General features: G+C 40.5%; 14 protein-coding genes and 2 long non-coding RNA genes across 22 annotated transcripts in view; 7 read left to right on the top strand and 9 right to left on the bottom strand.

The window, feature by feature from the left end:
- The first annotated feature begins 1152 nt into the window (after nt 1-1152).
- On the top strand, nt 1153-6421 carry amacr (alpha-methylacyl-CoA racemase). Its single transcript, XM_026173517.1, has 3 exons — nt 1153-2100; nt 3132-3318; nt 5279-6421. Exons 1-3 carry the CDS (start codon nt 2005-2007, stop codon nt 5686-5688), a joined length of 693 nt encoding a protein of 230 aa, XP_026029302.1. The 5' UTR covers nt 1153-2004; the 3' UTR covers nt 5689-6421.
- Nucleotides 6422-16228: 9807 nt separating this feature from the next.
- slc45a2 (solute carrier family 45 member 2) lies at nt 16229-42177 on the top strand. Of its 2 annotated transcripts, XM_026173515.1 has the most exons (7): nt 16229-20054; nt 22603-22779; nt 33069-33430; nt 34699-34842; nt 36823-36946; nt 37423-37628; nt 41892-42177. In XM_026173515.1, the coding sequence occupies exons 1-7, from the start codon at nt 19583-19585 to the stop codon at nt 42111-42113; spliced, it is 1707 nt and encodes a 568-aa protein (XP_026029300.1). In that variant the 5' UTR covers nt 16229-19582; the 3' UTR covers nt 42114-42177. The 2 variants fall into 2 exon arrangements, with proteins under 2 accessions (XP_026029300.1, XP_026029301.1); XM_026173516.1 differs by lacking the exons at nt 37423-37628; nt 41892-42177 and adding an exon at nt 37044-37409.
- Nucleotides 42178-49472: 7295 nt separating this feature from the next.
- rxfp3 (relaxin family peptide receptor 3) lies at nt 49473-51231 on the bottom strand. The gene has a single exon (XM_026176909.1). The coding sequence runs from the start codon at nt 51074-51076 to the stop codon at nt 49838-49840; it is 1239 nt and encodes a 412-aa protein (XP_026032694.1). The 5' UTR covers nt 51077-51231; the 3' UTR covers nt 49473-49837.
- Nucleotides 51232-65696: 14465 nt separating this feature from the next.
- On the bottom strand, nt 65697-72592 carry btc (betacellulin, epidermal growth factor family member). Of its 2 annotated transcripts, none has more exons than XM_026173514.1 (5): nt 72173-72592; nt 71440-71547; nt 67226-67380; nt 66783-66929; nt 65697-66636 (listed from the first exon to the last, which is right to left on the bottom strand). In XM_026173514.1, exons 2-5 carry the CDS (start codon nt 71509-71511, stop codon nt 66492-66494), a joined length of 519 nt encoding a protein of 172 aa, XP_026029299.1. In that variant the 5' UTR covers nt 71512-71547; nt 72173-72592; the 3' UTR covers nt 65697-66491. The 2 variants fall into 2 exon arrangements, with proteins under 2 accessions (XP_026029299.1, XP_026029298.1); XM_026173513.1 differs by having other exon boundaries at nt 67226-67346; nt 72173-72589.
- A 2664-nt stretch (nt 72593-75256) lies between these two features.
- gng10 (guanine nucleotide binding protein (G protein), gamma 10) lies at nt 75257-76643 on the bottom strand. 2 transcript variants are annotated; one of them, XM_026176906.1, is made up of 3 exons: nt 76377-76643; nt 75443-75570; nt 75257-75345 (listed from the first exon to the last, which is right to left on the bottom strand). In XM_026176906.1, exons 1-2 carry the CDS (start codon nt 76455-76457, stop codon nt 75445-75447), a joined length of 207 nt encoding a protein of 68 aa, XP_026032691.1. In that variant the 5' UTR covers nt 76458-76643; the 3' UTR covers nt 75257-75345; nt 75443-75444. The 2 variants fall into 2 exon arrangements, with proteins under 2 accessions (XP_026032691.1, XP_026032690.1); XM_026176905.1 differs by lacking the exon at nt 75257-75345 and having other exon boundaries at nt 75352-75570; nt 76377-76518.
- A 911-nt stretch (nt 76644-77554) lies between these two features.
- Nucleotides 77555-79914, top strand: nxnl2 (nucleoredoxin like 2). Its single transcript, XM_026173512.1, has 2 exons — nt 77555-78066; nt 78905-79914. Exons 1-2 carry the CDS (start codon nt 77765-77767, stop codon nt 79071-79073), a joined length of 471 nt encoding a protein of 156 aa, XP_026029297.1. The 5' UTR covers nt 77555-77764; the 3' UTR covers nt 79074-79914.
- Nucleotides 79915-79976: 62 nt separating this feature from the next.
- On the top strand, nt 79977-117943 carry csgalnact1a (chondroitin sulfate N-acetylgalactosaminyltransferase 1a). Of its 2 annotated transcripts, XM_026173510.1 has the most exons (9): nt 79977-80352; nt 82753-82941; nt 94501-95828; nt 100061-100277; nt 102298-102399; nt 112318-112496; nt 112750-112844; nt 113088-113169; nt 115493-117943. In XM_026173510.1, the coding sequence occupies exons 3-9, from the start codon at nt 95018-95020 to the stop codon at nt 115786-115788; spliced, it is 1782 nt and encodes a 593-aa protein (XP_026029295.1). In that variant the 5' UTR covers nt 79977-80352; nt 82753-82941; nt 94501-95017; the 3' UTR covers nt 115789-117943. The 2 variants fall into 2 exon arrangements, with proteins under 2 accessions (XP_026029295.1, XP_026029296.1); XM_026173511.1 differs by lacking the exons at nt 112318-112496; nt 112750-112844; nt 113088-113169; nt 115493-117943 and adding an exon at nt 105759-106923.
- Nucleotides 117944-125254: 7311 nt separating this feature from the next.
- plpp1a (phospholipid phosphatase 1a) lies at nt 125255-136917 on the top strand. 2 transcript variants are annotated; one of them, XM_026173508.1, is made up of 6 exons: nt 125255-125863; nt 129603-129754; nt 131073-131353; nt 133895-133952; nt 135322-135498; nt 135666-136917. In XM_026173508.1, exons 1-6 carry the CDS (start codon nt 125806-125808, stop codon nt 135783-135785), a joined length of 846 nt encoding a protein of 281 aa, XP_026029293.1. In that variant the 5' UTR covers nt 125255-125805; the 3' UTR covers nt 135786-136917. The 2 variants fall into 2 exon arrangements, with proteins under 2 accessions (XP_026029293.1, XP_026029292.1); XM_026173507.1 differs by lacking the exon at nt 129603-129754 and adding an exon at nt 128163-128317 and having other exon boundaries at nt 125258-125863.
- Nucleotides 131516-133914, bottom strand: LOC113025596 (uncharacterized). Its single transcript, XR_003272819.1, has 2 exons — nt 133858-133914; nt 131516-132110 (listed from the first exon to the last, which is right to left on the bottom strand). It is a non-coding gene; the product is annotated as an uncharacterized LOC113025596 (long non-coding RNA).
- Nucleotides 136918-152919: 16002 nt separating the features above from the next.
- Nucleotides 152920-169345, bottom strand: mtrex (Mtr4 exosome RNA helicase). The gene is made up of 27 exons (XM_026173506.1): nt 169227-169345; nt 168795-168935; nt 166885-166951; nt 166707-166769; nt 166504-166616; nt 165925-166099; nt 165706-165796; nt 164870-164994; nt 164636-164734; nt 164294-164414; nt 164079-164210; nt 162278-162357; nt 161818-161928; nt 160928-161029; nt 160039-160164; nt 159715-159865; nt 159328-159500; nt 159180-159248; nt 158985-159110; nt 158790-158900; nt 158515-158703; nt 156928-157091; nt 156269-156374; nt 154706-154762; nt 154456-154618; nt 154122-154226; nt 152920-153784 (listed from the first exon to the last, which is right to left on the bottom strand). The coding sequence occupies exons 1-27, from the start codon at nt 169325-169327 to the stop codon at nt 153732-153734; spliced, it is 3114 nt and encodes a 1037-aa protein (XP_026029291.1). The 5' UTR covers nt 169328-169345; the 3' UTR covers nt 152920-153731.
- Nucleotides 169346-169521: 176 nt separating this feature from the next.
- dhx29 (DEAH (Asp-Glu-Ala-His) box polypeptide 29) lies at nt 169522-182114 on the top strand. The gene is made up of 28 exons (XM_026173505.1): nt 169522-169666; nt 171712-171785; nt 171888-172001; nt 172094-172223; nt 172330-172472; nt 172553-172684; nt 172896-173022; nt 174020-174178; nt 174821-174989; nt 175070-175190; nt 175312-175701; nt 175775-176041; nt 176127-176270; nt 176355-176531; nt 177367-177507; nt 177642-177786; nt 177909-178029; nt 178117-178201; nt 178333-178421; nt 178936-179064; nt 179258-179333; nt 179417-179641; nt 179911-180047; nt 180310-180400; nt 180504-180806; nt 180907-181038; nt 181476-181572; nt 181843-182114. The coding sequence occupies exons 1-28, from the start codon at nt 169540-169542 to the stop codon at nt 181896-181898; spliced, it is 4101 nt and encodes a 1366-aa protein (XP_026029290.1). The 5' UTR covers nt 169522-169539; the 3' UTR covers nt 181899-182114.
- A 906-nt stretch (nt 182115-183020) lies between these two features.
- Nucleotides 183021-194304, bottom strand: pstpip2 (proline-serine-threonine phosphatase interacting protein 2). The gene is made up of 14 exons (XM_026173504.1): nt 194202-194304; nt 193315-193415; nt 191637-191711; nt 189862-189896; nt 189647-189753; nt 189500-189562; nt 188794-188892; nt 188049-188094; nt 187678-187757; nt 187497-187595; nt 186474-186570; nt 186287-186371; nt 185073-185110; nt 183021-184141 (listed from the first exon to the last, which is right to left on the bottom strand). Exons 1-14 carry the CDS (start codon nt 194235-194237, stop codon nt 184086-184088), a joined length of 1017 nt encoding a protein of 338 aa, XP_026029289.1. The 5' UTR covers nt 194238-194304; the 3' UTR covers nt 183021-184085.
- A 9177-nt stretch (nt 194305-203481) lies between these two features.
- On the bottom strand, nt 203482-206848 carry LOC113025591 (Golgi phosphoprotein 3-like). The gene is made up of 5 exons (XM_026173503.1): nt 206295-206848; nt 205675-205806; nt 205307-205421; nt 204538-204698; nt 203482-203770 (listed from the first exon to the last, which is right to left on the bottom strand). The coding sequence occupies exons 1-5, from the start codon at nt 206502-206504 to the stop codon at nt 203507-203509; spliced, it is 882 nt and encodes a 293-aa protein (XP_026029288.1). The 5' UTR covers nt 206505-206848; the 3' UTR covers nt 203482-203506.
- A 36337-nt stretch (nt 206849-243185) lies between these two features.
- The window catches only part of itga1 (integrin, alpha 1), a 61131-nt gene continuing 15958 nt past the window's right edge, over nt 243186-288358 (top strand). The window contains exons 1-9 of one of the 2 annotated variants that reach the window (XM_026173499.1): nt 243186-243653; nt 270234-270354; nt 278375-278484; nt 282891-282979; nt 284749-284860; nt 286583-286710; nt 287446-287594; nt 287923-288073; nt 288156-288330. In XM_026173499.1, coding sequence (XP_026029284.1) covers nt 243614-243653; nt 270234-270354; nt 278375-278484; nt 282891-282979; nt 284749-284860; nt 286583-286710; nt 287446-287594; nt 287923-288073; nt 288156-288330 — 1075 coding nt within the window. In that variant the 5' untranslated portion in view covers nt 243186-243613. Of the gene's footprint in view, nt 243654-260202; nt 260949-270233; nt 270355-278374; nt 278485-282890; nt 282980-284748; nt 284861-286582; nt 286711-287445; nt 287595-287922; nt 288074-288155; nt 288331-288358 lie in introns of those variants that run through there. The other variant, XM_026173500.1, reaches the window with a different exon arrangement.
- Nucleotides 273744-275223, bottom strand: LOC113025589 (trichohyalin-like). The gene has a single exon (XM_026173501.1). It carries the CDS (start codon nt 275075-275077, stop codon nt 273785-273787), a length of 1293 nt encoding a protein of 430 aa, XP_026029286.1. The 5' UTR covers nt 275078-275223; the 3' UTR covers nt 273744-273784.
- LOC113025590 (uncharacterized) overlaps nt 282926-288358 on the bottom strand; it is a 13617-nt gene continuing 8184 nt past the window's right edge. Inside the window, exons 2-3 of the long non-coding RNA XR_003272818.1 lie at nt 287320-287362; nt 282926-284385 (exon numbers count right to left, since the gene is read on the bottom strand). This is a non-coding gene — a long non-coding RNA (uncharacterized LOC113025590). The remainder of the gene's footprint in view (nt 284386-287319; nt 287363-288358) is intronic.

The raw sequence follows: 288358 nt of genomic DNA, 5'->3' as shown, positions 1-288358 counted from the left end.
GCCATTGTTAATCTTCAAAACTGACTAGGTTACTTTTAAACATATAACACTGTCAAAAGTGTTAATTTAACACTCAACAGTGTTGTATTTAACACTCAGAGGTGTGGACCCATATAGACACTCTCCAGTGTTAATTTAACACTGGAGATTTTGCTGTGAATGAAGTGAGAAGAAGGTGCAAAAGGTGCACCTCCAGGATTGCAGCAGCAGCCCCTTGCACCAGGTGTAGAAAGTGTGCTACAAAAACCACTCTACTGTGGTTAGTACATCTTGCTGCTAATGAGGATGAACACAGAAGCACACACTGGAATATAAAATTGTGATTTTCTTCTTGGCCATTCATTCAACCCCCCCCCCCCCCCCCCCCCAGTAACATTGTTACTGTTACTGACCTGCGATGATGATAAAAAAAAATATTAGGTTTCATCATTCATATGCTAAAAAATGTGAACTCTATTACTATTTTCCCCCAAAAGCGTAGTAATAATACATAATCTGACTGGTATTCAAAGGGTATAATATCTGAATTTGAATTATATTTTGGTTTTCATGACTAGGACTGGTGCTAATTTAAAAAATCAAGTCAATGAAAGTAGAAAAATGCTTTAATATATATGAATTTTATAGACATTTGTAACATAAACAGGGGTGGCCATTTTTGGCCACGAACAAGCTGAGAGGGAATTTTTTATGTTCTTCTGTCACTGCACAAAAAAACAAAGACGCATAAAATTCATTGATACTGTTAATTATTGCTACACATCTAACCTCCATCATGGTTAGAAAAGAAATCAGATGGCATGTATTATTTTGAAAAGAAATTGGGGTTTTATGATGTTTTCCATTTATGAGTTCCTAGGATTATGTGATCTAACTGGTATTCAATGGTATTCAATAATCAATGTTGATGTGAATCAATGACATGCGCCAGACTCTACTATTAAACTGGTGTTTAAAGGGTTAAAATTTTTAAAAGTAATAACTATTTTATATTTATGAAAAGAACTGAAGTTAAGCTTTATGCAGAAAAAATGGCAAAAAACCATAAAAATAATAAAAAATGTCATTATTCTATAAGTAGAATAATGCAGATGTTGTTTTTCAAGTTGTTAATGATACTACATAGACAGAACATCAATTTGATTAGTTTATTATATTGCCTTGGATTCTCTTTAATGAAGCGTGAGGTTGTAGAAACACCTGTTGTGGCCTGTTCTATGTGTCAGTGCAGGAGCTGATTAAATGCCCAGCAGTACACCAACTGCATCACAACTACCAACTGTGACACATGTTCGACATGATTTCTAATTTTTCTCTCAACATCACTGGTCTGCTATCAATTATATTATTAGTGTCCATTACTGTCCGTCCGTACCTGACATGCCTATCGTTTTGATGCTTAGGTGGGCTGCAGCCAGTGCCAGCACGCTCTGTATCTGAAGGCAGGGTGCATTACACGCTCATCGTGTGCTTTTCTGCCATTCTGACATACGTGGACATATTTAAATTCACACCTGTGGGCACTTTACAGACAATTTCAGGGAATTTAGAAACATTGATTGTGAAAGAGTCACTTGAAGGTATGATTACCTGTGTGTGCAGCTTCCTTTGCTTTGCTGATTTTCCCCCCATTGTTTAGTAATCTACTCTGAAGCTTCAGTGTTCATTCTCACTGCCCTCCGAGCTCTTTTCAGTGAAACGACTCTGGAAGGCTCGCTCAACACTACACTTTATACTTGGCAGCAGACAACAGACAGGCAGTATTTAGATGATAATAGAAACCACAAAAACAGCTAAATATAACTCAAGATAATAAATACTGGGTGCTTGTTCAGCAGGTGGATACAGACACAAGTCCAATAAGCAGCTGCTTGCTAATGTTTGCCAAATCGATTTAAAAATCTATGATATGTCAGTGTTGTGTTCCTTAGTTATTTGCGTTGCTTCCAAGCGGTTAAAGATATCAATGATTGCAGGTTTTATAGCTTTAAATAAAGACAGACAATGATCTCCTATTTTTCTCCTATTTTTGTGTCAGCTCTTGCTCTTAGAGATCTTATTGAGGGGATGAGTGGATTCAGCTGCTGTATACAGTATGAGGTACACAAGAAAACAGACTATTAACACTGCACTCCACACTTATGGTCTCATTGTTCTAAACCAGAAATGCATTTTTCATGAGTGAAGATCATCAAAAGAGAAAGCAATATTCTTCAAACAATAATTTGGGGGTTTTTTTGGCAGCGAGTAACAGTGAAATCACTGAAGCCCCGACTAGCTGGAGATCTTTCTCCACTCTGCTTTGTCTCTGACGGCTCACAGAGCTGTATTATATAGATGCACAGCTTGTAAAATCCGGGGCTGATGCCAGCATTGGTTTTTATGATAACCATTTGGCCGGTACTAGTGCCTCTGTGCTAATTTAGTGCTGTCGTTGACCCTTCTAGTGCCAGGCAAGTAAAAAAAACAAAAAAAACGTGAGGGGAAAAAACAAAGTCCAAGCACAAGATTAATGTGACTCAAAGCTTAAACTTCAGCCACTGCCATAGTTAAATGTTAATTATGTGGTATGTATGTTTAGCTGATGTATTGATAAATCCAGTTAAACGTATTTGCTCATGTAACCCTTAATAATAAGCATGCTGTCAATTAGAGGTCACACAAAGTGATTGTAATCAGCAGTAAGAGAGTGATGGTAGTTACTCTCTTACTGCCTTTGCAGAAGCACTATTGCTGACTGATTCCCTCCCAGCAATGTTATTATTTGCATTTTTTATGTCATGCATTCATTATTTTTTTGATCAAGCTTTTTCTGTTTACTCAGCAGCAGTGGAAGCGGCACCAGTTTAAATAAGCTCTGAATACAGAAAGCTGTGTTAGTATTTAGAATGTGATTTGTGCGTGTCGTTGTTGCACTGACACCACATTTCATCTTTGCTTTGTATTTTCTGTTCTCTAAAGATTTTCATGCCAACCTGCTTAAAAAAACAATATCCTCTGTCATATGTGTGACAGTTATCTACACTCACACTAATGAATTAAAGGAAAAAATAAAAATGAAAAGAAAATTGTTTCTTTTTTTTCAATGACATGAAATATGAATCCCTGTCTTCCTGTCTCATACTCTTCAGGTGGAAGGAGCAGCATATATGGGTTCGTTTTTATGGAAATCTCGTAGTATTGGTTTGTGGAACCGGTCTAGAGGAGAAAATATGTTGGACAGTGGAGCTCCCTTCTACGATACCTACCAGACTTCGGATGGACAGTTCATGGCTGTTGGTGCCATTGAACCTCAGTTCTACAAACAGCTGCTTAAAGGTTTGTTGACTTATTTGAATCAACCATAGGAAACATTTATGGTGGCTAAGAATCAAGTTTAAGGTTCAATCCAAAAATGAATGAATCAGAAAACTGCCTGTAACCCATCCAATCATGACTCTGATCAATATTTGAGCAAAGTGAAGCATTACAGTACACTGCCAAAGTCTCGAGCTAACCCTCATTGCTTCATATTTTACTTGGAAAATTGGAAATGAATGCAGCGATTTGTTGAAACAGGCAAACACTGAAACTGAATTCTTATAACAACTTTTATTCTTCAACACAGCTTGGATTCTCCTACACAAGCTTTTTTTTGTTGTCATTTTTAAGTGGTCGTCAGGAATATTTCTCCTGACTTGTTGAAGATCATTCAAAGCCCTTCTTTGGATGTTGGCTGCTTTTTGTTTTGTTCTCTGTCAAGATGATCTTTCAGTAATATCTTTTTCAGTGATAACTCTTTCAGTAATCTTGAGGTCTGGGTTCTTTCTATCCAGGTATTCTTTTACTGCATTGACAGTGTGTTTTGATGCTGAAAAATGAAGCCGTTGCCAATCAGATGCTTTCCGGGTGGAATCACATGGGGGATCAAAATCGGACAGTAGTTTTCTACTTTCGTAATTCCATCGGTTTTGAAAACATGCCCAACACCTCTGGCGGAAATGCAGGCAGAAACAGAAAATTTAGCATACCTCAGCCTTCTCTCCCTGTTTGCCTTCCTCAACAACAGCGTTTTTAGAGCCACGCTTCCACTGAGACTAGTTCTGATGAGGCTTCAGTGGATGAATCAACTGAAGGGCCAGATGCATCTCTCAGCTTCTGTGTCAGGTGTGGATTTTTTTTTTACCTTTTTCATAAGGACGTGACTTTCAGATACTGCTCATCTGCTGCAGAGTTTTTTGGTCCTGTCACTTTTTTTTCCTATCCACCTGTCCAGTTTCCTCAATATTTTTTACATAATGTACATCATGCACATGTGTCAAGTTTTCAGCTAATGGCTCAATGGTGCAAAAGCTATTGAAGACCTGTCAAACTGTCATCCCCTGAGTTAGGTGCCTTTTTGAGGCTTGGGCGATTCATAGGTCAGTATTATGTGGCACAACATTTCTCTAAAAATGGCCAAAAAAGAATGACGAGCCGCCTCTTATCTCTCAGTAATATGAAGCGTTGGTAGGTCTGCACGGCTTCAGGGTGCAGCATGTCACCATCAATTTCTAGGTCAATGCCTGAGAGTAGTTTGTCATCATGAAACTGCCCCAGTGGGAAATGTCCCGTGGGAAGAATTTCCAGAGAATTTCCAGAGCTGGCGGGACCTCATTCTAAGGACCCGCACTTCCAGGACCCCGCATTCACAGTGCCACCACGTTGTGGGATGGATTATCTCAATATGGCAGATGTGCCCACTACCACACATTTGGACTGATTTGTGACCACTGTTTGGGAGGGATGGTTATATTGTGTATCTGGAATGAATTTTAGGTCTCTACGTCCATCCCATGGGGAATGGGAGCAAAAACAAAAGTGTTGCGTTTATATTTTTGTTCAGTGTATATATATATATATATATATATATATATATATATATATATATATATATATATATATATATATACCTTTTATGTATTCATTATATGAAAATACTGCACTGCTGATCACTCCTGTCTGTCGTATTTGGCCGAAAGAGAAATTGTGCATAAGAAATTACAGAAAAAAAACTGCTATATTAAAGTCAGTGCTTAAATCCTGCACATGGAGTCATTATTCATTATTTAGTAGAGCAGTAACGAGTGGTTAAAATGATTACATCATGTGGCCAACTTGGACCTTCAGCAAGATCAGCAGCCCATACTGAGATGAAAGTGTTGGCTGCTTCTGCACCAGCTTGTTATACTGAAGTTTATTTAACTTGATATTACTTTTGGGTCATAAAAAGTTTTGTTTTTTTGTTTTTTCTTTCTAGGCTTAGAGTTGGATGCTGGAGAGTTGCCTTCTCAGATGAGCTTTGATGATTGGCCAGAGCTCAGACGAATCTTCACAGAGCGTTTTGCCTCAAAGAGCCAGGCGGAGTGGTCAGAGATTTTTGATGGGACTGATGCTTGTGTTACACCTGTGTTGTCTTTTGACCAGGTGAGCTCACACCCACATAACCGGGAAAGAGGCTCTTTCATGAAGGACTCCAGTGGGGAAGAAAGCCCCCGACCAGCCCCGGTTCTGTCTCGCACTCCTGCTGAGCCTTGCCTCACCTCCGACCCCGTTACTGGAGAACACACGGCTGAGGTCCTACAGGAGTACGGCTTCACATCCCCACAGATAAACCAGATGCTGTCAGCAGGAGTCATAGAGTGCAATGCTGTGAAGGCAAAGCTGTAAACAAACAATCAAAACAGTCAAGTTATAAATGTTTGAAAATCACACAGTGGCACCACCTTTTAAGATTTGAAGGAATCAGTAATTAAACATGTGATTGACATACTGGAAATAAACAACTGGTTTGGATAAAGCAAAGCTACATGCAGAGCACATTTGAGTGACTAACAGTAAGATTATGTCTAACATAACTGCGAACAAATCAAAAGAGAAACTAAGAAAGTTATTTTCTTTTCATAAGCTAGGATTTCACAGGAGGCTGCTGTGTGCAAAGTAAACAAAGATTTTTACTAATTCACTTCTGCCTATGTGTCTTGATTAGACAAGACGCCCTCAGAATATGTGAGTGAATTTTTTTTTTTGCAAAGCACACCTACTCTATTAATCATAAACTACTGATATCTGCTAAATTATCCAGCTCAGGGTGAGCAATGGTCATACATAGCAAAAGAGGATTGGATATCTCCTGAAAGCTCAGCAGTACCAATAACTTTAAATTAATCAGACTTTGTTGTTGTTTTGCTCTCCCACAACAGCTTTTGATTTGTGTGCACTAATTCTGACACACAGATTGTTTAGAAAAAATGGTTGTAGCCAGACATGATGTCACCCACTAAAATCATCTTTTCAAGACGTTGGCTTGGGGTTTCAAAGCTCACCCTGCGTTTTTTTATTCTAAAGAAGGCCATAATTTACACGATGAATGTCAAGCTGTATTAAATGAGATCAGAAACCAGTGTTCGTGATTCATCGGTAAACTGTTTACTGAAGTTTTCAATTAGCATTAGGCTTGTTTATATCCAGAGGAGCTGCCCCCTGCTGGCTAATTGAAAGAATGAAGTTCTGAGGGACTTCCATGGGCTTAACTTTTCAAAACCACATGGAGACCTGTGTCTAACATTCAGTAGATCCGACTTTCGTGTTGCACTAACTGCACATTTCAGAGACAGGAAACGTTACGCCTACAAAGTGAAAGTAAAACTACTGCATTGATTATGTTGACAGGAGGCAACTTGGTCCTTTTTCGTGTAAGTGAAGTTTAAGTCACTTACCAATATCTCTCTTGCAAGCTACTAATGCAACTCTGCAAGCTCAAGTTAGGAGGCTCTGAAGATGATTCAGATTGACTAAATAAATTACTCAGTAGCTCATTGGGTATACATGTTCAGCTGCTTGTTAATCCTAATCCAATTAGCCAGTCACCTGCTGAAGTTCAAACTGAGCATCAGAATGGAGATGGAAGCTGATTTAAGTGATTTTAAACAGGGCACAGATGTTGATATTTCAGAAACGGCTGACCCGGCAGGCTGGCTGCCTGCTCAGCCCTCTCTAAAGTTCAAAGGTAATGGTCCTAAAAAGAGAAAATATCCCCTGAATGGCAGTTATTTGGGTGAAAATGTTTGGTTGATGCCAGAGCCCCGATTAGAATAACCATTCATTGCAGTCAGTGTATGCTGAAGAGCATTTGTGAATTCACAACACCTCAGATCTTGAAACTGATGGGCTACAGCAGCAGAAGACCACACCGGGTGCTGTTCCTGTTAGATAAGAACAGGAAAAAGGCTGCAATTTGACAGTGAAAGAATGATAACGCATTGCATGCTCCAATGAGTCTCGAATTGCAGGAAATGGTCAGAAATTGATGTAAAAAACAATTCTGCTTTGTATCAATGGTTCATCGTTGTGGCGGTGTAATGGTGTGGGGAATATTTTCTTGACACACTGGACCCCTGAAGCAACTGAGCATCATTTAAATACCAATGTGTCCATGCCAGCTGGCCCAACCCCCTCTGTGACCCTGTGTTGGATAAGAGTTACATAGATACATGCATGCATGTATGTCAGAGGGCCCGGTGGCGCCAGTGTCCGGCAACCTCGCCTCTGTCAGTGCGCCCCAGAGCAGCTGTGGCTACAATGTAGCTTGCCATCGCCAGTGTGTGAATGTGTGTGTGAATGGGTGAATGACTGAATGTAGTGTGAAGCGCTTTGGGGTCCTTAGGGACTAGAAAAGCACTATACAAATGCAGGCATTTACCATTTACCATGTATGTATGATTGATTGACTAACCTTGTAGTTATGTGAAGAGAACAAGTAAACTGCATTACCTAAATACAAATGATGTGGAAGAACATAAGAAATTACCATAGTTATGTTTAGTATGCCTCGAGACAGTCAGTAACATCTCAGAAATATTATTAAATATTTATTTAAAGCCCACTACTAATAAATACAGACCTTTAAATTTAAATTTTAGAGCCCCAATCTGCTCAGCAGAGAAGATGGTGAAGCAAAGAAAAGATGTGCAAATGAGATACTTCCCTCCCTACGTATTCATAAATACTTGCAATCACTCATAGATGTTGTTAGTCGTGCATATTAAAAGTGCTAACGAATTTCCAGAGGATTGAAAACATAAATGAAACATAAACATAGTTTCACAACAGTCTAAAACGTAAAAGAAAAATAGCGTAGGTGTGCGTATATTACAGTCTTATTACAGATGGCTCCCTAAAGTATTTCCTAAGAAGCTGAAAATTTTAAAATACACATACAGGAGGGTAAGGAAATCCTCACAGGAGATATTGCATTCTTTAGGAGCTTTCATTTCTTTTCTCATCTGTAACATTTTGTACATCACAAGTTATTTAGTCATCTTGCTGCATATTTGCATCGCTTCACTGCAGCCCACTGGTGCCGCTAAAGGTTCGAATGATTTTGCTCCTGAAGTAAATCAGTCTTCCCCCCCCCCCCCCCCCCCCCCGACTTCATCGAAAGTTGGCAAACACCTCCACAATGCCTTTTTAAAATGCAAACATATTCCTCTTCCCTGGAGTATTGCAACACGTCTGTCTGTACAGTATATATCATTCCACTGTGATCGCATCCTTTAAAGACAGAACAGGGAAGTACAGCAGGAAGTACTAGCAGTAACAGTGACCCAGTGTGCCGAGCGGTGTGCTTTAATGTCTGCAAAACTAGCAAAGCTTTAATGACTCACCATATATTTTAAATAATTGGCTGTGTTGGGAATACATGTAAACAAGGACGAATGTCATTTGATTGAGAGAGAGCAGAAGTGTGCAAAGATTTAAGGTCAGTCCTTCAGAAATCAAGATTTCTCATTTGCTCCTTATTGACAGACATTTTTTATTCTTCGTAGACAGAGAGTTGAAATGTTTACCTCTAAGATGATGATGACCTGGAATTTGTGGCATTCAAAATCAAATTTACTTCCCAGTAAAGCTAACATCATCTTTGACTCTTTACAACTGAGTGTTTCCCTCCATCTAGCAATAGCAGAGTTGCCAGCTTTGTTTACCTGGTCAGTTTTTACTTGTTCCTGCATTTACTATTACACAGAGGTGGGACCAAGTCATTGTTTTGCAAGTCTCAAGTAAGTCTCAAGTCTTTATCCTCAAGTCTCAAGTCAAGTCTCAAGTAATGTCAGGCAAGTCAGAGTCGAGTCTCAAGTCACTGGTGTAAAAGTCCGAGTCAAGTCACAAGTCTGAAACTTTGAATTTCAAGTCCTTTCGAGTCTTTAAAAAAAAAAAAAAAACGAAAAAATAATGTTGCAGTTATATGCTAAATGTAAATATTAGACCATGTAATTTTAAAATCTGTGTTTTTCTCAACACATGACAAAATAGTGAACTTAGAAAATATACACAAATTGTGAAATTGCACCTCTTTAAAATGCAGCTCAATTAAACCTAGCTCCAAGAGTAATTTTCACCGACAGTTCTGAGATAAGCTGCATGTTATTCTTGGATGCGGTTGTAGGACCAGCTTTAAAATTGCATGACAAAAATATCATACACATTAAAAAAAACTGTATCACCAACGTAGCCTGGAAAACATTTGCTAGTTAGATGAAGTCAGCTATCTCATCTTAGCATATTTATATGCATATTTATAATTATACGCTTCTTGGAGTGAGTGCATACACTCATGAAGTTTAGTAACTTCAGGTCACTGCAACAAGCCCAGGTACAGTTTACCGCCGGATGGGTGCAGGACCTTGAAATGCACCGTGTAGAACGAAAGACCATTGTACGTATCATAAGTTTACCAGTCTCACAAATCGTCATCATAAATACACATTCATTAACCGTTTATTAATAGGACCTTTGAGCTCAACGGTAATTAATTAGTAGTGGAAATAATTTCTGGTAGCGTTACAGAAATGTAGCAGTGACAACAATATTGTATGCTGTAATCACCGCGCGGATAGGAGGCGGCTGGCTTGACCGCGGCTCACAAATGACGGCTCACTTTACCGCAGTCTGTAATGCACTGGGCAATTAGTGATACAAAAAACCTGTTTTATCCTGTGAATAAAAGTATATGTTTTTGTCAATGTACCATAATAACAGAAGCGAAACGCAATATTGTGTCAGGACAATTCACTATTTATGCACAATAAATAAAGGAGCATAGCGCGACAATTTCTGTTCAGCGCCAGACTTGCTTGTAACCTATATCACTAATTATGTTATGAAAATGACGTATTAACTACTAAAAAACACTGACCTTCGTGTAAATGCTTGGAGCAGACTAACCTGTGAGCTGGAGTGTTCTGGGACGTTATATTTGATCTTTGAATGGCTGCAATCCAGGCCATCCGTCGTGTCTTTGTTACTTCGGAAACATGGCTCGAACAATTTCTCTTCAATGACATAATCCGATAACAACCGATCTCTTTACCCGTCGGCTTCCCGTGGCTGTCATGCGACCGGCTATTGCAGTTAATAATACAACAGCTTCTTGACATTTTTGTGTTTCTTTTTATCGCTGTTTAACTGATTTTAATTGAAAGCCTGCGTGCGCTAGTACCGCTTGCCACGAGTTCCCAGAATCCTTTGCGGTTCTACCCGTGAATGACGTCACATTTCCAATCTCTATATAATATGCATGTTGAATTTTATATTTGGGGTAAAATATCAAGTCTTTTCAAGTAAACCGGTTCAAGTCCAATTCAAGTCCCAAGTCATTGGTGTAAAAGTCCAAGTCAAGTCACAAGTCTTAGAACATTTTTTCAAGTCAAGTCTAAAGTCATAAAATTAATGACTCGAGTCTGACTCGAGTCCAAGTCATGTGACTCGAGTCCACACCTCTGCTATTACACATTGTGCTGCAGTGTAAGACCTTGAGACATGTAAGAATGTGAGGAATGTCTGCGTTGTGACTTGAAACATCTGACTCTCATCATGTCAGGTCAAATACAGGGCAACTGAATGTGAGCTTGCATCATGGGATTACCTTTAAACACACTTTCATGTGAACGACTGTCAGAAGTTTTAAGGAATAATGTAAAGCGAGAATGGCTTCAAAAATAATACTGTGATTTTTTAACTATAGCTGTTATGGTGTACAGAGAAAAACAAGTGATCTGCTATGAGGAGGCTTTATGAGGATGCTTTGCTTGAGCTGTAGCTGTTCCAAGTACAGTTGTTGTCAGTACAGTTGTTTACATGTCAAAAATTTAATCCACAAATTTTCAGTAGGCTTGATGTCGTGGCTTTGGCAGTTCCAATAGCTTAATGGTGCCATTTTTACATAACTGCAGGCCATCAGTGCAAACAATTGTACATAAATACAAGTTATTCAGTTATGTCACTGATGTATATAAACTGTCACCCTCAGATGTAAGGAAATTGTTTAGCATGCACAGGAACAACCCAGGAAGCACCAAAGCTTAACCCTGCCATGAAACTGCTGGAAAACCAGCATCATTGTCCACAGTGAAGCAAGTTTTACATCGTCATAGACCGAGAGGGTGCTGACCAAGAACAAAGCTCCTGCTCTGAAGTCAACACCGTCAAGCTTGATTAAAATTTTCAGCATATGGATTAGCCAAATGCCTTCTGAAGAAAAGTGTTTTGGTCAGACGAGACAAAGATTGAGTTATCTGGTCACAATGACAAGAGATATGTTTAGAAGAAGAAAAGTTAGACCTAAGAACACTGTACCAACTGTAAGCATGGTGGTGGTAGCATCATGCTCTGGGACTGTTTTGCTGCCGGTAGTACTGGTACATTGCACAATTTGGATGGAGCAATGAAGGAAAAACACCTCCAATTTTAGCTCCACCTGATATCAACAGCACTGTTCCAAAAAATAGTAATGTCAAAGTATCTTACTGTATATTTTACAGTTTTAAATAGCCATAGCCATAGCCCTGACACTACATACTGCCCTGTCACACCTGGAGAAGAGAGACACGTATGTGAGAATGCTGTTTGTAGATTACAGCTCAGCATTCAATACCATCGTTCCCTCGAAGCTGGACGGGAAACTGCAGGATCTAGGACTGAGCAGCTCCCTCTGCAGCTGGATCCTTAGCTTCCTGTCTGACAGACGCCAAGTGGTCAGACTGGGCAGCATCACCTCATCCCCCATCACACTGAACACTGGTGCTCCACAGGGGTGTGTACTGAGCCCTCTCCTATACTCACTCTACACCTACGACTGCACAGCCACTAACAGCTCCAACATCATTGTGAAGTTTGCGGACGACACTACAGTGGTGGGTCTTATCACCAACAGTGATGAGACGGCTTACAGGGAGGAGGTCAGCGCCCTGACCCACTGGTGTCAAGACAACCATCTCACCCTCAACGTCGCAAAGACAAAGGAGTTGATAGTGGACTTCCGGAGGTGCAGAGAAGTACACACCCCCATCACCATCAACGGCGCTGCTGTGGAGAGAGTGAGCAGCTTCCGCTTCCTTGGTGTACATCTGGCTGAGGATCTTACGTGGTCAGTACACACAAACAAAACAGTGAAGAAGGCGCAGCAGCGCCTCTTCTTTCTCAGGAGACTGAAAAGATTCGGCATGAGCCCCCGCATCCTCAGAACCTTCTATCACTGTGCCATTGAGAGCATCCTCACTGGATGCATCACCACCTGGTATGGCAACAGCACCGCCTACAACTGCAAAGCTCTCCAGCGAGTAGTGCGGTGCTCTGAACGGATAATTGGAGGTGAGCTTCCCTCCCTCCAAGACATCTACAGGAAGCGGTGCCTGAGGAAAGCGGGGAGGATCATCAAGGACTCCAGTCACCCCAGCCATAAACTGTTCAGACTGCTTCCATCAGGAAGGAGGTTCTGCAGCATCCGGTCCCGTACCAGCAGACTGAGAGACAGCTTCTTCCATCAGGCCATCAGACTGCTGAACACTTCATAGACACCTCAGTTTCACTACTGGAACTTCAACATTATGCACTCCATACTGTACAGTAACGCCACTGTTTTGCACATGTCTCACTCTGTATATTTTATTTTATATATTTTATTTATTGTTTACTCTATTTAATTTGTAAAATATGTGCACACACACACACACACACACACACACACACGTAGAAAAATATTTAGTATACACATCCAGAAATGCATACACTATTATATATTGTACATATATTTATTAGTTTCAGATGTAGCCATTCTTGTATTTTGCTTGTTTACATTATTGTATTTTGCACAACTCTGTTGCTTGTGAAGCTCGCACACAAGAATTTCACTCACATGTGCTGTACCAATGTACCTGCACATGTGATGTGACAATAAAAAGTGATTTGATTTGATTTGTTTTGTTTTGTACTGTCTTTCTAGAATATCATGAAATTTACATAAGTAGACTGTGATTTTACATGTCAAAGGTAAAATAACATAACATCACTGTAAATATAGTAAAACACAATTTACTTGTTTTTTAAATATATTTTTTGTACATATGCATATTTAGATTGTAAAAATACATTCACAAATGTATCATGATCTCACAAATATCTGTCCGTTATTTGAAAGATCGAACTGTTGAATTCAAATGTAATGCTATGGAAAAGTATATAACATGATTCCTATAAGCTTGTGTTACATCACATAAGTATTATTATCGTTGCTATTTAGGGCGATCGTGGCTCAAGAGTTGGCAGTTCGCCTTGTGATCAGAAGGTTGCCGGTTCGAGCCCTGGCTCGGACACTCTCGCTATTGTGTCCGTGGTCCAGACTCTTCACCTGGTGCGATATGGCAGCCTCGCCTCTGTCAGTCTGTCCCAGGGCATGCAATCCATTATTATTTAAACCAACTGTTAACTGTATATTTGTACATTTACGTATTATGATTCATATTGCCACATTCATTGACCTTGTTTATAGGTAATTTCATTGTTACGTTAAAATGTTCCTAATTTAATGTCTAAAATCACTTGGAAAAGGCAGAATCTCATGTGAAATTAGCGCAACAAACTCTATTTTCATTACTGAAAATAACTGTATTTTCATGAGAAAGTTATTTTCTGTTATTTTACGCTAGTATTTTGGCGCCCCAGCTGCCGGAACATTACCGTTTTTTTAAGATGTTTTTGTAACAGCTATTAGGCTTAATAGTGAAAACTTGGATACGGCTCCAGCAAGGCACACACATCAAAGCGTGTTTTGGAATAGATAAAAAAAAGGCTAACATTAAACTTCTGAAATGGCCTTCCCAAAGCCCCACCAACTCTCTCTTGACCCCGCGTGGATTGGAGAAAATCCAAAATAAATTCAAACTTGTACATCTAATTCTTGTTTTTAAAGCTATTCAAGATGTATGCTGTACAATCCTGGGAAAAGAACAGTTCAAAGAAATCATTGTGAATGTGTGTGTGAATGGGTGCATGACTGGATGTGTAAAGCGCTTTGGGGTCCTTAGGGACTAGTAAAGCGCAAATACAGGCCATTTACCATTTACCATTAAAAGCTCAAAATTACCGTGACATTTATGCCCATGATGAGTGCATCTGCAGCTCTGACCACAACTATAATGTGAAAACTGCTTTGTATTTAGAATGTCTCTTACAGTTCTTTTAATGCCCACAGACTCCATAGTGCTTACATCGGATGTCTCTACTATAAAGCAGGAATGGGGTTTAGCAAGGTAACTTTAAACTTGGGTTTTCAAAGTTAAAGAAGAGGAAAAATAAGTCTCTAATAAGGATTTTAATTGCCTTGCAACATTTTGAGCTGTTCCTCAGACTTCAGACGCTTTAGAAGTCTTGACGCTTTACTTTGTGGATCTGTCTCTTTTTCTAATAGGCTAGATCTTTTTTTTTAAATCTTTTTTTTATTAAGTATCACTTCAGCATTCGTAAAGCTGAATATTGGGATATATTGGTTGTCTATTCTAAATATGAACATGACAAACACAAACTAATCTATAAAGTGATATCATATGCACAATGTAGAGCAGTCTCAAAGAAAGTGGATTCTCCAGTGTAGTGGTTTACATTTTCACCTAAAATAATAAAAGCTCCCCAGTTTGATCACACAAAGAGAAACCAGTCCCTTTGGCATTGTCTCAAGAAGGGCATCTGGTGTAAAAAATAAAAAATAAAAATCTGTCAAATCAAACATGTGGAGCTGCTTGCCATGATGACCCCTTGTGTGCATAAGGGAGCTGCCGGGAGCAGCATTCATTAGAAAATGAAAATGACCTTTTTCTTCTCACTTCCTACATCTGACTGCTCCCACCTTTACCCCAAGGGATCACATGCACCATCACTTGATTAACTGAAAGTACTTCTGTAGTCAACCACAAGCCCCTTGTGATTTCATGGTTTATTGTACAAGTCGTCCATCATAGCATGTGCTTTGAGGAGCCTTTGCATTAACAATAGCTTTATTTGTATAGCACCTTTTTAAAACACGGAGGTACAAAGTGCTTCAGAGTTTAAATGAAACCACACATTATATATAAGTGTACGTGTTCCAGTAGTCACACATATAGACTTTTATAGATACATCATATGGAAAATATTTCCAAAAAGAGTAAAACAAAGGATTGAGTAGATGCTGACATAATTAGTTTTCAGCAGTCATTTAAAGCAAACCAGTTCACTCAGTGCATCATTTGTCCAGTGGAGGTTCTGAAGTCTTAAAGCCTGTCTCCATTTTTCAAAGGCTGTCGAGCACGGCTTTTTAAATAAAGGTCACATAGATGCATCAGATTCCAAGAAAGACTATCTTATAGATTCACCGCTGTCAGTATTTACTGACTCATCATTATAAAAGTACCTCTTACTCTGTAATTTACAGTGTTGATTAGGTGAAAGTTAAATTAAAGAATCTTTGAGAAATTGGTGATGGGGCTAAAGAGATTTATTATCTTAAAAATTATTATAAGTGTCTCTTATCCATACATCTAAGGTTGTTCCATCCATTCATTTTATTTCTGTCTGCTTATAGCACATCAAGGAGTATTTTCCAAAATCGAGGGGAAAAAAGAGCAGCTATATTTCAGACAGAAAGCACATAGGCATTAGTTCTTAAACAACAGCGTATTTGTGCCTACCTCTCATACATAATGCCATGTTTCGCCACCAGAAACTGACAATGCAGAAAACAATATGTCACAATTAAATTCATTTGAAATAAATCAAGTAGTTTTCTTAACTGACACATATTTAAACTGTGCCACTTAAAGTCATCACTGGTATTATTCCATACATTTATTACATCAACAGAAAACCTCCCCCCCCCCCCCCCCCCTTTCTTTTAAATTAGTTCTTATCTTGACTTAAAAAAAAAGGCATATTCATCCTAATTCATAATTGGTTGTTATTAACTGGGACATATCCCGGACACCTTGAGCTTTTTTACTTTAAACACAATCAGCATAATTTTGAAGTTTTACCCTTGTAGTAGTGAAGCTGTTGATGAATTTGGGGATGTTTTTCCCCCCAAGATGAAATAGATGGTCCTCGTTAAAGGGCACAGTCGTACTTAAAGGTCACAGATTGCAGAAATTTACTCCTACATCTGTCTTCCTGAACTGTCTGAACAAAATGTTACTGAATGACACTGGCAGTGCTTCAGTTATAGCCTAGCCACACTTTTACTTTATAAAATAGCACCAAATAACCACATGCAGCCGAAGCTTTGGCCCTGACCTCTTTTAAGGTGAATAAACTTAACAAGATGACATTGTTATTCTTAGACACAGGAGAGGAAATATAACACAATTCTGGCCAACACACTACTGCAGGATTCACAGCCGGCAAAGAGTTTGCACATTTCAGGCCATGGTTCACCATTTGGAGTGTATGCAGGCAAGCGTGTGACGACTGTTTTCCCATATACTTCCATAGGACTGGAAGTCTTTTTGCACTGGGTAAATTGTTCCAACCTCAACAATTAAACTATGTTTTATTATGTCTAGAGGGTAAATTAGAGAAAAAACAATGTTCTCTTAACATGGCATCCTTGGGTAAACATAAATGTCAGCTTGTTAGCTCAAAGCATTGTCCCGTGATGCGTATTTTAACTGGCACTTGTCCTTTATATGAATCTTTTAAAGACTACCAATATGAGTTCAGCGCTTCCAAACTGCCTTTTTTTTATTTGTTTGTTTTTAGGTTAAAGGAGTGGTGACTATTAAAGAAACAGGCGGTCAAAGTAAATTCTCCTGAGCCTGTTGTGATGTCATGGAGATTTGATTAAGACCACATGAAATACTTTTTCGTGGAAATGCTAATAATTCACAGAAATCTGAATCAAGCGGTTTAGTTAATCAAATGCTATGCTGGTTTTTTTTCTTCTGATCACTCAAGATGTTTGGAAACCGCTTAATCTTGATGATATAATATGTTGCAAGAGAAGTTCAGCTATGAGATAAGGGGCATGAAATACTATTTCAAATGAATTTAAACTCATAAAAAAAGAAACAAGTACAAATAGCTCAGGATTTCCTAACTTCATTTGATGTAATTGTTAGCATTTTATTCTGGACTGGACCTCTGGGAAGTGGTACGTCACTCCAGGGTGTCCTGTCACGCTGCTTAGCACTGATTTGTCCTAAAAGATTAATCCTTTATTATAGAGATGGGGACTTATACATACTGGGGACAACTGCTGGAAGATATACTTTCAGGATGAAGTCTGAATGGTTGAAGTACGAACAAAGGATGGTTTGTGTGTCACTTGCATGCAGACTGCGTGTCTCCTGGTTCATGTCCTCTGATGATACACACAAGATGCTAATTTTGAGAAAGACGCTTAACTTTGAGACTGCCCTTTAGGTAGCAGCCTTAGGTAACTGTAACTGCCAAGTATTTAGAGGTCACAGCATTCTAAGAGATTCTGCTATATCTAATGTCGTCATCCACACTTGAAGAGCTTGACAATCAGCCTTTTTCTTCTTTACTACAACACCAATAAAAACTTGGCTCCAATAAGCACATGATGAGATGGTGACAGTAAGAGAGACAGTGGATCCACACAACAAAGTAAAAATCCCAATTGTTATTTATAATGTTTACACAAGAAGTGATTTATATAACCTTAAATTAAAGCAGGGATGGAACTGAAACTAAATGGTAAAGAAAAAAGGAGATGTTCCTTAAAATAGTAGATATGAAAGCAACAGGGGTGATGAAAAATGTAACAATATTGTAACAAAATAAACTAACAAAAAAGAGAGTTAACTTATTCTGACCTAACTATGATTAAACTGAGATTAAAACAAAATCAAGAGGTTTGGGGAGGGGGTCAAAATAATACAAAAGCACCTGAGCTGCCATTAGTGCTAAATTAATATTGATACTTATGGATTGCAGTTATAGGGATTTTTTTTAATGATATAGTAGTGAGGACAGTGTTTAATGATTGTAATGGTTATACAAAAAACCCTTATTGAAGATTTAAGAAATCAAATCTATTTATCACGGCTGCTATGTCTTAAGTAAAACAGCACATGATATCATGTCATAATAGGCCTTTTTCTCCAAGTGTTTCAAAACCACCCCCATGACTTGACATTTATTGATGTCAAGTCATACATTTTGTGTTTATTTATTCTAAATTGATCTGTAGCTCAAAATTTGGCATACACAGAGGCAATAATACTGTGGAGGCATGAAATATAACCAAAATGCAAGAGTTAACCGGTAATGTTACAAAGGAAGGCTGCTTAAATGTACAATTACCACCCCTCTCCTTACCCTGCCTCCAACCAAAAACTGAATACCTGCACAAAATGACATTTATTCAGTTTTGAGTTGCATAAAAAAAATCAGTCAATTAAACTAACCCCCTAAATTAGATTTGCAACAATTAGGTTTACATCATAGCTGCCATAAATTAACAGTATTTAATTTTTTAACAATATTTCGAATGACCAGAATCATTCTGTAATTGTTCATTCATCAGTATGCACAAGCTGTTTATTCAAATGTATTATTTTTAATGCCAAAATATAATTAGTGTTGTTGTCCACAAATGTTCAAATTAATTGCTTTACAAATATGCTGATAAAAAACAGTAAAGTACACTTTTGGATTAAGATCACACATTACAAATATTTACTTGCACTCCTAAACAGATAAATATTGTTTTAGCTGTTGTTTCAGTTGTACAGCACACTAGTGTGCCGGCTCACGTTTGGATAGAAAAACATGAATTTAGCTTTGTGAATTCAGTCATCTTTACTTGTTTTAAAGTAAACACTACTGGCCAGTCATTAGTGGCCAGTAGTGCCACCCATTGCCAAAACTAACTCAGCCCCATGAGCTGCCCGAGGCCTTTACTAGACAGAATAGGAAAAGCCATTCTGTAATCTCTTTAAAACACTCCCTTCTTTTTCCTCCTCCCTTGTCTTTCTCTCCTCCTCGCCGAGTCTTGCTCAGACCTTCACATGCAAAATAAAGCTGTGTGGCGCTTGAACTCTTTGCTCAGCTATGCAGTAGTGAAGAGGATTAACTCAAGCCAAGCGCCAGTTTTGGCATTTCATCCATCCCTTGGCAGACGGAGAGAGACTACCAAAAGCTACCTCTTTGCCTCTCTTCATCTAAATCTCCTCTTTACTCCCTTCCTGTTCTCTTTTTCTCCTTCTGTCCTTTACCCCCCTCATTTTCAATTATGACTCTGTTATCAGAAGATCAGTCTGTGAGGCCCCAACCCTGCCGGATCTCTGAGCCTGGCAAACACATCAGCACTTCTCTGCACCAGGACTCAACAGACTGCAATGGCAGCAATGTGGACTACGTAGACAGTGTGGAAGACTCTGTCTTTGGAGCTGTGGAGCCTCACAGGCGCTCTCGGGGGCGCCTTATTCTCCACGGTCTGGTCATGTTTGGAAGGGAATTCTGCTATGCCGTGGAGGCAGCTTTTGTCACGCCGGTGCTCCTGAGCGTGGGCCTGCCCCAGAGTCTGTACAGCTTGGTGTGGTTGATCAGCCCCATCCTGGGCTTCCTGCTCCAGCCCATCATCGGTTCAGCCAGCGACTATTGCCGCTCGCCGTGGGGCCGGCGGAGGCCTTACATCCTGGCACTGGGCATCCTCATGCTTGTGGGAATCACCCTGTTCCTTAATGGAGATGCTGTCATCTCAGGTGAGGGATCAGTGAAGAAAACTTGAGGGTGAGGAATTCAGACAGAACAAGAGTGGAGGTAGTGTGCTATCTGTAATCTTGTTATGTCAGAAAATGCTTTGAGGCCACGCTAGCTTTGATTTAAAAGTATTCCAAAGATTTACTATCAGGCTCCACTCCTGTAGCTCCCACTTTGGATTCGGGAAACAGGCACCCTCTCTACTTTGAAGAATAGGCTTAAAGCTTTCCTTTTTGATAAAGCTCGGGCTGAATCAGGTGACCCTAAGCACTCTCTTAGTTACACTGCAATAAGCTTAGGCTGCTGGGAGGGGCTTCCTGTGATGCACTTAGCATTTTTTCTTCATTCACCTTGTTTCACTCTCTGTGTTTATACACCACTCTGCATCTAATCATTAGCCATTATTAATCTATGGCTCTCTTCCACAATAAATGAATGTCTCTTTCCCCTCACGCCCAACCAGTCAGGGCAGATGGTTGCCCCTCACTGAGCCTGGTGTGAGCCTCCTGTTAAAAGGGAGTTTTTCTTTCCCGTTGTCACCAAATGCTCCTGTGATCATTGGGTTTCTTTCGAATATTGTAGATTCTTTACGTTACATACCTTATATAAAACGCATTGAGGTGATTGTTGTAGGAATTGGTTTGATATAAATACATATGAAGTAAACTGATTTAGGTTTTGCTGTCTTCTTTTACCTTCAGGACAAGGTTAAGGGCAAGTTTCAACCTCTTTGTAAGACTTTTAAAGACTCTGAATCCAAATTTCTACTTGTGCACAGATTTTGGGGGATAAAATGATACATTCATCATGAAAGGAAAAAGTAGGGCCCAGAGATGCTCCATTTGAATCCATTAGACCAGCGGTCCCCAACCCCCGGGGGTTGGGGTATAAGCCTGGTATAAGTTTTATTTTGTTGTATTTATCCGCGACACCTTAAAGGCCGGTCCATGAAAATATTGTCGGGCATAAACCGGTCCGTGGCGCAAAAAAGGTTGGAGACCGCTGCATTAGACTCCAAACAGCATCACAAGAGCGTCTGCACACGAAAGAATCTGTTACCATTAAAAGCAATATTAGGTTGGGTAAAAAGCCTTCTCTTAAAAAACAGAAACACTAACTGATTCACTGCTGGCAGTGACAGCGTGTGTGTGATTGTTCAGCATCCTGTGGAATCATTCAGAGATTAAATGCACATTTGGCCATAATTTAAGTCACTCTGATTTGAAGCACATCATCCACTTAACCCGAATCATTGTTTTTGATTGAAAAATCATGAAAGCAACACTCTGCAAAAATGTGACAAACTCAGATTCAGAGGTTTGCTTTGTGAGGAATAATGGAAATCGGTGTGTATGGGCAGCTTTATTTGCTGTAAGCTGTACATTTAAAATGCAGCAATCAGCTCAACAGTAACATTCGTTAAGTGTCTTAATTGTGTGTAGTTTGAACCTTTTTCACTCTTGTGCCGTCTTTGCCTGGATATCAGCTGTCAAAACACAATTAAACTAGATGCTGTATTGTCGTGGTTAATTTCCTTTTCAATCAAACTTAGTAGCGCAGATGTTGAGAGTTTTTATACCATGCTGAACATCACATTCACAAGTCACTGCTATGAGTTTGTTGGGTTTTTTACCTCTTCATTTATAATTTTGATGGTGCAAAAATAAATGTAAAAAACCCACTCTGTTCTGATATACACACACAAAGAGAATTGTTTTTCTTCAATATCATCCAAAGTGTTCAAGGTGGTTCAGTTTAGCCTGAAGCTGTTAGAGGATTTTTTGTGCGTGTTTTCAGGCAAAAATTACAAAAATAGACAAATAAACAGCCAAGGAATTAAAGATAAAGGCTCCTGGCTTTCTTATAGCGCTCTTATGAACTATAAAGTATGTCTCCTGACGTAGGCTGGATAAGCTGATTATCTCTCCATGTTCCCCGGGGCCGTAGTAAATGCCAAAGCGGTCGTTTGACATAATGTTTTCTATTGTTGTAGCTGCCCTCTTCTTAAAGATGAAAAACCTAACGCTGGCCTGCATCTCCCAGAGTTGCTCTTTTGGTGTTAAATTGTTTTTTTACTCTTTTTTTTTTGCGACTTCAGACTTTCTTTTTAAAGAAGTGACAAGTTAAAAATCCTTCCTTTACCTGTAGTTTTAATGGAATGATAAACCTGTCTTTCAGTATTCACTTGTATCTCTTAATGAAATGGTAAAATTGTCTTTAATAACTTCTAATTACACTTTCTCTTGTGGTGTTATTTGACACCTTTCATATCTCTAAAAGAGCAGCTTAGTGTTCAAACATTCAGGTTTTAAAATATAATTGCTATGGCGTCAGTTGTAATAGGTTTTCTTTTTTTAATTATTGTATTGTTATTTTAAGTGCCTTCTGACGTGCTAGTCCTCTGAGGTTCTTGTGATGTGTATCAAGCCTAATTAAACTTGTGAATGTGACAGATAAGGCTTCTTAGTGTACTGATGTAGTCAGTGTATTATTATTTTAATCTTTCTCTGTGGTACGTGCTGAGTGCTGATGTGTACTGTTGTTTTCCAGCACTCGTCAGAGATAGGTCTCTGAAGAGCATATGGGCCATCGTGGTGGTGATGTTTGGAGTCGTGCTGTTTGACTTTGCTGCAGACTTCATCGATGGACCCATCAAGGCCTACCTGTTTGATGTATGTTCACATGAAGACAAGGAAAGAGGTTTACACTACCATGCTCTCCTCACAGGTATGTAGCACAAACACTGTTTGGTTCTTGCTTCAATACTCACAGCTTTTGTGTTTTGTTTAGACTTATTAATGCCAGTTACGTTGGTGATTGTTTCCTTTTGATGGATTTGGACTTTAGTTTGGCAATAATTTTATGTTCATTCTGCATCTGAGCAACTCACAGTAACGCTTTATGGAAGTAAGCCTCCAAAACTTCTCCTGCTGTGACTGAGTGGGCGGAGATGCACATATAGAGGGAGTGTGAAAGTTTCAGTGAACTGTGTCTGTTTGTCAGCGTGTTAAACTGTGGGTGGAAGCTATGTCTGTTTTTTTTATTTGTGAGTGCAAACAAGAGTTCACTTGGGAAATGTTCGATAATTTCAGATATATACATATATGCTTTTCTTAGTAAATTTGTCTGTAACAATAAAAGTTAGGTCAGGCTTGGATGAAGCACGAATATAAGAGCACAACTGATAAAACAGCTGGCTGATGATATTAGCCAATATAATGGTATAGATAAATAATTTTCATTCATCAACTAATAAATGAAAATTTAAAAAAGTAAAGAAGAGATGGGTATAAATGTCCTTCAACCATGTTATGAGTTTGGGCCTTTTCCCACTAGCGGGCACTCTTTATGACACAGAAAGAAATTTTTTTTAAGGTTAATTAATAGAAAACAAGAATGTTGTACTCATAAATATACATTGATTTGTGTGTAATTTTGTCTTTCAATAAAGTAATGCATACTCTGGAAATAATTCACTAAAAATACATGCGGTTTGCCATCATATTGCGCTGTCATCTTTAATTCCATCACTGTATGCTTCATGTATATTGCTAGAAACCAACCACATAAATAATACATCCATAAGTTCCTTTCAATTTTAAAATCCTCTTTCTTCTTACCTCACGCCTCATCTCAGGGCTGTGACAAACAGAACCATGCATGCACATGCTATTTTTTTTACTGATAATGTCATAATTGCTAGCTGTCAGCAGATTAGATTTACCCTCCCATCTCCGGACAGCTGACAGCGAGCTGGCTAAACAACAATAGCAACAGTTCGTTATAAGCTAACATTATGCCAGCTAATCTTAGGCTCGAGTGTTCTAAAAATCACCCTTTGATTAACAGTGTGATGATGATATTGCCACATAGTATGAGCTCTAACAAAGTTAGAGCTACTGGCTAACAGCAAAAACTGCAGCGCTTACTGCCTGGCTCTTGTTGTCAGGGCATGAACCACCACAGTGCCTCTTGGTGTTTCTGTCCTTGCTTGACTGTTTGCCTTCTAGTTTTAATTGTGGTGTATTTTGCCCTCTTTGAAGGCTGTTGGTGAGAACCATGCGCACATGACGTATCAGAAGAATACAATGTGATGGATGTTTCAAAATGCAGTTGGTGGCACATATGAATTTCAGTTTGCTCCCTGTTTTTCCTACAGGGTTGGGACACCTGTCAATACTCATATAAAGCCAAACATAAGATGTATAAATATCTACACAAATGTTTGTGTCATGTGCCTGAAGAAAAGAAATATCAGCCAATTTTTTAAATTTTTAAATCACCAAATGTTGGTCTCAAATTTTCTGTATCAGTCAGGATCTACTGCCAAAAGCATTTGTTAATCTGTTTTCACATGCATATGAACTTAAGTGACATCCCATTTTTAAGATCTTGCTTTGTGTACTGGCGTACAGTCATGTTGGAAGAGGAACAAAGCTGGGAGCATGAAATTGTCCAAAATGTGTTGACATGGCGTTAGCAGTTCCTTTCACTGAAACTAAGGGGCAGAGCCCAACACTGAAATCCTTGTTCTTTTACCTAGCCTACCTCTCTGTGGCTCATTTGCTGTTGTTCCAATTCACTTGGGTGGAAAGACTGTGGAATATGTAGCAAGGAAATTTCACGACTGGACTTCATTTTGCTCCTGAGAGCAATCCATTCTTTCACAAATGTTTCTAGAAGCAGTCTGCATGCATAACTGCTTGATCACCTGTGACCACGGTGACTGGAACACCTGCAATTCAATGATTTGGATGGGTGAATGAATACTTTTGGCAATATAATGCATCTGAAAGTAACAAAATAAAAAAACTGTCTCCAGCGCATCTTGCTTTATTGTTTATATTCATTTGATGATATTTCTCATGTTAAGCATAACATCTGTGTTTAGTAGAGAGGATAATGCTCTTTACAGTTTAAATGCTCTGCTCAATTTAAAAATTGCAAACACGCCAATATAAACTGTTCATTACTACTATAAGAAAAGTCTAAGCATTAACAAAGGATGGTGATTGTGTGTATTCATAAGGGATTGCTCAAATACTGTGAAAACTGTAGGGTTTTAGTGTTTTTGAGCTCAATTCTACAGTATAGTTTTACAGTTAAAAAGTCGAACACCAAACCAAAATGCAGGACAGGTGAATGAAAAATTGAGCACAACCCATCATTCAAAAGCCTGTAAAACCACTTTTAGGAGCAATAAATTGAGATGATCATTATCAGTCTCTCACATTATTATGGAGGGTTTTGGGCCCAGTCTTCTTTTTATAGTTGTTTCTGTTTATTGAGGTTTGCAGACCTTCATTCACACACATCTCTATTAAAGGTCCACTACAGCATTTTTAATCAAATTGAGGTCTGGGCTGTTCGGCTATTTTGTTGTAGATTTGCTGTTGTGCTTGAAAACGTTGCAGTGTCTCATGACCAAATTTTGATTAATCTTTCGCTGTTGGACAGATGGCTTGACATTTGACGCTGGAATACTTTGGTATACAAAGGAGTTCACTGTCGACTCAATGACTGAAAGGCCCTGTGGCTACAAAACAAGCCCAACTCATCAGCCTTCCACTACTTCTGCATGTTGCAATGTACACTATGACCAAACATCTTCACTTTGGACTGCTCTGTTTCAAAGGTCTTGTAGTTCACTCAGGTGCAACGCTGTAACCTGTGAGGTGCTCAGCGCAGGTTGTGGGATTTTTGAGTTTTGGGGCATAACCCTCTTGTCCAAGGCCAGAGCATGGAACTGCAGTGGAGCTTTTGTGTGAGTGCTCTCGTGCCTTTCATAACTTTGCTCACTACATTAGCTTTTACCCAGCACTTCATGTTATGGCCAAATGGTTGAACTGATGAATATATTTTCCCTTTTGCTGAGCAGGTTTGCACTACAAAAAGTTCTCAGGCACATATTGGATGTAGCATGACATCAACCAGCACATCAGTTTCTCCTATCAGTTTTCATTTCCGTCTGATCCTTACTTCTGATTAAATAACACGTTTAGGCACACAAAGCTGCTGCTGTGCTTTTGACAAGACTCTTTGGCAGGAGGGCGAGTTAAACGCTTTTCAGTGTGGTAAATTCATTTGCACCTCAAAGAAAAGGGGTAAAAGATTAATATTATCACTTTATCTACGTTGCTGGAGGTATAAATTCAAATATCCTTTAAAAAGTTAGTATGTATACTAGCCTGCTTGAAGATTAAAGTTAAATATAAAGTTGAATATAGTTTGATGTGCAGACTTTAAGATCCCCCCTGCTTCCCCCAATTTCCATTTCCAACATTTCTGGAAGGCAGTGTAATTCTTTTTAATAATTTGAACTGAATATAATTTGAATATAATTTCCATGTCGATACCCATAATATTTTCACATTGGATGAGTTCACAATGAACAGATAAACCTGCAGCATATTGTAGTGCAGTAAATGTGATATCTTTGTATATTTTTGTTATTTCCGATGCACTAATGAAGCATTATAAACTTAAAGAATATTTCCCAAAGTAACTCACAAAGAAAGACAGACAGGAAGTTTCTTTATGGACATGATGATGATGTTTTCGGTGTGAGCGTAGTGGTGTGCTCAGCTCAAATGTCAGCAGGCACTGGGTGGTGTGAGCATTTGAGTGAGGCAGTAATCCAGCCGTGAGCTAGTCATGTGTTACAGTCATGGGTCTTAGCTGAGAGAGACCGGAGCCAGGCACATGACTGCCATGTCTGGTATGTGAAGTTTTAGTACTGTACTGAATACTTTTACATCTGAAAGTCACGTTTTTAAACCATGTTAATCAGTATAACATGCATATTATTACTGTACAACAGGATTTCGTAAAAAAATAATTCCATCGATAGCAGGGTTGAGCTAAGACTGAGATGGTCATATGAATCCAGTTTATCAGCAACATACTAATAACTGTTTGACGAGTCATTAGTCAAGCTGAAGGCTAAGACCTCTATGTGCATGTTAAGTATTAATCTATAAAGATTTGTTTTCTAATGTTTTCGGACTTTTTCTGTGCCCTGAATCACCAGAACAGCGTGCTCTCTGTGGGTGTAGACCTCCTGATTTCCAAATGAACCTCTGGGTTTTCCTCTCCTACTTAACAAAACATAGACACAGTGGAGCTGTGACTCCCTCCATCGGAGACAGGGGAGGGTTAGGCAAGGACAAATTTGCATGTTAAGATATAATTTAGTGCAAAGATATGAGTTTTAGGGTTGTAATTAATGTCAGGAGATGAATTTTATCTGTGGACTTTTGTTTGCAGCAGTGCTTTTTAAAGCTTGCTGTTTTGCTCAGATGAGGTTGTTGGTACCACCAGGGGTACTTTGGAGAATTGGAAAAGGTGTGAAACTTGGGTTTTTTTCTTATTTATAACAATGTTAGGCCTGCATTATTCCTAAACGAATTAGGATTATTTTTTAAATGTAGCTTTGATAAACTGCATTTGATATTCAGCATTCTTGTTTTCATTGCTACGGCAATGTGGGAGTAGGAACCCTTGATTCTAATATTTAATGAAGGATTAAATGTTACAACAGTATTCAGAGTATAGTGAAAGAACGCAATTGTATGAGGCCTTTTTGTGCAATGACAAAAGAAAGCAAAGAAATAAAAGAGACCAAGAAAAAGACCTAAGAAAGCATGTGATCATTGCAGAGAATGACAAAGACTTTATAAACCCTGTTTTTTAGATTATACAGCCAATTCTTTGTCATAAATAAGGAGATGTTTTTTGAACTATTGTATGTAAGTGATTGTCATAACAGGTTTGTTGTTTAAAAAAGCTCAATGGCTCAATCCTTTATTGTACTTTTTGTGGTGGCAAGGGGGTATTTGTCCTAATAAAATACTTCACGCTGGGATGCAGTATTTATGATGACAAAAGTTTGATAACCATGGGTTTACATTTTTACAATAAATCTATGCGCTGTTTGCAGCACCATCACGACTGAGAACAATCAGCCTTGAGTCTAACCACTTCAGCCTTTTTTTTTTACTTTTTACTTGAGTGAAACTGTAGGTGCAGACAATAGAAATCTCAACTATTACAGTGGTAGAAAAGACCAGAAAGAAAAGAAAGGAACTCTCTTGAACCAGGAATTGATCCCACATCAATCTTCAAGTCATGCAGACATAAGTGAAGCGTGACTCCTGAAGTGGTTATTACTGTACCTGCCAATGACTAAAATGTAGAAAAATAGCCTCTATTGAGGTGAGCAACTATAGAGGGCTGCAGAGGCAAGAGTTAGTGGACAAAGTTAGTGATTCAACAAAAACAATCAAGTAGTTTTATAACACCAATTCATAAAAAGTTTGGATGCTGTGTAAAAACAAAATGAGACAGTCTGCAAGTCTAATAAAGTTTATTCACAATAGAGCACAAAGAACATTTTAACATTTTACTATAAGATATGAGCTCATTTTGAACACATCTCAAAATGTTCAAAGTAAGAGGTGCTAAAAAGAAAGAGCTGAATGAACATTTTACAATGAATTAGGTTATTTGGAAACATGTCAGTAACACGATTGGGTATTTAAAAAAGTGTCTTAGAGAACATCATCTACAGTTCATAGCATCCTGAAAAGATTTGAAACTCTGGAGAAATCTCTGTGGGCACAGGACAAGGCTGAAAATCAATACTGTCTGCCCGTGAACGTCTGGACCTCAGACTGCACTACACTAAAAACAGGCATGATGCGATCATTGAAATCACTGCAGGGGCTCAGAAACGCACAAAAAAGCCATATATGAACATGATCGAAGCTCATTTCAAACGGGCAAAGTGGAAATTAGAAAATCATGGGATTTTCTAATGTAGGATGGCCCCTACATCTTTCTTTGTCCTCATTCTAAACAAGTTTTCTGTGTGCTAATGTGAATAAAATAAAATTGATGAAATTTGTAAATCACTGAAATCTATTTTTTGATTAACATGTTACACAGTGATTGCCTACATTTTTTTTGAATTGCTGTGTAATTCTGTCTTTTTAATTTTGTTATTTGGTTATTTTGCTTATGGCATGTGGTCAGTTAAACACGTAATCACGTTAAAAAAGAAAACTCAGTCTCTTCCTGCCATTTTAGAATAGGCGCTTTATAAGAATAACTTCATCACATTATAAAAACTATTAGTGGTGTACTTTTATGTGTTGCAAAAGCCACCAAGTTATAGAGAGGCAGTGATTCACTGAGGGTTCACTGAAGGTTCACTGAGCTATCCATAGCTCAGCAAAATTATGACGCTGACATAAAGAGACAGCTGTCTCCATTAAGCAAAATGCTCGATAATGACGCGGTCCATCTCGAGTGTGGAGGCTGTGTCGTTAATCAAAGACTGGTGTGATATGTCTCTCCAGCGTTGTGTGCGGGTGATAATTCGCTTCATAATAGTACGCTGCGACGGTGACAGACAGGCTAAATCCAGATTCCTGATGAGATATATCCATTGCCTGGATGTTGATCTTAGCTTATGTCATCTAATCTTAACACTGACATTAAAGTACAGACAATCTACATTTGAGCTTAAGCACAAACACTTGTGTTAGAAATACTCTGGTAAAAATGGAAGTATTGATTCAGGTTCTTCATGCAAATAAAAGTGAAACACTAAAAAGTAACTCTTTTTCAACTCCACAAACAGCTTTTGTGCAAACCTCATTGAACCTCCACCTGCCAATTTCATTTAACAAGCAACACTGCAAGAGTGCAAACCTTCACCGTGGCAGTTCACTCTCTGGGCAGTATTTGTATTTAAGAAAACAGTGTTGTATTTTTTATGAATTCATTTTGTTTTCATTGGGGTTTTTTAAACACACTTTCAGACGTTTGTAGTGCAGTGAAAAAAATTGCAAAGTTCAGGCTTTTGTTGTTCGTTTTGTTGAAACCTATTTTGATATACTTGACAAAATTTAGAATATATATATATATATATATATATATTTTATCAATTTTATTGTTATGGATATAGTACATGTGTAGCATTCATTTAGTATTTTTTTAATATGCAATAATAAATGCCAAGTGAAAGTTTTTGCTCACCAGCTTATTTGGTTTTCCAAAAAAACAATACAATAAAATAAATTTAAAATGTATTCAGGAGCATTATACTGTAGTCTGTATAATGTATTTAAACAGTTAAAACCTGTAGTACACACTTGCAAGAATCATAGTTTCTAAGTTGTAAAGCTTTTTTGTCAATTTTTGACCAACAAATCATTAAGTTGACCTTGAAGACCTTTTATTTGTTAGCCTGACCCCACTCTACACCCCTACACAGTTTTACCAGAATTCATTCAAAGCTTTTCAAGCTGTTGTGAAAAGCTATCGTGTTTACAGACAACATGACTCATGCTACCAAAAACATAAACACTTTGGCAGAGTTAATAAAAAAATATTAATTCGTGGGAATATTTTTTCAGCCTTGACTCTAATGAATGTACTCTGCTTAAACATCTGCTATGTAGAACGCAAGCAGAGGAAAACAAGGGAATTAAAAAAAAAAACTATTTGCTGTTACCTACATTATAGATGGGCCACTTTGCCTAAACAGAAAAAGTTAGGAATGGATTCAGAAGTTGTGGGAACACTAAGATCAATTTTCAGTTCAATTCAATTTTATTTATACAGCACCAAATCACAACAACAGTCACCTCAATGCACTTTATATTGTAAGGCAGACCCTACAATAATAAATACAGAGAATAACCCAACAATTATATGACCCCCTATGAGCAAGCACCTTGGCGACAGTGGGAAGGAAAAACTCCATTTTAACAGGAAGAAACCTCCGGCAGAACCAGGCTCAGGGAAGGGCGGGGCCATCTGCCGCGACCGGTTGGGGTGCGAGAAGAAAGACAGGGTAAAAAACGTGCTAGGAAGAGAGACAGAGATTAATAACAAGTATGATTCAATGCAGAGAGGTCTATTAACACATAGAATAGAAGAAGAAACACTCGATGCATCACGGGAATCCCCCGGCAGCCTACGTCTATTGCAGCATAACTAAGGGAGGATTCAGGGTCGCCTGATCCAGCCCTAACTATATGCTTTAGCAAAAATGAAAGTTTTAAGCTAACGTTAAAAGATCAATGTTAGTGGTACAGCCTGGGACAAAAACAAAACAAAACAAAACACTAGAAGTAAGTCACATTCATTTCTTTTGTGAGTCCCAGTGGAGTTTGTGTGCATGACGTGATCAGTTGAGCAGCGCTGCCTTAGGTCTGATTTAACCCACCGAATTTAACAAGATATAACCACACGATCCACAGTGGGTGATTTCCAGTCCCTAGACAGCATAAACCTTGTATAAAGGTGGGATTCAGTGAGTAAATCTAATAAGCATTATCATCTTAAATTTATATTGATGCCTACTACCCTTGGTATAACCAAACTCTCTGCACCAGTTCAACAGTGCATCACTGTAAACTTCACCACAGCAATGAAAAGTAACCAGTGTATCTTGCACTAAATTGCCCAGTATTTTCATGTTATCTTTGAATAGCGCAAAGATATACTTAAAGTTGTTTTGCAGGATATTTCACAGTATGAAAAAAAAACAACTAATTTCATCAACACATCAGGTATAAAGCTGATATCAAAAGCTTATGAAATTGAGGACATTTAAGCTTTAAATTCTGAGTCTATCAAATGTCACTGAGCAGCACTTAAAAACAATCTCTCCTCCCCCTCTCCTCTTTCCTCATCGTTGAGTAAACTTCGCTCTCATTCTTTTCTCACCCTGGGAAATACAGCAGTGATCCTTCACACTGTCTGACAAACTGCACAGACTGTTGTGTTTGCTGACATTTGTTGAGCTCTTTAAAAGATGCATTTAAAATGACTTGCCACTTAAAAAAATATTACTCCCTTTGTGCTCGCTCCTCTTCTGCAGCGCTATTTCATCTCGTCATGTGTCATAAGAACCGATGTGGGATACACCAAAAGGATTCCCTTTTATATGTTACTGTTTCTCCATTTACAGTGAAATCAGTTTGATGTCTGGAAGGTGAGTGAGGTCAAATAGCTCCCGTTTGAATAAACCTAAAGTAACAAGTGTTTAAATACTCAAATAAAGCACAGGTATCCAAAAACTCTATGTAAGTACAGTAACAACATATTACTTTTCCCACATCTGAAAATATTCAATTTTTTTCTGTCATGAGTTTTGAAATGTGCTTGTCCAGTGGTGTGTGCCAGTAAAAGTAATAAAATTACTTTTCTATTCATTTATGGAACATACTGTATGTACAGTCACATTTGGTTCTTTTAAAGAGTGTCAACAGATAAATGCGGTTTGCTTGAATAATATCTCAGATAAAATCCACTTTTCAATCGGTTATTTGATCCAACTGATTTAATAATTTAATTTTCTTTTATGGGAAAAAGTACGTTTATTCTCGGCACCAGAAGCTGTTAGCAAAAACTAGCTTTTGTAGCTTGTTGCTTTTGACTATTTTTCAATGCATAATTCCCAGGGTTTCAGGGTTTTTTGGAGGGGAATGTCTTTCATGTGCTGCCTGTTTCAAATCCATCACCTTACACTTTCCTGCAGATGGCCTCTAATCATCTTCCTCTCTTCACTCTTTGATATGATGCAAAATTCATAGTCGTTTCAGAGATCGCAAACACAGCAGCCCCTCAGGCACTGAAGCAACAACAAACCAGAACATTTCTACCATTATAAAGGAAATGTCAAGGCATTGAGTCACATAATTGTATGTTCAATGACATGTTCACCAAATGTTTTCTTTTTCTTTGCACCCTTTCCATAGAGGTCAAATTTAACCAGTCTAGTCCTGATGACATACAGATTTAAGAATTACCTGATGGAAGATTTTGGGATGAATCTTCTTCTGGATGCTCTTGATTTGAATTTGGATAAACTGGTTTAATAATAAGCAGAAGCCCACTTTTTCTGATGTTTTTAGCCTGGATAAAAGATCAGATAGAGATTTTTAGATCTTGGTATGATGACATTACCAGAATCTATCAATCTTTCATTCTGTGTGCACCAGGCCTGGGCGGAGCATGTGGTTACCTGGTGGGAGCTATGGACTGGGGTCACTCCACGTTGGGCCGTCTCTTTGGATCCGAGTACCAGGTCATCTATTTCTTCTCAGCGCTGACCTGGGGCATCTTCCTCACTGTGCACCTCTTCAGTATTCCAGAGCAACCTCTGGGCAAGGCACCATCTCCATCTGATTCACCATCCAGCCCTCTTCGCCTGCTGAGCTCTCATAGCAATAGTTATGGAGCACTTAAGGAGCCTGTCTCTGCTGTAGTCTCTGCATCTGTCACAGATCTCAGGCCCAGATCTTTCTCAGCCCTGGGAGAAGCCAATTCAGTGACCTCAAGTGTCAAACAGCCAAACAAAGAGGTATGTAACATGCATAAAAAGTCTTTCAGAGAGTTTAGTGCATTAAGTGAATTACACAATACAGAGAGCCAATAAAACTAGTCAAACCTTGAAGTTGCCACAGACTATATTGAGATTCAAATGGTTAGTCAGGGTACGCTTGGCAGACGCAACTATGGAAATAACACACTGAGTCTTATAGGAGTTTGAATACTTTCTCTACAGTAGTAAATGATGTGGGATGCAGTATTCAGGGAGTTTCAAGACTATTGATACACCTGCCAGTTCATCTTACTACTCCTGCTTTGCTGAATGCTTTGCAGAATATCTTAGTACTTGATTTCCCCCCCCCCCCCCCCTTTTGCTTTATTGACACCAGCCATGCAGCTGGCATGAACTCTCCAAGTTTGTATAAATCCTGAAAAACTATGCTATCCCAGCAGGATCTAAGAGGGTTCCACAGAGTATCCCAAATGCCGCTGAGATGCAGGAATGCCTTTCAAGAACCCCTATAAGTACAGAGTGAGGCTGGGGTCAGCGGAGTGTTCAGGAAAGACCAATAGAACACATCTGCCCGAGTGTCATCTCAACAACTGCTTCAGTGCAGACAATACAACTTCCAACTTTATAAGTTCCTGCATTAAAAGTATATCCAAACTTTCCAAAGATTTTCTAGACTTATATATTTGACTGATGTGATCTCAGTCTTTTACATTTCAGAGGGATTGATGTGATCACCTTCCTCAAAATCACCTTTACAGTTTTCATTTAAGTGTTTGATGAATTATCTCTATGATGTCGACTTTTTGCCTGAATATTCTTCCTCCTTCTTTTGTAGATTCAGCTTTCCATTGATGCTTCACATTTGTTTGTTTTTTGCCTGTTATATTAGAAAGGTTTAAGAAAAAAGATGCTAAAAGAATTGCTCTGTATATATCTGCTACACTAGAAAATTAATAAGGGATGATTGTTCCAAAGAGCGTAGTTGTTTTTTTCTTTTTCAAGTCTTCCTTTTGCTTTAATCATCTCCTATCCTTAATCCTAAAGCCAACTCCTTAGTAGTAGTCCTTTATGCTGAATCCCTTCATTCAATCTAATTACAGCCTTTTATGGGGCATGCATGTTTTTTTAATTGTAGAGTCTTTTGAAGTGTTGTCACTCATGGGCTAAAAACACCACTAGCCGTGAAATACCAGCAGACTAATGAGCACTCTGAGAGGGTTTTTTTTCCTCCTGTCAGTTTTTTAGCTGCTGGCACTGATGTCTGTGATGTTTTTGTGTATTTGCAGGACCAGAAGAAGATGACGTTCAGGTTGCTGATAAAAGCTATTGTCAATATGCCAAGTCACTACCGCTGCCTGTGTGTCAGCCACCTGCTGGGATGGACAGCGTTCCTCTGCAATATGCTTTTCTTTACCGATTTCATGGGACAGGTATTGATTTGCATGTGTCTCCAGTGAGCTTTTTAGAATTTCAAATAGTAACCAATCAATAATCTTATTTAGAAAGCTGGGCCATTTGCGACCTCATAAAGGTTACAATTCTACTTGATATTTATCATCGCTGCGTCCTTTCTTTCACATGTTGCTGTCAGATTGTGTTTCTCGCCAAGGCCTTTGTCTGGTGGAATAGATGAGAAAAAAGTGTTTATTTTGCTAAAGCCTTGAGTTTAGAATTACAGCCAACTCACCACAACGTTTTTGAATGAGGACTGCTAAAATGCCAGCTGTTGCTAGACAGCTGCAACTATAAACTGTACCAATAAAACTTCAGAGCAGATGTCTTCAGCTGGATATTAGTCCAATTAACCACACTGCAAGTGTTATATTTGCACTAAAAATGCTACAAAAGGCACTAACAAAAATGGATCCAGTTCAATTTCTCAAATTAACTGAGCTGATTTCTAAGGTCTACCAATCTCAAAGCCCTTAATGATGCATTACTTTAATCAATTTACATACCAACAAGCAATTTAAGCAAGTTAAGAAAATCATTTTTTAAAAAGGTCATGAATAGAGCCCAGCCAACATGCAATATTTGATGAATTAAAAATCAAATATTTTGATATATTGCTGTTTTCTTCTTTTAGATACAGGAAACCTAAAAAAGATTCCCCTTACATTAATACTTATTTATTCACGATATTACACACCATTTGTTGTTCGTGGTGTTCTGAACACGTCTTCCCGACAGGAAATTGCAGAGTACCTGTTGGTGGATAAACTCAAGTGGTGTTATAAAGAACTACTGTTATTTTTTGCATATCCAAGTGTCAATTTTTAAACAGATATGCACAATATCTGAACAATAGAGGGTTTTTTTCCTCCAATATAAGGTTATTTTCTCTATTTTATCAATTGTTTTACAATTTGTGTGTGTGTGTGTGTGTGTGTGTGTGTGTGTGTGTGTGTGTGTGTGTGTGTGTGTGTGTGTGTGTGTGTGTGTTGTGATCTAAATGTGTCAAGTAAAATATAAAGGTGCTGCTTTTATTCCAGTCTGTTACAGCTAGTGGTCTGTCTATAGGTGACCATTGGCTTTTGGAAGACTCCTTCCTTCACACTCATTGGCTAACAACATAGTCATTAGCAATGATTTTTGTGATGTCAGACTGTGAGCAGCATTAGTGCTTGTGAGCTTCTGATTGGCCATCAGATCTAGGAGTCAGGGTTTAATCACCACCTGTTCAATGGCCTTGGTGTGTTCTTGACGGTGATTTTTTTGAATTTTCATATGAACAGCGATAATTTTTCCAAATAAAAACAGAAAATCCTTGCATGTGGAAACCGTCTCAATAATCCAAGCAAACAAAACAAAAACAAATAACATATAATTATCTAATTTACTCAGTTAGTTTGTTTGAATATGGCAATTTAGTCTTTGGCAGAAACAATTAACAAAAATCATATCAGACTTATGTGATATCCCTTAAAATGACTTGCGTTCAAATGAGGTAAGGTTCAAAGCAATTCAAAGCAACAACATTAGAGAGGAAAAGCAACATACTGCAACATGTATCTGCGTTCAAGCTCCATTAAGCTGCCTGCTTGTGTGGGGGCAGATGGAGGGTGAAGGGAGGTGCGGCGTGTTGTTATTGTTGTGTGCAATCCTCTGTTGACATGTGCCATTATGATGAATGCTTTCAGTGTCACAGTGTGAATGCTGATCAAAGGATGCTCTTCACACCATGACTCTGCCTCGCTTCATTAAGCACAGATGCACCAACTTATCTAAAATTGCAGGCTTATTTCTTATCTGCAATGAGAAATGCATAGTCAGGCTCCCTGTTCTGCAACAGGGCTACAGATGTTTTGTTCATAAGGAAAATAAAAAATAAAAGCCTGATTTTAACAAGAAGTTGGCCAGTATCTGATATACAAATCCTTCCTTTTTAAATGACCCTCCTCTCGTTTCAGATTGTGTATAAGGGGAATCCGTACGCCGATCACAACTCTACCGCCTATGCCACATATGAGAGGGGAGTAGAAGTTGGCTGCTGGGGATTGTGCATTAATGCAGTGTCCTCTGCTCTCTACTCATGTAAGTGGCAGTAATGTGTGAGGGGAAGCTATGTGAGAGAGTGGCAGGTGGAAATGGATAACAAAGGGAAATTACTGCTTTTGCTTTGGGATTGCAGGGAACTCCCTTAGCATGCTTTTGCCAAGGCATCCTGACCTGCGTTATTCTGAACACGTAAGTCCACATGTATGCTTCAAACATCCCCTGTTAAACAGCACATGTGAACCTGAGAGAACTGTTGTGCTACATACAGGGTAAAGCTCAGCCAAATAATGAAGGCTTGGCATGAACTCAGCTTTTTTAGTCTTTTGCTGTTGAGAAGGAGTCTTGGCTTCTAGGAAATGTCCAATTATATGTACAGACGGTTTTGGTACATCTAATGTACGCTAATCTAATGTTCACATAATTATCTACCCTGACTCCACACGCCTCATGCGGGTTTGTTGATCCACCAGTAATTTTAACTTTCCGTGACGTACATGTCTGTGTGTTTTCAGATGTGCAGCGCTTCCTCCTCTCATACATCGGGCTGAAGGGATTATATTTTATGGGCTACCTTGTGTTTGGATTGGGCACCAGCCTGATTGGCCTTTTCCCCAACATCATAGCAACGCTCGTCCTCTGCAGTGTGTTTGGTGTCATGTCGAGCACACTCTACACCATCCCATTCAACCTGATAGCAGAGTATCAACGTGAGGAGGAGGTAATAAACTGGCAGTAGAAACACTCACTAGCTAAGGAATTGTTCAGGTTTCCTCAGTTTAAAAGGATCACATGGTTCTTAAATGAGCACATTTGTATATTGTACACGATACTGCATAACTATAGTATTGATTTTCCGTTTTTTCCACAGTGTAAAACATGTTTTGTTGTCAGTTTGCAGATAAATAATAACCCCATACTCCAAAATAATTATCTTTTTCCTAGTATAACTTTTGGTTTTGGGAATGAATCAAATGTAGCCCTAATGTGTCCTTATGTGAAACTGTAACAGGAACAAATTGATTGACAAGCAATCAATCAAGAAAATAATTTGCAGATTACAGTAAAAACATAAAAAGAAATGATTATTTCTGGTGTTTTTTAAGAAGCATACTGTAAGAATTAAGATGATCGAACATTTCTGAATGATGTGAATGAAAACTTCGATTTAAAAGGGTACATAACGACTGGAACATTTAGCGTAGCTACTTCCTTTAATCATGCTTTCCGATCAAAATTGGAGACTAAGATAAAGCATTGCAGTGATGTGCAAAATCTTAAGCCACACCTCAATCTTTATATTTTCGTCAGAAAATGTGGAAAAATATGTCAATATACATGGGAACACGGTATGTAAGGCAAAAACAGAGTGTGTCTGATTCTAATTCGTTTGAAAGTCAATGTTTCGTACGACCACTTTGGTGCTTCAATAGGGCCTGAGCTCTCTCAGGTGGCTTTCTTGTCATTTCTTAGTCTTCAGGCAAGTTCTCCAGGCGCCTTGAAGGACATTCAAAGCCCTTCTTTGGATGTTGGCTGCCCTTTATTCCATGGTCTGTTGAGATGATCCCACACTGCTTCATTTATGTTGAGGTCTTGGCTTTAGGGGGGTCCTTGGTGGCTGATTTTATTTTGTGTTTTTCTATCCGATTTTTCTACCCTGCACTGGCAATGTCTTTGGGATCATTTTGATGCTGGAAAATGAAGCCTCTGCAAATAAGCAACTTTTCAGATGGTATTCCATGGAGGATTAAAATCTGAGGGTACTTTTCTGTATTAATAATTCCATTCATTTTGATAAGAACCCAGACACCTCATGCAGAAATGCAACCTATCACAGAGCCTCCGCTGTGTTGTTACAGATGGCTGTACCAGTCACTGTTGACCATGCCTCCTGACCTCCTCTTTACATTCTGATTTGAACCAAAATTTTCAAATATGGATCCATCACTGCATAAGACCTGCTGCCACTGATTTTCCAGTTGTTATAATTTGGTATTCCTCTGCCTTTTCTCCTTTTCCCTTCCTGCTAACCTTCGACTGAGAACATTTGCATTGAGGCTGCTAAATCTGTCAGGTATGTCAGGTCTCTGCTGGTTTCTTTTTTCTTTTTTTTATTTCTTAAGGACATGACTTTCAGATACTGTACATCTGCTGCAGATTTTTTTTATTTTTCCTTTAGGCCTGCAACTTTTGTCCTCAACTTGGTGTATAGTTTTCTTAAGCACAAACTGCACGCCATGGTGAGATATTCTGAGTCTTTGGATGTTGTGTATCTGTGTTATCTTTGGCATTTTTCATAGATTCAACTAAGGAAATGAGGAAAACAATCCAAAGTTTTTTCATCAGGCTGCTGGTAACAAAGTGTTTAAAGTAACAAGTTAAAAACTGGTTCTTTTTTTGTCTGATATGTGTAGACACGACGCTGGTTCATCTCTTGAGTTAGGTCTCTTTGTATTCTTAAACAAGGTCAGTCAATCTTCTAAAAATGTGGACTGAAAATGAGTGAAAAGGTAGCCAGCATGCACAGACAAACTCTGAAAGATCTTCAGAAAGTCTAAAGAACTATTCCAGGAAAATCTGGCTCCTTGGAAGCAACATATAAAGAAGTGAGGTGTGGCTTAAGACTTGTGCACAGTCCCATATTTTACTCCTTTAAAGTTCAAGTATTTACAAAAGACAGATCAAGAATGAGGCACTTTAAAGCCCCCGAAAAAACTATCCTAACTATTAATCCCATAACACAACTGACTCTACTCCTTCTGGCGGTTTTCTGTAGAAGTATTTAAAGTCCTAATGGAAACCAGAGATATTCACGAGGCTCTCCAAAACCATAAATATATGTCATTATTTATTCATCAATAGAACGAACGACTGAACTGACGTTTTTGTGTTAAATTGTTGTAATGCACCTTTTATACCTGTTAAATGGGGAATTAATTGGTTTAAATATATCAAACAGTAGCAATCATCTGTCAGTCAAGTACACAGGCATTCATATTTTATTGTGAATTTGAAATTGCATCATTCAGTGTTACATCATTGTTAGAGGCTGTTCTGCAGAACAAGATTTTTGGCAAGATTTTGCCACTTATGTAAGTTACATTTATGCATTTAAATACCAAAAAAATAACCGTATTTCCCAGACTACAAAGCGCACCTGAATATTAGCCGCACAAGCTAAAATCAGGGGAAAATCCTGTTTTGTACATACTGTAACGATGGTTAAGTGTTACTGGACAGTGACATGTTGGTTTTCTCTGCACACTGTTGTTGTTCCTTTAAGATTCATGTTTGGTTGGGCTGCAGGAAGTAGTGAGGGTGGTGTACAGGAAGGGGTGGGGGGACCTGGTTGTTCTGTGTGGGTGCCAGGCTGAAGAGAGGTGTAGTTCGAGAGCGCTTCCCCCTGAGTTAACAACCCGCTGGCTTATGTGCCGAATAAACGGACAAACTGAGACCCCAACCGTCTGGTTCTTGTGAACGTTACAATACATTAGCCGCACCTGACTAAAAGCCACAGGTGTTTCAATGTTGACTTATCATATGTAAGAGAATATGCACAAAGGGAATTGTCAGGAAAGAGATGGCTGTTTGGAGACATCCCTTTTATTAATATTTTGAAAAACAAGTTATGGGTACATATTTGCACAACTTTTTAGGTATATGTAAAAGTAGCGGTAATTACAAGTACGAAACATGTGCTGTGCTTCATAAATGAGTAACAAATGTAGTACATAACAATAACCTACAGCACACCAGAAAAATAGATTCGGACTACCTTTTAGGCTCAAGAAAAGTCAGTCATTCACCACCATCTTCCTGCGCACTAAAACCACCAAAGTCCTCTTCTCCAGTGTCGGATATGAACAGGCTCAGGGTGGCTTCGTCATCCACTCTCCGCTTCTCTCCTTTGTTGTCACTTTCAAAACCAAAGAAATCCTCGTTGTCAGTGTCAGAGTCGAACACCCTCAGAAGGGCCGTGGCGGTGTCCTCCTCTCCATCATGCAGCAGTCCAGCCCTTCGAAATCCGTTGGTGATCGTGGATGTTTTCACACTTTTCCACGCTGTCAGATTCCACCGAAGTTGAGCATAACTTGCTTTTCGCAAGTTTATTGCCGCTCGTCATCCACGCCTCCCGCTGAACGCGTAGCGCTACTTTGAAGCTTGTTTTTCGCGCTACTTGTAGGGCACTATGTTGCCTGGCGGATGGACATGTGACCAACATACCACTCTTGAACCCCGATACTGTGTGTCTGATCACATGCCCTTCCGCCAGGCAACGTAGTGCCGTACAACAGCGGAACAAACAAAACAAATCGTCTTACGATATCACAAAAATCATGGACAATCCATAGAAAAGCCGCACCTGACTAAAAGCCGCAGGGTTCAAAGCTTGTGCAAAAAGTAGCGGCTTATAGCCCGACAATTACGGAAAATAAAAGATCAGATTTTCATTTTAAAGGTTTGGAATAACACTAAACTTCTTTTCCCTTTTTTTAAGTGTCCACATAAATGTTTTAATACCGCTTATAGTATTGCTGCAACATTCTCAAAAAAGTTTATATAGTTCATCTATAAAACATTGGTTTATAATGGAGCACTGTAACAAAAAATAATTTCCCCCAGGGATCAATAAAGTATTCTGATTCTGATAAACTGCAATGTCATTCATAAGTGGTTGCCTCAAAAATCAATTGTTTATTTTTTTCTGTCACGGTCAATCAATACCTGATTGAACTAAATCAGGTGAGAGTTTGATGGAATTCAACTTGCAACAACTGAAGCGAGGCTGAAAAGAATCTATCTTTTTAAGAAGCTGTTTCTTCATATTCTCAGAGCCGTCTGTTTATCCAGCTGTTTGTTTGTGTTTTTTGCCACAGCCTCTCTGATTAAACTGAAATTGATGTTTCCATATATTGCTCTCTTGTTTTCCCCTCCCCGCCATCCTCCTCTTCTCTAATAAACCTACAACCTCCTGTGCTTCCAGCAACAACTGAAGCTGCACGGAAGCAATAAAAGTCCTCGAGGTTCGGGAATGGACTGTGCCGCCCTCACTTGCATGGTCCAGTTGGCTCAGATCATCGTGGGCGTGGGGCTCGGTGCTCTGGTCAACGCGGCAGGAAGTGTGATCGTGGTGGTCCTCTCGGCTTCGACCATGTCTCTGCTCGGCTGCATCTTCATTGTCCTCTTCATCAGATATGTGGAATGAATGATTCTGCTCAAATACAAATTTTAATGATATTGTTTTAAATAAACAATGATTGCTAATTATATCATCATAACATCTGCAATTTTTAATCTTACCTCAGTGGCCAATTAACTGCTAATTATGACAATTTTTTTTAGGTTTCTCTGGTCTGATAGATCCTAAAAATGGTCTTTTTTGGCTAAAACAGCAACTGATATCTTCTTCAGCTCTTGTCTCGTGGTGCTGCAGGCCAGATATTTGCCACATTACAATGCACATAAACAATTTCATGTAGCTATTGATACTGTTAGTTCATTAAGCAACAAAGTTTCACAGCAGTAGTCTAAAGTGCTTGCAGGCATCTGGATCTCTTTTAGCTTCTTGGAGACATTTCACCACCCATCTGCAAAGGGTTCATGACATGAAGACACCAAACCAAGAGGGGTTTTCACTGAAATCCACATTGCTGAATGATCTGTGCGCCGGCATGACTGGTTGACAAATGGCCCGGAATAGTGAAGGGACCAATAGTGAAGGAATTGGACAGGAACAGATCAATAAGATCGAAAAAATCAACAGCACAGCAGAAGTATAGACAGTGGTTGCAGTGGATGACTTCATTACTTTTAAAACTCTGCTTCAGCTCTTTGTATGCTATAACTTCACTCATCTCTGCTCTGCCACGTCTGAGCCATAATATCATTCATTTCATTTCATTTCATTCAGTATTACAAAAAAGCCAGAGTAGCCTTGCAGGTCAAATTTTATCAGTCACACCTGTTAATGCAGCTCCCGTCTCCTAGATCGTGGCACTTGTTAGTGTGGGTTGGTTTTACAGGCTTGTACAATTGGTCCCAATGGAAGATATTAAAGGCTAGAACAACCAATTAGAGCTTTTTGGACAAAGGGTAAGACACCTGGATGTCAAGTCAGGCTCGCCCACATCAGCTCCAGAACCCTGTATTATCTACAAGGTAAGACTCATAGATTAAGACTTTTTTTTTTCAGAGAGCCAAAATCAACTTCCTGTATAGGAGTTTTGTGGGTGTACTGATCAACAGTATAAAGCATTGCCAATAAGAGCAGAGGATCCTGCAAACTGATGCACGACATGGTTGTAAATACTATCACTAGGAGTTTTTACGGCAATGACGGATCTTGGAGCCTCTCTCCTGGAAGTTAGCATACGCAAAAGACATGGCAGCAAAAGGTTAAGACATTAGCAAGCAAGGCTTTATATTATCAGCACACATAAATTACAATAATTTGTGCCTGAAAACATGTTAGTTGATCAATCACCAATGACGTACAATAGATCTGGGACTTACAGATGAATTGCAGTTAGCAGTACTAAACAATACTACCCAGTAAAACTATCCAATAACATCTATTTAATTTTAATCTACCTACAAATACCTGTAATTCACCATAGTTGATTTTAATTAGAGATCTTGTCTTTATCCCTTTTTTCTAGTGTTCATGTTCAGCTAAGCCGAACAACTGGTGACTTTAGCCCTTTCAGTGTTGTACAATTGAGAAAGAGAGTGTTAACAAGTTTCATGACAAACTATTCATTTATGGACTGCTGTTTTTTTCTTCTATTCGGGTTGCAAGGAGTGTTAAATTTGCAGCTGCATCATTAGAAATCATGTCAAATTTTGACATATTTTCGATTTACTGTCCAAAGCTATGTCCCATTTAGGTAATTGGTAACACAACGACCGAGACTGCCCCGGCTTGGACAGTCTCGGTCGTTGTGTCCTTGGGCAAGACACTTCACCCGTAGCCTACTGGTGGTGGTCAGAGGGCCCGGTGGCGCCAGTGTCCGGCAGCCTCGCCTCTGTCAGTGCGCCCCAGGGTGGCTGTGGCTACAATGTGGCTTGCCATCACCAGTGTGTGAATGTGTGTGTGAATGGGTGGATGACTGGATATGTAAAGCGCTTTGGGGTCCTTAGGGACTAGTAAAGCGCTATATAAATACAGGCCATTTACCATTTAAAATATTTCTCAAAGGCTCTCAGGTTAATTTTTTGAATCTAACAGACAATTTTTTTGACTCAAGGATGAACTGATTACAGTTAGTTAGTTATCAAGGTGACTCCCACACAGAACACAGTGAAAATTTTTAACAACAAATATGGACATTAGGACAAAATATCACACCACTGTCTAAAATGATCAAATAAAGAAGTAACAGCATTTTGAATCAAACCAACTCGTGTTTATGTTATTGTTTTTATTATTTATTTAGTGCACACCCAAGAAGGGTAGAGACAAATGCTCTGTTATATTGTGGTTCACCAATTACATGATAAATAAAACAGAAAATCTAAACTCAAGAGAATGCAATTTGACCCGCGTATGTTTGCCCATTTACAGAAAACATATTTCTAAAGGTGCTGCTGAGATTAAATTTTCACCTGATGTCGGTAACAACTCGATCCAAGCATGCAAAGAAATCAAACTATAAATGTCACTAAAATTGAACTCGTTAGATGCCATAATACACCACGTTTGGAGGTCAAGAGGCACTGCAAATCACCCCCAAAACACCATACCAACAGTCAGGGGCGATTTTAGCCCATTTTTGGGGTGCTTCAGCACCCCAAAAATGAATGAAAGCACCCCAAAGATTTCTTACTTTTTTTGACAATATTTGCTGTTTGTGAAACACACTACTAAAAATATAAAAAGCATACAGTACTTAATTGAGATGGAACACTTTAACAACAAAAGTATAGATAACCCAGTGTATAGATAACAGTGTTTCAATATTTATATCTTTTATTAGATGTGCATGTGGTTTGGTTATTTGCCTTTTGGTTGAAAGTACACTGAGAGAGGACTTTTTTATTAGTGATTTTAAAAATATATATTTTTAATCTAATTGAATACAATCTATTTGTGTATGATTGTCAGTCCAAAGAGGGAGAGAGGAAAGAGGAGAACATGAGGAGAAAGTACAAGGTCAGGACGAACCAGGTAAGAAAACAGACAGGGAACAGTGACAGGCACAACAGAAACTGTTAAACTGCCAAAGAAAAAAAAACACAACTAATTTTACTCGTACAATCTGGAAGTTGTGTTCTCCCTATATTAAAGCTGCTATACAGAGTCTGCAAAACAAACTGGGTTGTCAGCCCTAGCACTGCATTACCATGTTGAACTTCAGTCAGAGGAAGTCACGGTTGCCAAAAACTTTTTGAATCTCAAGAGTGAGGCTGGTGCCATCCCAGATATGTTAACATTGTACAATCTTCTGGATAATCAGATCTTCCCCACACTGAAAACTGTTATTCAGGTTGCCCTAACAAACCCAGTTAGCAGCTGTAGCTGTGAGAGGTCTTTTAGTGTCTTGAGTCAGCTCCATACCTGGCTGAGAAGGACCATGGGTCAAAGCAGACTCCAGCACCTGGCTGTGATGTCAGTTGAGAAAGAGATGCTTGAGAGACTTGACCACCAAAATGTGATGACAGATTTGCCAACCTCAAGGTGAGGCGACATAGGATAAAAGAAAAGAAAAAAATCTGCAGAGCCATAGTAGCATCTGCACTAAACATCTTTTCATACATTGTATACATTGTACCAAAGGCCAAGGTGTCTCATTTTATTTTAATCTTTTAATAATATTTTGTATATTTCAAGGACTCTTCTATTTTTGGAGTGTATTTTTTATATATCTGTATTATATCATACATACACTTTAAAAGTGAATCTCTGTCCAAAAAATGCACTCAGTTTACTTTTTACTCACTATGAGAATCATTGTCATCATCAGTTTTTGTTTTGTTGTTTTTAAATTCCAATCCATTCTTCTTTAGCAGCATTTAAATAACCTTTATCAGATTTGATGGTTTTGTTACAGACTGGTCAAAAAAGTGTTTAGCTTTTCTTGCACAAATGTGGGATTAAATTGTGTTAAAATGTACAAAACAGTGATGTCATGTTTTGTGACGAGGACCCAGGCACAGAGAGACTTGATGAATTTAAGAATCTTATGATTTAATAAAGAAATTTGCAGACTTGCACAGAGATGGTAAAATTATGATGACTGATAATGGAGATGAAGACAACAGACGATGAGGACAGGGAGGAACGGGGGTTTAAATGCACTAAGGAGACAGTCAGAGGGAACTCAGGAAACTGGAGACATTTAAGGATGCAGGGACTGACAGAGACAGGGAAGAAGGCTCATCATGACGAGTAAAGTTTTTCTTGCCTGGATGGGCAGCTCTCTGGGTGCTCAGCACCCCCAAAAGCTCTGATCCTAGCCAACAGTGTAGTTTGGAGGTGGGAACATCCCCGGTGTGGGGCTGATTTTCAGCATACGTGAATGAACTGGACGAATGAACGGAAAACGCACTGAGACGTTCTTGATAAAAATATGCTGCCATCTAGCAGGATGATGAAGATGAAACGAAGGTGGACGTCTCCCGTTTCAAGACAGTAATCCCAAAAGCACAGCCAAGGAAATTCTCAAATGGTTTCCGAGAAAGAAAATTAAGTTGTCATCTAGAAAGTATTAAATACATTTCATCAAGCTTGCTCAGTACTTTTTCTCTGTGTCATTTCTCATTATCAAACATAATTTATCGACATCTATGGTTTAATTTCATTGCATGTGTGGATTGGATTGTCACCAACATCTGGGGAGAATCTTTAGAAATATATTTACTTGGCAAATTGGTGACATATTAAATACTTATTTTACCCACTTCCTATGTATTTGGAGATTATGTATTGGAATTTCAGGAGCGGGGCCACGCCTCCAAACCCGCATCTTCCGGTTGTCATCTATATAGGTTACCCCCTTCGGGGCCTTCCCCAGACCGCAGCTCAATTCATGTCCAAGCGTTCACCTTTACCTACTAAAACCTAAAAATGAGGACGTGAGCCCAGCTAGTGAAATATAATAACTGGAAAGTTGCTACATCTGAAACCTACACAAACGCAGTATTTCACAGATTTGAGGTAATTCCAAAAAAGTTGGGAAGAATGTAAATAAAAAAGGATCTGCAAATCCCATAAATCCAGATTTTATTCACAATAGAACATAGAAAACATGTCAAGTGTTTGAACTGAGAAAACATTCAAGCGAAACATTAGTTCATCTTGGGATTTGATAACAACAGCATGTCTCAAAAAAGCTGGGCAATAAAAATAAAACGCTTGAAAAACATTTGGTGCTAAAAAGAAACGGTTGGAGAAACATAATAAACTAACTAGGTTCATTTGCAACAGGTCTGTAGCCTGAGTGGGTATAAAATGAGCGTCTTAGGAAAAGTTCCACGTGGACAAAAACTGGTGAAATTGCACTTCTTTTTCTTATACTAAAATTTACTGGTTTCACTGGTCTGGCCGTACATGGCCTTGGATGCAAAATGAGTTTGACATTCCTGGTCTATAATATCATCAAAAAGATTCATAAAATCAGAAAAGTTGATTTGAATTAGACTGAGGCAAAGTGGAAAACTGTTCAGTGCTCCCATCAGTGCTCATTTAAAAAGTCTGCATCTCTGATGGAATTAAGGTGCATTAGTACCTATGAAATTGGCGGATCTGAAAAGACACCATCATTGATGAAAGCTTTTAGAGTTCCATCCAGGTGACATCTTTTTCAGCGAGGTTCTCATGTATTTCAGCGAGACAGTGTAAAACCACACCCTGCATGTATTACAACAGAATTGATCATAGTAGAGTCCAGACACTGAACTGAGCTGTCTGCAGTCAGACCTTTCACCGGTTGAGAACATTTAATGCAACATGAAATGGAAAATATGACAAAGAAGAGCCAGGAATGGAGCAGCATCCCTCTCCCAACTACTCTCCTCAGTTCCCAGCTGTTTATAGACTGATGTGAAAAGAAGAGAGGATGCCACACTGTGGCAACTTTTTAGACATGTGTTTGATGCAGACAAGTTTTCCTCAGTTTATTATGTCTTCTGCGTTCTACTGCGAATAAAATATGGCTCTACAAATTACTGCATTCTGCTGTTATTTACATTTTGCACAATGTCCCAACTTTTGAAATTGGTGTTGCACATTTATAGCCAATTGAGTGAATAAGATAAATAGAGTTGACAACAAAAAAGCCTTTGCAGATTATCTAATCATATTTGCATCAATGTCCTTTACATCCAGACCCATGTGAGGAGGAGATATTAGATCGCCTTCTGAGCAATGAATATTACATTAAAATTTCTAATCATGATTTTAATTCAAGTCATTTTTTATTACTTCCATCAAAGGGGATTTTACTTACTTTCCACAGGTCCCATGATATGTGTGCGTGCACTGTGGGTTTCAGATTGAACACCCACATGAATCATTTCTCTGGTGTACTAATTTAAAACCGAGGTCCTGGAGCTGTTTGGCATTCACTTCACTAGATTAGCCTGTTGCCATGTGTATATATATTCTCTTCATTCCATAATGTTGGTTATTTTTGTGGGTTTGCAAGACACCTGTTAGTATTTCGGTGTTTTTGTTTCTTTTTCTGTCACTGTTTTCTGTCATGGGCTCACAGCTTGAACAGACGACGAACTGAAGGCTCTGGAGGCATATTAACCAAATGAGTCTTTAAATGGTCTTAAGCACTTAATTGACTGTATTATTTATTTTTTTTGGGTGGGGGGGGGGGGGGGGTTCAATGTGGACACATAAATAGCTTTTCAGGGAGGATTTTATTCTGCTCACACTGCATCATTAACACGTGAGAAAGGGAGGAGAGGGAGGAGACTGAAGCTGTCAGTGAAATGCCATTTTTGACTGCTTTTAAATTCGATTTATATTTACTGAGAACTTTGCTCTCTGTTTATTGAAAGTCATCGCTGCCCTCTCAGCGAATGGATGTGAGTAAATGAGATCTGATTATGTGCTCCCATCTAGCAGTCACAAGTGGTGGGGTTGAGTGGGGTGGTGTTTTTAGAGGAATTATTACTCATTCTGTGATAGGTTGTGGTCACTCTCATTTTGGCATGTAAAGGTATACGTTTGTATTTTGATTTCTAAATAATGGAGCTTGAAATGAAAACACTTTTAAAAGCACGTTTTTCTAAATTCATCAAATTGCAAAAAAGAAAATCAAAACAAAAAGCAGCTAAATAAAAATGAATCTCCCATTTAATTTATTTTTAAAATTCAGTAAATTCTGCAGTCGCAACAAATATATGCAGTGTCCGTCATACTTAATTATAACACCTCTTCTCCATATGCATCAATCAAACTTTGCCTCCCACAGTTCAAAACATCAGTCTATGCAGCCCTCCGTGGACCCCCCCCCCCCCCCAACACACACACACACACACACACACACACACACACACACACACACACACACACACACACACACACACACACAATCAGCACAGGTCTGTGAAACATTCTCTGTAACATTATAGTGGCATTTAACAACTAAATGTCATTCAAGATAAGGACGGGGCGAAGATGAGTAAATGTCTCACATTTTGTTGATGCACCTTACCTGCACATTTAATATATGTTTTGACACCTTATTAAAATATGCGTATTTTCTTATAGGTAAGAACGCCAGTAAGTTGGCTTTTTAAAATCTCAACCAGGGTGAAGCCAAAGTAGCATTTCTGTGGACAAACATGAGTCATAAGCGCTTCTGTTTGACGTTTTTCCTCCTCCAACTTGGACAGCTGTGAGGCAAACAAAACTGACCCGATTGATGTAAATGTGTATGAATACAACATCACAGAGGATTTAAAACGTGCCTTAGATTAAGCGCTGTTCTGGGGTAGGTCTCGCCTGTCATTGTAAATCACTTCCCCGGGAGGATAAAACACCACTGCGGGCTCCTCGGGTGCGCACACGGGGACCAGGACCTGCCCTTGCTCGTCCGCCTCCGGCTTTGTGGTGGCTGTGATCGGTCTTAAGGTGGTCAGAGTCGGCGAGGTCATCCGCCAGAAGAGTTTTTTCAGCGCTTTTCTGAACTCCCGCCTCATAAGACAGTACAGGATGGGATTCAGGCAGCTGTTGGAGTGCGCAAGGCACACGGACACGGGGAACACGTACACTTGCATGCTGTAGTACTCGTAACTGAAGTGAACCACGTTGAGTTTCACGAGGATGCCCCAGGCTGTGAGAGCCTGGTTGGGCAGCCAGCACAGAAAGAAGGATAAGACCACTATGGTGACGGACTTTGTGACTTTGGCGCGTCGCTTGGCGCTCGAGGTGTTGATGTTTTTGGAGGTGATGAAGCGCAAAAGGAGCAGGTAGCAGGCTGAGATGATGCCCAGAGGCACCACGAAGCCAAGCAACACTTTTTGAGAGTGATAGAGCGCGAGCCAAAACTGCGCCGATCCGTTGGTTTCCGGGAATTTGACGAGGCACAGGTCCTCGTTGGAAACTGTCACCGTCGTGGAGAAAACCGCGTGCGGCAGAGCGGCGGAGACGGCGAAAACCCAGATGATAACGGTGATGGACCGCGCGGAACAGCAGTGAGCCCGCCTCCGCCTGCCTTTCAGGGCAGACGCGAGTGACCAGTACCTCGCCACGCTCATGGCGGTCAGGAAAAAAACGCTGGCGTACATGTTCATTGCCGTCACATAGGACACTATCTTGCACATCGCTTTGCCGAAAAGCCAAGTGAAGTCCAAAGCGTTTTCCACAGCCCAGAAGGGCAGAGTCAGGACGAACTGGAAGTCAGTCACCGCCAAACTAGTTACGAAAAGGTTGATGGAGGATTTTTTCCACACATGTTTAGACTTCATTAAGTACAAGACCAGCAAGTTTCCAACCAGACCCAGCGCGCAAACCAGAGAGTAAATGATCGAGATGATAATCCTTACAACAGCGGCTCCATCTCCCACAGAGTCAGCTTTCTCAGAGTCTGGCAGGTGGAGGTAGTCCTCGTACGAGCTGTTGGTCGTGTTGAAAACATAGCTCAAGTTAAAGGAAGCAGCATAGACAATCCCTGGCGAGCCTTCATAAGCAGTGTCGCTAAATTCTCCAGACATTTTTTAATTAACTTTTATCCACGAGAGTGTTTAAGTCATGATCAAATCCAAATGACTCGCACCACTGAAATAATCTTTGTATTTGGCTCTATGTGCGAGTTTTCTGCGAAACAAAAACAAATAAAATGTTTCTGTGCGCACAGGCGACACAGTTCTTCACGAGCTTGTTGTGTTGCTTTGAGATTTTGTCAGTGCGCCTCATCTCTCCAAGAAGCTTCCTGACGCAGCTCACGTATAAACGTGGCGCTGTCTTTGGTTCTGGTCCTTGGTGCAGATACCACGAAGAGGGTGGGGGTGGAGGGGTGTTCCACGGACAAGAAAATTCAGAGCATGGAAATAAATTGTTAAAAAAAATTGAAGTGTCTTTATTTTATGCATGAATGTATTTATTTCTTCAGATCATCTGGAACATTTTCTTCCTCACATCGCACTCTCTGTATCATGCATAAACCCTACACACAAACATAAACACCGATTGTCAGACACAATAAAAGACGATTTCTTGAAGGCAGTGTTTTATTATGAATCTTTTTTCTCTTATACTGATTCCACTTCAGAACAACCTTGTGCGCAAGTAACCTGAAAGTCAGAGAGTCACCTGCCTTAATGCCGCATGCATGTGACACGACAATGTCGTTCATCATACAGTCGCACAACCTTCAAAGACACACTATCGTGTGGAGTTTCGAGGACACGCGCTTGGCAACATAAACTTTAAATATCACTGGAACCTGCTATTATTCCTGCACTACATTAAGAGTCACAAGAGTGGTCCTCACAGCTATTCAACATGCAGCTGAACGAGAAAAAGAGTAGTTACGATATAATTGCCAGTTTTTTGGATCAACTTGTGTATCAAATTCACCTCTTCTTTTCCCGTTCATCAAAAAGTAGCCACTGAGGGGATAAACAACCAATTCTGTACCCGTTCCTACAAAATAGATTACTCAAAATGTGAGCTATTACTCCAAAAGACAAATGGAAAAAAGGATCTTCTATGAGTTCACCTTGTAGTCTCAATTTTGACTCATTTTTTGCACATTTTTGAAGTTCCCACATCAGCTCATCGAAGCTTCAAAGAAAACAAAAATTAACCTTCAGAAAGTTGCACAAAAATCTTTCGAAATGAATTTTTTCTAGGAATGAACAAGCCAGTGTCACTTGCATGCCACGTTTCCTCAGTTGTGTAATCCACAGTGGTAAAGAATCTTTAGATCTTTTGTCAGAACGCAGCAGACTCTTTCTTACTGCTGACAGTCTCGTCCTACGTGTTTCAGTAACTAATTACTGATTACTTCCCCAAAAAAGTAATCCCGTTACTTTACTGATTACTTATTTTCAAAAGTAATTAATTACTTAGTTACTTTTTTAAAACACGATTTACAACCTGAAGAGGTGATAAAGTGATAGATCTTTCAGCCCAATTCTACTTTTTCTATATAATCCATCATACAAAATGTAATCAAATGGAAAAGTCTCTTTTTTTTAACTTGTTTTATCAGTTTTAATCTTTTAACTTTATGCATCAAGCAAAAATTTAATTATATGCAACATTCTCTGACTTGAATAAATTAGTTTAAGATTTAAACCTATTTTCTACACATTCCAGCACATAAAATAAAATATTTTTAGTGTTTACACTCACTCTTTCAAATAGATGCAAGTAAAACACAGCAGAAAATAAATAAAGTCAAAGACTAGCGGTCCTGTTGCTCTATTTTCACCAGTAAAGCAGGACTGTGGTAGGCGGAGGTTTACCCTGGTGCAGGTGTGCCGCGGTCAGTTGAAGAATCCGCGAGTTTCTCTGTGAATTTCCCATTACGTCATTTTGCACTCCGTGCTTGCTTGGAAGTTTAGGGGTTTTTTTCGCTGTAAAAATAAGTTTTCTTCCCACGCACGATGGACACTAATGTTTTTGTCACTTTTTATGGAATCAAACTCAAAGTAAGGTCAGTACTTCCACGCTTTAAACGCTGCACGCTCATACTCTCTCCCACAATCGATATGTGGTCCATTGTTGATCTGCACACAGCTGTTGTCACTAAAGGCGTGTCACTAACGGCGCACTCGCTTACGTCACTGTCGTGAGACATTCTCGCAAAAAATCACGGTTTTAGTAACGCAGTGTTCCTACGGGAAAGTAACGGTAATCTAATTACCGTTTTTGCAATAGTAATCCCTTACTTTACTCGTTACTTGAAAAAAAGTAATCAGATTACAGTAACGCGTTACAAGTAACGCGTTACTGCCCATCTCTGGTTTTCACTAAGGCTACGTTCACACTGCAGGCGAAAGCGCATCAAATCCGATTTTTTTGACCCTATGCGACCCATATCCGATCATGCTATGACAGTGTGAACGGCGCAAATCCGATATTTTCAAATCCGATCTGGGTCACTTTCGTATGTGGTACTGAATCCGATACATATCCGATGTTTTAGAAAGCGACTGCTGTTTGAACGGTCAAGTCGCATTAAATCCGCCTTTTACGTCACCGACACAAGACTGAAGCCAATTATCAGCGCCCGAGAAGACATCGCGAACGCTTCCTAGCCATCCAGTGTAGATGTCAGTGAAACTGTTGGGAAGACAACGTAAACATTTTATTTGTACTGTATAATCTGCAGATTCTGACAGAAATCTGCAGCTATCCTTTGAAGCACCGCTCCTCTCTTAAACAGCAATAAGGATCATTATTAGGTTATTTACATTATTATGTAAATAACAAAATAACTTAAAGCAAAAATTGGGAAACGTAAAGTCCGAAGTCTGCATATTAAGGGCCATCAGTCAAACAATACTGTTTGTTCTTGGTCTAAACAGAGCGCGTTGTGTGTGACATCTTCTTTTGCGCATGCAGGCCGCTTTGAGCGTTCACACTAGAGCGCGTTTGCTGTCGCATTTTATTTGTAGTGTGAACGAGCAGACAAAAAAATCGGATTTGATCAAAAAATCGGAATTGAGCATTACGACCTGCAGTGTGAACGTAGCCTAACAGTAAATTCCTGCTGTATCTGACTATTATGTGTATTATGAGTAGAAGTGACTGCTATTGTGCATCGGAGTGCAGAGCTGAACCAATCACAGCCGCAGCGTCACGTCACGTGACTTGTTACGTACAGCACAAGTGCCAAGCCGCACATGTTTATTTGTTTGGGAAGCAGCCAGCCACCCTACCGCCCGGGTAATGGAGGAAATGAGTGTGCCGACTAGAAAAATCAACCGAGCGTGACCGAAGGTTACCGAAGAGAAAACAGATGATGGTTCCAATGCCGGAGAGATTGTCGAATGGAAGAGCCATAGAAGTTCCGTAGTGTGAAGGTATTTCGGCTATTTCAAGTCTGACAAAAAACAGAGTAGCGTGCACTGTAAATTGTGAAAATGAAAATAAATAAATAAATTACATAGCACTGGACACAATCCAGGCACAGCAGAAAGAGCATTAATAAATGCCTAAGTATGCAAATATTTAGTATATTATTTGGCGAACTTCATCAAACAAAGCAGCTGAGAAAAAATCTATATATACTTGAGAAGTTTCTACCAGCAAGTTTGCGTTTCAATACCAAGACTGTATATAAAAGATGGGCGTAGCTTCAGCGTCTCAAAAGAGAAGCTAATGCAGAAGTGCCTGTAAGCCTGAATTCCTTTTAAAGGCCACCAGGGGGCAATAGCAACAGAATTCTCTCACAAATTCATGGCTTCAGTGACTCATTTTTGGTCATACTGATTAAGAAATTATCCATTTTGTATATTTTGATCACCCTAATTGTCAGTGATATGCTCACTGACTCTTAACTGACAAGTTATTAACCAATGAGCATATGGTTTCTGCAGATCCCTCGCTCCACCATGTCTGTTTTTAAAACATCAAAACGGTAATGAAAAAATGTTCATCTTAAGGTTTAATAATAGGAGTTCACGGACCGACGGCTGTGTTACATTAGTAGTAGTAACTATCTGGTTCATTTAAATCTACCTCTGGTTTGTCTTCCACCTTGGTGTGATTCACGTGGGCAGGTGTGAAGACGGTAATTGGACTTAAGTGTGCACCAAAACCACAGGGCCAAGAAGACCTTTAGAGAAGGTGGCCTCAGTCCAATTCCAAAAGACTAAATGCCTTCCCAATGCCAGGTATGCTTTGCATTCTGGGATGTAGCAGGTTGCCACAGATGTGCAGCGTACACAAACAGTCAGCCATAAAATTAATGTAAATTGTAATCCAGTATGCCAGAACACAGCAACTTCTTCCTGCATTTACTTGTTTGTTCTCGGTGTGAAACACCTGCAGATTGCTAATCTGGTTTAGGATTTATTCCTTTTTTCTTTATTCGTTTAACTTTTGTTTCATAAAGGTAAGATTTGAATTAACCAAACTAAGATTGTTCCATGAATCAAATTCACTGCCAGCATTTTCCATTATGTTGGACACATTCCCATTTAGCTTGATGGGCACCACCTGATAAAATTGGTTTTAATGTGATCTAACAGCAACTTACCCGCTGCTAATGCAGAAAACCCAATGCAACCCAAGTTTAATCTCTTATTCCAAGAAAACAAAATCTGAAGGCAATTCAGCTTTTAGTTCTTAACCTCATGTGGAGTTTAGGAGCACTAGGACTGCTTGACATTAGTGCTCTACATTTTTAAGCTAACTTTATGTCGCGGCTGAGGCAGCAGTCATGTGGTAGAATAAATGAGGACCCAAAATGCAGACGGCGGTGGAGATGCGAGGGGAAGTTTATTTACACTGAAAATAACAGAGGTGAGGGCAGAACTGAACATAAACCTAAACTGGGTGAAACTAACAAACAAACCTGGGACATAAGGTCAGCGGGAGAAACTCAGAGGTGGCAGATGAGGACGGCTAGACAGAGAGCGAGAGAGAGAGCGAGAGAGAGAGCGAGAGAGAGAGCGAGAGAGAGAGAGAGAGAGAGAGAGAGAGAGAGCGAGAGAGAGAGCGAGAGAGAGAGAGAGAGAGAGAGAGCGAGAGAGAGAGAGAGAGAGAGAGAGATGCAGAGGACCATGGAGAATAAACACAGACAATCTGACAACAAGCAGAAGCCAACACACACTATAAATACACACCAGGTAATGAGGAGATGACACACAGGGGTTGACACAGCTGACACTAATGGACATAATGAGAAGCAGACCTACAAAGTAAAACCGGAAACACACAGACTGTTTTACAACACCAAATGCAGGGACCCGAACGGAGCACAGAGGGAAGACACGGGTAGGGATAATAAACACAACAACCAAACCCAAAGAACTAATACAAATTCAGAATAAACACCAAACACAAGATGAAACCAAAATGAAACACAAAATGCTGGGTCAACGACCCAGGACCATGACACTTTAATTACAGTCTTCACACCACTGGGACTGTGAACATAAATAAGACATTAAGTCCAGGCCTTGATAGTGAACATAATCTTCACATTCTTTGGTTTTTACAGAAAGTCCAGTCCAGGTATAAATTGTCCCTTTGGCTGTTACATTTAAGAGAAAGGTCAGGAAAGGTCTCCATTTGCCAAATCACACAACAGTCTGTCGGCTCAAGGCCAGAAAAAAAACCAAACATTTAATACATGGAAACTACATCACATTGTTACACAGTGTTTACTTGAGCCAACACTAATGTGGATATACAAATCAATACAGCTGTATCAAATGATAGCAAGAGGAATAACAAAGACCATTATACAGACTTTCTGTTATACAGATTCTATTGGCCTGTTTTTGAGAACAATACATGCTCAAGGGAAGGCTGTAAACTCTCAAGAGCCTCAGGAGAAAGAAGGCAAGAGAAACTTTGAGCAAGAGCGTAATGGTGTAGAAAATCTCAAAAGAGACAGTCGGTGCATCAGGAATGTGGAGAATATGTGAGGGTCATGCTGTAAGCACTTAATAAAACAATGTAGTTTTCTGAGATTTGGTTCGAAAACATTTTGCTATTTTTTTTTTTTTTTTGTGTGTGTGTGCTTTAATGTTATTGCCAGTGAGTAACTGACTACTTGAGGCACGTAGGCCAAGTCACAGTGTTCTGGCATCAAGTTCTTGATGCCAGGTCTCTCTTGGAAATTAGATTTTTAATCTCAATGATATTTTTTTACCTGGATAAATAAAGGACTAATAAAAAAAAATCTTGATCCTGCAGTACCCACATTTTCTTGTTTTTTTTATTTGTTAGCAGTGTGGGGCCTCAGTGTGGGGCCTCAGATAAAACTGGAATGGCTGATTAGTAATTTACATATGGCTTATCAATTCTAGCAGTAAGTTAACCAGTTCAAGCAGCAGTTTCATTGGATAAGACACACAGGATCAAGGGGGTGAAATGAGCTATCATCAACAACGATGAAGGAATTTTATTCACATTATCCATAAAGCCAGGTGGACAGGGTTCATTTTCTGTTTATGGAACTCTAAATGAAAGATGAGATTGTCTAAACCCCAGAGGTACTCTGCTTTCAGTGAACATTTGCTCTTTGTCTTGATCTGATAAGCCAAAAATCTTCCGAGGAAACCAATGTATAGGACACACCTCCACGGCACTGAGGATAAAATACAAATAAAAGCTGTGTGAGAGGGAAAATCTGGATGACATGTGGAGGGTTGGCGTGACAGAGGAGGAGGCTAGGTACACAGTGAGATGAAAGCAGATGAGCTGCTGTGGCGACCACTAAAGGGAACAGCTGAAAGAAGAAGAATTGAATTTAAAAGGATTCAAAGTTCTGATTTACCTACTGGCTCTATGTTAAGTATCACTGGTGAAAAACAAAAAGTAAAATATTTTCTTCTCAAATATAGCAGATCAAATATGAACCAGCGTTAAACAGGAATAAAGTTAAGGACATACAGGCCTAGTACTGTAAAAATCATGTATTTAATGTAAAGATTTAGAACTGCCTTCCAGATCACATACTTTTCTACTGCAGCCCTTACAAAGTGTGTATGTGTGCACACATTTAGAATAGTCACATCTTTGCACCTTCAATTTTAAGTCTCTTGCTGAGTATGCAGAGGTCTGTGAACATGTGACTTACTGAATTATGTTTATTAATTTAAATGTGGTTGTGCTCTGCTGACCTCCAGTGGCATTATTAGGACCTACAGCAGCTGAACACAAACTGGTTGGAAAAGTGGGAGGATCCAAAGCCCAGCAACTCTTCCTGGACAACTCCCCAAGCTTGCTTCCAATGCTGATTTAAGTGCCATCCGGTGTTTGGGAGTTACAGCACAGCTGTTGGAGCCCCTATAGCTGGCAGAAATACCAGAGAACAGATGGAGCTGATAGCAGTCATGGTGGAGAGTGAATTGAGATAGGCTTGTAGTTACATTTCATCAAAGGTCTAATGTCCACCGGAAATAAACACGCACAGTCATTTAAGGTGTTGTTTATGAAAGAGGTTTTTACTGCCTCTAACAAATTAAACATCTACAACAGTTTGGCAGGTTTCCGTCTCTCTTATCACATTCATTTCTAAGTACAGCAGACACACCCCTCATATAGAAACTCCAGCATACCCTTGCTCTCGCACTTTTGAAGTCAGCTGCGTGCTCTGGCCCAGTGAAATTAGGTCAAAGATACTAAACTTTCACTGTCAACAAAGTCTAGCAGAGATTTACACAGACATTTTTTTTCACAGTGTGATTGGTGTTCAGAGTATTTTTAGTGCTTATTAATCAGTTGGTTTCATTTATGCGGATAAAAATGTGAGAATTAGCCCACTTTAAAGACATCCTAGGCAAAGCATTTCACTGTGGCAGAAGCCAAGAACAAGTCAGTCTTGTCTCCACCTGCAACCAAGACCATTTTTCACATGATCAAATTCAAACTGACTGTGACCAAAACAAATCACTGAAAACAGAGATTCAAGGGGTTTAATCATGGCATTGCATGAAGTCCTGCAAACTACAGCTGCTGAGAGGATTGCACAACCAATCACACCTATACACCAACCAGTCACCTGAGGCTGGCACCACAAAAGTGAGTCAGTCAATAAAAAGTCCCGTGTCAGCTTTACTTTTTACTGCTCTAAAAAGTATGTTTACAGCCTGGTACGAAAAAAACAAAAAATAAAGAATGCCTATGGAGAGCTGGAATGGGGTGGGCTTTTGGATAATGGAGTTTGGTTCATGGCTGCTTTGATTGACAGGTGTCTAGACACTGCAGCTGAAGTCAATAAATGTCTCTAGGCTTCAGCTTTGCTACTTTGAGCCATTAAACTGTACCATACCATCATTTGTTGGTACCTTGGAAAGTTATCAGGCTTTATTTCATTTTCTAAGTCAGACAGATGTTTTTGATAGGATTTAAGGGTTGTTTTCTTTCTTTCCTTCTTTTAGATGATGTAGCAGTTTTACACATTTGCTTAACACGTGAAAGATCCCTGTTTTAAGCCTTGGAGTAGACAGAAATCCCTTGGGGCTAGTGTAAAAATGTGCCAAATCTAATATGTGGAGTTACCTGATGCTTCATCTCCTTGTGAAAATGGCAGCAGCTTTTTTGTTTTTGTTTTTTGAGCAACATTCTGGTCCACACTGCATTCTAACTGGTGGTACTAACATACCATGAGGCACATCAGGGGACCGCACTGGGGTAGGGCAGCCCACTCCTCTAATGTAGGTATACTGTGGACATGCTGCACATTTATAATGGCTCCCTGTCTGCTTAGTGTGAGCAACCGACATTCAGCCCATGCCATGAGCTGCCCCACTGGGGCCAATCTGGACCTAGGCTCTACATTACACAGTGGGTTGCCCACTGTGTAATGTAGGCCTGTTCACAGTAGCTCCACATGGGCCCCAAGAGGGCATCTTTGCTGGGATGGCTGCGTGCAATTTTATGTAATACAGTGTATTACTGCAGTCTACCCTGACTTCACAGTCCAAATCGATACCATGCTATGAGTAGTATGTAAAACATTAGAGCTTGTAATCTGTACTGCCACCGTGGTTTACTTGTGATTTGCTAAAAAAAAAAAAAAAAAAGCATCGACCAGGCTCTATCCACGAATGTACTGTTGTGGTGTTTTAAAGTACAAAGCGAAAAAAGGCATTGCATTGTACTCCAGGCAGTGGTAGTGATGAGCTAATAGCCTGTTTTGTTTTTCAACTGCTATTCCTGCAACATGGTTGACTCAGTTGTGACATCCCTCCCATCTCTGATGAAGTGAAAGGAACGTGACATATGCGCACAACACAGAGAAACAAAGCAAGTGCCAGCAGGTATGTTAACAGGAAGTACACAAAAAAGACAAAAAAAGAGCTGGCATTCTAATAGGATTAGTTTTGTAAAAGCTGTTTCATGTCATTGAGATTCTTTGTTTCAATATGACGTGTCAAGTATCGTTAAAGTTTGGTTAGACCAGTTTTTCTTCATACAGAAATGATCTTCCAGAGATGCAGATGTAAAGTAGTAGCGCAACAGTATTTAGCGCGAGTTGTCAGCTGTTCATGGGGTTGGCAATTCCATCTCCCCTTTCTGACCCAAAAACACGACCTGATGCGTCCACCTGGATTTGCATGGATGCATCAGTGTGTGTAAAAATCTGCCTGTGGATGAGGCTGATAGTATAAAAAGTGCTGGATACAGTAAATTACAGTTAATTTACCTTGGAATCAACTATGACAATAGTTACAGCCAATATAACGCATAGCTGTACAATACAGTGGTGTAGACTCCCGATCACGTGAGGACCTTGATAAAGGTATAGTCATTGCATCAACAGGGACCAAGGCCATTTGGCCAAGGTCAGCAGTGGCTTCTCTCTGACTTGTATATCAACAAGACATTAAAAGCCTATTGTTCGGGACTAGAATGAGAGAGCATATTTCTCCCACACTAGCTTGATGATTCAGTAGACAGACACTCACTCTATCTTTAACACCATTAAAAATGACCGTTTTGATAAAGCTAATAATTAGGGCTGGATGAGGCATCCCTGAACCCTCCTGCTGTTATGCTGAAATAGAACTAGCATGCTGGGAGTGTCCCATGATTCACTGAGTGTTTCTTCTTCATCCAACTCTTTTCAATCTGGGTTTATGCATCACTTTGCATTTAATTATTAGTTATTATTATTATTATTAATCTCTGCCTCAGTTCAACTGTGTGTCTTTTGTCCTGTCTCCCTCCCAACCAGTCGCGGTGGATGGTTCGCCCCTCCCTGATCCTGGTTCCACCAGAGGTTTCGTAATGTTTCTTCCCACTGTTGCCAAATGCTTGCTCATAGGTTTTTTCTGACTGTTGGGGTTTTCTTTGTATTATTGTATTTTCTTTATCTTACACTTTAAAGCACCTTGAGGTGAGTGTGGTTGTAATTTGGTACTATATAACTAAAACTGACCTGAACCTGTGCTTGTGTCAGATGCCTCACAGTATGAAGGCTCTACGTTTTAACCTGTCCAAAGACTTGCTTGTCCGGTTAACTGGTGATTATGAAGTGGCTCCTTGATGTGACAATACAGGGAGTGCAGAATTATTAGGCAAGTTGCATTTTTGAGGAATAATTTTATTATTGAACAACAACCATGTTCTCAATGAACCCAAAAAACTCATTAATATCAAAGCTGAATGTTTTTGGAAGTAGTTTTTAGTTTGTTTTTAGTTTTAGCTATTTTAGGGGGATATCTGTGTGTGCAGGTGACTATTACTGTGCATAATTATTAGGCAACTTAACAAAAAACAAATGTATACCCATTTCAATTATTTATTTTTACCAGTGAAACCAATATAACATCTCCACATTCACAAATATACATTTCTGACATTCAAAAACAAAACAAAAACAAATCAGCGACCAATATAGCCACCTTTCTTTGCAAGGACACTCAAAAGCCTGCCATCCATGGATTCTGTCAGTGTTTTGATCTGTTCACCATCAACATTGCGTGCAGCAGCAACCACAGCCTCCCAGACACTGTTCAGAGAGGTGTACTGTTTTCCCTCCTTGTAAATCTCACATTTGATGATGGACCACAGGTTCTCAATGGGGTTCAGATCAGGTGAACAAGGAGGCCATGTCATTAGTTTTTCTTCTTTTATACCCTTTCTTGCCAGCCACGCTGTGGAGTACTTGGTGTGATGGAGCATTGTCCTGCATGAAAATCACGTTTTTCTTGAAGGATGCAGACTTCTTCCTGTACCACTGCTTGAAGAAGGTGTCTTCCAGAAACTGGCAGTAGGACTGGGAGTTGAGCTTGACTCCATCCTCAACCCGAAAAGGCCCCACAAGCTCATCTTTGATGATACCAGCCCAAACCAGTACTCCACCTCCACCTTGCTGGCGTCTGAGTCGGACTGGAGCTCTCTGCCCTTTACCAATCCAGCCACGGGCCCATCCATCTGGCCCATCAAGACTCACTCTCATTTCATCAGTCCATAAAACCTTAGAAAAACCAGTCTTGAGATATTTCTTGGCCCAGTCTTGACGTTTCAGCTTGTGTGTCTTGTTCAGTGGTGGTCGTCTTTCAGCCTTTCTTACCTTGGCCATGTCTCTGAGTATTGCACACCTTGTGCTTTTGGGCTCTCCAGTGATGTTGCAGCTCTGAAATATGGCCAAACTGGTGGCAAGTGGCATATTGGCAGCTGCACGCTTGACTTTTCTCAGTTCATGGGCAGTTATTTTGCGCCTTGGTTTTTCCACACGCTTCTTGCGACCCTGTTGACTATTTTGAATGAAACGCTTGATTGTTCGATGATCACGCTTCAGAAGCTTTGCAATTTTGAGACTGCTGCATCCCTCTGCAAGATAGCTCACTATTTTTGACTTTTCTGAGCCTGTCAAGTCCTTCTTTTGACCCATTTTGCCAAAGGAAAGGACGTTGCCTAATAATTATGCACACCTGATATAGGGTGTTGATGTCATTAGACCACACCCCTTCTCATTACAGAGATGCACATCACCTAATATGCTTAATTGGTAGTAGGCTTTCGAGCCTATACAGCTTGGAGTAAGACAACATGCATGAAGAGGATGATGTGGACAAAATACTCATTTGCCTAATAATTCTGCACTCCCTGTACATGTTTGGGGTGACCTCTCATCCAGTGTCTGGTTTAAAGTCTGTAGAACTGGATAGAGTTGAGCGTAAGATAAAGAAGCCTTTATGCATCAAATACATGAAGTCTGTTGAAATAATGTGAATATATTGGCAGCAGATGACTATCTGAACCTAACTGTATGCACCACAGTGCTGTCAGAGGCATAAACAGATCATCAATCTGCACCACACAGTGAAGCCGCAATTATTAGTGGACCACTGGAGCAACACATAACATATGTGTCATCTCAGTTATTTTGTTTTTTGTGAAACAGAGAAGCTCTGAAGAAGTTTTTGCATTATAAATTTTCCATTTCTAGTACATCCACTCCCCTCCTGCAGATAAGGGACCACAGTGAGTTTCTGCACACTTACCTTCCAATCTAGACAATAATCTGCAACATTGCCTTTGAGACCGTCACAGAAGCGAAACAGGAGGCACCACACAAAAGACTGCAGATCATGATTTTCAAAAAGTGCTCCGCTGGGTAGGACAATATCAGACCTCAAAATGGTGAGAACTCACCAATAAGTACACTCTGCTAACACAAAGCTAACCAGACCAGCTGCATTCATTTATATTCATATTCACCAGACGGACATGAGGGTAAATCTTCTTAATATAAAATAAATCTTCTTACTCATCTCTCTGCATTTTCAGACACCCAAATAATTAGTTTGAGTTGACCTCCTTGGTGTAACAGTATGATATCTCTGTCTGCCATATTGTAAACGACGTATAAGAATAGCTTGGACATAATAGCTTAGCATGTCGATACCTAATAGAGAATGTGCATGGCATTTAAGGTTCTACTAAGATGACAATGAATGTGAATGTGAATTTTAAACTCTTAAGATAATTTTGAATGTAGTAAAATCTATCTCTCATGTTTCCTTAGCATACTTTTAGGATAATACATGTAATAGATGCTGTGCATGTGCATGACATGTAATACAAAAGTATTTTACTGTGTATTTTACAGTTTTGTACTGTTTTTCTAGAATATCATTCAATTTACATAAATAGACTGTGATTTCACATTTCAAATGCAAATTAATGTAAAATCACTGTAAATGTAATAAAACATAATTTTCTTGTTTGTTAAATGTATTTGTCTGTACACATGCATATTTAGATATATAAAATGATTCTTATAAACTTTTTTTACATCAAATTATTATTATTATTATTGTTATTTGGGGCGATCGTGGCTCAAGAGTTGGCAGTTCACCTTGTAATCAGAAGGTTGCCGGTTCGAGCCCCGGCTCAGACACTCTCGGTCATTGTGTCCTTGGGCATGACGCTTCACCTACTGGTGATGGCCAGACGGGAATTGTAAAGCGCTTTGAAGGTCTCAAAAAGCTCTATATGAATGCAATCCATTATTATTTAAACCAACTGTTAACTGCATATTTCTGTACATTTAAGTATTATTATTCATATTGCCACATTCATTGACCTTGTTTATAGGTAATTTCATTGTTTAATCACATTAAAATGTTCCTAATTTAATGTTGAAGAAGCCAAAATCCCATGTGAAATTAGGGCAACAAACTGTATTGTCATTACTGAAAATAACTGTATTTTCATGGGAAAGTTATTTTTTGGTATTGTTTTGGCACCCCAGCTGCTGGAATATTACTGTTTTTTTAGGATTTTTTTTTTACGGTGTATGCAAAGCTGTGATGGTTTTAAGGATAAAGTCAGTTACAGGATAATTCCCATTTGGGGATGTAATGCTGCAGGTTTGTGCCAGCAGGATTACATCTCTTTATGTCGTAGGATGATGGTGTGTTATGTTCACTGTCAGACTGGTATTTTTTGGCTCACACTGCTGACACAAGTTACAGCACCATAGCAACATAACAACCCCCTGCAATGAAGCATAATTATGATTTAATATGACTGCAGTATGTCTTGCATGTTTGTTTATGTAGTCCAGAGTCTGTGTTGTGGAGGATGAAATAATAGTTTCATATGAAAGGTTACAGAGATACAGTTATCTGCAGGAATTTGCACATCAGCAGCGATCGTGAACATTTATTAGCCTGTAGAGTAAAGGCATGTTCCATTTATTAGAGAGCACCACATAGTGTCAGTTTCATTCGAAAAGACAAATTAGAAAAAAATGGCTGAAGCAAATGCAAATGCACAGTGCACGTAGGAGGCACATTTACTGACAGGTGACATATAAACATGAGAACAAGCTTCTCTGACTTTGTCCTCACTCTCTTCAGACTGCATTTAGAGCTCATACACATACAGATACACATTAAAACCCCAAAGTGAAAGGCTAGCAAGTTTGGAAACTGTCTCATACAGTGGAGCGCTTTTAGTTAAGCCAAGCCTCCACACACAGGCTCAGCTGTTCAGCCTCTGTAGCTCAGAGGCTGCTCGGCTCCAAATATACAGATCAAAACAGCCTTCAGCACAAGTTCTCCTTGTCCTCCTCCAAACCAGGAGAATCCAGAACCTCATTTTATACATACTGTATATATATGTGTGTGTGTGTGTGTGTGTGTGTGTGTGTGTGTGTGTGTGTGTGTGTGTGTGTGTGTGTGTGTGTGTGTGTGTGTGTGTGTGTGTGTGTGTGTGTGTGTGTGTAATTATACATGCTTTTCTTGCATTGCTAATGTTTCTGAGTAACAATATTCGGTGTTAGTTCATTTCTGTGGATTGCTGAATACATGATAACTGTTGATTTTACTGGTGCCTGTACAATAAACACTCTGATCTTGTGACGTGACACTAAAGCAAAACCAGCCTTAAACAAATAGGAGCAATACAAAAATGACACAAAGCTACTAAAACAGCAGCTGGCAGTACTCTTGAGGATTTCTATACATCTAATGGTTTGTTCACATGACGGGAGTTTATGGAGTGCCGTATCTTCATACAGTCCTTTTTCTTCCATGTCTTAGTGTCCATGTGTCGCCCACGAAGGGCACTATCTGGTCAGCCGGATCAACTGTTATCACTGCCTGCCAAATAGTGTCACAGCCTTTTCCAGGATAGCAACAGTTTATTTAGTGCGGTGCAGCCCAGCAGCACTTAGTCAGAGGGTAGATGAGCCTGTTTCTCCACAGAAGTGGAAAAATCACCCGTGCCAGCACACCAGCAGCTAAACACAGCTCTCCGACTGATATTTATCATAAATCCTGGACGGCATCTTCTTTGCTCTCACACTTCTTTGAAGAGTGTTAAAAGGAACTGTATAAACTCCCATAAAGTGCACCGACAGATGCACTTTATCCATAAATGCCTCGGTGCCGTTCACAAACCTCCGACTGCTTAAGCGAAGATGACAGCTATCATCTTTTATGTATAAAAGATTCCCAGACACGTTCCTCAGCTAGGTTCTCATACAGAATTTGTGAGGGCTTGCTCTGCTGAGTCCGGCTTTAAAGTTGAGCCTGTTGCATTGCTGTCCATCATCATGCCAAGCTTCTCCGTCCCATTCCTTGGTTCCTCCCTTTGTCTGTCCCTTTGCAATCTCCTCCTACGACTGAGAAAGAAACAATCATGGCCAACAATCAAGAGCCAAGAGCTAATCATCAGTATGCAGCAGGCATCCACTCTGATCCTTTACATGCATTCCATACAATGGTGAAAAAACATTTCATTTAGCCCCTCACATGTACACAGACTTACCGTGAACAGATGCAGATGAAAACAACAAGAAGAATTAATAGCACAAGCCCTGCGATGGCACAGGTAATTATGATTCTCTGTTTGCCTTGTATCTGCACCTCCAGATTTAGGTACTCACACCTGGAACCAATGTAACCGATCTGACACCTGTGACAAAGAACATAAAATGTGTTCCTAACTTCATTTTCGTGTGCATTTTTCTTGCAAGGCATCTGTTCGTCTACTTCTTTAACATGCTCGGACGGAACCCTGGAAGCATTGTCGTGCAGGAACATAAATGACAGGGCTTTCTTTTGCACCCTGTTGTTTGTTCAAATAAACATCCTTGTTGTCAGTCTCTTGTCACTGTCTCTGCTCCACAGCTAAATGATTTTGCAGAATGAGTTTTGTTTAAATTACATTTTGCACAACTTGAAAACAGAGTTTGGAAATCTGCGCCTCACCTGCAGGACGGTGCATCCTGGTCCTTTATGTAACGACACTCCCCATGGATGCAGTAATACTCAAGTTCCTCTGGGCATTTTGAGAAGTGCCCATTCGACTGTCCAGTATCTACTGTGTCTTCTGGAGGAGTAAAATGTGTAGAAAGGGGAGGAGTCTAATCATTGTTAGCAAGCACGTATAGAAGCTCATAAATACAGAAATTAAACAGTGAAATTTGTCAGTTGTTCTATATAAAGCATAGTTTTGGTAAAATAGTCTACTCTATGATAATGCCTGTTTCCATCAACAATGACCCTGTCACTATTACTAGGCATAAAATAGTCCCTTATGAAAGCCCTCACAAAACTACAACTTGGGCTGGTAGCTGGAGTTTGTTCCCTTTAACCTGAGATAGATGAACTGTGTTCCCTTGTTACTTGTCTTTTTAAAGCTACTCAAATGCTTATATGTAGCTATGGAGTCCTCCAACTGTACTTATGGGGAAAATGTGTATGTTGCATATCGAAGCTATTTTCTTGATCTTATGCCAAATCAAAAATATACTTTGTTTAGAAAAAGCAAAAAGCCTTTTTTGTTTATGGTTTGAAAAAGTAAAGCACAATTTTTTTTAATTAATATTACTATTTATCAAATTCTAATGTCACTGTCACTGACTGTATACAAAACAGATAGATATATATATCGAGCATATAGACACTGAGTGAAGTCAGTGTGTTAGTGCCTTAACCCTGCGTTCTTTCTAATGGTCAACAGGGGGAGACTATTGCGACTGCCAAAAGAAATCAGATTGTAGAGAAGTCTTTGAGTAAATTATCCTACGTTTGATTTTGGAAAACATTTTCTTAAAGGACTCAATGTTTTAGAGCCTTCTTCAATACAGCATAATGCTTATTTTGTAAATTATGGTTCCAATAAAATGGTCACCGCTGAGAAGTCCTAGTGCCATGTGCTGTTCTTGATTTCAGGTATCGGTTGCACTAAAACAACTTCTAAGAATAAGCTGTATCATTACCTAATCAGCTCAGTCTCTACTTCAAATAGCAAGACCAAGTTCAAGTTAGAGCCCCTGCTGCTTTTCAGATTTCTGTCTTTCATATCGCCTGCAGTGTATGGCTAACACAAAAAGATTTTCTTTATGTGCCTAGTATATAGGCCTAATGGAGATTCATCAGTCACCTTGTCTAAATGAACAAATGTACCAAAAGCAAATGAGCTCATTTCTCCAAACGTCTATTTCTGTAACTGTGTCATGATCTTCTTTGATGTACTCCCTCACCTTCTGGCATGGCATGATGTGTGTATATATAGACTGTTTGTAACACGATCCACTGAAGAACTGTGCAATGCATGCCAGGAAAGGCCTGGTGTCATCGAGATCTCATTAGACACGTGTCTCTACAACTTGAGCTCCAGAAGAGCTGGGATGCTCTGCAACATCTCAATAATAACTGAATATGATGATTTGCAAATCTCCTTATTCCATATTTTATTCATGATAGGACATAGAAAACATATCAAATATACGAACCGAAAATCCTTTAAGAAAACGTTTGGCTCATGTTGAATTTGATGGCTGCAACATGTCTTTAAAAAGTTGGGACTGGGCCATGTTTAACACCAGTCTGTAAACAATTGCAGGACTTTTGGAAAATTAATGTTTTCCCATTCTTATCTGATATGAAATTATAGCTGCTCAGCAGTCCTGACTCGTCTTATTTTCCATTTCATGATGCATCAAATGTATTCAACTGGTGAAAGATCTGGACTGCAAGCCAGTTTAGCCCCTGAGCTCTTCTACCATGATACTTATTGGCCTTGGGGTTAGGGTTAGGCTTTGCTTTGGAGACTTTTGACCTGAATGCTGATCATAACCAGATTGTCTTTGTCCTCCTTAATCCGGAGCGCACCGTGATCCTGTTTTACAAAAAGAATTTCAAATTTTAGTTTGTCCGATGACAAAACAGTTTTCCACTTGCCCTCATTTTAAATGAACTTTGGCTCAGGCTGCATTTCCGGATCATGTTCATGGCTTTTTCTTTGCACGACAGAGCATTTGTAGTTGGCACGGTGAACTGTGTTCGCAAACATTGATGTCTTGAAGTGCTCCTGAGTCCGTGCCAAAACGTTCCTGCCAGAATCATACCTGCTTTTAATGCAATACTGATTTTTAGCCTTGTCTCTTACCCACAGAGAATTCTCCAGACTCTCTGATTATTTTGATGATATGATAGTATTATTACCGTAGATGATGAGATATTATATTAAAAGTGCTTTGAGAAATATCATTCTAAAATTGTTCCACATTCCACATTTATTTTGCAGATTGGTGAACCTCTGCCCAACTTTACTTCAGAGAAACTCTGCTTCTCTCATAGGCTCTTTTTAAATACGTTATCGTGTTAGTGACCTATTGCCAGTTAACCTAATTAGTTATAAAATGTTCCTCCAGCTGTTTTTTTTACCACTTACTTTTCCGGTCTTGCGTTGCCCTCATGACAACTTTTTTAAAACATGTTGTTGCCATTAAATTCTAAATGAGCTCATATTTTTCACGTAGTAGTAAAATATTCCAGTTAAAAGACCCGACCTATTTTCGAAAATCCTCCTGTTTTTGTTCACATTTTTGAAGCATCTCAGCTGTTTTGGAAATCAAGTCGTTTCATTAAAATTCTTTACAAAATGAAATGGGATTCTGTTTTCATCCTCTCCCTTTTCTCTATCACAGACACACATGATAAAACACACCCTGACAGCTGCTGGTTAGCCATGGAGATGAACTTCTGACCACCGGTTTCATATAACACTTCTTCTGAATACCGCTATCTTTACAAGCGGCTCTCATGACATTATCTTTGAATATTGAGCTTGTAAAACAATAGTGCTGCGACATCAATGAGAGCGCTTCACTTGTTAGCTGAAACACGAGACCCAGTTTGCTGTCATGACCTCAGTGCTGAAAGGAAAAATCTCATGTTACGAAGTTTAAAGAGATAGTCTGGGAAGTAGCTTTATTTGCTGTCTTGCCAAGAATTAGCCGAGATGGGGCAACCGATACCACTGTCACTTCGTGAGCTATAAAGCTAACACTAGCTGCTGGTTTGCTTAGCAAAAACAGTGGAAAACAGGACATAGCTAACCCGAACAAGTCTTTAGACCCTATAAAGCTCACAAACTAAAATACTACATCTTTAAAAAAAAAAAAAAAAAAATCACAAATCAAAGTGAAAAGCGGTGCTAAATAGTGTGTTTCAACCTGTTTCTGCGCTTTCTGCACACCTTAGCTAAACAACGGTGATTGTTTTATAGATATACAAACATAAAGTCAGTTTTCGTTTCAAATCTTAAATAGAATCTATTAATTTCAATTCTTTTCAAACTATTAATTTGGACTGATTAGAGCTTTTCTATTATATAGTCAGCTATTATTTTAATTTTATTTTGTGTCTTTGTCTTATATTCATTTTAGTTTCTAGAGTGAAAGTGTAAGTTTTAGTCTTTTTAAATCATTATTGTATAGAGAGCATAATTCAGATGCGAGAATAAGGAAATCAGTAAAGGTATTACAATAAAAACTCTGAACTTTCTGGAAGAAGTTCACATACAGTCTTCTAGATATCCACAGTCTCAGTAAGCATGTCCATCAATGTCTTATCAGCAAAGTCGTAATAAAAACTTTCACCAACAGATACTAAAACTAAGCATAATTCCTCAATATTTTAATTTTATTTTAGTTAGCTTCCTAAGTTCAAAAAATTATCTAAATTAATCTACATTTTTCCAAAAGAATACACACACACACACACACACACACACACACACACACACACACACACACACACACATATATATATATATATATATATATAAATTTGTGCTATTGTACTTAATCCCATATAAAATACAACACCCATGTTATGGGTCTTATCTAGTGGTTTATTTCCCACCAAAATCCATCTAACAATGATGAGATTGTAGTTAAAATTTGCTTAATTACAGAAATTACTCAGCAGAGGTTGTTGACAATACCTCTGTACTAAGGGTTGATACATTTTATATTGTGTATTGTATATTGTGACTCCTCAACAATATACTTTTCCAAGTGCGTCTCATACCAACATCTGTCTTACTACTTCTACTACTGAAAAAGTCAAACCAAAGAAGCAGTTATGACACCGTCACAGAAACGCCCCTTACACCACCTTTCCATATCTACCTGTGCAATTGTCTCTGTTGCCATGGAGATGACAGTCGGACACAGTTCCAGTGGGAGGCGCGTCTGTGGCATTCCACTCTGCCAGGCAGTATTTGCATAAGGTCAGAGCTGCAGCCAGGAGCACAAAGAAAAAGCCAATCACACACAACCAACGTACGTACACCTGCACATTTTAACCAGCGTTTAGCCGCATTGTACTTACAGGATCTGGACAAGCGATGACAGGACTTTTACTACTCTATAAACATCCTCTATTACTTTTCCTGGTGACTGTATTGGCAAATAATTGTTTTTTTAATATATAAACCTATAGAAAGGACAACGTCACAAACAGTTTCCAAAACTTATATTAAGGGAAGCCTGATTTGATGATGATTAATGATCACAGAAGATGCACATTCCTTGTGCATGAGCTTTTCATTTAATCATTAACCACAAGTGAAGCTTGTTGTACAAGTACAATTATTCCACAAGTTGCTTAGCAGGGAATTGCCCGTAAACTTGTTTTGGCTCCATTATTTTGATAACACATGGTTTTAATACCAGTCAAAACAACATAGAGCTATTCAAATGACATTTTAAAAACTAGATATGAGAAGAAAACTGGAACCGTACAGGACATGCATTTAAAACAAGAACTATTTACATATCATTTTAATATTATCCTTTTGGGTTTTTAGCCTTCTGCTTATGGACAATGAGAAAGAAAGGTGAACAAGAGAAAAGATCTTACCGATTACTATTCCTACATAGAGTCTGTGCACTTTGGCCATCTCCTCACTTGATAAAAGTTTTCATCCAGTATATTAAAGTTCAGTGTCATTAACAAACAAAAGTCAAACTGGTTCAGTCCTTTTTCAGGGGTCAGCGACCTTTGAAAAAGGTGTGGAAAGGCTGTGGAAGTTCCCCAGTGGCGTGTCGTATTGTGGTTCTTCATTGATGGTGGCTAATTTCATAATCAACCGGGAAAGCTTGAAGCTATAACCAAAGCACGTCAGCTCGCTGACTCTTCTGTGACTGACCTGAGCTGCTGGGTGTGAGAACAGAAAAAGGAGGCGGCACTGAAACCGAACTCCGATCCCCGCCCATACTTTTAAAGCTTTAAAGGAGAAGACAACTCCATTCAAGCTATTCTGTTTATTTTCTCTGTAGAGAACAAGTTTGCCTTTATACCTGAGGTTTGCTTTCTTAAGAATGAAATGACAGGTGGAGCATTCATTGACAATACGTGGCACCGGTTTAGCTTAAAAGGACTTTAGATTCTATTTTTAATTTTCCATTCCACTGTCCTTCCCTCATTCCCTGGAACAGAAAGCAGATAAATGTAGGTGGATGGGTAGGAGATAAAATCTGATAGTAAAATAGATGGCTGGAACAGCTGGATTCCTTGCAGGTCTGCACTGATTCCTGGAGAGTTTAAGGAAAGTGAAATAAAGTTTAATGTGGAAGTTTAAATGGTTGTAGCAACCTTCTTTTACTTACACTTTAAACTTCAGTTACATCATTTCATTTATTCATTTTACTACTTTTAGGTGAAAACTTTCGAAGAAAAACTAGAGTAAAGAGTTTAAAAAGAAAATAGGAGTAGTGGAGAACCACTCGTCATGGGAAGTCCCTCGGCTTATCGAATAGCATAGCTTTAAGGTCACATGATCCAAGCCTAACTATCAGCTTTATGAAAAGGGAAAGTTTTATTTCTAATTTTAAAAAGTGGAAAGGGTGTCTCAAACACAGCTGTTCACAGTAGAGAGGCCCAGTAGCTGAAGGCTCTTCCTTCCATTGTACTTTTGTAAACTCTAAACCTGACCAGAAGATGGTGTAATTTCACACTTTTCCACACAATAAGTGGAGTAGAGCTGGAGAGCCAGAATTCTTGCTGATTGCCAGGTGTTCAAATACTTATGTGCAGCAGTGCTATACAAATAATGTCATAAAAATTATACAATGTGATTTCTTAAATTGTTGTTTAAATGCTGTGTGACACAGTGGGAATGCACCGACAATGTGAATTCCAGACCCCTCCATGATTTCATGATCGCAGAGTGTTCAAATACTTATGTTGCTCACTGTATATGTTTGAGTCTATATGCATAACTATGACCCTGTATGGATGAAAGAAAATCCAAAATCAATTCAAACTTTTGCACCCATTTCTTGTTTTTGTTAAAGTCATTGAAGATGTGTAATGCTGCACAATCATTCGACATTGGAAAAGAAAAAAGAATAGTTCAAAGAAATCATTAAAATCTCAAAGTTATCATGATGCTCGTGCCGTACTTTAACTCCTTTTATCACATACAGTTTAGAATCACCAATTAACCTAACAGGCATGTCTTTGGACATGAGAGGAAGGCGGAGTAGTGCAGGCACAAGGAGAGGATGCTAACTCCATACAGAAAAGCTCCAGCTAAGATTCAAACTAGGAGCCTTCATCCTGTGAAGGCATAGCACTTCACCACCTTGCCACCTTTAAATCAGTTTAAACTGGATGTTTAAGCTGGAGACATGAACTTGCAGTCAGTAGCTACAGTGGCTTGCAAAAGTATCCCCCCCCCCCCCCCCCCTTGAACTTTTCCACATTTTGTCACATTACAGCCACAAACATGAATCAATTTTATTGAAATTCCACGTGAAAGACCAACACAAAGTGGTGCACACGTGAGAAGTGGAACGAAAATCATACATGATTCCAAACATTTTTTACAAATAAATAACTGAAAAGTGGGGTGCGCGTAATTATTCAGCCCCCTGAATCAATACTTTGTAGAACCACCTTTTGCTGCAGTTACAGATGCCAGTCTTTTAGGGTCTGTCTCTACCAGCTTTGCACATCTACAGACTGAAATCCTTGCCCATAAAACAATTACCAGCACTTCTAAAGCTCAGCGCTTAACACCCATTTTATTTTTATTTTCTTTTTTTTATATAAACATATATCTACACACTGACTGTAAATACATGCTTACATATGACAATAGTGTCTTAAATCCTTTTTCTCTGACACTCTGAAATCCAGACTTCTGCCTAAATAAACTGCAAAGATACACGAGAAATGAGAACTAGGAGTTTATTTAAAGCATCTGCAGAAACCGCTAAAGCCTTGTTTGCAGAGCAAAGGTTGCTAGCAAAGGAGGCATCATGACAGGAGAGCTATTGAGACTCGCCCATGCAGCGACAGGAAAAGGAAGTGATAAGGCAGAGCTGTCTCGTGACTGGCTAGACTTGTTTTAGGGAGATTAAACAGTTTCTTGAACAATGTAGACATATAAAAAAATAGAAGTTCTGTTTTAAAATAAAATATACAAATGAACTGACTAAACAGACAACGACTTATGTAAACTGTCGCGCACAAATACAATGAACAACATGGTTTTTATATAGTTTGTAAAGCACCTTCTGCACAGAGTGCATTTATTTTATTTTATCTAAGCATTCTCTTCAGTTGGAACATCCAAAAAGTTTTAAAAGGCTCAAAGGATAAATGAAAAGTGGCATTTTGTCTTTGCAGTTTTGAACAGGAAGACCCAGTTTCCTCTCTCTGGCTGTGTTCCTGACTTAGACTGAACATCAGGAAGCGCAGACGCCACGAGATTCCAAGGCATAATTTAGAGCTCAGCAACAAACATCCGCTTTGAAAGCTTTACAGATAATCACTGTAAGACTGTTTGGTGCAGAAATGGTGTTTTCACAGCACTTTGTAAAAGCAATTTAAAAGAAAAACTGAAAAGACTGTACGTTCACGGGATGTGCTTTAATGTGTTTCACCAAAAAATTGATGATTTACAAAACTGTGTAAAAACATTTTTAGAAAAACATGAAATTAAAATCTATTACACTATTAAAAAAACAAAGCAAAATTAATATCTTCTTTGAGTGGGATGCCACTTGTATCCACTTTGTCTTCCACTGCAAAAGGTGCAAAACCTTTTATTCCACATTTGAAATCGAGACGTAATAACAGGCGTTACAAAGAAACAAAGCTGCACATTTTATGGACCCTGACCTTCACACTATGGCACAAGAGCGTGGTTCTCTGAAAGGGTTGCTGCCTGTGGGGACTCCAACCAGCAAGGCGTCTTTTCCTGCGTTCTGCAGACAATACTGCTGGAGCTCTGCAGCTGCCTGGGACACCTGGAAGCAGAAACATAAAAATACACTCAGATGGTACAACTTTGTAACTCACATAAAAGGATTAAAAAAACACACACACACAAATCAAGTGCAGGCCTTTTGTTTTCTAGGTTGTGCAAAACCAAAAACTGATATGTGTAACTGACACCCAGAGTTTTATTAGCATTTACAAGAGCAGATTTGACAAATTTATAAATTCCTTCATTTAAAAAAACTAAAACATTCATAAGATAATATAATGCTTATAATACAGAATGCAGTGATAGTAATACAATACATAATACAAAATTATAAATAGTTAAATACATTTATAGATTATTAGGGTTGTAGTTGAGGTGGCACTATTTTAAATTGAATATACTGATTACCCAGTTTATTTTTTTAAATTAAGTAATACTTAGTAAATAACCCAAATCTTAAAATTATTCACAATAAATTGGAACTTAGTAGTAAAAAAGCTAATGCAGCTTATATTTATAATCAGAAATCTTGAACTTTTTGGAGTTTTTGCATTAAAAATAATTTTTTGACTTAATGATTAATTAATGGTGTGTGTTATATTAATCTAAAGCATGTATGTATTCATTAAACTATACAGAGTGACTTTTCTGTAGTATAATACCGTACACTGAGTGTTTTAAATAAAATAGATTAAACAATCTTATTCTAAATCTTATTCTAAAATTAATCTAGTTGCACTTTCCCAACATTCATAATGTACATATTAAACAAAATAGTTACATCAATCAACAAAAGCTAGTTTGTAGAAAGCAAGCAGTCGTGTTCTGTAAAGATGCCAGTTTTACCTTGATTCTTTCCACACTGGCCTCAAGCTTCAGTTGTTCTACCAGCCGTCGCATGTTGGATAAATTGGAATTGGAGGTCATGTTGTTTATAATTGTTTTGGGAGAGAAAAAGTCCTTGGGAAGGAAAAAGGGGGAAAAAGATGTCTCTTTAGTCTTTTGCTCTCTGCAGTTGCCTTCACTAATGGGCAGCAAATGCTGGACAGGAACAGAGTGGCCGGGTTTCTTTCCAAATGACCTCAGTGCACTCAGCTGAAGAAATAAGGAGTGATACAAACACACTGACCTCCCTGTGTACTACTAGAGACTTCATAGAAAAGTGTTGTAGAGATGTATTTTAAAAGGGAATTCAAGCTCCATTCACCCAGATTAAAAGTACTAGTATATTCAAAAAAGACTGTAGTCATTTTAATAGTGCGTTTCCTTAGAGATACAATTGAACACCCCCCCCAGGAGTAATGATATGGGTTTTATAAAATATAGCTTTTCTCAAATATGGCACAAATACATCTGGAATCTACCATTAAATATCTTTAATGATTTTCCCCCAATGAGGCTTAGTATTAAGTAGCTTTATGTACATAAAGGTTTACATAAAATGTTATCCAGTACATCTCTGTTATAACAGATGATGTCATTAGTGACATTATTAATGAATCCTTTCATTTTTGTTTCGTGTTTTCCTCTGTTGTGTTTTAAATTTCTCTCCCTTCTGTTGTTTTTGATACAGAAGCTCTTTTAATAAATTATTACTATTGTGAAAATGATTTATCCTTTTCTGTCAGCGTTGCTTGTATGCATTAGTACTGAGACTAAAATATACTCTATTTTCGTCGTTTGTTTCGAACATGTAAATAAAAAGTAAAATTAATGAATAGCTTTCAAAACTACACTGAAGACACTGAGAAGTGAGATGAAGTATAAACAAGTTTATAATAATTTACTGATGAGTAATTATACCCCGTTTAATGCTATTTGATCATAATTAACCTCAACACACATACGCACATGTGATTTTTAAACTTCTTTAACGTTGTCTAGTTTATAGCTTTGCGCATGCGTACACCGATACCGGAAAGCGTCACGAGACGTCGTGCTTTACCTATCGCTATGGAGTAGTTACGACAACTATGCTAACTGACTGCTTCTTAATGCAGTGTACGTGCGCGCGCGTGTGTTTTACCCACGTGGCTAATGAATTACGGCGGTTTCTGCGTCCTCATTGGTCCGCAGGTGATTATCGGGATTGGCTGTAAGCTACTTTTGCGGAAAGGTAAACGGAAACTTCCCCGGAGAGTCCACACTTCTGAGCGTTGTGTTCAAAACTCGGCAACAAATATGAGCTAAACGAAACTCTGAACAAAACTCAAAGCAGCCGGACTTCAGCAGACATGGTGGAGGTATTTTCCGGACGCACACTCCTGAACAAGGACGGAGAGTTTGTGGATCCTGAAGAGGCTCTGCGGAACAAGGTGGTGGGGATCTACTTCTCCGCGGGATGGTGCCCGCCGTGTCGGGACTTTACCCCAATCCTGTGTGACTTCTACACGGAGCTGGTGGAGGAGAGGGATCCTCCGGCTCAGTTTGAAATAGTTTTTGTGTCTTCTGACAAGTCAACCGATGACATGGTTGAATATTACCACGACATGCACGGAGACTGGCTCGCTCTGCCTTGGACGGATGATTACAAAAAGTGAGTTTCATAATCTAATATTTCACATTTGAACTTAACGTAACATAATCAGGTGTTTTATTTATCTTATACCTACACAGTGCAGTCTGTACAGTCTACTAGGCAGTGATCCAGCTTATGTAAAACGCTGATGCGCGTCACTGTCGAGGATTAGGTTTAAGCGACATCAAGTCCAGAGTGTTCTCTTCAAAGTGTCCTTTATTTGTTTATTTTGATTTCCAGATCACGTGATTTGAGTTATTGGAGGGTTGCGTGACTAAATCAAAGTCAGATCCGTACACCTGTGAGTGCAAACTTTTCTCTCAAACATTTTTTTCTTAAATAAAAGCAGTTATTTATTTATTACATAGCTACTTTAAAGTCGAGTATCAAGTTGTTCAGTTTCTAATCTTGGATGGAGTTGCAGCTATTCTGTTCATTTCTTTTTCTTCCCAAAGTTAAAACTGGACTCTTTGAATGTTCTGTTTAACCATACCAGTAGTGTGATTTAAATATATTCAGCAAAGCAGATGAGTATTGAAATAAAAACATCAAACATAAAAACATCCATGTGCCCTTAAGTTAGCAGCATTTGAATGCTGTATCTAAGCAAAGTGAAGCTGTTTTTCTTACATTGTGTTTAGGTGTGTTGATTAATTGCAGCCAGTAATCATCTTTTATTTGTAAAATTTGAATTTGTGAGATATCTGTAGCCACAGTTGCCATCAAACTGCGTTGTTATGTGCAAGAATCTTACATGTATTCATGGAAAACTATCAAGTGTATAATAGATTCTTTACAGTGGAAGAAGTGTCTTTTTCTAATAAAGGCGCTTCTTTGTCTTTTTGTCCTCTCGCAGTGAGTTGAAGCATCGCTACAAGATCACAGCAGTGCCCAAACTGGTGATCGTGAAGGAGAACGGCGACGTGATCACGGACAAGGGCAGGAAACAGATCCGAGACCGGGGCCTGGCCTGCTTCAGGTCCTGGTTGGACGCTGCTGAGATCTTTCAGAACTTCAAGGGTTAGGAAAATAGAGGGCCTAACGAAGCTAATAAAATCTTCCTGCTTTCCATTTCAGTGTAGCCGTCTGACAGGTCGCCAGATCACCGGACAGCTTATGTTTCTGTTAGATGAAGATCTGCTTGTTTTTAATTCATCTTCTGCCCATTTTCCCGTCAGAGGTCGAACACCAGTAGTTAAAAATGCAATTTCAATGAAACATGAGAAAGAATAATCGTATTTAGATTCCAGTAATTCTTAAGAGCTGGTCTAATGATGGTTTTGCAGTTATTACTTGGGCATAAGGAGTCAGTCTTGTAGTGTAGTGGCCATATAGTTGGAATAATGACACCGTCAGTGATTAGACTGGATTCATCCAGTTCTTTTTGCCACTGGATGTGAAATCTGCCTGTAATGTAAAGGCTTGACTGCACAACCAAACCACGACGAGGGCAGCGCTCTTATTTTTACTCCCAATACCTGAAATGGTAAGAAATGGTAGCTGATGAAACACCTCTTTATCTATGGTAAAGAACAATTGTGAAGTAGTGGGAAAGAAACTTCTCAAATCGCAGATCTTCTGTCATCCTATGCATTAACGATAAACCCTCAGGCACGTCCGATAGAGAAATTGACCATTTCATGTGACTAATTCAAGCCAGCTGCTGCCGTTAAAGTACATGTATACAGTTAATGCGCTCTTCAAACATTTAGCCAGACTTTGCCTCTGTTAAATATGTATTTTGTTTCTATATTACTCACCTTTGTACATAAATGTAGTTCTATCTCAAGCTGCCTGTATATTTTTATATTCTGTTTTTAATGAGTTGTTAAGATGGGCTATTATTAAAAATTTAATAGAAGAAAACTATTCTGTTTTAATTATGATTATTATTACTATTTTTTTTTCAAGGTTTGATTATGTGTTGTAGTGCTGAAGAGCTGTTTGATGAACAAACAGAGTGATTCCCTTTTGCCTCATTAAACTGTGGAAAGCCCACAGGATCTGTTTCCATCGTGCTGGCACATCTACACGCATGGTCCTAATTACCTGTTTCCCTCGTGTGCGCTGACACAGCTGTTATCACTTTGTGCACGAAGCATCCAACAGACCTGGTGAATAATGATGCGTGTGCGCGGGCCATCTTCTCCAGGTCTTGTCTGCTTCTTAAAAAGAAGACAAGACCAGAATCTCAATTCTGAGATGAATTGAGTCGAGCATCCAGCGTCTCTTCAAGGACCTTCGTCAAATCTCAGAGGACTGTGCAGACCAAAAGATCTGAGTTTATTGATGCAAGTCTTCAAGGTAACATAACTCCAACTGCCACGTTAGATGGATTATTTATTGTTAAAATATACTGCAGTTTGCATCATTATTCCTCTGGGGAAAAGGATGAAGACGGTGCATTTCCACGGTGTGCCATGTGGTGTAGCTGCAACACCATTTATGAGTGTGAAGACTGACGGTTCAGTTTCGTCTTATTAAAGGGTGTTTTCACATTTATCTGCTTATCGCGGTCAATTGATTTTTCATCCGAGTGGGAGAGATCTGAGTAATGTCTGAGTATTTATTGATCGTGTTGAGGAGTTATTAAAAAGAGAGCCACCGGCATGGGACCCTATTTACCGCTGTTCGGTCTATTTATAAGGCAGTGCGGATGAATTTTATTCATTCATATAAAATCCTTATGTCCTTTGCGTGTAAAGGCCACTCATTTCCTGGTCCTCTAATGGCAACGAAAAGTAACTTTTCTTGTAGGCTACCCGTTAAAACATTTTGCAAGTAGCCAAGGATATACATCTAAGTGTGTAATTCCTTCAAGTTCAGAGGCAAACGCTGGACTCTTCTGTTTATTAGATATCTCTAGTTTCTACTTACTTGCTCATCCAAAATTGAATAAATAACTTGTATATTAATGCAGATTATGTTTCTAAAGTGTATCTGAGTACTTCGCCACCGCTGTGTATCGATACTCAACAAGAGAACTACATTTTTACTCCAAAGACAACAGTTTTTGCTCCGTGCCTGTCACATGATTTGGGTCCTCAGAGAGCCCCTCGGGTCACTTGTAGATGAAGATGTGGGCTACACATTTGGACTTCTTGTTGGCCTTACAAATGAAAGGCAGTAGTGTTTCCTGCTGCTGTAACGGTGTCTTGAGTAACAAGGCTGTCTTTATGAGAGGACCTTGAGGGAGGGAGGCGGAGAGCTGGGCGGACCGGCGGACCTGCACGGAGAGAGCGCATCGGGGTCAAGTTGATCACATTAGCTGTCTGACTTCCGCTCATAACCTTCAAAATAAAACTTGTTTAAAAATATATATAGTCCCCCCCCCCCCCCCCCCCCCCCCCCCCCCCCTCAAAGGTTGTTGCTAGATTTAACCTGCTGTCATTCAGATTATTCATCAATCAGTAAAGTTGTCGGATTTAAAAACCTGAGGCAAGTCAGTAAGATTAATAATTACATGATAGGGAGAAAGCTTTCTTAAGAGTTATATAATAGGGTGGCCAGAAAGGTATACATGGAAAGATGAATGAAAATGTAGACAAAAAATTTTTTGTATTATCAGAGCTCTTGAGTTTAAAAACAAAAAAACTACAGTAGTGCCAGGAATATACAGATTGTTTTCCTGTTTTGAGCAATATCATAAGAAAAACAAAGCAATACGAACTCTTTTTGGTTTTCCAAACACACAGAACACAGAGAGCAACTAACAATGTCTTTCTCACTGAATGGACGGAATAAAAATAGTAAGGGTAAAGTTAAACAAGTAGACATTGCATGTGGGGGTTAATGTACAGTGAGATTTGATAAATATTTCATAATTTCATCTTTGAAAAAACCTCCAACCTTTCACTGTTAAACTGATTTTTACATGACTTAAGGCACAAAGAAGTAAGTGGACGACTAACAGAGGAGCATGATGAGACTTTTCGCAAACAGAACGCCAGTATTTTGTACTGCAAACAAGACAACTTGAGGGGAAGGAATGGGGAAAGTTACCCTATGTTAAATGCAATTTCCCCAGTTGGCTGGGATACTTTTTTTTTTTTAAATCACCATTCAATTTAAAAAGCAGTAGTTTGGGACACAGTCTTCATTGCTTCATTGCTTTTGTTTGTTTGTTTGTTTTTTGTTAAGTTGTTGCTGGTTTCCAGTTTCCAATCATGATGGCAACAAGCCACATCATCTCTTAATTACTAGCGGATCAGTACTTTGTTTTTAACACTTAAGTTCAGTATGTAGCCCACTGGACTGTATTAAATAAGTCGTTTTCTTGGAAATGAAAACAACAACAACAACATTACATTGATTTAGTGGTCATTATAATGTGTTCAAAAGTTGCAAAAATAATATCATGATTCATTTCATAAATCATGACACACTGCTCTCCCAGAAGTTTCCTTTATGGGTTAAAAGTATCAGTATCGATCAGCATCGCCAATACTGGCCCTGTATTTACTTGGTATCACTTCTACTCTTAACCACGTTTCATTATCAGAAATTGTTGCTTTTAAGGATTTGTGGTTTAATTGAACAAAAATCGAATAACTAATATGAACTGGGGAGCTTTGAATAAGTGCAGGTAACTATTTTCCATTTTTAGTGCTTTTATTTTTATTTCTCTTTTTAAGCTAATGTAACTGGCTTGGATGAAAAGCTTTAGCAAAGCTTGATACATAATTAGTGCATTTTATTGTGAAGGCAGCAGGCTTCTCGTGTTCCGGTGCTGTTCTCGCTGCTCCGCGGTACAAACGCTCACACCCGCTCCTGGACAACCGAAGAGTCGTCTGTGGACCGGTGGAGGGCTGCAGGACGGTTCCGCAGCACCGGGACTAAACAAACCTCCGCTCCGCTCACAGTGGACCGGACTGACGACTGCTGGGACAAGAGGTAAGTTGTCCGCATGAGAGGACGCTGAAATACAGATGTAGCCTGTCGATAGCCGTACTGTAAAATAACAAAAGCCTAATATTTTAATAGGGAACATGTGCGGAGTTATTCTCACTTATTCTCTATCAGTGCAAATTGTTAGTTTATATTTGGATTGTCTGTAATTACAGGGTTTAGCGATCAACTTTTTGTGCGTAATTACGCCCAACTTATCAGATCATTTCCCCCCATAATGCGCTTTATGGAGATATCAGGAAGAGGCAAAGAAACGTGCAAAAATGTGTCCACAATTTTGAATTTAACTTGTGTTTGTTTTTGCAGCAGCGCCTTTTCTGACATTTAATTCATCCATCCCACACTAATATTTAATACCAATGCAGCACTAATCACTGACGGGGTCCAATCAGTGACTCATGTGTAAGGTCACTCCAGACCAAAACCACATAGAGGATCTGAACAAAACATCACCCACAATGATTTCAGCTGAGCAGACCCAGATAATAAAATTACATGCACTCAGTCAAAGTGTAGGCTTCTTTCTAACAGTATCCCACTGAATCTCACTCACTCTCTCTCTCCTGCTCTCTCTCACTCTCTCTCTCACACACACACACACACACACACATGCATACATCCAGTACACACTGCTGGAGGTTTTTATCACAGAAAAGGCTCTAATCCTGCTTAGTGCGCTTACTAACAAGTACCTAGCACCCTGAAATATTTGGTTTGCATGCTGGCAGAGTAGATTGTTTTTTTTCCTCAGACTTGAAGAGTGAAACTTGAGGGATTACTCAGCGTGTGAGTTTGTTTGGCAGGCAGACCGTGTGTGTGTGTGTGTGTGTGTGTGCTACAGGTCTGTCATGGTGTGCACTTTTTAAAAGCTGATGTGACAATAACATCAGCTTTTATGTGTTAAGTGCACGTCTGTGAATGTTTACAGTTTTGCTCTCCCATGCTGCACCATCGTGTTTCACATTTCAGACAACAGTGTCGTGCGGGATAATTAGCCATTGACATTTCAAATGCTCTGATGTAACATCCCTGCAGCACAGTGACAAATGAGATCTGATGATATTACAGTCACCCTCGCTATGTGTCTTTTGATTCTTTCAGATGGTTCCAGTCTTGAGAAAACTATTGAGTTAAATGCAGATCGCATAAATGGCACTGATTTATCGCCCTGCGTTGGTAGGGCCGGCTGACAGTTAACAGTATAAATTATCAACAGCAGATGGTGGAGCTGGTTTGGTAGCAGTTAAAGAAACCTGTTGTAACCCCTTAAAGCCAAACCACAAGCCTTCACCTTAGCCTTGCTGCGAGGTTAGAGTTGAGAAACGTCTGATGGTAATTTCTGTTCTGCGGTGTGCGGCTTCAGGGAGAACAGGGAAGTCGTGAGTTTGCCTCATAATTGTTTAGTTTTTTTTCCCATTGCACAAGAAAAGCAACGGTGAATGCGCTGCAGGTGTTTCTGGTTGAGATGAGCAGGTGTAAAAAAATGTGGATGCGCCGGATTTCTTCATTTTCTGTCAGCTTCAATTGTTTGCCGTCTTGCCATAATCTGTTGTCATCTATTTATAACTGTCCACCTGCAACCGTCACCGTCAACAGCGGTAAGACCCGTGACACAGGAAGTGTCTCACTGTGTAAACCACGATTTATTATATTACATCGCGATTATGCAGAGGCTTACTGTGCCCTCTATGAATTGGATTGCGGTTTTCATTGTGCTTCTGTGGATGAGTTACTGCCGTCTCAGAAAGGGCAAATTAGCGGGCACTGTATATATGTGTATATAACCATCCATCCCTTTCCTTAACTGCTTATCAGATCCGGTGTTGCACTGGCTGGAGCCTCTCCTGTAATAAGGTGAAAGGCTTGCTGCTGCTGGCCGGCAGGAAGGGTGGGGGTGGGGGGGGACAAGTGCGTCAGATATCAGTGTGTTAGTCTGTACCATTAATTCCCCTATTAAAAGAGGTCCAATTGCACTAATGGACATTTCACATTCATAAAAAGCAGGAAAAGGTTGAAATTTCTGACATCAGTGAAGCAGAATGTGGGAAGTAATTCGATTTTTTATTTTTATTTTTTTTTTAAACTTAAGAAGTGTCTGCTTTATTTTCAGAAGAGTTGCCACTCTTTATTCCCTGCTGCAATGACCCATTTTCCCCATGGGGACCATTAATGTTTAATCTGATCCAATCTAACCTAACCGTGAAGAAATGGAGCACTTGAAGAGAGGGAAAGCAGGGGGCGGGGTTGGACGGTGCATGTTAACACAGACACTTGTAGTGAAGTAGAGGCGTGTAGGCTTTTTCGTTGTTTTCGTTTTTTTTAAAGGGCCTTCCAGATGGCACGCCGACTGGAAGGATCCGGAGAAACCGGCCCCTAATGAATGGGAGGGAGAATCACCTGAGGGGACAAGAAACATCAAAGAAAGCTTTCTCTCACCTTCCTACCCTCAAACAGACTCTTTTAATCCCGACTTTTTCCTCTCTCTGCTTCATTTTCTCCTTGCAGCATGTATCTCATCTACTCGCTTAATAGTTCCCCTCGAGTTATCTGAGGATATAGTTGTCAAACTCACCACCCACTTTCTTTCCCCACTCGTTTTCAAATTTTATCTTAATTAATCTCTCCTCCTCTCCTTTCCTTTCCTCTCCTCTGCTGTCCTTCCCTAGAGGATGTTCCCCAATTTTCCAGTAAGATAGCCAGAGGGCAGGTTCAGACAGCACTGTGTGAAAAGAAGACATTCAGTGAGGCCAACAAGCACACAAACACATTAACATCCCTGCCCTGCACGGTAACAAGTATACCACTCGGCAGAGGCTTCAGAGCTAGGATGAAGGAGAGGCAGACAGTATGGAGCAGAGTTTAAGCATGCATGCTTCTGTGGTTTGTACGGTTGCTTGTAGACATCTCAGGGGTCAGTTACTCACAGACAGTTTATGTGTATGGAAGGAAAGGGCCGAGGTAGGAGGAGAAGGTTGTTTTTAAAGGATTAATATTCTCTCATATGAACGTGCTTTACAGATGAGTATATGAAATGATGGGACTTAGAGGAAGATTTAAAGAACGCAACATTTTTTGCAACCACTCATAATTGTATATGGTCAGTAAAAAGCATAGCAATATACTGAATTTTCTGATTTATTTATTTGCATACAGTAGATAAAGCTATTGCTCCTAGCTGGCCCTGGAAGCCTGCCTGTGTTGTGAGATTCCTGTTTTTTGCCTTCAATATTTAGTTTTGCTCACTGCAGCGCCAAATGTGATGGGAGGAGTGGGCACGGCTGCATCTGGGTGGGTTTACTATGAAGGGAGTTGAACACAGCCAGGCTTCCTTTGTATTAGCTGGCTCGAAAAATACCAGTCAGAGATAAAAGTGGCTGCTTTGCAGGTCATGTGGCTCTTCTTCCGCACAAAGTGATTCCTATGAGTGCACCCACTCCAATCGGGGATGACGATGATAATAAAATGGTGATAAAATTCTATAAAGAACAGTAATAACACAAAATTAAAATATGACACGTTTGCAAATAAGGCGAGAAAAAAACTGTTAATTTGGAATTTAAAGCACAGAGCGGTAAACATTTTAATTAATTTATCGCTGAGCGCCCTCTCAGTGCTGCTGTTTATTTCTGAGATGACGACTGCTCATTAGAGCCCTGAAACTTTAAACTGGATCCATTTAAACATTAATGGTTGTGTATCCTGATAACAGAGACGTTAGCTTCCCGGCACAATATAGGGAGATAAATTTTATGACTTGATAGACGTGTTGTGTGTTCCGGTAGCTGCAACTCCAGCAGTGTGAAAGAAGCTTAGAAGCAGATTTTTTAAAAAATATATACATATAAAAACATTTATACATTTTCCCAGTCACCAAATAATACAACACACAGTTTGCACTAGTGTAACTTTCCAGCTTGGTTTAATTTGTGACGTTAGTAAAAGCGGCTTAACAATTTGCACATGTAAATGTACTCGCCCATTAAGGAATCGATATTGGACTCAACAAATGCTGTAAATAAAAGAATGAAATTAATGCAAAGTCTGACCATAGTTTGCTCCCTACCAGCTTATGTGTTCACCATAAGTTACCAGTTGGTGATTTAGGTAAAAAGAGAGCCACATGACACAGGAAACTCTGACTTTAAGCTAAACCATTAATCTTGCTTCTTAGTACACCCCTCTAGGATTCACATGGTATCGTGCTTGTGACTGTTTGTGTAGGTATTTGACTGCACCCACTGAAGGATTCTGGGCATGCAACCTACACAAACTTGCTTGTGTGCAGAGAAAGAAACCAACCGGATGTAGCTCGACATGGATTATATGACGTGAAGAAATGCAATCTATGATATGTTCAAGTTGAACGCTGATTATCTGAAAAGATTATTATTATTTTTTTTATCATTTTATCTTGAAGACGTCAACTTGGATCCACTCTTTGAAGCTTGCCTTTCTTTCTTATTGTGGTTTAGTAACAGTGCAAATAGATAAATGAATCACTTAAAGCACATTTGTTAATGATTAATAGCTGATTAAAAAAAAAAAAAAAGTCCACTAGGTTCACCAGTGTATGAATGTGTGTGGGAATGGGTGGATGACTGGATGTGTAAAGCGCTATACAAATACAGGCCATTTACCATTTTTACAAGAAACAGTCGATCAGTCACAATCCATACAGTTATCTCCAGAGAAGTTGCCGGCTGGGTGGCAAATTTGATTGGCTGACTGGCCAAAAAAACAAAAAAAAACCAACAAGAGCTCTGCTGGAGGACAGTTTATGCATCAGAAACTGTTCAGTAATCTAAAAAATTTTTTATAGATTGTTTTGAGAGATATTGCCGTCTGTTAAAATAACAAACCTCGGAAATATTGGAAAGTCTGGCGCTTGACTGTTTTTGTGTACAGCCGGCATTCTCTGTTTTCTCAGATTATACTGTGCTCACCTTTGTTCTAGATTGTATTATTGTTAATTAAAAAAAAAAAACCAACAACTTTGCGCACCTTTTCCCGTGCTGCAACACATATTTTGGACACTGCCCTCTAGTGACAATTAATAGCTGAAACATGTAGACAACAGTTGCGTGCAGGCTCTGTGTAGACAATCACATAGGTGTGATTGTAGAGGCAGAGCTGGACTTGACCAGAGGCTCTGTAGCCCCTCCTGATATGTCAAGTCATTACACTCAAGCTGTGACCTCTGAAGTCACGGGAAGTGGCATAATTTGCAGTTCCCTAAAGGTGAGTGGGTTATAATCTTCAGTGTTTAAATGACGGCGTGTTTGGAGCCTGTTACAAAACCAGTTTTGATATGATAAATAGGCATGAAAAAACATGCAAAGACAGAAACCCCCCAGCATTTGATTCAAACCCAGGACCTTTTTACTGTGAGGCAACAGTGGTAACGACTCCACCACTGTGCCTCCCTACGTCTAGCCCGCTTCTTTAAATTGTTTTAAGGTTTAAAATGAATGCATAACTCAGGGCGCGGCCACTTTGAATAATTCACGAGTGCCATTTTTCTTTGTTTGGGGATTTGTTTTTGAGCTGCTTCCTATTTGCCAAAATTAGCATTGCACAGTGAAGGACAGATAAAGGAACTAAGCTAGAAAGCCAGTGCTGTCATGAGCTGAGAGCATGAAAATATGGTCACATCTACTTTCCAAACCCAACATGGCACTAGGCAAAACAGCTGGGCTTAAGATGGGAGTCCACAAACTGTGGGGTGACGTCACTTTGGCGACATCTATCTTTCTCTCATAATCATGCAATCTGTGCTGGCATTCCTTTTATATCTTCAGTCTGGCGCTGCCACCATCCCCACTGATGTCTGTGGGGGAGTATAAACAAGCACATCTTGAAAACAGCTGAATGCGAAGTAGGGTGAGTATTGAAGTCTCTTTTTCAGAGACTAAGATTTATGAACAGTTTGCTTGTTTGTTTGTTTAGTAAAATGTGGTTTTTCAGAGCGTGTTCTGGCATGAGCATGTTAAGATTTCCCCTCATGTGCACTGTAGATCTGAAAACGATCAAAACCCAAAATGCACAAAGTAATGGAAAACAGTGGCTGCCATGAACAGGAGAGAAAAAATCTACAACTTTGAAGTGCAACTATATAATAATTCAATAGGAGATGCAGATATGAGAGATAAAAAGCTTAAATGTGCAAAAGTGCTGATAAAATCCTGAACAGTATAAGTACAGTGTCTTCTGTGTGTTTCTGCTTTACAACCACCCCGCCTGATTTTCCAGGCCATTGCACTCTCTTTCACACAAACACTCACACCCTTTGAAAAGATGCATATACTGTGAATTCCCAGTGCATATGTTTTTATGAAAGAGCGGTCTGATGGAGACAACAAAGACAGTCTGCTCTTTAAAAATGACAGCAGGGATTAAGATGCGTCGTTTGTCGCGATGTTGCGGTCACGAGGTTGCTTCTCAAATGCCTCAGGCACTTAAAGGTTGGCCTGAAGCACAGAGAGGGGCACACAAACAGAGATATGCTGTCACCTGCGTGTGATTTCTGCTTCACAAGTGTGACTGAGACTCACAAAATGGGGCAACGGACAGAGAAGAAATTCATTCTTTCTCTCCCCCCCCCCATTTTTTTTCTAAGTGCAAACTCCTGCAGCTTCGGCTACTCTCTCAATACTCGTTGCTACACTTTGCTCACACGTTATCTCCTCTCTGACTTATTTTCACAAAGATGAGCACAACACTTCTAACAGGTGTCAAGAGGAAGACAATATTTTTGATGCACAGATGCGCCTATTTCAGTAGAAGCACACACAGTGAAACAAACAGGCATAAATCCCCTGGGGACAGGAAACAGCAGCGGGAGGGGAGGAAGTGATTTTAGCGGCTGACCCAGATGCTGCTGCTGGGAATATCTCTGGTCACCAAATACTAAATCATTCTTTTTCTCGGTCCTTACTTTCTTTTCTTTGTGACAGGCAGATTATTTTTCCGCTCTCTACTGGATGTCTCTCTGCATCTGTGTTTCTATTTCCGGCATATCTAATAATGGGGACAGCACATTTATCAGCTGCGACATCTCAAAAAGTGAAGAAATGTAATGTGTTGGTAAACAAACTAGCGTTCGTATTGCCTGTAGATGTATTTGATGCATTCTGCAAAAGAAACGTGGGAAAAAGATTTCTCAAAAGAGTAGCTCAGTGTACTATGAGGACTGAAACAACCATCAGGAAACTGTTATCAGGTGTTGGCCCTGCCAAGCACTGACTTAAAGGTGGAGGTTGAAGAGACACAGTGGCAGAGAGAAAACACAGGAACTATTGTGGTAAACTTCACGGCAGGTTTGTTTTTTGGGCTGTTGAAATTGATTTATACTGAGAATCTGATCAGTTTATATGATTTCCTTTCTGAGAAACAGTATGTTTGGATTTACGGTAGATGCAGACATCTGTGGTTTTCAGGTCTCTGAAGGATCTCCACAACAAAGTTTTCTGCTAGCACAGACGAAAACTTTAAATCAAGTTAGAAATGTTTTTGAATCTATAGCCACACCTGCACTCAAGAGTACTTGAGGCTTTACTTGGCTAAGGGATTTGAAGCTTGAAGTGCTAACACAAGAATCCTAACAGCATCAGTGGTGATATGCTCCTTTTAAACACATGCAGTCATGTCAATTCACTTCAGTTTTATTTACGTAGCGCCAAATCACGGCAACAGTCATCTCAAGGAACTTTATATTGTAAGGTAAAGACCTTACAATAGCACAAAGAATACCCCAGCATTCAGATGACCACCTATTAGCAAGCATTGAGTGACATTGGGAAGGAAAAACTCTCCTTTTAACTGGAAGAAACCTCCAGCAGAACCAGGCTCAAGGAGGGGCAGGCATCTGCCGCACCAGCTGAGGGTGAGGGGAGTAAAACGGGACAAAAGACATACTGTGGAAGAGAGGTGGAGATCATAATGCCTAATGATAACTAATGGCAAAGTGAAGAAGAAAGTTTTTCAGAGGACTCTGTGCAGTCCTGTCAAACTTTCAATTTATCCTTAACTGCTTTCATAGAAATTAAGAGGATGAGTAGCAGCCAAGTGCTGCTACTACTTGATTAAATGAACATCATTAGATAGACTCACAGATACAGTGTGAGTCTATCTCTGCAAAAACATTTGGTGGTTTTTTGCTGGTGTGATATTGTGACATTGTGTTAACACAATGTCACAATATCACAGTGGACCTGACCCTGCAATACTCGGAGAAACTGCAGAAAGTCCAAGAGCTGCATGCCAAACTCTGCATGCCTCAGTTAGCATGTTACATGTTTAAGTTCAGGACAGTACAATTAGAAAAAGACTGAACAAGTATGGCTTGTTTGGACGGATTACCAGAGGACAGCGTCTTTTGTCTAAAAAGAGGATCGCAGCACAGCTTAGCTTTGCAAAGCTGCAAAAGAACAAACCACAAAACCTAAGAGATCTATGCATAAACGGATGTCCACAAACCTCAATGGACTGAAGCAACGCTTTAAAGAAGAGCAGGCTAAATTTCCTCCAGAGCCTTAAAAGAGACTGATAAAGTCGCACAGAAAATGATAAATGATTGCATTAAGTAAGTAAAGGTGCTTCTACTTTCTTTTTCACAGGCCTGAATAATGTCTCTCACTATTTTACCATAGCTTGTTAGCACAGATGTAGCACATGTCAGACACATTGTGAGAATAAACATTTTATGAGCATGCGTTTACTTTAGTGCTAGATGGTAACAGGAAACTATATGCCTGTAATTATTTCTCTGCGGTGTTTTTGAGTTGAGGCCACGGCTATCCCCGTGGGGAGTCAAATAACCAGGGCTGAATCAATTCATTCATTCCGGTGGGACTCGGCGGTTTGACTGCAGGACTCTGCTTATAAATCAAAGTTACACCAGCCTTCTTTGCAGTGATGAATATTTCTCACATACCTTTATGACTTGGAATGACCACATTGCCATAGACAACATATACTTTTGTTCTGTCAGGGGTACATTTGCAAAGGTTTCAAGAAGCTGAACCAAACTAAAATGGCGCAGGGAGAGAACAATCACCCCAGCCTTAGTCAGCTGATGGCTCAGTTGACGATAATCAATCTGCATGCTAACCTAATCACCTGCTGGCTGTAGCTTCATACTCTCCTCCCACCACGAGCTTGCATTTGACAATGCAAAGCAGCGCATTTGTTCCTCAGTAAAAACGGGAAATTGACCATCACAATGCCAGACCCAGGCACACGCTGTAATTCGTGTGAATGGCTTGTGATCACATTTACTGGCATTAGTTCGAGCGCAACTGTGCTACAGGAAGTCAAAATCATCTGGAAAAACCAATGTAATTATTTAGAGGAGGTTCCCTGCAACTCTCAGCTAATGAGAAGCTTTTGTGAACGAGCCAAAATGAACTGATTAAACTGCCATTAATGTCATGCCACATGTTTTGAAGATCCATGGCTCCATATAATGATATCATGAGGACTTTTTCTGTAATTCAAAGGACGATACTCGATGTGAGGAGCCGCAGCACGCTCTCCAGCACTAACTCAGCCACTTTTCCCCGAGCGTCCTCTCCTCAAACATTTTTTTAAGTCAGCAGCGGAGGTCCTGCTGGAGAGACGCCCTGTCTGTCCTGATTCAGCCATCTGTTAGAGCACAGTCCAGTATTCACTTCTGCCATATACTAATCCTTTCATTACGCTCAGCTTCAGGCTGTCCTGTCAAAGAGCTGACTGTGTGGGGAGTCAAGAGAGACCGGGACTGATACACAGAGATACATTTACAGATACATACAGGAACACTGAAACACCTTCCCACAAGAACATATATATGCATAGACACGCACACAAAACGTCTATTTATGCTCAAGACTTGCATTCAGACATCCAGATACACCATACTGCTGCTCACCTTTCCCACGCAGAAGACATAAAGTACAGAGTTATCGCTTAAACTTTACAGCTTGTTGTTCACCACTTAGTTTTACTTTGTGACGTTTGACGTTTTTGGATTACCACAAAACACAAAGCACGTCTGGTGCTGATCATGTCAGTGGTTGTATCTGCATTTGGCTGGTAGCGGTGAATGTTTGTCTGTTGTGTAAGATCAATTTTGTGCTGACTAAATGTTCTAACATGGCTAGATCAAGTCTTTTTGGGATGACGGTTCCTTTTTTGGGACAAGTTGTTATTTTTACCATCTGTGCCAGACAAAAAGTCATAAGATCATCACTTTTATTACAGTTTTTCTTTCGTAACATAAATCGATGGGATATTCTAACCAAGCCCACAAAATTTGTTCTAAAACGGTGGTCCAAACAACTAACGTTGCTATCCACAAAGCCATCCCAGTAAAAATGCTGCTCAAGAGCTTTTGTGAGGAAAGTTTAAATATAGTCCTCGAAAAAAACAACAATGCATAACCCATCATTCAGAAGCATGTCGAGGCAATAACATGGACTAATGGTTTTCTATATGGCTATCAGTCTCTCACATTGCTATAAAGGAAATTTGAACCACTTTTCTTTACAATGTTGCTTGTTGAGTTTTGCAAGCATTCATTAAATACATTTATTTGTCTTTGAAGGGCCTACTGCGGCACCTCAGTCCAGGTGAGGTCTGGACTTTGACTGTGTCATTGCAACACCTTGATTCTTTTCTTTTTTCAGCCATTCTGTTTTAGATTTGCTGCTGTTCTTTGTCCTATTGCATGACAATTTTGTGCCAGTTGACAAATTGTCACATGGATGGCCTCACATTTGTCTCCAGATCTCCAGATCCACATTTGCCAAATGGTGGACAAACCAGACATCTTGTGGTTAACTTTAACATGAACATGTTAAATGAGGACTGCAGAGTCGGAGATGTAGCTTTTTGATTTTTTGCAGTTTGTCTGAGCATTGCATAATCTGAGCTTTATGCCAATAAGTTCATCAATTGCATCAACAGCACCGGGCTGATAATAACTCTTTTAATTCATATGGAGAAAGTAAGGGTGTATTTACTTTACTGTCTTTATTGCATGACTGTGGAAACATAAAGAGCAATAATATGACACTACAGTCCACTTCATGTGCACATACCAATACACACACTGCAGGTACAAATAGCTGCATAGGTGTATGCATATTTTCCTCTCTATTCCCTGATCTCTCTCTCTCACTCACACACACACACACACACACACACACACACACACACACACACACACACACACACACACACACACACACACACACACACACACCTTAGCACATATGAACTATAACTTCTGGAGTTTCAAGCTCACGCTCCCTTACTTACTGCGTCATATCTTCAGTGACAACATTGTTTTCCAGGAGCTTTAGTCCTGAGGCAATGCTTGGTTTGGCAACTTCTTGCCACCCTAAAACTAATATGTCAGAGTAGCCTGGTCTATTTCTGATTCAGTGCATATTTAAAGACACACCCTCCAGTGTTTAGAGAAAGCTGGTGCACGTCAAAATGTTAAAAAGAATTGTTTCCAATAACTGTCCTTTCTGTCTCTCTCCTTTCTGTTTCCTTTGTCAGGAAAACAGCTTTGGAAAAAAAACAAACAGATGACTACTGAGGATTAGAGTTCTATGAATTTTTTTTCTTCTTTCTTTCTGCATCAGTCGCATTTGTATAGGAGACTATTTGGCTGAGCATTCGGATACTGGAAGGAGGACAGGAAGAGGACAACATGGACTTAGTGGGAGAGTCAGAGCAAACAGATGAGTCACTTATGAGTGACAGATGATGCAACAGTGTCTGGAACAGTTTCTTCTCACAGACCATGGAGCTAATTGGACCAAGAGAAAGGAAGAAAGTGTTTTTTCACAAGTGTCTGCCTTTTTTCTTTTTTTTCCTTTATTTTACCAGTGACACAACAGTCTCAGGCAGTTGGGAACCAATGACCTAATTCAAATTAAATGACCTCACACTGATATGTAGCCCGCCTCCTCACCGGGTGATGGAACATAAACACAAGTCAGACATCATTAAGGCCAGAGTGTGTGAGGTTACATGATACCTCTGTGGGTTTAACCAGGAGGAGTGAGTTTTGATGTTGCGTGCAGTGATGTTACGGCGCGGACTACTGTTGTGGGTGTCCCGTGTCGGGGGGCTTCTGGTGCTCCTCTGCTGCTCACTTTCGCTCCTTTATGTGATGAGATGCAGCCCGCCATACTCTAATGACCCTCCACTGAGTCATATATTACCCCACGCTGGATCTAATCATCCCAGCTTGGGAGGCACGAGGCCGGAGACCGGAGCGGGAGCCGCTGGGGTCGGAGGAGCTGGGCCTGCCCACAGCGGCGGTCCTCCGAGTGCCCACTCTTACCAGGTGCTCCTCCAAGAACGTGAGGAGCAGCACCGCCTCCACATCTCCTCCTTGAAGAAACAGATAGCTCAGTTGAAAGAGGCATTGCAGGAGCGCAGTCAGCAGTTGAAAGGAGTACAGGAAAGCCTGAAAAGAGCCAATGGAGGCCCAGCAGAGGGGCAGGAAGGAGGCGCTGCCTCACAAGGAGGTGGTGTTGGAGAAGCTCAGGTAGCCAAGAGCCAGCCGGCGGACCTACAGGAGTTCCTGAAGGCCCAGCTGTCAAAAGCTGAGGTGACCTTCGGCATCAGGTTGCCCAGCGAGTACGCTGTAGTGCCATTTGAGAGCTTCACCCTGCAAAGAGTATACCAGCTGGAGATGGGGCTGACACGTCATCCGGAGGAGAAGCCTGTGAGAAAGGACAAACGAGAGGAGCTTGCGGAGGTCCTAGAGACGGCTCTGCATAGCCTCAATACGCCTTCATCTGAGCAGGACCGCAGGAGTGCAGTGGAAAAGGCCCAAGCTAGCAAAGTCTACACACCATCTGACTTCATAGAAGGTGAGAGTATGTTAAATCTCAACCCAATCTCCTGAAATATGTGTTTATCTGCAAATATTTTATCAAAGGTAAACGTGTATGGTATCAACAGAAGCATCAAAGTCTCAGCTTAAAGCTTAAAAGTTGCACCTTTTGAAATGTGTTGGTTGCAGCGGTATGGCACAACTTTTACTTGAAGGGTGAATGTTTCTACTTCAAGTTTCACTACAGCTCAGAGTGTTTGCAGACAAGGCGGCGTCTTCCACGCAAGCTACAGAGCAGCCAAAGCAATCATAAGGAGGTTTTTGTTGTAGCACCTTCTTTGCACCCAGCAACCAACCAATACCAGTGACAAATACCCACAGTGCATCGCTGTAAAGGATAGCGCCACACTGGATTTGTAATGCAAGATAATATGAGGGCCAGCAACACAATAATCATCCTATTTTTTTATTGTTATGTAATTGTATTTGAATGTGCTAAATTGCCCTGCTACTGTTGGCTACTGGGATATTGTATAACTAATATATAATTAAGTTTCTTAAGAGCTACTTGGTTGTGTTCTGCCGCTGATTTCACTCTTTGCCTTTGAATTTAACAAATTACACATTAAATAATTAATAATAATAGAATTAAATGCATATTTCTTTTTGACACTGTGTTAAATCTAAACTCCACTAACCACATTTGTTTTACTGTCAACAGCGTTTCTCCTCAGAACACAATTACTCTAATATCTTCTGCTATCTTGCTTTACCTTTCTCTCCTTTTCTTTTGTCAACATGAATCCCTGGAAGGTCAGAAATATGTGTATTTGTGTAAAACCACAGTCATTATATCCTCCTAGTTTGTTCTTCTGCAGCTATGATCATAACCTCAGGAAATGAGCACAGCTGCTGCTCAATCACAGCGCAGGATCTCTTCAGACACGGTGTTTTAGTGTGTGTGCCTACTCTTTGAAGGTCACTATCTTCACTGTGTGAGCGGGTGGAGGTTTTAAAGAGAGTGATGGGGCACCTAGCTCTGTAGAAATGAGCCAAAGGTCACCATGTGGAGCTCCATGCATCTGTGTTAGCTTGTGCGTGGTCCTGTGCAATCTAGGTCTGTGTTTATGTGGTTGTGGCTTTAAAGGATGTGCGTGCATTTGTGCATCTGTTTGTGTTCACGCAAGTGGTCTCCACATTTCTTTAAGTCAGCAGCAGGGAAATGCAGTTTTTTTGAAATGAAATGGAGACACTCGCTCACATCTCTTGGGCTTTTTTCCCTTTAATGGGCTTGGACATCGATTTTAGGTGATTCTCGAACAAACAACGTTTTATCCAACCAGTCAGACAAGTGAAAGCCAGTCTAGATAGCCAGACTAACACAAGCATCTTTGGGGAGTTTGAGGGCTGCATTAGCAATCTAGTGAGCTGAAACTGTACACAAACACTAGAGGTATGCAAAATGAACTTGCCAGCAACTATGTTGTGGCCTTAGAAAGAGAAAAAGAAGTGCAGTTAGACTAAAAAGACAGAGACAGGAAGTGGCGGCACTCAGTCTAAATAGTTTAACGTATTTACTAAATGAAAGATTATGGTGTCCCTTTGGGAAATGAGGCCTTGGCTCACAGGAAGCAGGCCAATTTAACAGGAAGGCCTTAATTCAAGCTGCTATTAGGCAAAATCTATGGCCGCAGAAATCCCTCTGTTCTCTTCTTCTTTTGACATCAGTAGTATTTTGACTCTCTTCCATCTGTCTGTCTGTCTTCTGTCTTTGAACACCAAATGCCTCTTTGCAGGAATGAGTTTTTTTGCATTCCAATTTCCAATTTTTTGTTCCACTAGCCTCATGGGGTATGTTTGCAAGCAGTAATCTGTTAGTAATGTCAGAGTAATTGGAAAACAACCTCTCTCTGGGGAAACAAGCTGACATACAGCGTCCATCAAGATAACTGACAGACACCGTGGAGAATGTGTGTGGTTTACGTGGCCTCATTGCCTTATTTTTTCCACACAAATCATATCAGTCCAGTAAAGAAAGTATTGATGACAGAGATGATATTTGTAAAAAATAGGATTCCATGAAAAAAAATGAAATATTTTACATTTAAAAACTAGAGATGGAAAAATATTTTACTTAGCGCACAGAATTCTTATGGGGAGTCAAAAGAAAGATGCACTGTGGAGAAACCAGGAAAACAAAATTATTACGTGAACTCAAGAACAAAAATTAAAATCTGCCTTTGATTCTGGATTGTATTATATTGTCAGCAGTTACATTAGAAGTGTGATATCACTCTTTTACCTGAGGGATGAACATAGAGCTAGAGCCATTTCCTGTTAGCTAAGCCTAGCTTAAACACACACACAAAAAAAAGGTTTTTAGAAGTGCTCCCAAGACTCCAAATGACCTCAGCAGGTAGAGTCTGCTCTGACCCTTATCCTGTAAAGAGCATCGGTGTGCTCCAGTCTAGTTTATTATTCAGGTGAACACCCAGCTACCTAAAAGAGTCCACTATCTCAGTATCCACTCCCTGGATGTTCACCGGTGTCAGTGTGGTGGGTCTGCGTCTCCGGAAGTCCACCACCAACTCCTTTGTTTTCCTGGCTTTGATCAGCAGGTGGTTATGCTGACACCAGTCTACAAAGTCCAGAGTCCACTGTCTGTACTCTGAGTCGTCCTCACCTGTGATGAGGCCGACTATGGCACACTAGCTTCAAAATGTGGCCTCCTTGTTTGAGGCTTTATAATTTACAACTTACCCTCCTAAGTTTTTTTGTGAACTTCAATCAAACCTGGTAATTTACTTTAATAAGCAGACAGATTCCTATAAATATGACACTTTTTTCAGTACATGCTTACATCAGTAAAATTACCCCAAAAAAACAGACTTTAAATTAATATAAATGTAAAATAACATGAAACTAAATAAACATTTTTTTAAATTGAGAAAAAAAAAAGAGCTAAGCCTAGCTTAAACACTGCAAGCAGATGATAATGGCAAATCAGCAGAGAAACAAAAACAGCTTTCAAATAATTGAGAAACTGAAATGAAAATTATTTAAATGAGTCCCGCAAATTCTTAATGTACAGGGTGGGCTATTTATATGGATACACCGTAATAAAATGGGAATGGTTGGTGATATTAAAGTCCTGTTTGTGGCACATTAGTATATGTGAGGGGGCAAACTCCTTAAGATGGGTGGCCATTTAGAAGTCGGCCACCTTGGATACAACGTGGATAATTTTATTCTTTCATGAGTTATTTACAAGTTTCTCTTTGTTCACAGCCATTGACATGTTGAAGAGGTTAACACGTGAGGAGCGGATCGAAATTGTGTTGATATCTGGTGAACGCAGTAACCGGTTCAAAAAAGCGCCCCTCTGACAGCTAAACCCATCTGTTCTCTGATTGGATTGTTACATTTGTGATTGACATGACATTGACCAATCAGATGAAAGGAAGAAAAATAGGGTCAAAATTCATACTTGTAACTTGCAGGGTTTTTTTTGGCTAAGTCCACACACAAATCTTTTTTACGCACACACAAATTTTGTTTACACATACAAATCCTGATTTACAAGTACAAAATATTTATGACCACATTTTGAGCCCATAGATTCTGGGAAATGCAGTTTTCTAATGAAAAATACCTGTTAAATGCTCCCTTTTGGCAGAAAATTAAATCTATAATTAACAGCTCTCACTAAACATGTGGCTAACACTTAAATCACTTACAAAATAACCAAAATGCTGTTATCAAACAATACATGTACATGGTCCAGTAAGCTGGGGTGTTTACATGATATTCAACTGGTACTAAGATGCCCAAGGTGTGTCAAGAAACTAGGCCCGAGGACCGTTATCCACCATCTGTCTGAACCTTTGATAGAAGACAAAAACCTTCGAAATTCTTACCCTGCCATCTGAAAGTCTCAGCAGAAATCGAGGCACCACACTGGGTAGTCTTTTTCTAATCTTATTTGTCCACTTTTGGTGAGCCTGTGCCAACTGCAGTCTCAGTTTACTTTTCTTACCTGAAAAAAGTGGTATGGATCATCTTGAACATGTTTACACATTTAAATTAATTGCGTCTATGCCATTTGATTAGCTGATTAGATATTTGTAATAAGAAGCAGTTCAACAGGTGGATGAGTGAGCATATAGTGGAAAACAATTACACCCTTACTGTTTTATAAGAAGAAACAATGATGTTGGCTGTATTTAACTTATCTGCTCCTGATTTCATGCTCCAAATCTCCCCCGCCAGGTATCACGCGTACAGAAAAGGACAAAGGTACGTTGTACGAGCTGACCTTCAGAGGGGAGTCAAGTAATGAATTCAGACGCCTGGTCCTCTTCCGGCCCTTCGGACCACTCCTGAAGGTGAAAAACGAGAGAGTGGACACAACCAATGTGCTCATCAACATCATCGTCCCGCTCTCCCGACGCACGGACAAGTTCAAGCAGTTCATGCACAACTTCAGGTGAGTTAGATGTTTTGACCTGCAAAGTCGACAGACAGTTGCACCCCTATAAATTATTCGTGGCGGCTCTTTCTATCGCATGTTACTAATTCAGAAAAATGCGATACTCAGTGTTATTCAAACCAAGTTTCAAACTTTAATTAAGGATCAACCAGACAGAGACAGGGGCTGAGGAGATTAGAGGGAAGAAAATTAACATCAGAGCGATTTTATTTTTACTTTTTTTGGGCATGTAATTAACATTATTGAAACTGCATGCGTTGTCTTATCAGTTAATTTATTTTGCTGCTGGTAGGCATAATCTGAATATAAACAAATCTGAGAGACTTAAAATGACTCAGACCAGAACATGAATAAAGATGTTCTCGGTGATCACAGCCATTTTTGTCACCTCATTACCATAGGGAATCTATTTTCATACACACTTTTAACGCGTATGACTAACACCTCAAACACACCGCACTGTAGCTTCAACCACACGTAGAGCCAAGCGGGTGCACGCATGAGACAAAATCACAACAGATTTTTTTTTCTTTAAGAAAAAGGGTCAGGGTTAATGGAGTTTTCTAAGGTGAAAATAAAATGAGTCATTTCCGTAATTTTCGTAATAATTCACACTCACAGCTATCAAATCTAATCACCTGAGAGCAAAACATGCTTGGTTCAGCCCTGCAGCCCGTCAAAGCTGAGGAAATGTCTTCCTTAATGTCTGTGATTTATTGTGCTGCTGCTGCTGCTGCTGCTGCTTATCACAGCTCTTTTTACATGGTAAATCCTACTTTAGTGGCAGTGTTGCAGCCCATTAAAATGCCCCCCTGGCAGACCAGCGGTACTTGATATACAGCACGGCAAGAAGTGTACTTACTTGAAAGACTTGGGGAGTCGCTGAGCAAACACTTCACCCTCATCTATTATAAAAGTGCACTGAGTAAGAGAATAGTGTGTGTGTGCGTGTGTGTGTGTGTGTGTGTGTGTGTGTGTGTGTGTGTGTGTGTGTGTGTGTGTGTGTGTGTGTGTGTGTGTGTTCGAGATAACATTGGGTAAATCCAAGCTTATTATGAGTTCTTTGTCCACAGTTGGAATTGAAAATATGCTTAATATATTAAAAGGAAAGACTATTGATAAAAAGTCCTGCTTGTGAGATTTGTTTGTATGCAGGCAGATTTTTAAATTGATTTCTTGCTTTTTACACACTCAAATAATTAAGAGATGGGTTTTTGTCTGCTCTGGCCCCAGCACAGAATTAGACTGCCTCATCAGATCCCAACAAAAAATCAATTTATTTCAATTTACTTCTAGACCAACATTTATAGAGGGCCTTTTATGCGACAGCGTCAATAATTGCAGCAAAAATGTTGGCTCAATATTCCCCGCACATTTTATTTTTTTTCAAGCATTTTTGCCTCATGTTGTGTGCTATGAATGCTATGAATCGCCTGCCCTAACGTCCCTTTGGGGAAGATGTTGACAAACTGCGTGTGCACATCTGCGCATTTGCATGCATACCTCGTGGGAGAGGTGAATTATCTGCAGCGTGTGCTTGTGATATATTTGACACGTCTCCATCAAAGAGCTTTCAGGCATCTCCACCTGGTGTCTGTTTTACTCACAATAAGAGCTTCCTCTGTGTGTTAATACGGGGTCAAAATGGGGGGAAAGCCTTGAATACAGATACAAACGATAAATTTTATTTCCTTTTTTAGAATAAATCATCAGGAAATAGTGAATGTTTAGGTTCCAAGATCCAGTATTCAGTCTGCTGGCCAAAGCCCAAAGAAATTCAGCTTTATAAAGCAGAAATCAGAAAATACTTGGCTCTTATGATGAACTACTTAAGCAGCTATTCATTTCATTATTACAGTTGTTGTGTTTTGGCACTGCATGGATAGATCCTCCAACCAAAGCTGTATTTTTAAAACCCCTCATGTCCTCTTCCTTCCTGCACACCCCCAAATCCCAGTCTCCTCACACACTTTCATCCTTAATATCGCTTCCTTTGCATGTTTGTGTTTATGTACAGGGAAGTCTGCGTGCGTCAGGACGGCCGGGTCCATCTGACGGTGGTGTATTTTGGGAAAGAGCAGATGAGCGAAGTCCAGAGCACTCTGGAGAACACATCCAGGTGGGTTGGAAGTGGAGCCAAGAAGTGGTCTTTGAATTATAATTCTCAACACAAGAGTATGAAATGCAATTTACGTAATGAAGTGAACGCAGCCCCAGCCGTGTACCCGCTTTTAGAACGCGCTGTAGAAATGTTTCCACTGTTTCAACTCTTACCCTATAAACATTTCCTTGGTGCACAAAGCGCACACACCTCCTGGCTCGCCATTCTGCCACAGCCAGTCATCTGTCTGATAAATAATAGAGCAGTGTGCCACCCATGCCGGGTAGCTGAGAGCTACCAGCCAGCACAGATAAATTACAACAAGCCTGTGATCCTGCTGCCCTCTCGCACGGACACCCACATCTCTCGGAGAGGGATCGCTGTCGCCCAATCGGGAGTCAGATCCGCTGCGCCGCAGATTCCCTGAGGGGGTTGCTATGGTGACACTTGTCGTTTCCCCAGCCTCGAAGGTTTTTGTGTGGCCTTGAATCAGTAGGACTATCACCGGGATCACACAGCGTGTCTTTGTCTCACCGTGCTGAGAGGAAACCGTGGAGATTTAAAAAAAGATAGCATTGCACGGTCTTAAAGCAAAGTGTCAGATCAAGTGTAGAGAAGGCAAATTTAGAACCTGTGAATGTGAAAGGCAGACACAAAAAACATACAGTTAACCCGAGGCCTCATTGATTTTAGTGTGGGAGCCTTCTTAAATAAGTGACAGTGAAAGTTTGTACAAAACAGAAATTGAAAAGAGTTGGAGCTGAAGGTGCAGTCTGGGAAAGAACGGCATTAAATAAACTGGAATTTCCGGTAGTTTTTCTGCTTTGAACTTCCATCTCTTTGTACTCTTCTCATTCTACTGTATTCCTGAGCTGTGTGGAAACATATCTGGGTGTGAATCACTGGGTGTAATCAAGCCTGCACTCCTCTTCCCTTTTATCTAACGTTCAGGCTGAGGCTGAAATGACTGGGAATTATCATGGCTTGTTGTTCTCGTATCTGGGATCTGACACAGACAGACTATGCACAGATACAGTCAAATGTAACCTGCTCTTTAGCTTGCAAGGAGAGGTGCACGTCTGTATGTGTTGCTGCAGGTAATGATTTATTTTTAAGAGTTAAGCATTATTCTTTTTTTTATAAGCGGACTGGAGTCTATAAATGCCAAGTATAGTGACAGAATTACATCCCAGCTCTAATCTGACACTTTAACTGTTGTCACCCATTTATAGCGTACATGAATGGACTGGTGTTGGAAATTAGCTTTAACTATATAATACCCTGCTCACTGCTTTTAAAACTGTCAGGGTTTTTTTGTTTTTGTTTTTGTTGTACAGCTATAAAGATTAGATAAATTTACATAAACTAGTACATGGCCACGCAGCAGTATTGTTTGCTGTGTTTGTGCAGTTGTTAAGCTAATCACTATGAGAAAAGTCAGAAATAGCAGTGGTACTTCCTGTTTATATAAATAAATAGATAAATATAGGAGTCATTGTGTGCAAAATGGATTTACGTCTGTGTAATTAAGGGACCACATCAACCAGTCGTTGTCTGGTTGTCTAAAAAAACAAGTGTATTTGTTGTACAGTCATCATCCAAACACTGCCCACCCCCATTAAGTGTGTAATAAATTATTGGTATAATAACTGTCATCATGATTGCATAGATGTAGTGATATCTATGGGTAAACCATGAATTCTGTATAGCTATATTTTAGACTTTTCATATAGTCTATAAATACAGTGAATATAGTAAAATGATGTTATACATAGGCAGACAACTATTCTCACTCACATACACACCTGTTGCCAATTTAGAAGCACACATTTACCCAACATGCAAATGCAAAGGTGCAGAGAGAACCCAGGCACTGGGAGAACGTGTAAACAGCACACAGAAAGGCCAGCCAAACACAACACATTCTTGTTATGAGACTATAGTGCTAACCGTCATGCCACTTTGTCATGAAATCAAAATGACACAATGCTTAAGTGTTATAGATGCATAATTACTATAAATGCACCATTTTAGCCCTTCGGTAAATGGTTGCCTATATCAGATATAGAAATGAACCTTCAGGGGTTTAACATTTACCTTTTTCCTATTTTGGTTGCTCAAAAATTGGCAATGTAGAAGGATTTACCAGGTAACCAAACAGACAGATTGATACCATGAGGTAAACATTAATGTTAGCATGCTAATGATGCTAGCATGCTTTGATGTTAACCAACATACTTTAACATTTTAGGGTTAACATCTCCTCACTAAACACAAAGCACAGCTAAGCCCTGATACGTGCAGTTATACAGTGATTTAATTAAAGAGCAAGGTGTCGCAAATCTTCTAAGCTTTTTTTTAACTAAATGACATCTCCCAAATGTGAGCTAATGCTTATTTTATTTTTCCGTTTTTTGTTTTTATCAATTTTTTCCTTTATACATACATAGCTCCGACTTACAATAGTACTTTCTAAGTACATTATATTATATACCCTGCAACATTTTCTTATTTTCTTCAGTTTATCCAGATTCCACCCTAAAAACCAAGTCAAGGAGAGGACTGACCAGAGGGCTGTTTCTGTGAAACGAAACTGGTTCACACAGAGCACATGCCTTAATTGGCCAGCAAGTCAATATCTGTTTGCAGCATGTTGGCATCATTAGCGACTGATAAGATTCTGCACTTCCAGCAAATTCAATTTAACACTATAACTTGGTTTAGTTTGTCACATATCACCTCTAGCTATTTGTCTTGGTGTTTTTTTGTTTTTTCTATTAAATCACATTGCAGTCACACTCCCCACTTTTAAATAGCACAGTGTCCCTGCTCAAATTTGTTTGGGAAGCATTTACATGACTACCCACAGCCAATATAAACTACTTGAGGCCAATTTCCCAAGAGCCTAACAAGATCTAAATTGTCCGGGCTCTCAGGCAGCTTTTCAGCCCATATCAACCTCTCTACAGGGTTTAAATTATTACCTTTTTTTTACTGCAGGTGATCATTATTTGAGAGTATACGTATTAAAAGTCAGTATAAAAGTATTTGCTATTAAAAAGCAAGGTTCCAGAAAGCAGGGCCTTACTCTCCAGCGATTCTGTCTTTTTTTAAACATACAGAAAATCAGTTGCAGCTTTCAAATGTGGTTCTTAACACATGCACACTTCAAAGCCTAAACTCAGACTCAAACCCACAGGGCCTTGTATGTTTTCGAGCCTTACATGCTAGAAGATAATGATTCAACACAACATGAGTGGAGCAGAAACCAATGGAGACGGAGAGGGGGGCGGATTGTGTGTAAAGGATGGAGAAGAATGAGTGATCTGTTCTGTGGAGATACCAGTCGATACATATGAATAATTACTGTGTTTCAGATGCAGAGGGGAGCCAAAGGCTGAGGGAAAAACAGAGCGAGAGGAAGTAAGAGAAGAGGTGTAAAGATAAGATATCAGAGCTGAAAGAACTTGAACAAACCACAGATTTTTCCGGGGATGGAAAAAGGGTGTCACCAAGGATTATACATGAAAATCTCACAAAGATAAAAGGCCCAGAAATTTGGAGAGACAAAGCATCAAAGGATGAGATCACTTTGTCATTCCTTTCTCTTTATCTTGTAGCAACTTGCCTTTTGCAATTTGTGCCATTACTTCATTGCACAGAAGGGTTAACGATCTCAGAAAAACCCACTGGGAGCTTTGAGTGAGCACGAAAATAAAGTTGAGAAGTTGGAAGAAGATTATAAGTGTATGAAATAATATCCAAATCTCTCATGAGTTTGAAAGCTGTCCAATATTCATTATGAAGAGATCTGATGCCTTTAATACAGATCTATTTTGAAAAAACCATTATTAACTTTGGTAGGTGTCTTGCCTAAGGGCCTCAGTCAGAGAGTGATCATGAGTCTACATTTTTTATAGTTTGCACTTACCCCTTTATTACATGCGTGGACTGCTGATTCCCCTGCTCGCCATAAAGAACAAGCATCCAGAGAGGTTATGCATGCCACCCCCTGCTCTGTAAACAGAAGACAGCCAAACATGAAGTATGAGTCGTTTAAAATTTATTGCACGTAAAAAAATCATAATTTGAAAAGAAAAAAAAAAGCAGCTACTGGCATTGCTGAATACAGAAAACACTTGAGAGATGTTGAGTAAGTGGAAGTTGACTTTTTTATTTATATTTTTATGTATGTATTAGGTGGAAACTACAGTTGTACCAGTGAGTCTGTGAGGCTGGCCTAAATGCTAAATGCTCACATATTAATATTTAGCAGGTGCAATTCCACATCTTTATTTTTGCTAATATTAGTAAATCAGCACTAAGGACAATTTATAGCTAATCAAATATAGCTTGTTTTGATCAAACAAATATCTGTTATTACAGAAACTGGATTGGAGGGTGGCGAGGTTTTGCAGATGCATATGATGGTAACTTTTGGGACGTACAACAATCGTGACAGTGTAGAGTGACTCGCCTGCAGCCAATTGGCAAACGTTGGAAAAAAATGCATATTACTAAGAATATGTATTTCCTACAAATATGCACATATTCTTTTTTGCCCTTTATTAACTCGTTGACCAAGACTTCCTAGCAACTGCTTTGGTAGCTAGCAGATTGTGTCCCGTAGTTTGCATGAAAGGCGCCAACTTGTCCGGAAACACTTGGCTACTATCCAAGCTGGAGTGAAACTGTGAAAAGTGCGACTCAAACTGGAAACCCACAGGAGACCGTATTCCTTCAAAGTAAAACTTGTGCCTCTTGAAACATGTTAGCACAGCTTTTGCTTTTAAGGATGTTTTCCATGTCCGGTTTGTGTCAAGTTTTGCCACTGCACGGCTAGTAGTTAGAATTAGTTTGCAGACAGGTCAACATCTTCTATGTAAACTACTATCGACTGAGGCTTTTAATGCAGGGGACAGATGTAATCTAGCAGCATCCAACAACCAATATGTCAAACAACTCTTTCATGGTATCACGCTAACAGCGTCACAGCTAACAGATTGACTAGCATTAGCTATTTATTTTGATTAGGCTGTTTATTTGTCAGCCTGATGTGATATTAAATAGGGTGCCAACTTTGGTTAGTCATTAAAAAAATAAAATCCTGGATTCTAATCCAGTCTGTGTATTCTCTTTATGGATTCCTTCTGATTACTCTGGCTTCCTCCCATAGTCCAAAGAAATGGGGTTACACTTTGGCAAATCATTCAGACATATACCGCATGACTAAATTGCAAGCTTGCTTCTGTGATATCTTCAAGAAGTGTTGAAAATGAAGAGAAATGTGTATATGGCCTCATATTAGATGCACCATATTTGCAGTCAGTCCTCCACTCCCTGTCCTGACTGAGCAGAACTAACAGGATCAGACCTGCTGCTTAGACACAACAGGGAAGCTCTTTACAGATTCACTCAATCTGACACAATTTCAACAATTTCACTCCTACTAAGTACCATTAGGTACCATCACGCCTACAGTAAACAAATTGACTATTTTAGATCATAAAAGTGTGTGTGTTGGGAGGAGGAGGCTGATGCCTGTGGGTAGGAAGGGAGAAAAAGAGCAGATATAAAAAGTAATTTAGAAAACAAGGATTTATTTCTGGATTAAGTTGACACACAAATGTGGGGTCTATGCTCATATTTCTGGACTTGCAGTCATGAGACACAAATACACATAAATGTGTGGAAGCATTATTCAGAGAGGAAAATCACTTGAAGCAAAGCTTAGATTCTGTATTAAGAGCGACGTAGCAGGCAGCGACTGCTTTGCAAGCCTAGAAAACCGCTTTATAGTCAGCGTCATCTTTTCCTATTCGAGCCAGGAAGCATTTTAGCAGTGGTATGTTAAGTAATGGCACTCATTCAATATACAAACTCTTGATGTCTAATATTAAATAAAATATGCATGACAAGATTTTTATAAAACACGCACACACACTTACTTAGCCAGTAAAAGTGTATCCCTGGATGAACTGTTATTAAAATGAACCAAAGAACAAGCCATGAAAATCCCAACTGATTAAAAGAAGATAATGAACAGCAAAATGCCTTGAAAATAAACCGCTTACTCCAGTATCAAATTACAAGACAATAACGTTGATTATATTACAAATAAATTAACTCAAGTTCCCTGTTGAAGGGCCCTCACAGGCTGCCTCATCCAAGCTTTTTGTCAGTCACTCCAGAAAAGGAAATGCAATCAAGTCAGTTATCCCCCCTGCCCACAAACATACCTCTACCATGTGCTTGATTGTGGAAATATTTTCAAAAGCACCACCCACTCGCGGACCAGAAGGAACACTTATACCACATGCCTATAGGATTGAGCAAGAGACAAACTCCTGGAAACAAGTGGAGACGGTAGCATTTTGTTCCTGAATAATATTAGTAATCAGGATATTCTGACTAAGCTAAATGTCTCTGTAAAAATTAAACACACTAAGCAGCTAGATTAGCATAAAGACTGGAAACAAGGGCGAGGCAGCCTGGCTCTGTCCAAAAGTAAAAGTTTTTTTAGGCGTATTTTAAGCTGCTCCTTAATCTCCCAAGGGATGGATCCGCATGTTTGATTTGGCACAGATTTTCCAGATGCAGCGCTCCCGTTTTCATCTGGGCTTGGGACCAGCAGTAGAAGTGAACTAGCTTGTGGCCCACTAATGCTGGGTTTGTGTCTCCTTCCAGTCAAGGGACCTTTCACATGTACAACCAAAGTGTCAACCACTACACCAATGGACCAATCTGACATCTAAAATCAGTTTTAAAGAAATAGTCGGGCATCTGACATCTTCTTGGTAGCAGGTATGTAGTTAGTGGTACCACTAACTTTACAAGTCCTCACAGTAGTTTAGCTTAGTTTGGCATAAATACTGGAAACTGGGGAAAACGTCTAGCTCCACATCTCTGTCCAAACGTCCTTAAAAATGGTATCTATAATCTTCACGCCTTCTATATTGTTTGTTCATTCTGAAATGATGATCCCAGTTTTTGTTTCATTCTTTTAAAATCTTCAATGCAAAAATGACTTTAGTTGTTCTCAGTGGATTTCCTAGCAAACAGGGATAAACTACAGCTTTAAAACTAAAGACACGAAACAAAGAGCAGAAGGACGTCCGGCAACTTCACATAAATTCTCGACGTTACTGTGCGTTCTGGTTTGTTTGCGAGAAATCATGATGTATTTGCAGACTGAGCCGATGGGAAGCTCGTCTCCCATTAAAGTAAAGCCTGAATCAACATGTGAATAAAGCTCCTGTTGCGTTAACATTGTTTAAGACAAACAGAGCTATTGTTCTCCGTCTCTGCCATCTGTGGACGGTTTAGTGCCAGCGGGTGGGTCCGCGGGGACTCTTGTGTGTAGACGGTGAAACAGACTGACTCGGCTTGAGTTTATAGACTCGAGATGTAGATGTGGAGGCCAGGCTCCGTGCACTGACAGCACAGAGCGGGCAAGTTAGCGCAGACATCCAGATATTTCTACCTGTATATGAACATTTCGCAGATTTTCTAAAGTTAAGACAGTTCAGGGATGTGAAAGCTTTTTTTTTTTTTTTGTCTGTGTCTTTAAATGACAGGCAGAAGTGGTTTTTCAGACTATATAAAATAGTCTCATTACTGGTGTCATGTTTTTGTTTCTTTTGAATTTAGAGCCACTGGGGACCAGAGGGTTTCATGTCTTATTTATGGGGGAGGTTGAACGGAAGGGAGCGAGACAAAAGCTTTACACAGCAATATACATGAATCAATTTCACACACTGAACATTGTTGCAAACGTGACACACTCGCACAGCGGGGATTTAGAAATGTGGGGAGTATGATTCAAACCACCTCAGGCCAAATGTTTCTTCTGGTCATCCAGATTTTCCTTGACAGAGCGTGTTTCCCAGCATCGCATGGATGAAGGAGGGTGATGGATGCAGTTTGTCCTGCTTCACACTGAGATATGCGAACTGTTTTTTTTTTCCCTTTCTTATTCATCCTTTATTCAAAGCCCATGCAGTTGTGTGTGTGTTTTTGTCTGAGTCTGTGAATGCGCATACATGAGGAACGGATTAGTCACAAACAGTGTAAATTGTTATGCTTAAAGAAAAGCCGCAGCTGTGTACATCTGGATCCAGCTGTTTCTCTTCACTCGTGCTTCAGCCTTGAACAACTCAGTGGCCAGTGACAGAACCAGCTGAGTTTCCCATGAAGCGGAGTAAAAAGAGTGGGAATTTGAGCTGATGTGCACTTTTGTGCGTCATCATGTTTAATCTCTGGGTGGAACGTTCAAAAAGCAGAAATCAGAGGATTAGAAATTCTAAAGTTGGTTAAGCTGAATTGTGGCGCAGGGCCCTTCAGCGAGATGAGCTCTCAAGATTTGTGAAAAATGTGGGAGCTGCGCTATATTTCAGTGTTAAAGTGGCTGCATATCAAACAGTCAAATCACCATTACCAAAGTTCATTACCACCAAGTAAGATTTAAACACAATTCAGCTAAGTAGAAATCATAAATTAGAAACACAGTTGCAGCACAGTAATGTTTTGTGAGGGGAAATTAAAGTGTGCTAGAAAAATTACTCAATCAACAGCAGAGCCCTACAGCTAGAATTTATTCAGCAGCATAAATACGGCAATTAATGCTTAATATGTGGTATGTAGATAAAACGGAGTCATATATGGAGCACAGAATCTGCAAACATAGGAAAGATCTGCCATATGTTAAATAATAATGTATAGAAAATGTCTGACACCACTGCAGTGGTAGTAGTGCAGCCTCACCTCATAGCAAGTAGCTCCTGTCTTTGAATCCACTGGCCGGCTGTGGCCTTTCTGTTCTCCTGCACCTTTCACGGGTTTGCATTGGGTACTCCGGCTTCCCCTCATTGTGCAAAGACATGCATGTTGGGATAACTGGTGATTTTAAATTGGCTGCAGGTGTGAAAGATTTTATGTCTCTATATGTTAGCCTGCATTAGACCGGTGACCGGACCTGAACCAGAGAAGCGATTAAGAGAACGGATACAAAAGATGGCCTTCAAATTATGCCGCAAGAACAGTTTCATTTCGATATAAGGGGAAAGCATTTGGAAGAATTGAACATGACTTATTGAGATGTGGGATTTAATTAAGCTGTTTAGTGATTAGACTCCGATGATCCATCGTGGGAGAACGGATTGTCAGAGGTGATAGGAATAATGACAGGACCCACCCGAATTTAGACACTAGTGGTGAAGATGAAGATGGAGGCTTGGATGGAGCTCTGTTACCGGGGTGAGGCAGTGATGGGGAGGAAGCGGGTTGCATGAATGATGCGATGATGTCAGCACTGAGTTTGATGGCGTGGGAAAGTGAAAGTGACTTGAAGAATAGACTCGCAGTCCAACATCCAGGCAAGCAGGCAGATGAGTGATTACAGATGCTCATAAACTACATTTGTTCAGATGAAATTATTAAAAACTGTATTTATTTGAGTGCAATCAATAAGAGAAGTAAGTTCTGCTTCTGTAGTGGGTAAATTGTGGCATGAGGATAACTGGGGACAAAATGTGAAGCAAGCAAAGTTGAGTGAATATGATTTTTGTAGGCTCTTCTTCTTTGTGTCGGTGCCTCCGTCTACAGAACATACATTATAGCAGGTCTCACTACCATCTTGTAAATCTTGCTGCTTTCCTTCTGTTGCAAATCACTCCTGACATTCATGTCTGCCCACTCCACCCTGCCTGCACTTTCTTCTTAACCTCTCTTAATGAGTCTGCTGCTTTAGATTGATATGATTTTTGTAGGCAAAATAAACAACAGTGCTTGCAGATAACACCATGCTGTTTGTTATTTCACTGGAATTCAACTTTCTTTCCTATTAATTCATTAAATTGTGAGGCTTTTTTTCTAGCTTCTAAAGTGCTTCTAAAGTTGGCTAAATTACCCAAACTACTTCTCTTCGCCTTTCTAAAGGGAAGCAAATTTTAAGAACTACACGCTGATGCAGCTGGACGAGGAGTTCTCTCGGGGGCGGGGTCTGGACATCGGCGCCCGAGCTTGGAAGGGAGGCAACGTGTTACTTTTCTTCTGCGACGTGGACATCTACTTCACCGCCGACTTCCTCAACACCTGCCGACTCAACGCACAGCCTGGTGAGATGACTGCTGTAAACTCCCATGAGACATGCGGCATGCAAAACACTTTAATGACAAGACAAAATGCCAACTCTGGGTATTTGTAACAACCCTGGTGACAGATTTTTATAATTGGATTTTCAGTTATCTCAGGCTGAGTTGAGTGGGCCTGTTAAGTTTTCTTCTTATTTTCTATTGTGTAGTAGTAATGCACACATTCCCATCAGATTACAGCTGCTTCATCTAACAGTTCTTTTTTTCTGCATCTCAGGTAAAAAGGTCTTCTACCCGGTGTTATTCAGCCAGTACAACCCCAGTGTGATCTATGGAAGTCCCGATCGTATCCCAGCAGTAGAACAACAGCTGGTAACACACACACACACACACACACACATACACACACACGCACACATACACACACCTTCTTTTCATCCCTTTTTCAAACCCTGCCACGCACTTGTGGAAAATACCACACTCAGCGTGGCGCTGCATTGCAGAACAGTTTAAAAACACTTCACCTCTCCAGTTGCTATAAGTGGACAAATCCTGTGTGTTGGACTAGTATTTCTTTCCACACGCTGTTTAACGCTCGCTTATTTCCTCCTGTAGGTGATCAAGAAAGACACGGGCTTCTGGAGGGATTTCGGTTTCGGCATGACCTGCCAGTACAGGTCCGACTTCCTCAACATCGGTAAATATGACGGTTATTTACAATCCTGACACGGGCATCGTGCCCATCGGCGCATCTTTGCAGCGAGGAATTGGTAAACAGTTGCTCCTGGGGGCTGATTATCAGTGTGCAGGTGTTACGTAACGCAGGGCGAAAATGGTCCTCTGAAAATGTGCACTTTGCCACTCTTAACGGCGCCACCGCTTAATGGATGTAAAAAAAAAAAACCCTCACGGCCCAAATGGTTCAGTATCGCATTACTTTTCTTAACAGGGAGGAGATTTTATTATATCACTCTGCGTGAAACAGCTCTGAGCTGCAGCAGCATATATTAGCATATCTCATCGCCCCGTGTCCTCTCCATCTGTATATCTGGCAAGGAATATTGGCTCTGTAGACAGATTTACATCAATTTAGTTTGCCTCCAAAGTGAAATCAATTAGAGGCTACTGTGGAACTCTGAGTGCTTTATTGTTTAGGGCCCACACACATGCACACACATTCATGCAAATGTCCTCACTTAACTATGCCAAATTGTAAAACACAGCTCCAAGGCCAGGAGTGTTGTAAAAGGATAGTTTGGCATTATGGGGAAATAGTAATGTTAACTCACTTTATGTTCCAAGTTGTATTCCACTTCATGTATTTATTTATGAGCGCGTATCGATCCCAGAGCTGAAAACTAAATGGGATCTAAAGAAAAAAACACAGAAGACATTAGAAACAGAATGAACAGCTAGCCTGGCTCTGCTGAGAGATGATTAACTAACACAATATAAAGATAAATATGCAGTAAAAAAAAAAAAAAAGTTTAAAAGAGTTTAATTGATGCATGGCAAGTTGGCAGATTATTTTACATAAACAGAGGCCAGCTGTTTAATCGTTCAGCGGTGGAGCCAGGCAGTTTTTAGAGGAGGGGCAAGGATGAGACCTTTAGTCACATTATGGTGGTGCAGAAATCGATGTTTGTCGCATCATTATTGTCATTATAAGGATGTAAATACACTCATTAGCCATGTTATTAGGCACTCCTTGTTAGTATCAGGTTGGGCACCCTTTTTTCCATCTGAACTGCCTTTCTTCTTCCTGGCACAGATTCAAGAAGGTGCTGGAAACATTCCTCAGAGATTTTGGTCCGTGTTGACATGATAGCATCACACAAAAGTCTGCACATCCATGATGGGAATCTCCCATTCTGTCACGTCCTGAAAGTTGTTGACTGGATGGAGATCAAGTGACTGTGGAGGCACCGAACTGAATGTCACGTTAATGAAACCAGTCCAACCACACGCATCAAGGCAAAGCGTGTAACAGACACGCTGGTCCGCCGTGTCCATTTCCCCCTTTGGATCTCTAAAACGTAAATGTACATGCATGCAGAAGTTGCAGTGATCTGCAGTAACAGCAGAGGGAGAACTACCGGTAAATCTCTTAGGAAAAGAAGGAATGCATGTAACGTCTTTGTAGACTGATAAAGTTTTATTTCCAATTTCATTCGTTTAAAAAACAGCTTTAATCCAAAGAGCATGAGATGGGTGGAAAGAGGATTTCCATCTGGGTAAACAACAACAACAACAAACTGAGAAAAACAATTACATCCTAATTATTTCCACTCAGCTGTAAAGTGGGTGAGAGAAACAAATAATGTGGTAAGTGGGTCTGCTTCTGTGTTTGTGTCACAGATTTCTAAAGGAATCTTTAAAATGAGACGGGGAACAACGAAACACGTGCGAGAGCTAAACACGATTAGCGTCCACAGTTTCCTTTCTCACCGAACTCTTGATGTGAAATGAAATTATGTGTCTCCCCAAACGTATTTCTTTATAAAAGCATAATTTAGTGGTTCATGTTTGCACTCTTTGTTTCATCATAAGGATGTCCTTTTGTTTTTTTTAGGCCACGAGTGCACATTCAGAAACAAGCACAATGCATCCATTTGTGCAAATGTTGTGTCTTATCTGTGTTTGCCCCTGCAGCTTGAATTTAAAACAAAAAAATGCAAAATAACAAAATAAGGCAGACAGGGAGAGACGGCATAAACAAAATAAAACTGCAGGGAGGTACAAAGTGCAACTGAAAGCAGGCACGAGGAGTTCTGGCGTCTAATGTGACAGGTTTAAGATCGCCTGGTCACAAAGCCCAAATGTCTTTTCTGTCCCCACAAGAAACAACAAAACAAGGCCGTGGTTATGATCACACACCACAAACTCTAATCAGATTTCATAATCAGCATCCAAAAACTCTGGAACTAAAAAAATGTTTAGAAAATTGTAAAAATAAAATAAAAATTTTTTTAAAAATGCGGAAAGTTTCCTATCGCACGCTCTCCTTCTGTTCTGCCCAGGAGGTTTTGACATCGACATCAAAGGCTGGGGCGGCGAAGATGTTCACCTCTACAGGAAGTACCTCCACAGCAACCTTCTGGTGGTTCGAGCGCCGTCGCGAGGCTTGTTCCACCTGTGGCACGAGAAGCACTGCGCCGACGAGCTCCCGCCCGACCAGTACCGCATGTGCATGCAGTCCAAGGCCATGAACGAGGCCTCGCACGGCCAGCTGGGGATGCTCTTCTTCAGGCACGAGATTGAAGCTCACCTCCGCAAGCAGAAACTGCAGCAAAACTCGAACGCTAAGAAGACTTGAATGCTGGAGTCAGCGGCTGAATTACGGTGGCTCTCTGTGCAATCGGAGCTGGTGAACCCAGCTGATCTGAACTTTATGCTTTAAGCGGATTGCTGTGAAATGCTCCTGTTTGCTGTCTTGCTGAGAACTATTGAGATGGTCTACCCGGGAAAATCCCTCCCTGTCTTGTTGGGTTAAGTTTTTTTTGTTCATCTTTTGGTTGGGTCTGTCTAGTTCTCTTTTACCTGCATTTCCAGTCTTTGCACTAGGCTAATGCAGGCTTAAGTCTGTCTTGTCATCTAACTCACACCTAGAAAACAAACACGTGGTTACCAAAATCTAAAGCTTCTCCTTTTAATGACAAGATGTGAGGACTTTGTTTTTAAGGACTCAACATAACAGAAACTGTTTTGTCTGCGCATCTTCACTGTTGAAGTGGAGAGTCGGACACTTCCTGCAGCATCCATCTGTACTGTAAGGTGCTTTTCAGCGCTCTCCAGAAGAAAACGTGGAGCCTAAAATTTTGAGCTTTAAGTTGACTGTGAACTGCGTGCCTTCTGTGAATAACTCCTGAACACTGTCTGCTCTGGATGGTCAGTAAAACTAAGTGATCCTTCCTGCAGGTTTTATATAAATTGGGGAACACTGCCACCTAGTGGGCGGGGGTTGAATAACGTGCTTGTGAACAATTAAGGACTTTTATAAAGCCTTAAATGGTCTTGTAGGTTGTTTTTAATATATACATATAAATTATTGTTTATTGGTCTTCTTTGTTTTATTAATATTTTTAATTTTTGTAAATGCTACAAGCTTCAGGCAGTGTTTGGTGTAGGCGTTTCACTTTTGTAGTGAAGTGAGAGTATAACATGAATCACTTAACTTCTGGGTGTTTCCCAAAAAGTGTGGCATATACAGATGGGTTAGAAATGACAGGAAAACCCAACACAAAGTTATGAATCTTAGTAAGTTAATTGACTGCCAGTTGTCAGGTGTCTGTCTGTCTCACACATTGGTCCAAAATATGTGTTTGAGCAGGCTGAGATTTGGAGACTTTGAACCCTCGTGTCCTGTAGACGGGGATTGTAATCACATCTGGATAGACATGTTTCATTAAGCGATTGAAGGTGGTGCGCTGGCTTGCAGCAAGATTTCCCTCTAAGTAGGGATGAGTGGACCATTAGGCGTGAGGTTGAAATGCCCGTCACAACATAAAATCACTAAATCCCCTCGCTGTGGGGTTCTAGCATTCAGGCCTGTACCGGTTTTTGATGCCAGACATGAGAATGGGATCAAGGATGACTCATCCGGCCATGGCACTTATTTCCACGTTTCTGACAAATAGTGGTTTAGTGGGTTTGTCCACAAAAAGTTCAGCTGTGCATTCATTTTGATACAAACCACAGCAGCATCTCTGTCTGTGTAGCTGATGATGGATTGTTATGCTGATGTCGTCAGATCGCTGACACTCTGCCACCTGAGGAAGAGTCGCTCCGTTTGTCTTGCACACATCAAATATGCGCCATCAGTTGTTGTTTTTAAACCTACCCACTGATTTGTTTTCCCACTCTGCTAAATGCAGATGTCACTTTAGTCACTGTTCCCTGTGAAACACCAGCGAGTCGAGCAGTCTCGGCGACCAAAGCTTCCTTTCTTCTTCATGCAAAAGCGAAATCAACTGGACCTGCCCACCATCTTTTAATTTGTAACCCATCTTTACATATTTATGCCCACAGTGTGACTAAAGATCACTTCCTTTTTAAATATTTAAATTCAGATTGACGTGAACATGTAGGCTACTTTGTGTTTTCATTTACTTAATTTGCGGCCACATAAATTAATGTGATAAAATGTAAATGTAAATTATTGACGATGACTCAGAAAGTCAGAATGGGACTTTTAATCTTAAGGTTTTTATTCCACGTGACTCAAATGTGACAAAGATATGAAAACTTGCCAGTGCAATACTAAAGAAGAAATGTGACATTACACATGTTTGAGTGTAGTCACAGAGATACACAGAGATACCTGACTTGTCTTTTGTGTTTTATTTTACACAAAATCACATTCTTCTGTGTGAAAGTCATTCAGATGATCCTTTTATATTTGATTCTTTTATGTTCAAGATATTTCTTTCACTCCATGTAAATGAGCTAAATAAACATTTGTTTATACTTTATGACTTTGCTTATGTCATATTCTGTAGTTATCAAATCCAGTATACCTATAAGATGGTTTGCATTACAGAAAATATTCTTTTTTTCTACTTTCAACCGTATTTTGACACGTGTAATAACACAGACATGTTCATCTCTGTTTAGTTCTTTCTTATGTGTTAACTCTTGATCCAAAATGTCCAGTACAAATACATTTTTAAAAAGTAAAAACAAAAATGTTAAACAGAGAATATATTATTACAGGATAATACCAAATAATGCTATTTATGTTTTTTTTTTTTTGTTTAGTTTGCTTATTTTCACAATAAATGTCATCTAAGTTTTTACGTTTTTTCTGTTATTTGATCATTTTTGCAGCGTCTGTTTTTCCTTTCATTACACTGCTTTTTTTCTAAATGTTTTATGTCAATAAAGACATCAAGGCAGAGCCAGTCGTATGTTCTTTAAAGGTTAAATAAAGTCCTCTTCGCCATATTGATTAAAGCAGTGTTTCTCAACCAATGTGCAAGATTATCTGGTTTCATCATGCTAGGCCAACAAACCATTCGGGGGTTTTTTTTGTTTTTTTTTTAAAGGGGGCATTTGCATCACAGTAGAGCCAATGATGGTTCTGATATCTGGGAAAAAAATAAAAATAAATTATATATATATATATATATATATATATATATATATATATATATATATATATATATATATTAGGGGTGCAACGATACACACAAAAAAATGTTCATGCCTTTTTAATTTGTCATTTATTAAAATTATAAATATATATTTTAACTCAAAAGTACAGTTTTTAAATTTAACCCTAACCCTTGTGCGTGTTTTTTATTTTGACAGCGAATGCGCACCTGCGGACCACTTATGTGCAGCCCTGGTTATATAGCTCATCATATTGCAGCCACAGAAATTCTTTTGTCCATGAAACCATAAAGCTGCACTTTCTTTTTGCCTTATAGTCTGATTTGTCATAACTTTTCCGTTTTGTGGTAAGCTTTTCTTTGGCTGTCACTTCTTCTCCCTGACCTGTCTTATTTGGCTCAGCAGAACTGAAATATATATCCTGCTGCTTTTACACACGCATTCACATAACGCTCAGCGATTCTCTGGGCGATCAACCTCTTACATGTTTAAGCTGCGGGAGATTTCACTTGTCATGTTTGCGTAGTAAGCTAACAATTAATAAGACGATGTCAGAGGAATTGGTGCACAAATTATCACCACTCACCAATCAGTACTGTCGCTCTCTATACACAGTTCGCGCGATTGCAAAGTGAAAGCAAAAAAACAAGCGCAAATATGTCACATATTGACAGTGGCTCACCGATGCCAATGACATAATTACCCAGCTACATTTCTGAAAGAATGCAAAAGCATTGACATATATTTTTCCTTCCTACAATAGCCCGACGGGCAGGGCAGAGATAGATTTTGGTAGCCCGACTGGAAAAATCGCTAGCCCCAGGACGTGGGGCTAGCGATATTGCGAGCCCTGTATCTGATTGAGGAATCACTCATCTTTGGAAAAGAGAGTTTATTACAGAGAAATGGCTCTTTCCAAAATAAAAGCTATACTATCCGCTTCTTCTGGGCTATATTCTCAGCAGCATATTAAACATATCAGGTCCCCATAAGGCGAATCATTGTAGCATGCGTGCTTGTTGTTTTTGTCTTTGCACTAGGATGATGTCGGCGTAAATGTGCAGTCATATTCGTTGTGTTCCCACTAGCGCTTTCAGGTTAATCTCGTTGAAATGACCTTAACGCCACAACAAGGCAAATCTCCGTTAACGAGCTACCGCCGATCCCCCGTGCATGGGGCTAGACGGCCAACACGTTAACGAGCTAACTGCGCTAACACACTAGTTCCCACCCATGTAATTGAGCATTGCATGGCACATCCAACATACTGTTTTACTTTAGTCCATGACTCGCTTACCTTCAGGGTCATATGTCACATGAAAACCAAAATAATTCCAAACGCCAGATCTGAATGAGGGTGGGGGAGGTCCATCTTGCAAGGAGAGCTTAACTTCTGTCTTGCTAGCTTGCCCTGCGCTCTTCCTTCTGACTATGCTGTCTGTGTTGAGCGCTCAGTGGATCTGCGCTTGACAGTGCAGCCTAGGAGGAGTAGTCGAACGCAGATTCACTGAGCGCCCAACACAGACAGCATCGTCAGAAGGAAAATTGATCAAATAAATTACAAATGTTGTATTGTTCGATACATATGCGTACAGAACCGAAAGCACTGTATCGAACGGTTCAATATCGATACGAATAGGGGTGCAACGATATTCGTATCGATATTGAACCGTTTGGTTTGAACCGCAGATCCACTGAGCGCTCAACACAGACAGCATAGTCAGAAGGAAGAGCGCAGGGCAAGCTAGCGAGACAGAAGTTAAGCTCTCCTTGCAACAAGCAAATTGAACCTCATTCAGATCTGGCGTTTGGAATTATTTTGGTTTTCATGTGACGTATGACCCTGAAGGTAAGCGAGTCATGGACTAAAGTAAAACAGTATGTTGGATGTGCCATGCAATGCTCAATTACATTGGTGTGAACTAGTGTGTTAGCGCAGTTAGCTCGTTAAGGTGTTGGCCGTCTAGCCCCATGCACGGAGCGATCCGCGTTAACGGAGATTTGCCGTGTTGTGGCGTTAAGGTCATTTCAACGAGATTAACCTGAAAGCACTAGTGGGAACACAACGAATATGACTGCACATTTACGCTGACATCATCCTAGTGCAAAGACAAAAACAACAAGCATGCTACTAACTTTAGCCGAGTCATTTAGACAGCTGTTAGCACATGATTCTCCTTATGCTGCTGAGAATATAGCCCAGAAGAAGCGGATAGTATAGCTTTTATTTTGGAAAGAGCCATTTCTCTGTAATAAACTCTCTTTTCCAAAGATGATGTGATTCCTCAATCAGATTACAGGGCTTGCAATATCGCTAGCCCGACGTCCCGGAGCTAGCGATGTTTTTCAGTGGGGCTACCAAAATCTATCTCTGCCCTGCCCGTCGGGCTATTGTAGGAAAAATATATGTCAATGCTTTTGCATTCTTTCGGAAATGTAGCTGGGTAATTATGTCATTGGCATCGGTGAGCCACTGTCAATATGTGACATATTGAAGTCGCGTTTGAATTTGCGCTTGTTTTTTTGCTTTCACTTTGCAATCGTGTGAACTGTGTATAGAGAGCGACAGCACTGATCTGTGAGTGATGATAATTTGTGCACCAATTCCTCTGACATCGTCTTATTAATCGTTAGCTTACTATGCAAACATGACAAGTGAAATCTCCCGCAGCAAGCTTAAACATGTGAGAGGTTGATCGCGCAGAGAATCGCTGAGCTTATGTGAGTGCGCGTGTAAAAGCAGCAGGATTTATATTTTAGTTCTGCTGAGCCAAATAAGACAGGTCAGGGTGAAGAAGTGACAGCCAAAGAAAAGCTTACCACAAAACGGAGAAGTTATGACAAATCAGACTATAAGGCAAAAAGAAAGTGCAGCTTTATGGTTTCATGGACAAAAGAATCTCTGTGGCTGCAATATGACGAGCTAAATAACCAGGGGTGCACATAAGTGGTCCGCAGGTGCGCATTCGCTGTCAAAATAAAAAACACGCACAAGGGTTAGGGTTAAATTTAAAAACTGTACTTTTGAGTTAAAATATATATTTATAATTTTAATAAATGACAAATTAAAAATGCATGAACATTTTTTTGTATCGAAAAAATATCGAACCGTGACACCAAAGTATCCAACCGAACCGAACCGTGAATTTTGTGTATCGTTGCACCCCTAATATATATATATATATATATATATATATATATATATATATATATATATATATATAGCAAAGGTGTACTCTCAGTGGCAAGGGAACAATAAGAGAACAGCACCACCAAGGCTGGAGACGGAGCAATACTGGAAGAGCATATGGGAGAAGGATGCAACCCATAACGACAATGCTCAGTGGCTAGAGGATCTGAGGGCAGACCACAGCGACCTCCCTGAACAGGGTCCAGTAACCATCACAGTGGCAGATATCCAAGAAAGGGTCTCCAGTATGAAGAGTTGGACAGCACCAGGGCCCGACATGGTTCACGCCTACTGGCTGAAGAAGCTGACTGCACTCCACGAGCGTCTGGCAGCACAAATGAACCAGCTGCTAGTTAACGAAAGACACCCAGAATGGCTAACTGAAGGCCGGACGGTCCTGATCCCCAAGGACCCCAAGAAGGGACCGGTCCCCTCCAACTACCGACCAATAACCTGCCTCAGTACTACATGGAAGCTCCTGTCAGGCATCATATCGGCTAAGATGAACAGGCACATGGGTCAATACATGAGCGGGACACAGAAAGGAATTGGCAAGAATACCAGAGGTGCAAAACACCAGCTACTGGTAGACAGAACAATCAGCCGAGACTGCAAGACCAGACTGACCAACCTGTGCACTGCCTGGATTGATTACAAGAAGGCCTATGACTCAATGCCCCACAGCTGGATACTGGAATGCCTAGAATTGTACAAGATCAATGGGACCCTAAGAGCCTTCATCAGGAACTCAATGGGGATGTGGCGTACAACACTAGAGGCCAACTCCAAGCCCATAGCACAAGTTACCATCAAGTGCGGGATCTACCAAGGAGATGCTCTGTCCCCACTGCTGTTCTGCATAGGCCTGAACCCCCTCAGTGAGATCATTAACAAGACTGGCTACGGATACCGACTACGGAACGGAGCAGTTGTCAGCCACCTCCTGTACATGGATGACATCAAGCTGTATGCCAAGAGTGAACGAGACATCGATTCACTGATCCACACTACCAGGCTATACAGCAATGACATTGGAATGTCGTTCGGACTGGAGAAGTGTAGTCGGATGGTAACAAAGAGAGGGAAGGTAGTCAGAACTGAGGGGATTGAACTACCAGAAGGCAACATTGCAGACATAGAGGACAGTTACAAGTACCTGGGGATCCCGCAGGCAAATGGGAACCATGAAGAGGCCGCTAGAAAGGCTGCAACCACCAAGTACCTGCAGAGGGTCAGGCAAGTCCTGAGGAGTCAGCTGAATGGTAAGAACAAGATCTGGGCCATCAACACATACGCCCTGCCTGTGATCAGGTACCCTGCTGGGGTAATAAGCTGGCCAAAGGAGGAGATAGAAGCCACTGACATAAAGACAAGAAAGCTCCTGACCATGCATGGAGGGTTTCACCCCAAGTCCAGCACCCTGAGGCTGTACGCTAAGCGGAAGGAAGGGGGCCGGGGACTGGTGAGTGTCAGCACCACAGTCCAGGATGAGACAAGGAACATCCAAGAATACATTGGGAAGATGGCCCCAACTGACCGAGTGCTCAGTGAATACCTCAGGCAGCAGAAACCCAAGAAAGAGGAGGGAGACGAGGAACCATCATGGAAGGACAGGCCCCTGCACGGTATGTACCACCGGCAGATAGAGGAGGTGGCTGATATCCAGAAATCCTACCAGTGGCTGGACAAAGCTGGACTGAAAGACAGCACAGAGGCACTAATCATGGCAGCACAAGAACAAGCTCTGAGTACAAGATCCATAGAGGCTGGGGTCTATCACACCAGGCAAGACCCCAGGTGCAGGCTGTGTAAAGATGCCCCAGAAACAATCCAGCACATAACAGCAGGGTGCAAGATGCTAGCAGGCAAGGCATACATGGAACGCCATAACCAAGTGGCCGGCATAGTGTACAGGAACATCTGTGCCAAGTATAACCTGGAAGTCCCGAGGTCAAAATGGGAGATGCCCCCAAGGGTGGTGGAGAATGACCGAGCTAAGATCCTGTGGGACTTCCAGATACAGACGGACAAAATGGTGGTGGCTAACCAACCGGACATAGTGGTGGTAGACAAACAGAAGAAGACGGCCGTAGTGATCGATGTAGCGGTTCCGAATGACAGCAATATCAGGAAGAAGGAACACGAGAAGCTGGAGAAATACCAAGGGCTCAGAGAAGAGCTCGAGAGGATGTGGAGGGTGAAGGTAACGGTGGTCCCCGTGGTAATCGGAGCACTAGGTGCGGTGACTCCCAAGCTAGGCGAGTGGCTCCAGCAGATCCCGGGAACAACATCGGAGATCTCTGTCCAGAAGAGCGCAGTCCTGGGAACAGCTAAGATACTGCGCAGGACCCTCAAGCTCCCAGGCCTCTGGTAGAGGACCCGAGCTTGAAGGATAAACCGCCCGCAGGGGCGTGCTGGGTGTTTTTTATATATATATATATATATATACATATACATACTAGGGGAGGCAAACATGTTAATACAGTGTATTAACATGTTTAATACAGTGATTTCACTTCTTTACAGTGGGGGAAAAGAAGTGAAATCTAAGTCTTTAAGTTATCGGTCCTTTAAGACTATATATCTGTTTATTTCTCGTGCATTAACAAGTAAGCAAAATAGTGATGGCTGTTGAAGTAAACTTTTAAAAATTAGCATATCCTCTTCTTTTTAACTTTCTAACCTCTCTTTAACTTTGTCTCCAAACTGATCAAACTGAGACCTGAAATGTGACTCACTTGGATTTGAGATTTGTTCACTGATGAATATGTGATCGGGGACATCATGAGCGTGTAATACATCAGGTATGCAAACTGAATTTATAAGGTTTTAGGAACTAGAGCTGTTGCAAATGGCTGTGCTGAAGTTAGTGTTTCCTCTTTTAACTTTAACTCCTTCATGGTTTTAACTTTAACTCCTTCATGGACATTGGACATGCAATGTTTTGTTTAGAGGGTTATATAACCAATGTCAGTCAATTTTTTGTGTTTAAATATCTGCAGATAAATCAGGGTGATCACGGGACTGAAAACATTGGAATGTGAATCCATGCTAAAGAAGTGCGCACGTTCAACCACCGGACCCTAGAGGGCGATATTGATACAGCGGTTCAATGAAAAATGTTTATTTATTTGTGAAATTAAAATGCAAAAGGCAGTTTCTAAAAGGACAGCACGCATTAAACTTTTGTTTTTGTTAGACATTAGCTATAATTATGTACATACAAATTATAAGCCATAGCCTAAAAAAGCCGTTCTCCACATCTTTTAAGATGCAATAAAATATCCAAACAATCAGGCCTAATATTAGTTTAATACATGTATTTAGACATTCAGGGTCCCCAGAGGCACATCTTCATAATTCTACTAATTTTCTCAGCGGAAAAAAAAGTTAATAATTGCCTTGTAATTGTAAAAACCTTTTTTTTTTCAACAATCTACCGATATTACCTGAACGCACCATTTTAAAGCTTCATATTTCCCCCAGTTTCACGCGGGTACGTGAAGGCAGCAGCGGGCCTTGCGTAGCTGCGATCTCCTCGGGTCTTCTCGGGTCCGCCACAGGCTCGTGTTTCATTGGATACACACAGCGACACGCGGGACAGCTGCGAGCCGAGACTCGCTGTTTGTTTTTATCACGAAGCTTTTTTTATTTATTTATTCCAAATCGGCTGTAAATCCATCATGAAGCATATGCGGAGTCATCGGCTGCGCTGCAGTTCACCACCACCGCCCCCACCCAACTACAACAACATCAACAAACACAGCAGCGGGGCCGGTCTGTGAGCCACACTCGCTTCTTTTGATATGCAGCTGCTCTCCTGTGTCCGGGGTGGTCTTTGTGTTTATTTGGAGGGCGTCGGCTTTTATTGTGCTTTTTAAACAGCTCGCTGCTGCCTTCCTTTGGCTCTCATTCAATCGGAAGGAGCACAGCAGCAGCTACGTCCTGAGGAGGAGCGTCCCCCTGGTGTTTTATTACGGCAGAAGACCCGGCAGCAGACAGGGACTCAGGAAAGCACAGACAAGAGACAACATGTTCGACATGAGAGGGATCCCCTTTGTCCTATTAGATATAGTCTGTCTGGTTCTGGGTATGTATTTAAACGCCTTTTTCCCGTCCTCGCTTTTATGTACTATGCTGTTAGTCTTTTTGATGTAAGCCGATTTAGGAAGCAGGTATAAACCTGCTGAATGGGTATTTAGCAGCTTTCGTTCACGTGAAGGGAGTGGTGCTGGATTCACTGACGTTGTATTTACAGTGGTGCTACAGTACAGCTGTAATATGTGAGCTTATCTTCAGCAGCTTCTATGCAAACTGACTTTTCAGTTTGTGCTGGCAAAGCATGTGCTGATAAATAATTATGACATTAGACGCAGTGTAAAACTAATAATTCATGCGTATCATAGCATATCATATTAATTACACTGTACCAGTAGATTTCTCTCCTGATCTTGTGGTTTGGTACTTGTGGCGCACTGACTTATTCTTTTACTTATGTAAGGGGAAGTTTGGAGTCTATATGCTGCTCTATAATCTGTGACTCATTTAAGCCAAATGTAAATTTCCTGACACTTAGTTTAGAATACAGTGCTACCTCTGCTCAGCAAAGTTTCCTGATACATGTGACCACACTTTCCCTACTGTTGACGTGTTGAATAGCCCCACGTGGTGGGACCCGTGGATTGAGTTAGAGACTCATTTCTCAGTCTCTGTTCCTACCAAAGATCTTCTCCAGACACGGCAAACACAAACTGGCCATTAAAGTGAAGCAAAGAGATTCTACCATTATAATGAAGAGCACTTTTTAACCACTCCCAACAGGGCTGGGGGGCTGGGGCTGCTTGTCCCTGAGCCTGGTTCTGCTGGAGGTCTCTTCCTGTTAAAAGAAAGTTTTTCCTCCCCACTGTCGCCAAGTGCTTACTCACAGAGTGTCGTATGATTCTTGGGAGTTGGTCTGTTGTAGGGTTTGTTGTTGTGGCTTGGCGCTATACAAATAAAATGTGATTAAATTTAATTCATATCATGTTTCAACAGGTCTTATAGTCGTGTTGATATTTCTCATTTGGCCATCGCAGTAATTGCTTTGTCTTAGATTTAAGGTGAGCAAAAAGAAACATATATCAATTAAAGGATGCAGATTTCTTTCTGCTCTACACCTGAACCTGTGTTGCCCTGAGAAGCTGCTTGACTGCCTGCGTGCAGTTCACATTCACCCTTTAATTCAAAGGGGCTATTAAATTACAAGCAGGCATCTTGTGAGAGTCTGTTTCCAGACAGATGGAGGCTGTTAGCAGCAGTCATGCACTGCTGCATGTTGCCAAACATGCACATGCATGTTGTGCTGTTAGAGTCACAGGAATGTCATCTGGTAAATGTGAGATTAAGATTTTTCTTTTTTTTTTCTTCTCTGCCTATTTGTTTGTGTTTGGCCGCTCGCAGCAGTTGTAAAGTTAGCCGTGAGCTGTCTGGTGTGCGTTTCAGTCCCAGCTTTCTGGCATCTCCAGCTGCTCCAGGCTGTCAACTTCAGCTGGTGAGGAGCTGTCCCTCATGAGGGTGAGGACAGCTGCAGAGGAGGCGCGCAGAGCGGAAATACCAGGCCGAATGAATGGGCAGTTTATTTGTAGATGATGGCATATCCTGGCGTTGTGCATCTGTGCGCGCCCGTCCATTTGCAGCCTTGCGCATTACCTTTCACTGATGGACTCATGCTTTCTGCTTAAATGAATCTTGTCTTCTCCGCACCGTACAATGAGCTAAACAGGCCAAACAGCCTGCAGGAATGGCAGCAGCATTACATCAAGACTTTGGACTAACTAATCAGCCCGTTCTGGTATCTTTATGGTATTTTATCTTAGCCGAGTCCAAAGCTCCTCTCACATCTGTGTGAGTCAGTCGTCCAGCCACAAACCTCTCAGCGCAGTTTGCTGACAAATTGCCCAAAGAGTGGTTATGTCACTCGTGCCGGAAGATGTTTTCATCTTTAAAATGTAATGTTGCAGAGTATAAACCAGTATTTCTTGTGTAACCTGATGTAGTTCTTACTTACTATTAGGACAGGTACTGCATTTCATTACAAGGTAGTGCAGCTGTTGTAGATGTTCAGTCTTTTTCACCATATAATCACCAGTCTGAAGTAGTCCTGAACTAATGCCACACATTGTTCTTATTGTTCTTGTTCTTCAACATTATTAATAAAAATAAAATAAAGCAAACAGCTTTTTATGATATATTGATTTGTGATTTTGTTCTTTTCATCAAATTTAACGACACAAGTAATACATAATAAGGTTTGTGCCGTTTGACACCTTCGTTCTGTATGATATGTTGTATGTTTTTTTAACGTGTGAATTTTTTGCTGTGGTAATTCCTCCCGGTCTCTCCTTCCACAGGAGGTCTGCCTCTGGCAGCCTATAACCTGGGTAAGATCCGTCCCTACCAAAGGGGCTTTTTCTGTACAGACGACAGCATCAAGTACCCTTTCCACAGCAGTACAATCACCTCCACGGTGCTCTACACTGTGGGCTTCGCCCTGCCCATTAGCTGTGTAAGTAGGAGTCGCTTAAAGCAGGCTCAACATACATACACGACCCGCTTCACAGCCAATATATTGACTTGCCAACAAGCACGTGTTCCGTTCTGAGCCGGTTCCTGTGGTGTGACGCATAAGCGGCTGTTTTAGTGCCCCACCTGCATGGAAAGCAGTCTTTACTGTTGTTATCAGCTTTGGCAAGTCAAAATATCCACTGTGAGGCGGTCTGTGGGGACTGAGAGAGCAGCACATCAAAGAATAAACACCCAGAGTCGAATGGAGGACAGCAGTGACACCGCTGACTGTTACTGAGACTCTGAATATGTGTCGGCTGCTTTTACTGGAGGTGTATTAAAAAGAGTTAAAGGTGAAGGAGGATGTCCACTTTACAACTACTGCAGAACAATTAATAATAGTTTATTTTATTGTCATTGTCAAGCACTACAGATGGATTTGTGGGGGGAAAAACCCTGTAATTCACTTGTTTGGTTTCCTGATGCAGTCAAAGAACTCTAAATCACATTTAGTCCAGCAAAGCACACAATCGACTATTTCCAGATATTTAATTGTGGATAATGACTGAGGCCAGGCCTTTTGGAGGGGTGTGGGGGGTTGGTTTTATGTAAACATCAGAGAGAACTTTATGTCTCTGTTATTAATCTGTGCAACAGACATTCAGGCTGCGTCCTCTGTTCCTTAAAATAGCTGGAATGCTCTTCTGGAACAGAGCGGTTGTTTCTGGAGAATGACGGGAAGAGCAGGAAGAGCGTCTGCTTTCTGCTGCTTTTGTAGCATCAGTGATTCATCCCTCTCTTTTTTTCCCTCAATGTCTAATAACTGCTGTTCAGCGTTATTGCGATTGACTCCATTGTTCCCTGTCTGTTGATGTGAGGTTTGGGAGGATACGTGGGGATATGGAACAGGACCACTGAGGAAGTTTTTTTTTCTTTTTAGGAAAGAGGAAAGTGTGTTGATAACAAAGAGTCCGAATCCGCCTAGAAACACGATCGCCGCTGTTCCCAGCACAGGAGCAACGGAGATGCACCTGCTCAGCTCTAATCTTTTTTAGGATTGACTTTTCTTCATTAACAGAAACACTAACCACAGTTTCACCATCTGTCGCTCTAACACTTTAACTATTAATGATGTTCCTGAAAGCCGGACTTCAGAGGAGCGTGGGCTTTTCCTCAACGCCCTCTCACGTGGCTGCTGGCTCTTGCTTTGCGTGGTGGAGAGATCTCTGTCCCGCTGACATCTTGTAACCTGTATTTGTTTCTCTGTCTCATTGCTTCTCTGGTAGCTGGACTCCCATTTGCAATTCTCACTCTGCGACACAGTCCTTTCCACCGGGGCTTTTTCTGTAACGATGATTCAATCAAGTACCCCTATAAAGACGACACCATTTCCTATCAGTTGTTAGGAGGTGTCATGATTCCCGTCACGGTACTCACTGTAAGTGCACAGTTTTTGTTTTCTGTTCACTTCTGTACATCTTTTTTTTTTTACTCTTCTTCAGTTTGGAGTTTTGCTGACTGCTTTCATCCACTTCTTTTTTCTTCTTATACTCGTGACCCTGCTTAATGGAACTGCATGGTTCTAATCCTCAATGCATGATTTGTTTTGCTTTTTAAAAAACATTTTAACCCCACTCTACTAATGTGCTAGCAGTTTGATTTGTTCAAATCATTTTTGAATGTTCTACATTTAATGAGGAAACAGAAAAGAGGTAGGGGTTTGTTTTTTTTACCTGACCTAATCTGCCGCCTCGGGCTTTAAAATAGAGCAGATGTGTAACCTACAGATGTGAAGGTCTACGCAAACCTTCTAGTGATGACGGAGGTCAGGTTTTATCGTTTTAAGTAATGACACGGCTATTTAGAGTTGTTAAACCTACACTATTTTTAACTGTAAGTCGAGATAAAGCAGCTCTTCTGCTGTAAAGTAATAATGAAGAAGCAGTGTGTTTGTTTAAGCCTTCGAGGCCTGTTGCCTGTTCATAGCGTTGCAGAAACATGATAACGTGCTCATAAGCCTCAGGTTTCATTTAAAGTTTCAGATGAACTGAAAGAGAGAGGCTTACTGTGTTAAGTGGACATCCTCCTGTGACCTCAGCAGCTGTTGCAGAGCCCTTCTGATTACCGTCAAATGAGCATTTATGTATTTCGAAAGCAGCATTATGAGAAGGATTTTCTTCGTTGTAAAGGATTAGATCAGAAGATCAAAAAAAACAAATTTGTCAGACATTTCGTTCATAATGTCATAATCTTAGCATAAAAACTGGAAATGAAGAAATAGCACAGATTCAAAGTTGGCTCCGCTCTGTGTCTGGTTCTGTTGGAGGTTTCTTCCTGTTAAAAGGGAGTTTTTCCTTCCCACTGTCACTTGTTCAAAGGGGTTTGTCTGGTTGTTGGGGTTTTCTCTGCATTATTGTAGAGTCTTTACCTTACAGTATAAAGCAGCTTGAGGTGGCTGTGTTTGTGATTTGGTGCTATATAAATGAGATTTAATTGAATTATTCATAACCACATGTCCAGTCTTTGCTAATTTGTGGGTTTATATTCAGGTCCTGATTTGACAGAAGAGTCAATCTTCTGATCTAATTCTTGTTTAAGAAGCAAATCATCATAGATGAGTCTTCAAAAACAAAATCAAAACAATGCTCCTGGGATTTTGCCTCCGACGTTCATTTATCTGCATCTTCTTTTTAAATGTGTCACTCTGTCATTCTGTATAAAGGTGTAACTCTGTGTCCTCCCGCCCCTCGTTGCAGATGATTGTTGGCGAGTGTCTTTTAGTTCATCTAAACCGCATCAAGTCCAAGTCGTCTTTCGGCAGCTACGTTGCCTGCCTTTACAAAGCCATCGGCACCTTCGTTTTCGGTGCCGCCATGAGCCAGTCTCTGACGGACATCGCCAAGTATTCGATCGGCCGGCTTAGGCCGCACTTCCTGGATTTGTGCAGACCGGACTGGAAACTGATCAACTGCTCTGCAGGGACTTACATTGAAGACTTCACCTGCACTGGAGACGCGAAGCAGGTCAACGAGGCCCGGTATGTATGACCCAGCACCAGGAAAGCAGAGCTCCAAGCACAGAGCAAAAATGATGTCTAGGCTAGCTTCTCAAGTGTGATGATTCAGTGCTTTATGTTGTATAATGTCTAGCTGGCCTTTTATTGGAAAAAAGCAAACCATTTAAACAGATCACCATGGACTCTGATTCATCTTTTTATTCTGATGTTTAGATTTGAAACTAGCGGTTGCAGCCCGAGTTCAAATAAGAATGAATTTGTTTCTTTTTTTGATTTCAGATGTTGAAACGAACACCTCTTTTCCAACTTTATGCACACCAGCTTTGTTTGTTTTGGGGTTTTCTTGTTGTTGAGCTGATTATTGGAAAAATCCTCAGGCCATTGTTTTGTAACATGTTCACAGTGTAAGCACAAAGGGCAGAGGTGAAGCATGTCACTGAACAACCTCTGAATAGCCGTTTTAGAGTTGTGCTTCTGACTTTCAGCTTGTGCTCAGCATCACTTGCATCTATTACTGAAGCGTAAATGAGAACAAGCACATCAAACCTAGCAACGTCACTCCAATGTGAGAAATATGTAGGTTCCAGTTATACGTGTAAGACTGAGTTGAGATGGCCCCTTTTGATATTATAAATAAGCTAGATTCTCAGCACTTACTCAGCACCATATCCTGCAGGAGATAGTGGTTCAGCAGCCGCAACCATGAGCTGTATTTGTAAGTACACAACTGCTGCGATCTGTTGGGGTTGATGGGAGGCAGACAGGACATAAAGACACACTGTGGAAGAAAGCCAGAGATTAATAATAACTAATGATCTATGAGCACACAGTAATTCATTTTTAGATTCACACAGCCTAAATGTATTTGTCCTTCCTGGCTGAGGCTGCAGCAGGATTATACTTCTGAAGTCTTATTTGTTCTTTATAATGTTCTTGTAAGAAATATCCAGCTTTACTCCCATCCATTGTCCATTGTTTACCGCCACCGGCGGCGTTAGCACCACCGCTCATACCGAGACCCAGAAAAGCCGGGTCAGTTAATTCAGTTGAGAACCACATGACCGCTTGATTTGATTTTGGTCGTTAGGGAAGGGAAACAAACCTTGGTTATGTTGCACTCCTTCATAGTACAGTCATCATTAATGATCTTCCGGCATAGATAAAGATCGTTTTTAAAAAAACAGCTGGGAAGTGTTTAGATGTGCTAAATGGGTGACATCTGTAATGTGCGCAGCTGCAGCGCGAGCCGCTTTGAGTAATATCACAGGAATGTAAAGCGTATTTTGATTTAAGGTCTCTGTCTCTTATCGGCTCAGAGCAGGAGGAAGAGTATTGGGAGGAGAGGATTTCCTCTTCTCAGTCTGACGGAGGCCCGGCCACAGAGGAGTGATGCGTGTTTATTATGGGCTGTGAGGAGGTTTACGTTACATTTGCTTCTCCCCTTCTTTATCTGTTTAAAGCGAGACGGGGAAACGTTTTGCTCGAGCTGCGGCCCTTGAGCGTAAAGGGCCCACCTACCCTTTACCGCTCTGGGGTATCTGCTGTACGTTTATCAGGGCGTGGTGCACAATCATTGCTTCCTGGAGCACCATTATTACTCAGCAGTCTGCTTTTTTTTTAAATAAAAAGCTGCTCCCTGTCTTTGTTGGCATCTGCTGGACTCTAATGCATCTAATAACTGCAACAGGAGAGGAGAGAGGAGGCTGAGATAGACTGCCCAGCATTATCTTACAGTAATATGACACCTCTGTGTCTAAGGTTTACTGCCCAGCAAAGACACAGCTCACTGTCAACGATTGAGTTCGTTTCCATGGACATGAAATCACAAATATTGATTTGTAAGGTGGCAATCATGAATTTTTCATCCTGTGATCCCTCACAGGATGCCACAGTCCTAATCTGATGCCACTGTTGGGGATTTATGGAGGTCGGCATTGTTATCGTTTACTCTGCTGGGTGTAACTAACAGTCGCTGCTGGGGAGTTGATTTATAGATTAGCTTAATTGTTAATGATGATGAAGATTTTCAGCTTTGCCATTTTGAGGGATTTCCTGTAGAGCTTTTAAAGAAAATAAGTGTCATGTTAGCAGCTCTGGGCCTAAAGTGTGCTTTTAGGTCAAAGGATAATTCTGGGTTTTTATTACAACCTAGTATATTTCTCGTTTATTCCAGCTCCTGGGGCTCATGCTAACCTGGCTCTCTAGGGTTAGGGGAAATAAGATGTTGAATTTAAAGCAGAGTATTGCAAGTATTGGTTTATAGAGATCCTTAACGCAGTGGCGGATTTTTTTTTTTTCAAATTCCTCCACATAATCCACTGATTTTCAACAAGCAGCAGGTTGTTCTGCGCTGCAGTCCAGGCCCTAAATCTGATCAGTAAAAGCCTCCTGACTGGGAAAATTGTGCCACAGTATCCACAGTGTGTGCACATGACTGCTGATGTGGTGTTTCAAACGAGAGCTAACTAAAGCCGGGGACTCTCCAGTCAGCTCAGACCGCTGTGTTAATAAAAACATGTCCTTACTCGGGTGTTGAGCTGTGCTTTTGTCTCTCTGTTGCAGGCTCTCGTTCTACTCCGGCCACTCGTCTTTTTCCATGTACTGCATGCTCTTCCTCGCTGTAAGTATCTCAGCCAGCTGCATGTTGATCTGTAATCCCATCCATCAATGTATGACTTGACCAGTGTGGCGGCTGAGGAAGCAAGGTTATTATAGTTAACTGAAAACTAAAATTCGATGTCAAAGAAACATTTTAGCTAATCAAAAAAACAACAACTAAAGATCAGACTCCTTGAAAAAGTAACTAAAATGAATTAAAACAAAGAGAAAGTTTTAGTATTTGTTTGAACTATCCATCCATTCTTATATGCTTATCCAATCCAAGGTCGGGGTGAGTGGGGGATTTTCTTATAGTTTATAATCTATCATTAAAATTATAACTTTAACTAATTATAATTAGATTGAAACTAACAATAAAAACTGAAGTTACTTAAGCAAACCTGCTCTGGAAGCAGAAATAAAAGTGATTAGATGTTACTTGGAGTTTTGTCCCCCACAGAGTGCAGGAACTTTCCCTTTATTTCCCAGCAAAGCTCCACTTTCTACATCTTCCACCTGTTAATGTACAGCTACGCCCGTCAGTCGTTGAAAACAAGGAAACTCTCCTTCAGATGGTCTAATGGACACAAAGGCACAACTTTTCACCTCTCCGCTACGCTGACGAGTCCATAACTGTAGCCACGTTCCTGGTTGTTTAGACGAAATTATGCAAATGCTTCACCAAGGCTGTTTATGATAAGCTGAGTGTCTGCTGGCTGTTGTTTCATGGCGTCACAAAGCAGACATCATTATGTTCCAAATGATTACTTACAGTTCTTTAAGGTTACATCTGTGCACCTTCAACCTCGCGCCCGTTATCAGCAGCACTTCCGTGTGTTGTTCTGAGGAGATTTTACTGCCCAGCACCGATGAACTTTGCGGTCTGCTGACTCATTCAACAGCAGCAGATATAAATACACACAGGGACAAAGTCTTGGCAAACCTCTCACACACACCCTCCGGCAAAGAGGAAGTTTGAAGTATGGAAAAGCGCTGCCATTTAAATGACATTTGCGTCAGAATTGAAGTGCAGCAGGAAGACACGAAGCATGAATCTTTGCAAAGCCATGGAGCTTGTCTGTCCTTGGGGCCACACCCTGTTTTAAACATAAACAAATGAACTCACTGGACACTGTTCCTGAGGCAAACAGAGATATAGAGACATTTATCAGCTTAGATCATCGATCAATTGCAGATAAACGGCCTGCATTGAACAAATTCCTTCTATCAGTAAAATTCTGAGACCAGCAGGGTTTTTTTCACATCCTTTCCCTTCGTGAACGTCCAGCCGCTCATTGCGGGAACAGAAGCGTGTACTAGGTTTTGACAGTGACACATGTGCTTGTTTGTGACCGTCTGTACTTTAAAAGCATGGCCCTTGTGTTTCTCAGCTCTACCTGCAGGCTCGGCTCCAGGCCGACTGGGCGCGGCTGCTGAGACCGACCATCCAGTTTTTCCTGATTGCCGCCTCTGTGTACACCGGACTGTCGAGAGTGTCTGATTACAAGCATCACTGGAGCGACGTTCTCACCGGACTCATACAGGGCGCGCTCATGGCTCTGCTCGTGGTAAGTCCTGCACTGATCTTTAAGTTCAGCCCGCAGGGGGTTTTATATATCACCCCCTTCTGGCAGTCAAGGTAAGTACTCAAACGCTGTGTGTAGATGTAACTATTCAAACCTCAGTAGCACTTATTTTTAATTATTTTATTCATTTATTTTTTTGTCTATTACAGGTCTTCTTCGTGTCAGACTTTTTCAAGCCACAAATGGAGTCCCGTAAAGAGGCAGACATCCCACACACAACTCTGCAGGAGACGCCGACAAATGGAAACCACTTTGAAAGCCCTAACTAAGCTAAGTGAGCAGTGGAGGCGACCTCTGCTCTGTCCAAACGCACGCCCGGGATCCCAGCTCTCTACCTACCATCTCACGCCAATTATCTCTGATACCCTGCATGGATTTACAACGTGAAGTTACTTGATTGTGCATTAAGTGCGCCGGTGGACAAAACACATCCTAGAAAAACCCACACTGGCCTGTTCAATTTCAAGACAGTTTGCTGTCTCGTCCACCACTTCTCCTCGTGGCTGGAGAGAGCTGAGACAACCTGTACAATCCCTGTAGTTAAGCTGACTGAAGCAGATGTAGGTTAGGGGCTAGAGGTTCTGAGAGGATGGAACTCTTTTTTTTTTTTTAGCATGTATGAATCTACTGAACCAATGGAAAGACTTGTCTGCATGCACCCACTAAAGGGTCTGACCACTGCTGGGAGGGGTGGGGAGGTTGGAAACCTGTGAATGTATCTCTGCTTAGTGCTTTTCCTGACCTGGAGTCAGTGTGCTGGATGATCTGCTTTAGGGTCAGCTTGGTCTCCATCCTTCTGACCATGCTGCCTCAGGTTCATTGTTAATTAAAGGGCTGACGGCAAAGCCGATCCCAGACCAGAGGCTGTCGACACAGCTGCCGACTCCAGGTCAGCGCCGTCTTCCTCTCCAGCTATCTAACCTGATGTTCAAATCAGGAAGTTTGATTTGTATCACGACTGGTTAGAGTGCTGCAGAGTTCAAGTCATGTGTTGCCTTTGCTGGACTGCTGCTGCTATTACAGCTTCCTGTGTAACTAATGTAAACATAAATAAATGGACAGCGTGCTTTTTATATAATCTGTAAGTAAACAAATCACCCCACAGTCATTTATTGAAATATGTCAAATATGTACATCACGCTCCCTCATCTAAAAAAACAAGAAAAAATAAAGCTGTTTATTATATCGTTTTTCCTGCATACACAGTTTTTGTCTTTAGTACTCGATGAGGTGCTGTGGGTGGAGCCCGGCAGGAGGCTTTTGATCTTTGTTATTCCGGCAGGAAAAGAAGTTAAAGAATGACTTTTTGAACATGTTTTACAATATTGACATAACTTTTCCTGAACAGATGCGTAATCTGAAAGCTTAGTTTATTGGTCAATCAACATGCATCCCCCCCCCCCCCCCCCCCAAAAAAAAAAAAAAAACAATTACAAAAGGAAAATAATTACAAATACAGAAAATAATGTAACAATCAAATATCTTTATTTATAAGTGCCTAAAATTTATTGAGCAGCAGTACATCTAACAAACTGTCTGACAATTGTGAAAAGGCTCTGCTGTTTAGGGATTTAACACAGACTACGTTTTAAGAGAAACTAATAAATATCTGGTGATAAATGAACCATGGCTGTTCCTTACCTTCAGCAAACATCTCTGTGTTGCCAGTAGCTTTAGATCCAGTATGAAGTTTCTGCACTCTGATGATTTCAGGTGTCATCTGCTGCCGATGTTTTAACAAGTCTGAAGTCAACACGATGTCTACCATTAGGGTTTTACAGCACTTCATGTTTCCATTTGCTGACAGGCTTTATGGACATGCAGATTTCCCTTTCTAGTTAGGAGCATAGCACTTGCCTGCATGGCTTAAACTACTACCAATCAGATCTCATCTGGTATTACTGCCTCTGATTGGCCAGCCGGCTTGCCTGACCCTGTACAGAATCTGTGAGATATTGTCAACAACTACCTAACAGCCCCAAACTGCAGACGAGCTGAAGTCTGCATTCAAAACAACATCAGTACTTGAGTAAAACAACTGCAGTGCCACAAGCTGACTGCCTGCATGCAACAGTAACACTGTAGTTATTCATGGTAAACAAGCACCAAGCAAGTACTTCTTAGCTGAGCATTTTTCTATTGAACGCTGAAAAACGTCTTCCATTAATAGTCTAACATATTTACTTTCTGATTTTCCTCAAAATTAAGACTTGAAATATTTTTATGTGTAAAATCAACATCATAGAAATGTTAAGTTGATTCAACACAGTCACTGTGATAAAAACAAACAAGTAAATTAAATCCTCCCTCAGCTATTTCAGCTCAGTTTTACTTTCTTGTTATGATGCCATTCATTATTTCGCAGCTGAGGTCAGTGCTGGCACTCTGATGTCGGTGGACTCAAACCGCACACAATAAATGTCAGTTACAAGTGCGGCTCCAGGGTGGTAGAAAAAGCTTTCATATCCTTATTTAAGGATGTTCAGGAGAAGCTTCTGTTAAAGGTGGTTTTAACTACTATATACACTTTTGGGTTTAAGTCATGTGGTCTCATCGTTGGGTTGGACCCCTTTCAGATGTTCACAAAATAAGCTTATGGGGCTGTAAGAAGATTTAACGTGGAGAGCGGAGTATAAAATACATTTTTAAATTTTCTTTTCTCATCTCTTCTTCAAGAAAACAACATTCAGAGCAGCTGTTTCAGCTGGATTTTCTCCAAATACCAAATGATGTAGAAACACACAGCCAATCGGGCTGGGAAGCTATCATCTCCAGCTGAACTAGCAGCAGGTGGTCTTTAGTGACAGATGACAGCCCTGTATACACCACACACACACACACACACACACACACACACACACACACACACACACACACACACATCTTTATGTCCACAAATAAAGGACTAAGAAGTGAGAGGAGTAACAAAAGTCCTGCTGAAAGAAAAAAAAAAAGGTCAAAACACTAACAGAAGACACTTAATCCTCACCAGTAGCTCCAAAACACACCACTGAACTCAACACAATAGTGGATCAAGACCATCATCAGAGCCTTCCATCAGCCATCAGATAAATATGGCAAAGTCCAAAGACCATTTGTTAGGCTGAACCCACATAAAAAAAATCCACCCACCTGAAGATGCCAAGAATGCAAAAGGAGCTCTAATGTGCGGGAACAGGAATAAAGTTGTTTATGTCAATGTTCGGGGAAGGATGAATATTTGTACGCTGAGTCAAAGGAATGACTTGTTTGTGTTCGTTTGCCCCCACGTTTTCCTGGAAGACAAAGCAGGACAGCGAGGCGGTGGCTTGATCAGCTGTCAGATCATTCAATTGTCAGAAACTGTTGGACATCATCTCAGTCAGCAGGAACTCATCAGGACTGGAAACATTTACTTTTATCTTCTTTTTTTTTATCAAACATGAGCATTTAAAAAACAGGATCTCAGAGGAGGTGTGACGTGAGCTGCAGCAGACGTCTCCTTAATCTAAATTACAACTCTCTGACGGCATCGTGACTCAGGCGATGCTCAGCATTTCACCATGTGAGGGTCCAGTTTCCTTGTCTCATCAGTAATAAATGAAAACAGGGATGTGAACCCTCTCTTGTAAAGCCTCTTGTGACAGTTTGATTATAGCACTACTGCTACTACTCAAACTACAGATTTGTACCATGAAAATAAAGGCCAAAAGCATCTTTTAACAGATTGTAAGATGCTTTAAAAAACCAGGCATTGAACCACCAACCTTCTGCTCTACCTCCTGAGCCCAACCCGATTTCTGTTTAGAAGCTGCTCCACCCAGCAGTTAGCCATCCACACTGTGGGGTGTGAGATTATTGTTTATGCCAAGCAACCTTTCTCATTTTTAACTTGTTAGACTTCTTTCGGGGTTCCTTACAAAGCTGTGCGATAAGTACCAGCTGTCTTGCACATGAGATCATTTCAAACACCACTTTAGCTGTCAGAGTGATGGAGAGGAATGTGAATGAAAACTGCGTGCTTATCTAGCACCAACAGTTTCATTTATCTGCTAAAAACCTCTAACCCTCATCGTTACGACACAAAGATTTCACCAGCGCAGCTGAAATCAAAGCTCTTAAATCTCAAGCTCAGCTTCTCTGTGCTGGTGGCCATGTCTGTGTTGGTAAAGAAAAGAGATCACACATGCACACTTAAAAAAAAAAGCATCTCAACTGCTCCGATACTCCTGACACGTACGGGATCACTACAGGTTTTCACTTGGGCAGCAGTTGTCCTTCTCTCCTGGAGCTTTCTTTAGGCGCCTTCCCAGCTTTGACAGAAGTCCAGCTGGGATAACCACATTTACTCAGGGTCTTCTTGATGTGATGTTCTGCTGTGTCTGTGGGGATGGTGTTCGCTCTGTGTTGTAGCGTCCTGATGACAGTGGATGATGAGAGTCAAACCTTAAATACTGATCCGTATGTGTAGGTTTACGGTACACAACAGCTTTTAAATGTCCCCCATTCCTGATGGAAATCTCACAGTCTAAGAAGGCTAACCTGCCACTTTTCATATCCTCCCTGGTGAATATGATGTGTCGGTCCACCGAGTTAATGTGATCTGTGAATTGCGGTAGGTCCTGAGATTTGATTTTCACACGTGTGTCATCCACATATCTGAACCAATGACTTGGTGGTGTTCCAGGGTAGGATAACAAAGCCCTCTTTTCCACTTCTTCCATGTACAAATTGGCCACGATGGGTGAAACTGGGAAAACCTGCAGTCAGCTGAGACTGAAGAAGTCACTTGGATGAGTGACAAAACGTTTCTCCCACTGATGAACAGTCAACTTTTGGATATTTACGTTATACTTTCCCACATTACTTCTGAATGGGAACCCATTTAAAATAACAAAGATACAAAAAGCAACATTTCCCATACCGGGAGTTGAACCCGGGCCACCTGGGTGAAAACCAGGAATCCTGACCACTAGACCCAGCTAGACCATATGGGACCTCTTGGAGTGTTGGAGTATACCATGGTTGTTTTGCTTCTGATGTGACACAGAGTAAGTACAATGCAAACTTGTGACCATTTGGATGAGCCATTCTCATGATTTACATAGAAAGTTGCTTCCTGTTTGGTGCTTTCCCTGTGTGTGGGCAAAATAAGAGCCCACCAAAAAACAACAACAAACAAAAAAAAAAAAAAAAAAAGATCAATGCAAGACTCATGCTACACAGCATGAAACAAAAGTCCCTTTCACTGAGCGTAATATTTCTGTGAGATGTGCAGTTCAGCCAGTGCTACCTGCTTTCCTAAACAAACGTGTAAAAAAATGTAAATCACCAACGGTGGCGTCTGTAAGGACTGGAGTGTAGAGAGACGAAAGAAGGACGATAAAGGATCGCAGCAGGAGTTTGAAGCTGTTAGGAAAAGTGGGTTAATCACCAGCCTACAAAGGAATCAGTTTAGTAATCCAGTTTGTGCTGGACTAGTTAGCTTAGCATTTCATTCAAACTTAACCTGGCTAATCCTCAGCACACTACAAACTTACTTTGGTTCCTTAAGTGTTGCTCATGCATTTCTTATTGAAGAAATCTTCGACTGTATAAGTAATTTTAGACCGTATTGTTCTGAACATGTGTAAAGACCTAGAGATACACAAACTGAAAGGACTCATGCAAATTACTTACAGTTTATATGTCAGCCTTTAAAGGCCATACAGGAGGAATTGTCCTTTTCTTTACAAATGCAGGGGGGATGGTGCGGTTGGGCTTGCAATAAATTGCTGGAACACAGCCTGATTTTTTTCTTTGTTTGTTTTTTTTTAACACAATGCAGTTAGACTTTTTGAACATAATGTACAGGATAAAATAAGATCTACTTACGATCATATTAGGAATTTTTCCCACCATGCCACCTATAGGAGTAGGAATAACGAATAACGCCCTTGCTTTCTTCCTGTGTTTGTCAGTATGAGCATATTGGACCGTAACTGAAAAGCAAAATACAATAAAAGGTCACTGATTCTTATCTGACAAAAGGTAGGACTGTAGATAAACAGAGAAGGTTAAAAATGTATAATAATCTGGTGTTTAATGTCATCATAAGGCCTGACATTTACTCCTTGACTCCTGGATTTCTTTGCCTATATTGGCCAGCTGCTGCCTGATTTTAAAGCACGTGACGGTGTGGTGATTCATCCAGATAGATCTTACCCGACAACTTAATACTTAATATACTACAATATATACTTATAGATGCTATTAAAATCAGTGATTTACATACAAATTCTTATCTAATCTGCAGTGTGCACATATGAAAATGCTTACTCTCCACTACATCAGGCAAAGCCCTGTAGTGTTGGAACTGGTAGAAAGACTTGCATGCACTCTGAGTTGATCTCCTCCACATGCAGCAGGTTGAGCACCATGTTGTAGGTTCGTTAGAAGCTGCTGTTCAAAGGATCTGCAGAGCCCTGCACAGCAGGATGAAATCACAAAAACATCAACTGGACAAAAGTACAGCTGTGATAAATCATGTATTCTGATTAAAATGTCAGCTTTTTCCTAAAACGGGCCAAGAAATCTAAATAACTGCAGGCTGAAGTCATTTTCTCCACTTAAAATAGTGATTTTGTAATCACAACCTCTGAACCACAGACATCTTTCTCCAAGACTCAGTGCAAGTTCAGAGCTGTCACAGCGCCAACGAACAGTTTCAAATTAACACTACTTCTTTGAAAAGCTGGCCCGCTGCGTATTTATAGCAGCGCAGCTATAAATGTGTCAAATCAAAGGCAGGGGACAAAGACTCTCTGGCTTCTTTGTGACTCTGTGTTAAGGTTTGACAGCACACCAAGCGGCCTCATGACACACAGAACAACTTCAGAGTCACTGCTGACAACCTCTACTCAGTGGTTCACACAGATTCTTAGTAGGATTGTAATTTGTATGAATGACTAGAAATGCATCAAAGAGGAGTGTGTAGACAGCTGTGAGGTGGTCTGCAAGGACACGATTAGGAAGAAGACTAGAAGTTGAAAACTTCATGACTTGATGGTTAATAAGAAGGATACCAGATTATTCACAGCTGGGCACACCTTCTTATTCACCATGAAAAAACAGTCGCTCTGTCATCCGCTCCTCTCCTCCCAGCACACAAAGACATGTGGATATACTCTATTTCTGCATTGCTATAAATCTGCATCACTCATCTATGTTGTGATGTGGAGAGTGAAGCACTTTTCCAAAGGCCTCTGAGGACTGTGCATTGAATCACACATGGCACTGACTGAACTCCACATTTTTACCTCTTACCAAACTAAAAAAGTGTTCAAATGATCCAACTTTCAATCCAGGCATGCGATCAGCTTTTGACTTGGAAGAGAGATTTTTTAAAGAATGAAGGTGAAGTGCGAGTGCCTGCGTGGAGCTTTGGCACTATCGGAGGCAACAGATGTTCCTGATGAACCTCTTGGAGGGCAGTTTCACTCTCCCTCTCTCAATTTCTCCAGTCCTTAGAGCGCATAAGAGCCCCCAGCTTATAAACAATACGTGGCTGTTTATGTGGCAATGCAAGCTGCAGCGCTTGAAGACCTTATAAAGGCTTCAGAGCAACACGCTGCATAGTAACTGCATACTTCACAATTTATGAGGAGCTCTGCATTTTACTGGCCTCTAACAGAAGCCATAGAAAGACAGATTTCTTTCTGGAGAAATCTTTAAATTTTCCAAACATGCATATCTAAAGTAATACTGCTGCAGAGAAAATGATCTATTTACAGGACTTGACATTGCTAACCATGGCATGACTTTGCTGCCTACAGATGATTTATTATGCAAAACAAAGAAAGAAATAAAATAAAATAAAAGATCAATGTATGTGTCTGACTGTGTGCTCTTCCAACGCTGTGATTTTTGCCATCAATCTTGAATCAATTTTTGGCACCTTTCCCTCATTTCACAGTGTTACTGTCACTGACTGTTCATTACGCAGAAGTTAGCAGCAGCACAGTGCGACACTATGGCTAAAGTCAATCTGAAAACAGTAACATCTGGACCATTTGCAGAGCAGATGCTGCAACACTGTGCTTCCACTCTAATCAATGAATCTGGCTACACCACACCCAAGTTGTGGACACGAACCAGTTGTGGACACTGTTCTTTTTCCTAGGCAGGAGGACTGTGCAGCATAATTTTTAACAATTTTAAAAAAGCAAGATATGAGTGCATGATTTTATTTTGGATTTTCTCTATTCCATGCAGAGTCTGAAGTATACATATAGCCTCAAATATATACAAAGACTCATTTAAATCTTTTAATACGTTGTCCTGAAGGTTCCACAAAGTGTTTCAATTTGACAGGGTCTTTTGAGTTCGAATTAGTGAGAAAGGTTGATTACAGCAGGTAGTTTCTCTTCACAAAGATAAAAACGATTTGTTTGAAAGCACTCACTGGATTGACCAAAACTCGGCATAATAAGAAAGTCCATGGACCTCAGTGAAGATCTAAGGAGGAGAACTGCAGATTTATGATGGGAAAGTCTCTTGGAGCCATTTCTAAATAACTCCAGATTCCAAGATCATCAGTTTAAACAACAGTACACAAGTTATTAAAATGTGTTACCACACTCAATGGTCTGGAAGACAGACCCAACTCACCCTCAGATGAGAGGAAATTGTTCAGGAACAAACCAGAAGCCACCAAGGCTTTCTGGCCTGCCGTGAACTGGAAACTGCTGGAAAACCTGTGTCACTATCCAAAGTGAAGCTTGACTGAAATTTGAGGCTTATGGGCAAACCAAATGTCTTCTGGAGAAAGGTTTTATTCAGACAAGATAAAGACTGAGCTATTCGGTTACAATGACAACAGGTATGTCTAAAGGAGTGGAGATGAGGTTTTCAAGCCTAAAAACACTGCACCAACTGTCAAGCATGGTGGAGGCAGCGTTATGCTGGTATTTGTAGTAATCTTTTATTTTGAGTCCTACTGGTTTTTGCTCCATTCTTGCTGATAGTAGTTTGCATTGTATTCCTGTTTCACTTTATCCTGCCTTCCCTGTGTTTCCCATGTTTAGTTAATGTTTTGCCACTCTCTGTGTTCCCTTAGTATGTTGCCCTCCTCTGTCAAGTTGCTTGTATTAATTTCATTAAGGTGATTGTGTTTTCTCTGTTTAATTATTACTTCCTGTTTTACTTTGAAATAATTTGTGCTCCTTGTGCTTTGCTTTTAGTTTTGCTTCCTTTGTCTAGTCTGCTCTGATTTGGTTCACCTGTGTCTTGTTCTCCACAGCGGTCTCCACTTCCCCTAATCACCCACCTGTGTGTGTATTAGCTGTGTCCCAAAACGTCGGCTGCATCCTTTGGAGGACGCGGCCTTCGCAGTCTACGTGGGCCGGGTCCTTCGAAGACTAAGAAGGCCGGAAGTGCGAGGCTGTAAAATGGGACAGTCTAGCCTTCAGATTTGCGTCACCGCTGTCTTGGTGGAGTTTAATAAACTCGGCCGTCTGCTCCTTGCTATCTAAAATATAACAGGAAACTGGCATAAATTCTTGACCGTCTCATACTTCTGTTTAAGCAGTTTTCTGTTTGACGTTTATTCAGCTGTGTAAAAATCCTGGAGGAACCCGATGGATTAATAAAGTTTTATTTAACTCATTCACTGCCATTGACGTCTATAGCCGTCAATTGCAGTGAATGAGTCAATGGGTTTAACTCATTCACTGCCAATGGCTGGCAGTGAATGAGTTAATCTAATAATCTAATAACTTTGATCTCAGCCAAACCGATTTACTCCGGAACAAATAAAACACCGATAAAAGCCAAACATTTACATTTTTAAGTTATCTGAGTGACTTATATATCATGTTTAACCTGAGAAGCGAAAGACAGTGGAGGTCTGAAAACGATGAAGCTGGAAGTCCGCTGCTCTCGTCAGGTTGAGTGACCTTTGAACCCCCCGGCTAGCTATCGAGCTGGTGGGTAACAGACGTCTCCGAAAACATCGGAGCACTTTTGCAAATATGCGATGTCTTGATAAACCAAGCAGATATTTGTAATTTACACAGCTACTTTCTCGTCTGAAAATATGTTAAAAGTTTATTTTGTGACCCAGAAAGATTAATAAGAGTAATTTTAAAACTTAGTAGCGGCCGCCATTGTTGGAAACTAAAATAGGCTGGGCCTCGCTATGAATTCTGGGATATGGTAGGCCACGAAGGACACACCCGACCCATCCTTCAAATTCGGGGAAATGAAGGACGCATTTGTCGTCGCATTTGAAGGAGTCGATGAATTGGGACAGCCTTCGTCGGCCTGGCTGTGACGTAAGCGGCCTTCAAATGCGGCCTCCGGAGGATGCAGCCGACGTTTTGGGAGACAGCTTATTTTCTTACGCAAGGTGTTGTCCTAGAAACAAATTGGTCACAAATGGCTTTTCGTTTATTTTATTTGTCAAAAACACAGATAAAGTTTCATAGCACTGTAAAGTCGCTGAAGATAAAATATAATCCAAAACAAAAGCTCAACTTTTTGTTTTGCCTGTGACTCAAAAAGGCTTATACTGAAGGTGTGCTCCAGGTGTAACAAGTCATTCGCTTTGTGTATGATGTGTTCAGGGAATTCAATGCCTAGAAGTCACTGCAAGTATTTGTTCATGCATCATTACCCATAGTGTTTACTTTATGGGTTTACCTTTATTAGTCATATTCATGTGAGCACAGACTCCCTCGATCAATGAAGCTCACTGACTTTTGGCAAATTAACTCTTAGTGCCGACTATTTATTAAATTTTTGTGAAAAATATTTTAATTCAAGCCTTTAAAAAAACTTTAAACTCTCTAAAAGATGAACATTTCCTAAATCTCAGTTACAAATAGTGCAGCAGTCCTGCAGAGATTGACCAATTTTCTTATTAAAGTTAGCATCACATAGGGTGCCTTCGGAGGAAAGCACCCTATGGTCTGTTTGGGGTTAGCAGTAGGCCTCCGTGATGAATCCCCCTCTATATCTCCCTCCTTAACAGTAGCTGTTAATCTCCTCACTCAGCAACAGTTCTGCTCACATGATCACAGCTGTCGAAACCAAGGAAACAGAGGATTGGAAAAGCATCCCCATCCCTCGTAGTGGAAAAGTGTGTTGTAGGATCAGGCTATAGTGGTCTACCCACAAACAGCTATGACCGCAACAGAGCTGGTTTTTATAACGTGACTCATCACAGCAGAGCAAAATAACAGGAGCACAGTGTTTGAGCCCGTGTTGACATTTTGTGTGCAGCTATTTAAATTAAGGCTGTCTTTTCTGAGCAGGAAAGGGACTCTGTGGACACGGAGAAGAGTTTCGATGAGGTTTTACAAGGTGTCAACGCCAGGTTCAGAAAACTGCTTCCTCTGGCGTGTAGAAACAACATCTCTGCTTAACTGACACAGTTTGTTGTCCTCGTCCGAACGACAGCCCGCTTTCTCAAGACATTTCTCGTCATCTGGAACAAACAAGCACTGCATTTTTTAAGATCCTACGCAGCTACTCGGTTCGTTTCTTACAGATTTGAGTCATTTTAAAATGCTACAAACGCAATTAATCTTGGCATATGTGTGTTTAATGCTGGACAACGCAGAGAGGGGTTATTGTGGAACTGGCTCCAAGGAAACATCAAGCACTCAGGGACTGAGCAAGGCTCTCATGACTCTTTTGAGTTTTTGTGCTAAACACATTATAGTATTTGCTGTTGCCGCTGAGCCGTCTCTGTGTCCATCTCAGTCTATGTGGAAACTTAGTCACAGGTCTTTATTCATGAAACCATTCTGGGAAATGTTCCTTCTTATGAGGCTGTATTAATCATAACCTTGGGGCACCACAAAGTCTGACAGCTCAGTATTTACTTTTAAAATGTCAGGCGTCAGTGCCGGGGAGACTTATTTTACTTGTTTAATCATTAACAAATTTACTTTTAAAAAAGTCTAAAGCATTGGGGGAAAGTTCAAGTTAAGGCCTTTGCTTAACAGTTGTTGCACTGAGCGAAGTGCAGGAGGTGCCTGATGAGCTCAAAGGCACAACGTTGGCAAAGTTCAGCTCATTTGAACCTTGACCACTCCACACCATGATGAATGCTCACACAATTAGAAGACAAAAACAGAGCAATGCTGACTGCCAAACTCCCGCATCGAGCCATCAGGAGTAAAACGCTTTTTAATGGAAGCAGATTGCCATCCAATTAGTCATGTGGCTTGTTGATAGGTTAGATTTGTTAGCTGCCCTCCCATTGGCTCCACTGATGTGTTAAACTCTCATTTTAATTCAGGTAATGAGTAAAAGAGGAGCAGCTTTCGTTACTCCTTACTGCATGAAAGCATACCACAACCAAGATGGAGAAGAAATATAAGCTTTGTCATGGACTTAAAAAGGCCTTGAAGTTAGTAAAGGTTGAGATGCATCATGGATAAAATATAAATTTGTTCTTGGAGTTTGCCCCACACCAGGGATTAATACTGTGTACATCTCAGCCTCGGTTGTTTCTATCTCGACTGATCTTTCAGTGTGATGCTACATTTCATGTCCGTAAATCAGAGGAATGCCCAAGGGTGAACAAAAGATCAGCGAGGTCAGCAGAATCATTAGGAACCATCCCCTGCAGACACAAAGATCCAAACAAAATTCACAGCTATGTAACCAGTCCATGCTGAAGCACTTGGCTGTGCAAACTTCATCAACCTCAGGCTCTGCCAACAGCAGGAAAAACATCTGCCATACTGCTCTGTGGCCAAAAACAATGGCCTTAACGCTGCGGGTCAGCCTCCCGAGCTAGATCAGTATCGAACTTATCTGTTTTTTGCTGCAATTGTGCTGTTTCCTTGACTCCAACATGGCCCTGTCACTCCACAAAAGCTGCCCAGAAAATGCGCAGTCACAAGTCACAGCAGGGTGGGAGAGGGGGGAACCCTGTCGTCAGGGTACAAGATTTTTTTTTTTTTTTTTAAAGGGGGGAATTAAAAGCAAAAAAGACAGAAGAAGGGGAAGGAGGGGGCTGGGTGGAAAAGAGAAAAACCAGAAGAGCTACGTGGCTCCGTGTCCTCATCACAACCCACCTACACACAAAAACAGAGGAACCTGTGTATACACACACACTGGTTAGACAATATAGTTTTCATCTGTGTGCTAGTCAGAACCGGCCCCTATGAGCTTGTAAATGACAGACAGCAACAGAAAACTTTAATGATATATTTAAAAAACTGCAAATTTACATTTACCTCATATGTTATTTGATCTACATAGGGGTTTTTTTTCTGTAAAACATATTTGATATGTTAACCTGTAACTTTTTCTCCTTACTGCCGATGCTCGATCATTATCTTCCCATTTTTCAGGGAAAATCAGCTTTACCGAGAGAACTCTCAGAACACGAGCAACTTGTGAAAACGAGGAACTGTCTTTGGCACAGTGTCTCCATTTGTTTTGTGCAATACTGATAAATCATTGGCGATCTGCACGGGATTTCAGTGCTGGAAGAGCTCAGTGTGAAAACAAACCTTCTCATTTATAACAATGTCACCGGGCAGAAAAAACAAACTGAAATGGGGAAGGAAAAGATCTCCCACTTAAGATTTGATGAGCATGTTTGACTTGGAGCAGGTGGATGTGAGCCAAGCTCAGTCTGCTGCTGGACTGTCTCCAATCATGTGAGGATTTATTCTTATGAAGCAACTCCTCCACTTATCCACTGGACCAAATAGCAGCGCCAACGGTGAAGGCACAATAAGCCACACTGATGGTAATCGCTGGGTGAGGAGGATTAAATTACATTCCCTGCCAACGATTTAGCAATGTTGATTTATTTGCCTGATTTCATCTCCTTCCCCGACCTCCTCCCAGTCACTAAAACACATGATTTATGATGTTTCAGTGGGTAAAGACAATCTGTTTGTCATCTCCAGATTTAATCAACAATAAGCTCACTGACTGATCATTTGACCTTTATAGCTTTATACCTGACAGTTTCATTTGAGCTATTGCTCAAATGAAAGTACATAATCAATAACAAGAACTAAGATAAGCTCCTATTAAATGAATCACCAGTAATTATTACTTTGGGCAGTAATTATGACCCAGAATGAATTCAGTATCGTTAGTTATGATTAAGCCTTGTCTGTGAAACAGCTACAGGCACCAGCTGCTGATCACATCACAATTCTTAATGTCTAAGAAGATGAAATCGTGCCTGAGGCATCAATCCAGCGAGACCCATTCTGTGGAATCTAAAGGGCAAAGATTCAGCTGCTATTATAGTAGCTAGGCTCAGACGTGCACTCAATTGCCAGTTTACCAATCTAAAATTATCCACACTGAGGAAAGTTAAAACAACAACAAATGTACGCCTGGCTGGGTGTAACACAACAATATATGAGACCACCAACACCCCCATAAAGTTGATTTATTACTGTTTTTAAACAGTTTTAAAAACTAAAGTGACATTTTATAGCCTTCGTGAGTATTAACAGAGGAACCTAACTCATTTAATAGCTGATAATAATGCAGATAAACCAAGAAATAAATGAATCATTCAGTCAACGTTAATATTGATTATTAACAGTATGTCATAAGGCAACTAGTAACTAGGCAGAGATGATATAAGCAGTTTTTAGAGGAAGAGCTCGCAGAAAATGCGTGGATAGATGTTTACGTGTGAAAAGAAACAACTGATGCGAAGTTTTCACTAGTTTTTATAAAAAGCTGAGTGATTTAACCCGAACAACCAAAAACTAAAGCTCTCAAAAAAAGACTATTACCATTTTAAGCTGAAAGACGGTGCTTTTTCACTCATTTTCAGTTTAGTCCTTGAAGCTGACCATTTTCAAAGAAATGTTTTTTGTTTGTATGTTAAGGCTCTTAACACTGGCCTATGAATAATTCAAGCAAAAGTAAGATACAAACATCAAGGGAGGAACCAGTGTTGTGTTTACACATAAATGTATTACACAGGAACTCAACTGAAAACCAGAAGCAGCAAGTTTTATGGAGTGATGACTTCAAATTTGAAAATTCTGGTCAATCCGGAGAAGGTCAGGAGAGACAACATGAGTGCTTACTGCAGTCTGTAAAACACAGTGGAGGCTCTGCCAGTTTGGTTAGATTTTGATTCATCGTGCAATACTATCAGGAGAGCATCAGGCTGGAAACAACTGGCCTCATTAGATCTCAGGACTCAACATTAGCAGTGTGGGATCATCTTGACAGAGAGCAGAACAAAAGGCAGCCAAAATCCAAAGAAGAGCTTTGAATGTCCTCCAAGAAGCCGCGAAAAATATTCCTGAAAACTTCTTAAAGAAATTACAGGAAAACTTACCTAAGAGAGTTCAGGATGGGTTGAAGAATGGAGATGATCATACCAAATATTGACTTTCACGTTCATAAAAATTGTGCAAACACTATTTTGCATTATATTTCCATTTGTGTTCGCATGTTTCAATAAATTGCTGCACCCATTTCCTATAAACTCTGAGATCAGCAGGTCTCAGTTCGCTTTTCAATCAACTCAGTAAGTGACTGTGTAAAAGACACGTTTACTGTTGTACAGTGGGGCAAAAAAGTATTTAGTCAGCCACCGATTGTGCAAGTTCCCCCGCCTAAAATGATGACAGAGGTCAGTAATTTGCACCAGAGGTACACTTCAACTGTGAGAGACAGAATGTGAAAAAAAAAAAAAAATCCATGAATCCACATGGTAGGATTTGTAAAGAATTTATTCGTAAATCAGGGTGGAAAATAAGTATTTGGTCAATAACAAAAATACAACTCAATACTTTGTAACATAACCTTTGTTGGCAATAACAGAGGTCAAACATTTACTATAGGTCTTTACCAGGTTTGCACACACAGTAGCTGGTATTTTGGCCCATTCCTCCATGCAGATCTTCTCGAGAGCAGTGATGTTTTGGGGCTGTCGCCGAGCAACACGGACTTTCAACTCCCGCCACAGATTTTCTATGGGGTTGAGGTCTGGAGACTGGCTAGGCCACTCCAGGACTTTCAAATGCTTCTTACGGAGCCACTCCTTTGTTGCCCGGGCGGTGTGTTTTGGATCATTGTCATGTTGGAAGACCCAGCCTCGTTTCATCTTCAAAGTTCTCACTGATGGAAGGAGGTTTTGGCTCAAAATCTCACGATACATGGCCCCATTCATTCTGTCCTTAACACGGATCAGTCGTCCTGTCCCCTTGGCAGAAAAACAGCCCCATAGCATGATGTTTCCACCCCCATGCTTCACAGTAGGTATGGTGTTCTTGGGATGCAACTCAGTATTCTTCTTCCTCCAAACACGACGAGTTGAGTTTATACCAAAAAGTTCTACTTTGGTTTCATCTGACCACATGACATTCTCCCAATCCTCTGCTGTATCATCCATGTGCTCTCTGGCAAACTTCAGACGGGCCTGGACATGCACTGGCTTCAGCAGCGGAACACGTCTGGCACTGCGGGATTTGATTCCCTGCCGTTGTAGTGTGTTACTGATGGTGACCTTTGTTACTTTGGTCCCAGCTCTCTGCAGGTCATTCACCAGGTCCCCCCGTGTGGTTCTGGGATCTTTGCTCACCGTTCTCATGATCATTTTGACCCCACGGGATGAGATCTTGCGTGGAGCCCCAGATCGAGGGAGATTATCAGTGGTCTTGTATGTCTTCCATTTTCTGATGATTGCTCCCACAGTTGATTTTTTCACACCAAGCTGCTTGCCTATTGTAGATTCACTCTTCCCAGTCTGGTGCAGGTCTACAATACTTTTCCTGGTGTCCTTCGAGAGCTCTTTGGTCTTGGCCATGGCGGAGTTTGGAGTCTGACTGTTTGAGGCTGTGGACAGGTGTCTTTTATACAGATGATGAGTTCAAACAGGTGCCATTCATACAGGTAACGAGTGGAGGACAGAAAAGTGTCTTACAGAAGATGTTACAGGTCTGTGAGAGCCAGAGATTTTCCATGTTTGAGGTGACCAAATACTTATTTTCCACCCTAATTTACGAATAAATTCTTTACAAATCCTACCATGTGAATTCATGGATTTTTTTTTTCACATTCTGTCTCTCACAGTTGAAGTGTACCTCTGGTGCAAATTACTGACCTCTGTCATCATTTTAAGTGGGGGAACTTGCACAATCGGTGGCTGACTAAATACTTTTTTGCCCCACTGTAAATGTTTACTTTGACACGCAAAGCACAGCATACTGATGTTTATCAATGTTAAAGCTTCAGTTGCTTATTATTTTGCAGCTTCACTTCGTTTGTGTGGTAGTGGATTTGGAAGCGGGTTTTGAGCGCGTGAGCTGGGGTGTATCTGAATATCAAGAAACACCGCAACCTGCTGTTCAAACCAATGAACTTCCAGATGAATATTATAATGAAACATGTGATCCAATTCCAGCATATACACTTTATTAAAAACATCAGAAGCAGAGCCCCCCCCCCCTAAATTTAAGAGCCCGATGGTGGTTGAGTTAGATTGCTGGCTCAGTGCTCACACAAATGAACTGGTGGGGTGTTTGAATCTCATGTACGTTTTATGTAGCACCGCCACCTGCTGTTCAAACCAATAAACTACCAGATGAGGTTGAATACATATATAAATAAAAACATTCAAGTGAAGAAGTTTCTACCATGTTTGGTGAGAGCACTGCAGAGTAGGCTGTCAGTTCAGGTCCTGTGTTGCTTGGCTGGACAGCTACTGTTATTACAACCTTCTGTTTAATATCAGCATCAAGTGAATGGACAACAGTTTGCTTTTTATATATAATCTGTATGTAAACAAATACAGACGTTTATTGAAAACTGTCAAATATGTACACACATGTAAAAATACGGAAAAATAAAGTGGGTTATTAACATCGACACAGGTATTTGATGTATTATGTCATGAGCTCTCCTCAGATCAAAGCACAAAATAATTATCAGTCTAATTATGCACATTTTTGCCATTTAAGCAAAAACAAAACATGCATATTCAATGAACTGTGAAAACAGACCATATATGATGCGCACAGTGAGGACAATGATTGGGAAACCTCAGCAGGATGAAAGTGTTTATGGAAGTTGCTGTGATTGCACAGTTAGCATTCCCAAAGAGCTTTCAGCTGGAGCCAATGGAATAATCACCAATTTAAGTTCACTAAGGCATTACACATTTTTAAAAAAAGGGTAAATAACAAAGCACATGACTTCTATAGTGAAACAAACAACCACAAAAGAGCAGGGTTCACTAAAAGACACTATAAGTAGAGACTGGCAGCAAAGACGATGTCTCTCTTGATCTTTGTTATTCCTGCAGGGAGAGAAACACAATTCAAACTCTGTCACAACTTTTACATGAACAATTACAGAATCTAGTTTTGGCTTCTTCATAAAACGTAAATGGTTTGTTAAAAACATGCACTAAATGCATGCACTAAATACATGTACTAAATGCATGCACTAAATAAAGTTTATGATGCACAGGTGTACTATCAATGTAGTTTTAACAATACAAAAATAAATCTAACAAAAACCAACAAAAAACAGTGAAAAATGTCCAACTTTTTAAGGATTTGTCATGTTAGACTACATTTAGAAAGGGAGCTAATATTCATTCAAATGAAAAATTGGTGCAATGTGTTTCCTACCTTCAGCAAACTTATTCTCCAGCTCTGTGTTGCCGATGGCTTTAGATGCAGAGCACATTTGTCTCAGGACCTCCTCCAGACGACGCATGCAACGGATGATGCTCCCTAAACAGAAATCCAGAGTGTAGATACATGTGTTAGAAATCTTTGATTATATATCTATCTATCTATCTATCTTTTTTTGAGAGTAAATGTGTTCACTTTGTATCAAATAACTCATCTGACCCACAAAATCTGCCTCAAATAGAAAATATTTCCTAATACTGGAGAAAGGAACCAATAAATTGTGATCTTAATAATTAAACACCTGCAGATTGTAAGAGAAGTAACAAACCTTCAAAGACGTCGGTCATTTTGCAGATTTGAGCAAACGTGGCCCCGTTGGCCCAGGCATAAACCACGTCCATTAGGTGGGGTTTAAATTGGTTCAGATAGCTCTCTTCGTCCACCTCCAGCTTGGCGTCTGCTGACACTTTGGCGATGCGCTTTGCACATTCCTGAACACAACAGAAACAGTGATGCTTTCATTTCTACTAAAGTTCACGCATTTAACAAGATACAGCTCCACTCTAATGCAGTCTCACCTGCATCTGTCTCAGCGGTGCAGCGAGCTGCTCAGTTAGTTTTGGCATCTCGCTGGCCTGGAGGAAAAAAAACACAACATCTAAATAATTAGTACAAGTACCATATAAATGTTAATGTTATTAAATCATAATACAGCATAACTCCTGCACGCATGTCTAAGTTTTTCAGAAAATACAGGAGGAATACAAGGAGGAAAGACATCAGTAATTATCTTAGCGAAGCATCAAATAAATTTGTGGAGGTTTATGAGGAAATTCCCAAACAATCTGAAGTCCATCCTTCTACAGTGAGGAAGATTATTCATTATCAAATGGAAAGACAGTTGCCAGGTGGGCATCCAAGCTAAATTCATAGCAAGGTCAGAATATGCAATGATCAGGGAAACTGCAAAAAATCCAAGAGCTGCATCTCACTCTATGGGAGTGTTGGCATGTTAAAGGCCCAAATTTCATGATAATTAAATTAGAAAAAGAATGAACAAGTATGCTTGTATGGAAGGACTACAAGGAGAAAGTGACTTCCCTTAGGAAGAACATGGCAGCATGGATAAGGTTTGCAAAGTTGCACAAAACAAAATGACTCATCAAGGAACCAAAGCATATCAGCAGCTCATATCACCTCTCACTAACTGGCAGGAGCGTAATGGTTTGTAGTCATTGAATCAAGCACGATCTCCACTGTATATCGAAGTATCCTAGAATCAAATGTAAGTCTCCGTCTCACAACAATTTGAGATACTAATGTTATTTTCATCAGAAAGCTTAGGGCCTCCTAGGCTGCCGGTATCACTTTTATAAGCAGCCACATCTGCTCTTTAAATATTTATTGTGGTCTGGATTTTTATTTTTCAATACAGCAGTATTGAAGTCAGGTGGTATTTATACATATTCTAGTGTGCTATTTTGCATTCGAGCAGCTGTTTGGTCTGCAGATGCAAACTAATATTAACATGCACTTGATCTCAGTGAATATCTGTTTGGTGGCTCCTCTGAGAAGCTAATGTGCAGGATTAGAGGTATGTTCACGTCTGCAAGTTATCGAGAAGGTGATGAACTTGGCTCAATAAGTAACAAATGTACAATTTATTTTCAGGTGTTCTTCCGACCAACGCTGAAGTCCTTTAAAAACATGCTAATTGGCTAAAGTCCCCATCATCAACAGCTAAAATAGCAGCAGGTCGTCTTTAAAGACAACAGCTGTGCACTCACATGCGCACCGGATTTATTGGAAACATGACAGCTGCTTGTCATTATTCGCTGTGTAAACATTTGAAGCTGGCTAATAAGAGACAGTCCGATATGGGATTGAGGTCAGAATTTTCCCGTTCACAGGACTGAGCTAATGAGAAACCAATGAAAGTCTGTTTAAACATGTGCTGATGCTGGATCAACCTATTTTGAGAGTTTGGTGTTTGCTTTGACTGTAAAGCAGGAGAAGAAGCCAAGAATGTGAAAGCAGCTCGAACTTACAGGAATGGGAATAAGGTGTTTATTTTAGTGTTCGGGAAAAGATGAATCTTTGTACATCGAGTGAGTGATGCATTTGTGTTCGTTTGTCCCTACGTTTTCCTGGAAGACAAAGCAGGACAGCAGGGCGGTGGCTTGCTCAACTGTCAGATCATTGAAGAGACCGTTGAACATCATCTCAGTCAGCAGGAGCTCGTCGGCACTGGAGATATTTATACAGAAACTTAATTATATAATGACTTTGCTTCAATATCTTGATCTTTTCAAAACAGCAGCTATAAAAGAAATGTGAGGTGGAACACGGAGTAAGAATCTGCTTTTTTATGCTAAATATCTAATTGTAAGACATCAAAACAACAGCTAGGAATAGGAACTTTAGGTAACTCACGTAACCCCAGTTCTCAGGGTAGCATGAGTGAGATGCCCTTTTTGCTGGGGTGAAGTGAGAAAAACTGCTTATCTTTAAAAAAAAAAATAAAAAAAAATGGCCACATAGTAGTGCAAGCTTCATAAGGTTGGGTGGCTGTCCAACGTGGTCGTTTCAATCATCAGCCAATCAGGATTGTTGTAATGGAATAAGGCTTTTAAGGAATACGCAAGCAGGTGCATCCCATGCTGAGGCATCTCACTCATGCTGCTGTGAGAGCCGGGGTTACACAAGTAACCTGAAGTTTTCAGGTTCATCCATACAGACGCAGCTCAAACATTTTCTTCACTGTCCCAGCTTTGTGTGTGTGTGCCCCGCCCTCCCCTACCTGCTAATTTCACAGGCGACCCGCCCTTTCATCTCAATGACGTCAGAGGGACTGGCAAAGCCAAGTCTTCGAAGAACTCTCTTTCTGCACTTCAGCTGGTCCATCTGCAAGATGGTTCGCGCTTTTTTGAGGTCTCGCTTGGCTGTTCGAACATCTGCTGCGATCTGAAACACACACACACAGTTATGTTATGCAAATTTCTTCATTTTTAACTTGTTGAACTTTGATTTCAGGGTTTCTTAAAGTCTCAAAAAGCTGCGTGATAGGTTCCAGTTTAGCTCATCAGAAAACTTCAAGCAACTTTAGCTGTCAGAGTGATGAAGAGGAATGTGAAAGACAATTGCATCAGATGTTCATGTGCATGCTTATCTCATACCAACTATTTAATTTATCCACTTCAACCTCTTCTACTGTATTTAACACACACACACAAAGACTTCACCAGCACTGCTCATCGATCAAAGACAGAAGCAAAGACTTCTCTGTAATGGTGACTGGATGTGTTGGTAAAGATAAGTGACATCACAGGAACACTTAAAGCTAAAGCTAAGACTTTTTAGTGCTTGTGCATCTGTAAGATGTGCTGAGTTCAGCCAGTGCTACCTGTTTGGCTAAACAAATAATATAAATGAGACATCAGAAATGGTAGCATCTGTAAAAACCAATAAAAAGATGAACCTGAGGATTAGCAGCAGTTTTGTTTCATTTTGGTGTTCAAAGAAAGCAAAATTAAATTTACTGGACCTCTGAATGTAGGAATAACATTCACAAGCGGTCATTTTTCCTGTTTGCCTGTATGTACATATTTGACCACAACTGAACAGAAAAATCCAATAAAAAGAAATCAAGTCTCATCTAACAAAAGGTACTTTTTGTAGATAAACAGGAAAGTTCAAACATTGAGAAATTAGAGTGTTTAGCTGTTATTTGTTATAGTAACCTGTTGTGGTATAGACAATACACCCCAATATCAATCAAAGCTACCAATAAATAACCCTAACCAAAAGTGATGTTTTGTTCCAACACAAAGGTGATAGACAACTAAATACTTTGTTAGTACCTTGTTGCGATATACGGCCCCACAGGGTAGTAACAAAGTGTTCAACAGTGTAAGAACCTTTGAATTCACTGAAACAGTGCTCAGAGTCGCTTCCAGAGAAGCCATGATCAAAACCATTACCAAGTCAGAGAAAAAGCAAAGAACAACAGGTTATAAATAAAAATGGCAAACTGGAGACCAATACCCACACTCATTAACTCAGTCCTAGCCTTCAGGCAGCTAATTCTCACACTCTTTATTTTCACACTCTTGATCAGCGGTGTGATGAGGCAACTGGTTAAAACCAGCCACATAGTTGTTCCCGACCGTATAGCATTACTCACGCTTACTAGTTTACAGCTGACACAGTGGATACCCCAGTGACAGTGATGTTTACTTACGCAAACATCACTTACCAGGCAAACACAAATGCAAATCATGCCACTACAAGCTAGGTTAGCCCAGTTTGCCACCATTTAGTTATGCTCTCATAAGGCCTGACAATTAGCAGGACATCCCATTGCTTGAAATTTGACAAAGTTTCTCACCAGAGCTTTCTTCTCACAGAGAGAATAGACAGATTCCAAGTTGGGGTCACTGTGCAGGGGATGGGTGTACATGCGGTGCTCAAAGGCCTCAATCTTCTGAATAACTTTCTTTAATGCAGGGTCTTTGATGCCCATGTCATCTATGGGGTCAAGCAGAGGAACACCATCTGGAAAACGTTTCTGCACCTCCTGTGGACAAAATGATTGGAGGGAAAAAAATGTAAATGATTCACACTAATATCTTCAACACCTTGAGAAATGGCTCTACTTTGTACCTGTATGGACTTGAGCATGAGCTGTCTGTTGTCGTAGGGCCTCAGGTCTTTGGGGATGTAAAGACGAACTGAGCTGACAGAAGTGAGGAGATGGAGCATCACTGGAACCACCTGGGCAGAAAAAGGTGATTTTAATTATGGCGCTCCCATTTGTGTATATGAAGTTATGTGTGTTCTTGCGATTGCTCCACCCACCTGCATCTCTCCAGTCTCCCCTGGAGCGGCAGGTTTAGCAGCTTCAGTTGCAGCATCTTTCACACTGTCCTTACTACAGTGGACCAAAACCTCCACGACATACAGCGGCTCTGAGTCTGTAGTCGTCTAAATGGGAAATGTGTGTTAGTCATAGCCACGGGACCTTGGATTCATCTACAGGTGCCACTAACTTACCTTAACATTAGTCTTCTTGCAAAAGTTTACAACCACTCCCCAGCCAAAGTCAGCATCCTCATTTTTTACCTGACAGATGAAAATACAGACTTGTTAAATGATGTGAAAATCTTCCATTATTACTGCTGGTCTAAGCGTAAAGCAGTACCTTGACAAGTCGCCCAGGCTGTAAGAAGGGCAAGCAGTATTTGGGTTTGTGGATGAACTCCTGGATTTCTTTACTCAGTTTGGCCAGCTGCTGTCTGATTTTAAAGTAAGTGACCACACTCTCTTCATTGGGAATCTCAATGGTGTGGTACTGCTCCTCCAACTTCTTAATTTCTGCACAAAAACAGTCATTTTAGATTCATCTTAGAACTAGATCACACGTAATTCATACCAGACAACTGAAGATGACACTGTAAACAGTCATCATACTACAAATATACATATACATGCTATTGAAGTCCGTGATTGCTATTTGTGTTCATATTTGTATGTCTGTCAGTTACTACCCAAGTGTGTAGTGTGAACAAGTGCATACAGAAATGCTTACTCTCCACTACACCAGGCAAAGCCCTGTAGTGTTGGAACTGGTAGAAAGACTTCTCCAGCATGTATTCTGGGTTGATCTCCTCCACACGCAGCAGGTTGAGCACCATGTTGTAGGTTAAGTGGAAGGCACTGTTCAAAGGATCTGCAGAGCCCTGCACAGCAGGATTAAAATGGTTAAAATGATTAAAATGTCAGCGATTCCTGACAAAGAACAACTTAAGAATCACTTTTAAAACTTTGGATTCAGTGGTTAAAATAATGCTAGGGACTAAAAAAACCTGAAAGTGATGGTAAAAAGCATTTGCAGCAGCCTGGTTAACAGTACCTTGAGTAGCTGTTTACCCACAGCTGGGCTCATCTTCTCATCCACCATGAAAATAACAATCCCTCTGTCGTCCATTCCTCTCCTCCCAGCACGCCCAGACATCTGGATATACTCACCTGATGTTATCTAGACAAGGTGGGAAGATAAATTATATTATAGAACGTCTATGTACATGTGAAATATATGTACGACTGAGAAACTGGTTAAAACAGCATAAATGAAGGTGGTAAAAACAAAACACTGAACATCTGCACATTTATTCAATTACTGCCTAGGCAATTATCTGCATTGCTATGAATCTACATCACTCATCTACTGTTCATTGAATCACACATGGCACTGACTAAGCTCCACATTTTTACCTCTCTTTGCAAAAAAAAAACCAAACAAGAGTTTAAATGATCAGATCTTCATTTCACACATTCTTGAGAGCAGCTCTTGAGTTGGAAGAGAGTTTTTTGAAGAATGAAGGTGAAGTGTGAGTGCCTGTGTGGAGTTTTGGCACCATCAGAGGCAACAGATGTTTCTGATGAACCTCTTGGAGGGCAGTTTCACTCTCTCTCGCTCATTCTCTTTAATCCCTAGAGCACCCCCTTGTAAACAATATGTGGCTATTTATGTGCCAATACAAGCTGCAATGCTTGAAGACCTTATAAAGGCTTCAGAGCAACATGCTACATAACAACTGCACACTTGACAGAGCAGCTTTAAAGCACAATTTATGGCGAGCTCTGCATTTTACTGGCCTCAAACAGAAGCCATAGACAGACAGATATCTTTCTGGAAGTGCAACTTTTCCAAACATCCATACTAATACTGCTGCTGAGAAAATTCTGTATTAAAGACATAAAAGAGGGGGAGACCATTGTGTTTGACTGCGTGAACTTACAAAGCGGTGATTCTTGCCATCAAACTTGCGTGCACTGGTGAAGAGCACAGTGCGAGCTGGCATGTTGATGCCCATGGCGAATGTCTCTGTGGCAAACAAGGCCTGCAATGGAAATAAGGAGCATTAAGCTCATCTCAATATTTACATTTTATCACTTACAAATAGACACTGATCCTCGAGGACTAATAAACATGTTCAAAGTGTTCCTCATAAAACATTTGGAAAGCCATTTTCTTTTAAGTGCAAAAAGATTGGAGCCGCCAAGAACAGCCGATCAGGCATAAATCTTAAAAAACAATCAAACAAAAAGAAAAACCAACACAAAAGCAGGATTTCCCGTAAAGTTTGGAAACTTGTCACAAACCATTTCTATTGGTTTGTGACAAGTTTCCAGTCTGCATTGACTAAATCTTAAAGTTGTGATAAAAAGCCTTTAATAATTACCTGACTTGTGTCTAAGTCTGGATTACAACACGCTGAAACATCTGCTTCTCCAGATGTAAGAGTATTTCTAATTATGTTCTTTTATTTGCCTCCATTTTAGCACATTTTCTTCATTTCACAGTGTTACTGCCATAACAACCAGAAATGACCAACAGCTAAAGTGTAACTCTGTAGTTAAAGTAAAAAGACTGAAGACAAGACTGAAGATAGGCACACATTATCATGAACTGGACGACTGGTTACTTTAAAGATTAGTTTTAATTACACTTGAACAGACTCTCTCAAGGATTCCATGTCAACATATTCATCAAATCCATTAATATGACTATGTACTAAACTTTTGCGCAAATTAAGTATTTCCCCTAAACGTCTGTTACAAACACACTTTTGAAATTTTCAGTCCTGCAGAGACAGACAAATCTCATTAAAGTTAGAATCACCAGTACCTTGAGGAGGCCTTCAGAAAAGAGGATCTCTATGGTCTCTTTCAGGATGGGCAGTAGGCCTCCATGATGGATCCCTATCCCCCTCTTTAACAGTGGCAGCACATGCTCGACCTGAAGAACACAAACAAGCTCATTACTGTTGAACTTCTCTCTCAGTGACCGTTTTGATCACAGCTGACGAAACCAAAACCAACATAACCCTTGTAATGGAAAAGTGTGTGGTAGGGTTGTGCTTTGCCGTTGCTCGTGTTGTACCCAATAACAGCTACTAACGCTGTTACTGGGTACAGGATACTGGGTACTGATTTTAACAGGACTCATCACAGCAGGAAACAGTGAAGCTTTTTGCTAAGATTTTACAAGGTGTTAAGATCAGGTTCAAAAACCATGTTTAAATAAATAAATAAACCCTTGACAAGCTCAGAGAAAGCTGAGTGTGAGAGCATGTAGAAACACTTACCTGAGGCAGTTTCTTGTCCTCATCTGATAGACAGTCCACTGCATTGTTGAAAACCTCCTCCACCAGACGTTTCTCATCATCTGTAACAAAGAAAGGAGTCAAGTTTGAGTGATTTTAAAATATTATTCAACACATAATTAATCCTGGGAAATGTGGGGTTAACGTGGACCAATGGAGATAGGGGGTTTTGGGGAATTGCCTACAGAGAAACATCAACCACTCAGGAATTGTGCAAGTCTCTGTTGACTTTGGAGTTTTTGTGCCAAACACATTATAGTATTTGCTGTTGCTGGTGGGCGGTCTCTGTCCATCTCAGTCCATGTGGACTGGCCCTTATTCATGGAACCACTTCAAGTCCAATAATTACATTTGTAAGGGGATTTTGCTGTAGCTAAAAGCATAAACAAATAAAATACTGAAAACTTCTTTCTTGCAAGTCTTGCAACATCAAAGGTGTTGACAACTTTATCTCCTTTTTCTGACGTCAGACTGTGTGCTGTGTTACTGTTTGTAGGCCTCTGGTTGGCCAGCATTTCTAGATGATCAGAGTTATATCACCACCTGTTGCTTCGGCATCAACAGCATGCCAAAAATGTTTTGCATTTTCATGTGGAGAGATATTTTTCAAAACAAACATGGAAAAAAACTCATTTTAAATAAGACCTGTATATATGTGGATATACCCTTTTTCTCCGATCTACTGAAATTATCTCAGTATCTACAATTTTTCTTAAGAAAAACAAAAAACAAAAGCTTTACTGAAACCACAAGAACACAAGAAACTTGTGAAAATGAGGAACTGTCTTTGGCACAGTGTCTCCATTTGTTTTGTGCAATACTGATAAATGTTTGGCGATCTGCACTGGATTTCAGTGCTGGAACAGCTCAGTGTGAAAACAAACCTTCTCATTTACAATAATGTCACTGGGCAGAAAAAACAAACTGAAATGGGGAAGGAAAAGATCTCCCACTTAAGATTTGACGAGCATGTTTGACTTGGAGCAGGTGGATGTGAGCCAAGCTCAGTCTGCTGCTGGACTGTCTCCAATCATGCGGAGATTTATTCTTATGAACCAACTCCTCCACTTATCCACTGGACCAAACAGCAGCACCAACGGTGAAGGCACAATAAGCTACACTGATGGCACTCACTGGGTGAGGAGGATAAAATTACATTCCCTGCCAACAATTTAGCAATGTTGATTTATTTGCCAAATCTCATCTTCTTCCCCCGCTCTCTGAACAGTTTGTCACAAAAACAGGTGGTGTTGATGTTTCAGTTGGCAAAGAAAATCCATTTGCCATCTCAAAAATCTGCTCACTGACTGGTCTTGTGACCTGACACCTCATAAGTGACAAATGCAGTGAAGCTATTGGTCAAAAAAAGCAACATCACTGTATAATAATATTCTCATGATCAAATTATAAAAAGTCAATCATTTCTATTCTTATTAGAGGAAAAAATAAGCTTTTAATCTGTAATATTCAGAACTTGACTGACAAAGAGTCTGACCTCACCTCATTCAGCACACAGAGCTACAAGCCAAATGCCAGAAACACATCCTTTGATATTAATCTATCAGCTTAGGTGTCAGCAGTAAACTTTCAATTATTCACACATTGCACTTATCAAACAGCACGTTTGCAAAGACCTTCTCAAAGTCTATCGGTGCTTTCATGACTGCAAACAACTTAACTTGACTGACTATACTGCTACTCTCACCAGAGACATGGCCGCACGCTTTCGTGGGGAAAATACTGACACACACACACAGATTAGAGTTTCCAGGAATGCACATACCTCTGTTAAAGTCCAGTTTAGCCACCTGCAGAGCGTAGGCCTCACACTCTTTCTTACTGAAGCTGAAAATAATCACTGGCTGGAAGTTCCTCTCCATGATCATCTTCACTATCTTGAACACGCTTGATGGGCCTGATTAAAGTACAAAGACATGCAATCTTATATGAATTACTGAATCAAAGATTTTTACATTAAAATCCAGCAAACCCACACACCTTTAGTGCCTCCTTTCCTTCCTTTTGGATCCCACTTGGCACCTCCGCTGCTGCCCCCAGAATCCCCAGCATCTCTCAGCACCTGCATAGCTGTGTTGAAATTGTCCTCTCTGAATTCTCCCTGGAGAAAAATACAAACACAAAAAAACGTCCTGAATTATACATTACCTTATAGCAGCTGTTTCTAATTGGTGCATCCAGATTTAGAATACACAAATTGTTATTTTAGCCCCACTTGTGTAAAGCAGAATTATCAGTGAAGGAGATGAAGCCGAGTCCAAAGAGTTATTCATTCATTTCTTCTGAAAAGCCCTAATGAGTGTTGTTTCCACGTGTCCTTACATTTTCATCAACAACCAGGTGGAGTCCATCACCCCCTGCTGGAAAGATATAGTGTTGCAGTGGAGTGGGGCGGTAGTCTGTGTAGACCACATGGCATGGCTACAGGAGACATTAGAAAAGCATAAATCAATAAACAAGAAAAACTACCCTAAGTCACTCATTTAAACTGTCACCTTCTCACTTAGGGACATTATAAGAACTTTAATTATACTATGAGGCAGTACAACATCCCACCTGCTTGTGTAAGTGACAAATCCACTCAGCAAACTGTTTGGCATTGGGGATGGTGGCTGACAGGAAAACATAATGCACATTATCGGGAAGAAGAATGATGGTCTCCTCCCAAACCACGCCACGCTCTGAAATACACAGACCAGTGAGACGTGTTACCAACCAAAAGCCATCATGTGACATTTTTTTAACCACAGGGTTAAAATAAACTTTAATTCAACTGAGCCTTAAGTGCTGCTGTTGAGAAATCAGTAAATGAAAAGTCGACAAAGAAGGTATAAACACTGATTTTTCATGCAATTGTTTTACTTTGCTTCCATTTTCATTCACGGCCTCAACTGCACCAGACTGCAGGAAATAAATCGCTAGAAAACATGTTAACGTGTTTACTTTCCTGCGTTTTCTCTATTTCAAATATATATATTTAATTTGACAACATGCCATGTGCAATTTTTTTTCAACAGCGTATTAGTAATCTTAGAACATATATTGTATGGACAATTGAAAGCTGCGGGTCCACACCTAATCTTTGAATTCAGACATTTCTGGTGTTACTGCAGGTGTGTAAAATCATTCCTAAAGCCATGCAGTCTGCCTTTGTAGAAATAAAATGAAAGGGTTGTTCTAAAGGGCTCACTGAATTTGAATGTGATGCTGTAATAGAATGCTAATGTTGCAGCGAGTCACTGTGTGAGGGATCCAAGTCAAGTATCCATCCATAACTTACTCATGAATTCTGTTTGTACCCAGGAGAAAATCTATTTGATTCTTGGATGTTCAAAACACACTGATCTGTAATTTTACAGATCGTCTGCATCACTTTTCTATTTTATACCCACCCGTGTCTCTCATGTAATGGATCTCATCGAAGATGACCCACGCCACTTCCCTCATGATCTCAGAGCCTCGGTACAGCATGCTCCTCAGAATCTGGGAGAGAAGAAGTTTATCATTGACCGACCTCTGGATTGAGCAGCATCAAAAAACACTCTTCAATAAGGATATAACTAGCAAATGTAATAATGTCTCAACTCCACACAAAATTGTTTTTTTTTTACCTCTGTTGTCATGACGAGGCAAGAGGCAGTGGGGTTGATGGTGACGTCACCTGTCATCAGTCCTACATCTTGAAACTCTTCGTACATCTCTCTGTACTTCTGGTTGGAGAGAGCCTTGATGGGGCTGGTGAAGATCACTCTCTGCTTCTCCCTGAGAGCCAGCGCAATGGCATATCTGCAGAAAGATATCAGAGAAAGCCATTAAAAAATGTTTTTAAAGAACTATGAACACCTACTGAGCACAATTGCTGACCAGTCTTCATGTTTTAGTTCATATTAAATGAAAAATGTTTAGAATACCTGTTTTGTTTTGGTTCAGTGTTATGACCAATCAGTGGGCTATAAGGGTTCATAATATCTCTCAGTGCTGCTTTCCAGCGTGTCAGTACATTTACCAAGAAGGCACTGATACAGCACAACAGTGAGTATCATCTCTAGTCTCTATAAACTGTTAATGGTCAGCATCACATTTTCTGTAGTTTGAGTTTAAATTCTAAGCTGTATTTTAGCCAAATATAATCAACTGGAATGAGGAAAAATGTGATCGCTCAGTATAAATTGTTTACTGATGACACTTACTCAGCACAAACAGTCTTCCCTGCAGAGGTGTGTGCAGACACAAGCACAGACTGGTTGTTGTCAATACATAATATGGCCTCCCGCTGGAAGGGATCGAGAACGAAAGGGTACTCCTGCAAGACGAGTAAGATGTATCAGAACAAAAGGAAAGCAATCCCACGGTAATGTCAGTTCGTGAAAACTCAGACTAAGGCCCCTTATACCTTGGCTGCTTTTCCCACTCGTGGTTTCAGAGGTTTATATTCCTCACTGGCAGGAAGAGCAACCTGTCAGGGAAGTACAGAAATGGCAACAGTTATCATCACTATTTTTTCTGCTTGTTTATTTAAAAATGAATAAAATTCTTAAAAAACCAAACAAAAAACAACAGATTTTCTTTACCTCATGTGAACATCCTTCCACTGTTTCCACTTGCTCCACCTTCACCTGAGGCATAAATTCTGCAAGACTGAAAAAAGAAAGAAGAAATAGAACAAACTCTGATGTGAATGAACTCACATAATCAAAATGTTTATCAGAGGGAAAGTGTGATTCGTGTGGAAAACGACACTCAAGCCTGACATTAACTGGCATAATGTGAGCTTATAACCAGCTCTTGTTGTTTAGCTGGGTCCTGTCAGCTGTCCGGAGACAGGAAGGTTCTATGTCTAATATGCTGACAATAACTGTGATGATATCAGGAATAATAAGCATAATTATGCACATTTTCATGTGTTAGAGCGCGCTCTTCGGAGGATGACATTTTATCCAGTTGCAGGTTGCATTCTCTTTCCTTCACATTTTCACTTCATTGGTGTAGAGGAGACCTTCTCAGAGAACATCTGAAATAACATTTTGATGATGACACCTCCTATATTTCTAATTAGAATATGACAATCATATGTAAGCCCTGTGATAGACTGGTGATATGTGCAAGGGGTAACCCACATCTCTTCACCCTGTACACCTCTGACTTCTGCTACAACTCTGAATTATGCCACATTCAGAAGTTTGCAGACGACACAGCCATCATGGGGTGTATCTGGGATGATCAGGAAGAGGAGTACAGAAGTCTGGTGAGGAACTTTGTCGCATGGAGTCACACAAACCACCTGCAACTCAACACCTCAAAGACTAAGGAACTGGTTGTGGACTTCGGGAGGTCTAGAGCAGGTCCACTGCCGGTTCAGATAGAGGGGGTGGAGGTGGTCAACAAGTACAAGTACAAGTACCTCGGGCTGTGGGTGGACAATAAACTGGACTGGTCATGCAACACAGAGCACCTGTATAAAAAAGCCCAAAGCCGACTGTACTTCCTCAGGAGGCTGAGGTCTTTTAACATCTGCAGGAAGCTCCTGAGGATGTTTTACCAGTCGGTGGTTGCTGGAGTACTTTTCTATGCTGTGGTGTGCTGGGGGAGCAGCACAGCAAAGAAGGACTCATCCAGGCTGGAGAAACTGATCAGGAGGGCTAGCTCTGTGGTCGGCATGAAGCTGGACACTCTGGTGACAGTGGCAGAGAAAAGGACACTAAAGAAACTGATGGACATTATGGACAATGCCAGGCATCCTCTGCACACGGCCATTAACAACCAGAAGAGTCTGTTCAGTGACAGGTTGCTTCTCCCAAAGACAAGAACTAACAGACTTAAAAACTCCTTTGTCCCACACGCCATCAGACTGTTTAACTCCTCTCTGGAGGGGAGAGGGAGGGGAAACAGGAGGACAAAGGAGGGGGGAACAACTAAGCTGTAGTGCCTCTTCACCTCACTGTACAATACCTTTTGTGCAATACTTTTGTAAATAGTCAACAGTGCAATAGACCTCAATACTTGAAATGTGCAATTCACTTCTATTTTTATTTTTTATTCCTATTTATCCCCTTCGTATATTTTATTTATATTGTCTCTGTATTTATATATATATATATATATATATATATATATATATATATATATATATATATATATATATATATGTGTGTGTGTGTGTGTGTGTGTATATATATATATATAATATTCTGTAACTCTGTAACTTCTGTCGGTGCTGTGCTTTTTTGGAAATTGAATTTCCCAGAGGAACCCACCCGAGGGATTAATAAAGTTCTATCTAATCTAATCTAATCTCATGCTATGAGACCTGGGATAAGCTGCTCGATGATAAATGCGTGGATAAACATTCACAAGCAGGGATAATTTAAATATTTCTAATAATATGAAGCTGGTTTTACATCACTTTTTTTATGCTGCTGAGCATTTTAATAACTGTGTCCACTAACACCCTGCATGAACACAACAAAGCTTCCCTTCTTACTTCAGTTCATTCGCCGAAACTGCCTCATGTCGAGGTTTCTTCACAAACACCACTTCCTCTCCACCATCACTGTCTGCCTCTCTCTTGACTCGGGCAGACGGACCGACATCTCTGTCTGTTTCATTTTTGGCTGCAGCTTTCCTATAGAGAGCAGAAACACACGAGCTGTTAGCCAACATGCACGATTCACCAATGAAGGGCACACAAACACTTAGCTACAAACTCGTGTTCAAGAGAAATGGGCTCAGAGTTATATATGCCATAATATTGTTAACTTTAAGCCCAATAAGCCTTTTTTTTGTCCGGTGTTTCTTTAACGAACCAATGGCTGTTACTATGACTGGCACGAGCACCCATGGCACTACCGTCCTCGCGGAGAAAAAAACTTTCCAAAACAAACACAAAATTTTTCTCCAGAAAATACATATTTACCCCGGTTCTGCCGCCACACTCGACGGTACTTTTTTATTTGTGGTATTTTGTTGTTCATCGTCAAACACGCTGAACAAACCGTCTCCAAAGGTGTCAGCCATGTTTGTTAGGGGCACACTTCCCACAATACAGCACGAGGTTGTTTTCGGGTAATACTTCCGCTACGGCAACTGTGCGGGGCAAAAGGGGAGAAAACGTTTTCTCAGGTTCGCTCTTGATTTGATATCTTTACATCTGTCCGGCAATTCGCCGATGTCTTCCCATCACTCAGGCACATAAAGGACTCAAAAGCGGGCAGCGTTTGGATGACCTAATGGGGGGGAAGAAGAAGAAATCGCCACCGCAAGCAAGTGCTCCAGCCGCACCGGGGAATGGAGTGGTCGAGGAGCCGAGGAAACAGGCAGCCACCAGCAAGCCGGCTAAAGACAGCAAATCTAAAGGTGAAAATCACTCACAGCGTGAACATTTCACTCCACGGTTAAGGCGTTTGCACTGTATTTTCACTCCAATTAATAAGATTTTAGTATGAATTTAGCAGGCAGAAATATGGAGCATGACATGGGTTAATCACACATATTTTCCTGTACTATTACTGGATTTACTTTTCTTAACATCAACAGGGGCGATTCTAGGTTCAAACTTTTAGGGGGGCTCAGCTCCCAATCATAATGTCATGCATGTAGTGCCTTGTAATTAACATTCATGGAATATGCTGTTTCCAAATGAAGTTAAAGAACCATTTGTGGCAAAACACATAAGATTAGAATCATGCACAGCATTATTTCAGTCTCTTAATCACATAGAGGCGGTCCACTAAATCATCAAGCACTTTACCTTCCTCTTGGGTTGGGATCGACACTGATCCATTTTTAGATTTTAAAAGCATAAAAGTGCCTTTTAAATTGGCTTATTACATGAAGCCTTTTGACTTTGTCGGAATCTCTGTTTAAACAAAACAAAAGAAAATTTAATTTCACTAAATTACAAAAAGCTCTGGCGAAAATTATGACCTTTGTGTTGTTGGGGTCTGTTTCAACCCAGTTATAATATAAGACAATAAAACAATAATTAGTGCCAAAACGGAAATCATAAACACACTGTGAGCTCACTAACACAGTCAGAGAGAAGTTAGGGGCTTCTCTCTTTAACTGTTTGTCTCCTTCCCTGAACAAACAGCCCCCTTTATCCCCACTGCTTCCCGGACACAGTCACCCGGATGGAAATGGACAGATGTGTACAGAACAACTCAGTTTAGTCGGTTCCTGGCAGAATACACATCTCCGGTTTGCAGCACAGCAATATGGATGACCCTCATAGAAGGAGGACAGTATAGATTATCAACAGGAGGACAAAGATGCATCTGATCTTGAATGAAAAAGAAGTCCATGGTGACATTTAGAATGGCAGTGATGAGGAATAACTGGATGCCTGCACTGGTGTTCTTGTTGAAGTGTTGAGATCCTGCAATGAGACTGCTGATAGTCTTTAGGATGCTGACAAGCTTGCTCCCATCAGGGATGTCTGGGTGAGATGGGTGCAGCTCCTTTGTCTGATGCTCAGACCAGGGCCAGAGGTGACGTAAGATGAACGTTTTCCAACTTATACTCCTTCTGGCAATACATCCAGCAAGTCAGGTAAATACGACTTAATGTGAGGGATGCAAAAACCAGCTGTGCATGGAATCAAAGATGACTGGAGGATTTCGAAAGGCAAACCGGCGAGTGGTTAAAAAAACAAAGGAAAACATCTAGTCCTTGATTTGACTACTGAACTGCGGGGACACAGTATCACCTATGACAGTTTCTTTACCATCTCTGATCTTGAACAAGAACTTCTCAGGATGAAATGTACCATGGTGGGCACAATAAAACAAAACTTAACAAAACAAAAGAAACCTGACCTGCCCCATCAGCTTCGCAGGTAAAGGGCCGAGCTCCACTTTCTTCAAAATGTGCTTTTACAGACACTCCTGCAGCTGCTCCAAATTGTCCAAAAAAGAAAGAAAAAAACTTTTGAAAAAAGTTTTTTTTTTGCCCTTTTCTTGAGGTAAATATGTAAAATAAATAAATAAATAAATAAATAAATAAAAATAAAAAACTTGACCTGTAAGACCACAAGTTTTACTGTAATTAATAATATAAAAATATAGTTTTTTTTAATTCTCTTGAGGTTCAAGTTACCGTTTTTGTTTTTGTGGTTTTTTTGGGGTTTTTTTAGATAACGTGAGGTATGCTGTAAAACGATAGGGTCTGGGGGCTATGCCAAAAAATTAAATCAATATTATCTTGGATAAGGTAACAAACATATTGGAGGATGAAACAGTGTTTTCAGGGTATTTTGGGGGATATTTTCCAACCTGTAAAACAATAAACCTGTTAGTAAATCAATGACATGATTTATTTATTTATTTTAAACGTGAATAGTGGATTAACTTGAAGTCTGACGCAGTGGTGTCTGTTTGTTGCTCTGTCTGTCCTCACTCCAGCTCCGAAGACCTACAGTCTTACCAACACCGCCCAGGTGGACACTGGTGGGGTCTCCGATAAGTCCATTCTTAAAGTAAGTCAAAAAGCTTATTATATTGTGTCAAGTAGCTTTCACGTTTAAAAAAACAACTTGTATTATTATAACACTGGGTGTGATTTTTACCTTTCAATAAAGGTTGCTATCCAAGCTGACCTGGAGAAGAAGATTATCAAATTGATCAATGAGTTCAGACAGGAGAATGGCGACAAGGGGCCCATATCAGGAAGACTTACAAGCAAGAAGTTGCTGGTAAATACAAAACACTTTGGTTCCTTCCAGCTGACTCACACTGAGTTTTAGTGTTTTGCATCCCTGCTGTTTTTCTCCTGATGTGCTTTCAGGACCTGTACACAGCTCTACAGAAGTTTAACTTTAAAAGGGAGCACATTGAAGAGGCGATGAAGAGTAGCATCCTGTACGGAGGAGATCTCCATTCTGCTCTCGACTGGCTCTGCCTCAACCTTAAAGATGGTAATACGGCATCAGCAGGCATCCAAACATCATTATCGTCATCATCATCGTGGGAGTCCTTAAAGGTAGAAGAGTAACTTTCTGGATTTATGATCTGTTTTGCTAGAGGAGCTGCCAGATGGTTTTAGCCAGCAGATGCAGGAGGAGAGTCAGAAGAACCGGCCTCGATTTCAGCCTCCAGTCCAGCAGAAACCTGCAGCTCAGGACCCTAAAGTGTCAAACAACACCACCCGCAGAGAGATCACCAAGGTTTGTACAGAGAGGGTGTGTTCGACGAAAAGGAGGTGTTCTGTCAAATAGTTTCTAAGTGTGTGTGTGGTGCTTGGCAGGCCACAGAGAAGGATGAAGCTGCCAGCATGAAGGATTGGATCTTAAGGTATGCAGAACAAAGCAGTGAAGAGGAGGAAGAGGAAGGTGGGAAGAAGACATGCAATCCTGAACTGGAAGAGAAGTTTGATCCAGTAAGTACAATCAGAGCCACTGAATTCTGAGATTCTCTTCATTTACAATTATAAGAGAAAACAGACACATATTCCAAAATGTTAAACTAAGGCTATGAGATTTTCTTACCAGCCTTTGTATGATGTTAAAAATGTGATCGTCTTTTGAAGTAAATGTCATTTAGGAAGTTGATTTTTCATTAATATGTCTGTATTCTTTTTTGTTGTGTAGAATGACAGGTATTTGATACTGACTGCTCAGCTGTTTGACGCTAAAGAAATGGCAGCTGCTGCCAAGACCAAAGCAGACAAGGCGGGGCAGAGGATGGCACAGGACAGGATACGCATCATACAGCAAGGTGTGTGTGCGTGTACATAAAACTAAGACAACGCTGTAAACTCATTTTGCAAAAGAAAGCGTTTACATACACTCACAGGCCACTTCATTAGGTACAGTTTGCTTGTATCAGGTTGGACCCCTTTTGCATCCAGAGCTGCCTTCTTCGTGGCATATATTCAGCCAGGTGCTGGAAACATTCCCCAGACATTTTATCCATATTGATATGACAGCATCACACAGTTGCTGCAGGAAGCTTCCATCACAAGATGGGCACACTGTGGTCATAAAGGGATGGACAACATGTGGTGTTTAAATGATGCTTAAATGGTACCACAGGGCTCAAAGTGTGGCAAGGAATTATCCCCAGGCTATTACCATCACCAGCCTGAATCACTGACACAAGGCAGGATGGATCCATGCTTTTATGCTGTTTACTCCAACTTCTGAGCCTACCATCCGAATGTAGCAGAAGAAGTCAAGACTTATTAGGCTGGGTGATAATTAGGTGACAGGAGTGGAATCTGGTGTGGTCTTCCACTGCTGTAGTCCATCTGCTTCAAAGTATGACATTTCGTGCTTTCCCAGATGATCTTCTGCATACCTTGGTTGTAACAAGTGTCTGTTTGAGGTACTCTTGTCTTTCTATCAGCACAGAGCAGTTTCTGGCCATTCTACACTGACCTCTGACCTTTGGCATCAACATGGCATTTTCACCCAGAGGCCTGCTTCTCACTGGATCCTTTCAGTTTTTCAGATCATTCTCTGTAAGCCCTGAAGATGGTTGTGCACATGAGCAATCTGAATGATCAGATGGTACCAACATGCTCGCTTTGAACTCCAGGAAGGTGTTTTGACCATGTTTGAATTACTGCCATGTGATTGGCTGATGACATGTTTGTGTTAAGAAAGCAGTTGAACAGGTGTCCCTAATGAAGTGGCCTGTGAGTGTATGCTATTTCCTGTGGGGATATTTAAGTTGTTTTTTTAAAATTGAACACGGTGTTTTTATTTTCTAGAAATGAAGCAGCTGGAGTCCCACCCTATGTTCAATCCAGCCATAAAAGTGGTGGACGCCCCTCAAAAAGAAAAGAAAATACTTCCTGCGAAGGAGGACAAAGAAGAGCTCGGCTTTAGTTTATTTGAACAAGCTGAGAAGGACCCGCCGGCTGAGAAAGGTACACGGGTACACTTTGTGAGCCAAACTGACACATAATAGAGGCTGTGCGTGTTTTATGCATCGTATATTAGCTTTAGGGAATGTCACAGTTCAGGAAATTGTGTGCAACTGCAAAAGCATGCTTTATGGATTTAAAAAAATCCATTCACAAAACTGAATACCGTAACATGTAAATGTGAGTTTGTCCTCAATGATGATCTCTGCTCATGGTTTGGGTGAATCGTAATAATCTGCAACGGTGGTCAAAGACGTTGAGGGAAAATGTCCTTCATTTGTGTAAGGTAGAAACGTGTAGGATGTTTATGTTGTTCACAAAGGTGCACAGAAGAGGAAACATTTTTTACACGTTATTCAAAGGGGACCTATTATGCTCAGTTTACTTTTTTTCACTTATGTGCTAATAGTGTGGCTTTGCAAGATTGATGGTTCATAATAATCCTTCTTTATCTTATACTGGACCTTAGTGCAACTGATCATTTCATCTGCAGTCTGAAAGAAGTCATTGTTGCCACGTTTAATCAGCATCCAGCGCGTTTAATGAACGCATCAGCTGATTTACTGTAAATAAGGACAAGCATTAAAATGTGCACTGTAAGATCCCTTTGAGAATCTGACCTTTTCTTACTTTTCTTTCTTGCAGTTGTGAAGAAGAATGAGCCCAAGGACATCCGCAACTTTGACTACACGGCTCGCAGCTGGACCGGAAAGTCTCCCAAACAGTTCCTTATTGACTGGGTCCGAAAGAACCTGCCAAAAAGCCCGCCGCCTGCTTTTCATAAGGTTGCTTGCGGCAGATACTGGAGATGCAAGTGAGTGTGTCTCCGTGCTTCTGGTTTTTGGTTCACGTACTTGGCTGTTTCACGTATTCCAAGTGATGTCTTTGCCCCAGAGTGCGTGTTCAGAGGCCAGATGATGTTCTGGAAGTTTGTCCCACCATCCTGACAGAGGACAGCATGCAAGCTCAACATCTGGGAGCCACTCTGGCACTCTACAACCTGGTTAAAGGACAGGTAGCAGTCACAGCGTACATGATGCAGTAGTTTTAGGGGTTTGGCCTGCTACATTTTGGCTTTGTTTTATTCGTCTTATGTGCGCGCAGTGAATTCTCTCCCCTGTTATTCTCTCACAAAGTCGGTGCACCAGCTGCTTCCTCCAACCTACAGAGATGTGTGGCTGGAGTGGAGAGACAGCGAGCAGCAGCAAGAGGAGGAGAGCCGCACTGCTGCCAACAAACCTCGAGACCAGTTCATCTCCCGCCTGCTGACCAGACTCAAACAGCAGCAGAACCAGAGCCAACGGCAGGAGTCTCAGTCCCAAGGTAAGCATGCATCGAGCGCAGATGGTGATGAAGAGCCAGAAGAATCATGGGAGAATTTGGCCGGTCTCGATATCGGGGAGAAAAGACAAGAGCAGGAGGACAAGAGTGAGAAAAGAGGTGGGAGGAGGGAGGTAGCTGATCTGGAGGCAGCCAGAGAGCTCTTATTAAAGCTGAAGAAGTCACCGCTCGCCCGCAAACTGCAGGTAAATACGCTTTAACTTCTCCACGTTTGCACTGAATGAAGCCGTGTTATTAAACGTGCGTCCCACCTTCAAGGCAGAGCGAGAGCAGCTTCCCGTCTTTCAGCACCGACATCGAGTCCTTGAGGCTTTGCAGCGCCACCCTGTGGTGGTGGTGGCCGGCGAGACTGGTAGTGGGAAGAGCACTCAGATTCCTCAGTTCCTCCTGGAGGACCTGTTGACCGGGGGAACAGCGGCACAGCCCTGCAACATCGTGGTGACTCAGCCACGCAGAATATCTGCCATGAGTCTGGCGTGCAGAGTCAGCCAGGAGCTAGGCTGTGAGGATGGACCAGGGTCAAAGGTGAAAATGCTTATTTTTTTCTTTTTTTCTACATGTTTATCACACCGTAGCCTGCCGTACTGACCCCGTTTCATCTTGAATTTAGTCGTCATTGTGCGGGTACCAGATCCGGATGGAGAATCAGTCCGGAGACTGGACGCGCCTGCTGTACTGTACCACTGGAGTTCTGCTGAGGAAGCTACAGCACGACCGGCACCTCACCTCTCTCACTCACATCATCGTAGACGAGGTACTTACTTACAGCTATGGATGCATTTCTTCTCATCCTCCTTCTTCTTCTTCTAATTCAGCATATTAAACTCCATCCTCTCAGGTCCATGAGCGCAGTGTCCAGTCAGACTTCCTGCTAACCATCCTAAAGGATGTTGTGATGAAGAGATCTGATCTGCAGCTGATCCTCATGAGTGCCACGGTGGATTGTGACAAGTTCTCCAACTACTTCAACCGCTGCCCAGTGATCAGCATTCCTGGCAGGACCTTCCCAGTGGAGGTAAGACAAGCTTTACCAGTTTGTTTTCATTCAGCATCCAACCGTGGACTCCAGGGGTATAAGCACTGGAGGACTTTTCTTTTTTAAGTCCGTAAGTTATGAAGTTGTCTTGTTAGCCTATCCTTCCTGTTATTCTGCTCTCTGTCATTTCTGACCTTAGGCATGACCAGAGTATCTCTAAACTTTTAGTTGCTGTAAATCTTGAGGCTTTCAAAGATTTTTTTCTACTCTTGTCTCCGTTTAATGTCAGCGAGAGTGGATATCCTTACCATTTCAGTCCCACTCACCCGCTGCTCTAAAACGTTTGTTTACAAGGGGGAGCCAATTGGAAAAAAGATAACTTAAGGGAGGAGGAGCTAAATTGGCTTGCTACTGACGATTAATTGAGGCGCTGCTCCAAATCCAGGGTTACTGGGAATGAGGCGACTCTAAATAAAATTATCCATCCATTTTCTTCCACTTATCTGTGTCCGGGTCCCCAGATAAACACCGAATTAATTAACGTGTCCTGGGTCTACCCCCGGAGCATCCTCCTGCTAGAACATTCCCGGAACATCTCATCCTAATCAGATGCCTGAACTACCTCAACTTGCTCCTTTCAATGTTAACGAGTAGCGGTTTTACTCTTGAATGAGTGAACTCCTCACCCTAAATCTAAGGGAGAGGCTAGCCATCCTTCGTAGAAAGCCCAAAATGATAGAACTGCAAATGACGCTGAATATCAGGGATGACCTGTATGTGTTTCTGGCCACCATGAATGAAAGTAGGGAGCAAGGATAAGGCCAAGAAGCTTAAACGTTTTCAACAATGTGTGTGTCTTTGTTTATTCCTTCAGGTGTTTCATTTGGAGGACATAGTGGAGCAGACGGGATACGTCTTAGAAAAGGACTCAGAGTACAGCCAGAAAATTCTTGAAGAAGAAGAGGAAGTGACAATCTCTGTCACACAAAAAGGTGGCAAGACTTTGCAGCACCAGGTAATGTCGGCTATCCTTACCATTTTGTCTTGTCCTTTTATGCCTCACCAGGACTCTGAAACAAGAGTGGACTGTCACTGTCCTGTAAATTATTCCTAAGTATGAGCTCATCAATGTGCGCCCCGTTGTTCCAGGAAGTGATAGTGAGGGACTCGTCCTCGGGCTGGGACCTGGGTCCTGACCTCGACCACTTCAGCAGCAGGACCCGACATGTGCTGCAGTATATGAACCCTAATAAGATCAACATGGACTTGCTTGTTGACCTCATAGACTACCTAGGTACACAAACTGGCAGCATTTGTCACAGATTCATTCATGTTCTCTATATTAAATATGAAATATCCGGGGTTTGGTTTGTTTTTTAAAACTTTGTCCTGTTTTGCTGTTGGTGCCGCTGCCAGACAAAGCTCCACAGTTTGTGGATGTGGATGGAGCCATTCTCGTGTTCCTGCCAGGTTTGGCTCATATCCAGCAGCTGTTCGACCTGCTGTCCTCAGACAAGAGGTTTCGGGATAAAACCAGGTGGCGTGCACGCACTGATCAGTAATCTAAAAGAAGTGGTGACACAAACTTCCCCCTGCCTCACTGTCACGTTTGTCTGTCTTGAAGGTACCGGATTGTTGCTCTACACTCAACCCTCTCATCGAAGGATCAGGCCGCTGCCTTTACAGTGCCCCCTAGTGGGGTTAGAAAGGTACTTCAAAATGTTCTACAATCATAGAAACAGTCAAGGAAATATTATGTGAATTGTATTTCGCATCATAACTGATCCTTCCATGTGTTAAACAGAACAAAAATCCTGTCTCTGCTTTGTGTCACTTTTAGATAGTGTTGTCGACTAACATTGCCGAGACAGGTGTGACGATTCCTGATGTTGTGTTCGTCATCGACACTGGGAAGACCAAAGAAAATAAGTAAGACCTCAAGAACAGCAACAGAAATGGATCTTGTCCAGTATGTTCAAGTCCACAAAAGTTGGAAAGTTGTGCAAAATGTAAAAAAATCACAAAAAAGAATGCAATGATTTACAAATCTCATAAAGCCGCAATTTTATTCACAATAGAACAGAGAAAACAAATGTTTAAATTGGAGAAATGTACCAACATTTGAAATCTTTTATACGGTCAAATATGAGATTTGCAGATCCTTGAATTCTGTTTTTTATTTAAATTTTACACAGAGTCCCAACGTTGTTGGAGTTTGGTTGTCTTTTTATTAGTGGGAAGACAATAAAGATATTGGACAGTTTTTGACCACGTGGCACTAGATAATAAACAAAAAAATTACCCCAAATCTCTCAACCAGATTTTATTGTATCATGTCATTTAGGAATTTTTAGGAAAAGATGACCCAAACATGAATAATAAGTACCTGCTTGTGTGTTACATGCATAGACATAACTAACTCCACTCTGTCGTCGTCTTTCAGGTATCACGAGAGCAGCCAGATGAGTTCCCTGGTGGAAACGTTTATTTCCAAAGCCAGCGCCCTCCAGAGGCAGGGAAGAGCAGGACGTGTCAGAAATGGCTTCTGCTTCAGGCTCTATCCAAAATACAGGTATGAAGCTCATCGTCCACTAATGCAGAGAGCTGGATGGAACCAAGTCCAGAAAGCAAGAAATACTTCCTTATATCATCTTATCAAGAATGCAGTCAGCAGAAAAGACAGTAAGCAAAACCTTTCCAGTTTTAGGTCATGTGCTAATTTGTTGTGCTCTTTTTTTTTTTTTTAAACACCCTCCTAAATTTAGGTTTGATATCTTCATGGATTACTCCATTCCAGAGATTCTGCGGGTCCCACTTGAGGAGCTTTGTCTCCATATCATGGTATCTACACCGTTCTGATTCACACAGAAACAAAAATTCCCACACAGGGAAATCACTTGACTCCTCTTCCTCCTGTCCGGTAGAAATGTCAGTACGGCTCCCCGGAGGACTTTCTGAGCCGCGCCCTGGATGCTCCTCAGCCCCAGTCGGTCAGCAATGCTGTAAACCTGCTGAGGAAGATCGGAGCGTGTCACCCTGATGATCACATCCTCACCCCTCTTGGACACCATTTGGCGAGCCTGCCGGTTAACGTGAAGATCGGCAAGATGCTCATCTACGGAGCCATCCTGGGCTGCCTGGAGCCCATAGTAAGTCTAACTGTGCTGTGTGGTTGGTTCCAAGCGTGTGAGGATAACATCTTGTTTTGTTGAACTGTTTTAAAACGTCTTAATGCATTTTCAATCATCCAGGTAAATAAATCTCCAAAAGGTGATTCTGTTCATCTGGACGTAGCATTTTCAAGTGACTTATACGGGATATGACACATACGGGATCACCTGTAGTGATCCCGTATGTGTCAGGCTGAACTGTTTTGTTTCATATCTTCCAACTAATATTAACTAGAGACTTGTTTCAGGCAATCATCGCGGCAGCCATCACAGAGAAGTCTCCTTTCTTCACACCAATGAATAGAAAAGAAGAAGCGAACCTGGCCAAAGCTGCACTGGCAATAGCCAACTCCGATCACCTGACCATCTACAACGCATACCTGGGGTACGAACCAGTCTGAAGATTTTAAAAAGGCGTGGGTTTAATAATTTTATTAGAGGAAATGTTCGGGAATCATTTCCTTTCTTTGACAGTAACATTAGATATGCATTATTTTAGATTTCTTTGTGGTTGTGAGTCATCAGGAGACATTCTACATCTATTAAAAGAGCAGCCTGAAAAGAAGCCAGGAGGCCCATTACGATAAAAGTCAGGACATTCAGGAAGGCTATTTGTTACTTACTTGTGTCCATCATCATACTTTCAGGTGGAAGAACTCACAGACTGACGGCTCGAGAGGAGAAATGTCCTACTGTAGGAAACATTTTCTTAATCGAACGGCTCTCATTACAATAGAGGTAAAGATTCGAGTCCACTGCACGTTCATTACTTCATTTTTTATTAGGATTAGTTTTTCTTCTTCCATCTAATTCCATGTCGCTGACTCCATCTTCCCTGCAGGATGTGAAGCGCGAGCTGATGAAGATGATGGAGCAGGTGGGTTTCTGGTCGTCTCGCTCCTCGTCCTCCTCCAGCTTAAAGCCGCAGGCGGCCTCTATGTCCAAGCAGCAGATCTCTGTCCTGAATGCTGTGCTGACTGCTGGACTCTATGACAACGTGGCCCGGGTTTTATGTACCCCTTCTGTGGACGTGCTTGAGCGCGTGGCCTGCACAGTGGAGACGCCTCAGGGCAAGGCTCAGGTCCACTTTTCCTCTGTTAACCGCAACCTGCAGACGCACGGCTGGCTGCTGTACCAGGAGAAGGTATGGATGAAGAGTGTGTGTGTGTGTGCACGCGTGTGCGAAGGCCTTATCAGTGATTCACACTTGTGTTTAAAAACATGTTCGTATTTTTTATCCGCAGGTGAAATACACCAAGATCTACCTTCGAGACACCACTCTGATTTCTCCTTTCCCCATGCTGCTGTTTGGAGGCGACATTGATGTTCAGCACAGAGAGAGGCTCATCACCTTGGATGGATGGATTCATTTCCAGGTCAGAGGTCACGGGGATTACTTTAGGATTAGTTTAATATAGCTTCCATTTGAGGCAATTTGAGTAGAGTGAACTCATTGTCATGTTCAAGAAACCAGTTTGATGATTTGAGTTTTGTGACATGGTATGTTCAACAGAAGATGGTACACTGATGGTACAAAATATCCTCCACACCATCACATCACCACCATGCTTTGGTGTTGTTCGCACCAAATTTTGACCCTACCATCTGCAAAAGTAGAAATAGAAAAATGCTGCCCGTCTGTTCTCAATTTCTGCTGTTGCAAGCTTTTGTCTAATTTTGGTGAGATTGTGTGAACTGTTGCCTCAGTTTGTTGTTTCCCAGCAGTTTTCAGCAGTTTAGATCTGCTGATCTAAACTGTGTTACTGAAAAGTGCTGCAGAATTAAGTTCTCTTTGTGTCGCTCTCGTTAAAAGGCTCCTGTGCGGATCGGTGTGATCTTCAAACACTTGAGAAGGTTGATGGACTCTTTGCTTGAAAGGAAGCTGGAGAACCCGAGGATGAATTTGGAGGGTAAACCGACACATTCTATCACCAAAAAATGTCTTTGTCACCACATAATGTACATAGTACATAGGAAATGAGTCGTTATACTGAGATACAGACAAGTGTATTGTTGAATTTTGTCTTTTCATTTGAGTTTTCTTCACATATTGCTGTGTGGAAATGGAATTAAACTAGCAGTGACTAAAATTGTGCCCAAGCTGCTCTGGAAACATTTAATTGTTTAATCGCTTAGCTAAGCTACATACAGACAGATCTAACTCAGTGTTCTTGATGTAGGTGAGGCGACAATCCGGATAATTCTGGATCTGATCAAGTCAGAGTATGCTGCGTAACAACAAAGCAACTGAGGATCTGAACCCCACTCCACCATGCAGAATAAACACCGTTATGATGCGTAGCAGCCAGTGGACAGAGGAAGTGACCTTTCCCAGGAACTCTTTACTCACATTGAGGAGGACTGTACAATTTGAGATGCATAAAGTCATGTTGAAATGTACGGGAAAAAAAAGCAAACAAGACCACAAATAAAATAAAGCTGATTTGTTTTATATTTGAAATGGTTATTTTGTCATGGATGATGATCATGGGAAAATATTATAGCTAACATACAACCTGTATAAACACAGGGATCAGAAAGAGCCTCAATTTACAGTGCTGTGGAAAAGCCTTGAGCCACCTCTCATTTCTGTAGTCGAATCTACAAAAAATGCCAAAGAAAACACAGATTACCGGTAACAGGCATAAAATAGTGTTTTTGAACCCAAAGAGCTATTTGCTGAAAACTTGGCATATATAGAAAACTGTACAGAGGAGGACAAAAGCAGTTGCAGGTATAAAAACTATCTACAGCAGATTAACAGTATCTGAGAGTCATGTCCTTAGAATACGACAAGATCCAAAGAGCTGACACAGGAGACGAGAGGGATCTTCAGATGATTTATCTACTGTTTGCCAAAGCCCCATCAGGAATGGTCTTGGTGGCTGTCAAGAAGTCCTTCTTAAGGAAGGGAATGGGGAGAAAAGGCTGAGGTGTGCCAAACTGCACAAAAACTGGAATCAAGATGAGAGAAGTGGCTACAACCACCTGTATATCACAGTTGAGGGTCTGTCATCGTTGGAGCTGCATCTTTTAACCATTGTTAAAAAAAAAAAAATGCAAAAATTGACAGGATTAAAAATGTAGAAAAGTACAGTCAGATTTCAATAAATAACGCAATACTACATAAAGAGTGTGACAGCAATAGCTTCATCTCTTAGCATGACAAACACAACCACGTGATCCTAAACACACTGCCACTGAAGTGAAAGCATGCCTGGACATAAAAATGCCCACTAATAGTCATAGATTGGCCTCCCCAGAGCCTGTATCTCAACATTACTGAAGCAGTGTGGGATCATCCTGAGAGAGAACAGAAGAAAAGGCAGTGAACATTTGAAGAAGAGCTTTGAATGTCCTTCAAGAAGCCTGGAGAACTGTTCCTGTAGACTACTTAAAGAAACTAGAAGCAATTTTGACTAAAAGAGTTCAGGCTTGTTGAATAAATGCGATCGTACTATTGGCTTTCAAACTCATTAGAATTGTACGCTTTATTTCCATGTTTGTTTGCACACGTTTAAATAAATTGTTGCACTTATTAAATGTAAAGGAATGAGGGGTGTCTGAAGATTTTTGTACAGTATTGTAAAAACACTGTTTAATGAATAAAAATGTCTCAAGAAGTGCAGTGAAGAACAATGTCTTTAACAAAAACCAACAGCAGAATCAAATGCTATCTATTTACTTTTTGCTACAAAAAGTCGTTAATATGGGCAGAAGAAGAAAAAAAAAACACAGTGAAACTATTACAATCCTCCTCCAATATTCAGAAATATTTTATAAATCATCATCACACACACTTTAATAACAGGAATGTTGGTTCAGAGCATAAAACCTTTAACCCTTGTCTGAAAAAGTGTTGGGTGCAGGTTGCACTTGACTAGGGTGTGTCTACTATGTGTGCATGAGGCTTTCTCGTATACCTGTCAGCTGACGTGACACTTTCATACTCAAGGGGAAATGAAACCTAGATTACACAGGATCTTATTGTGTTTGAAATATGAATAGACTATTTTTTTTTAAATAACTAAAAGTAAAATGTGACGCAGTCATGTAGAAGAAAGAACCTTGCGTGACACCAACACATTAAAAGGCTGTCTGTCAGCACAATGAGCCCCTACATTAATACAGGAATTCGACAATACAGCTGTAGATGTTTATCACTAACGTACTGCAAAAGCATCACCATTTAAGTCTGTTCTACTTTTAAAAACAGAATCAAGTACTCCAAAATAAAATGTTCACTATTACTTAAACCTAAAACTCTATGTGCATTTATGACACACGTTTTCCTCTTTGGTATGACCTTCTTTTTACAGGAAATCAAAAAAGAGGAAGTGAGGAGAAGTACAAAGTAACCCTGAGGTTTGACACAAAGAACAGTCCACAGTGTGTGCAGTAATGCCTCCTGCAGATATGTGTGCTAGTACTGGATAACACTGTAGCCTGCGTCCTCCACTGTTGAGTAGTGCGAATCATCTGCAATAAAAGCAAACATTAAAAAACATTTAACGTTTAAGTGTAAAAAGCAGAAGCATGGATCAAAGGAAATACACAAATATTTAGTTTCAAACATTCACAAATACATAAAATGCAAATAGAACATGTTTGGAAGATACCAGTATGATTTCCTGGTTATTATGACCTACAGTTTTCTGTGTGGAAGCTACACAACAACACAAGGTCAAAGTTCTAATTTCAGTGCTGACTGAGCATGCTCTACTCAAAGTAAAATGTGACTGGAATGCAGGCTTGGCCCTACATTTACGCCACACTAAAGCAGATGTCTTAACTGGCTGGTTTGGCACATTGATGTAAAAGCTGTGGCCTGTGAAGCTGTTGTGCTGCCCGATGAACACTGCAGCAGGTAAACTGTGCCCACAATGTGACCACATTTAGGTATTCCAAAACAAAAACCCTAAAGATTCACTATGCAGGCCTCAATTTTTAGGAATGTAGATGTTGTCGAGACAACCGACTGTATGCTTAATAAAACAAGACCTTTCATTGGGCTTTTAACTATTTAAAAAAATATATATATTATGCTTGTAAAAATGACTGATGGTGCAATTTTCATTATTTCCCCAGGAACTCAGTACAACTGGCAACAGTTTGGAAAACTGTTTAACAATTTCTGAATGCTTGCTTGGACTCCAATTTCTGTGACCGTATGCTCTAAATTTAAGTTTGGCTGTGATCACACAAAAAGAACAACATTCGATAATTTTATATTAAATATTTGTTGACTGGAGCTTGGAGTACTTTCAGTAACTGAAACAAATCAATGTACATAGGCTCACATGATGAGTGAACCTGGGACCTTTGGGGTCTCTGGACAGTAGATAATTTTGAGGGTTGGTAGTCTACTTTGATAGTGCACTGTATTTAAATACAAATAAAGCAAACATACCATTACTGTTCTGTGTTGGCAGAGGTAATGGTCCCCTCCTGCAAAGTGAATATGAGCAAAAAAAGCAAAGAATCAGAGGTGTTCCAACAATGCTCTGCACATGTAGAAAAACAGGTTTCAGCGTGAGAGAGATAATTATTTGATCCCCTGCTGAATTTGTATGTTTGCTGAGTTCCAAAGAAATGAAAAGTTTCTCATTTTTATGGAGAGATGCAGAATATCAACCAAAAAGCCAAACCCCCCCACTGTGTGTCAATGTGGCATACAGATTACAACCAAGCAACCAACTAATCAGTCAACTACAGATAATCCTGATCTCAACTACTTATGAGAATCAGTTTTATTCCATTCCAATCTCCCCACCACCATGACCAAGACCAAAGATCTGCCAAAGGACATCAGGGACAAGACTGTAGACCTGCACAAGGCTGGAATGGGCTACAAGACCAACAGCAAGCAGCTTAGTGAGTCGCCCTCGCTCTGAAACTCCATCCAAGATCTTGCCTCATGGGGTGAGGATGATGACGAGCAAGGTGGTGGATCGGCCCAAAACTACGTGGGAGAAGCTTGTTAACGATCTGAAGGCAATCACCAAGAAAACCACTAGTTACACACTACGCTGTAATGATTGAGATCTTACAGTGCAAAGTCTCCCTGTTGGAGAAGACGCATGTAGAGGCCTGTCCCGGTGAACATCTAAATGATTCAGAGATGGCTTGGGGAGAAATGACCCAGGGAACACCATCCCCACAGTCAAGCACTGATGTAGAAACATGCTTTGAGGCTGTTTTCCTGCTTAGGGTACACAATGACTTCACCTCATTGAGGAGCCAATGAATGCGACCATGTACCGAAAAACCTTGGACAAGAACCTCCTTCCCTCAGCCAGAACACTGAAGGCTGTGGATGGATTCCAGCGTGACAGTGACCATAAACTTAAGGCCATAAAGAGGTAACCACCTCAATCCTACAGAAAATCTTTGGAGGAAGCTGAAGCTTTGAGCTGCTTTAGATTTAGATTTAGAGAGTGATGACCAACTACAAGAAACGTCTCCACTAAGTCATGTTTGCCTGTTGATAATGTGTCTCTCTCCATTAAAGTTACTACCACAAATTTTAAGTGAGCAAACAAATTCAGCAGAGGATCACAGAATTATTTCCCATGCTGTTAGGAGGCAGGCGGCACCCTTTGCTGGAATCCTTCTCTTTCATACCTGTTGACTGGTGGAGGCATTCGAAAGGATGGTGCTCCAGTTGGAGATCTCTGACCACTATAGAAGTTCTCATACACAACCGGAACTGTTAGAGAGGAAGATGGAAATTGGTGACATTTTGGTAACTCATGAGACTGTGCTGTTAGATAAGAAGCTCTTTAAATACAGTGCTGTCGTTGAGTCCTACCTGGTGGTTTATCACCAGTCTGTCTGAGGTTTACAAAGTGTTCAATATCTTCCTGGATGTCACACTGCTCTAGTGACTTCCTCACTTCCTCATAGAGCTATGCGAACATGCAAAAAAAGACAGTAAAACAAGCTCAGAGTCCAAGCAACTCACAACAAAGACATAAATATATGAAGTTGCCCAAGAACCTTAAACCGCAAATAACTGTGTTTTTTACACATACAGAGAGCAGAACATGGTATAAAATGCAAAACGGACTGTATAAATATAATGTGTTAAATGTCTGTGCTTATGCAGATACTAAGATTAGCGTATCTGTATAAGCAGATAACGGATTATGTCATGTCTTTTACAACAAGGAAGAAATAAGTACATATTGAGTCATTTTAATGGTTAAATTTAAGTAGTCCAGCTGTGATACTAAAGTGCAGCCTAAATTTGGGGTATTTTGGAGTATAAATACTGCTTAAGTGCTGGCGGCTTGTTCAGGGTGTTCCGTCTCTCGCCCTATAATAGCTGGAATACGCTCCAGTGATCCTGAATTGGATAAGTCCAAGAGAATGGACTGACGGATGGATGGATGGATAGATAGGTCATTTAGTGTTGGATAATTTCTTGTAAATTTTGCGGAAATTCAATCAATATTTTTCCATACATTGGAAGATGTATATTGTATTATACATCAGTGGATTAATCTTGCCAAACTTCCAGGTTACAGGAAAGGAGTCACTGCTTTCCTGTACAATCCTTTTGAAAGAAAAGGAGTGTCCAGAACAAAACAAAATTCCCCCCTTTCTTGGGTCATATTATAATGTGTGACCAAGTAGTACAGCTGAAAACAGTTGTTGGAGGTTCATAAAACCAGTGGGCTAAAGCCAAGACAGCGAAGTCACAAGCTGTAGAATCAAAAAAATGAGACGCTAAAGTGGCCTTATGACCAACCTCCCTGATATTTCCCACCATTCGACCCGCTCTTTATATAAAAATACTGATTATAGTGATCGTGGCAACTGGAAACTTTACCTCGTCACTGGTCACACATTGCTGGGATAACTGGTTGAGGTGAGTCCAGACTGTGTTTCTCAGAAAGTTGATCCGCTCCACTGACTGCTTCTCAAACATCTAAGGGGCCAACAAAAACAAAATCACTCGGCCCATTTCCATAATGTGTGCTTTTGTTAGAACTTGAAGGTTGTTGTCTCACCTCACAGGCTTTGATATGCTCCTTTATCCAGTCATCTCTAATCTTTCCCAGTGTAGTGATATTCTGCTGGTATAACCTGTCTGTAAATGGAAGACAGTATAAAAAGTATAAATGAGCAAACTCAGCGCATTAACTGAGAATATTTAAGCCACGTTCGGCTATGCTTCCAGTTATGTGAGGCTATACACTGGCACTATAGTGTAATGCTAAACTTAATCTCTCCATGCCAGCATGGTCACCATGAAGATGTTGCCATATTGAAGTTAAGCACACAGGGGTGACGTGACCAAGATGCTAGCATCATCACAGTGTGTGTGAATGGGTTACCGAAAGGCTAAGTCATTCCGTCCTGCTGTTGTTTGCTTTCTTACCTGCTTCTTCTGCGTTCTGTTTTGCCTGCTGTGCTTTTGCGTAGAGCTGAAACATGACAATAAAAGGAGGAATGAGATATTAAAAATGAGAAAAGCCCTCTACTGAAGGTCATACAGACATTATTCCTGTTTTTTTTGTACCAATGAGCTGATATAATAAACAGAAGTCTGAGGGTCAGAACCAGTAAGGGTATCTTTTTCTCACTAAACACTATTGTTTCATTTGCAACCATGTGTTCATCAGTCTGCATCTTCCTTGTTAAGTACTGAGGCTTTCTGAAGTACAGTTATATGTTTTGCTGACACCTTAAAAATGGGCATTAACAACAACACCTCTAAAACGGAAATAAGCACTCCAGTGGTAAATGGTTGGGACTTACACGGCTCTTTTCTACCCTGAAGGCTCAAGGCGTTTATTTACCACAAGCCACAACTACCCCCTCCCACTCACACATAGATTGCTTTATTGTACTCTGTTTCACACACAGACTTTTACTCCAATTGATGTCTCAGCGACTCAAAAAATAATAAAGCCTCTTGAAATTGTGACCAGTGATTTAAATAAGTGAAAGTCATAGCAGCAAATACAAGTACATATATATGTGTAAGAGTTCAAAGAGATTTCAAGGTTCAAAGTCCAAAACTGGGGCCAATAAATGATATAATGCCTTTAGCATTTATCCCTTCATTCATTTATATCACATTAGATACTGATCAGTGCAGGTGACTGCTGTTGTCACAGTACCTTTTCCATGTGCTTGGTGTTGTTGGTGTTGGTGTTTCGGTTCACGTTCTGATCCGCTTCTTCTTTGTCTCGACACTTCTGGTCATAAGTCTTCTTTGACTTGAGACAAAACCACAGTAGGTACTTTAATAGTGTATTTTGACACTTTGATGAAAAAAAAGAAATTCCCCAAATATATAAATAAAGTCAGTCTATAGAGACCATGTCTTTTGGTGCCACCATCTGATTTCTATTGTCACAGAGATGACAAGCACTTCTACTTTTGGAAAAGATTTTAATGGTTTTAAATGCTGCCCTGCTCCTCACTTCCCAGACTGGTAAACACAACTTCCCCCACCAAAGAGGAAGAACAGCAAAAGGATAAGAGCGGCATTTTCACAACACAATTGAAACTCATCTTACGTGACTCACCAATGGGAGATCTGCTTGGGGCCACATTGTTTAAATACTTCTGGTTTTCATTTTACTAAACACGGGACAGAACACGAGCTTAGGACTGCAGCTTTTGAACCTTAAAATTTGAATAAAGAAGTGTTTTTGACTTTGGTTTTGCAGACCAATCACCGCAGCTACTTCATGTGACTGAATCCACGAACTAATTATATCAAGCTATTGTTTTTGTTATCACAACTAAAAGAAGCAAAAATGTTCTTGCAGAAAAGTCATCAGTCCTGGTTGGTCTTTGAAGATTTTTATTTTTACTTACATCCATTGTCTTCTTGTACTGTGAGGACCTCTGTTTGTGGAGAGCATCCATTTGTTGTTCTACCTAAAATGACAAAGTTCAGCATCATCATTAATATATTACCTGAACGCATTCAACATCTCAGTGAATTGCAATGTGAATAAAAACCTTTTTCCTAGCTTCTTTCTGCTTTTCTTTGAAGTCTTCCAGTTTCTTGGCCTCCTCCCTCATGTTTTGGGCAAGTTGTAAATGTGACAGACTCACTTGTTCAGTCTCTGCAGGGCGAAAGCATACTTCAGATTGCAGTCATCATAGATTTTATAGTCAAGGATTAGGGTAATTAAGGAATCAGGCATGATTAAGGTAAGAAAAAAAGTGCTTACGTAATTTCAACATGTCCAGGGATCTCTTTAATGTGCTGAAAAAGCAGAAGAAGACATTATTCTGCACATTGAATTTTTGGTGTTGGAGCTTGCAAATACAAATCATGGATCCTGGACTATGATCAATGGTTTATCAAATATGGCATTCCTCAAGGATCCATTTTAGGACCTCTTCTTTTCTCATTATGCATGTCACCCTGTGGCTCTAGCTTTGATAAAAACAATATTCACTTTTACATAGATGATACTAGCTACCTGACACACTTGACAGCCCAATGAAGAACCTCGGTGGTACTTAGAAACACTCATCCACAGCTCTATCATGTCTTGTGTAGAAAACACTGCAACTCTGAGTTTCTCAAGTTAACATAAAGATAAAACAGCAGTCCTGTTTTAATTCAGTTGACAGTACAATTGAATTGATTCTGAAATACAGGATTTATTTAAATATTCTTTATTCATTTTTAAAGCCCTCTGTGGATCAGCTTCACAATATATCACAAATGTCTTTATACCTCTAGGTCTTTGAGGTCCTCCTAAAGACAACCTGCTCTTTTCTGTTATTACTTTTGTTTTAAACATGCCATGCAAATAAAATAAACTTGATGTGGCTAATCTAAATGTATGCGTGTCTGTCCAATGCACCCACATAGTCTATTGGTGCATCTTGCAAGCAGAGATGTAGCATTTAGCATACCATCTTCTTGTCCAAATATAGTTACGTTTGACTCCAAAAAAGAAGAAGAAGAACTAAATAAGCTTTGCACAGGATTTAAAATATCACAATCTATGGTGCAAACAAGCAAGCAAACCTGAGAAAATAAAATGTTCACATTTTAAAAGAGGAAGGAAAAGTCTTGTGGAGGTTTTCTAAAAGAATTACTAAGTTTAATGAATTACTTTTAAATACATAATACATGTAATTTGATACCAGTCGTAGTTTGTGATATGACTGGTCTTAAAATAGTCTTATGAATTGTGTATTCTGTCTAAAAAGTTATAATTTGTTATTTTTCACTTGCCAAATAAGAATAACATTTTTCTCTATACAGTTCTTCCTTTTCACCCCCTAAAGTGAAACTGGCTGGCAGGCCTCTGAATCAGCGACATCTTTACTATTTTAATTATAGAAATGTGAGTCAGACAGAACTGTCTGACTCTTAAAAAAACAACACCAATTCATTTGTCTAGAATAAATCAACTGAAATGCTGTAAATAACTATCAGAACAATGAAAGTACAACCTGACAGCACATCGATTCTGTCTCGTTCTAACTGATCTCAAGGTTGTTGTAAAAACATGGATGAAAAATGCCTTTAATGCAGTTCAAGTAAGTCCTTTGATAGGACATCTTTAAAAGATGAGTCTATCAATAATGCACTATGATTTCAAGAAGTAAATTATGTAGCTAAGTCGTTCCTTCCTATAATGAGTGCGAGCACTCATTAAACAGGAACTAGGCTTGCTAATAAAAGATCGTGGTAGTGGTGTCATATAAAATCTGACTACATCAACATTAAGAACCAAACTGTCAATTTTACAGAAGTTCAAACTTAATTTCGAAATTCAACTTGTGAAACAGACTGAGAACAACAACAAGAACCTTTGGTGACTAGACTCATTGTTTTCTTTGACCTTACTTTCTGCACTACACTTGAGTCCAGACTACAAGGTACTGTGTCAGTACTGCAGAAACCTACTCATGCATTAGAAGGGGTGAGGCTTCCTGTAAATACAGCACATAATAACAGCATATCAACACAGAGGTCGCTTACTTCATCTCACTGTGTCCACACACCTTCTTGGACAAACTAAGGAGTTCTTTGGCATACTTCTCTTCAACTGATGCCCTGAAAGAAACAACCAATTGAGAGTGAGGGCAGCGTAAAAGCATACATGCAAAGATTCGGCCAACAAACAGAGCAGTCTGCCGGCCAACAGACTGTATATGAATTTACATGCAAAACCCATACTAGACATCTCTGAAAGGTAATGCTTAATCACAAATTTACATTTATACATCCCTTAGGCTTCACTATCAGTATTTTTCAGAAGTTATAAATTTCCATATTAAATTATTAACTGATACAAAAAAGACAGGACAACATTTACATGTGTGGTGTTATAATTGGAGTCTGTTCTTTCCCTGAAGAGTTTTGACAGGCACATTTAAGCAATGTTGGAGAAGTAAATGGAAAATAATTAATCAATTCTAATATGCATTATACAATGATAAATATTAAAAAACATACATATAAATATACAACTGAATACAGTTTTACTATACAAATGCATGACAATGCTATAGTGCTGACCGCTTACAATTTGTTTAATTTGCTAAGCAATGCTAATAGGAGACTTAAAGTAAAATGCAACGCTAACACATCTCAAATATAATTACACAACAACAGATCAAGATATAGTTAAGGAGGGCGGGCTGTCGTGGCTGCTCTTTGGTGTCCTGAAGAATTTGCTTTTGCATAACTGAAAGCTGAAAGAATTCGATTGTTGCCGCCGTTTCCCACAAAACACCTCACTCTGACCGTGTTTCCTTACTCTACTTTTATTTTGGTAAATCTTCCCACAAATATTTTTTAAACCACTGCGGTTTAAAAATGGTGAGTCCCAAATTAGGAAACGTCCAGTTGTGTTGTGGCATAATATCCTCCTTTTTTCATAGCATTAACCTCACTAGGTCACGTTTCTGACTACACACTGGACTTTTATATGTGTGGGGTGTTTTTGTTTTTTTGCTGTGTGCATGTGTGTGTGGGAGAGCACGGACAGATTAATTATTATAAGAGGAATTAATGATTAGATGTGAAAGGTTATACGTCTCTATTATAAAACCTGATGCGTCACATCATTCCAGTGCGCAGAATTAACCTTGGAGTATTTTTAGAAAGCAGAATTGTACTACTTTTCTGGCATTTAATCATATAACCGCAGTAGTGCCCTTTGCACAAATTACAAGACGGTAGGATGTGTTTGTGTTTCCTCTTTGTTAAGACAACAATGCAAGTCACAATAATCCTCACTAATCAAAAACTCGTGCCATAACCTCTCTAAAGTTCCTCAAAAGCTTTTACACTGACTATATAATTCATAATCAAAATATGTATTCATCTGATTTTGTTTTAGATTATAGCAACAAAAATTTACTTTTTTAGGCAACTTTATTCGTTGTATTCCAGTACTGTCCTTAATGTCAAAATGCTGTCCTCCTCCACTACACTTGTCATTCTCAGAGTTTATTTTCTTTTCACTCTCTTTATCATAATTGCATGCCTGCAGCCAAAACGTGCACTACATCTATCTATCTTGCAGTCAGTTATACATCGCTGGCAACAACTGGCCTGTAAATGTAAAGCTTGAACACAGTTTTGCAGACTTCGGTTAGAGCCAAACATCCCATCAGTTGTGCATTATTACATATAAGGATGACGACATTACCTGGCTTTCATAAAATCCTCCACCTCCTTGCATGTCCTCTTGCCATCATTGAGATACTGAATGATGGCATCATACCCGACAGTGGAGGTCAGGTCCGAGTTCTGTCAGCAAGATGCACAGACAGTATTACAGCAGACAGTTTTACAGCAAAACACATATCCTAAAAGAAACAGAGAGCTGTACCTCTGCTACCTCTTCTCCCACACCCAGGTCTTAACTGTACGACAGCCAGACTGGCTAAACTTGTTTAAACATCCCTACAGACATAAACGAGCACTGTAGCTTCAGAATAATTGACTCTGAGTTTAATTAATGTTTGGGACTAGGCATCTCTGTAATTTAGTTAAGGTGAGGGCAACAGCTTGTAATCAACTTGCCAGACTTTTTATTGGTTTAAAATACACCATATCAGGCCGTATTTAGACAATGCAAAAAATCCTGTAGTGAAATTTAACTACACATATTTGCTTATGTTGCGTAGAAGCAAAGTTATTGGTACTCTCAGTATTTCCACTCTAATCTGCTGGATTATGAAGTTTACTCTTTACTCCACTAAAGGAAATGACATTTACACTATTTACACTGCAGAGAGAGAAACGTGATCTGATAAAATATCGGTCTGGTTACACGTGAATGCTTATCAAAAACTCCCCAGCAGTTCATGTCAACTGTTTTTAATAGCTTAGTTTTGATGCTCCTGTTTCCATACTATTTTACAAACGTTAGATCCCTCAACAGGATTCCCGTTTCTAATAATTATTACAATACAAAAATACAATTTTTTTAATTAAACCATCTGAAGCTGAATCAAAAAATAAAATGTTTCTAATTCCAATCACGACTTCATAGAAAGACAAACAAACAAAAAGGACAAGAAAAAAACTCACCCAGAAGAAATCCTTAAAATGAAGGTTCTTCATCATGTAAATGGAGCAGGCAACAGACAGGTGCTTTATCGCAAACACACACTGACCATGTAAGAGAAAGAGCCGACTGTCAGGCAGCTACACGAAGCCCGTCAAAGTGGCGCACGCGCACTCACGTGACAACTGGAGCGCCAAAAACCTCTTGCGCTGAGCTTGATTTTTGCCGCCATCTGATGGCTGATGGGCGTACTTACAGTGTTTACAGATGGTATACACTGGTCCGATGATAGAGAATAATAATAATAATAATAATAATAATAATAATAATAATAATAATAATAATAATAATAATAATAATAATAATAATAATAATAATAATGAGAAGAAGAAGAACAACAACAACAAGAAAATACAACATGATTTAAGTAGTTGATTTGAGGGGGTTTATCCCTAACAACAAATAAAACAAAAGTAGTACACTGTAAGACAACATGAAATCCTAATTTGTAACGTAATCGGTAAATAGAGCTGTTAAATAAACACAATGTAGACAAACAGGAAAACCTTGCAGTACTGTAATACCAGCAGTAGCACAGTAATGGATTAACTGTCCATGAACCTGTCGCTGCTAAAGATCAAAAATAGCCCATGTTAATGAACAACCTCTTCAGCTTCATGGACAATTCATCATTGTCCCAAGGTGCAGGACTGAACCATCCCTTTAGATCCTTTATCTCGGTGGCTATTACACTGTGTAACTCCTAAATAACCAGAAACCAGATAGGAAATCATATTTATGATTTTATTTTATTTCATTGGTTTTATCTGTGTCGTGGTTTTTGTAGCTGGGCTTTATTCTGTTCTTGTGTCTTGTGCACATTAAAGGCACAAGAGTTCTTATCATTCTACATGTGCATGTGGAGTATAGGACGGGCCATCAGGCAAAAAGGACAAATATCCTCACCGTTTAAAAAGAAAGGAAAAAAAAGAACTAATTATTTATCATTATTATCTGCCCATCACAAGGTGGCGTATTCACTTTGTTTCGTACAACTAACAGTCAACAACCAGAGGAACTTCAGTTATTAATTAATTTCATTTAATAAGTTAATCAGTTAGCTGAGTTGGCTTTAGTTTTACTTTTCAAAGGTTGTAAGGGTGCACTGATCATACGTAATTATATTAACTGTAGCGACACACAACTCTCGTTTATCATTTTCTTTTTAAACTACGTTGTACTTCAGGTCACGGACAGCAGAGGGCAACATTTCGCTTTTACGCAGATGCAGTTACTTTTTTTTTTTTTTTTAAATAAATGAACTTTACTGAACAAACAATGAATATACAACATGCAAATAGATTAATTATACAAAAGAACAGAACATGAACACACAAAACCAGGGGTAAAAAATGTTTTTATATGAATACACGCAAAAATTCACATATACAGTATGTATCACAGCTGCAGTTACTGTTTACTTTGCACCAAGTCAGAACAGGTGGGTGAGCCTCTCCTCTTTCTACCTGAATACCTCTGAATATGTGACGATAGTAACTGAAGCAGACTTTACTGAAGTGTTTACACGAGTCTCAGTAAACGAGCTATGACGTCCTATTCTCATAAATTTTAAAACATGCCACTTCAGATTTTCCCCATCACATATATGCATACCTTTAGGTAAAGTCACATTTCCTAAGAATTTTTACATTAAATGATCTGAATTTACTTCAACCCAGATGGCATGAATGGCTTATTTAAAGAACAGCTTGACTATTAATGTCACATCTATGTACTCTTCTTTTGTCAGTATTTACACAAACAAAGGTCAAAGCCTGTCAACTCCCTTTTTTGTTCACACAAGCTACCTGCTCCCATCACAAATAACACAAGCACCGACTTCAAACCTACCCGTGAAAGCCCCAAAAAGCCAATGTGTTTTCCAATTTATTTATTTATTTACTTCCACCAAAGCAACGTCATTCACACACACCCCAACCATGAAGTGGAACATTAATGGGGTGATTTCCTCTCAGAGATGTTGCACAACAACAAAAAATTTCATACAAAAGGTCACAAGACTGCACAAGAGAGAAACCATGATAAGCCTGTTGATTTACATTCAAAACATATACCTTAAGGACACGGCAATAAAAGGCCAGTATATTTAACAATGCTGTTATCAGCAGCAGCGACACACCTGCTGTAACCATGTCACTTCTGAGCTCTGTGGACAACTAGCAGCATGTGTGAAATGTGCAGTGGTGCCACTTAGAGTTCCCCCATTTAAGTATGTTTACAGTAATAGTAGTGTAGTACAATAATAGTAGCGGTACAGTAATTAAAATATAAAGACATTTTCCATCTAACGTTTAAAATTGCTTTATTGCCATACAAGTATTATATATAGAGACATAAAAAATATACATAGAATTATACAACTGTATACAAACTATATTACTATACTAATACATGCCTGTTTCTGCTATAAGCAGTGACATTAAAATGATGTGATGCTTTTAGGTGATTTTAGCCTGTTTTTAGGTAGCACGAGGACATTTTAATATACCATGCATAATTCGGCTTTTAATTCACCATAAATATATCGTACATAATTTTTCACTCTCTATATGTTTTTTTTTAATGCAGAAATGTAATTTAAAATTTGCTCTTAATCTAAATTTGCTCTTAATTACATGACCATTTAAAGGGAGGCCCACCATGTGTTTGGCAGCCACTTGGCTAAACTGCTGACTTATACTTAGCTGAAACTTCATTAGTTGCCTTCAGTGTGGCTTTATTGATTATTTGTGGCATAGAGGCTGGAAGCAGGATTAGAAGATTGGTACACTGTGGTCATCGAGACTCAGGCCAGGCAACAGTTTTCGAATATTCTGCTGTCTAATCATGGCAAGCCACTGGGAGTTGAGGCCGAAATTTCCTCTTTTGCTTTAAGCTGAGTGGATATTTTCTGTTTTTCTTACTAAAACTCCAGAGATGGTGGCGTGTGGGGAAATCCAAGTAGATCAACAGTGTCTGAAATTTCTTGGCCAGCCCGTCAGACACCAACAACCACGTCACGTTTAAAGTCACTTTAACTTTCTTCCTTACTCTGATACTCGCTTTGACCTTTCACAGGCAGTCTTGACCTTGTCTGCATGCGTAAATGCATGGTATTAACAGACCCAAGATGCCACATACATTAAACATTTATATTGTGGCACTTTCAATAATCTAAATTTCTTAATCTTAAAGTTTAGACTCAGTTCTCAAAAGTAAATACTTTTTCCTTAAATAAAGAAATAATACTGCAACTCTCTAAGCGTCGGTGGTCAGGTGATACGACTATCGTACTTCCCATTTCGTACGAAAGGAGAAGGTATGCCCAAACAAGTTCACGGTGCTTGTACTAAGCACAAATGCAAATAGTGCACTTTTAAGGAAGAAGCGCAATGCACATATCTTTGTCTTCCACGTCACCAAGTTTTTCATCACCGTCTAGTGTAAACAGGTCACGTGCCTGGTGTGTGTAACGTGATTAGAGTGGTGTTGGCCTTGTTTGTTTTTGCATTAATTCAGTCACGGAAACTTGCGTGACACCGGTTAATGCAAGGTTTTGATGTAAAAGAAACATTTTCTGCAGCTTGTTATTTTAAATATTCTGTGTTTGTGTTTATATAATACGTCCAATGATATCTGTCCTGTACATGGTGAAAAGAATACTGTTTCTAAATATCTAATCTTATCGGCCAGGTAGGACATAAAGTGTGGCTGTGAACTGTTGTCGTACAGTCTGTACTGTTTTCTTTATGGTTGGTTTGTGAGCTTTTTGCAGTCAACAAACTGGTCTGATGAAATGTTGCTTCGTGTGACACGGTGGAACTGGTTCAGATGTTGTTTTTCTTTCTATTTCATTTGGTTATGAGCTCATTCTGAGACTTCTGACTTTTTTAAAAACATATGTACGTGTCCATTTCTATTCTCTGTGTTATTCTTAAATGTACTTAAATGTGACTATCGGGAAAAAAAATAGGGCAGGGTATATATCTTTAGTAAAGTGCAAACATACTAAGTTTTAACCATTTTAATCTTTAACACTACTGATTGTAGACGCTCGTAAACAAAGTAGGAGGAGGAAGAAGTTGACTCGTGACCAACGGGGGATTTCTTTCTGAGCATGTGTGTGACGTATAGCATGCTTAAAAGGCAGTCTGGGCTATCAATAGGTCAAACCTGTTCCTGAACATCAAGTCTCAACACTGAAGAAGCAAAACGATCCCGTGAAGCGCTTCTCGTTTTCGGACTATTATCGTTGAGAAAATGGCCAGCAAAGGTGAATATATAAACCGATCTGATTGAGGAAGTTTTAGTTAAGCCCGATAGTTTACTAACAGATTGCGAGCAATCGACTGATATGATCTAACCGATGTCTTCTTCCCTCAGACAGACCCTCAGGAGCTGCTGCCGCTGTTGAACTCTGCGCACGCGAGCTTCGTAAAGCCGGTGATGAACTCTACTGGAAATACAAACTGCTGGAAATACTTATCAAGCACTACAAGACTGTCGCAAATGTCAAGTGAGACATGATGTGAGAGCTCATCAAGAGGAAGCGTGTACTGTAAATCTGACTGGCCGTGAGCCTAACATTAAAGACGGGTCTCATATATAGACTCATAACTGGTGGCAATATGGTAGCCGTAAGTGGGATGTACATATGTTTGTGGACACATCTTGCTGGAGTCGCTGGATTTGGACTGGCAGTGGACTCAAAAAGGAAGACGGGAGCTCTCCAGAGGAAAACTTGTGGGATGCTGTTGATCCGCTGATACAGATCGGTGACGAACTGGATCGAACAGGAGCTTCAGAATGGATGATATCTGCTAAAGATGATGATTGTCACATGTATATACACCGTATACTATCTGTGGACATTCATGCATGTTGGCTCTGTTATAGGTTAAGGTGTGACATTTAGACTAACTGACTTGGACCTAAAGGAAATGACACTTGTGAATCTATAAATTCTGTGAATCTACTTAAAATGCATTTAAAAAATGTCAGCATAAGTGGAAGTGTGTCATGAACAGTTCATTAAAAGATATACATTCAGTAAATGTATTACTTGGTCATGTGTAGTATCTGTTTGTATGGTGGCTATGACAGAAAGCAGTTTGTGAATGTAGTTAAGAATACAAACAATGCACATTTTTTATGATCAGAAAATGGTTAAAACTGAATTAGAAGGCTTACTGATGGTGGGTCTGTTATTAAATAGTATAAGCGTTGTGTTTTTAGTTACTTGAGACAGCTGGTGTCAGGTTCTGTAAGAGCAGCTGACGCCAAGCAAACTTATGACTAGATTAAAAAGGGTTTCTAACTCCACATCCACAGCTATTGTGCCCACAGCAGACATTCTGAATTGTGGTAGCAGGCATGAAAACAACGAGTGTAACACCAACTATCTAATTTCAGTGTTAGGCAGCAATCATGTGTCTCTCTGGGAACTAGTTCTGATCTAAGATTTAGGGGAAAAAAACAAAACAAATTGGACATGATTATCTGCTTGCCAAGTGCTGCAAACCTAACTAATCTGGAAACATTAGGCGTTTAAAATCTTTTGGATTCCAAACATGTAGTCGTGGCTCATAAGGCTTTACAGGTGTTGGAGTACATCAGCAGGCAGCTGTCTTCCAGCCCAGGTTTAGGTCAAAGAGTAATGGATCTTGGCTGTACTTAACTGCAGACATTTTTAAAGAATTCATCCTGCTGGCATTCTTTCCGCCTTCAAATCTGTCTTATAACAATTTATTTACATGTCTAAGAACTAGCTGTATTTATATTTTTAACTTTACACAGCTCTGCTTTGCTGCTACCTCATTTTAAACTGAATTCCCACCAACAATGGATTCTGTTCATCTGGACGTAGTGTTTCCAGTGGACCAAGCGTACATCTTTCACCTTCTTACATCGCTGCCATTCCCCAACTCTCTGTGGATGGTACTCATAGCCATTGATCGATGGTCAGTGATCAATGGTGACGACAACTTGCATACTAACGATCATGAAACTGACCTCACAGGTCATTGTTGACTAGTGGTGATAGTTTCGGTCATCATGCAAATGTGCTGCTTGTAAGGCTGGGGAAACCTGCAGTCAGCTGACACTGAGGAAGTCACCTGGATGACTGAGGAAAACGCGACATCTACCTGAATGCAGAGAATTAACTTTTTGGGGTTTCCTTACCTGGATAATTGAGCATCTAGTAACACAATTAGGAAGGCCGGTGTTCTCCAACTTTGAGAATACGTTTGCTGTGAAATACATCGATCTGACAAAGTTCACATACACATTGTCAATATGGTACAAAATGGTGAAATTTCTGTTTAAAGCAGTGGTTCACAAACTTCTGGCCTCAAAGAAAGTTGACTACCCACTTATTAAAAAATTATATTTATTGTTAAAAATACAAACATAAAATGCATCCAAGTTTCATTGTATTTAAAGGTTAAATAGCTTCAGGGAACTCTTTGTGTGTGTGTTACTCTCCCCCCAATAAAACGATTCACCTTAGTTTCATTTCATGTTTTCACCTGCACATCCCAGAAATAATTTGCTTCCTGATAAGAGTTAGGCAAGAAGCCACTCCCATGTTTGTAATGGAAACTGTGTAGCTGAAGCGAAGAGTTCACAAAGAATGATAAGGTAACATGAGATCCCTGTAAGAAGTTTAGTCTGATGGGAAATGCTGTCGCATACTATTTCTTGGTTGAGATCACTAAAAAACCCCAAACTGTTCCACAAAGGTAACAAATTGGCTCATGTTAGTTAATGAATTTCAGAGACTGATGTGTAGGCTTTTAAGTTAAAGAAACTGATCAACTTTCTGTCATAAATATAATTTCTACAACCTATTATCAATTATTTGTTACCTACTGATTATTAGAAGCACACTTCTACCACTGAAAACAAGTACCAACATTTTTTTCCCCTTTGATCACTGAACAAATCTTGCAAAGGTTTATATTCACTGAAGAGATTCATCTACCAACTAGTGCTAGAAGAATGCGAATCAGACGATCTACCTAAGGGATCAAAATCTTGATAAGAGCAAGCCCGTTTTTAACCATAAATTCTGAAAGAAAAACTGCAGCAAAACATTATAAATTCAGGCACTTAAAGGATCCTTAGTTTATTTTTTTGTGGTAATACAAAAAGCATACAGAATTATAGAGGATAGGAGAGATCCCTTTCACTGAATTCAATTAGACCGTACACATAAAATGATTAATAATTACATACAAGCCGTTTTCTCTGTAGCTACATCCACAAACATCCCAGCCCTCCACCGAGAACAAGCATGGTCTTGTTGCTGTAAACGTGTCTCAACAGTTCTTCATACCCACTGGTACTGTGCAGGTAGAAGAAAGGCAAAAATAAAACAGGCGATGTAACTTCATACACAGACCACATTGATCAGACGGTGTTTTTATAATCATAATTTTACAATGAAACAAGTTTTTCCCAGACCAAAGCGTGTTTGGAGTTCATTTCCTCTCCATTAGACGTTAAGATGTTTCAGTCATAAACAGGGATTTACCAAGACCCCATGTAACCTCCGCCATCATTTCCATGTATCAAACCATACAACATGCCCACAGGGGCCGATTAAACAGAACAAAAAGAGCATGTAATCATGAAATGACAATTAAGCTGAGATACATGGAAAGTCTTGACTTTCCATAACTACACAACACATTTTCTCACTTACCTCTAAAAGTAACAACTGGAATAAATCACATGATCATGTCAGGACGATTTCTTCAGAGGAAATGCAAACAGGTTATGCTTGTCGATTAGTCATGTGTGGAAACTCCTACACAAGACTTGCCTCTAACTTTCTGTTTTGTTTTTGGGTTGTTTTTTTTATACTAACTACGATGACAAAAGGAAATTCAACTAATATTTTTGTCAATTTTCAGGGAAATGAAAATATTGTTAAACCTAAATAGCACTTCTATGTCTACATACCACTAGTTTTAAGTGAGAAAATATGTTTTTGTAGTAACTAAAATAGCTAACCTGCTTAGCTAACAAATCCTTAATATGTATAAGTAAACACTAATGATCACAGTAAGTGTCACAGAGGGTTTTTTTAAATATCCAAATTCGACCACTACTCTTTTCCCCCTGCATCTTTACATCTCGATTCACATTTAGAAATATAAGTAGCAGGAGCATTTTTTTTTTAAATCACCAAGGGAATTATTTATTTTGTTGTTTTTTTAATTTTTTATATTTATAGAGCTGGATTGAGATTTTTTGTTGTCGTTTTTTTCTCCTTTACCATAGTTTCTAAAGTTTATAATCATCAAATCCCTTTGTCACAAGTGGGTTACACAACCCGAGAAGACACCTATAAATACTAACCTACCTGCAGGGCTAGCAGCTGTGCAAAAAGTTAATTAATGGCAGGCTACTCCAAGCATCGATCAGCAACAGAAACAGAAACGGAAGACTAGCTGCGTTCTCTACACACAGAATGGACCCTTGAAAAACCAGTAAACTAATGAGAGCTTTGTTAGATTGCACATTTTAAATCTCTATAAGGGCCGAATGATCTCACACTTACTGGTGAAGGAACTGAACTTGTGTTTAGCCCCTCTTTCCCCCTCAAGAGGCATTGAGGGGAAAGGAGGAAAGAAAAATTAAAGCAAGGACAAAATGAATCTGACACAGTCAGGTAGTCTGTAATAATGGGAACCCAGAGATGCGTTCTTAACTCAAGTGGAAACGAACAGGTGGAAGCGGGAGACCTGCGAGAGCAGAAAGAGCGTTGCTCATCCTTTGTCCTCGCGTTAGCATGTGGCAGGGTATGGAGATCTTGAAGTGATGAAGAGATGACGTTTCCTCTGTGCTGAAGGGAAACTCGGCCCCAGTCAATATCTTCATATTCACCATGACTACTGTTGCCAGCTACTGTGCTCTCCGATGTCATCTAACGAATAGAAACCCACCTGTATGTAGTGTTGATGTTTGTATAAGTATATCCTTTGCAGTGGCAGATGATGTACCTCACTTGTGTGAAAGCAGCCAGTTGTTTCCATTTTAGAGAGTCATCTAGCCCGTCCCACTGTTAGCTTGGTGAAGCCCACCACCGATCAAGACTGTGTGTTAATATGGACTACCACCAAAATATCATCCAGAAGAGATGTCTAAACAAGCTCCCCAACCAAAACAGATTGTCTCATTAGAGTGAAGTCTGTCTCATTAAGTCCTTCAGCCAATTAAATAATACAGACCACCTTTCAGTCCAACCAATCAGGTGCTTTCATTTAGTAAAGGCGGCCACCACGGCCCACATTAGTTCATTGACATTGGGCTTAGCGCTCTCTTTCTCTGGCTCCAGCTCTAGCAGAGTGTGAACCCTCTTCATGGCGAGGTCGTACTGTTCGTCTTGGAGCGGGGCAAAGGCATTCTCAAGAACATCGGACGAGTGAGCCAGCAGAATCAGGGCCAGAACCCGCTTGTCCATGCGGTGGGGATCGTTGACCCACTTCTCCAAAACAGAGTCCTGGACCTTCTTGACAAGGCGCTGCAGGTAGTAACAGTAAATATTATAGAGTTTTATAGTTAGAATTAATGTGAATTAGATTCAATTAGATCATTACACTATTCAGGCTCTAACTCAGAATCTGTACCACACCATACCTTTATTATAAAGCACTTTAACATAAAACCAAAGTTCACACAGTTCTGCACGTATACAAATATCATAAACAACAAAATAAATAATTAAATAACTAAAATAAAAAATTTTTTTTTAAAGTCACATTTGTAGCTTCATGTTTAGCAAGACTTTAACCCCTTCAGCAGTCAGACAGGAAGTTTGCTTTAGCCTCTCGAGGCCGGAAACTAAACAGTTGGTTTTTTGCATAGAAGGTTATGTTACAGCTAACTAATAAGCATATATCGCTGCCAGACTTCTTGTCCTCCTATAGCTGCTTGTTTTAATGCTAGACCAAAATCAAGGTTGTTAACTATACAACCATGAAGTGAAAATGATTTGCCATCCAGTTAAAATATGAGAGAATATATAAGAGGGGAATATTACCCCTTTTGCACTAATACTTGTGCAGTTTGTCAACTCTACTTTAACTGAATCCAGTGAAGAAAAAAAAAGTGCAAATATAGGTCAAACCTCTATCAAATGAATTTGAGGGTGTGACTAACATGCTCCTAAATAGCTGACAGTTCCCACACGCAAACCAAAAAACACAAACCTCCCCCACTAATGATATGCAATGATGCTTGAATCAAAATTTCGATCATGATTGCAGAACAAAGTGAACATTTGCATACCTGTTTAATGGTACTGTTGGTAAGCGGATGCGTGGTCATATCAAAAAGCAAGAAGTTCTGCTTCTCTGTGGTGAGGACACCTTTCTCCACCAGGTTTTTGGCCAGACGTTCTCTGACATTTCGCAGCTGATAGTGCAGCTTGAGCGGATTCCAGGTCTCGCCTACGTGACAACATTGAGATGGGCTTTCAGACGCAACAAAATAAATGACGTGCATGCCGAGGTCATTTTTCCCCTTTAAGGTTCTTAGCTGAGAACAGGAGCCAAAAATGCTTCCTGTGTTGCTTTTATAAAGGATGCACCCATTGTTATATTTTGTTACATTTTGCAGACTGTGACAGTGCACAAAATGTAAATGTATTTTAATTAAAAATAAATGTTTAAAGTGTAATAAATCTTCATCATTACACAGTCTTTTGATATTTATCCATCTTGGAAAAGTTTTGGGACTACAGATAAACGCTAACTACTGCCATTGGTGAATGTCATCTCACACAACGAACACCAAGACTGACATCTACTGACAGATTGGTGCATCCCTAATTATCTACTGCATTTCCAACAATTGCCACTTGGGGCACTACAAGGTATTTTTAAAACAATTTTAAAAATCAATTAATCCTGCTACTGACAAATGTGACATTACATTGCACATAAGCAACCAGTACTCCTCCGCCCCAACATTTTAGACACCTATGTGACCGAAAAGGTGAAACAATAAGCAGATCACCACTAGGTTTGGCTAACAAATACAGCAGTCCTTAGCTCACCACTCAGTAGCTCTATCCAGCTCTGGACATTCTCTGGAGGCTGAGTTTCTTTAATGTGTTTCAAGGCCTCATCCAGCAGCACGTCTCCTGTTGGAGCATCTGACTTGCAGATCACCTTGCCAGAGAAAGGTAAACATTTTAATAATGATGGCTGCTGTCTGTGGAATTGTGATGTAGACACATCCTGTGTGAGGAGGAATTACATAGATAACTAGGTGTAAATCTCCCGACAAAAAAAATGCTTCCTTCTTCGTCAGAAGAAAAGCAAACAGTGTCAAGTGTCCACTACGTCAAAGCATTTAACCGGACAAACTGGTCCTTTTCCCCCCTACACACACGCACAAACATCGCAATATAATAGTTCTCACCTTTCTTGCCAGCAGGCTTTTCCTTCGCACACCGGACGCCTCCAGCTGTAACCTCCCTCTGAGAGCCAGCTCTACAAGCATACAACCTCGAAGGCCGGAAGAAATACAGTCGTTCCAGAAAGACGTGTAGCCCTGGGTGGAGAAAAAAAACACACTCGCTAACTTAGCTGACGTGTTGGAAGGAGCTGAAGCAAAGCGAGATGAAAAGGAAAGCGGTGACTCGCTGGCGAGTTGTCAAGTGAACGCTTGGAGAAACCCGAGCTAAGAAGCTCAACAAACCTGATAATTGTTTTCACTCTCCACCACCCCCCATTTTTTTCTGTAACCTTACGAGCCAACAACAAAACGCAGCGCAAAACATTTCGATGCGCTTAAATACAAGCTACATGACATCTGCTAGCAAGCTTAGCAACGACACACTGTGAATCAATACACTTCCAGATGTGCTACATGAACACAGCATTCCGGGAAACTTTTAACTAGCGCTTTAATAAACCAGAGTTGGCTTTGTTGACAACCACGACTGGTGACGCACAGTAAACTCTAACATTAGTTAATGTCAAGTGTAGCGACTAAGTTACTAGCCAGCCTGCTAAGCTGGACTGCAAAACAGCGCTCACCTCTCGGTCCTTGAGGCCCAAGAGCAACACTTCCTCCATTAGCGTCAGTCTGGTCTCCTTTGAGTCCCCTTTGTCGTCGTCTTCCTCCTCCCCGCGGCGCACTTCGTCCTCCTCACCGCCGGACTCCTTCTCCTTTTCGGCGGCGGCGCTGCGAATGGCCTCGGTCCGCCGCTGGACGAGGCCCGATGTTCTCTGCGTGAGAGTACTCATAGCTGATGCCGAAAAACGATAAAATCCGAAGAAAGGCGCCGACTTCGACCAGCAAGAGAGCCACGCAGCATGTAACCTGAAGGTTAGAGGTGAAAATCGGAAAGCGGTGGACCGATCGAGCGAAGCCGACGGCTAACGTTCAGCTGGGCTCGAGATTCCTGCAGACTCTGCCCACTTCCGGATCCAACATGGTGGCAGGTGACGTAAAAACGTGGCCTGGAGTGATCCGCGGACGCCTCCGGCCTCGTGCATACAACAGAGCACAGCGGGAAATATGTGCTACATAACCTCTGAGCTGCCCCATAAACTGATTACATTTAACGACAAAGGCTATGAATTATTCAGAGGAAATCTTGTTTTGTAGAGCCCTAATTTAAACAAAAACAATGGATGCTGAGGAAAGCGTTTTAGGAAGAAACTCAAAATACTTTAAAGATGCAAACAATTAGATAAAAATTTTAAAATGCCTGTCTTAATCATTACATTATTTAATCTCTGTAATGACGAGTAAAGGAAACCAAATAACACATGATAAAGGCGGGCTCAGTCTAGGAAAAAAGTGTAAAAAATAGCCAGAGCTGGTCATCTATAAACTTTTACTGTATGAAGAATTAGCCTACTTCTATATTAGTGTTGTTGATGGGGTTTAAAAATAAATAAATAAATAATGATATAAAAATTGGCATTTACGATCTATTCTCTTGTTATATACACTTAATTATTGCACCTTCAATAGATCACTTAAAAAGAATTCTGACCTGGGAACAATTATATATGCTTAAATTAAAGTTCTATTGTATATACTTAATTAATTCATCTATTTCTTCACTTATTACCACAGCTGAGGTGCTTTGATGAGTTAAATTATTTAAATATTTGATCAAGCAGTGCTGGTAACTGCAGCTTTTAATTGCAGCAAGACACCAGGCTAATTTTTAAACTGTAATATGCAACATGTATTGCAATTTGCACTACACATTAGTATTATATTTAGGGGGAAAAAATGCAAACTATACATTGGAGAGTTTACTTACGGTAGCTCGAACGCTATATGATTTAATATAGATTCTCAACACAAGGTGGCAGGCTATGCGTAGGAAACATGACCAGACTGATTATGTCCTCCCCCTGCTGACCTCAGCTTCTCTGTGTATGATGATGAACACCGATTGTTTTTCTTTCACATGAAAACGCACTGATACTAAATTTAGACTATGTGCATGATAAAAAAATACTATAAACTAGGTTGTTATTATTATTCTGTTTACAAGTTATTTCCTATTTTCTTACCTATGTTGGCATCTTTAAGCATGAGGGTGATGACTGTTGCCTTTAGCAGCTGTATGTTGGTTATTATTGTTGTTACTCATCACTGGGAGAGATGCATCTTGGATTATAACCTTGCTCCACTCCCATTTACTGCACATAACTGCCCTCGGTGATGTAAGAGCGGCTGGACTATCATCTTTTTTATGGCATGTGTTGTGCCATATAGTGGAAAAGCCACATATGGAACTAATAATATAAATGAGCCCACATGCCCAAAACGTAAATAGAATGCAGACTTTATTCATGCTAGTTACACGTGTGACTTCCCAGCTATGAGGTCAAGAAGACATTATACAAATGACAACAAACAGACATATCTACTAGTCTAACTCCATTAAATAAAAGAACACCTTTTATATACTTGTAGCCGCTAAACTGGTGGACCTAAATCTTCACCACCACGTCTGTATACATACAAGCAGAAAGGGGAGTGAGTGGGTCAGCGCTCAGAGCACAGAAACTTAGCTGGCGTCAAACACATAATTTATTTTCCATAATAAAAAAAAAAAAAAAAAAAACCACAGCCAGAGTCACAAATACAAGCTAAAATCCCCGTATACAATAAAAATAGTGTTTGCAACCCGCTAAAAACCCGGCCGGCCGGAATGATTTAAACACTAAAAACACAAAGCTGAATGAATGTTTTTCCCTATGCTAAAAACTCCCCCCAGGGTCCTAATTCTCACAGTCCAGCAACACGCGGGCAAATTCTCCTGAGCTGAAAGAGACAGGAGAGGAACTCCTCTTCCGGGATGGGGAATCTCGCCAGCAGAAGACCAGGGAGGAGGCTCCTATCTCCACCTGACGGTGCGCGATCGTGCAGTCCAGCCACTCTCCACACCCGCGCACGGCCTCCCTCGTAGCTCCGCCCTGAAACAACAGACACGGGCCAGCAACGTTGTCGGCGCAGCCGCTGTCACCCTTCCCCGGCAAAGCTACTCCTAGCGCCCAACAGTGGGAAAGCGATACTCACAGATGCAGGCAGAGGCGTACCCCTGCCCTACTGTGGATTTCACGCGTCGCCTCCCACGGTCGCTATTCTGCCCTACTGTGGATCGCCGGGTTATGCTGGCCGATCGCTGAATGTCTCGTGGCGCCCCACAGTCAGGCCGGAGGTCCTTCTGTTCATATGCTGGCTTGCACGCGTTTTGTTTCCAGCTCTTCACTTTTCGTGTGTCTCTCTTTCAGTCTTTGCGCTCACCATCTCCCTTAAGTCAGTTTGGCGGCTGATAGGCCACCTCGGGGAACGCCCCCACCTCACAGGTGCCTACAATTGTCCGCTTAATCCACAGTGGAATAAAAAAAACATATTGTTCAATCAACACTAAACACACACTATAAATATGGGGATAAAATCATGCAATAGGAATATCAATAAACAAACATGCAATATCACTATTACAATAAAATCATGCAAATAAAATCGACACTATGTACCAACACAGTCCAATCCAAAACAAAATATAAAAACACAATTTTCCACTGTGTGACATACTCTTGTATATTTTTCTACCTCCAGAATCAAGTAATTGTAGAAAAAAAAATGAGTTGGAGGACTTTTTATATGGAAACACAAAAAGCATTAAAAAAGTCAAAAAAATCTATAGTGAAGTTTTATGCTGTAAGGTTAATGCCACTAAATTCACCTTCAGTAGCAATAACCTGAACTTACTCCTTTCTGTAGGATTTTATCAGTCTGTCACATCACTGTGGAGGAATTTTGGCTCACCTTTCTTTACAGCCTTGCTTCAGTTCATTGATGTTTGTGATCATTTGTTTATGCACAGTTCTTTAAGCTCCCACCACAACAGTTCAGTCAGGCTGAGGTCTGAGCATTGACTGAACCATTGCAACATCTTGATATGTTTTTTTCCAACCTTTTTGGTTGTACATTCGATCCTTGGGATCATTGTCCTGTTGCATGACCCAGTTTCAGCCAAGCTTTAGAAGCCCTCATATTTGACTCTAGAATGCATTGGTATACAGTGGAGTTCATGGTTGACTCAGTGACTGCAAGAGCTCAGGTCCTCTAGATGCAAAACAACCCCAAATCATCACCACCAAACCACAGTGCTTGATGAGTTGTTCATGCTGATAGGCTGTGTTTTGTTTCGACCAAACCTGATGCTGTACGTTATGAGCAAACATCTCCATTTTGGTCCAATCTGTCGAAAGGATGTTGTTCAGAAGAAGCCTTTACACCTAAGCTGTGCTGTCAGGTTCTTTTTAGAGAGGCTTTTTCCTGGCAACCCTTGCATATAATCCATGCTTGTCTTTTTCTTTTTACATTGTCACAACCGGTAGCATTTAACATGCTAACTGAGGCCCGCAGAAACTGAGATGTAGCTCTTGGGTTTGTTTTGTTTGTTTGTTTTTTACAGCATTTCTTAGCATTATATGGTCTGATCTTGGGGGGAATTTTGCAGGGAAATCAACTACTGTAATAATTGATGCACTGTGTTAACACATACCTGAATGCCACAGCATACATTAATTCATGAATGGTACTTACATGATACTTATCTAATGATGATCAATTAATCATCAGTGATCAATTAATCAGGTTCACTGGACTGGATTCCCAACCTCTTTATTCCTATGGAAGGACTAAGTGTATACTTAGTTTTTCACTGGACTTGTTACAGTCCAATGAAAACCTGCTTTATATGTTGGGAAAAGGTTTTAATTACTTTCTTAAAAATCCCCTTTTTCAGTTAAAAAGCTTTATAAACTGTTTATACAAGTGCATATTAAGTTAAAAAAATGCCTTCATTTACTTTGGTGTTCAAAAAGGGTAATTTTGTATTTTAAAAAAGTAGCTTTAGAAGATGGACAAAACATGACTGAAAACATGATTCAAGCTCCTGAAAACAGGAAAGGTGTGAATATTTTTATAACATTGATTGGGCCTGATTGGGTTAAGATGAGGTCATTTAAAAAACATTCTTGAAAAGGCTCCCTTAGCTCTTATTTCATTAAGCGCCGTGATTATTATCAGAAAGAGTTCCCGAAAGGTAATGAGGAAAGCAAGCAATTCACTCTCTGGGCTGCATGTCTCATTAGGTTAGACGATTTATTCAGCCCAAGTTGCGTCAAATTCTGGATTGCTCATCTACAATCAGTGACACCCAGGGTTATCAAGAAGTGGTTTGTAAATATAGTACTTGTGAATCACATTCAGCAACAACAACAGGAGACAAAGAATACAATGGAATACAGTGGATGACTGGATATGTAAAGCGCTTTGGGGTCCTTACGGACTAGTAAAGCGCTATATAAATACAGGCCATTTACCATTTACAATTATCAGCTGTGGATTACTGTGAGGAAATTAGTCCACTGAGGAAACAACACTGATTCAGGGAAGTTGAACCAAACATATAGAACAAACACGTATTAATTAAAATAAGTAATAGAAGCAATATAAAAAAATCCCTCAAAAAAAAAAAAGAAGAAGCCTGTGGTAGAGATAACACGTGGCGTACATTTTTAAAGAGTAGTTTGCAAATGGAAACACTCAAATATAAAAATGATTAATACACTACTGAGTAATGGAAATAATAAAAGAACTGCTTGGCTTGTGGATAGGAAGAGCTGGGCATCTAACATAAGCTACTTTTACATCTAAGAAAAGCAAAAATGAATCAATTCTGACCATTACGAAAGTGACATGAAAAAGCTGCTTCACTAAAAAAGAAGTGTTTGAGAGTAAAATGAAAGTCAGGTTCAGGTGTATACGCACTCACACCTGTTCAGCTATTCATCAAGGCAAATAAGGCAAATATTGAAACAGCCGATCACATTGGAGGAGCATTTAGGAATTTAGACATTTTAAGTTACTCTGAATGTGGCATGGTTGTTAGTACCAGATTGGCTGGTCTGAGTATTTCAGAAGCTGTTGATCTTCTGGGATTTCCCCACAAAACCAAGTCTAGATTTTACAAACAAGAACTTCTCTGGTCAAAAATGTCTTGTTGATGGCAGAGATTAGAGGAGAATGGCCAGATTGCTTCAAGCTGATAGGAAAGCAACAACAACTCAAATAACCGTTAGTTATAAGCAGTGTTGGTCAAGTTACTTGAAAAAAGTAATCAGTAACTAATTACTGATTACTTCCCCCAAAAAGTAATCCCGTTACTTTACTGATTACTTATTTTCAAAAGTAGTTAATTACTTAGTTACTTAGTTACTTTTTAAAAACACGATTTACAACCTGAATAGGTGATAAAGAGATAGATCTTTCAGCCCAATTCTACTTTTTCTGCATAATCCATCATACTGTAAAGTGTAGAAGTAAACTTAAATCTAATTTGATATACAAAGAGGTGTTTACAAGGGTTATAAAGCTAGTTATGTAGCTATTTGGTGGTTACGTGTTTTGATATTTACATGTTTGAATGTTTAGACATGCATGTTCAAACCAGTAATAAGTGTGTGTTATATCTACCTGGTTGTTTTCCCTGTTTTGATCTGAGTTTAAGATTTCCTGGCTTCTGAGAGGTCAGTGAAGTATTCAAATTCAAATTTTTATTTCAAATTTTATTTGTCACACACACACAACCATACACAGTATGACATGGGGGTGAAATGCTTGTAGCTGTACAATGCCCAACCATTAAATGACAGAAGAAAAGTTTTACAATATTTACAATTTACAGTTTACTACAAAAATTTACAAATTAACTTAGGAATTTACAGTAAAGAATGTGCAAATAGCAGAAGAGATTATAAAGATAAGGATTATAAATTATAGGAATTATAGGATTATAGGAAATGTGTGGTAGTGCGTGTGGTGACGTGTGTGAGAGTCCAGTCTTATAGTGACGTGTTTGGGAGAGTCCAGTCCTACACCTGGTTCAGGCCCCGAATAGCCTGGGGGAAGAAGCTCCTCCTCATTCTCTCTGTTTTGGCCTTAAGGGAGCGGAAGCGCTTCCCAGACCTCAACAGTGAGAAGAGTCCATTGTTGGGATGGGAGAGGTCCATCATAATCTTCCTGGCTTTGGACTTGCACCACTTGGTGTAGATGGACAGCAGGTCAGGGAGCTCTGATTGAATGATGCGTTCTGCCGAGCGCACCACCCTTTGCAGGTCTCGTCTGTCCTGCTTGGTGCTGTTCCCAAACCAGGTGCAGATGTTTGCCGTCAGGACGCTCTCGATGGTGCAGGAGTAGAAGTTCTTGAGCACCTTCAGTGGCAGATGGAAGTCTCTAAGTCTTCTGAGGAAGAAGAGACGCTGACGGGCTTTCTTAACCAGGGTGTTGATGTGACAGGACCATGACAGGTCCTGAGTGATGTGGACACCCAGGTATCGGAAACTGTCCACTCTCTCCACTGGCGTGCCACTAATGATGAGGGGTTTGTAATTCCTCGCCTGCTTTGTAGTGAAGTCTACGATCAGCTCCTTAGTCTTGCTGATGTTTAGGAGGAGGTTATTCTCCTGGCACCAGGTCTCCAGGTTCCTAATCTCCTCCAGGTAGGCCGTCTCGATGTTGTCGGAGATCAGGCCCACAACAGCAGTGTCGTCAGCAAACTTGTGGTGGTGGTGTCGGATGTGGCTACACAGTCATAAGTGTACAGTGAGTACAGCAGGGGGCTTAAAACACAGCCCTGAGGCACTCCAGTGCTGAGTGAGATGGAGGGGGAGACTTGTTTTCCTACCCTCACTGATTGGGGTCTGTCTGTGAGGAAGTTGAGGATCCACTGACACAGTGATGAGCTGAGTCCTAGATCCGTCAACTTGGTGAAAAGCTTAGAGGGAATTATTGTGTTGAATGCTGAACTGTAGTCCACGAACAGCATCCTAACATAATTCCCTCTGCCAGTGTCCAGGTGACTCAGGGATGTGTGGAGCAGGTGAGATATGGCATCGTCTGTGGAACGATTAGTCCGGTAAGCAAACTGAAGTGAGTCGATGGTGGCAGGAAGTGAAGAAGTGATGTGATCTCTCATCAGTCTTTCAAAACACTTCATCACAATTGAAGTCAGTGCTACTGGACGGTAGTCATTGTGGCAAGCGGGCTGTTGTTTCTTTGGAACAGGGACAATAATGGACTGTTTGAAGCACGTGGGAACCACAGCTTGGGCCAGGGAGAGGTTGAAGATCTCCGTGAACACCGGTGCTAGTTGATCAGCGCAGGCTCTAAGGACCTGGCCAGGGATTGCATCTGGTCCTGCTGCCTTCCTGGTGTTCACCCTCCTGAAGGTGTTCCTCACGGCATGCTCTGTGATGATGAATGCATTTTCTTCACTGGTGCACTCCGAGCGCGCGCAGCCGTTTGTTGTTTTAATTGCTGCGGCGTCGAAGCGAGCATAAAACGTGTTCAGCTCATCAGCCAGTGAAGCATCTGCATTCATCATTGAAGAAGCTGGTCGTTTATAGTCCGTTATAGTCCGCAGTCCTTTCCACAGGCTCCTAGAGTCGCACTGTCGTAGCTGTGACTCTAGTTTTTCCCTGTAGCTCCGCTTTGCCTTTCGGACCGCGCTGCGCACGTTGTAGGACGCAGCCTTGTATAGGTCCATATTACCGGAGACAAGCCCTTCATTGTAGGCAGCGGTGCGTGATCTCAGAGCGTCGCGGATGTTTTTATCCACCCACGGCTTCTGGTTGGGAAACGTTCGGATGATAGTTCTTTCTGCTGTGTCGTCCGCTAGTTTCCCGATAAATCCCACAACCGCTTCCGTAAACATGTTGATGTCATCAGAGCTGCGCCAAAACATGTCCCAGTCTGCGTCATCCAGTGCGTCCTGCAGCGCGGCCACCGATTGGTCCGTCCAGCGAGCGACCTCCCTCCTGATTGGTGGTTGCTGCTTTAGCCTTTGTTTGTAAGCAGGCATGAGGAAGATGGCGGAATGGTCCGATTTTCCAAATGCCGGCAGGGGCTGAGCCTTGTAACAGTTCTTGAACAGGGTGTAGCAGTGGTCTAATGTCCTCGTGCCCCGGGTGGGGCAGTTGATGTGCTGGTGAAGGTTGTGAAATGTCCGTTTGAGATTCACTCTGTTAAAATCTCCCATAACAATGAGTGCGGCATCTTGGTGAAGTGTTTGTTGATGTGTGAGAGCCTCATGTAGCTCACATAAGGCAGTGTCCGAGTCCGTGTGAGGCGGAATGTAAACAGTGCAGGCAATGACCGCAGTGAATTCCCGAGGGAGATAGAAAGGGCGACACTTAACGATCAAAAGCTCCAGATTGGGCGAGCAAGAGCGTGTGAGTGGGGAGATGTTTGTGCTGTCACACCATCTGTTGTTCACCATCAAACACACTCCACCACCTCTTTTCTTCCCCGACTCCATTGTCCTGTCCATGCGGTAAACCGAAAAGAACCCCGTCGGCTGCACGGCGTGGTCTGGTATCGCTGGGTTCAGCCAAGTCTCGGTGAAGCAGAGGAGGTTGCAGTCCCGAATGTCTCTCTGGAACTTGATTCTGGCTCTGAGGTCATCAAGCTTGTTCTCGATGGATTGAACATTGGCTAGCAGGATACTGGGCATGGGTGCGCGGTGTGCGCGAGCCCGTAGCCTGTTCCTGATGCCGGCTCTTTTACCTCGAGGCCGTCGCTTAGGGTCGCGTCCTTTGTTCTCTCTCAGGATCTCCTTTGGCCAGGTTGGGTCCGGAGTTAAACATGGTGAAATGTTCCCGTATTGCAGACCAATAGAAACCAAAGTGTCTCTACTGTAGCGGATTTGTGTGTTTTGCATGATGCCAATGCAAGATTATCGCAGATATAGCAAAAAGTGACGAAAAACTGCAAAAAGTGGAGAAGTTAGGGCAGAGCATCCAGCACGGCAGCCGACCTCACCGGCGCCATTTTACATTTATTCATGAGGGCGGCACACAGGAAGTGTGGGTTGTTGTTGCGGTGTGCTGAGAGTAAAGTGGCTGCTAAAAAGTTATCCGTCTCCATCTTGCTGTTCCTAATTATTCAGAGAGATTCCAAACCATCTAGTGAACCCTCACGTTACATCTGGTGGCAGCGGTGGGATTTATTTTCTTGATGGATCTGTGTATTTGGTGAGTTTTACTCCCAAGCTGCGGATAAGATCGTTTTTTTTCCCCGCTGGGATTTATCCCTCTCTGTGAACAGCTGATGAACTGAAAATAATAACAGTAATAATTTTTGGAGATAGTAAGGATTGTTGCAGCTTTTATGTCTGTTTTTGTGATTTTTGTGATTTTTTTTTTGAGCTGGATATTTGTTGGGAACATGTCGGCTGACGAGAGTGAATCTGTGCATAAGCTGCGCTCTTCTCCTGTGCCACATTTGAGGACAGTGGATGCAATACGGACTGTTGCTGCTCCCGCCCACCATACCGTTTCCAGTGCCCTGACAATAGATCTTCCACCTGTTTTTAAAGGAGATGGGACTGAATCTTTTACTAGTTGGTCTCGTCGCTTTGAAGTGTCAGTGCAAGCTATGACTCTGTTGCCCCCCTGGCTGTGACAGGTGCCTGGGAGGGGTGCGATCCTAGATCCTATAGCTATGTATTGAAATAAAGAGGCACAGATCATGAACTTGTTTACGTTTCAACTGCAGGATTTATTCTGCAGATTTGCCTCCCAGAGGGGGGTTTACGCTCCTCCTGGCCGCTATGCGCCACCTAGTGGTATTTTTCAAGTGATGCCATGGAAGGTGTAAAGTGTAATTAGAAAAAATACTGATTTAACACTGAACAATATAACAAAGACCAAATTATAACTGGGGTGTTCCCTTTTTTCCTTGTATGAAGACATAAACTGAACTAACATCCCCATAAGTCTTTTTATCTCTTAACTTTTTAACTAGTGTAATCCAGATTTACCAGCCACACATTTCAACTTAAACACAGATGTTAACCTTTTACAACTCCACCTGAGGTAGATTTGCCAACTGTGATGTCCTCTGTTCTGCCTACTCGTCTAGCAGATGCTGCATTTTTGTACTGGGACAGTTTGCCTTCATCAGCCCAGAAAGACTATGATCTAGTGAAGGATAAGCTGAAAGAGGTTTTCGGTCCAAAATATTCTCTGCCATTCTTCCAGACACATGTGAATGCTCGCCCCCGGAAACCAGGTGAAAGTTTAGATGTGTACAGCGCGGATATTACCCGTCTTGTGCTTGAAGCTTTCCCTAACTATGACTACAATGCCTTGGAAGGTGAAAAATTTCGCCGTTTTGTTGCTGGGTTGGACCCCACCTTGCAATCTAAGATTCATGAGATGGGTGCAGAGGATCTCGACGGAGCCCTGCGCATTGCCAGCCGTTGTGAGAGAGCACGGGCAGCATTGCAACTTACAGCTGCAGGATCCTCTCATATTCCATCTTCGGAACAGGTTGCTATGATACGTCCTCAGCCTACTGATGCTAAACTTCTTCAAGTGGTTGAGGAGCTCACGCTTACTGTAACCAGCCTGAAACATGAAGTACAGCAGTTACGGGAGAAACAGAGTTACCTTGCCCAACGTTTGGACTCCAGTCGGGATAGATCCTCCTCTTCCAATGTTCAGTACAGCACCCGCAGTGCGTCCCCGTCGCCTTATCATGCCAGACAACAGTCCAGAGACTATTGCTCGCCTGAGAGGCGTTATCATCGTGATCCAGAGTCTCACCGTGAACGTCCTTCTTCCCCTGTTCCCCAGAGGTTCAATGAGTGGGACGAATGTGAGAAACACGATCAACGCACATACCATTCCCAACAGCCCTCCCAGTATTCCAGGTACAATTACCCTGACAATAACAGATACCGACGCAGTCCCAGTCCTGCTCCACGTAGAGTTAGAGATGCTGGGTCCTACAGTAGGACCAGTGTTCGTTTCCAGTCCCTGGAAAGGCCTGCACATTTCACCTCCGGCCCACAGGGAAACTTTCATTAGCTGCTGTTGAGGGGCAAACATCGGCTACAGTATCAGAGCCCCAAAACCACATCCCCCAGTTCCCCTCAGAATCTGATGGATCAGTCTCCTCTAACATCTTGGCTATTGTCGAGGGCATTGAAGTGTGTGCTCTAATTGACTCTGGTTCCTTTGTCTCCCTTGTGAGTGAAGATTTTCGAAACTCTCATCCAGCTTTGAAAAAACGGCCTATGGTAGCATCCTCTGTGCCAGCTCGTTCAGTCAATGGAGAACGTCTGGAAATCTTAGGCAAGTTAACCGTTGGTATTAGGCTTGGGACTCAGGTATGGCAGCAGGACTTTGAAGTCCTCAGAGGTGCTTACCAGCCAGTCATTCTAGGTTGGGATTTTCTGCAGAGGCACCATGCTCTTCTCAACCTCAAAAACAAAGTGCTGCAACTGTGGGACATGAAAATTCCCCTGTTGCCCAAAGGACATGAGGTGGCTGCCTGCTGTAATGTTTCTGTGTTAGCGCCAACCAAAATTCCAGCTATGAGCGAAACTCTGATCACAGCCTGTGTGTCAGCAGCCACACCGGCTTCTCCTGTTCCAACAGACTACTACGGTGTCTTGATCCCTGATCCTACATGTGACATTGTTGTGGCTCACACTCTCAGTGAAGTTCAGAATGGTACTACAGTGGTTCGAATGCTTAATCCCTCCAGTGATGAAATCGAACTGTACCCTGGACAGCATCTTGGTGAGTTTCATTCAGGCTCATCTGTTGATATCATCCCACTGGAGCAGACATGTTGTGCTACTTCACCTGTGTATGATTCGACTCTGCCGGTAGAAATCGATGAAACAAACTTGTCACACTCCCAGGTTCAGTCCCTGAAATCGCTTCTCCAGAAGTATTCAGGAATCTTCAGTAAGCACTCAGAAGACAGAGGTCACACAGGCATAATTAAGCATCATATTCACACAGGTGATGCTACACCGATTAAACAAAGAGCCTATAGAGTGACACCTGAACAGAGAGCTGAAATACAGACTCAAGTTGACAACCTTTTAAAGGCAGGTGTCATCGAAGAAAGCTACAGCCCATGGGCCGCCCCAGTTGTTCTGGTGCGAAAGAAAAATGGTACATGGCGTTTCTGTCTTGACTATAGGAAACTCAATGCAGTGACAATCAAAGACTCTCATCCTCTTCCAAGGGTTGATGATGCACTGGATGCTCTGTCAGGTTCTGCCTGGTTCTCCACAATGGACCTTCAACATGGCTATTGGCAGGTTGAACTGGAAGAGAAGGATCGTGAGAAAACTGCTTTCACAACCGGCAGTGGACTTTACCACTTCACTGTTATGCCCATGGGACTCACAAACGCTCCAGCCACATGTCAGCGGTTAATGGAGATGGTACTTCGTGGCCTTCCCTGGAAAACCTGCTTAGTGTATTTGGATGATGTCCTCATTTACAGCCGCTCTTTCGCAGAACATCTCCAGCATCTGGAAGAAATATTCGGCAGATTCCAGGCAAGTGGCTTGAAGCTAAACCCCTCAAAATGCTGTTTTGCCAAAGATCGGGTACAATTTCTGGGCCACATTGTATCAAAACATGGCATCCAGCCTGACCCCAGAAATGTGAACAGTGTGCATGTCATGATCCTGGGTCCTTTTGACCCAGCGTTTTGTGTTTTCTCTTCGCGATTTTGGTTCTGTTCTCTAATTGGTGTTTACCCTGTTCCCCCCGTGTGTTCCTGTTTTATTGTGAAGGTCTGCGTCTTATGTGGGTGTTTTCAGTTTGCCTCCCTGGTCTCGTCATGTTAATCACTCCCAGCTGTGTCTCCCACCTGTGTGTAATCTCCCTGTGTTCTGAGTGTATTTAAGTTGTATTTTCTGTCTTAGTAATCGCTGGTTCGTCTGTGTTGTTTCCCCTCGGTCTCCCTGCGTCTCCCCGTATGTATTTCTCCGGACCTCCCTGCATCCTCATTCTGGTTTGTCTTATTAGTTTACCCAGTTTAGGTTTCCGGTTTCATGTTTTGTCGCCACCGCTGTTTGTACTTACACCCCTGTAAATAAACACTCACCTGCACCAGAGCTGCCGCCTTTTGGGTCCTTACTACAAATCCACACGGCTTGCCCCGCAAACCGTGACAGTGCAAGCCTGGCCTATTCCACAAACAGCGACAGAAGTAAGGTCATTCCTTGGACTTTGTTCATATTATCGCAAGTTCATTCAAAACTTTGCGCACCACAGTGTCCCCCTACATGCTCTCACTGAAAAGCATGCAACTTTTCAATGGACTTCTCAGTGCCAGGATGCATTCATGTATCTGAAACATGCCCTCTCAAACCCTCCAGTGGTTTCATTCCCTGACTTCACATTGCCATTTTCTCTGTATACTGATGCTTCAAGCACAGCTATTGGCAGTGTACTAGCTCAAAAACAGGGACAGCAAGAGAAAGTCATTGCCTATGCTAGCCATGCGCTTACAAAGGCAGAAAGAAAGTGGTCGACTTATCATCGAGAACTCTGGGCCATTGTTTGGGCAATTAGACATTTTTGTCACTATCTCTACAAGCAGCCATTTGTTATTGTCACTGATCACAAGCCCCTCCTGGGTCTTCGGAAAATACCTATTGACAGTGATAGAACTGGTCGCCGTGCTCGCTGGGCTCTTGAACTCGATCCTTTTGAGTGGACTGTGATTCATAAAGATGGCCACCGCCACCTCAATGCGGACGCACTGTCACGTCGCCCTGTCACTGGTGAAACCGTAGAGCAGGACCCAGTCTGCACTGCTTCTGCTACCTTGAAACCTGAAGAGAGGTGCGTAGGTCCTGCAGGCCCGCCCAACCATAGTCCCTGCAGTACCGACCAAAAACACATTCCATGCAATGACTTTCCTGATCCACGACTGCAGTGTGCAGCGCTATCTGTTTCATCCACATTTGTGCTTGAGCTGCCTGAAGATGATCTCAAAAGTGAACAACAAAAAGATCCTGTACTGTCAGAAGTCATTGGCTGGAAAGCTAAGGGTCAGAAACCACCCTACTGGCGTATGAAAAAATGCCCACCTCAGGAAAAAGTGCTATGGCATGAGTACTCTAGACTTACCTTTCACAATGGCTTACTCTGTCGTAAAGCTTTCAACCCATCCCAAAAGTCAGTGTTGCATCAGTTGGTTGTTCCTGAATCTTTAAAAGACACTGTCCTACAGCTGCTGCATGGCAACCCAGTGTCCGGTCACCTATCAGCAGATAAGGTCCTGAAACGTGCTCAGCAGCTATATTACTGGCCATTCATGTCACGTGACATCAGAATATGGTGCACACAATGCACTCCATGTTATGCCAGACGGAATCCCACACCTCATCACAGAGCTCCAATGAAAACAATTGTTGCTGCGGAGCCATTTCAAAAGGTGGCAGCTGACATACTTGAACTCCCCATTATGAGTCGTGGCAACAGGTACGTGCTCGTTGTTCAAGACTATTTCTCGAAATATGTCAATCTCTATGCTATCGCAGACCAACGTGCCACAACAGTTGCAAAATGCCTGTTTGACAACTTCATCTGTCAGCACGGCATCCCTGAAATGCTACACACAGACCAAGGACGTCAGTTTCTATCTGACCTGGTGAAACATCTGTGTCAGCTGCTAGGCATCCAGAAGACACGGACCAGCCCATATCACCCTCAATGCGATGGGATGGTCGAAAGGTTCAACCGAACACTTATTGACCAGTTAGCTAAGTTACTCCTTCAGCAGCCTGGCGAATGGGATGACTGCCTCAATCAAGTTGCTTTGGCTTACAACACCAGTCCTCACTCTACCACGGGGTTTACACCATTTTTTCTCACACATGGACATGAGGCACGGATGCCTGCTAATATGCTGTTGCCTACCAACATGCCAGCATCATCTACTTCTGCTTCTCCTGCTGACTACGTCACCCAGTTGACTCAGAGACTTCAGTCTGCCTTCAGCACTGCTGCATGGAACAGAGATTGTGCCCACAACCAGCAGAAACAACTGTACGATAGGGGCATCAAACACACTCCTTATGTTCCGGGTGACTTGGTGTGGTTAAATGACCCCACTACAGCAAAGCAGAAACTTGCTCCACATTGGAAGGGCCCCTCTGAGATATTGGAGTGCCTTGGAACAGCTGGAGAAAACCCTGGTGTCACGTACAGGATTCGCTACCTCCTGGACCAATCAGACAAGACTCAAATTGTTCACTACAATCGTCTCAGGCCTTACAAAGCACCTGTCCCAAAAGGTGGAACCAACTCACCTGCAGGTGGCATACCTGTACAGCCCCAGATTCCACAGTTGACTGCATTATCAGGTGCTTTGCCCTTCACAGCTCCAAAATCTGCAGCTGAAGGGAGCTGGAATGTTCAGGGCCGCAGCCCTGCAACCTCATCAGACCCTCAGGTTTGTCAGCCACCACCTCTAAACCAGTCACGACCCCATTCCCACTCTCCTTTGTCCCCTTCTCCTCGGTCTGAGACTGTAAAGACTTCCCCCTCTGGCCATGTGGTGATACACCAATCAGACACTGTCCCTTCAACTCCTCATCGAGTATCTGGTGTTTCATGGCGATGTGGGAGACGTCAAGTTGTGCCTCCCAGATACCTCAAGGACTATGTTTTGAACTGAAATTGTTTTTGGTTTTGCTGTTGTTTTATTGTTGTCCCCTTTGCTCACAGCATGTTGTTTTTGTGTTTTTTTTCCTTTTCTGTAGGGAAACGGGGACGTTTCTTATGTGAGGGGGGGGAGGAAAATGTAAAGTGTAGAAGTAAACTTAAATCTAATTTGATATACAAAGAGGTGTTTACAAAGGTTATAAAGCTAGTTATGTAGCTATTTGGTGGTTACGTGTTTTGATATTTACATGTTTACATGTTTGAATGTTTAGACATGCATGTTAAAACCAGTAATAAGTGTGTGTTATATCTACCTGGTTGTTTTCCCTGTTTTGATCTGAGTTTAAGATTTCCTGGCTTCTGAGACGTCAGTGAAGTATTCATGAGGGCGGCACACAGGAAGTGTGGGTTGTTGTTGCGGTGTGCTGAGAGTAAAGTGGCTGCTAAAAAGTTATCCGTCTCCATCTTGCTGTTCCTAATTATTCAGAGAGATTCCAAACCATCTAGTGAACCCTCACGTTACAATACAAAATGTAATCAAATGAAAAAGTCTCCTTTTAAAACTTGTTTTATTAGTTTTAGTCTTTTAACTTTATGCATCAAGCATGACTGGAAGAAATTTGTTTAACATTTAAACCTATTTTCTGCACATTCCAGCACATGAAATAAAATATTTTTTTTGTTGTTTACACTCACTCTTTCCAATAGATGCAAGTAAAACACAGCAGAAAATAAATAAAGTCAAAGACTAGTGGTCCTTTTGCTCTATTATCACCTGTAAAGCAGGAGTGGGATAGTAGGCGGAAGTTTACCCTGGTAAAAATATAGAAATATAACAAAATGAAAATATACAGGCACAATCACCCAAAAAACTTCAGTGGAGTGCGTAAGCTCTGTGTTTGCATCATCCAACCTGAATAAAACATCGCTGCTTTGTTCACATTTTATTGTGTCTGCTAAGAGAATCATAACATGCCCCCTTTCGTGACGCTGAAGTCTTAAGTATGGCCCTAAATTAGATTTAGCAGATGTTTGGAAATATGCTCTGTGTAAACAACCATCACGGCCGAGATAGTTGTCAGATACTCTGACCATCTTAGTAGCATATTTGCACACAGTCCAAGATGACATGATAAACATCTAGCATTAGGTCTGGAAAAAGTCTGAAGTAGAATATATCTTCATGTTCGAGTCTGTGAACAGGTGTTGCTATTGAAAGCTACACATAAATCCACCAGTAGCACAAACACATGTTAAAAGACTCTAACAGAACGTAATCTGATAGAAAAGACGGCTCTAATGGAAAATAATCTGGTCTTACATGACGATAAAGACAAGAAGCTAGCAGAGGTTTGAGGTGTATCTGTCAGGGAGAAAAAGCAGCATTTTTTACATATGTTAACATTAAACTTGACATAAATTTTTCTTGACATATCAGCTCATTGCTCGCTGCCCCACTGACACTGTTAATAAACCCCTGACTCTCGGTGAAGCCCACCAGAGATCGACGGTTTCAAATGGCCCAAATGAAACATCTGTATTTTTCACTTTGTACATTTGTGCTCCCTGATCTTAGAGTTCTGGCCCTGACAAGGAGCCTAAATCACTCCCAAAAGCGTTCAAGGAAGCCCATATTGGAGCCATTTCCTGTCTCTGGAGTGGGCACATGGGTGACCCTTAGTGACCCTCATTCCCCAATATAAATGCGCATGAGCGCTCTCACATATACAAATGCGTGTGCTCTTTAACGACAGCACCCCCACAGCCTGTTGCAGTGTAGTAAGCAATTCATATAATATCTCAGTTGCCTGATGTAATAAATACATCTCACTGGAGAGCAGTGCCAGAGAAAATATAATTACATTTAATGGCTTGTGATATGCCTGAGAGTGGCTTGAGATAAAACAGAGTCACAATTTTGGGATCTGATGCGAATGGCTTGAAAATGAAGCTTCTATCATTTTTCTCACAGTTTGTTTCCATAAAAAGGAAACCAGATCAGACAAGAAGGCCACACTGTATGGAAATAAATGGAGGGTAAAAGGTCAAATACCAAATTTCTTGCTAATTCTTCCCTTTTTGGGGGGGAGTCTGCTGTGAACTTGAACAGCGGGTGAAACAGAAGCTCGCTGCAAATCATTGCAATTGCAATGGCAGCACATCCCTAGCTCGGAGGCTAAGGTGAGTGAAATAAGGCTAAAGAAAACAAAAAAGAAATAATGAGATGAAAGAATAATGAGGCGAGCGAAAGAAAGCAGCAAAAACGATGTCAGTTTCAACATCTGCTCCATATCCGCACAATTACAGGAAGCGCTACGCTTTTGCCCCATTCACAGTGACACGAATAATAAACATAACAATGAGGTAATCCATCTACAACTTATTATGCAGTTGACCAAAGAGCAACTTCACTCCGGTACAGAGGCTTGAATGCATGTACTGAAAGTCTGTGTTATCACATCCACTCAGTTGAATCAAGTCATTTGTTGCAGGATCGGCCAGATACAGAAAACATAGCAGTGGAAGGAAGAAACTACAGAAATGATAGCATCTATTTTTAAAGTCACGCAAAATCAAGTGTTTAAGGCGAAAGTGAGAAACCTGCAGAGGAGGATTACTCAGATCTGAAGCTTTATGGACAGTAAGATCATTGTTTACCCTCAAAGTCCACAAATTTACTGTTTTAGTTCACTTTCTCATCTCTCAGGTAGTTTCTGTATTTAGATCCTGTTTCTGCACTGAGCTGCAGACAGACACATGTGAAGGCGCATTTTTCATTAGCTGAATTAGACAAAAGCTAGAGTTAAGAGATACTTGTAGAACTACTACGCCAGATCAAGAAGAAAAATCTTGGTGCATCTTACTGCTTGCTAATTTACATTTTCTAGCTGTAAAAAAAAAGTCCTTGTGGATTACAGCTGAAAGTGTTCTTTTTCTATTTAACCTCCATATTTTTGTGATCCTCCCTTTCCTCTGCTCGCCCTGCTGGATTTCTGCAGGAAGTCTTTAACAATAGGACCCCTCCAGAGATTCTGAAGCCCAGCTTTAAGAAACTCCACACAAATACACACAGTGACGAGGCACATGTGACTATCTTTATGTTTGCACGTATACACACATTAACACACACAGAGTAACTCACAACCACTCATTTAGTTGAACATTAAATAGGAGCTCCTGCTGTTTGTGTGACGAAACAGCAGACTTTGACAGGATACTCACATGACTCACTCTGCCACCTAATTAGCAGGAACAGCTGATGAATCAGCAACACAGCTGACCTCAGTTTATTTACTCCGCAGATGTGGGGTTAAGTAAAATGGTAAATGGCCTGTATTTGTATAGTGCTTTACTAGTCCCTAAGGACCCCAAAGCGCTTTACACATCCAGTCATCCACCCATTCACACACACACACTGGTGATGGCAAGCTACATTGTAGCCACAGCCACCCTGGGGCGCACTGACAGAGGCGAGGCTGCCGGATACTGGCGCCACCGGGCCCTCTGACCAGTAGGCAACGGGTGAAGTGTCTTGCCCAAGGACACGACAACTGAGACTGTCCAAACTGGGGCTCAAATTGCAAGGCAAACTTCCCAATTCTTGCGCCACGATCGATTGAGCCAGTAGTGGGTCAAGGTTGCCTCACCCAGTGGCAGAAAGTAAATATAAATGGCAGTTTCAGTTTTAAAGGAATTAAAGGAATTAAAGGAATTATCCTCCATTTGTATCACTTAGATCGTCCTGTACTTGACTACATTTTAGAGGGACTATAATCAGTTTATAGTCAGTTTATTTTCACAGATCTAAATTGCTTTTAAGGTTAAGATTTTACATGTTTTACATACAGTGCTGTGTAGTCTTGAGGCAGGCTTCACTCATATGGAAAAGAAATAGTAAAAACATATATGATTTAGTCATGAAAGTGGCCACTCTCTCATTACTTTCATATTTTTTTTAGTAAGTATACAAAACATACAAGTTTCATTATATAATTTTTCAAGGGATCTTATATGTGTTTTCACTCTTGTATGCTTTTCATACAAGTTTCATACAAGACAGATAAAAACTTTATAAGATTTATATATATCTTTTCCATATGAGCAGTTTTTCATATTTTCCTAGAAAATGAAAAATAGGTGATGCAATTTACTGAAACATTTGCAGATATACATGGAAGTATAGTGTATAAGGCAAAATTAAAGTTTGTTCTATACTAACAAGCTTAAAAGTCCATATTTTAGCATGACCACCTTTATTCTTCAGCACAGCCTGAGCTCTCTTTGGCAAGCTTTTGTGTAATTTCTCTAAGTAGTCTTCAGGAATAGTTCTCCAAGTTTCTTGAAGGACATTCAAAGCTCTTTTTTAAATATTGGCTGATTTTTTTTCCGATCTCTGTCAAAAAGATTCCACAGTGCTTCACTAATGCTGAGGTCCAGGCTCTGGTCAGGCCAGTCAATGACTGACAGTGTTCCTCTGTGTGTTTTTCACACAGTGAAAGCATACCTGGTTTGCAATCATTGTCACGCTGAAGAATTAAGCTATTGCCAACTAGATGCTTTCCTGATGGTTTATTGGGTAGACCAAAATGTGAGGGTACTTTTCTGTGTTCATAATTACATCAGTGTTGACAAGACCAGCAAATCCGACTGTATTTTAATGTGTTCCACCAATTTTGATGAGATCCTCAACACCACAAGCTGAAATGCAGCCCCAAACTATGACACAGTCTCCACCCTGTTTTACAGATGCCTGTAGAAACTCACTGTACCAATCCTCCATATATATACTGAACCAATAATTTCAAATGTGCGCTTTGACAGATCTGTGACAGATCAAAGTAAAAAAAACAACAAATCTGGACGTAGCGTTTTCATTGGGAGAAACGTTTCATCACCCATCCAAGTGACTTGTTCAGTCTGAGCTGACTGCAGGTTTCCCCAACCTTATAAACAGTACCTTTGCACAATAACTGAAACTAGCCCACTGAATGAACAATGGGCTGTGAGGCCAGTTCCTTGACCATTAATATGCAAATTGTCGTCACCATTGATCAACAACCACTGATCAGAGTACCATTTTCCACGTTTCTCCCACTAAAAACGCTACGTCCAGATGAACAGAATCAACCTTTTGGGATTTACTTACCTGGATGATTGAGCACGCATCAAGACAATTATGTGTTGCTTTGAAAGGCTGCTAGTGACAGAGCGCCTAAAGATATGTAAGACTGGTCATTTGCTAAGCTGCCTGTTATGTTTAGACACTACACTGGTTCATCCCATGTGTTCTTTTTGCGCGCTTGAATGATTCATAGGCCCATTTCAGTTGATTAATAAATAAAAAATCATTCCTCTAAAAATGGTTATGAAGAAGGACAAAACATAACTTGTGATGTTTTTCGTGGAAGACATCACAGAATGTGGAAAACGAAAATGAAATGAAATACCGCTTTACTTTGAGTACAACCTAAATGTGTCTAAAGAGTTTCAAATATGCTGGTTGACTGACGTTTCAGCCAGTACCAGCTGATAATCCTGACCAGATGACTCCTCATGCAGTTTTCTAGTTGTGGTCAGAGGCCAACCCCCAAAACATGAGATTTGTGGACGAAAAAGCCAAGCAAAAGTGAACACGATGAGGCGGCGTGGAGACCTTATGATCTTAATTATCATCTGGTTGCACAGCGGGAGGCTGAGTGTAGCAGGGTCAAACACATGAGTATGCCTACACACACATACACACACACACACACACACACACACACACACACACACACACACACACACACTCGATTCCCTCTGGGCGCACAGATTAAACCTGAGATGATGTGGCTCCCTGAGGCCATGAACTGAAGCATTTGCACTCTTCTCAGCCTCTAAATCAATGTCCACCACAGGAAGCCTGTCAACATGACCAGAGCTGAATCTGTCAAAGTTAAACTTTTTCGTTGTTATGACACGAGAATTCACAAACAAAAAGTTCAACTACCGGTAAAGTTAAACGGCTAAGACGACGACTCTTGTCACTAACGGCTGAGCTCTTGCTCAGAGAGCAACAGAACATCTGTTTACTGTTTTTCTGTGTTTTACTTGTACTTATGATGTCATGTTCCTAATGAGGGTGTGTTACGAATATTTTGCTGACAGAGCATTGAAATCTCTGACTCTAGCTGGAGAGCCTCTGGTTTTCATTGAGAGCAATGCAGTCACAGTGAGGAGCATGAAGTGCAGCAGTAGACCGGCTGGTGGCTTGAAGGTCGTTCTGGCCTGCTGTGAGAAGTCTGAGCAGAGATATTTCAGTAAACAGAAGCGAGGTGATGGGCCTTTCAGAAACTACACATAAGCCAAAACTCACTCGCTTTCATATATAATGTATGCTCTCGCAACAATGTTCGTATGTCCGCAACAATGTTTGAGCCAAATGTTTTCATTTGTAATCTTCTATACCAAATGAGCATAGTGGTATCGCTATTTACCAACAATGGATATCATATTTATGTCATGTTAATAACACACATAATATGTTGTAGAGAGGCTGTTCTTGTACAGTGAGTGTGTAGAGTGATGAACAGAGACTCCCCTTTTGCCTCGTTTCTCTGTTGTTTTTTCCGCCTTGTAATTGGAAGGTTGCCGGTTTGAGCCCCGGCTCTGACAGTCTCGGTCGTTGTGTCCTTGGGCAAGACACTTCACCTGTTGCCTACTGGTGGTGGTCAGAGGGCCCGGTGGCACCAGTGTCCGGCAGCCTCGCCTCTGTCAGTGCGCCCCAGGGTGGCTGTGGCTACAATGTAGCTTGCCATGACCAGTGTGTGAATGTGTGTGTGAATGGGTGGATGACTGGATGTGTAAAGCGCTTTGGGGTCCTTAGGGACTAGTAAAGCGCTATACAAATACAGGCCATTTACCATTTAAAGTGAATTCCTTCTGTGACAAATATTACTTAGAGAAAATTTTATACTGTGACAGGTGTAATCAGCACATGGGGTTAGGCTGAATAATTAGCAGTCTGTTGACACGTGTGTGTGTGTGTGTGTGTGTGTTTGCGTACAGCGCCCTGCGATGGATCAAGTCTCAGACTAAATTGCTGTTTCAGTCCAACCATAATAACAGTCATTATAGTATTACACTGAAACCTAATGCAAATACCATAAACTTACTGCTTAGCAGCTACAACAGAAGAGCACGTTACCTAGCGACAGCGTTATTGCATTTACCATACTTGAAGGAAACTGTTTCCAGGGCCTACTCCGTGGATCGGCTTCCTCCGAGGCGTGGACGTCTATCAGCAGAGAATGTACCTTCACCTATCAGCAGAGAATGTCCCTTAGTCTGTAACACAGTCAAATATATTCTCAAGTAATATTCAAGCATGCCATTCAGCGTGTTAGTACGAGCAGCTCGGGAGCAGCTTGGGAGAACAAGAAAACAGAGACTGCTTTAGATTGTCTTCCCAAAGTGACTCAACTTTATTCACAAGTACAACAGTTTATATAGAGGGTAAAATTCATGAGACAGCAGATTATCAGTTTAAACCAGTACAGACCAAGATAAGGGAGCGTCTTCCTGCCCTTGGGTGAAGAAGCATCCTTTGTGTAGTTTATTAGTTCAGCTACAATTGTGATTATCTCAGCGACATATTTTCAAGGCACAAAACGATGAGTTCTTACATTAGTGAAATCTGAAACAAACCATTTGGCCTTCAACAGGCGTCTAAAAGATTAAGAAACTAATGTAGCTGAGGGAGTGATCTCTGTGGTATTTCAACCTTGTACCAGCCTGTGATTCTCACACATCAATTCTTGGGTCAAAGAGAAAAATAACTAAAACAAAGGGGCCTTATTGAATGACAGAGTTTTCCTGCATAATGTCACTATAAAACAATATCCAGTAAATGCTCCCATGGTACTAAAATACCTAACAATACTCTCCACACACACATCAATGCAACAACTGCAAACAACCAGTTTCAAATATTTATCTTCCTTATAGAGGGTGAAACTGATTTTATGTAAATAACAGTAAGCATGGAACTAAATGAACATGTTAAAAGGTCATTTTTGACCTAGAGCTTTTCCTTATTTGTTTGCATGCATGTCATTCTGTTTGTAAGCGCAATACCTTCAAAAGTTTTAAATGATATTTATTGATAAAAATGTAAACAAATTTATTAAATGATGAAATATACACAAAATTATGTCAACAGGGTAAATAACCTGAAATTTACACTTGTTTTTATTGCACTACAAAATTCTTAATGTACTTTTTAAAAGCACGCAGAAAAAAAGGAATATAGTGAGATGCCTTTACAGCTTCTTGTTGTGGTGTCTGCACCGTGTGTTGATTATGTGGGTGCAGTATGATTAAAACTTCCATTATACTTACTTATAACTTACACATTACCAACATTTAAAGGGTTTTAGCTGTTGAAAAGAAATCTTCTATGGTTGGCGTCAATATAACAGACACATTTGTGGTTCTTTAAAGAAATGTGTTCAAAGTTTAATTAAAACTAAAGCTAATTTACACTAACTGGACATTTCATTAGGTGCACTTTGCTGGGTTGGACTGGGTTTTGTCCTCAGGGCTGGTGCTGAAAACATTCGTCAGAGGTTTTGGTCTACATTCACATGCTAGCAGTTGCTGCAGATTTGTCAGCTGCACATCCGTGAAGCCCATTCCACCGCCTCCCAAAGGCAGCTCATTGGATTGGGATCTGCTGACTGTGGAAGCCATTTGAGAAGAATGATCTCTCTGTTATGTTCGAGAAACCAGTTTGAGATGAAATACTCAGTCTGGTCCATTTGGCACCAACAAACATACTGCATCCAAAGTCACCTAAAACACCTAGAAAACCATGGACTGAAACTGAAGTAACTCAAGTAGCTTCCATTTTTGCAAAATGTCCTTTATTATCTTGTTGTCTTTTCTCTAAAACTTCTGTGGAACTTTGTTAATCATTTCAAGTTCATGAAGGTCTGTTTGTGGGTGGGCTGTACTGGGCTGCTGTACAAAGCTGCTTTCTGCTTGTTAAAAATGTGGAGTTCATAGATCAGCCTTAACTCTAAAACACAACTGGATACATGTTGCTTGAATTACAGCCCTTCCACAACCTGTCTTGTGTTAAATTATGAACAGAAGTTTTGCCCCCCCCCCCCCACCCTGCACACACACACACACACACACACACCCTGGTCAGTCCTCTCCGTCTCTTCCCATGATTGCCATCCTGTCATGTCAGATGTAACGCCAAGAAGTGACGGCACTCTAAGCAGAATACGATATCCTCCAAATCACAATAGCTGTGCGACATGCCAGGAATGTGATGTCACATGCTTGAAACAACTGTGCGTGCACACATGTGTAAATGCAGCCTGTTTGCATTCAGGTGAGTTTGCTGGAACAAAGGGGATTCCTAAACAGCACATCCTCACAGCAACACTGCGTGCTGCAGATTCTTTAAGGGGCAATCAGTGTGAAGCGGTCTTTAGGGGCTGACTGTAGTCTTTTTATTTTTTTATGTTTTCTTGGAGCTCATCATCCTATAAACAATCCATTCCAGTGAGCGAAGCTCCATCAAATTTCCTGTGTACTTACACTAAGGTCTGGGGACAAACTTTGACGGAAATCACATTCCTGTCATTGTTGGGCAGTTGCAGGAATAAGAACATAGAAACACACACAACAATATCACATAATGACTTCTTACTTTTGCCCCTACTTCTATAACAACACTCCAAGGATACAACAAAAAAACAAGGCTGACTCAACAGGCAAGCCAACAGCTCTGTGAGGCCTCCTGCTTTGAGCAAACGTCAGCATGATAGCATGCCAACGAAAGCAAAGTGCTATCACAACAGCAGCTTCAGCTTCAGCTTGTTTAACGTGTTCACAGTGTTGCACATTAAGTTAGTTGATTCTAAATTTGCTTTAGGTGCGATAGTGACTATAGACCTGCTTTTTCTGTTGTAGTGGGGGAATTCCTACACTAGTTTGCCAATCATAGCTAGATTATAAGGGGAACCTGTGGCCCATCCTTAAGTTCGTCTGGGCTTTTTGAGATTACTGTTGGCACACATTTAGTGTTAGAGACTGATCTGAGAGGCAGTGGGTAGCACCCCTGAGCACTCCTCAGTGTAGTGGCCCCCATTTATTTGTACTGATTAGTTAATTTAGTTGGGCTGCCATTGTAACTAATAAACTATTGACACTAAACTATCACAACTCTGCCTTGCCAGTAACAAGTCTGTTTGCTTTTACGAATAATGTGATTTAAAAAACAAATGCTTTTTTCCTCCCTAAATTAACCATTTTCAAAGGTAACAGCACTGAGACTCATTTACAAGAGAGAAAACTGTTTCATGAACTAATTTCTGTTTGTTTGCACTCACTAACCACAAACAGGATACCACAGTTCACCAGTCCAAAAAAGGATGCTAATGCATAGATAAGAACCAGACGTGACACAGCCAGTGAGGCATTCAGGAACAGCAGGACTATCCAACATTTGACCGACTTGAAATATCTCTCAAACCTGTGAAAACCTGAAAACTGTAGCGTATTGAGCGTGTCTGATGCTCAATACGCTCTGAGGGGGAAGACTCAAAGGAAGCATCATCTTCAAGTCATAATGGTTTACACACAATTTTGGTTTTTAATTCATCCAGTTGCTCTTCATATTTGGTCCCAGCTAGCTAACAGTGCGAGTTTTATCACAAACTTTTGGCCAGTAGAAATGCTTTTATTAAAGTTACATGAAGTCAAGTTTAAATGGATTTCTAAAGCCTAACATTTTTTTGCATACAAACATGCAAAGGGATTCTCTGTCATTGTAAAGACGGCAGGGGTGTCCACTGAGCGTGTGTGTGTGTTTATTTGTGTAAGAGAGAGACAAAACCAGCAGTCAGGCGGTAACTAAAGCTCCACAGCTGAGTGTTGACAGAGTCAGAAGGTTTTGACCTTGTATGGACCTTCTGAAGAGTGACAGGAAGCTTCAGAAAATCAGCAAAAGATAAAGCCCCACAATGCGGCAGACTTAAGAGAGATCTCATTGGTGCACACACACGTCTGATTCTTATCAGGAACAATGCACAGGAAGGATGACAGGTTTACTTTCAAATGAACGTGCTAATTGAAACGTTTGTGCTACTACTCAAGCATCTGAATTAAGGCATGAAGTTCAATAAGCTTTTAACTACTCTAGTTCATGTTTCCTTGTCACAGCAGAAAGGCAGTACAAACACAGTGAGTATACAAGAAAAAACAAAAGAAATGATAGTGAACAAGAATTCCTGAGGTGAGGTAACCTCTAAACTCAAGATACTTCTATTTGCTCTCCTTTGTCTGCTTAATGTTAGAGCTCAAAAAGGAGTGAGAAGCTCCTCTCGTTACAAAGGAATCAGTGAGGATGGATCTGCTTTCCTTCACGCTGAGCTGTCACCAGACTGGCTATGTGCAAAGTCACGCTAAAGAGCAACAGAGCTAAAGGAGCTGTGAAGTCACGCTGCAAAACAATGAGAAACTCCTCTTATCTTCCACGTTCAGTGCTTTCACTGTTTGTGGAAGATTAAAAAAAAAATACAAGCAAGAAGTCATCCTCTACAGAGGTCAGCATGTCCTTATATAGCTGTGGACTGATGGGCTTCTTCTGATGAATATGGTGTGTGGCCACAGATGCAAACTTTGAGAAAATTGAGTTTTGCTCATTTTGAACATGTTTCTTCTCGTATCTTTATGTATGTTGTACTTACTCTGCAACTAGTGTCTAAAATTAGCCTTATAGGAACAGCAGAGGTGGCAAAGTTACAGACTGGACTCAAGTAGATGTACAGATAACCGTGTTAAAAATACTCCAGTAAAAGCTGAAGTAGTGAAGCAACTTCTTAATTCTACTGAATGTGCTTAGTTTGAATCTGCTGTGTAAAACAACTGCAGTGAAAGGGATCTTGAAAAAGAGGGTAGCGGGTGACAGTAAAATGAGTAGAGTCAAGGTGGGATTGACTCAGTGGGATTCAGCAGGAGGGGGAAGCCTAAGCGCTGTGAAGTGGCTCAATCATAGTTCACAATACTTTCTAATTTGAGCTTCAGCAGGTGTAGTGCAGGCTGTGATCAGCTGACCTGCTGCTGTTTCTGGGCTTGTGGACTGTGGAATTCAACAAGATGTGCAAAGTTTGACAAGCTCTCTTGGCTGATATCCATCCCCTACACTGACACTACACTGTTTACTGTCTTCATGCTAGACAGTATACAGTTTGTATAAAGTTAAAATTCAGTGAATGAATCAAAGCATCATCAGCTTTAATGCAAATGTATCTCTACTATGCTAGATGTAACCTAAATCTGACCATGAGCACCACAGAGGTTACTTTGTTACCTCTGGTGAACTGCAGCTTTCTTTTATGTTTTATGCAGCATCAGGTTGGACTTACACACTGCACCAATACAAGAAAGTGAAGAAAGTTACCGCACTGGTCCGTATTAGTAAAACCTTTTCCACAGTTCTTACACTAAACATGATGACAGCTTGAGAGAGAGAGTACATTTTTCAGTTAAATTAAAAAGTCCCACCAGCATACAAATAGAACTCAGTAGTGTAGATAGAGTGAGATACCTTTGCTAATATGTTAGCTTTCCAGCTAACAACAGGTGCACATGGATCAGTCACAGATGAGTTTGTTGTCTGATATCGATCCAGTATTCTGTCTTGCTGCTGCTGACCACGAGGAATGAAAGCAGCAGAGGGAATGTGAATGAGAGAGGGAGATGGAGTAACAGTGAAGATGCAAGAGTAGAGATGGTTAAGGTGGATGAGTTTAAATACCTGGAGCCAACCATTCAAAGCTGGAAAATGGACAAAATTAGAAATTAAAAGATCCGAGAGACGGCTCAGGTTGAGCACTTCAGCGACGAAGTCAGAGAAGGTTGAGATGATCTGGACATGTGCAGAGCAGAGTAAGTGGATATGTTGTGAAATGGAGCTGAAAGGATGCTGAGTATGAAGCTGTCCCTCCTCTGAGGTATATGAAGGACAGAGTGACGGTGTGACAGGATGCTCAAGATAGTATGACATAGAGGCAGATGAGATGCTGTGGCGAGGCCTAAAGGAAGCAGCCGAAAGACAGAGAAGAAGAAGAAGCACGTTTAGTCGGGATCCATTTAAATGTTATTGGTGGTGGAGAATTAGAAGCAGGCAGTACGTGGACTGAAATAAACAGTTTGTCTTCATTGCCTTTGCCACAAAAAGCATCTCGGACGAGCTATTGTCGTTCGGGAATATGAATGAATTTCAGAGTTTTCAGTTCAAAGAAAGTATTTCTCGGAAGTAAATAAAAACATGCCTTCAATTTATTAGAGAGGCAGACAGCCTTATATCTCATACACGCTAATGCTCTCTTCCTGTCTTTATGTATACAGGCAGTTAAGGAGGGAGCGAGAGAAGCAAAACACATTAGAATAGACTTCCACGGCTAATAGGAGAATATAGTATGTCAGAACGAAAGGCAGGGGATGGAGGAGGGGGGAGGAAACCGCGTAGAGGTCAGAAATGAAAACATACATGCAGTCTATACATTGCTACAAAGAGAAAGAAAGGCATATGACCAAATCAAGGCATGAAAGAGGATGAGGAAGAGAGGAGATGGGTGGGGAAGGGTCTGCTGTGGTGAGGAAGTGCATGAAAACTAATCAGAGTCTTCCTGAATCTCAGTGCGATGGCTGACGACAGGAAGGACTTCTGTAAACTCTCTCATTGACTGGGAGTTGCTGAGATCCTGTTTGATGTCTTTCTATGAGAATAGCTGAAGCGTGTTTGCGCTACATTTGATGTGCACACACGCCATGTAATCCCGCATTATTCTCCACCTAGATTGTATATGGAAGGATGTACTTTATGTTGAATAACTCATCCTGTATGCGGTTTGTGTATGAAAAGATTCAAAATATTTACGCAGTGAAATTGAGAAAGAAGAAACTGACAGAAGTGTTAAAGTGTACACAGTCTTTAAAGCGCTGCTGTGGATTTTAAATTAAATTAAAGGGGTATTGCACTAATTTTTAAGGAATTATATTTTTTATACACAGTTCCTCATTTCCAAAGACTTAAAAGTCGTTGGATAATAACTGATGCACTGTTTTGTGGTCAGATGGAGCCCGATCCCTTGTTGTTTCATGAAAAATAAGCAGATAAAAGATCTGGAGTTGATTCCAAGTGTTGGACTTGAAGATGTTGATGCAAGAGAAGGAGGTCATCATTAGGTTGAAAATGGAAAAATAAACCTATCAGATTGATTAAAATGAACAGTCTGGTTCATTCTGTCAAACCACTCTGTCAGGTCAGCAACGCAAAAAGGAAAACCACACGAGACAACTGAAGTGCATGATCGCAGAATCGTTTTTTTCTGGTTAGGAAAAAAAAATCTCTAAATTTCTTGCCTAACCAAGTCAAAAACAGCTGGAAGTTCTCAGGCCTACAAACAAGAGACTTTCTTGAATGTAAATACAGAGGGTTTACAGCAAGTTGCAAACTACACCACGTTCCAAATTATTATGCAAATTGTGTTTAAGTGTCATCAAGATTAAAGTTGTTGTTGGAATTGTGTCTTGGGACTCTTTGTATCACTGAAATCAATCTCGGACACCTATGATCATTAGTTTGCCAGGTGAGCCCAATTAAAGGAAAAACTACTAAAGAAGGATGTTCCACATTATTAAGCAGACCACCATTTTCAAGCAATATAGGAAGGAAAAATGATCTCTCTGCTGCTGAAACGCGTGAAATAGTTGAATGCCTTGGAAGTGTAATGACAACCTTAGATATTTCACGAAAATTTAAGCATGATCTCCACAATGTAAGAGATTTGTGGCTGAGTCAGAGCACACATGGGTTTGTGCAGATAAAGGCACAATGATGAAGGTTTCTGCCAGACAAATACATCAGATTAAGAGAGCAGCTGCTAAAAGGCCATTACAAAGTAGCAAACACATATTTGAAGCTGCTGGTGCCTCTGCAGCCCTGCAAACATCAAGGTGTAGGATCCTCCAGAGACTTGCTGTTGTGCATAAACCTTCTATTCAGCCACCCCTAACCAACGCTCACAAGCAGAAACGGCTACAGTGGGCCCAGAACTACATGAAGACTCATTTCCAAACAGTCTTGTTCACTGATGAGTGCAGTGCAACCCTGGATGGTCCAGATGGATGCAGTGGTGGATGGTTGGTGGACGGCCACCATGTCCCAACAAGGCTGCGTCATCAGCAAGGAGGTGGTGGAGTCATGTTTTGAGCCGGAATCACGGGGAGAGAGCTGGTCGGCCTCTTTAGGGTCCCTGAAGGTGTGAAAATAACCTCTGCAAAGTATGTGGAGTTTCTGACTGATCACTTTCTTCCATGGTAGAAAGAGAAGAACTGTGCCTTCTGCAACACAACCATCTTTATGCAAGACAATGCACCATCTCATGCTACAAGGAATACCTCTGCATCATTGGCTGCTATCAGCGTAAAAGGAGAGGAACTCATGGTGTGGTCCCCATCCTGACTTCAATCCTACTGAGAACCTTTGGAGCATCCTCAAGCAAACAAATATGAGGGTGGGAGGCAGTTCACATCCAAAGAGCAGCTCTGGGAGGCTTTTCTGACATCCTGCAAAGACATTCAAGTAGAAACTTTCCAAAAACTTCCACTGCTGCAAGAATTGTAAACCTGCTATCAAATAAGTGGTCCTATGTCAATATGTAACTTGACCTGTTAAGATGTTTTTGATTGAAATAGCTTTTGATTTCAATGAAATTGATCTACTAATGCTGCAAATTCAACAAATGACCATTTTCAATTCTCCACAACCCATAAAATCTTTTGAAACTCTGTGTGTGTAATAATTTGGAACAGTGCATTTTAAGTGTTTTATTTTTGAAAAACATACTGTTTTCATTGGGAGTTTTGTTCAGTAACATTTGAATTATACTCTATTGGTCGATGACTCGAAAATTATGCCGACTGTCACTTGAAACGACTATTTAGGAAAAACAGAAAATATAATTTGCATAATAATTTTGGAACGTGCTGGTTACACTTAAGAACAGTAAGGTCAGATTAGACTTTGCTAGAAAACAACTCAAAGAGCATGTTTCTGGAAAAAAACAACAACAGTTTCTCTGAGATTAACTAGCGGAGAAGCAGCTCATGATCGGAGGCATACCAGATCGTCTGTCAAATAGATGCCTGTCATTATACTCTCTGCTGCACGGTGAAATGTTTAAGTCTCTTAAACTATAGTGTGTAGAAGGTGTTATAGTAGATACTTATATTAAATGTGGCTGACTTGGGGTTTAAGTAAAACTGCAGTTCACACACACTTATTACAAAATATTCAAAAGAAATGTAGGAACACCCACGTGAGCCAGCCACCTTTGGAAGGGTATGTACTTTATCACCATGTCAGTTGTTAGGATACCATGATGACAGCTGCTGAAGTGATCCTAGCGTTTGCTAAATTATCCTTGAATGGTTGGCTGTTGATGAACAGGTACTCATGTGTCAGCAGCAGTTGAAAGGGAAATAACTGTGGTTTATAAGGAATAATGATGTAGAATTTAAGAAGTGTAGAGTAACACGTAAAATTAGAGCGCAGTTGTCAGGAATTGATTCAGAGATCGTCCATCACAGTAGGGGGCTATTATTTCAGAATTATGGCTCTGCAAGATACTGTGTTGAACAGAGGATTTTTGCATTATATGGTAACATGGTAACTGTACACTTGTGTGGTTGGTTGTAGTCCAGGCTCTAACTGCCCCCTCATTATAATAATCCTTCCGTAACATGGGGATTTTTTTCTCTCTCTCCAGCTGTTGACTGCTGGAATTGGCACCACTTTTAGACTGTGTGTGACGCTTCTGTTGTTGTAACAAAATCAGTGACAATCACTACTGAGATCTGAGTGCTGAGGAACTGAGATCTAGACCAAACAAATCTGTGTTCTTTGTTTGTTTGTTTTCTTTATCAACGAAACTATCCAAGCTCTCACATGCTAGGCAAGGCAATGGGAAAATGCTTTTTTAAAAATTTCTAATTTACCTATTTTTTCCTGCCAAGTTCTTTTTATCTATCTATCTATCTATCTATCTATCTATCTATCTATCTATCTATCTATCTATCTATCTATCTATCTATCTATCTATCTATCTATCTATCTATCTATCTATCTATCTATCTATCTATCTATCTATCTATCTATCTATCTATCTATCTATCTATCTAATACCATACCAATTGGTTTATCGTGACATGTTATCTAGAGGCATCTTGCCTCTCAGCACTGAGGTCAACTATATATCTCATATCTCATAGCTGCAAGATATCGGAACAATCGCAGGCCTCAGATAAAAGCAGTCCATCTATGCTTTTTATTTTTCTCCATTTCAGGTTTCCAGGGGGGGTTGGAGGCTATCCTAGCTGTTATAGGTTGAGAGCTGAATACATAAGTGGCCTGTCAAGACACCAATCAACCTAGCATGCCTGCCTTTGGAGGAAGCCAGAGTACCCAGAGAGAATCCATGTCCAGGACAGGTGAGCACAGTGCTAACCACAGCACCATCATGCTGACACATTAGATTAAAATCCCCTTAGATACTGCTGTTATGTGCATAAAAACAAAAGTTGAGCCGTTTAGAGACAACTTTTTATTTTACATACAGTTTTTCTCAGTCGCTTTGGTGCGTTTCTCAGATCAGAATTGAAATTCTCATAACTATTAGTTCAACCTCCACAACACTCAGTCATTTGTGCACATCATAGTAGCAATTTCTCCTCTCTCTGAACAAACTGCAAATGATTTTGGACATGAATCAGTTGCTTCCATACATTTCCCTGCTGCTTTCTGACATTTCCATTTGCTTATGTCATGTCAGTCAAAAGTAATCATACCTATGGATGCTGAATAGTCATTCCCAATAAAACTAATAGTCATACATCTATTGCTTGAGTCATCACACACAAAATTGTTGAACTAGTTATCACATGCCAAATATTGGCCATCTGTCAAGCAAATCCTATACCTTTCTGTATCATTGTTCCTGGAAATGTCTCCGAAATTGAACAATTGATCTCGGGTGAATTACAGCTGTCACTCATGAGGAGGCGTGTGAAAGTTTAGTTGTAACCAATGACAAACAACTTGTTCACTGTCAATTATGGATGAATCCTGTGAATCCCCAATTGGCAAGCATATATAAACTGCGCAGGAGCTAGTGTGTACCATTTCTACACTTCTGTGAAACAAAATGGAAGGTCAGCACCGTGGAAGAGGGGTGAGGATGCGGGGAGGAAGGGGAAGAGGGAGAAGAGGCAGATATAGGCGGATTCCTAATGAAATAAGGGCTACAATTGTGGACCATGTTGTCAATCACGGCCTCACCATGGAGGAGGCTGGTCGAAGGGTGCAACCCAATATTGGAAGAACTACTGTCAGTTCAATCATTCAAACATTCCGTAGGGAAAACAGGTATGCAAACAGTAATACACTGTACTGTGCCATCTCAGACACATCACATGTTACTGTACTGTATTTGCAATTTCACAAAAAGTTTACTCTGCACCACATAGGATTGTAAGACAACCTCGCGGAGGCGGAAGAGGGCCCCTTTTTACCCCACAGCAAGAAGAAGCCATTTGTGCAATGGTCATTGCAAACAATGCAATAAAGCTGAGAGACATACAAAGCGCTGTCATAGAGAATTACACGGTATTTGGCAATATTAAATCTGTTTCAATTTCAACAATTGACAGAGTACTCAAGAAAAATGAAATCCACATGAGCAAATGGCCCTGCTAGCAGCCATGGATGCAGCATGTGACGACATCACAGCAGGGTCCTGCAGAGGATGGATTCGCCACTCCAGGAGATACTTTCCTCGCTGCATTGCGAGGGATAACATCTGTTGTGATGTAGATGAAAATATGTGGCCAGACAGACAGGAACGTCTGGATGTGCCAGAATGATTTACTGTACTGTTACATGTGCTGTTTATTGTTCACATTAGTGCACAGCTCTACCAAATGGGTGATTTTATGTTTACATGTATTCTACAGTGCACAAGTGACTGTAGCATATTTTTCTTTTGCACAATTCTGTAGGATTACAAACACTTCTACACAATGGAAATGTGAAACGTACGTATTCAGTGTCTCAGTTACTCCCAAGACTCCCATAACATCTACAGTGACTTTACTGCACATTTCAGATGGCTGTACAGGTAGGCCATAGTGCTGTCGTCAGCATTTTCAGGTGTCACCAATTGTTTTTGCAATGGGAAACACTGAAATTATAAACTGTCATAGTGGAAACATGACAATGCCATTTGACTATCTTGTTCATAAAGATGGTGTCAAGACTTTTCATTTTGATGGCACTGACAGTTTCATTGACATAGATACTTGCTTTTGAGGTATGGATAATCAATTCTGTGCATGTGACGTGCTTTTGCAGGCTATCCACTAGGTTTTGCAGTTTGCACTAATTGTTTTGGGAAATGCACTAACTGCTGTGCAAATGTTAATGGTGTTCTGAGAAACGCACCAAAGCGACTGAGAAAAACTGTAAACAAATCTAACACGTGGGTTGTCACTGATTAACGTTCTGTCAATATGATGTTGTGTAATACAGGCGTAAAATAATATTTACAATTCCATATAGTGTGCTTTTTGCATATGCAAAAATTTTGTTTTACTGACATCTTTGGGTAGGACTAACACAGATGTTGGATGATCATTTTTAAGCCCTATTTTCCTATCTTCAATACAATAACGAAAGCTTCTAAGTCATCCAGGACACCGGGGATTACAGTTCACGAAGGGCTGTGTGGTTGTCTAGTAAAAGTTTTCACTCTGCAATAAATTAGAGTTCATGTTTGCTACTTTTCACACTTTTTGAATGTGTTCACAGACAGTTACTCACAAGTGCACTTTAACCCTAAAACCTAAAAGACTTTTTGTTTAAAATATTTAGAGCGGCGTAAACAGGATACTGCACCATGGCATCAGTGAACTCTTGTTTATTTCCTCTTCATAAATCATATTCATTCAACTTCGTTTCCATCTAGACTAGCTCGATGACCAGTGGGTCCCCACCCACAGTTTGACAACCCCTGATTTAGTGAAACCTGTAAAACTTTCCTTCCTCCACAGTCAGACTGGCACAGCTTCATTTTTGTAAATCTTTTTCAATTTTTTAATGACTTTGCTGTTGAAAACAGAAGGACGAGCTGCCACACGGACCGAACCCTGTATGTTAAACTGAGCCTATTTTAGTCTTACTGCTGAGTTGTAGTCTCCAGACACCACTTGTACTAAGATTTTCCCATGGGCTTGACATAGGTTATAAAGTCCTGTGCATGATTAAACTCCCACACCCACGTTCAGGGACTGAAGCAATAATTCAGGCTTTGACTTTAGTCCCAGTAACTTGAGCTACTCATGTGCGTTATTTAAGGTTTTAATTTTGATGTGTCATGTTGAACAGGAAATTCGTATGTTTTGCTTGTCTTTTGGAACATGGTGGAGGTTCTGCAACAGCTGTACTAAGAGAAAGAATCACATAACAGGTAGTCTACACTTTTTAAAAGCACATTGAAGCAGAGAAGGAGCTTAAACCTTAAAATTTTCAAGCACCAAGCTGAAGCACTGAAAGACTTCACACATATTCATCTAAAAGCTCTTAGGCTAAATGCAGGATGGCTTTGTTTTAGCTCTGTTTGTGACTGACCTGCTGCCTGCCTGGCATGTCTGTCCCTCATCCTTCTCTGCTCTACCTGTCCATTATTCTCCTCCATGGTTGTGTGTAAGTAACAGCTATACAGCGTGTCTTACAGCGGGAGGGAGGGGCGGAGAGGGAGTGAAACACACACAGTTGCGCTGCTTGCTGTGCGCGTCTGTTGGGGAGCGCACCCGTTTGCCGTGGAGGCTCTGTGCACGCCACATTGACAGACTTGCGACTGATGTGCGGATTTTTGCAGATGCCTTCATCCCAACCCTGCTTTTTATGGTGTCGCTGCTCACATTAACGGCCGAGCGACCCTCAGAGCTCAGGAACCCTCACTCCGCGACACTGCCCACTTTTTCTTCTCCTCCCTGTTTGTCCCGCCCAACTCAGAAGTCTAGTTTGATTCAGGACTTTCAGACTTTGAAGCTTCTGATGCACACGAAATGCTTCCAGGACTCTTACAAGTCTGCTGTTAGCCATTTTAAAAAAAAATTCTGATAAATCTTCTGTTTAAAAGTCCGTGGACTGAGACTGAGTGAAGCTACAAGGACACAGCTTCACACTAACGGCACTCAGGATGTGGCAACGTTTTATTTTGACAACAGATGCGATTATTGGTAAGTAATGACCGCAGAAAAAAGACGCGTGTAATGATTATTGGATCAAATAACAAGCACTTCTTCTACAGTACCGAAGCTCCCTCGGCGCATCCTTGCGCGCACGCCAGACGGCACACGCTTGGATCCTGGCAGCATGCATAATTGACGACCGAGCGACTAAACGCATCCATTAGAGGTGTCACTCACCTTGCCAACACGCCCATTAAAAAGTCGGTGTCCTGTCCTAATACGAACTTTCTGTATGTGCCCAGGTGAGATTTATTCTGAAGGAACAAGGGTGCTTCATAGACAGCCAGGTCTCAGAGGCACGCCACCCATGAGCTTATATAACAGAGACGTTGAACGGTCAGTCAAATTACTGCGCGATGCTCTAATTAGATGCTGGTCATGCCAGAGTTTACGCTGTCAGAAGTAGGCTGTGTTTCTGCAGTGCCATGTGTTTCTGCTGTTTCTGGTGCAGATCTTGTGAAATTATGTCTCACCCTGTTTTAGAACAAACCCTCGTAGGCAGTGATTCGATCTGAAGTTCTTGGTTAAGGGAAATTGCTGCTGGCTTAGTGACGGGGCTAAGAGCTTGTAGGCTCGCTTTGGGTAGTTCCTCTGGTGATGCTACGCTCTCTTTCAAGTTCACCTCCAGAGCAGCAGAAGTGAATAAACTTCTAGGTCACGTCCAAGAAGTTTGTACCGGTGATGTATCAGAGTTTGGAGGAGGGGAGGATAAGTGGGAGAAAGTGGGATAGAGACAAAGTCAACAGTGCATGTCTCTGATTAATTCTCAGATTTCTACGCTTACATGTGATTCCGGCTTGTGATGGTCATTAGAGAATTGAGTTAGAGCTGGAGAGAAATGTGTGTGGCTGTGTGAGTGTCAAGGGGTCAGTTCAGTTGAAGCTCATATGGCCAAGCCCATGCCATAACCATCCCATCATCATTTTCTTTTTAATCTAACCCTCTCTGTCTCTCTTTAGTGTCTTTAATCGTATTCCTGCAGTTTGTCGAACAGTGCTTTTCCTTCTACGTGCGCAAATTCAGGGTTATTGTGAATGAGGCTGGACGCTGTTACTTAACTGATCTTGTTCCATCACGCTCAGCGCTGCTGGCCCAGCACTGTAGTGTGAGCGGCAGGAGGCGGTTCACACAGGGGTAAAAGCTGGTTTGAGTCCATAGTGTTGGGTTATGATAGCTACCACTGCCTGCTTCAGAGGCCCACATGTGCTTGTTGTACTGGCAGCATTTAATCTATGTAAATTCCTAACAGCGATGGAGCTGCAGGTGGTTTGAGTTTGGTATTTCAGAGAAGAGGGGCATCTGGCTTCCATCAGTATGAGTCGACTGGAGTGACACAAACAGCAGGAACACAGTCACCTACTGGGCTGTGACTAATTATCATTTACGTTGTTCAATTTAATTCTTTTGTACTTAATAATTTAGTCTTTAACACATTAAAAAAATAGAAATGGGCTGCCATTCACACAAAGTACAGTTTTAGGCAATGCCACAATCTTCAAGGTGACATTAACACATAACACACATTGTTTGTCTGACCTTCTTATTGTAGCCAAAAACGTAATAAATTCTCACACTGGAACCACATCGTGTTTATGGTTTCATCTGAATCAATGACTTTAATGATCAGTTACCATAGAAATAGCTATTGGTTTTGCAATAATATTCACGATCTAAACATTTGACCTCTGTTTGAGGCTTTCTCTCGTTCCTCTCTTTTTTTGTCTGTTGACCTTGTGACTCAAGCCAAAGCTCTTTGTTTTCTTCTTTGAACTGCTCCTTTAATGCAGGGACTGCGGCAGCATCACGGCGCTCACACATGATAGGATGCTTGTGAGCCGCAAGAAATAGCCAGAGGGTATTTTGGAGTTCATATGGTTGCTAAACAAAGTTGCCTTTTATGGCCTGTTATTTGATTACAAAGGAGTAAATTAGATGAACGCTGTTTCGAGACCTCTGTTTCGCTGCCCCGCAGAGATTACAAGGTGTTTTCTGTACGAGTTGATCACATTTCAGTGTCTTTTCACAGTATGTGTGCTGCAGATATGGAAGGAGGAGCTGAAGGACGAGTCAAACACAAACGGGTTTACGTGCTTCACAACTCTTTCAAGGAAATTTGTCTTTTCCTGAGCACATGGAATGCCGCCGTAGAGCAGAGAGGGCAGTTAATTCATTGATGACTGGAATGTCAGAGGATATACTGTAAAGTCTTAAGACATTGCAACTCTGCAGTGAATTTATTAACTTGGCAAGACATAGCGGTGAAACCGGCCATCTCCGTCATTAGCAATATGTCTCCTCCTTCTCCTCCCCCTCCCCCTCCTCCTATACTGACTGTAATATTTGAATCTGAATTAGCGTGCTCCCTGGAGTCTGCAGCAATCAGCACTAATCTGACATAAACTGTCTGCTGGCATGGGCGGACAGATTTCCTGGAGTGGTGAGTGATTATGTTAGCTTATCGTCGGCTTGTCTCTTCTTAGACTCAGTTTGAGCATCCTTATTTGTGTTTTTCACACACATGAATATATCTATAGACTGTGGGAATGCCTCTGCTGAACATGTGCGTGCAGCAGAAAATGACAGTTTTCACTTTTCACGTCTGGTGATTTTATTGTGGCAAAGTCACAACCAGGCTGCCATGATAAAAATGTCCTCTTCCAGTGAGAAAGCAGAGACTATATAGTCTTGAGAATTTGCTGTCATCATTTTCGTGGCAATCCAACCACCAAAACGCCACTTGAGGGAATTTGAAGTTGTTTCCAATTCGTTGTGATGAAGAAACTGAGGTCCGCCATGGCCAGTGCTTTATTTATTAATCATATCTTCAGTGCAAATATAGGCTGAAAAACACATGGCATGACCATCAGAATCAACAACCCCACCTGGTTGAAAAACTGTGTGGCTTCCTTCTGGCTGTAATTCCCTACACCTGCGCCTGTAATGCCTTCCTTAAAGGGCCAATCTAAAACCTCTGGCAGCATCCTATGCATATATAGGTTTTACTTCATTTGTTTGTTTGTTTTCTAGAAATTCATGGATGCCAGGAATGCCAATGTAAGGTTCTCTTTTTTTTAACTTAATGGTTGCATTTTGACAATATATAGACTAGAATTTATAGGTTTATAGAAATTTATAGAATCAAAATCTATCGAATCCACCCTTGATGCAAAAAAGGGAAAGTTTAATCAGTGCAGCAGAAGAAGATGACGTTATATCACAAAGATCGTGTGCTTTCTTGCATGAAAACAGCAGCTTCATTTGTAGTTACAGGAATATGCCAAAGGAGAAGTCTTTGAGAAATGGTCTGTTTACTCACATGTTTTTCTGATAGGTTGTGGTTACACTGCTATAGCCCACATGTGGAGGATTTCACACGAAGATGACAGCAAACTAACACCTACCTCATGGTTTCCACCTCTGACCATGTAACAGTGTGCCTGCTGCTCTTCCGCTACTCTCTGAGCACTGTATTCTCAGACTAAAGGGCTGTCTTGATGGTATTTGATGACCAAAAAAAATCAGTGGTGTGGTCATTATTCAAGTTATATAATATACATTACTCATTAATTTTCTTGAAAGTAATTTATAATGTACTTTATTTAACTACTTGCTGGAGAAAGTAAGTGCACTAGTACACTACTCGTTCTCATCACTATATTAGATTACCTGATATGTACTTTCTCAGAGTTAAAAGTTAAAAATATAAACCTTAGGCTACAATCCCACGACACATAACTTTATCCCAATGAGGACATACATATGATCTTTCATTCAGTATTTTCTGCATAGCTGACTGCTCATTACTGCCTTTGTTGAAGTGCACGCTCTGGCTGCTGGGCTGGGGTCGGCATACACTCAGCTCTGGGTTCTTGGCTAGCTTTGCGCTAGCATGCTGTCTGTGAAGTTGCTTGCAAAGAGCTAAAGTCATGCTATCAATATAATGTAGTTGTTTCTGTCCTGGACACAGTTTGTGCTTTATCATCTTGCTCTTGTCCTTTTGTGTCAGAAAAGTGAACGCAATATCCATATCTCCACTTTACATCGCTCAACCATTTCCTCCTCCTGCACACAAACTGAAAGCAGCTGATTATAAGATCAGTTCACTGTTTTTTTGTTTTGTTTTTCTCTACCCGTCCTGCAAATAACCGAAGAAACTTTGTAACCCAAGTAACGGCACAATTGTATCTGTGATGTGATCACTCCATTCAGCACAGTCGTGCATTAGATTACTGTATTACTGAAAAATGAAATGTGATTACAGTATTTTTGTTTCTTTGCAATGTTGTTACATTGTAATGTGTCACACCTAACACTGCATAACATGTAGGCAAGATTAGACTGCCTCTGAAAGGTGAGCTATACCGACAGGCAGTAAAAAGGCAGTTCTGCCATCAGCTTGTACCCCCCCCCCCCCCCCCCCCCCACACACACACACACACACACACACTGAGAACTCGTTAGCCAATGAGCATGTGCTTTTGTACCACAGATAAACCTTTACACTGCATGACCATAATTTACAAAAAATACTTACTACTTATATTTATTCAGTATAACCCAAATTCGTTGACTATAAAATAAAACAGTGAATAAACAGAAGTTAAATTGAATGCATTTTTTCTGCATTGGCTAAGATACGTTGTTAGTCCTGAGACAGACTGGTGATCTGTCCTCTCGCCCTCTGGTAACTGGGATAGACTCCAGCCACTTCACTCTGATAAGTAAGGATAAGTGGAAGAGGATGGATGGCTCTGTTCATATTTTCTAGTTTATACCAATGACACAAAGCACTTGTAATCATGGGATAAAATAGCCTCAAATCAGTGTTCGCTTTCTGGATATTTTCCAGTGCTTTCAGCTGGATTTCACAGCCTTCGTCAACGCTTGCAGTTTCGTAAGGAGGCGGGGTGGAGGCTGTAAACCAGTCTTAGTTCAAGAATAGTTTTCTTTCTCGTTTAACGATTTCTTGATAATTTTGACCTTTGTGATGAAACCACCATATGCAGGCCTTTGTTTTCTGTTCTGTGAAAACAAATCTCATGCCAAATAAGGGGGCGCCTCAGAGCCAGTTTTTATGACACAAAGCGGCTTCTTCTGTATTGGAACGATAGCTTAAATTTGCTAGATTTTTTTTCCTGTTAGTTGTTACAGTTTTTCTCAGTCGCTTTGGTGCGTTTCTCAGAACACCATTAACATTTGCACAGCAGTTAGTGCATTTCCCAAAACAATTAGTGCAAACTGCAAAACCTAGTGGATAGCCTGCAAAAGCACATCACATGCACAGAATTGATTATCCATACCTCAAAAGCAAGTATCCATGTCAATGAAACTGTCAGTGCCATCAAAATTAAAAGTCTTGACACCATCTTTATGAACAAGATAGTCAAATGGCATTGTCATGTTTCCACTATGACAGTTTATAATTTCAGTGTTTCCCATTGCAAAAACAATTGGTGACACCTGAAAATGCTGACAACAGCACTATGGCCTACCTGTACAGCCATCTGAAATGTGCAGTAAAGTCACTGTAGATGTTATGGGAGTCTTGGGAGTAACTGAGACACTGAATACGTACGTTTCACATTTCCATTGTGTAGAAGTGTTTGTAATCCTACAGAATTGTGCAAAAGAAAAATATGCTACAGTCACTTGTTCACTGTAGAATACATGTAAACATAAAATCACCCATTTGGTAGAGCCTCCTCATGAGTGACAGCTGTAATTCACCTGAGATCAATTGTTCAATTTCGGAGACATTTCCAGGAACAATGATACAGAAAGGTATAGGATTTGCTTGACAGATGGCCAATATTTGGCATGTGATAACTAGTTCAACAATTTTGTGTGTGATGACTTAAGCAATGGATGTATGACTATTAGTTTTATTGGGAATGACTATTCAGCATCCATAGGTATGATTACTTTTGACTGACATGACATAAGCAAATGGAAATGTCAGAAAGCAGCAGGGAAATGTATGGAAGCAACTGATTCATGTCCAAAATCATTTGCAGTTTGTTCAGAGAGAGGAGAAATTGCTACTATGATGTGCACAAATGACTGAGTGTTGTGGAGGTTGAACTAATAGTTATGAGAATTTCAATTCTGATCTGAGAAACGCACCAAAGCGACTGAGAAAAACTGTATTAAAGACGTCTAACAGAAAAATACAGATATGGTGAAACTCTAGCTGGAGCTGAAGTTGTGTTTATTCTTCCCAGTGGTTTGATATTGTTAGTTACCTGCAGCTTCACAGGATTCAGCTGTGTGTCTCCAAAGTGACAGTGTTGTGTGTATTTATACCTGCAGTTAAGTCGAATTATGTCTAAGTAGCAGCCACTGAATAAGTGTTTTAACACATGTCATGTATAGCTCAAATGAGCCTCTTTGATCACAGCCGTTTGTTGTAATGCTCCTTTTTCTTGTCTCGCGTTTCTTGCCTTGGTCGTTGAACAAAGGGGCCCATCTTCAGAACTACAATACACAAATCTCATGCAACTAGCCTGAATGTGAATCAGTTGCCTTCTGAGCTGGTGCAACAGTGTGTGCAACAGTGTGTGCAACAGCTGAAATGTTTTTGTGCAATTTGCATTGAAATTAGTTTTCTCATGAGATGCTAACATTTTTTTGCAAACCTTCACACAGTGATACTGGTGCCAGTGACCCCACATGCCACTGTAGCAGCCACCACAGAGGAAGTGAAAATGCGTGGTTTGCCAACAGAAAATGTATGTGGCGTATCTCATGCTTCAGCAAAGGTCAGATTCACAGTGTGAATGCTGATTTGCATGCTGAAAACTCAAGTGAGAATGATGCATACGGCACAACATGGCTATATTTAGACAAGAGGAAATTGTTAGTTAAGGTAGCGTTTAGCTCAGAGTTCTGTTGCAAACTCTGCTGTAGTATTTCAGCTGTTTACTGCAAACATTTAGAAAAAAAAGATGTAATTGTTGCTGTGACAACCACTACTTAAACTTGGGTGAACTGCTCGTTCTAAACAAGTTCTCTTTCATTTGCACAGCTTTCAGTTAATACTCTTGCTGGAAATTTGGTGGCTGTAATGCCAAACGTAGCATGCAAGAAATGCTTGGAAGCATGGAAGATCCATCATATGAGAAGACACAACGATCCAACTTCTTATCCGATTCTGATATAATACCCGATACCTTATCCTTGAGTATTCCATTACACGCAATGCTGATGTGATGTGGTACTTTTGGTTGCTCCCTTATTTCTCAACTGGTTGCCATGGTGAATGTTCTTCTTAGCACAGTTTTTGCCCTCGCTGACACAATCCTCCTGTTTGTCCTGGGACCAGCATTGAGAGTACACTAACTTATGACCCCCTGAGGCTGGACTTACGTCTCTTCTTGGTCTCAAACCAAGGACACAGAGATCCGTTAACTCTGTTAACCATTTCATCACTGAGGCACACAGAGCACTGACATGATGTTCGTGTCAATTTACTTATGAATAAACTGTCTTCCTCTTTCTTGTAATCAAATAAAATTACAACAGATCTGCATCCACCAGAACCTTTTCCAGAGAAGATTCTGAAGTAACGTTTTGGGCATTTATTACTTTCTTATCAAGAAGCATATACACACAGACCTAAGGAATATACCACATTTCAGATTCCACTCAATAGCTCTGTGTGTGTGTTTAAAGTCTTATTTTATGTTTGTTGCTCTGCTTAAGACATCGTGAAACCTGAAGTAAAGTCTCAAACAATGATTTATTAATTGCCTTTGTTTTTGGAATACTCTTCATGGACCTTTGTCTTTTTTCATGTGATTTGAAAGTGTTATGCAAGACTGATTTATAATATATATAGAGTGATTTATATATTATGTATGTGTTCAGGCTTTTTATATCAGTTTGTCAGGGACTGCAGTGACAGGAGCTATTTCCATGCCCTACACTACAGTCAAAATGAGTCTGGCACATTCAGATTTTTGCATGTTTGCAGTAACCCATTTAAATAAAATAAAGATCAAATATAATACACCAATACATCCAAGAGTATATATTTGCTAAATTGGTATTTGTTGTAAAAAAAACTCAGTGTGAGCGTAGTTACCGCACCGCTGATGTCATTTATCGTCAATGCATTTTCACTTTGTCCTGTTTTGAGTCCCACTCGCAAAATGACATCAGGGTGAAGTAAATGTGTGCAAACATCTAGTGTGGAGTGGTGCTGACAAGAAACGGGTGAAAGAATAACTTGAGTTTCCAAGAAGTTTTGCTACTGTGAGTGCAATGAAAGTACTATCAACTGAACAAAGCATGAGCGACAGAAAGAAGGCGACAGTAAACAGTCGGGGTAGCGAGTGTGAACTGTGTCCAACCTGCTGAATTATTTCTGTTGGCCTCCTCCACGCCATGTTAGCTCTCCAGCTAAAAGCTGGTGCTGCACAGCTGTTGATGTGTGGTATTGTAAACAAAGAACAACAAAGAACTTAATTTAATAGATTGTGTCACTGTCACTGATATCGATAGCATAGCATTCTGTAGTACTCTCTTATCTTAATAACAGATTGGTGCATCACTAGACTACAGGGTAACCACATCCGAACTCAAAAAGGCATATATGCAGCACTTCCCCCCATGTCTCCTTCATCTCCCACATAATATATATGTCTTGCAGGTCTTTGTAGTAGTGATCTATGAATCATATATACAGGCCTTTGATACAGACGATCCACTCAGGCATTCATAGTGTTAAGCTGCTTAGTTCTTCTTAAATTTAATGGAAGTAATCATACAGAGAACGGAAAAAAAAGAATAAAAAGGAAGAGGAGGATTAAATCTTTCTTGTACCTCGCTTTGCGTCTGTTTCATAAAGGTGCATGATCTGTGCGCAGAACAAGACAAATATGTGCATGTGGGGAAAAAATAGTCAACACCAACTACTGCATCAAAGATCAGATGAACCTACGCAAGCTTGGATCAATAGTGTCATGCATACGGTATCTGTTTTCCTGATGTATGATAGTCTTCTCTTTCTTTTGCCTCACTTCTTGCAGGAAAGCCAGCTGCAGTGATGGGTGACATGTGTTTTGCTTGGAGGGTTTACCTTTTTAGGCTTGAGCATAAGAAGCTAAAAATGTAGGAAAAGAAAGCAAAATCTGACGTTAGTCCTGGAACAAAAAACTGTTGATTGATCATTTTGGTAATGGATCACGTAAGTTATTGTTCAAATAAATGCATCAGGTTCTCACCTTTTAAGAAGAATTTTTTGGATTGACTCTGGAAAATAAAAACCCTAAATTTATTGCCATCTCCTTGATATTAGCCACTATTTTCTGACAGTGCAAAGCAACTATTGCTCTGTCACCAAGTCCACATTAAAAACTTAGGAAGATTAACTTTTAGTGATTAACTGCAATTACTTAGAGTAAACTGTAAATGATTAAAGGTAATCATTTAATTGAGAAGCCTTCTTCTTGTCAGTAACTCTACCACAGTGTCACATGAAGTTCATTTAGATGATGACAAACTCATGCATCCGGAGTGTGCGCAGAGTTGACTGATGTCACAAAAAAAAAGCGAAGCTGGCAGGATGCTACAGTTACTGGAGAAACAAGACAAAGAAGCATATTTCTTGAAACATTGTGATGTCAAAGAAAAGTTCAAAGATGCTGCCTCGAGCCTGCAAAACCACCAAGCCCACCCACATGTCTTAGTCTCATATACTGTTGCCTGAACAAGCGACAGATGTGTAACAGTTTTTCCTGGTACTGACTGCTGTCTGTGCAGCATATGGCACCCATGTGAGGTGGAAGATGCACAGAGTCAGGTAAAGCTGGTGTGTCTTCTAAAAGCAGTAATGGCGTTACTGGTTGGTAATCAAAGATGCATATCAGCTCGAAGGGAGAAAGATGCATGGTGTGGGCACATCGTGGATAACAGGCATTCACAGAGCCATGAAATGTGAAAAATTAAAGTGGAAGAAATTTTTAAAAAAAGAACTATTTTTACCTTCAATGACTCACAGTAAACTAGCAACAGTCCATTTCCCCTAACAAACACTGTCTGACCACCTTGAAGCCACCCACTCTCTGCTTCACACAGAAAAGGACATTCATAGCAAGGTGGACATGTTTAAAGTTGGACTAGTCATTGCTGACACTGAATGCCAGTGTAGTCCCATTTTTACCAAAATGTGCAAAACTGAAATATTTTTAGTATTTTTTTTTCATTACAGAAATAAGCTGGAATAACATTCATGAAGAATATTTGGCTCATATATGCTCCACCGTCTTTACCAGCTAGCTGCTAATACTAACCACAGCCCTGGTACGTGGTTCTGCACAGGGACTATGCAGTAGGATTTTAATGCTTTTTCACTGTTATGTTAACACTAGATTCTCGATGCTGATTAACTTCATCCAAAATGATAATGAAAGAACTTGATGAAACACCCAGTGATGGGATAGCTCGAAATATGCGTTGTTTTGTTTTCTATTAGATGGATATCATCATGATCTTACTCATCATAATCATGCACTGGAAAGCATGGTTGGGACTTTCCCATCACCATCACCATGCCAGTGAACTACTTGGAGACTGGAACAAGACTGGGCTGGAAATGTAGCATGTAGCAGCGTCAGTGTTGTGACATGCTGATGCATTCATATATTTTCATTCCTTTAACGGTCATGGTCATTACTATCACATAGTCATAATATTGTAACTACGCGATAGTAATTTCAGTTGTTTCTACAGCAAACCTTCGACAGCAAAACTTTCTTTGTGTGCTTCACACTTTACAATAACCTGTGATTTGTGATTTAACATGGGCCAGATGAGCTACCCCGCCCCTGATGTTCTGGTTTATTGTTAATGATTCAATGAAAGGTAATAATTGTGGTATGTAGGGCATGAACTCTATTTCATTCGGATGTGGGCCGTGCCAGAAGCACAGCACGAGACACACTTTTCAGAGTAAAAGCATTGACTTGATTGCTAAAGCTTTTTAAAGCTTAAGTATTACTTCACACTGTGACACTCAACACACTTTTGTATTGTTTTTCCTTTTTTCTTGCTGATTTGCGACGCTTTCGTCTAACTTGCAGGCATTTTATTGTCAGTATCTTCGTCAGTGGCATATTGGACAGCTACAATAGATTTCACACCTAATATTAACAACAGCAGGTGTTATTTTAATTGTCCTTGGGGTCCAAATATACTCAAGTGCAGTGTAGAAGGGATTGAGCACCCTAAAATTGAATCCCTGCTATGTGTGTGTTAATGGTGACTTGTGGTAAAGCTCACCAGGGCTGGGTTTTACCACAGAAAATGACTCATTTCTGTCTGAGGTGCTGTGTCTGCCAGAGCTGCAGACGGAGAAGTGAGGGGGGAAATTAAAAAAAGCTTGGTGTCGCCATGGCAGTGCTTGTGCTAAACCTTTTCTGTCGTATGAAGTCATCTCCAGAAGTCAAATTGATATTTCCTGTCTTGCTCCTGAAAGCTGGATACATATTGTGTCTGTGTTTAATTTTTTTTGCTTAATAGTTACAGTTTTCTGTGAGATGACTGACAGATTGTAGGGGTGATCTCTGTGAAGTGTTTTAAAAGGCTTATTTTCCTACGAGTGTCCTAAAAGCCCAGAGATAAGAGCTGAAAAATCCCCCAAAGACACACACGTCACGTCTTTTGGTTTCATAAACGAACGAGATACCCGTGAAGGTGCTACATCACAAATCGTGTCAGTTTACTAAGGTCTTAACCCCCACAGGAGGTCAAGCCACACACATGCATCAGCAGCTTGAAGCATTCTGCATGTTTTTTTTTCACACTTCATCATCTGTCCACACTTTTCCTCAGGCTGTTACAATTTTAGCATTCCCAGGAGCTTGCTTTTAACCCCTTTGAGTGGTTGGGGTTGTAATTACATAAAAATACATTCATTAAAAAACAAAACAAAAAAAACCCCAAAACAAAACAAACAAAAAAACTTCTTTCCAACATTTTTGTGAGCCATTCATTATTCCCAGAAATTTATACCTATCTACCTGCAGACAGCTTGTGTACGCCGAGGTATTTTTCAGTCATGCGACCTTCGGCACTGCACAGTTGTTGTGAGGCATTAGGAGCAAAGTGGACAGGGGCAGAGGCAACGGGGCGGATTGGGAGGCAGAGGGGAAAGCTGTTGGTGAGACAATGCGGAGTCAGATGGGAGGTCCCGTCTCCGAACATGTGCTGAAGGAGGACAGCACCTTATCTTCAGTTTGAGTGAAAACAAGCAGACAAGTTAGAAAGCTTAAGTTGGAGCCAAGGCTAAACGATTCCCGGTTTCCCAGTCTTTATGTTACGCTAACTGTCTTTAGCTTCATATTACGTGCTATCAGATTTCAGTGGACACCTACCTACACCAGAAGCAGTCATTACAGTTTAAAACTCGATAACTTTTGCTAAAAATGCTAAATCAAGTTGCACCATCAATTACACTTCTTCTTTCTTTTTCCTGAGAGAATAAGGTGACGATTCGCTGTATGAGTTTGCCTGGAAAGTGCAATGATGTGTGGTTTTCTTGAAACGTGCACTTTAACCGACAGTAAAGAAGAACTCTTTAGAGGCTTAAATGTAAACCTAATGTTTTGTGGAAGTGAATGCAAAACGTTAACACCTTGTCTTTTTTCTTCATGTGTTATTTCAGTCACGTATGAAGTGAGTTTTGCCTTACTGCACCGTGAGAAGCAGGGGGTAGTAAGTCAGAGTCGCTGTGATTTGATCACTTAGTCTTTTATTTTTGCCATATTTCCTTTTTGTTCTCATTAGGTTGCACAAACGTCTTCCAGGAGTGGGGCTCCTGGCTGTATGTTGTGCAGGTGAAGACACATACAGCATTCATTTAAGATTTAAGGTGGGAGGGTCATGCATCTGGAGATAGTGTGAGATAGGTGGTGTGGTACCCTCTGCTTATTTTCCTCTGTCAGCATTATCTTTTGGCAAAAAGATAATGCTGAATCACTAACACTACAAATGTGTTAGTGATTCAGCTCAAAAGCACTAAATGTTGGCTGTTAGCGCTTTTTTTTTCTTTAATCTTTTCCATGACTTTTTCTCTCTGTATTGTGCCACAACATGTGACACTCTTACACTTTGACTGTGTTACAGAAACTTCCTTCAGTCACTGTATATACAGGCTTTTTCCCACTGCATTCTTTTCTTCCACAGCTCCCTGACGGCGCCAACCTGTCAGTTGCTTGTTAAACTCATGTTGTTTTGGGTGTAGTTTGTGATATAGTTTTCTCTCTTTTTTTTTTTGTTAAACAGGATTTAGGTCTGCCTGTAGTCATTTCCTTGTTTTTGCCCATGTGAACTAATCAGGGGCCCATAACTTCTTGCCAGAAGAAACACATAAGGAGTGCCCCCCCCCCCCCCCCCCACACACACACACACACACACACACACGCAAACACGCATACTTGTTGTCCCCCGAGTTTCTTAGTACCTGCTAAGCGCTGATAGCCTCAGATCTCAGTCTCTATATGTGTGCATGTTTGCATCTGTGCACCAGGCCTGTCCAGCCCTTCACCCTCTTGTGTCTCTGCCAGCAGCAGGTTAGAGCTATCCATCATACATATGGAGAGATGGAGATGGTGTCTGCTTGGAGCAATGTTTCATGTTAACCATGATGCTCTTCACACACACACAAATGTTTCATAGGATCTGACTAATCACATCTCTTCTTTAGAACAGATTGGTACCATATCAAAAGTTTGTGAGGCTCCACTCAGATACAGTATGTATGTGCAAAAAGTCTTAAGTCACTCCATTTCTTTATATTTTTCTTTCGAGCATTTTCAGATACATTTATTAAACCACTTAACACTGACCTGTGAATCATTCAAGCATAAGAAGGCACATAACTTAAGTGATGAACTAGTGTTGTGTCTTCACATAATAGACAACTTATCAAAGAACCAATTTTAATTGGTATAATTGGGAACTTTTTTACTAGAACTACACATAATGTGTTCCCATTTCTTTGGTTGAATTGACAAAAATTCCAATGAAAACACAGTCTGATAGACATAAAGTAGTATTTTTGCACCAACAATGTGATTCCCAAAGAGGTATTAGCCAAAAACACAGCATGATGTGCAATTCAAGAAATTTGAGGAAACTGCAAGTGGAAGACAAAAAACAAACAAAAAAACAACAGCAGATAAACTGTATGTGAAAGTCATATCCTTAAGAAAAAAGAAGAACTTCAGATGATCTATATACTGTTTGATATCCTGGCAAAATACAAATAAATGACAGGAGACTTAAGACTTTTGCATAGTACTGTGGTGTAAATGTAATGACTAATTTTCTTTAGGTTTTACATTCAGACTGTTCTATTCAATTCTAAAGATAACTAAATATCTGACAAAAAAGAAACAAATTTAAAAAGCACTTGAGAAAGAGAAGTTCCACACACGTTTGACCAATCATAGTGTGAAATGGATATATATCAACATTCATCCAGAAGTAATGAAGTAATCAAATGGAAGGCTATAAAGTAAAATTCCCTCTTGTATACTTTCTATCTTTTTGTGAGAAATCACTGATGGGGAGACGTTTTGTGTCTTTTGGGGTTTTTTTTGTAGTTACATCAAGTTAAACAGAAATGAACAATGATCATATGCGCGCACACACACACACACACACACACACACACACACATAGGTGTAAATATACATATGTACATTTTGTATGTACTTGCAGTGATTGATATTGTCACTTCTGGATCACTATTAATATAATCACATTACAGTAAAACTCACAATTCTCCTCCTCTTCCCTTCCTTATCTTATCTGCCGGTACCCCCCTCTTACCTGTGAACACTCTCCACTAAGGTTATCAACATCACAGCAAAACAGCATTTCATAGTAATTCCTGTCAGTCAACATAACTTTCAATTAAAAGCTCTTTTAACTCAAAACACGACTCGACAAGCACGGACCTTTTAAAAACTGTGTCAAAGTTTTTTGACTCAGCATCACGTTGTCTGTTTTGGGGTGTATTTTGTGGATTTCTCCGCAAACAGCAGCAGCAACTAAAAGATTCAAATCAAAACCAACATATCACAAATTTCTTTTTGCTGATATCATCTTTGAAGTTTCATTTTTTTTGTGAGCCTTCAAACCACAGCTATGCTGATTTCCTGCTTGTTACTCAGAATAGTCATGTATTTATTGGGGAAAACGATACTTCTGGTAATACTGGAGCAATTCTGATGCATTAGCAAGGCTGGTCAGAATTAATTTGGGTAATCTTTGTTTGACTTTATGTTTTTATGTGTGCCATTTTATTTTTTTACATTTCACCAGTTTCTGGCTCATGTATTAGTATTCATAGTTTGTGTGTATGTCTTGGGTGGTATTTGTCCTTGCTGTTGAGTAGCCCTGACCACGAACAAAGAAAAGATCAAGGGGAGTTGTGTGACCTTCCATAAACACATCTGTGTGTGTGTGTGTGTGTGTGTGTGTGTGTGTGTGTGTGTGTGTGTGTGTGTGTGTGTGTGTGTGTGTGTGTGTGTGTGTGTGTGTGTGTGTGTGTGTGTGTGTGTGTGTGTGTGTGTGTGTGTGTGTGTGTGTCAGAAAGACAGAGTGTGTTGATAGGACTGGGCGGCACTAGTTAGATGTGCTAATAAGGGTAAACCCTAATTTCAAAATAATTATCCTGAGCAATAATGAAAATCAAGTAATTTAAAACACAATAACAAAGTTGCAGTGCTGTTTAATCTGTATATTTATGCCATATTTATTTTTATAATGTGTACTTTTTCTTTCCAATCTTCATTCAGTAAGCCTTTGTGTAATACAAAAACAAACTTCAACTAACGATTACGTCTATTTTCTGTTATTATCCACAATAAACCAACGTGTCTGCATCTTTTTAAAAGGACGTGTTTCTGAATTTTAGTGCTGCCTTGAGAATAACAGAAACAGTATGTTAGTGGTTCACATTTAAAACCACTCTTTGCTTTTCAACAAAATTGCACCGCTCTCATGTAAATCTGGGGCTAGTGCAGGGTGTGCATTGGCTCATCCCAATTCTGAAAATGGAAAATGTAGCCATTTTCAGGGAAATGTTCCAGTAGCTCATAAAAAGAAAATCTTCCAGTGCACATAGTGGATCAGCTGACAAAATAGTTTTGATATTGCTGAACCCAGCAGCGGGAGACTTTTGTGAACAATGACACAGACATCCATGGTCACTTCCTACTTGGGTCTTTTCCGTCACCACTTCCTTTCGCTCCCCCAAACAAAGCAATAGCTAGTTCATCACAAATAAGCGACTTGTAACCTTTTTCTGAGCCTGTAAGCCAAGGGTGGGCAATTCATTTTCTCAAATGGGTCGTGCCAATAACCTTAACTCAATTCTGCACAATATTAATTTTGTCACTTTATAAACTGCTGCTAATTGGAGTAGATGTTACAATTAGGCTACGGCAATGTCCAGCAGGCATAATAAAAAAAAAATCTCCTGTGTCTCGGGTTTGAAAAGTGTCTGATTCAATCTCTGAGGTGAAAATGCGAAGGAGAGTAGAAATGTGATGTGATCGTCTTTGAGAGTATTTGTATCTGGATTTGTAATCTTCATCATCATTGTTCATGTGAAGATGGATCCAAAGAGGACCATCAAGTTAACTGTTGGCATGTGAATAATAATGTTGGCTTGAAAAGCTCCAAATTTCTCATAAAAGCCTTCATCATGTAGCAAATAGGCCCTTGCCTTGCAGTTTAGTTCATTCATTAGTGCAGTTACATCCCCAGCAAATACAAGACCTGCCTTCTGTTCTGCATCTGAGAGCTCTCCTCAAAATTCTCAAATTTCTGTTCTCAGGTCCTTTACTCTTTGTAATACTTTGCCCATGCTGAGCCACCTGACAGCTGTGTGGTAGCCTATGTCAAAAGTGAAAACAGTATCAGCCAATGTATCAGAATATCCGATTTTTAAATTGCCAAATATCTGTATTGGTCTTAAAAATCCTAAATCTGTTGGGCTTTATATAGGGGAGCGATTAACACCAAAATTGCAAACAATCTCAATGAAATTAATCAACTTAAAGAAATTAGTTGCACAGTTACTGCTGGTGAAGCAAAGTGGTTTGGTCCAAGGTTAAACTATTCTCGACTTTGAGATGAGCAATTGAAGGGACTTCCAGTGAGAGGGAAGGATGTTAGCTCACATATGACAGGGTGGTAAATATGACATTGGGTTAATTTGCCAACCACAGCTTGGAAGGTCTGCGAGCGACTCATTCTTCATCTACGTGAGTAAGTGGCGAGTGAACTGGTTGGTGTGTCAATGCCCCTCATAACTAAGCTAAGCTAACTGCCTCCTTGATCTAATAATTTCAGCCACTTGCTCTAAAAACATAAAAACATATTCCCCAAGAGAACTTGTTTTCTGAAAATGTAGCTAGCTTGATAAAACAGCAAGCTTGAAACTACCACTGAATAGATTCATACTTTTTTCACCTATAAATGAACTGCATCAGCCTACTGAAATAGCAAGGAGAGAGCTAAGGGCACTTGATATTCCTGTACTACTGATAAAAAATTAAACATCATAAGTGGCTAATGGAGGTCATTGTGTTGGTTTGAGGGTAAGTGGAACTTTAGGATCAATTAATTATTTAAAACACACTAATTATAGTACAAACAAAGAGCACTGAAATATTATAATTACATATGTACGTTGTTTAAAATACCATGCATGCTATTTAAAATGTGTAGTTATTATGAATTAATCAGTGCATAAACCCAAAGCACTTTTAAGGTAATTGGTTCCTGCTTTACTAGCATAAGTGACGCTCCCTTTTAGTTTTTTCAGTTTCATTTGTTTTTACTGAGTTTGCCAAATAAATCTGCTGTGATGTTGTAACAGTGGGTGATATGCAGTTTACCCCAAGCTCAGGGGGGTTTATTATTTTCTCTCACCGTTTCCTTCATAACATGCATGATTGTTTTTGCATGTCTCTTATTGATTCTGGGGAGAGGTTGTTCTTTGACCTATGGGTGTGTGTATTTTTAGTTTGATGTAGCCAAGGAGCACTCTCCGTCCAGATGCTATATGGGAAAACTGTTGTGATCAGCAGATTTTGCAGACATTGTATGCTTATGTGGTCGGAGGGCAGGGGATATGGTTAGAAGAGTGTCAACCACCCCTGCATTACTGAGAGAGAAATTTGGGGAGGGGATGAAAGGTTTGACAACTGTCAGGGGGGATGATGTCCTGTGTGGGTCTCAGCTTGTAAGCCTGGATGTTTTCCGCACCGGTGGAAAAAAACGAGCTCCTGGGAGTACATCTGGAAGTCTCACAAAGTGGAAGCTGACACCGTTGAGCCGACAGGTTCAGTCAGTGTATTAAGGGGTGTAAACAGAGAGATGCTTAGATGGGAAATGGGAGGGGCAGACAGAGATAAATGGATTGAAGAAACAGTAGAGGAATGGATGATGTTTTTGAGGGGCAAAACACAGCAGAATGAATGAATTGAGGGAGAAGAGGAAGCAGATTAAATAGCAGCCAGGGTCGAGGGAGGGGATTTAGCCACGAGTGACTCAAGGAATGACATATGGTTTGTCACTTTGATCCAGACTGGAATATTTCACCAAATACTGGTTGAATTGTCATAATATTGTAGAGAGAAGATGAATCTCTGTGACTTCACTGATGTCAGGACTGCCACTTCTTCCACCACTAGGGTTGTCTTTGTGCTTTTAGTGATATGAAGTTTGCCCAATACTTTTATTATAACACTAACAAAGCTAAAGACTTCACTTTGTCCTCAGATTTAATTTAGGTAACAGCGCAAACGTCTGGAGCATATTTCACAAATTTCTAAAATTCCAGCTGTGTATCTTGTGTTACCTTTGGCATATTAGCCTGTCAAAGGAAACACCTTATTTATGCACATTAGGACTGCCAAATATGTCTGCTATTTGTGAGTGGCTGGTATATTTGCAAAGTTTGCTAAATATTTGCAATTTTGAGGATTTGACAAGAAGTATAACTATGTGAAGGTACTGTTAACCTTAAAAGTCCACTATTCTTAGAACCAATTTCATGCAGTGTTGCCAACTAAACAGCAACTAAAGCTAACATTATGCCAGCAACACAATGTTGGGCTCAAGTGTTCTAAAAATCATGCTCTGATAAACCCTTTGGTTACCTTCTCACATTGTATAAAAATTAAATTGCTATCCAACAACGTTAGATCCACTTTGAAGGAAGTTTCACTAACGTCGACTAACAGCAGCTAACAGCGGCACTCGGTATCATTGTAATTGGACAGAAGTGAGCTTCTCTCACTCACTGACCTGTATCGATCTCCTTTCACAAAGTTTTACAGCTCTTCCATAGTAAATAGTAGTGATGGACAGTTGAGGGACTGACAGCCTACACTCACTAAAAATGAATGACAGCCAAAGTTGTTTGTCCTGTAGCTAGATTCTTCAATTCTGACATCTAGTGGTGAGATTTTACACACTGCACCTTTAAACATTGCTTCAATGATCCTGACCCAGTCTGTGAACAATAACAGCAATACCTAAGGATATGTACATTTTGGCAGTTTGTTAATACAAAGTTAATGGCAGAAACTTTCTCACAGTGTAATCTACATGCAGCTCAAGGTACCTCATAGAGTTGCATAGATTAGATAAATTTGAGCCATCTTCTTTTGCTTATGCAGTTCAGGGTAACGGTGAGTCTGGAGCCTATCCCAGCTAGTGAGTGCTAACCCCTCCAAACTCAATGTCTCTCTGGATAAGCTTCCTAAATGGTTTGGTTGTCTGCTTATAATTTGTCCATGATCAGCCGTCTTCTGTCTAAACGCATGATTGTTGGTGCACTTGTTTGTTAAGCTTAATAAGCAAACATCTCCAAAGGTGTTGTCACATTTTTACTTTTTTTGGCATAAACCTTGGTAACAAATTGTAGGCTTTCATCACATCTGTAGTATCTGTTCTTCATTTCTTGGGTTGAATTTACTGGAACCGGAACCTGGAATGTCCACTAGTGACCAATCGTCTGCAGCCAGTGAATCACTTGCTGTGAACTTTATCTCCTGCTTAATATATCTGTCAGTGGTGTGGATTTTGTGTTTTTAACTATATTTTTAATTCAGGTAACTGAGCATGTCCAGTATGCTTCCTGAAGGCCAGCCTGTATAAACACAGAGGGCACCTGAGTTGCTGTTGCTCTGTTTACGCACTGCTCACGCTACCTCTTCCCTTTATCCTTCCACAGCTGCTGACATATCTGCAGCGGATTCGTGTGTCTCTTTTAGCTTGTGTTATTTATCCAATCCGCCCCTGCCTACAGATGCAATCACTAAACCTAAAAAAAAAAAAGCGGCCACTTGTGTTCTCTTCTGCTTGTAAAGCCACAAACACGCCTACATCTATAACCTTTATGTCCACTGCAAGCCCACATGCCGCACATTTGCCAAGACTAAAGCAGAGACTGAGCAGGCAGCCAAATGAAAAGATTTTTGTCAAAGTAAGCGGAGCTAAAAGCTGTCAGAAGTTCAGCTCGTGATAACCATTCCTAGAGCGATTAGAGAGGGTAGCGTGGTTACTGCTGGAGTGGCAAAGAAGATGAATTCAGAGAAAAAATGGATGGGGGAAAAATGGGAAAAATGTGCAGTAAAGAAGAAAAATGGACAAAGATAAAAGAACAAAGGAGGAAATCTGGAAATATTTCAGTTTTATAACTTCTTCATGGCTCTAGGCTGCCCACAGACATGCCAGAATTATTTGAAGCTTTTCTCTTGCCAGTGTTGTCTCTTGTTAAATGCCAGCATGTGGTTTTAGAAAAGGTCTGAGTCCCACCCAAAGCCCCTTTTGACATTATTCCTTTGAAGGGTCAACGCCATAAATGATAAATGCACCAGTTCAGTCTTCAGTTCAGCACGACATGAACTTTTTTCTAGTTTCTGCAGATGTTTGCTTGCTTTCTTTTTAGAAGATTTGTTTTGACTGTCTGTCTTGGATCAATTTAACAACTGATTTCTCACTGCATCTAATTAAGGTCAAATGTCAGGCCCACTTCATGATTTTGTTTCCCAGAGCTGGTGATTTGCATTAAGCTTTAAAGCTCTTTATAGATGGTTAGATATGTTACAGATGAGCAGGTGCCAATGGGATGCAGATTTTTAACCATAGCTGAGCCAAGCTTTGAAGCCTACAGGTGCTAAGTTGAGTGATGTCTCACAGGTCAGCGGGTGCTGCTTTCTGCACTCGCTGTATCAGCAGCAAAGTCTTTTGGTTTTCCTTTGGTTTTGATAACTGTGGCAGAGAGAGCAGTGGGGTTTTATCTTGTGGCTGACAGACTGCCGGGATCAATCAGGACCACGTGGTCCTTGACTGAAAACAGACCCACTGTAATATCACTTTTGCAGTATTCAAACCAACTTAGATTAGACATTTCTGGTCAGCATGTTTTCCATTTTGATAAATGACATGCAGATTTTTTTGGCTTTTTTAGACTTGTTCATTGACGCTGTGGGCCTCTGCTGTTTTTGTAGTGTGGAGAGCCCAACAGTCAGAATGATTATGAACACAAAACAAAGGGAAATTGTCTTAAAGTTAAAACGCACTGTTAGTTTTGTTTATGGAAGGACAGCGTGCTGCTTTAAGCTCAGTACTATTTATCTATAAACAGTAAAAGATGTTTGTAACCACTATCACATCATATATTTGTTTGTACATTAGGCCTGGACCATGTTAAATGACAGAAAATGGACGAAAGGTTGGATGGAAGACCAAAAGTAGCTAGTTGGCTAGCTAGCTTAATTAGCAAGGTGCTTCCATTGTTCTCTTGTGATACTTAATGGGATGCTAAATTTAGCCATTGACAAATAGGCTTAAAATGAATGTACTTGCCAGAAAGTAATGCCCAACTGACTGCTCTTTTAGAGGGGTTGAATGTTCAGCAAGATGTAAAAGCAAGCATCCATCACAAGTGGCCACTTTAAATGTTACTGCCTTGAAACTGGTAAGTTGTACAAAAATGCCAAGGAGAAATTAGCTTGTTACCATTTTTTAAGCCAACCTATAAACTATTTAAAAGATGGTTTTGCTTTTTGCTGTCACCATATGGTGGCCTTCAGAAAAGAATACAGGTTAAAGACACATCTGTAGTGGCTTTATTTTTCTTTCCCTTTAAATGTACCAGGAAGCTAAGCCTGTGTTTCCTACCATCTACGCTGTAAAGATGTTCTGCTAGTTGTATATACTGTATATATATGTCAGTTACTGTTGGAGAAAGGCTCAAGCAAAGTTTGTTAAGCTTACTGTGTCTGGCATTTCAACGTTTTTTGAAACCATATCTAATGAGGTAAAGTTGAGTTTGACAGTGACACTGCTTGCTTATTGGCTAGCGACTGACAAGTCATTCAACCCTCGATAATTCCCTTTTCTGGATAATGACCATAACTTACAAAATGAACTTCATGTTTTATTCAGTATGACTTGAAAATAGCAACTGGTGTCATAAAGTAATCAAGAAAGTGTTTACTGAGGTCAAAAAGCAAGGAAGCCAAGGGCCATTTTCCCATAGACTTATAGACCTACATCCAGAAGTCAGTTTGCAACCTGAGTCACCCATAATCCCATGAAAAGGAAAGAAGAGTCAGTGCACTTCTGCATTGGCTTTACTTTTACAACTCAAACCTACATCTTGCTTAATTCTGTCCTTTTTTGCAGTCAGAACATTTCGTCCTGAAGGGGGTCTAAATGAGTAATTTTTGACACATTTCACTTAAACCACAATGATCAGTTTCATTCTTAAAGAAAAGTCACAGCTTGACCTTAGCAAGTATTTTATTTCCCCTGGGGACCATGAGTGTCTGCACAAAATTTCATGGGAGTCCATTGAGGAGTTGTTGAGATATTTCAGTCAGGATGAACTGATGTGCTATACACACTCATGTGTGACTGAGTACATAATGAACCTTCCAGCAGTGATGGACAAATATACCCATATGGAAAAGATATATTTAAATCTTATAAAGTTTTTATCTGTCTTGTATGAAACTTGTATGAAAAGCATACAAGAGTGAAAACACATATAAGATCCCTTGAAAAATTATACAATGAAACTTGTATGTTTTGTATACTTACTAAAAAAATATATGAAAGTAATGAGAAAGTGGCCACTTTCATGAGTAAATCATATATGTTTTTACTATTTCTTTTCCATATGGGTATATATGCCAGTACCTCAGACACTCATGTGGCCATTTCCATCCACAGAGGGACAAGACTGCTTATTGGTTTTCCAGGGCAGATGTTAGCCCATCTCACAAAAATAGACAGTTATATAACTTCACTGGTTCTGATTTGAAGAGAGTAGAGCCAGGAGACACCCAATACAGCGAAATGAGATTGGTATACACAAAGTATGTGCCTGCCAGTGGACAAATGATGTTCCTAAGTGATTTACAACTCAGGCCGGTTTGACTCTGAACTGTACTTGAGCTCAGTCTGTGATGAATGAAAAGGCCTGGTTGGCCTGAAGCCATCTTAAATCAGCTAAATTAGCTGTGTGTCCGTGTGTGCGTGTGTACCTTTGGATTTGTGGAGATGTGTATAATCAGGTTAATAGGAAAAGGAAATTGAGCTTCTCTGAGAGATGGAAAGGGGGTCACAGAGGAAGTGCAGAAATGACTGAGGGAGAAACAGAGGGGATAATACTTCTCATCTGGGGTTCCTGTATATGACTCAGCAGGCCTCCTTCGTGGTCTCTGGAAATTTAAAAAGTGAAATCTTATATGAAATCTAAATGATCGACATTTAAACGTGACTAGCAGTTTTACAACTGCTCTGTTTACAGAGAGGGATGCTTACATATGCTAATCCCTGCATGTATTGCTCTCTGTGGCTTTCTTGTGTTGTTAATATGCACAGGAGACCACTCCACATTTTCAGCAGTTTGTGATTTTAGTAAGCCAGTAAGCACATTTGAATGTATGGAGCCAAGAGACAACCTCGGCTGAAATATTAAGCCAGTGCTGAAGAAAAACAAAAGTTCCTTGAGTGACCACTAGACGCTGGCTCCCAAAATAAGTCAGCTTCCTAGTGCAGTATATAAAAACTCTTTACTTTACAGTCGAATTAAATGGTCTCTTGAAGTGGGCTCTGTAGTTATTTTGACCCAACTGTATGCAGAATTATTTTGTATATATCAGATATTCCAAATTGTCTTTACACTGGTGTGAAAAAGTGTTTGCTCCCTTCCTGATTTCCCATTTTTGTCAGATCATCAAATAAATTTAAATATTAGACAAAGATAACACAAGTAAACACAAAATGTAGTTTCTAAATGAAGGTGGTTATTTTTAAGGGGGAAAAAGGCCAAACCTATATGTGTGAAAAACTTTAGCTTCTGTCTCTCTAAAAAGAACATGGCAGTAGAGTTACATCTGAACAAAGAATAAGTGTCACGGTCCCCGTGTCTCTCTGGTTGGCCCACGCTGGCTACAGGTTTTGTTGTTGTTAGTTTTAGTTTTTTGTCTCTCCTCCTCCTCTCTGCCTGGGTGGAGCTCATTACGGGCTCTCACTCTTGGCCCACGCACCCCTGTGGATGGTGTCCACCTGCGGCTGATCTGGCTGATTTCCCCAGCTGCTATTTAAGGCAGTGGCACAGAGCAGCTCACCGCTGGAACGTCGAACCACCTGAATTCTGGACCGAATCACCGGACCTGTCCAAGTGGGGCAGTGTGTGGAGTGTTGGAGCGAGTGCGGCTGAAGAGGAGTGCGGCTGAAGAGGAAGCGTGTGTGTGGATTCCCCCCCCCCCTTCTCTCCCTGGAGCCCTGGACCCCCTCCCAACTCACTGTACATATATTTTGCACTAAGGTGATCCTTATTGTAAATAAATCCCCTTTTGTTTCCTTGAAAGAACTGTCTGCGCGTGGGTCCGTTCAGTAGCCATGACAATAAGACCTCTGGAACAATATCCTTTGGACAGACAAGACCAAAGTGAAGATTTTTGTCCATAATGCACAATGCAAAAACCAAACTCAGCATAGCAGCACAAACCGACTGTGAGGCACGGTGGTGGAGGGGTGATGATTTGTGCTTGTTTTGTGGCCATAGGACGGGAACCTTGCAGTCTTTGAGTCAACCATGATCTTCTCTGAACAGCAAAGTATTCTAGAGTCAACAATGAGGACATCTGTCCGACAGATAAAGCTTGACCAAAACTGGGTCATGCCACAGGAAAATGATAACATCCACAGCAGAAGACTTACAGCAGAATGACTGAAAAAGAAAAGAGTGAAGATGTTGCAGTGGTTCAGTCTAAGTCCAGACTTCAACCTGACTGAAATGCCGTGGTGGGACCTTAAGATAGTTGTGCATAAACGAATGCCTGCAAACGTCACTAAACTGAAGCAGCGCTGTAAAGAAGAGTCAAAATTCATCCACAACCACGGAAAGGTCCTGATAAAATCATATAAGCTGCTAAATCACGGGGTGTACTTTCACAGGGCTCTCTTTTAGATGCTACTGTAATCATTTTATGCTTTTAATCAGAAGAATAAATTGTGTAGATTCAGGGATGTTTTGACTGAGTAAGAACATTCATTCATTTTCTGGAGCTCGTGAATGTCTCTTCTAAATATCAAAGCAATCTGTCTGGGATGTTGCTGTGTGGACCACACTGAAATATCTGGTGGATAAACCAACAAACATAATCAATTCTTGGGTGTTGCTAAAAGATGTAAAATTACTTCAGTCTAGACCTTTTAATGTAGTTCTCAGACACATTAGCTACAAAGCATTACCATCAAAGGATAAATAGCTGCTTTATCCTTGTGTGTCTATGTATGCGGTCTGCCTTTGCACATTCTGTTTTTAATCCCACTGTTCTTCTACTCCTCTACACTCCCTCAAAGGTCCGGGAATTGAATAAATTATATTGAAGGAATTTCCTGGCACAGTAGATATAAAGAGTGTCATTGTGGTGCAGGCACAATGAGACATGGATGGATTTATATAGAGGCTCTGTGATATACTCATCTCAGTGACAGACAGACCCAGACTGGGCAGAGTGCAGAGAAGAAGCCATTGTCCTGGAGGTCAGATTGAACCCTGACCAAAATGGCTCACATTGATGTTCGAAATTCCTCTTCCAGAATGACTGTGTGTGTCTGTGTGCGTGTCTGTGGTTCACAAAGTTCGGCCCTCATCTGGGTACATCATTTTCATGCACCCGTAAATAATATTGACATAAATAGAATTATTTATATTTGCTGTAACTAAAATACCTAAATGCTAACTTTTATTTATTACATTTACAAAGTATTTTAGTAGATCTCTTTTTTTTTTCCATTTCGAAGAGGCATCTTGAGGGTTTCAGAAATATTTACTGAGTGTTTATGGCTTCTGCACTTAGAAATAACTGCATACGCACATCTTTTGTTTCAGTATTTGCCCATCAGTTTATGTAAATCCACTCTGAACAGCAGCACAGCAGACTCAAACAGGAAGTAAAGCGGCGCCACTCTCGAGTCTTATCATGCGTAACCTTTACTGTACTTTTATCTTTGCAGTGCTGCTGACCTGCGTGTTCTCCTTCAACGTGGACCAGAAGAACAGTTTGTCCTTCTCTGGACCGCTGGAAGACATGTTCGGCTACACTGTCCAGCAGTTTGAGAACAGCGAGGGAAAATGGTGAGTGTCATCAGCAGCGCGTTTTTTAGGGGCTAAAGTCATCAGGAGGCCGGATGTATGTGATCCCTGCATCTCACATGTAACACAGTAAGGGGAATTGCTGAAAAGAATATATAAATGGGCCAATAGGTTCGACTATAGGAGCACAGAGGTGTGTTTAAATGAGACACTGAGACAAGAATGTAACTCAAAAGAACCAACCGACTTTAGTGAAATAAACCATAAGGTTGACAAGCACAGGTTAAAGGCACTTTACAATTGTAGAAAAGAAACTTACAAAAAATGAAAGAAAAGTAAAACACATACTAAGACAATGACTTGGCCAAGTGTCCCTTTTGGTTTTCAATGCTCGGGTGCACCCTAGTAACCTGACTCCTTAACTTTTATACAAACAGATTACACAAATCCAATGTACATTCAAATGAAAATCTCACACTCTTTTCACATGTGGAAAATGTTCTACACAACAGCTTATTATTTAAAGTCCCAAATAAGAAATGTCCACTCCTATTTTTTTTCCCAGGGTGTGAAAGAAAATAGGGGTGAGAGAATGTCAGTCAGTGGTCTTATGAATAACCAGCTGTGTTAAAGTGTGAGTGATACACACTGCAAGGTGCAGCAGATCATCAAGTGGAAAAGAAGCGAATCTCAGTCTCTCTAAGTCAGGGGTGGGCAACTCCAGGCCTCGAGGGCCGGTGTCCCTGCAGGTTTTAGATGTGTCCTTGAACCAACACAGCTGATTTAAATGGCTAAATTAGCTCCTCAACATGTCCTGAAGTTCTCCAGAGGCCTGGTAACGAACTAATCATGTGATTCAGGTGTGTTGATCCAAGGTGAGATCTAAAACCCGCAGGACACCGGCCCTCGAGGCCTGGAATTGCCCACCCCTGCTTTAAGTCCAGGTGGGAAGGCTGGGAATTGTTCCTGAGGATCCACCTCAGGAACAATTCAGCACACACACGCCGAAGACAATGGTATGGTGTCTCTCGGTCAGAAAATGCGGGGCTCTAAATAACGTAACAGGACATGTTTTTTTTTCTCTTTAATGACAGTAATACGACGTGAAAGAAAATAAACATTTGTCGCGCTTCAAGTGTTACCTTACTTCTGGAAGCAGATTGAGATGAACTTTCAGGCAGTTGATAACAACCAGAGCTAACAAAGGCTAACAGTTTAGCTCCACGCGGTACTGTATAAAGTCGCCAGAAAACTGCAGCATTCGCCTGTTTACTCACTTTGGCTACTTTTAACATGAAAGGTAGCTGATAACCAGCAAACTTATGTGCAGCACAGTTGGTTACAAACTTTTATCTAATACTCTTTCTAACTCAAAAACCTCAGTCTCTCTTTTCTCCTGCTAGCACGCAACTACCTCCACACATAGCACCGAACACAGTGTAGGTGGGTGAGACATACAGCGGCAGGCTGCTTTCCCATTGGTCAAAGCATACTGGGACCTGTGCATTTCGATTGGTTGGGCAGGCTGTCCATCTCTCCTCATATTTATCACTCATTAAAGTGGTACCCTCATTTTATGTGGGTTACACACAGATGCTCGCTGAAAGACAAGACCGTTCCAGCGCGAACCTTGTTGTAAAAATAAAGATGACTTCATGTGTTAATATTTTACCTAAAAGTCACACGAGGCGTCTTATCTGGAACATTTTTGCAACACTTTACATGTGGTACAGGTCTGCAGCAGCATAAGGTTAAATAAACAGAAAGAAAAAGCTCATCTCATGCAGTAACTTCACACCACACTTAGTGTCATTGTATGAATACATTCAGTAAATTGCATCCATTCCTGCTTATCTAGTTGCCATATCTTGTCCCACGTCTTTTGTCGTAAAGAGAATTTTCCCACATCAAATTGATAGCTTTGGTGGTGAGATGACTGTTTTCATACCGTTTTGGTTTATCACAAATTCCCTTATTAGAGTGTTGGACTAATTAACCAACAGTCTTATGGATCACTGTGTCTAAGAGGTTGCATATCTAAATGCAATACTCAGAAGACAAAAGTCGAACATACGGTGTGTATTTAATGCTAATTAAATTAAAATAGCAAAGTTCTCAGAACAGCCAGGGAATACAAGTATCCAAGAAACACTAGGATTACTTATTCAGACAGCACATGGAAATCAGAGCTACATGGCACACAGATATGGTCATGGACAACACGACAAATGACAAAGAAGGACTGAGAAAGTACATACACAAGAGGTAATGAGGATAGAGGAAATGAAGACAATCAGGGAACCAGTGAGGGCCCAGGACAGGAAGAAAAGCTGCGCAAGACATGAAGGGAAACTGAATGTTTCAAATTAAAGACAGGAAGTAAGTAAAGAAAAGAGACAAGAAGACAGACTGAACGTGAGACATTGAGACAGAGATGAAGAAACATTGAAAGATAAAGACAAACAGACGAGACAGAAGGAGGGCCAGAACAGAAACACAAAGGGAGACTCACTAAATACATCACTAAAGTGAACAGAAACTGAAGGCACAAACAAGGCTAGAAAGTAAACCATAAAGAACTTATACAAAGCATCAGAAAATTAACAAGATGTATTAAAAACAACCTTGTGAATAGAAAACAAAACATTAACACGACAGAAACCTAATCCAAAGAACCTAAAATTCAAAACTAGAATGAATCCTCAACTCAAAGACTCAAAACCTTGGATCAAAGACCCATGGACCATGACAAACTGGGTGGGAGAAGCAGACCAGTTGGTCGGCTCCCTTTCACCAATTTTACAGCCATCATTTTACCAGGAAAATGTGTCTTCTGTCCTTCAAGGTCTTATTCAAAATCAGCAATACTACACTTTAGGAATTTGATTAATTTGCATAAGAGGAGTGACATCTAAATATCCAGCTGACCTCTCTTCTAATTTGATCAATTTCTCAGACAGACAGTTTACCTGCAGATTTCCAAACAGATTAATCATATTTAAATTATCCTTTTTAAATTATCTTTTTCCTGGAACCACGTTCCAGGATTTTTCCTTCACCATTTATGAGGTTTCAAGAAGAAGATAAACGACAGATATGAATGTTTGAAAAAGTTATAGATGAAAAGATTAGATGAAAACTACTCAAAGGATAAATTCAATTGGTTTATTGTTTTATAAATAAGTTGAAAAAGAAAAAGTTAAACAAGTAAATAATGAAACAAGGTAAAATGAAGTAAGAACAAAACGTTAACAAGTAAATAATGAAACAAGGTAAAATGAAGTAAGAACAAAACGTTAACAAGTAAATAATGAAACAAGGTAAAATGAAGTAAGAACAAAACGTTAACAAGTAAATAATGAAACAAGGTAGAGGAGAGAAAACCCCAACAATCCCCTCTGAGCACGCACTAGGCGACAGTGGGGAGGAAAAACTGCCTTTAAACGGGCAGAAACCTCCGGCAGAACCAGGCTCAGGAGGGGACAGTCAACTGCCGGGACTGGTTGGGGAGGTGAACAGAGGTGGAGCAAGACGAGGCTACACCAGGTGAGGAAGCAGTAGAGTCTCTCGTCCAGGGCCAGCGGAAGCGTTTGTTCTTCTTTTTCATGCAGTTTTCTACAAGAGCTTTTTTTTCCAGGATGAGGGTTCTCAACTCATCGATGGTTTCTACGTTTTGTTTCTCAAGCTTCTTGCATGTTTTCTCCACCTCTTCCAGTGTTGCTCGTTTTTCTTCAAGCTTTTCCCTGAGCTCTTTGGATGTTTCCTCCTGCATTATCTTGTCCTTGTGCATGTCTGCGTTTCTCTGTTGTACTTCTTTGTACATGTCTTGTAGCTCCTCATTTCTTCTGTGGATATCTTGGAGCGTACGCTGCAGGTCGTCATGTATGTTGTCTTGTTCTTGCTTTTGCGCCTGCATTTCAGTGTGTTTGCGCTTCAAGTTGTTGTATTCCAACAATATCCCCTTAGTGAGCTCGGAGTTGTTTCTCGCCATTTGATCCATCCTTTTCTGCATGTGTGAGCATTGTTTGTCCAGTTTTTCTTTTTCCCTTTCTAGTTGACTTGTTTTGTCCTTCAGTTCACTACAAAACTGTTGCAGTTTTAGGTTTTTACCCTCAAAGTCTTCGACAATACACTTCTCTTCTTTCAATCTTTCTTTCTCTTGAAGAAGGTCTTTATTTTGGCGCAGTGTATCATCCAACTTTACTTTCAGCATTGTGTATTTTTCCTCCGTGACTTTGAGTTTGTGCTCCATGTCTCTTTGCTTTTTCTCCTGTTCTTCCTTCTGTTGGAGGATTTCTTTATTTTTTTTCACAGCTTCATCGAAGTTTTTTTGGAGCAGCCGATTCCTTTGGTCCATATATTGGAGATCCCATTCTGTCTTCTCAACAGTAGCTTTGCTGTCTTTAAGCTGGTTGGACATCTCCTTTAGTTCCACGCTCTTTTGCTTGTTTTCCTTAATTAGGAAGACAATCTGGTCTCGGGCTTGTCCAAACTTGATTCCCCAGCCCTCATTAATAATTGTTATGTCGGGCTGGCGTTGTTGTCTTTCTTCAAGGGTCTTATTTTGCGCTTCCATCTGTCTACACTTCTCCTCCAGTTGAAGTTTCTCGTCTTCAATCTGTTGAATTTTATTCTGGAGGTGGTAGTTTTCCTTCTTACTGTCATGTAATGCCCTTTGGACGGCTAAGAGGTCATTTGGCCGGCCACGACAGGAAGGAGAAGCGGCGTAATCTTTTTGCCTTGGTTGGTGTCTTGTAGGATACATGTTGAAAGTTGTACACGACAACTCTGAAAAGGTTTCCAAAAGTTTCTGTGGTGAACGTGTGAAAGCTGCAAACACAAATGCTGCGAAGACACGAACTACAAATTGCTGTTTCTCACCCCTATTTAAGGTCAAACTTCAAAGGATCAAAGTGTAGTGACATCACAACTCCGTGAGCCAATGAGATTGTCATGTGACCTTTTGGAATGGGGATATTTTTTTTTAAACCGTTTTCAAATTTAACTTAATATTTGACTATTTCTTAACTGACCTGTTTAGCTGATTAAGAAATGAATTGCCACGAGCATCCCTAATGTTATATAACAGACAAGTAATAGAGGTATAATACATTTTTTAAATGTGTCTTTTTTTCCCAATAAATATTTTTGTTTAAGAGAATTCTGGCCAAAAATGTGCACACGTATCAAGACAAGTGTTCATTCGGTTAAGTTCTACTCCAGAAAATAATAAAAAAAGGAAAAAAACACTGATTCGCTTGTAAAATTAAGCTGGGGCGAGCACACCAGCTGCGGCTGTAATGAAGGTCCTTGTTTTTACTACTAGCTGTTAACCTTAAACTGCCCGCCAGTGTATTCACATACCCAGCCTGTTAATACAATGAAACCAAGCATCCGTGGCTTCTTGCTAAAATAAACATGGAAACATGTTTTTAAAATCTTTTATCTCTTCTGCTTTCTGCAAACTCCTTTAGTTACTCTAAAGTCAGACCTGTTGCACTATAATCGCTGATCCTTTCCTGCATGGCTATACCTGATGGCGCTTTGTACTAGTTAACTTATCGAGATCATATGAGATCACTTGTAGTAATTCACTTACTGCTAATCAGTGGAGCCATTTGCAACTGAAACTCCTCAGTGCAGTCAAACATGTGTGCTACATATCATCCAAAAAGCTTGATTTTGTTCTGTTTCACACTAGTGATGAGGGCAAAGCACGCTGCGAGCGGAGGGAGGACATGACCGAGGCTGAATGATTTACAGAGGTTTAGTGGGGAAAAATTAGAGACGACCTGTAGCTCTCAGTGTTACGCTTGGGAAAATATTTTAATGAGAAAATATAGCAATCACATGGTGATGTAACACGCAGGTTGCTGTAAGTGGGAGGTGACTGATTAGTTACAGATGCCTTAACCGTCAGCGAGGGTGGGGAGAGAAAAGCTGTTACATGTGGCACAGGCGGTTCAGCTTTTCGCTGGAGCCTCTTGTAACCTTGGCTAACCCCAAGATTTGTCTGCTCTCCACAACATTGCTGGGAAAGGTTTCAGAAAAGTGCAATGTTTTCATTTTTTAAATCATGTGAAAATGATTTGTTATTATTGTAGAAATTCAACATTTAAAGAGTTTTAAGGTTTAAGAACTTGTAACCTATTTTTTGCTGAAAAATATCCATATATTATTCATCCAATGATGAATTATGGTTTGTGGGGGCAGAAGGTAACAGAGGTGCCCGGATATTCCTCTCCCTAGCGATGTCCTCCAGCTTATCTGGGGGCGCTCCCAGCTGAGAGACATAATTTTCCTCGCTTGCTCTGTGTTTTCCAGCAGTCTCCTCCTGATGGGACACGTCCCAAACATCTCACCTACAAGATTTCCAGGTGCCAGCCTAATTAGATGTCAAAACTGCCACAGCTTTCTCATTTTGTTGTGGAGGTTTAGCAGCTCTTTGAGCTTGTTGCTCTATCTCCAAAGCAGATCCCAGACATGCTTTGGAGGAAGCTCATTTCCTGCCACTTGCATCCCTGACCTTTTTCTTTCGGGAAAAACTAGTTAGTGAAAAAGAGTAATTATCAAATAAACCAGGATTCAGAGTTGTAAGCCGAGCTAGCAGCTTCATTTTCAGTTGTTTAATTCTATATTCAGCATCTTAACATATTCACATTTACTGTGCAACCTGTTACCATACTGCCATTTTTACCCTTTTATCATACTGACAACAAACCAATGAGAATTTTAATAACAGGTGTTTTTTTTTCCTTGTCACAAAAACATAGCTGTTGAGCTGTTTTTGAAGTAGATGCAAATCCCAACAAACAAATAGTATGATAGGATCAATCTTTGTTCATTCAATCTGAAAACGACCCATTTCATTGCCGTTCAGCTAAACAGTGGAATCTGGACACCGTTTCAATTTTCCCTCTCGCAGCTGCTTATTTTCACTTTTCTACTTTGGTTACGTCAGCCAAAATGACTCGGTTACTGTGGGGGAAAAAGACCATGGTTTGACTTCAAATACACCCTGTTGGAGAAAGTTCTGAGTCATCTAGAGTTGATGACACCAGCACACATTTTACATACAGTTATTCACACGGCTGTGCCTTTAAAACTTAACTTTATGTAATAACAACAGCCTGTACAAGCCTGGTTTTCATGTTAAGAACAGTTTTGAAAATCCATTGGATCGGGGAAGTTATTCATCCTGTGTGCAGCATGAATATTTGGACAAAGTTGCATACCAGTGCTTTGAACCGCTGTTGAAATATTTAAGTGGTTGTCAATCATTCCCTTGTTAAAGCTGCTCTTTTTTTGCAGTGACACGAGCAGGAAGAACACTTAACTTATCATTAATGAAGTAATTATGAAGTGTTTATTTTTTCATTTCTGAGTGAAAAGAGTGCTCGTTCAATGCTGTAAATAATTACAATGTTTCTCACAGGCAGCTGGCAGCAGAAAGTGTGTCGGGTGTGTTGTTGTTCCTCTCTGCGTCTTGCTTCAAATGACACAGGGTCCATTAGAGTCAGGAATGTTAATAAGCTTGAGCGTTTAGAGGAAGGCAGATGACCAAACTTTTTTTTAGCATCAATGCACTGATGGAGAGACACAGTGTAATAAAACCCACACAAGACACATATTGAACTTGTCCAGCACATTAAACGTAACACTGAAGTGCTATAAAAGCAGCTGGGAGTTATCTTCCATTACTATGTGGTGTTGGTGAGAGCTAAATGAGATTAACTGTTGTTTTTTATTTCCAGCTATTTCTTTGTTATTGTGTCAGAGTGATTATATAATAAAACTGCAGCCACAAACTCGCAAGCCAATCACAATAAACTATAACATCTTTACTAGGCAGTGTGAACCATGGTTTACGTTCAATTGCTATACAAGTATAATTAAACCATGTCTAAATAGCTGTGGACCTCAGAAGTGGATCTCAGAGTCACTGCTTCTAATCGCTGCAATAACATCTGAATTGCGGTTGTTATCACAATTGTAAAGCAAGTAGTGTGGATGTTGGATGGCTTTCCATGTAACCATTCCCATCTCGTCCTTATTTTTTCAGGGTTCTGATTGGATCTCCGCTGTCAGGACAGCCGAGTAAAAGAACCGGAGACGTCTACAAATGTCCCGTGGGGAGAGATAACAACAACTGCATCAAACTGGAGCTGCCCAGTAAGAAAACGATTTGTGTGCACATGTGTACAGTTTTATCTGATCTGGCTGAAGGGGGCTATGAGTTCATGCAATGCCAAGACAACCACCTGTCCCTCTGTCCAGCTACAGTTCACAAGAAATGCAGCTCCTCCTGCAGTATTGGCCAGATTTTAATCAAACTTACACACAGTGATCACTCAGTGGTCAGTGTCACATTTGTTGTTTTATGGGCACTTTTCCCTTTTCACAGCGATGACCTTCATGCGCACTACTTATAATTGTACCAAATTCTTGCTCCTAATGTACTGAAAAATAACAAATTCAAACTGTTTAGTGAAGTTAATAACAAAAGATTCTCATTGTTGATACATTTTGCGTGCACAAAATTAAAAATCACCTTGTTAGACATGCAAAAGGCCACTTATTTCCTGATAGATTATGACAATCATGTGATCATATTACTGATTATTATCATGGAGTAAGAAGTTCTGTTGATTGACTCCCAAATAGCACATTTGAGAGCATATTTGTGGCCTACCTTCCACCATTATCATCAGTAATACGCTCAGTGCTATGACATACTGATCACAGGTTTACAACTGATCATGTAGTCGTAATGCTTCTGAACTCAGACGGTGTACAAGACTAATTTGTCATGCATGTGATGAAGTAGAAAACAATGTTTTGCAAGGACGGCCTTACATTTTGGCTGTTATGTTTTACCTTCTCTCCTGTTGTGTTAATACTTTCCTATTCACGCAGAGGAATGCACAGCATCCTTCCTCCAACACTATCGGATAAATGAAGGCTAAAGGATAAAAAAACCAATGCTGACACCTTTTCCTAACAGATCAAAATTGCCAACGCTCTGCTGACTCTGTAACTGCACCGTTCCAAACCTCCTCTGCCATTAACTTCAGCATAAAATTAAGATGTGCTTATGCCATGACCATAGTGAAATCCTGGCAAGAAAGTAAAGCACTCACAGTTATTCCTGCGTCCAACACACGCAATCTGATATCATTGTTACCACAACCTTACATTTTAATGTTGCCCCAGGAGCGTCACTGCTTCAGGACCTTTTACCATGATTAATTATACTGATATGATTAATGCTGTGAAAAAGTTAAACAGTTATTCTTGGATTTGAGAAGGTGTCTAAGCCTGACCTCAAAGAAGTAAAAACTCAATCAATTAACTCTAAAGTAATAAGTAAACATGGATATCTAATTAGTGATCACAGTCTCCTGTGTGAAAGCTGTGTGTTTGACCCAACCACCCACCACAACCTCTTCTCTAGACACACTTTGTCACTCGATAAAAGGAAGCAATAATAACACGGGGATCAATCATTCAGTTGCTGCATATTATATCTGTTGTCATTGTAACAGATAATCCATGTTATTCGCTTCATCTTTCAGTGGCCGATTGGTTTATATATGTGCATGAACATGTGCATGAGGGGGATTTTAATTGCCGGTGTGCATGGGAGAAGCTCTCAATTAACTGTCTGCACAAATACTCTAAATCCAAGTGCTTCAGGGCGTGTGCGTCTGATGTGTGTGTAAGTTAACTTTTATATCTGACTGGGTCTTCTGGGGAGGAAGCTGGAACCATCGGAACAGGAAGACAGCAAATAAACAAGGTTTTAATGTTTCAGCCTTCCAATTTATCTAAATTAAACAGATAAACACAACTTAGCTGCCGGTCAGTAGTCTGCAAAGCCTCTATTAGTGCCTGCCTGTGTGTGTACGCAATAACCGAGAGCTTGTGTGTGCAGCAGATCTGCAACTTTTAGAGACTGATACGTCACCGCTTTAGCACAGTTGCCTTGGACACCTTAAAATTTCTAAGTAAGCACGGTAACAGCTTGGCTGCTGTTGGTAAATTATTGGTTTTAAGTGCTGATCAGTTGGAATTCCCTTCTCTGAAGTGGAGAGTGCTGTAGTTGCTTTATCTTGGGGGATTTAGAAAAAAAAGCTTGAATCTCACAGACCGAAGTTTTGTCTGGAAAGCATCCAATGGGAATCTGGAGCCAGACAAGTCAGCAACAAACTAGGAGAAGTTTAAATGATGACAACAGTGCTGGTTTATTTTACTTTTTTAAAAGAAACTAGACATGATAAGCAAATGCATGACCTGTTTGTTTCTTTAGGATCAGTTGATGGATATATAAAGTATTCTTGGATATTTCTATAACAGTAGAAAAACCTTGCGCAGTTCAGCAGGATGTGTTCATGTAAATGTTTTAAATAAGTAAAGGGCTTGTCAGTCATCTGTCACTCTTCATCATTTCAGTCTATGCCCACTGACGACTCCTCACAATCTCTCATCGCCACATCTGCCTCCATAATGGATTTACATTTTCCCAGCACAGACGAGCGAAGCCAAACCATAATGAGCAAAGTTAGTGGCTGTTGTGTTGTAATTTTTAATGACTCTTCAGTCTGACCAGTAAAACTGGGAGGCGGTTATGCCATGGCCATTATGAAATACTGATGAGGAAGAACAGTACCCACAATTTTGGAGGGGTTGGTTACTAAACACCTTGGCTGTATTTTTGCATTCTGTTTAGAAAATTGAAACTAAATGACAAACATGATGCGTCAGTTGTATAATTGTAAAGTCAGTCTGCCTTCTCTCACATATACTCATCCAAAAACAAAACATAAGTTTGGGTTTTCAAATAGATTTTGTCTTATTAGATATCTATCTATCTATCTATCTATCTATCTATCTATCTATCTATCTATCTATCTATCTATCTATCTATCTATCTATCTATCTATCTATCTATCTATCTATCTATCTATCTATCTATCTACATATTTTATATATATGCACGCAGAAGACATTTGAAATGATACAAGCAGTCACCCATCTGAGAACGGATAATACAAGTGTCCGGATCTGTTGTTGAGGAATTGCTCTCCCTTCCTGCAGCTGTGCAGTGGTCAGTGGCTGTGGCTGTCTCTGATGAACACGTTGACTCAGCATGTGCCAGGTTTGTTCAATAGGAGACATATCAGGACTAAATGCTGGCTAAGGAAGTGTCCGGATGTGCTTCTTATCCAGAAAGGCCTGCGCTGCTCTAGCAGTGTGGGGGTGGGCATTGTCGCATTGTCGCCCTGAAACAGCCGCAGGGTGGAGTACTGCTGCATGAGTGCCACAAATACAGGTTGGAGCACCTCATCTTGGTACGTCTGTCACCAGGATTTCCACTGAAAACAATCTGATCAGAAGTGGCCATGCAGGGCTGCGGCAGCAGACACACTTCAATTGGTCGCGGCAGCCACTGCACTGATAAAAATGTTGTAGATAAACTGCATGAACCAATTCTGAGGTGTATAAGTGAGTTCACTTGTGTTCAGTAAACAAAATACCAGCCCTGCTTTTGACTAAATCAATCAGCCGTAACTGAAAACTACTAATGTGAAATGTTTGGGTATTCTAGGAAATTGGGAAATGGATTTAAAACAAAGACTGATTATGAAGCTGATTTGCCATAGTAATAATTAGTTTACTGTTTTTCAGTGTTGTGAAAACTCACTGCAGTTTAGATCCACAATCTAGAAAATCACAGGCAGAGCACCAGAGCAGGAGCAGTGCTCTGATAGGTCCAATTTGTTCTGATTGCTATCAAGCATTACTGAGGAAAAAGCTTGTATTTCGGTGTCTGTCACTCGTTCCAGTCCCACGTGGGTATCATGAGCTGCAGGGTCCTGAACTGTGTCATTGGAGTTAAGAAATAAGGATGGGTCACTTTCCAAATCAATTCAGACCCACATCACAGTTTAATGTTGTTTTAAAAAGTTTGTTTATGAAAGACAAGGATTTTTTTCATCCTGAGGTCAGCAGGGAGCCCGATTGTGCTGCCTTTATTAGTATACTTTAGTGAGTGTGGGAAGGAAATAGAGGGAAAAAACCCACCCGGAAAGGACGTATAGGGTAAAAATTTAACGCACTAACTGCTAACAGATCTGTTGCACATACAATAAGAAATTGTTTCACATCAAAATCACTTCTCAGGGAGCAACATTCAAAATTGAAAAGGCATGTTTCACAGATTTGCAGAAGGAAAAACTAATTCCTATCCAAAACATTCCCAAGCTGCTAATTTTAGACACATGTTGGGTTGGTTTAATGATTCCCCTAATTCTTTCCCCTTCACAACAAACAGGCTGTTTACCAACAAAATATTTGTGTTGTGCTCCATATTCTTAGTTAATAGCCATAAGCTACACACAGAGGGGCCACATGGTAAAGTAATATAGCAGAGTATATTTAGTCTCATGTCATTCTTTGGGATAGGCAGCACTTTTCTTGTGGGAAAATGAAAACGAGAAATTTACCCAGCTGTGCTGCTCTCTGTTTGTCTCACTCTGTTATTCATCTAGTTTATTCTTCTTCTTTTTTTTTTTTAGAAAACACAACCATTCCCAACTTGCGTGAAGTGAAGGAAAACATGACCATGGGAAGCACACTGGTAACGAATCCCAAAGGAGGATTTCTGGTAAGCAGGAAGTCTTCTACATTTTCTATAGACAAGAAGAAGAAGGACTGATCTTTGCATATTTGCTGCAAGACTACTCAGCAGCGAATTTGCAGAACACGCACTAAACCTTTGGCCTCCATGGAAAAGTCAGGCTCCGTGTCCTGGGAACGTAACAGGATGCTGTGAATCAATTGTGGTAATGTTGAAGTGTTTAAACATGTAGGGTTGTGCTTAAGAACTGTAGTAAAACTTTATTTAAACCTGAGGATCACCAATGTGTCAAAACTACAGCGCCAGTAAATGCATGTTTTTGCAACTTCTTGAATGGTTCGTGTATGAAAATCTAATGTAGAAATGTGAGGTGGAGCTGCAGTTTAAACCCTTAATGTGATTTACACAACATGTCAACACCATGTCTGTATTTATAAGGTGGAACACCCAAAACATTTGGTATAAATCAGGCTACCAGAGGAAACATATGACATGATAATGAGCAAATAATGAGTTTAGTAACACATTTCAACACAATCTAATCACCAGCTGGACTGCATGTGTGTTTAGTCATTTACTGAACATTTACAATACTAATTTATAGCCGTGCCACTCATTATGCCTGCCTGTTGAGCCATCACAGTGGTGCACTGATTTTCCTGAACTATTACATGCATTGTTATGGAATTTTCTGCAAACCTGAATGGTCCCCAAAGGATGAATCCTAATAAGTATACTGCTCCAACTAATGCGTTTTTTTAGCCTCAGGTTTTCTATCAGTTTTGCTAATTAGCAAATGTTAGCATTTTAGCAATAATGAGATACTTTAATGCTAAGCAGGCCTTTGTTTCTGGGATTACTAGCATTGTCTTTGAATAAGAACTTCAGTACTCACAACTACTTGTATAAAATCTTTATTATCACAGCAACAAGAAAAAAAACCCAGAAGCATTTCAGCACATGGCTTTTCTCAGAGTTTCTAATACACATGTAGTCACAGCTATAATGAGCACAGGTAGCAACGATCAGCAATTCATCAACATACAGAAGTGACGGCCTGCTCCAAGCACATACATAGATTACACACCATTAACGCTATCAGAAACACACTGAAAGACAAAAAATTAACAAACTATATCACATAATACACAACTCAGATCTGTATCTAGATATTAATTGACCACGAAAACATTACATAGACGCACATAAATCAATAATCTAAACATCTTATAATCAATACATGAAAAATACAGGCCGAATAAGTCTATGCAGCCCCATTTATTAATTCTAAAAAACAAGATAACGAGTGTTCTTCATTTAATCCACCAGGACACGAGTTTGTAAATGATGTAGCCAATAAGGCTTTCTTTGGAGAAGTTGTTGTTCTCTATGAATGAGAAGGAAATGTGTGGATGATGTACGTGGGGTATCATCTGGAAGCAAAAATAATATGTAGTCAGTTACTTAACAGATTTAATTACTTGTAAATTAAAGGTGCCATTCCAGACTGTTTCTATCCACTTTAACCCCTCCCTCTAAGTAAAGGCCTGCTCCCTTTAGCAGTTTTCCTCTGTTCTGTCTCCTTTTCTCCTTTTCTTAAGAGAAACAGTCTGAATCAACCTCTTGTGGGTTTTAATAGTCTCTTGATGTCATCCTCAGTTTGAGTCGTTCTTTCCTCTTTGTTTCTGTCTTCAGTAGCTCTCCTCTCATCCATGACCTCATAATAGTGGAAAACTAACTAGTCACAGCCTTTGAGTCTCTGTTTGTTTGTATGCATGTGTGTCCTGTTTCCACAGGCGTGTGGTCCTCAGTATGGCTACAAGTGCGGCCCGCAGCATTTCATCTCAGGAGTTTGTACGAATGTCAGCTCTTCCTTCCAGATCCTCAACTCTTTTACAAAATATCAAGGTACAGTACAGAAAATCTGCTCAAGACAGGACGCTGTCTATACAAGTTGTCTGTCTGGGTTGAGAGATAGCAATCTCCTCGTCATACTAGTACCACCCAGGACCCTGACTTTAAACTCACACTCCCTCAGCGAACATAGAGATTAGAGCATTCTTCTTAATGTAAACTTGTCTGTGACGACCCCCCCCCCATCCCTCTCATGTCCAGCCCAGCCCATCTGCTGCATTGTATGCCCAAGTTAGGAGACAGTTTACTGGGCTTGCATGGCGTTTCCCTGGATGGAAACAGCTTTGAAAGAACCCTAGAGTAAACAGCGTACAGTCATTTTCTCTTTCATTCCCTCAGGTTTTCTGAATCACTGTTACTTTACCACAAATAATCATATACACAGACTTATTGTATACTTCTCATACTCATTTAATCCTCTAAATAATGAATGAAGGTAAAAAAAAGTTTTGAATGAAACAAAAAGACTTTAGAAATACAGTTCTTACATTGTTCCTACACAGACGTCTTGCCTCAAGTAATTGTTATAATTAATATAATCATAGTTGTTAGGTTTCTACAGTTTGAAGGTTTAAAATGAATATTTACAACAGATTTCACAACTCGTCAACTCTAGTTCCTCCACAGGTAAATGATAAAACCAGGATGACTTTTTTGTACCTTTTTATTTGTGTTATCTGCTACATACATAATGGCAATTGTAATTGTTGTCAGCATTTACCACCCACCAATGCACAGCAGTAAATTGACTACACAGGTCTGTCACCTTTTGAAGTAAAACTGATTTCTAGTTCACTGAGCTGAAAGACATGCGATGGCGATGGGTCCATTTGTCCCTCCACAGTTCACTCCTCCTATTCAAAATTACACAATAGTCACCTAATGATTCTTCACCCAAATTTTACTAAAGAGAAAAATCATACTTTTGATTTTATGGACACATTGTCACACAAATTTCCACTCTTGGTCTGGATGCATAGGTTTGTTTATGACATAATAATGTCTTATGCTTGGCTATGGTCAGTAAAAAAACTAGGCGTGTATGGTAGGTGCAGCAGACATTTCGAATGGGCAACAATAACAAGGTTGTCCAACACGATCAATATAACTTCACATTTTGATGAATGAAGTCCGTTTACAACATCCCACTCCACGTTCTTCTCCTGTATTCACTATTCGTATTATGCTAGCAGATTCTCTTCTTGTATAATAATAATGTTTGTAATGTAACCTAGTAAAACAAAAGTAGAAGCCTTAAAAAAACAAAAAAGTCCATATTTTGTAACAGAAATATTCATTTTGTTCCCCCATTGTGCTACCCTCTATAAACCCCTCACCCCAACTTATACGTACACAAACCAACGCACGCACGCACACACACACACACACACACACACACACACACACACACACACACACACACACACACACACATACACACACACTGATCTACGTTATTACATTTTGATTTGGAGCTTGTGTGTTTACCGTGGGCGCAAGTAAACAGGAAACAGACTGAACGTGTTACATAACCTGATGTCTTACTTAGGAGAAAAATCACCAAATCAAATACGCTTGTGTAGACTAGCCAAAAGTAAAAAGAAGCAAAAGAAAAAAGTCCAGTCTCAGCTTTCAGCACCCCTGTTAGTGCTTACAGAGAGAAACTGAAAACTAAACGTACCCTTTAATTAAATGTCATTTTTGGCTCTGTTCCAGAGTGCGGGAAGGAGATGGACCTTGTGATCGTGCTGGATGGATCTAACAGTATCTACCCCTGGTCGAGTATTACGGAGTTTCTCAATAAGTTCATTGGGAGACTTGAGATCGGACCTAAACAGACACAAGTCAGTTGCACTATTTAAAGAACAAACTAAAAAAGCCAATTTTCTTTGCATATACAGTACTTTTAAAAAGCCTTTACCCACTCCATCCATCATTTCAAAAAATAAAGAAATAAAGAGTGGCTATAGACGTTTGCAGAGTGGTTTATGTGTGCGTTCAGTGCAGGCTGCACAGCCATACATGAATGAATAAATGGAATAGTTATGTAACATCAATCAGATATAGAAAAGGAATGAATGGAGGATTATATTAGTTAGTAATTATGTTTAATGACTTTACTGTGCTCCATTATGTAATTTTTCCACACGTGTAAGATGCCCTTTATAAAGCAAAGTTCATAAACTGAGCACTTTACAGCCTTTAAAGTAAATTCAACCTCTCGCTCACTAAGTTTGAATCTGAGTGTATTTCTGTCCACTTGAATTGGATCGCTCTGTGAATGTGTTTTTCTTATGGTTACATTGATCTGGCTCACAGCTTGTGGACTTTTCCACAGGGAAGCACTGGAAAGTCTTCCTACTGTGGAGTCTAGTGGTTGGAAGTCAAATCTTCCATGGCTGCTGAAGTCCTCTGCAGTCTGTATAAAGAACATTGTGTCATATCAAGCTCACCAGACCTCAGCCACATCCTCTGCAGACTGTCTGGGGGGAGAAGCTGAGGAGAGAAGAACATAGATAGAAATTTAATGTAGGAGAAAGTTTACATGTTAAATGTGTGAATGTATGCGTGTTTTCTAGGTGGGCATTGTGTCTTATGGCGAGACCGTGAGTCATCAGGTCAACCTGAGCCAGTTTGACAACATGCCTGCTTTGCGGGATTTTGTCCAAGTCCTTCCTCAGCACACTGGCACCAAGACGATGACTTTCCTGGGCATTGATACTGCCAGGTACCTAACATTAGCTGTCTTATTTGGGCAAACCCGGCAACGGTTGACCACAATTAATAATTGAGTCTTTCTGGTTTGGCAAGGTTTAATGGATATTTGAATAGGAAACTGTCATTTCAAGTCTGCTTGACAATTGTCATGGGCAGATTGTTAGAAGAAAAATAGCACAAGCCTTCCAGTTGGCCTTGCAGATAAATTTTCAGACATGATGGAATTCAAATCTTATGAGGAAATTAAAAAATAGTGTTGCAATTGATGTGTCGTCAGAAAAAAAAAACTAGCATAAGTCAGGATTGTCTGAGTAACTTTGAAGTTAATTGCATTTCAGAGAGGAAGCCTTCATGCCAGAGCGTGGTGCACGACCTGGAGTTAAGAAAGTCATGGTGATTGTGACTGATGGAGAATCACACGACTACTATAATCTACAAAAGGTCATCAAAGCTTGTGAGCATGATGACATTGAGAGATTTGGCATCGCTGTGAGTACAAAATATTTTGTGATGTTTCAGTTTTTGGTCAGAATAGTTTATCCGTTAATGTTAAGTACTTTCTCGTTTACAGGTTTTGGGGGACTACGGTCGCCAGAACAAATCTCTATCAGAGGTGCAAAAGTTTATCAAAGAGATCCAGAATATCTCCAGTGAACCTATCCAAGACCACTTCTTCAATGTGTCTGATGAGGCTGCTTTAGTGAACATTGTGGATACACTGGGAAGCAGGATTTTGGCCTTGGAAGGTAAACGCATAGACACAAAATATGCATG

The sequence above is a fragment of the Astatotilapia calliptera genome, chromosome 7 (genome assembly GCF_900246225.1).
Source record: "Astatotilapia calliptera chromosome 7, fAstCal1.2, whole genome shotgun sequence".
Lineage (NCBI taxonomy): Eukaryota > Metazoa > Chordata > Actinopteri > Cichliformes > Cichlidae > Astatotilapia > Astatotilapia calliptera.
The sequence above is the reverse complement of the archived record's forward strand: the minus strand, read 5'-3'. Positions and strand labels throughout refer to the sequence as shown.

Excerpts from the sequence above, each read along its gene's own strand:
- amacr (XM_026173517.1), top strand. The coding sequence starts at position 2,005 with ATGATCTCCTATTTTTCTCCTATTTTTGTGTCAGCTCTTGCTCTTAGA. Across the intron at positions 2,101-3,131 it reads GCTGCTGTATACAGTATGAG|GTGGAAGGAGCAGCATATAT; the intron begins GTACACAAGAAA and ends CATACTCTTCAG. Across the intron at positions 3,319-5,278 it reads CTACAAACAGCTGCTTAAAG|GCTTAGAGTTGGATGCTGGA; the intron begins GTTTGTTGACTT and ends TTTTCTTTCTAG.
- slc45a2 (XM_026173515.1), top strand. The coding sequence starts at position 19,583 with ATGACTCTGTTATCAGAAGATCAGTCTGTGAGGCCCCAACCCTGCCGG. Across the intron at positions 20,055-22,602 it reads TGGAGATGCTGTCATCTCAG|CACTCGTCAGAGATAGGTCT; the intron begins GTGAGGGATCAG and ends GTTGTTTTCCAG. Across the intron at positions 33,431-34,698 it reads TCAAACAGCCAAACAAAGAG|GACCAGAAGAAGATGACGTT; the intron begins GTATGTAACATG and ends GTGTATTTGCAG.
- rxfp3 (XM_026176909.1), bottom strand. The coding sequence starts at position 51,076 with ATGTCTGGAGAATTTAGCGACACTGCTTATGAAGGCTCGCCAGGGATT.
- btc (XM_026173513.1), bottom strand. The coding sequence starts at position 72,212 with ATGGCCAAAGTGCACAGACTCTATGTAGGAATAGTAATCG. Across the intron at positions 71,548-72,172 it reads CTATGTAGGAATAGTAATCG|CTCTGACCTTATGCAAATAC; the intron begins GTAAGATCTTTT and ends TCCTGGCTGCAG. Across the intron at positions 66,930-67,225 it reads CAGGATGCACCGTCCTGCAG|GTGTCAGATCGGTTACATTG; the intron begins GTGAGGCGCAGA and ends TCTTTGTCACAG.
- gng10 (XM_026176906.1), bottom strand. The coding sequence starts at position 76,457 with ATGACCTCCAATTCCAATTTATCCAACATGCGACGGCTGGTAGAACAA. Across the intron at positions 75,571-76,376 it reads CCAGTGTGGAAAGAATCAAG|GTGTCCCAGGCAGCTGCAGA; the intron begins GTAAAACTGGCA and ends TTCTGCTTCCAG.
- nxnl2 (XM_026173512.1), top strand. The coding sequence starts at position 77,765 with ATGGTGGAGGTATTTTCCGGACGCACACTCCTGAACAAGGACGGAGAG. Across the intron at positions 78,067-78,904 it reads TGGACGGATGATTACAAAAA|TGAGTTGAAGCATCGCTACA; the intron begins GTGAGTTTCATA and ends GTCCTCTCGCAG.
- csgalnact1a (XM_026173510.1), top strand. The coding sequence starts at position 95,018 with ATGTTGCGTGCAGTGATGTTACGGCGCGGACTACTGTTGTGGGTGTCC. Across the intron at positions 102,400-112,317 it reads ACTCTGGAGAACACATCCAG|GGAAGCAAATTTTAAGAACT; the intron begins GTGGGTTGGAAG and ends GCCTTTCTAAAG. Across the intron at positions 113,170-115,492 it reads GTCCGACTTCCTCAACATCG|GAGGTTTTGACATCGACATC; the intron begins GTAAATATGACG and ends TGTTCTGCCCAG.
- plpp1a (XM_026173507.1), top strand. The coding sequence starts at position 125,806 with ATGTTCGACATGAGAGGGATCCCCTTTGTCCTATTAGATATAGTCTGT. Across the intron at positions 128,318-131,072 it reads TCGCCCTGCCCATTAGCTGT|ATGATTGTTGGCGAGTGTCT; the intron begins GTAAGTAGGAGT and ends CCCTCGTTGCAG. Across the intron at positions 133,953-135,321 it reads ACTGCATGCTCTTCCTCGCT|CTCTACCTGCAGGCTCGGCT; the intron begins GTAAGTATCTCA and ends TGTGTTTCTCAG.
- mtrex (XM_026173506.1), bottom strand. The coding sequence starts at position 169,327 with ATGGCTGACACCTTTGGAGACGGTTTGTTCAGCGTGTTTGACGATGAA. Across the intron at positions 159,866-160,038 it reads TGGGTAAACAGCTACTCAAG|GGCTCTGCAGATCCTTTGAA; the intron begins GTACTGTTAACC and ends CCTGCTGTGCAG. Across the intron at positions 159,111-159,179 it reads GCAAGAAGACTAATGTTAAG|ACGACTACAGACTCAGAGCC; the intron begins GTAAGTTAGTGG and ends TTTCCCATTTAG.
- dhx29 (XM_026173505.1), top strand. The coding sequence starts at position 169,540 with ATGGGGGGGAAGAAGAAGAAATCGCCACCGCAAGCAAGTGCTCCAGCC. Across the intron at positions 178,030-178,116 it reads AGGTTTCGGGATAAAACCAG|GTACCGGATTGTTGCTCTAC; the intron begins GTGGCGTGCACG and ends TCTGTCTTGAAG. Across the intron at positions 179,642-179,910 it reads TGGGCTGCCTGGAGCCCATA|GCAATCATCGCGGCAGCCAT; the intron begins GTAAGTCTAACT and ends GACTTGTTTCAG.
- pstpip2 (XM_026173504.1), bottom strand. The coding sequence starts at position 194,237 with ATGATGAAGAACCTTCATTTTAAGGATTTCTTCTGG. Across the intron at positions 189,754-189,861 it reads CCTGGACATGTTGAAATTAC|AGACTGAACAAGTGAGTCTG; the intron begins GTAAGCACTTTT and ends TTCGCCCTGCAG. Across the intron at positions 185,111-186,286 it reads ATGCCTCCACCAGTCAACAG|GAGGGGACCATTACCTCTGC; the intron begins GTATGAAAGAGA and ends TTCACTTTGCAG.
- LOC113025591 (XM_026173503.1), bottom strand. The coding sequence starts at position 206,504 with ATGAGTACTCTCACGCAGAGAACATCGGGCCTCGTCCAGCGGCGGACC. Across the intron at positions 204,699-205,306 it reads CTGGATAGAGCTACTGAGTG|GCGAGACCTGGAATCCGCTC; the intron begins GTGAGCTAAGGA and ends GTTGTCACGTAG. Across the intron at positions 203,771-204,537 it reads CCAACAGTACCATTAAACAG|CGCCTTGTCAAGAAGGTCCA; the intron begins GTATGCAAATGT and ends TACTACCTGCAG.
- LOC113025589 (XM_026173501.1), bottom strand. The coding sequence starts at position 275,077 with ATGTATCCTACAAGACACCAACCAAGGCAAAAAGATTACGCCGCTTCT.